At 39.9% G+C, this 252,094-nt stretch overlaps 2 protein-coding genes across 2 annotated transcripts; one reads left to right on the top strand and one right to left on the bottom strand.

Moving 5' to 3' along the window:
• Nucleotides 1-70,529: 70,529 nt before the first annotated feature.
• LTK (leukocyte receptor tyrosine kinase) lies at nt 70,530-181,874 on the top strand. Its single transcript, XM_088145484.1, has 29 exons — nt 70,530-70,640; nt 112,017-112,055; nt 115,768-115,920; nt 118,763-118,979; nt 127,260-127,399; nt 128,999-129,127; nt 129,597-129,746; nt 131,036-131,136; nt 135,282-135,454; nt 138,111-138,205; nt 145,475-145,576; nt 147,594-147,771; nt 148,987-149,137; nt 152,174-152,305; nt 153,163-153,319; nt 156,201-156,383; nt 156,954-157,052; nt 158,409-158,561; nt 160,281-160,391; nt 162,139-162,325; nt 163,391-163,481; nt 164,392-164,456; nt 172,517-172,646; nt 174,721-174,818; nt 177,506-177,598; nt 177,963-178,064; nt 178,348-178,482; nt 179,026-179,116; nt 179,673-181,874. Exons 1-29 carry the CDS (start codon nt 70,580-70,582, stop codon nt 180,429-180,431), a joined length of 4,275 nt encoding a protein of 1,424 aa, XP_088001610.1. The 5' UTR covers nt 70,530-70,579; the 3' UTR covers nt 180,432-181,874.
• A 2,919-nt stretch (nt 181,875-184,793) lies between these two features.
• On the bottom strand, nt 184,794-250,856 carry ITPKA (inositol-trisphosphate 3-kinase A). The gene is made up of 7 exons (XM_088145483.1): nt 249,966-250,856; nt 200,667-200,763; nt 198,873-199,086; nt 196,083-196,287; nt 191,593-191,694; nt 190,844-190,915; nt 184,794-189,673 (listed from the first exon to the last, which is right to left on the bottom strand). The coding sequence occupies exons 1-7, from the start codon at nt 250,416-250,418 to the stop codon at nt 189,470-189,472; spliced, it is 1,347 nt and encodes a 448-aa protein (XP_088001609.1). The 5' UTR covers nt 250,419-250,856; the 3' UTR covers nt 184,794-189,469.
• Nucleotides 250,857-252,094: the final 1,238 nt, after the last annotated feature.

The following is a 252,094-nucleotide window of genomic DNA, read 5'->3' as shown; positions in this document are numbered from 1 at the left end:
TTTTAAATAAGCATTCTACTTTATTATCAACATCAAACAGGTGCTCTACCACTCTACCTATTATTTTTGGTATCCATGAAACCAAGTTAGGCTCTTCAGTTACAACAGTACCGTTTGCCTCTCTCCCCACCATGCTTTCTTCAAAGACTCTGTTCTGACTCAGTTCAGTGGTAGTTTCTTGCTGAGTTCTGTCATAACCTGTTTTAATTCAATAACAATTTGCAGATATCCATCCTGAGTCATGCAAAATACATTCTTCCTGAGCCCTGGAATTGCCACTGAAAATCCTAATATTACAACTGGGTTCAAGTAGCATAGAATCCTTTTTGCAAGACTTCGTTCTTTTTCTGATGCCTCTCCTAAGCAGCATTATTTCCATTACTTGTTTCCATCTACCCTGGTAACTAAGTGCATAGATTTCTGTTAAATAACTTCTCAGTGAGTGACAATCCATGCTGTAATGGAGCTGTTAAGTTACAGTGGCTACATACGCAGTTGTACTCAGGACATTGATTTCCTCTGGAATCTTTTAATGATTTTGACACTATTTTTGACAAGCCTATTGGACTTGATAACCTAGACTGAAAATGGCACACTGGAGACTATTGCTGCTTGAAAACGGAGCCATGTGAGACATTACTGTGTGAAGTATCTCGTGTCTAGAAAAAAAGAACCTGAATATACTGTATACCCCATCATGTGTTTATCTCACTGAATAAAATAAAGCCAGGGTAGTGAGAAATATTAAAAGAATGAACAGACCTTTCCCTCTGGGTTAAATAAATCTAGTATTTACACCGATCAATATAAGAACTTCTAAGCCCTCCTTTTGTGTTTTTCAGTATCCCAGTTATAAACCCCTCGATTATATCTGCTCTTAAAATTTTAAGGACAATTAGCAAATTACAGTTTAACAGAACATGTATTACAGGTAGTTCCCAGGTTAAGAACACCCAGTTTATGGGTGACCCGTAGTTAAGAATGGAGCCTATTGCCGCAAAATTTGAGTTAAATACACAATTATTTCAGTTAAATACACAATACTACTTATACAGTATTATACAATAATACTGTTCCAGCTTACATAGAAATTCGACTTAAGGACAGACCTTGGGAGCGGAACTCGTTCTTAAACTGGAGATTGCCTGTACTGAGAACTCGCCACAAAGTTGCTAATACAGAGCTTGGAAAGGATGACCTGGTCAACCATTAGCGATGGCCTTCATAACCTTCAGTAACATGTCATTTTAAGCAACAGCCACAATGCAATTTTCCCCTATTGCATTCAGGATTGGACAATTTTGCCCTATCTCATTGATATACACAATATCCATACATAGTTCTTCAGCATCAATTGTTTTAGTAAATGCCCTCAGTAAATGGGCATGTGCACCAGACCAGTACCAGGCTAATATTTCAATTTCAAATCAGACAACTGTAGCTGCAAAAAAAAAAAAAAAAAGTCTGAAGACTTTGAGACTTCTGCTAGTTGTTTTTCTAGTGATTGTAACCAAAACTGCCCGGTCAGTTTCAGCCTCAATATCCCATATAGCAAAAACATGTTTTATTTTCTTTCTAGATTTGTTTTCCTCTCGGCACACTTGTGCATAGCATTTCAGCAGCTGTGAAAGCAAGCAGAGCGTATTCTATGGGTCTCAAATAATGTGAAAAAAAATTATAATAGCTGAACTTAGACAAATGGTAGGCTGTATTCCATTACTATTAAAATGACAGTAATTATTTCTACATTTGTATTTCAATATTAGTTTATTAATGCTAATTATCATTTGTGAAGTAGGAAAAAAGAAGCAAAGGGGAAACACGAGAAGTTTGCAACTGATGACAATGATATCTGGGTGCTTCTATGAATGACTCCAGGCAATTGCCCTACGCATGAATTGCTGAAGGTATCCTACAAATGACCATTATCAAACCAGATATAAGGTGGGTGTTGAAGAAAGGAAACTGCTATCAAAAGCTGTCAGATTCAGAGCTTTCTTTAATGGAAAGTTGAGGCCAGAGCCAAGCAGGGCCTCAGAAAGATTCTTTAGTGAGGCCATGGTGATGGGGTCCTGGCAGCTCTGCTTTTGAACTCCAGGCAGGAATTGCAACCACATCCCAAATCTGCAGTTTGTTTTGTTTTTTAATCCGCACTCAATTGTTACCGATTCTGAGGCGACTGCCTGGACGAGTCCCTGCAGTTTTCAAGGCAAGGTATTTCAGAAGTGGCTTGCCAGTGCCTCCTTCCTAGAGCAGAGCCCAGCTGGTGAGTGCAGGAGGCAGGGTTTCTGTTGCTTCGCGCCTTTTTCGGGCGTGCGTGGCTTCCGCACTACCGGCAACTGCTCCCGTCTCCTGTGCAAGCACCGCCAGCATTTTTCCTCCCACCAGGGTGAGAGTGCCCATTTATCTACTCACGTAGGTTTTCGAGCTGCTGGGTTGGCAGGATCTGGGGAGGAAGCAGGAGCTCACTCTGCTGCGCGGAGCTGGGCTCGAACCACTGAAGCATCGACCATTTCTGGCCGGCAACTTTCAGCGTCATTAAGCCACTGCGCCACCGCGTCCCCTCAAATCTGCAGTATCTACTTATATATTATTTCAGCTTGCATTTTATCTTCTATTATATTTCCTGTTCCTGGTTCAGTATGGCTCCCATCAAGTGCTCAGCTTTTCCTTCCTTTCTGTTGTTGCTTTTGTTTTGGTTATGCTAGCTCCATCCCAGGTTAGTAACTATATTTCTGCCTGTTCTCTTGCTCTCCTACTTGTCATGGTTCAACTGCATATCATAAATAATTCTCTCTTTGCTCTCATATTAGAAGCAGTCTGTAATGAATAATGTGCAAGTCATGCAGATGATGGGAGTTGTGGGAATAATAAGCCAGTACATTCACTTTTACTACATTTAGATGAAAGAATCAAGGCAGGGAGGTCCGGTGAACTGTGTTTTCCTCTGCTCATTAACAAAGTCTTATTCAGAAGTCTCTTCCAGTTTAAGAATCTGAGCCCCCGCAAGCCCTGCTGTGCTACCTCATTGTGGTGGGGGAATGTTACTGAGAGGGATGAGTGAAGAATGTCAGGAATGCATGCCAAGAGTATATATTCCCATTAGGGTCACCCAAGCAAGCCGGCACCTATACTGGACAGCAGCAATATAGGAAGATTTTCTTTGCCATTGTCACTTTAAGGACAATGGCAAAGGCAGCAATTCATATTGCTCAGAAGAAGGCAATGGTAAACCACTCCTGAATTTTTTACCAAGAAAACCACATGGGTAGAAAATATAAAATTATTGACGATATAGTGCCAGATGATAGGCCTCTCAGGCTGAATGGCACTCAGCATGCTACTGAGGAAGAGCTGAGGGTCTTTCAGAGTACTAATAGTGTTTATGAAGTGGCTAGATTAAAGCCTTTGGGATGTCTCGTTGCTGATGTTGCCATAAAGGGAAAGAAAATCCAAAGCTGCAAAGATAGAATTACAAGGTAAGGTGGAAGGTAAGAAGTATGAACACAGGAAAGCTCAACACTGTGAAAAATGAAATGAGATGACTACAAATTGGCATCTTAAGCATCAGCAAATTGAGATGGACTGGGATTGGACACTTTCGGTCAAAAGATCACATTGTTTATTATTCAGGACATAAAAAACAAAGAAGAAATGGCACTGTTTTTATAGTTAGGAAGGGTATAGCAAGAACAGTACTTGGTACAATGCAATCAATTATTGAAAATATAAATTAGACTTGATTGATGGACAACCCTTTAATATGACAATCATTCAAGTTTATGCTCCAACCACCAATCCAGAAGAAGAGGAGGCTGATGAGTTTTATGATCAAGTTCAATTTGAAATTGACAGAACATGCAAGCAAGATGTGCTGCTTGTAATTAGAGACTGGAATGTTGAAGTTGGAAAAATTAAAGAGAAAAATGTAGTTGGATTATATGGCTCAGGAAACCAAAATGAAGCAGGAGATCAACTTATCAATTTCTGCCACTCCAATGAATTCTTCATAGCTAATACTGTCTTCAAACAATCAAAATGATGCCTCTATGCATGAACGTCACCAGATAGAATATATAGAAATCAGATTGACTATTTTATAGCTAAAAGAAGGTGGAGGAACTCAACTGTACATCAAAGACATGGCCAGGTTCAAGTTCCAAGTTAAGCTAAAGAAGAAGATGAAAGTCTGTTTCCATGATACAATCTTGAACATATATCCACCATTTTCAAGGAGAACATCAGGCACCACTTTGAAGTCCTGAACCTCAAAGAAATCTAGAGAACCAGAGGAATTACGGAATGAACTTAAAGAAGTCATTAAGGATGAATGTAAGAGACTGCCAAGAATGAAGAAAGAAGAAAACAAACTGGATGTCAGAACAAACTTTGGAAATTGCCAAGAAGAGAAGAGAAGCCAAAGCCAAGAAAAACAACAATCTCAGAAAGGAATTTAACAAAGAGTTTCAGAAACCTGTTAGAAGAGACAAGAAGCAGTATTAGAACAACATCTGCAAAGACATTGAAGATGGAAACAGACATGGAAAAACAAGGAAGTTCTTTCAAAAGATCTCTGAACTCAGAAGGAGATCCCAACCTCAAATTGGTATGCTAAAGGACAGATAGTAACCAATTCAAAAGAGATCAAAGGAAGATGGAAGGACTTTACTGAAACACTGTACAGTAGAGATGTCAACATCCAAGATACTTTAGAAGATGTTGCCTATTTAAAAGAACCTCTAGTTCTAGAAGATGAAGTTAGATCAGCACTCTGGTTGTTACCAAGTCAGAAGGTTATAGGAACTGATGGAATACCCACTGAAATATTGCAAGCAACTGAAGAAGAATCAGTAAAAATTCTAAACAAGCTATGGCAGCAAATCTGGAGAACAACACAGTGACCAACAGATTGGAAGAGGTCAATCTACATTCCAAGACCCAAAAAAGGAGACTTAACAAAGTGTGCAAACAATTGTACAATATCCTTAATTTCACATGCCAGCAAAATAATGCTTAAGATCATCCAACACAGATTAGAGCCCTACATGGAAAAAGAGATGCCAGATGTTCAAGCTGGCTTTAGAAAAGACTGAAGAACAAGAGATGCTGATCAACATGCTGATGCATGTTGAAAAATTGAGAAAGCATGTCAAAAAGAAGTCACTATGTGTTCCATTGATTGTAGAAAGGCCTTTGATTGTGTCAATCACATCAAGGTGTGGAATGTGCTCAGAAAAATGGGAATCTCATAACATCTCATTGTCCTCATGAGACACTTATATACAGATCAGGATGTCATATTATGGATAGAACATGGTGAAACAGACTGGTTCCAGGTTGGCAAGGGAATGCGACAAGGCTGTATACTCTCCCTTTATTTCTTCAACCTATATGCTGAATATTTATTAAGGGAAGCTGGACTTCAAGAATATTAGTGTAGTTTTAAAACTGACAGAAGAAACATCAATAACCTGCATTATGCTGATGACGCTACCCTAATAGCAAAAAATGCAACGGATCTGCAAGCTCTAGTAATAAAAGTTAAGGAGCAAAGTGAAAAAATGGGACTAAAATTAAATATAAAGAACACCAAACTAATGGCAACAGGTAGAACAACCAGCTTTAGAACTGGCAATGAAGATATCAAAGTGGCAGATAGCTTCTGCCTTTTAGGATCAACCGTCAACAGTAAAGAAACAAGCAGTCAAGAAATACTCTGCAGTCTAGCACTTGGTAGAGCAGCTATGAAGGCCTTGGAAAAGATATTCAAGTTCCATGATGTGTCTATATCTACAAAGCTCAGAATCATGCAAGCCACAATATTCTCTGTGACACTCTATGGAAGTGACAGTTGGACTTTGAAGAAGCAGGATAGGAATAGTATTGATATTTTTGAACTTTTTGTTGGAGAAGTCTCATGAGAATACCATGGCCAACCAAGAAAACAAACAAATGGATCATCGAACAAATCAACCCAGAGTTCTCCCTCAAGGCACAAATGACCAGGCTCAAATTATCCTATTTTGGACACATTATGTGAAGACCCAGCTGTCTGGAAAAGGCTCTAATGCTGGGAAAGGTGGAAGGAAAGAGAAGAAGAGGATGACCAATGGCAAAGGTGGATGGACTCAGTTACGGTGGCAATGGATGCAATGTTGGAAGACCTGAAAGACCAGGTTAGGGACAGATTGTCAGGAAGAAGATCTATCTATGTGGTTGCTAGGAGTCAAAGACGTCTTGAAGGTACATTATCAATCAGTCAAGAATCTCAAATTTCCAATAACATTTACATGCAGAATATGTTTATGTTTGCTTATAAAAGCTTTCGGTTTGCTGTGCAGGTCTTCTGATTTCTCATATGCAAATAATCTAAGGCCATCCATTTCTTTCAACTTCTTAAAAATGCTTTGTTTCAAATGGGTGCAAAGAGGCTTTGGATAATATTGTTGTCCATCCTCTTAGGCCTTTCCTATCCCATATCTTATTCCCAGTTTTTTAAAAAAATCTTATAGTATAGTTCTTTTTTTCCACATCAGGAAAACATAATTGCTTATTATGTGAGCACTGCAAGTTACTTTCACATAGTTTTTGAATTATTAACATAGATATGAGGGGACTACATTCTGTAGTCCTGTTATATGCTCAGATTGTAAACTTTGGGAAACTCATAGTACAGTGTCCCATCATGGATTGAACATTCCAATCCATATTATGGGAGGGGAAGAACATGACATAGAATTTTTCATGTCACATAGAACATAAAGTTCTAGAAGCAGACAAGAATGTGTTTTGTTCTTTCTAAAAAGTTCTCTAGATTGTGTGGGGCTAATAAATAGTACACAAAGAATATAAGCATTACAAATCTGGGATGTGGAGAGAAGCAAAACTAATAGAGTCAGCTGCCTAAGCAGAGAGCTTTGAGTATTTAGCTCATAAAAGTCTGAGTTTTGAACATCTGGCTATTTAGCCATGTTTTGGGGGCTAAAATAGTGTTACCATCTCTTTTTTTCCTTTTAGATTCTTCATCTTTTCATAGCTACATGGTGGCTTACCATGCATTGTGTGTGTTTATCTATCTAGAGCTATGAAAGAACTTGTGAAGTCTCATGAAAGGAAAAGGTTAAGGTCTCCCTCAAATAAGGCTCCACTCCTGGTGATTATATGGCTACATCCACACAATTTCTTGACAATTGTATGAAAGTGGATTGTCACTTTTTCTGGGATGTTTTTCAACAGTCCAATCTACAGTCTGCATTTCTTGGCAGTCCCCCATCAAAGTACTAACTAGGCCGAACCCTACTTAGCTTGTGAGCGCAGATAAAGTTGGCCAGATGTTGAGACCATACATTTCTTCAAAGATGTGCCAAGAAAAATTAAGATGTATCCAAACTCAATGTAGAAGAAAGCAAAATTGACAGATTCACTCATCTCTCGTTCTAGCCTTCAAAGAGGTAATTTCAGCTGCAGTCAAAGGTTCAATACGTACCACCCAGCTGCAAATGCTGCCCTTCATTTAATAAGTGATGGAATGCTCTTGTCTTTTGGATTAATGGAAATCTAATTCTGATGATGAATAACAGGCCCTTACTTTAATGTAATGCCGAGAGTGAACACACAGAGAGGGTGCAGTATTCAATGGGACAATCCCTCTATGCAGTCATCTTAATATTAACATAGCCCCAAACCTCACATTCTCAATTACATTACTGTCACAGATGTTCATTCTTGAATGAATTAAAGTGTGCCACTCACTTTCGCTTTTCATGGCCTATCTTCCTCTCATTGCTCAGGGGTTATCTTAACATAAGCTTCCATCGTTACTCTATCAGCCAGTGATTCAAACTTTGATAATCCACCTATTACATTTTCAAAACATGTTTATTTTTTTTATCAGGATGCTTTATGAGAATAAACCTACTTTGTGAGATATACATAAAGTATATGTATGTTCATATATAATCAGAAAACTGGTTCATATTTACATGGGCATTCTGGCTGCCTCCTATTCTGTGAAGAGTGAAAAGCCATGTGAACATGCAGAACAACTGAGCATGCCAATAAATACCAATGAATACCAGCTTGTTACAGTCTTAGATCAGTACAAGAAGTGTGCCCATGTGTGATCTAGGAGCATTTATAAATTGATTTGAGAAATGAATAAATAAAATTTGAGACAATATTAAAATACATCTATAAAACAACCTGACTTGGACCTGTGAGTAAAGTCCAAAAGGAGCAATCTATGTCCAGATTATAAGTGAGGTCATATCTAAAATTACATAAAATGTGATGATGTCTACAATTTAATGTCAATAGCTTCCCCAACTTGCTGTTCCCCCTGCCCCCCAGTGTGTGAGAACCCCCAGAATTCCTAGCCAGTATGGTCAAGTAAGCCTCCATGCTTCTGAAGAGCATCATACTGGGAAAGTTAACTCAAAAGGGTTAACACTTCCAGCTTTGGTTGCTCTAGAATAAACCTACTTAGTTTTATTTTCTCACTATTTCATGTCTTCAGAAGATGAGGCTGGGACTTGCCAGGAGGTTTTATTGTGTATGAATGGAATGAGGTTTTGCACTTCCCTCCATGTGTTTTTGCCAAAAATCACTTGCTTTGACTAAGGCATTCTGCTGATCTAATCATTTGTTCTTTCTTGTTGCCATTTTTTCAGTTCCTGCTATTTTTAATTTATAAATCTGTTTCAAGTTAATGCATCATGAGAAGCAATTCAAATCCCTTGGAAGCCAATACCCAAATTCCCATTGATCCTAATCGCAGGATTGGAGACATCCATCATCTTCCCATAACAGCAATATAGACTGTATGATAAATTTGATTTGGCCAAACACCAGCAGACTGAGGCCAGAGTTACTAACACCAAGCAACTCATATTGTCCTCCTTAGAGTCTTCCCATGTCCATAATAATATTCATTTATGTAAATAGCCACATAACAGATTACTGGCATGAACAAACATGTGATTAATATTTGCTTCTCACCTTCCTAGGATCCCACCTATCTAAAAGGTGCATCACTCCAGCAATGTTTTTTGTTCCAACAGAAGAGAATATATGTAGCTCAGGATTGAACTGTGGTGCTCTCTGAGCTTGATTATTTGCTTGCAGACATTTCATTACCCAACTAGGTAACATCATCAGTGCTAGTGAGCGTGGGGTTTGCTCCCTGTTTATATACAGTAGTTTGCCCTGCCAGTGTTGGTGGAGGTGTGCTTTTCTCTTTGGTAGCTCCTTGATTATTGTTTTCTGCTTGATTGTTTGTCTGGCATTAATCCTTGCTTATCTGAGTATAGGCTGCTGGAGAGGATGTGTTCTGGTCTTTTTGCTTCCTTCTTGGCTTTCTTATTGTCTCTTTTGAATGGTGTGTAAGCAGCAGGGAAAATAACCAATGGGAGGATGTGGCAATCTGCAGTCCAGACTAAATACCTTGCAAGTCGTTGCTAAAGCGTCTCAGTCTGGATAGGGTTTTCTAAAACCATCTTAGGGCCAAGCTGGGATGAGCACAGGATAGAAGCAGTTTAAATGGTAAGTGTGGATATGCTCTAAGAAATAGTAAAACAGCAAGCATAAAAGTCAAATAACGTTTTTTTCTCATTTTTAATGCACTAAACCAGGCATGAAAAGACTTCTTGCTTGTGATAATCACATTAAAAAAAAGTAGAATTCCTAAAATGCATATATAGGCACCAACTGTAGAATAGTTGCTGTATGGTTGCCTTGGTCTACATTTAAAACTTGTGACCAGAACACATGTTAGAATTTGTTTAATAGCACTGACATTGGGGACTGGTGAAAAGAGTACCTGTACAAGGCACATTTTTGTGTTATTGCTACCACAGTTGGGAGTTACAAAATTTTGGGAATCTATTGCAAATCACCCAGAGAATGGATTCAGTATAACAGATCTACTTTCTCTCCACCCCTGCATTAAATGCCCACCAAAATCAAATAATAATATTTCACATATTTATACCTCTAAAAATTATCAACTGTACAGTTTTAGCATACCTTTAAAAACTTACATTATATTCAGCCTAAGTTTGGTAGCCCTTGAAAGCCATTTAACACAATTTCAATCATCTGTATAATTTTTCTCTTCCTTTGGCCTACCTGTTTCTGAATGACCATCTCCTGATAATACTATCTTCCACAGCTTTCATTATAGTTTTCAAATTTAAACCAGAAAATTGTTCAACTCAGGAAGTCATGTACAGTAGAAGAATTAAAGGAAAAACATTTGTTCCCCTATCCTCTTTAGAATCAAGAAGACTCTGATCAGCTGATTTTCATTAGTGTTTGAACAGGAGCAAACAAGGAATTGAAATTGAAATCAGGAAAATTTAATTTTAAGGATGTAGAGGAGTATTTTTTCTGTTAGGTCACCATTTTATTATTATTGACTGAAATTGGATTAGGCTGCTGTGTTCACATGGGTTGCTGGTGGCTTATAAAACCTTATGGTTGATTATTTTATCAATGGTGAATTGTAATGCAGTCTTTACATTGGAACTATAAGGTAGTCCCAGCACTGTTATAGAATCTCCATAAAGATTTTCACCAGTGCAGAACCAGTTCCAGACCTATTTGATTGTAAAATGTTGATTGATTTGGGGTTGGGTTTGATTGAGTTGAGTCAGTTTATTTCTGGCTGCACACTGGTTTATTTGAAGCTACTTTTCTCTTTGAATCCCTGTAGCTGTGCAAGCTTATGAGCAACAAGAAAAATGTTGTTGCTCCAGTTCCCTAGTAGGACCACAACTGATTCTTTTTGCATTCTCATATTGATCAGCCAAAGGCTCATTCCCTATTCTGAGTTTGGCAGAAGTGATGGTAAGTACAGCTGGGCTTCAAATGGTTTCTTAGAGACTGGGAAGTGGAAATGGTACCCTAAGAGTTGCAGCTGATCACACCTGGATACCTCAGTATAGATTGTCTTTTCTGATACAAATGGATTGCATAGTAGAAGATGAATGATTATTTCAATGTCCCTGACATTTAAACATTTCTTCAAAATTTGTAATGGGCAGATTTGGATTTTAGCTATCACCAATCAGTCATGCTCAAATGCATTAAAAATCAAATACAACTTTCCCATACATTATCTTCAGTTTCTGAATAGAAGATTAAATTCTTTGTATGCATATGCAGCATTTAATCTTAAACATTTGTCTTTATTCTCGATTAATTACAGGTAGTCCCCAGGTTAAGAACGGCCGGTTTAAGGATGACCCGTAGTTAAGAACGGAGCCTATTATAGCAAAATTCGAGTTAAATACACAATATTTTGAGTTAAATACACAATAATTTGAGTTAATTTCACACTACTACTTATACAGTATTATACAATAATACTGTTCTGGCTTACATGCAAATTTGACTTAAGGAAAGACCTTGGGAATGGGCTCTTAAACTGGGGACTATCTGTACTATAAAACCAGATGGATTACATGAAGAGTTGCTTCCCCTCTTCTTACACCTTACTTATATGCTTACATGACCATAGTAACTCTCCTGAATATCCAGTCTTTTGTTTGATTTTTTTTTTTTTTTTTTGCTATCTTCAGGTGAAATTCTAGTTAATTTCTCCCAAACATGTAATCCTCCATTTAGAGATTCTCTAGTCTTTGCTTTCAGAGCTCAAAGTGGCAGTTGCTTCATTTTATTCCCCTTTGGGCTGAGAAACAGACGGTAACCCATCCAAAGCACCCAATGGGCAAGTGAGAAACTCCTAGTTCTGATCCAGCACCTTAACAACTACACTGCACTGGCTCTATGATTGATTGATTGATTGATTGATTACCCCTGAGAGTTTTACTTTTCATGTGGCAGGAGACTGATTGGTGCTGAAAACTATTTTACAACTATATCTCACAGCACGCAACACATTCTAATGCACATCTCCATTACCATCAAACCTTACATGCCATTATAAAAAATCTCATTAATATTGAGCCAAACTGAATAAATGTTGTTTACTGCTGCCAAGATCATGAAAACATGTATTGGATTCCTTTTTATTAGAAGGGATATGTGACACAAGAGCTATGAGTTGGATTAACTCACTGAGTACAGAAAGTATGAATGTAGAAAACATGCACAATTGCATTAGTTTAGAATCTGATATCTGATAGATTAAGATATCACACTAAGCTATAATGTGATTTGTTTGATTTTTGTCTTAGCTTGATGTGGGAAACCAGTCAGTTGTGGCTTATTCAACGAAGTATTGTTAAATAAAATTTCATATGGAGTCCTTGGGGTTCTCTGAGCTTGGTTCTTTTCTTGCAAACATTTCATTACCCGGCTAGGTAACATCTTCAGTGCTAAAATGGGCTGGGGTTTGCTCTCTATTTATATACTGTGGCCTGCCTTGCCAGTGCTGGTAGGGGTGGGGATTTTGTTTTGCTTCTCTGGTAGTTCTTTGATTAGCATATGTTTACTGCTTGATTGTGTGCCTGGTGGTAACCTTTGCTTATCTGGATGATGATTGCTGGTGAGGCGATCTTCTGGTCTTTTGTCTCTTTTGAATAGTATGTAGATGCTGTTTATCTCTATGTGTCTGTTAATTGCTGCCTTGTCTGAATACCAAGCTTCCAAGAATTCCCTTGCATATTTGGATTTAGCTTGGTCTAAAACCAGCACTGGCAAGGCAGGTCACAGCACATAAATAGAGAGCAAACCCCATCCCATTGTAGCAGTGAAGATGTTTCCTAGCCCAGTAATGAAACATTTGCAAGAAAAGAACCAAGCTCAGAGAACCCCACGGACTCCACAGTTCAACCCTGAGCTACACATATTCACCTTTAAAATTTCATATGTTACAAACATGCACTGATTCCAGAAATGAAACAAAGTCCTTATAGTTTTTGGCTCATTTGTTAAAGCCAATGTGAGTCCTCTTCTCCTGAAGTTCTCATAGGGTCTTTCAGCTGGAGGAGATAAATCTGAAGGTCAAAGATTCAATCCCTATTGGAATCTCCAGTTAAAAGGGTATTAGTATCAGAGTCAAAAAAGCCTGAGAGCTTGGGTAGGTGGGTGAGGGAATAATGAGAGAAAAAAATATAAGTGGATATTTAAAGTTTTACTTGCAGCTAGTGCTATATTCTTTGTACTTCCCAGATTTATGGGGATCATAAACTGGGGAAGTCCTCAAGTTTGAGATTGTATAGGAAACAGAAACTGGGAGACAAAGGAGATAAAGATAATTTTTTATTTGCACCTTATGCTCATTTTTTCAGACTTCACAGATTTGAAAGGATCATTAGCTATAATCAAGGGAAAAATATTTCTAATAATCAGGCTTGCTACTTTTGAAAGGAAAACCCCGCCTGTTTCATTTTCTTTAGCACACTGAAAAGGAATCATTCAGAAGAGATCATTGTCTTTAAGTAAGATCTTTTTGGTTTTCTGAGAGGCATTTCAAGGGACAAGAGGCACATTGTAGTCAATATTCATCACCGGGCTATTTTAGAATTCCAAAACTGTGTGATTTTCAAGCTGGTAATTTTCCATCTTCTAATAAAGTTAGAGCAGAATCTTCAGTTTTATATAATCTAACTCAGGGTTCAACTTGATATCATGAACTTGAGGGCTGTGACTTGGGTCACGTGCATATTTATATAGTCATGCAGTCAGCCTAATAAAATTAAGAGCCATAGAGATGTGGCAATCTCTGCTAATAACGATAAGTTGGCACAAACTCCATGGAAATCAATAGCACTTGGTGGTAAGATCATAAATCTCTTTTACAACTTCATATTCATTTTAGGAGAGAGCATGCACAGGGCAAGTTCTTGTAAATCGTGCCATCTGTCTCCAAGCACTTGAAACCAATAACAGAAAGGGCTGCATTAAACATCTCTGAATATTTGCTTGCTTGCTTACTTACTGGGTTTTTAGGCTCCTCCAGTTGCTGATGACTAAACATGGGTAGAAAGGATATGCTACCAAAAAAGTATTTATTTACTTTTTAAAAAAATTATCATCAGTCATGCACTGCACCTCCAGGTTGAATACAGAATTAAAAATAGACCTAAATACAATAAAAGAATAAAAATGTGTAAGCTACCATAAAATGGAATAACAAAACAATATGTGAAAGCCTGTGGCTATTTTAAACATCACATACACTAGTGAGAAAATCTTTCCATCTTCCTTCCTTCCTTCCTTCCTTCCTTCCTTCCTTCCTTCCTTCCTTCCTTCCTTCCTTCCTTCCTTCCTTCCTTCCTTCCTTCCTTCCTTCCTTCCTTCCTTCCTTTTCATTATTTTCAAGCTACAGCCATTTACCAGCTTCTGCTCTTGAAGAACACTCAGATGGAAAAGTGCTCATGTGGGAACACAGGGTGGATGAAGGAGAAAGGAGACATGAGGGACATGTGTCCTGGCCTCTGACGTGTGGATGCTCGTTGTGGATGGAGCTTGTGCCAGCTGCTGATTTTCCTCCTCTGGACTCTTCCTGTCGGTAGCCAATCCACTTTGCTTCACTCCTGAGGCACAATGAGGAATTTGCTGCTAGCCACCTGCTGTAGAGTCCTGATTAATAGTGGACATCATTGGTTATGGTCTGATTAGTTTGTGAGCATACTGAGTCATATGAGGCTCTTGAGCTCACATCCATATATCAGTAGCTTCCACGTGTCCACTGAACATGTGGATGGGTTGACATGAGATGTGAAAGAGAGGTGCATTAGTAGTTGGGGCTACGGTTGGCCTGTGCAACTCTGCTCCCTTCTCATATGCTTTGTGGGTATATAGGGTAATATTTGAATACCCCTATCATACCTGCTCACTGCTTTCCTTTTGATGCAGTAGGTTATGCAGCAATGCTTCTGTGACAATCATAGTAAGTGGGCAACTCCTCATTCAATGCCTCTTATCCTGATTACCTGCCATCATAGAAATATTTTATTTACCAAATGAAATTAATGGAAAACTGGCTCAGAGTTAGAATCTGCTGGAGCATTTGAGTGGCATTGGCACTTAATGAAAGTGAAGTGGGAAATTAATTCAGATTGGCTGGGATCCAAGGGCCATCACATGGGTTGCAGCCTGATTGAGTTACAGATTCATAATGTCAGGGAAAGGACCTCTAACAAAGGTTAGCAACGTGAATGTTTTGCTTACTCAATACAGTTTTGTTAATAAGCAAAATAAGTAAAACAAACAGTTGTATAACTGTTTGAGATATGGAAAGGATGCTACATTTGGTATAATCAGAAAAGAGCACAAGAAACTCTTGAAAATTAAACAAAGGAATGAGAAAAAATGTGAATTAATTTTGATTTAATTTTATTTGTCAAAATAATTTCTAGCCAAGCACTCTCCAAATGCTTTGGGGCTGCCAATCACAGAATTCCTAGCCACCGTGACCAACAGAATTTCTAGCCTGGTTGGGAATCCTGGTACAGTAATTACACTCCCAACATACCTGCAGAACGCTGGGTTTGTCTAGGTTGTTCTATTGCTGCAATAAATCTGGGCTCCCGCATCACACTAAGGCATAGTTTGCTTAAGTATGATTCATTAAATTATTAATTATAGGCCAGGTTCACACAACATGCTAAGACAAATGATAATGTTTTATAAATCCAGTGGTTAGAGTGACATCTGAGAGCAAATAAACCATGTTATACATTAGCATGATATATCAAGCAGATCTATGAGACACCCACCGCAGGCCTTCCTGATTTTGGATCCCTGTAAATATACTGAAATTCAAGAAACTCAGAGGGCTTATTCATGCTGCCTAGTTGCTCAACCACCAGAATAGGCCAACAACCATTTTTGGAGGGCAGGAACAGACAACCTTGCTCTGTACCCACCCCCTTCCATTGCAAATGTGACATCTGGGTGTATTTTCCTGTTATGATCTTAAAATATTCTTCTCCCCTTATGTCACCTCAAGTGCTTAAGTTATTCTTGAGTGCTTTACTTCATTACACACTTACTCCAGCAATGAATGTTGGTTTGTAAGAATTCTTGGTTTCCTCCTGGTTGATTTGAAAATTGAAATACATACAAAAATATAGTGATACATTTTTATTAATTTAGATATGCAGGTTGAAGAGCAGTTTTTTGGTGTTTCAAGTTTGCTTCTACTACAAAACATAACCTATCAAGAAAATGATCTTCAGGACCTTTGTGGATATCATGTGAATATAGAAATACTAATATGTGAAATCTTCCATAAAGACCATCATCCCCCAACTGGAGCAGATAAAGTGTTGCAGAAGCAATAGAAAACAATGTCTCAACATTTGGAGAAAGGGAGGGAGGGAGGGAGGGAGTCTGTTGGCCCTAGTAGGTTAGATGAAAAGGAAATAATTACTACTGAAATCAATTTCTTCTAATTCTCTCATTTGTTACAGCTGGAATGAGATTTATTTATTTTTTTTGGTTTTGATAGGTAAGCATATGAAAGTACCATTGCTTTGATAAAATTATTAAACTGTAACAAAATGAATGGGATTGCCTAAGTGAGATAGCATATCCAATGGCTGCAGGTTGGATCAACCTATAAGGCCCTGCAAGGAAATACCCATCTCAAACATACCTAAGTACACATCATTCTATATCATATTGTATGATATATGCTGTTTTATTGTATCATATTTCATGTCATATCATCTATCTCATATTATGATATTAATATACTACTTCAGATGCTGAAACATCTTAAGGCAATTTAAAATAAAATCAGCAATAAATGGTGTAATGCAACTACACTTAAAGCAATATAAATAAATAAAAGATAAAAGATCAATGCAAAATAGTATTTAATAAAATATATTCATTAAAAAATGGGGGAGGAAGAAAACAACAAAACATTCTGACAATGTTTATAACAGTATGGTCTGAGTGAATAGATAAATTATCAATATGTATCTAAAGAATAGTTGAGTATGCACACCCACATTTCTGGGGGGAAAACATTCCAGAGCATGGGTGCCATCACAGAAAAGGTCCTGCCTCCACCCCAAGCAGCTATCAGAAGAGATTAAGTAGCTCTTGATGTTACTTAAGGACCTCCCCTATGATCTCAGTGATCAGCCAGCCTATAGCAACAAATATAATTGACAGGGATCCTAGTCCCTAGTTTAGTTTGTTAGGGCCTTTGGTATTGTAAGCAAAACATTGAACATGGATGGGTAGCTGATTGGTATAGCCAGGTGCACTACTCAGAAAGCTAGCTGCCACATTGTACACCGGTTGCAGCTTCTGACTAAGCACTGGGCGTCCCCACGTAAATCACATTACAAACAACCCGCATCCATATTTTAACATTTTTCTTGGAGGCTAACATGAAGAGCATTCATTCAGTTCCATTCAACACGTAGCTATCATTCCCAACAGATCTCTGAAATATTTCTTCTATCATTTTCTTCCTTCAGTTTCATCCCAAAGTATTTAATCACTTTCGTTTTTAATTCCATTCATTCTGCTAGAGGCCACTTGTTTAGCCCTTTTTAGCCATTTCCAAAACAACGTCTTATTTTCATCAGAATTGCTCTGCATTTGCTTCTTTTACTGTAATCTTAACCATTCCTTGTTTTCTTTGATTGTGTTATTTGCAGCTTTTAAAAATCTCTCTCTCCCTCTTTCTCCTATATAATGCATAGTATAATGTATAGTTTACAATTATGGCCAACATAGTCCAGGCTACCCAAATTTGTGTGGATAAGCTGTTCCAAAGGACAAGTACCACAAGACTCAGAAAGCACTCTTCCTGAGTCCTATCAGATGTCACTGCTTGATAGAAGGGATCTGGGCAGATCTAACAGAGTTGGCATACTCTGAGCCCCTTCTATCAAGCATGTGTGCCCAAAGTTTTGACCATTGCAGCAGCCCCACAGTTACATTATTGCCATTTGTGATCTTCCTAGCCTGTTTCCGGCAAGCAAAATCAATGGGGAACTGTGTGATTCACTTAATGACCATGTGATTTGCTTAATGACCACATTGCTTAGCAACCTAAATTCTGGTCTCAATTGTGGTTGTTAAGAGAGGACTTTCTGTATATTTATTTCTTGAATCTTAGTTGGATATATTAAAACATTCTAGCGGTTTAACATGCCAACTATTTTCTTCCTTTAGGAGAATCTTCTGCAGCTTGCTAGTCACATTGTATTACAACTCCCATGACTCCAGCACATTGGTGGGGATTGTAGCCCAGCACATATGGAGAGGATCAGTTTGCAGGAAGGGTTCTTTATGGTCACGTTTTTGGAGACCTCTTGAATCTTAGTTTTGGGTTTTGTTTTTTAACACAGCTTTCACCACCACCACCACCACCACCACCACCACCACCACCACCACCATTTCCTCCACTACTACTACCTCCCTCTCCCCCTCATTTTTTAATGGAATCATTTCAGTCCTACTTTGTGTACTTCGCAGATAAGACAGTCAGTTCTAATTATAGTTGAATGTGTTGTTTAAATAGTTCAACTACTCCTAACGATTGTGTATCTTGCTGAGAGCTGCTAATGAGATTAAGTACAAGCAAGAAAAGGGCTGCCCACATCTGAGCTTCACTGCAGGGAGGTTGTATGTTCACATATAGGCATGTATTTTTGTTTGACAGAAAAAAGAGAGTAACATGACTATATACCCTATAGAAATTGGCTAGGCGACTCACTGTTGTCCCAAGGAATTCCCTTGATCATCTGCAAGGTCAGGAGGCCAGTTCAAACAGAGAAGCCGCTTTCTGCCCAACAAGGTGTGAAATAGTGTTCACAGCGTGGCTTTATAAATATTGATTCAGAAGTGACTCTGACCACTGGCTTCACAAATAGTTTCTTCTTTCCAGCAAGCCGGAACTGTAAGTAAAGGCAGGCTAGGCTCATCACCATCTGAAGGGATGGATTGATTGACTCAATCCTTTAAAGAAAAGGTAAGGAAGATCCCTTACCTGTCAACCTATCCTAAGCATGCACATGCAGAGGTGAGCCCCATGGAATTCAGGGAGTCAAACTCCCATGCAAGCGAGCTGAGAAGTGCAACCAATAACCAGGGCAGACGGGAAGGGAGATAAAGCCAGCAGTCACAATAAACACATATCTAGGCATAGGCCTTGGGCTTCGCTTCTGAGTGAAATATTTAGGGTTGGTCAGGTAGTTTCTTATCACATTTTACAATTTAAAAAGGAATGAAACAAAAAATGATGTTTTGGCCACAGGACTAGACAATGGGAGCCAAAGGCTATGTCCAAGGATTGCTTGACTTTTAAGTAAATAATTCATCATTTTATTTTCTCATTTTTTAAAAGGCTAAATTAAAACAGGAGATCAGCATATGTCTTTATTTTTATTTTATTTATTTATTCAATTTATATAGCTTTATGTTTTGTTCTGGTGGCTAAATCCAAGCAATGGATTAACAGTTTGCTAAGTGAGAATTAATGAGATGCATATATAATCCAGTGTATTACAAACAGCATGACTTCAGTTGTATCTACATACTAGTATTAATATTTCATCTTCTGTGGTATTGTTGTTATTGTTATTGTTGTTGTTGTTATTTCAAATGCAAATCATTTATTTGAAATAAACACACTAAAATTGCCTAATATAATAAGCACCAGATAAAAGAAATATCTAGCAAAAGGAATGATAGGAACGTTGCTTATTTCAAATTGCTCTATTTTTCAGCCAAGTAGAGCTTTTGCAAAATTATGAATTTGGAATGCCAGAACGTGCGTCTTGGTTGCCCTCTACTCTGTTTGCCATATGCTCTGTGTAACTTACTTTGTGTAGTACAAACAGAATGGTACTTTTTTATTAGTGCACTTTGCTTTTTTTTTTTTTCTAACAGCCTTGAATTCATGTTAAGAAATACATTAATTTCATGGAGGCTGCCTAGAGGGTCTCGCTCTAGAGAAATAATATTTGTCATAATCTGATCTCCCTTCTTTGGAGTACAACCTTCACAGGTCATTGTGCAGTAATATACTCTTCTGCGTGATCTCCTCTTTCAACTAGCTGGGAAATACGTAACTTCTGAGGCAGAGATGCCGGTTTATCGTGTCCTGCTGGAATGTGGACAAATCTTTTCACACCCATAACTTAAACTGCATTTCCAATCTCCCAATTTTGTTTGAACTTTTTGTAATTGGAAATGGCTACACTCCCTATTAAGCTCTGTATTTGGGTTACGTTATCATTGTTGGCGATCTGTCTCTGCAATTATTCAATAGAATTCATTTAGGACTTGATTACATTCATCTTTTAATTAACAAATATCTCAACAACATACTGTCACACATTATGTGAAGTTACAAAAACTTGCCTCAAGGGAATCAGGATTTCCCAATGTAACTATTACAGCCTTGTTGGTACTGGCCCATGTCTTCCTTCCATTTGTAGTAGTATACAGGTTTCGGGGAGGATTATTCCCCTCACTGTGAATCTACCAGCTTGTCTGTCTGTCTGTCTGTCTGTCTGTCTGTCTGTCTGTCTGTCTGTCTATCTATCTATCTATCTATCTATCTATCTATCTATCTATCTATCTATCTATCTATCTATCTACCTACCTACCTACCTACCTACCTATCTACCTATCTACCTATCTATCCGTTCCAAAACGGTTGGACTTCAATTCCCATAATGGCTGGGAAATATTTTTTCCAAATGAGCATCTCAAAAAAACACTTTTTTGCTTTCAGATTTACTGAAAGACATGTTCATATTGCAACCTACCTTAAATCTTTATGGAGTGTAGTAGTATAGAAGCAGGTAAATACACAATATATATGAAAAATCAACACTAAACATAAGTTGTTCTATATGGGTGTCTTCCGATATGTAGGATCAGACAGTTAACATTAAGGAAGGCATTACCTTGGCCTGTCCCACCCAGTCTAGCAGGAAGGGCATGTTATGGACCCCATCGGCTAAAGAATTTCAACTGGCGGGGTCTAGGAGGAGAGCCTTTTCTGCATCACCCCCAGCCTGTGGAACATCTTGTCCCCCTAAGGTGAGATTGGCCTCCACTCCTCTGACCTTCTGGAAGAACGTTAAGACCTGGCTCTGCTGACAACTTGGGGATCCAATGGGGGTTTGCAGCACTGGGGGTGGCTGGTGGCTTGAAGATGCTCTCTCCGTCTTTTAACTTTGTATATTTTTGTAAGATTTTTACTGTTTTTATGGTTTTCTTTGTGAGCCCCCTAGAGTCACTTGTATAGTGAGATGGGTGGCATATAAATTTGATTTATTAAATGAATAAATAAATTAGAATAAACCTCTAATTAGTCCTTCCTTATTGGCTGAGTAGCTCTTGAGAAAATTAATCTTCTATTGGTCCTTTCACTCTGGCATGACGTTACAGAACATACTAGGACAACAGACAAAGAGAGAGAAAGTGAATCTTCCCAGCTGTTAACTTGCTATTAACGTCTTCTGCTACATTATTATTTCCAAATAAAGGTAAGGGAAAGGATGATGTGTGTAGTGTGTTGTTTATTTGGAGGACTGGAAGGTGAAAAAGTAGAAGTACTTCTTAGGCTTGGTGTTTAAAAGGTCTCTTCATTTAGGGTGGGCTTGCAGGATTCTCAAAGTTAATTTTCAAGACTTGCTAAGTCAGGAGAACTCTGTCAGCATTTCTCTTTAGAGAATGCTCTACCTTCCTAACAGGGAATGTTGTGAGATCTTTTAAGTAGTTTTTGTAATCAAATCTGAGTCTAATTTTGCAATACTAACTCTATTCTGATCTCTGTTATCAAGGCTAAATCAGATGGTGTCAAAGCATCTTGTTAGCCTAATTTTAAAGGCCACTTGTATACTGTTGATATAATAGCTGAGGAATATGCTTGGAAAAAGTGACAAGTTTGGAACAATGCTGTAGGAACCAAGTTACCTTTTTCAGAGGACCTAAAGAATTTCTCTCTTTGAATCATTGTTTGAGTAATTGTCCTCAAGTCCCTGAATTTAATTGTTTTAATTAATTGAAAACATTTGGAAACTTTTTCTTCACATCCTACAGAGTGCTAACAGTTTTTGTGAACATTCAGAGCATCATTGTTTCAGACACCATTTTTAACCTTCCTGAAATCTGATTGAACAGTAAGAAAAAGCTAGCAGGATTACACTAATTGCACACTACTCCAAACCTTTGGACAAGCTCCTCCAGCTGATTTATATATGATGAAATGAAATTCCAAGCACTAGTTTCTGGCTCTTTTCCACCAAGATGAACTGGAATCACTGCAATATGGCTTTTCCCAGTCCTATGCCACCAAGGCAGTTCAGTAGGATACCACAGTCAGTGACACTGAGCCTAACTGAAAAACTTGGAGAACAGAGAGGAAGACACCTCCTTCACCCATTTCCCAGCATGGATTATCTAAAGAGCAAACTGAAAGGAATCTAGTAGAGTTGTTCCTAGCTTGGAAGGAATGCTGTGAGTCAATGAAACTTCATGAATCAAAGCAGAACCTACTCAAAAGCAGGATCAAGTCCAGTGGCTTGGGAGGACTTTGTAGCCTTTCAAAACTTTTCAGATATTTGGTGGCTTATCTGCTGCTTCTGACATAGCTATAGACAGTATACCATGTTGCCCTTTACTTCCATATGTGAAGAATGCCAAAATGCTATTGAGAAGTATGATGGGCACAAGTAGCTGATCAGTAAATATAATAATTTGAGTTTTTTGCCTACTAGAATTCTTTTGGGGTAGTGAGGCTAATCTTGTTTTGGGTTTTATTCACTTTCTCAACTCTGTTTCTTTACTGACAAGCCAAAAATCTTAACTTTGATCTCTCTTGTGCTAATGCAGTATTATCTTTCTGTGTTGAACCTGTCAACACAACTTGGAGTTCAAACCAGTGTCAGCTTGAGACTGAACATTTTTGGGTTAAACTTTACTTTTTAAATGAACCTCTTTAAGTCTCTTGACAATGAGTGAATTAATATCAGGTACTGGCCTCAGTGTGAATGAAAAGTTTACTGTTCTTTAAAAAAAAATGAGGGTGGCAAAGCTGTCACTGTCACTTTTTCTGTGCCACTCTTTTTTGGAGGCTATCTTTGTGGCATTCTATTTCACTCTGCCTGCCTGCTAATTAACTAATATAGAGTATTGCTTGCAAGTGTGGCCAATGTTGATGGAATCCATCCAGGCAGTTGCCAAGCTTGCTACCAGCTAGACCAACTCTCATGGTATCCCAGAAAACCCAGTGATCAAAGGAGACAAAATACCCCTTTCTACAAGGGAAATAACTTTTCATTCTTTTGTATAGTGCAAAGTATGGCACCCCAGAAAAGCAAGTGGTCCTTCTAGTTTTGGATTTTTCAAGTGATTCCTCAGTTCTGACCTCTAGCTTTGTCCTTTGGAATTGATTTCTGGCTTGATCTCCTGGTTTGATTCCTCAGCTCTAACCTTTTGGCATCCTTCCTGCCTCTAGTTTCCAATTCCTGGCTCTACTTTGTCAGTTGATAGGGCTCTGCTCTGATTCGTCAACATTCTTTGCTGCAATGTCTCAACCTAAGATGTTTTTCAACATTCATCATCATCATCATCATCGTCATCAATTGCACAATGCTTGTGTACCAGCTTGAAAGAGCCAATGCTATATTATATCCAACATTCATTTCCTGAGTGTCCTCTATAGTTGTCTTTAACTTATCCTGTTGCAATATTGCAAATTCACTTAATTAGCAGAATCATCAGATTGCCAGAACAGTTAATTGGACAATCATCCAAGTACTACAGTAATGTATGCTATATCAATGAGTTTTCCATAGACCAATATATTTTTGCATCCTGACCATCTGTACAAAATCAAATTAGGATGTTCTCTTAGCGAACCCAAATACTTACAATAGGGTAGACATGACTCACCTCCCTTGATATCCTGATGACAGTAAACATCAAGAGGAAGAGGGGAACTGGTAGAAAACAGAGTACAGCACTTGCTTTATCATTTAAATGTGTGTGGCTATCATTCTGAATACATAGCCTTCCATTTTTAATTTGCAATTATTTTAAGGCAATTTTTTCTGAAAGTATGAATATAGTTCTAAGATAAGAGATATGGGCAGATTTTTGACTGTTTTGGACTAATTTCCAGAATTCCTACCTACCATGGTTGATATGCTGGCTAGGACTCTCAGACTTATGGTCACCCACATTTGGTGGACATCAGGCTGGGATAGGGCAGATTGAGGATGTTGTTGTTGTTATTATTATTTTTTATTTGTATGGCCACCCATCTCATCTAAGCGATTCTGGGTGGCTCATAACAGGCTGAATAAACAGAACCAAAGCTCAGGAGTCCAGTAAAAAGGCAAACTAAAAGGCAAACAGCCCTAATGAGAAGAGGCAACCAGAAAAGAAGCAGCAGCTGAGAAAACTAGCGGGAGAGAGGCGTTTATTTCCTTCCCTCAGATCTGGCATGAGGTAAAAGTTCTTTAAGCCGTTTCCCTCAGATGGAGTTTTGGAAGAAGAAAAGAGTTAAGATGCCCAACCAGGCACAAACAAGCAAAAAAGATGGAGAAAAAGTAAAGACTTTGACAGAACAAAAATAGAAAGCAGAAGCAGATAAAAGACAAACTGAATCCTGTAGGAAACAGAGTATAGCTCTATAGAGATGGACAAGAGAAATATACAGATTAAGACAACAGAAGTATAAAAGTCAGCAATAAACAGAAATATTGGAGATATAGAATAGAAAGATATGAAAATACAGTGAAATTGGACTTTAAAGAAAATAGAGTTAGTCCTCACTTAATGACCACAATTGGGACCAGAATTTAGGTTGCTAAGGGATGTGGTTATTAAGTGAATCATCACATGACTGGACCCGATTTCATGACCTTTTTTGTGGCAGTTGTTAAGCAAATCACCACAGCCGTTAAGTGAATCATGTGGTTCCCCATTGATTTTGCTTGCTAGAAGCTGGCTGGGAAGGTTGCAAATGGCGATCACCTGACCCCGGGATGCTGCAACCGTTGTAAGTGCGAGGTGGTTGCAAGCACCCAGATCATGATCACGTGACTGCAGGGGCGCTGTGACGGTCATAACTTCAGGCACCGGTTGTAACTTTTTAATGCTGTCGTAACTTCGAATGGTCAGTAAACGAACAGTCGTTAAGCAAGGACTACCTGTATTGTAGAAAAAGAGCTTATAGAAAATAAATAGATAAGATAGAAAATAATTTTATTATTCAGATTCACTTCTACACTAGTTGAAGGCATTTATAATTTACCGTTCTTTCTTTATTTGTAAACTTTCCTTTTTCCAAATAAGTCTCCTGCCAGCCGCTGAAGTGAGATACAAAAACCCACCCAATTGTCCCAGTTTCCAGTGCTTTGTGTCTATTGAGTCTGGGTCAAACTGGTTATTGGTAGTTCAAAAGCATTAATATCTTAATTTGTGCATAGAAAGATACTATGAGCCAGAGTTACTGCTTTTTTTTTTTTTTTTGGCAAACTGCATCCAAATACATGCGGTCCTGATTAGCCGTCTAGTCATTAGATGTTTGAACTGCTATCAGTTTCCAAGGCGGTTTTCAAAGCTAGACCCGTGGATTGCAGATGTCTAAATGAGACCTTACCAGAACATTAGTACTGCTGTGACACATGAAAGGATGTTCTCTGGATCCTGCTTAGTTGCTGGATACATTTTCCAAGTCAATATTTAAGTAAAGAAGCATGGGTATGTTTACACATAACCTAATTAGTGCCATTACCAGTCTCATTAACTGATTTTAATGAATGACAGATGGTTATGAAGGTTTTACTCTCTAAAGACCATGATATGCTCAAAATGAAATGCCAAAATTTGTTGTATAACATGAGTAGAGCTTATACAGGCATTAGCCTTAAATATGACTGGTATTTGCTCAATAAATAGAGATGTAAACTGGCCTAGATTCCTAATGAAGCTTCTCTGGTTGTACTACTGCATAAGGATTTTGTGACTAGGCTGACTGCTATTATGCTGGGAGCGAGAGAGAAAAATGGGGAGAAGCAGCTCCGGGATGGCCCTGAAGTACAGCTGTGCTGTCACAAGGGCAGGTGAGCTGGCCCACCTGCTAGCCAGGACTTTGGGGGTGGCTAAAGGTAGCATTCTCATTGGCCCAGCCTAGTATATAGGTGTTGGAGACTAACACCCCAGGGGAAAAACCTACCATCTCAGTTGCTGGGGGACATGCTCCTGGTTTGAGCTGTAAAAGGAGGGAGAGAGGGAGAGAGGAAAGACATCAAGGCAAAAAGTGCCTTTGAAGACACTGTGCAAGAAGTTGGTGGCTGGAGAGAGACATTTGAGTGTGCGGGTGCCGGTTCCTGGTTTCATAAGAAACACAGTGTGGAACTTCATGAGAAAAAATGAAAGAAACGGAAAATTAAGTTTGTTTCCTTTCAGTCTTCATAACTTTATCCTAATAGTATATTAGTACTTGTTTAGTCAAAAGTGCCTGCTAACTTTTGAATTGTATACAAACATAGACATATAAAAATGATAGATCAGTAATCTCTATTATAGAACCACGTGCCATGCCTTCTCTCCCATTACACTGAACTCATCAACATCTCCTTATCAGGAACTAGATAAGAGAAGCACTGGTGCTTGTAAGCCTCTGAAAAAAAACTCCTTGAGACTGCAACTGCTCTCTTGTTTTGCTGTGGCTTTGGTTCTATGACCTTGCTGAGTCATTGACAAGAGAACTGATGCCCTAGGATCCCATTCAGTGAGTGATGGAATATTGTGATAAATATACAGATATTCATCTTGTGATATTCTGTTTTTGGTTATGGATATTAAGATGACACTTCTGTTAATGAGATGTTCAACATCAATGCTATAAGGCTTAGTGGCTGGGTGATGTGCTGAGAGTATTGCTACATTTCTGTATTCATTGGATAATGCAAGAAAATGAACCAAATGGGATCATGTCATTTTGCAATTGACTGATTGTTGTCAAGTTGAAGTATTTTGATGGCTGTTCCTAGATGCTTTGGGGGCTTTGGGGGGGATTTGTTTTGGGCGTTTAAGGCAGCTTTAAAAATATGAATAGGAAACAAGGATTCAATGAATCCCAAAGAAAGATTGGACAGAGTGAGATAGATGCAGACAAACAGTTACTGTGATTAATTGAAGAATGAGAGAAAAGGAGCATGAAAGGGAGAGAAAGATTATAGAGTGTGGCAAAATCCTCAACAGAAGGTTCAAGGCAAACAATGCAGATGCAGAGAGCAGACTTTGACACCAAGCAGGAAGACAGTTTGATAGAAAACCTGGCCAGGTACCGAATGAAACTGCCAAGAGTGACTTGGACAAAGTGGTTATTTCCAGTTAAGTCTACAGAAAGAGAGATCACCAGTTTGCAGCAGGGCATCTATTGCTTAGGAAATAGATACACGTACAGTGCCTGGATTCACAGACAGACTAAGACAGGATTCTCTGATGTTTTGGATGGTAGGCACCTTTAAAACACTGAGAATTTGTGGATCCACTATGAAAGTGGCTGCTGGGGAGGAGCATGCCCATTTATTAATTGGCTGTAATGTGGAACACTAGCAATTGTAAAACAGAGATTCACTACTATGTTATATGGCACCACTTCTAGACCTCCCTCTTGCAGGATATGATTACTATCCTGGCTTATCTTTTTTTTTTCCCTAGGAGGGCATGCTTGTAAATGAAGAACTGGGTTTCGGTTGCCAATCATTTTTGTTTTCTAAAAAAACTGTGGGAACCTCTAGAGTCATTCTTGAAACTAAAAATTTATTTATTTATTTATTTATTTATTTATTCATTCATTCATTCATTCATTCATTCATTCATTCAATTTCTTTAGCCACCTATCTCACATATATGTCTCTGGGTGGCTCACAAAAATTAAAAACAACAAAAACAATAACATATAAATAAAAACAACAAAAATACAACCATATTAAAATCCCAGTTAAAAACTCAATTCAGCATAAACAATCACAGGCAGCAGGTGAATACAAGCTGTTACTGCCCTATCTACAGTATCTATTTTAAAAATTCAAGTGACACATTGCCATACTGACACCATTTGGGGACCCAGGCACTAAGCCATATCATGGTTTATTTAGCCTTGGCCTAGGATGTTAGGTGACTACTTTATAGCTATAGTCTTAGAGTGCTTTATGAACCCAACCAGCTATAGATTATTCAATACATTATTGTTAAACAAATATGGCTTAACATGATGTATGAACCCCATGATTGTGAATGCTTATGATACTTATGAGTTATAATGTTTACCTCCTACATATACATGGACTTCTATTTCCCTATCTACTACTATTATGTTTTGACCAGGATCAGGCCAGTATAAGGAGGCATGCATACTAATTTTATTTATTTAAATAATTTATATGGCTGCCCATATCACAACAATGACTCTGGACAGCATACAAAGATTAAAAACCCAAAAGTTGAAAACAATAACCCACGATGCCCAAAGTAAAGGATACATTCCAGTCATAAAATCATATCAGCCACAGAGCTTGCCTAATGTCCTGGCCCGAATGCCTGTGGTCAGACATGAGTTTGTTAGACTCCACTTATGTAGCTTGCAGTTGCTCCGCTAGGGTGGAGGATCTCATTACGATGCTGTAATTGTTTCCAGAACCCCAATGCTGGACCATATAACGAATTTCAGGATGGATGAAATAGATCACACAACAACACTGAGGTATATATGATAAGTTCTGGGTCATAAAGTTATTCGCATCTTTCAACAGAAAAAGAGATTCCAGGCTGCTATTGAAAGCTGCAGTCCCAGATACCATGTAGGATATTAAAATATGTTCAGTGCTCCTGCTGGGCTGACATTTTACCTCTCAGTCTAATAGGAGTATCAGCCGATTCCCCCCACTTCCAAAGCCATTAATTAAAATGTTAGTGACCTCTTTCCTGATAAATGAGCATGAAAGAATTTCCCTCTGGCAACATGTGCTTTGAAACATGTGGTCAGGCTTCGGCCTTAGTCTATGTGAACTCAAAAACAACCACCACCTCAAATTCCTTTCTATTTTTCTACAGATTCCTTTTTTGGTTGCTTCTCAACACAAAGCAACTTTTTCTGTTCCATGGCAGAAGGAATATATCCAAAATAAATGCATTTTATGAATTTACTTTCATTCTGTGTACCTTCAAACAATAGGAAATGACATGCATACCTCATACAGAGGGTTGCTCCAGGCTCCATTCTCTTTCTGATATCTTTTTTACTCCTGCTGCTTTGGCAGTAACTCTGGTCTATATTAAACCATAGAGGGCCTAATTTCAATTCCTAATGTGTCATCTAGCATTAAGCCAGATTTTTCTGATTGGACTAACAAGCCCAAAAGAAATATCTGAAGGACTCAACCTCATTTGTCCCTTCAAAATCCTTCTCAACTTCTGTAATATTTGTTTTTCTATAAAATGGCAAGCATTTCACCTTGTAGACCTTGGAATCAACAATTATTAGTAGTGATGTTTGCATTTTCCTCAATATATCCTTAGCCAACAGAAAATGCGTCCAGAAAGATGCCAGCCAAACATATTTGTTTTTCATTATTCTTGTTCTGGCATTCTGAGTCAGAACAATAGCTGAATATTGCCTGCTCAATAACAACTTCTTACATCATGCTGACATGTCCTGTGTTAACATATCTGAACATATAAAATGAAGGAAATGTCAGGATTTGCATCTGGGACTGCTTGCATGTAAGTAATGTATTCCGTTACTGAGGACTTCCATGTGGTGTGGTGCTGTATTTTTATATTTTATTTTCTTAATATATTTCTTAGCTTCCTTTTGAGATTGGGGTACTTCAAGGCAGCTTAAACCCTGGGATAATTGTTAAAAATACCCAAACCTCAAAACATTATGAATCTAAAAATAAGCAGTAAAAATAATAAAAATAATGCATAGGTTCTGTTTGTTTCTATTAAACCCCCTTCTTAGCCTATTTAATGCCTTCACTGTACTGAGACTGACTGCATTAGAATTTTGATACAGGCCTCACGGCCAACCTATTAACAAGTATTCACAAATCTAGCATTTATCTCTCAAGACTCTTCTTGAAGTATAGGTAAAAAACTAACAAATAATAAAGTCTCCAGGATGTTCTTTCCAAATCTGATACATAAAATTATGTAGATGAATACAGTACTGATTCAGCCAAAGCAATTTTACACTCCCCATAAAAGTTCTCTACTTGCTTGAGTAATGGGAATATTTAAAAAAAAAAATAGAAATTGGAATAATTTAAAAGACAAATGGTCCTGCTAGGCTATATAGAATATGCTCTATTTTGTTCTATTATATCATATAAATTGAGCAAGAGGAAGAGGATATCCCAATGACAGGTAGCCTGATAAGAAATTCATGTGACATTCTTATCCCAGCTAGATACTATTGTATCCTGATAAGATTGAATTAACTCTAACTCCTGTAAGCCTACATGAACATTAACTGACAAGACATTTGCTCACAATAAAATCTAATAATTGTCACACCTTGCCCTTTTATATTATTTTTGAAATCACACACATGCTTGAAGGATAATGGCATGATTAGCAAGATGCTTGCTAGGAAGTAAGGCCCACCTTAAAAGCCAAACCAAGAGAGACTAGAACCAAACATTTAATTTATAGTCACTTTTCTTGTAACTTTTCTTGAAAAACTAGAGAACATAGGAAATAGCATTAAAAAAGCTTTTTTATGCACCTAATTCTAGACAAGGGCTGCTAGATTTGGGATGCAGAATTCCACTACCACCAGTAGGTGGCAGTAAAGGATTCACTTTTTAAAAATCTATTTACTGACATCTAGCGCTCATCTGAAATTTTGCATCCCTCATCTGGTAGCCCTAACATAGATTCAAATTTACTATGTACCAATATTGACCAATTAGCCCAATAAAGAGCAAGATGACATGAGTGGAGGAGCAAAAGCTACCCAGGCTGTCCCAATGAACTTTCTGGTTGCAGGTGTTATTTTCCTGCTCTTATTTATAGGGCTGAAGACTTTCTGGGGCTGTGACTTGCTATCTTTTAGAATGCTCTCAAAGACTCTTTTCTTTCCATTTATGTAATGTCCATGCAAATCCTCATACTTCTGATTGATCCATTTGCCAGTCCACACACAGATTATGCAAATTTCTTGCTACTTCTGTAAATCAATCCAATTTGAGGAATCAGTACATGTTCCAAACCCCAGTGTTTGTTTTCTTCTAGGTGGCTGATATTGTTTAGGTTTTTAAAAAGGTTTTCCTATTATTTTTTCTCTTTGCAGCTCAATTCACTTTCATAATGTCCACTGCAATTTCCTTTCACTTGGCATCTTCAGCCTCCTTCTTTATTGCTGTCTCAACAACACGCAGTCTTCCTTGCTGAAAATGTTTGTGTAAACATTTCCTTAGTTATGTAACTTGAAATATAAAGCCAAATGGCCTTACTGGTACTATTTTTAGTAGCAGACTTCAAGTTGTGTTCAACCCTGGTAATTATATCTACATGCATAGGCACGCATAGTTTTCACGGCATCAATGTAAAAATGATTTCTTCCAGGATTTTGTCTTTTTCCCTTTCCAGTTTAACCTTCTGCCTTGGCATTTCCCGGTCATCCATTCATCCACCCAGACCAGATGCTGTACTGCTTTGTACAAGAACTGCAAAGGTCAGCTAGATGCACCTACTTCCTGTGGCAATAGAGGCAATGATTAAAATGTGATCAACAATTCCTGTGACTAAGGTATCCATCACATGCTGTATGAACGCTGCTTGGATGGTACCAAGGGTCTGCAGTTACATAAATGCTGGCTAGCCCAAGAGGGAGAAGCCGCTTCCTCCCCAAGCCAGAGCTGGTACTAACCTTGCAGAAAGGAAAGCTGCAAAATCCACTCCTATTGGGTGGCTCACTGATTATCAGATTAGCTTCCAACATAGCATCTTTTCTCAGACCTCCAGTGAACCCTAAAGAGTTGATCATGGTTCAGCTCACATATCAGCATAAACCATAGTTTTGTTTGGCTTGTTCTGGATTAGTCTATTGAGTGAATCCAGCCAGTTTGTAAATCGTAATTTTGCTTTAGTGTAATATGTGAAGCCAGCTGTTGAGACTTATTAAACAAATCAGAGCTTAGCATGGTGGGTGAAAATGGACATAGATTGTAGCCTGTTTCCCAAGTCAGGTGTTCGTGTGAATTAGTGGCTAGGAGAGAGGGGAATTAAGCAAACACTGTGCTATAAACAGAGCATGAGCACTGTTATGAAATTTTCATAGAGGAGGCAGCACATTTAGAAACAGCAAGAGAGCCGATTGGTGTGGTGGTTAAGGCTGGGACTAAGACCTGGGAGTCCCAGGTTCAAGACCATTATCAGTTGCGGAAGCTCATTCTCTCTCAACCCAGCCTGCATGGTAGAGTTGCTAGTGTAAACAAAGTGGGAGAAGGGAATGCTATAATGGTTCCTTAAGCTTCTGAGGAAAGGTAGGATATAAATCTACTATATAAATAAATCAGCATTAAGACTTGTCGTGGAACCCTATTCATATTGTTCAAGGTCTCTGAACCACTAGTTAACACTGCAGTCAACTAGTGTGATACTGAAGGGAGTGGGATTGCTTTGCATCTTTTCTTATCCACAGGGGAAAACTATATACTTTCTCAGCATTGGGCTTTCTGTCACAGAAAAGTTAAAGAAATTCAACTTGAAGGTCAGAGAATAGGAGATGTCCAGGCATTTTATGTTGAAACTAGGGCTGTGTGTGCTTTGAAAATGACTCAGAAGAATTTCTTTGGAATTCGCATGAGCACAGGGCTTCTTTGTTCTTCACCAAGGTGGCTTCAAAAAAGAGTTGGGTGAATTCATGGAAGTCATGGGGATTAGCTAGGATGGCAGTGTGACTGCTTCTGACAGCCATCTGCTGGGAGACTAGTGGGCTTCCTTGTACAGTTGTTTGGCCACTGTCAGAACAGACTGCTGGTCCAGATGGGCCAGGGGTCTGATCCAGCAGGGCACTGCTTATGTGCTTATGTTCTTAAAGCAACTTCCCTTTTTCCAGGAGTTCTGCTTGTGCATGCTCAAGGACCAAAGGATTTCTTCCAAATCACTTCCTAGTTGATACCTTTATTCCTGGGCTCCCCAAGACGGGTATGTATCTTCTGCTTACCTCCTACATGCATGCTAGGGTCTCTCCTCCTCCCGAGATTTTAAAATAATTCAATTAAGGTTTTTGGAATTCAGACTAGTCTTCTGTTTTGTACTCAAATTCTCAAATACTTATCTCAATAGTTTTCCTCCTGAAAATAAAAGGTCTTTTGTGAATAGACCTGCCTTTCCCCATGTTTGCCATTTTATGAGAATGCCCATGAGATACTCGGACCAAATATTTCTATAGGTCCAAAAATGCCGTGGACTTCTGGTCTAGTTGTGAATGGCAGAGCTATTGTAACATTCAGAATACTTACCATTTTGCTTTTATTTTCATTTTTTACTGTGCTAAACAAGTATTTTTAAAAGTTACTACATCTGTGACCAAAGCAGAACAGATGGAAAATTCAGGATTTAACCAAAAAAAAACCCTCAGTCAAAATTCTAATCTATTTATTTAGTTTATTTATACCCTGTGTTACACTGAGAACCAGATCTTTAAAAAACATTACAAAATTAAAAACTTAACAGCTAAATATAAAATTCCTAACTTTATAACAGCAATAAAATAAAAACAAATCATGAACAATAATACAGCCAAATGCTTGAACTTTGTTAATGGCAACATACTTTAAAACCAATTCAGTCTCAGAATGAGTATATAGGAGGATATATTAACTCTACAAAAAGTCCTACTCAGCTTAGGGCTAGCTGTTTCTGCCTTCTCCAAACTGAATCAGCCCATCCAGCAAGATCAGCTGAAGGTCTCATGTTCAAGGTGTAAGATTTGCCCCGTTCGACAGAGAAACTCTCGTGACACGTGTGGTTCACAAAGAAGGTTTACTCATGCGTAATGTAGTAGTCACAAGCAAAGCCAGGACTGGCTTGGTACAATTGCATCACTTGTTATATTCCCCCCTTCCCGCGCTTTTTCCCGCCTCGTGATCGCGTTGCGGCTGTGGGCTATTAGGCCCCCCAATGTCCCCCCTGATCGTTCATGATGGCAGGGTCGGTCAGAGTCCATTGTCCTTGATTGCCAGTCCCCCTCCGGCTGGGTTGGTCCCTCCCTGCTACGTGCAGACCCGCGGGTTCTGTGCTGCGTTGCGATCTTGTTTCGCTGCCCTGCGGCCCCGTTCCTTGCATGCTCGCGCCGTTATCAGTTCATAGTTAAAAGCTTCCGCTGTGGTTTTCCTGTTTAGCTGGCCGCAGGTGGCTCGTTAATTAGCGGCGCTTTCGGTTCCTCTTTTCCCCGCTAGCTACCGCCGGTGGATTCCGCGTGGTCTGGTTGCGAGCTTCCCTGCAGCCCCGTGCTTCCCTGAAGCCTCGTGCTGACCGAACCTGACATGCCGCCCCCCTGAAGACAACTCCCCCTCGGTCCTATTTCGGCTTCCCGGGGTATTTACTGTAAAAGTCCCGCACTAGGTCCGGCGCCCTTATGTGGGTTTTACTCACCCATTCGCTGTGGGACTTGGGGAAATGTTTCCATTGCACTAGGAGCTGGGTCTGCCCCTTGTGCCTCCGGGCGTCCAGTATCCGGTTGATTTCGAAATGCTGCTCCCCCCCGACCATGATGGGTGGTGGTACTCCCTCCGCCTTGTGCCAGGCGTTCCCCGGCTGGTGCAACTTTAGCAGGCTGCAATGGAACACCGGGTGGATCTTCCCGAGGCTTTTCGGGAGCGTCAGCCTGACAGTCACCGGATTGATGACCTCCGAAATGGGGAACGGCCCCACAAACCTCGGGCTGAGTTTTTTCGATGCCTGGTGCGTCTTTAGGTTTTTGGTTGATAGATACACCTGGTCCCCCACTTTCCACTTTTCCTCGGGGAGCCTCTTGCGGTCCGCGTGCTTCTTGTAGTCGGCTTTGGCTCTTTGCAATGCTGCGTGCGCCGCTCGCCGGGTCTCGTCGATTTGGGCGAACCAGGCGTCCAGGGAGTTGATCTGGGATTCCGGCTGAGGCAGCTCCGGCATGGGGACGAAATCTCTCCCGGTGGCTACTTTGAACGGAGAGAACCCGGTGCTCTTGTGGACGGCGTTGTTGTATGCCACCTCCGCGAATGGTAGTAGCTCCGCCCAATCGTCCTGTTGGTGCCCCACGTAGCAGCGCAGGTACTGTTCGAGCCCCCGTTCAGGCGTTCCGTGGCTCCGTCCGTCTGCGGGTGCGCCGCGGAGGATAGGGCTTGTTTCGTCCCCACCCGCTTCAGGAACTCCCGCCAGAACCGCGCGATGAAGTTGCCGCCCCGATCGCTGACGATACGTCGAGGTGCGCCGTGGAGTCGGTAGACATGTTGCACGAACAGTCTCGCCAGCCCCTCGGCCGTGGGGACTCGCCGGCACGCTACAAAGTGCGCTTGTTTAGAGAATAAGTCCGTGACCACCCAAATGGCGGTCTTCCCCTTACTCTCCGGGAGCTCCACTATGAAGTCCATGGCGACCTCTTGCCAAGGGCCGTCGGGTTCCGCTACCGACTGGAGTAGGCCTCTAGGTTTGCCTTTGGCTCCTTTCGCTGTTGCGCACACCGGGCAACCCCCCCGAGTACGCCTCCACGTCCTTCCGGAGCGTGGGCCACCAAAACTGCCGCCGGATTAAGTGGAGTGTCTTTACGAAGCCGTAATGCCCCGCGCTCCGGCTGTCGTGGGCTCTCTCCATGACCTCCCGTCGGCAACCCTCGGGCACGTACAGCTTTCCTTCATGCCACCACAACCCCTCTTGGCCGGTTAGCGCCTCTCGGTTCTGCTTGAGCCAAGCGTCCCGCTCCGCCGCCTCCGCGAACCCTTGCCTTACTTCAGACGCCGCGTCCCGTCGCTCCCCCTTGGTCTGGCTTCGGGTCACCGCCTTTGCAGCCAGCCTGCTGGCGGGGATGACGGAGTCCACGATCTCCTCCCGTAGGCTGGCGTGTTGGGGCATGCGAGACAGTCCATCCGCTAGGAAGTTGCGCTTCCTGCGGATGTGTTTCAGTGTGAACCTGAACCTCCCGAAGTATTGGGACCACCGTGCCTGTTTGGGGGATAGCTTACGCGGGGTCTTCAGGGCCTCGAGGTTCTTATGGTCCGTCCACACCTCGAACGGTTCAGTTGCCCCCTCCAGTAGATGCCTCCACGTGGCCAGCGCCCACTTGACCGCGTACGCCTCTTTCTCCCACACCATCCACCTCCTCTCCGTCTCGGTGAATTTGCGGGAGGCGTAGGCGCACGGGTGGATGGCCCCCTCCGGGCTGGGTTGGAGCAGGACTGCTCCCGTTGCCACGTCTGATGCATCCACTTGGATTATAAACCGCCGGTCTGGGTCGGGATGGCGCAGGATCGGCTCCGCGGTGAACCGCCGTTTTAGTTCCTCAAATGCCCCCTGGCATTCTGCAGTCCACGCGAGTGCCATGCTGGGCTTGGGGGGTTTCCCAGTGCCCTTGGTTTTTAGCAGGTCGGTTAGGGGAAGGGCGATTTGGGCGAAGTTCGGGATGAACTGACGATAGAAGTTCGCAAACCCTAGGAAGCTTTGGAGTTGCCTCCGGGTTCGCGGCGCTTCCCAGCCCAGGACATCCCTTACTTTCGCCGGGTCCATCTCAATTCCCCGGCTGGATATTCGGTAGCCGAGGTAGTCTAGTTGCTCTCGATGGAACTCGCATTTCGAGAGCTTTGCGTACAGCTGTGCCTTCAGCAGTCTCTGGAGCACCGTGCGCACCAGGCTCACGTGCTCCGCCAGGGTCTCGGTGTAGATGAGGATGTCGTCCAGGTAGACCAGGACGCCCCGGTAGAGTAGGTCGTGCAGCACCTCATTTATTAGCTGCATAAATACCCCCAGGGCCCCTTTTAATCCGAACGGCATCACGGAAAACTGGTAGCTTCCGAGCGGGGTGTTGAACGCCGTCTTCCACTCATCTTTTGCGCGGATCCTAACTCTGAAGTAGGCTTCGCGCAAGTCCAGTTTTGTGAACACCCTCCCCTTCGACAGATGCGACATCAAGTCCTTCATCAGGGGGAGGGGGTATTTGTACTCCGTGCTGATTGCGTTCAGCCCCCGGTAGTCTACGCACATACGGAGCGAGCCGTCCTTCTTCTCCCGGAATAACACCGGGGCCGCTAATGGTGACTTCGCGGGTTGGATGAATCCCCGCGCTAGGTTCTTGTCTATGAACTCGCGCAGGGCCCCCATCTCCCTCCTCGACAGGGAGTACATTTTCGGCTTAGGCAGGGTCGCTCCTGGCTCTAGCTCGATGGCGCAATCACTGGGCCGGTGTGGTGGGAGCTGGTCGGACTCCTTCTCCCCGAACGCTGCCGCCAGGTCTCGATACTGCCTCGGGATTCCGCCGCCCGTCGGGGGTTCCCCGGGTCCGGCCCCTCGCTTTGCGGTCGCCTCGCCAGTCGCCGCTGCCTCCCCTCGCCTCGGGATCGTGGCGGGTCTCCGGGGTCCCGGCGCTGCTGCTGCTGCTGTTGCCGCCCGGGTCTCAGGCCCCATCTGCTCTCGCCCCGTCTCCCGGTGTCCCGGACCCTCCGCTTGCCCGCCGGTGGTTGCGGCTGCCTCCGTCTCCACGGCTCGGTCCCCTCTGCTCTCGCCCCTCGCCGGTCTGTCGACCCCGAACCGCACTGCCTCCGCCGTCCAGTCGACTCGTGGATTCTGCCGCCGCAGCCACGCCAAGCCGAGTACCACCGCGTAGTCGGCCACTGGGACCACCACGAACCTCAGTTCTTCCCGGTGACTCCCGATCGTCATCTGGACCGGCTCGGTGTAATACTGAGCTGGCCCCCCCCCTGCCAGCGTGCCATCTAACTGGCTGAATGAAATGGGCTCCCGGAGGCGCCTCAGCTGTAGCCCGAGCCCCGAGACCACCGCTGGGTGCATCAAGCAGTGGGTGCAGCCCGAGTCCAGTAGCGCCCGTAGCTGCGCCTCCCCTCCGGATCTCACCCCCCGGACGTGTATCCTCACCCGGAACGGTGGGCAGTCCTCGTCTCCTATTGGGTCCGCGCGCCTCGACTCCCCTGCTCGCACTGGGACGCCGTTCAGTGCGAGCGCGCCTCGTTTCCCGCCGGCTCCGAGTCCTCTCCGGAGGATGCTGTCTCCAGGGTCGACCACCCCCCGCGTCCTTTCTCGGTCACCGCCGCCACTGCCCCCTTCCGCGGTCGGTCACCGGTCCTTTTCCCGTTCGCACGCGGGGTTTTGACTTCGGGCCGTGGTGGGGCGCCTTCCCGCTCCGTCGGGCACTGCGCCGCTCGGTGGCCTCTGCCTCCGCATCGGAAGCACAGATTCGGGGCTCTGGTCGCCTCTCGCCTCCCGGTGGACTGCCGTCGACCTCTCCGTCTCTCCTCGGGGGTCCTCTCCCTCGGCCGGTCCCTCGTCTGGTCCCGTCGTCTTGTGCTCTGTTGGATCTGCCGCCACGCCGATTCCGCCGTTCCGGCCAGCCAGATCCAATCCTTCACTGTGGACGGGTCGTCCCGCCCCAGTGCCCATTCCAGGATCTCTGGGTTGAGTCCCCTCTTAAAATACTTCACCTTCAGGGACTCCGGCCAGTCCGCGAGCTTCTCGGCCAACCTCCGGAACTCCAGGGCATATTCCGATACCGATTTGCCCCGCTGTCTGAACTGTAGGATGTCGTCCTCCGCCCGCTTGGCACTCAATGTGTCCTCGAATCTGTCCCGGAGCGCCTGCATGAAGTCCGGGAAACTCCGTAGTTCCGCCGCGTTGGCATCGTATAGCCCGATCACCCAGCTGGCTGCTTGGCCACCTAGCAGCTCGGCCACGTAGGATACCCTGTCCTCGTCTCTAGCGAATAGGTGACCACCCCTCTGCATGAACCCCCTGACGTGCGTCAGAAAGTGCGGCAGCTGTTCGGGGTCCCCTGAGAACTTCCCAGTGATACCTCGAAGTCTCAGGGCGTCTGCCGCCCGTTGGTCCTCCGACCGGGGCGCCGTGGGTGGTGCCGGCGGGGGTGTCGGACCGCCCCTGTCGCTCGCCTCCTCGTTCACCGCCGGTGGCCCCACTCTCTGTAGTAGGGTCTGGAGCATCGCCTCCACGGCGTCTAGGCGTCGCTCGACTCTCTCCTCTAGTCGGGCGAATTTCTCGCTCCACTCACGGTTCCGGAACCCCGAACCCCGGGTCATCGTAACGCCTGAATCGTCTGGTCCTTGGTTCACGCCCATCGACCACCGCTCGGATGGAGTGCGCCCGGCCCTGGCCGCTGCCCCGTCGCTCCCGGGCGGCTCCGACCGCCCTTCCGCGAGCCTGGATCCCTTGCGCTCCAGCTGACCCACGGATTCCTCGTCGCTGGTCATGCCTGTATTGAGAAAGAAAACGCTCCTCGGTGGTACCGGGTAGCGCTGACGGTGAGTCCTGGCTTTATGTAAGATTTGCCCCGTTCGACAGAGAAACTCTCGTGACACGTGTGGTTCACAAAGAAGGTTTACTCATGCGTAACGTAGTAGTCACAAGCAAAGCCAGGACTGGCTTGGTACAATTGCATCACTTGTTATATTCCCCCTTCCCGCGCTTTTTCCCGCCTCGTGATCGCGTTGCGGCTGTGGGCTATTAGGCCCCCCAATGTCCCCCTGATCGTTCATGATGGCAGGGTCGGTCAGAGTCCATTGTCCTTGATTGCCAGTCCCCCTCCGGCTGGGTTGGTCCCTCCCTGCTACGTGCAGACCCGCGGGTTCTGTGCTACGTTGCGATCTTGTTTCGCTGCCCTGCGGCCCCGTTCCTTGCATGCTCGCGCCGTTATCAGTTCATAGTTAAAAGCTTCCGCTGTGGTTTTCCTGTTTAGCTGGCCGCAGGTGGCTCGTTAATTAGCGGCGCTTTCGGTTCCTCTTTTCCCCGCTAGCTACCGCCGGTGGATTCCGCGTGGTCTGGTTGCGAGCTTCCCTGCAGCCCCGTGCTTTCCTGAAGCCTCGTGCTGACCGAACCTGACACAAGGGAGCTCCATCTACAAAAACACTATAGCAAGGGTTTCTCCATGGTGCCTCCCTTCATATATATGAGAACTACCTCTTCCTTAATGCACTTATTTAAAGAAGTAAAAACACAGCTCTGGGAGTGAGCATTCAGGAGATATTAGCTGTAGTAGCTACTCTTCTTGGTTAGTGCTATTATAATACACATGGTTGAAAATCATTATTTTCAATCTTGTTTTTTCTATATACACTGCTTTGAGTCACTGGGAGTAGAGTGGCATAAAAATGTTGGAAATAAAATAAAATAAAATCTGATGGGATAAAAGCGTTTTTCTTCTTGCAGCCCCAGTACAGTTTCTGATAGATGTATTATTTGCAACACAGTCTTAAAAACTGATCTATGGTGGGTAGGCCTATATTGAGGAAGTGAATTCTGATGGCATGTGGTTCAAGATTACAGAGAGGTTTATTCAATACCTCTAATTCATATTCATCTGACTTGTTCAGTACATTCATGGAAGGAAGCTTTGTCCTATCTGTTGCCTCATTCAAAGAGGACATAATTTATCCTCCCTGGGTCACATACTCTGATTTCTGAAAATAACATTTTCAGCTACATGTGGATTTCTCAGAGAACCCTCTGAGAAAAAGAATAACTGACTGGCTTTTTCTACTTAACTATATTTGCTTGACTCACTGCTCCAATCTCTTCCTTTATTGCCCCTTCAACTTAAAAAAGCATTCTTGGGGATCAGTCCTGCTGCAGAAAAACTGAGCAAAGATGGCACACAAGGGTTTTGGACTTCTGCCTTTTGATATAATTACCCAGTATACTGATGGAATAGTTCTCAAACTTTGTGGTGCCATGATCTCCTAAGATAATAAATGTATATATGTTTGTGTGTGTGTGTGTTCCCTTCCATGAATAAAACTAATGAGCTTCCTCTATAAGGATGTCCACAGGGGGAGGAGTCAAAAAAGTCAAGATGGCAGTCCTGATTGTACAACTGAAGCCTTGCCCCTTTTTTATGCAAGTTGTACAATGCATGTAAAACAAGGGAGGACTTTAATCATGGTCATGACCACCATCTTGAGTTTTTGGATCCAGATACTCCTGGCTTAGGATATTGCAGTGCAAGTACAAAAGAGTGGTATCTGCGTAGGGATGTCTCAACTCAAGTTTCATTTTGGGGTTCTTGTGGTCTGTTTGTCCAAGCAAAGGCTAACCGTCAGGGCAATCCATGCCATTTCAGGGCTCTGAAATTACCTTCTGTTTACTTGGATACAAGTAGGAAAATGAGACCTACTTTGATGGTATCTGGGATGGTGGGATTGTAGGCAACAGTCATCCAAAGCCAGAGATAAACGTAAATCTGCCTTGAAGCGACCTAACAATAGCAAAAAATATTACTTTTTGAAGGTATTGATGTGGGAAGGCTTATGTCTGCTGTATGCAGCTGGATGTTTATTTGTCTTATTAGTTCCATTTTCTGCAGTGGTAAGAACAGGTGTGGAACTTGGAAAGAAAGGTTTCTATAACATAATTGCATGTTTTTGACCACAGCATTTGTTCTGCTGTCGGCCCTGCTAACTGGTTTACTTTAAGCTGCAGGAAGATACCTCTTCCAGGGTATCTTTCCAGATCTCTTACTTGAACTCTTCCTAAACAAAACAAAACAAAACAAAACACAACAAAACACCAAAATGAAGATATTCTAGAAATCAGATTGAATGTAACAATTCCAGGAATTTAAGCAGACCTCCCAAGACTATCTGTATCCTAATAGTTTCATAGAAAGGAGAATTCCACGATGGGCAAAAATATGGGGTACTTGAGGATCCTACCCAGCATATATAGTTATAGCTACAATACATACACTCACTTCCTGGTTCCAGAGGTGCTGGAAGTAATGTAATTCTCTTAATATCCAGAGGTAGCATTGTTAGAGAAATACTTCATCTCAGTGAAGGTTAGAGTGGTGCTCTGAGCTATGGAAAAAACCAGAACAAGTGAAGTCACTTCTTTTAGCAGCTGTATCCACCATGCTGTCTAATAACTACAGGCATCTAGGTCCTGCAGCCTGTGGGTTTTATCTGCCTGGTTTGGGAAGAAGGAATAGTGTTCATTTTTACTACCAATTAACTACATTTGGTTATGCTCCAAGTGTCCCAGCAGGGGGCACTATCTGCTCTTGCTCCCTCATCGTTTAGCAACCTGGCCAATGTGAGGTTAGAATTAACATTCTCCCTTGCAGTTTTGATCCTCCTCTATTTTCCTCCAGATGCAGCATAAAAACAGCTGAAATTCCACTTGGCCTCTGCTTGGAACACAAAACATTCCTGTCCCAGCTTAAAAACTTCATGTGCCAAGTCCTCTTCCTGTTCGGCGTACACTGAGGTTGAACGGCCGTTCAGAATAAAAACAGGGCAAATGATCCCTCTTATACTGTGTGCAAAATGTCTAAGTTCCGATGATTCCAAAAGAGGTCACAAAAGTCCTGTTTCTTCCCTCTTGGGTATACTCATGCATGCACAGGCAGGCTGAGTAGCACAACAGGGGAGATGGGGGTTTTCTTTAGGCACCTCCACACCTTCCAAATTACTTATCTCTGTAGGACTGGGCAATTTTGACAGAGCTGCTTTATGGGCTTCCATGATGGCAATAGCCATCTGGCAGAGCTATCATCTTAGGTGACACAGGTCGTTTTGTTTGTAATGGAGTTGCTGACTCTGGAACTATATTTCCCTGAACCTCTGCTGTGATCTGTGTCTCTGACTTGGAGAAAGGAATGGGGAACAAGCTGGGGAAAAGAGGAAACCCAAAATCCAGAACACGTGGGAGGACTGCCCCCTGTGATTAGGTCTGTGAGCATTGGTGGAGCATCACTTGGGTTCTGAAGTAAAGGATCTTGATTTGCAGGTTGGAAACCAAAGCATCTCTAGAAGTATTGTTGCTACATAAAATGTCCCTGCTGGAAAAGTTTCACAAAAAACAGCCTGAACCCAAGCAGGCAATCACAGAAGCTTCAGAATTTATTCCATATGGCTTTAGTCAACGACGTTTAGTGGATCAATAGCTAAGAAACATATTCATTAGATGTGTGCTAAAAAAAATGAGGCAAGGCAAGAGACTCCACCGGCATATGTCTCCTAATCTGGTATACCTGAACTAGCATTCACTGGGTTAAAATGACAATCCCCCTGTTAAAGAACAATCCTGCACATTCACAGCCCTTCTGTTGATGATGTCATCTGACTAACAAGAGAGTCATTTTACCCCATGGCCAGGATTACCTATTGTCTGGAATACAAAAGTATACATTGCTGAAAGCTAATAGTACTGCAAATAAACAATGTGGTGTAGTGGTTAAGGGAGACTCAGGGCCAAATCCATCCTCAGTTAGGGGGACTTGCTGGATGACTTTAGTCCAGTGACTCTCTGTCAGCCCAACTTACTTCACAGGGTTGCTGTTGTAGGGATAAAATGAAGAGAAATCCTCGTGTATGCCACTCTGAGCTCTTGAAGGAGAGGCACAGGATAAATCTAACAAGTAATGTAATACTAAAACAGTTTATAGTTCTTAGTAAAGTCCTATTGCATACTTGGACTTTAATTTATACGGCAAGCATATATGATAAAAATTGTGAGCTAAAAAGATGCATGGCTGACTTCTTCAAGTTGAGATCTGTGAAAATTAATTGAACGATGGTTGGCAGAAATACAGAATGCTTGATTGTAAGTGGAACCAGCTGACTTATGAAGGATTCACTCTGTCTTTCTTAATATGACATTTAATACTTTAGCTTTTTTTATCTGAAAGTTGCTGTCCTATCTGATATATGTTACCCTGCTTACTCAAAGCTGCTTGTAACAAGAAACAGGGATTTACAATGTTGTATCTTTTCTACTGATCAGCAAAAGACACCTGATTCAGGAGTAGCTTTTTCTGCTGCTTGCTTTAATGAATATACTTGGAAAAATTAACTCGAGTGAGTTTTACAACAGATATGCAGCCCAAAATAATCAAATAACAATACAAGACCACAGGCATGCTTAATCAACCAATAATAGCAATAACAACCCATACACTATACCTGTGGTTTCCAAACTGTGCGCCGCAGTGCCCCAGGACACAGCAGCAAACTCAAAGGCCGCTGCAGATGCTGCAGGATTGCAAACTACTAGCTCGACTTAGTTCACAGTTTTGGCCTAGGGGTGCTGTGAAAAAATTACTGAGACGCTAAGGGCTCCATGAACCAAGCAAGTTTGGAACCTCTGCTCTATATTACTCCCTACCAAGATACTTGTGGGGAATGGCGTACCATAGTGCAGACGTTCCTAAACTTTCTATTTACAAATCTAGGCACTGTGGTGGCTTCATTGTGTTGATAGGATGATGATTGTTATGTCCGAGTGTGACAGCTTTTTTGAACTGGAGGTATATTGCTTTTGCAGGGTTGGCAACTGACACAGAAAACAAGACAGTGGAGGCTTTTCATGCTTTTTACTATATATAGTGATGTTATTTACAACACAGTCCCAGTGTTCACCTGGTGTCAGATTTCCTCCTAAGTCTCCCTCCCAGAGACTATCCCCTGCTTCGTCCTCCTTTCTCTCTGTCTCCCTGCCCCGTTTCTAGGCTTGACAAGAAAGAGAGTGAAAAGAAAGCAATGGGCAGAATTTAGGGTGCTCAGCATGGCTTCACTTTCTCCTGGAACTGCCCAGCTGAACACCTACTGCTTCTCTGTTGGGGGAAAAACCTCTCTCAGGGTCTTCTGCCCTTCCCCAGAGGCCAAGGCTTCTCCACACAGCTGTTCCCCTTCTTCCTCTCTGGGGTTTTGGGTGAAGGCACTGCCTGCAGCCAGCCAGGTCCCTCCTTCCTCTTCTTGGGCCTTGGGTGGAGCTCTCATCCCTCTGGGTCTTCACTTCCCTTCTTCTAGGGAATCCACCCCTGGACTCTTCTCTCTTCCCAACCAGGAACTGACAAATGCTCTGCACGCTCAGCTTCTCTCTCCAATCTCTCTCTCCAGCCACTCCGTTCACAGACTTTTTCTCTTCTCTCCTTCTCTTTCTCTCCAATTTTTAGGTTAGATTAGCAGCATGTCCCCCAGCAACTGAAGAGGTGGGTATCCCTGCAGGGCTGTAGTCCCCAACACCTATATACCAGGTTAGACCAATGGGACTGCTGTCTCCAAATCTCACCACACCAGCCCTGGTTAGCACAGCTGCCATTCAAGGCCAGATTTGAGCTGCTTTTTCTCTTTTTCTCATGCCAGCAGAACAGCAGCTATGCCAGGCCACTAAAACCCATATGCCACATGTTACCACAGGAGCACTCAGTGTGTCTGACAGTGCTAGTAACTATGAAGCAACCACTGGTTGTGTGTTCACTTCAGGGGTAGATGCTAATGGTGGTAACTCAGGAATTATAATTGAGCCTCCAAGCATGTCAGCCGCAGGTTCTTCTTTTTTTAGTTATGTTCCCTTCAGCAGATCAGTATGTCATCTCCAAATGTTATTAAGATTCATACACTATAAGAAAGAGGTCCTGTTCTTTCTTTGGTTGGTCTCAGTATCCACTTATACTCCTTTCTATAGTCTCTTGCTAGTATAGCTTGTCCTGTGAAGAAGGGTCGGGTTTCAGCATCAGATTGCTCAGCTTATTTCAGCTGTTTGTCCTAAAATGTCTTCTCGAATTAGGTTTGAGAAGGTCCAATTTTGAACATAAGGTATGATCTAACACCAACATTGCTGGATTTGATTTGTTGTTGTGTGTACTGCTTTGAATATGCAAATAAAATGTCCAAGCTTTTGATTCAATGTGATGTTTTCCCTAAACATTGCTCACAAGGCATTCTTGAGTCTATGAACAAATCTTTCAGCCAGTACATTTGTAGCTGGGTGATACAATGTTGATGTTACATGCCTGATTCTATTCTTTTTCAGGAAGGAACATCCGAAACTGTCCAGCTATAAATTCTGATCCATTGTCACTCACTAATCGTTCTGAAACACCTGTTCTCACAAATAGTTCTCACAATACATCTATGGTATGCATGGCTTTATTGAAGTCACTGGAAACATATCTGGCCACTTTGAACATGCATTCACCACAATTAAAAAAGATTGTGCCCATAAATAGGCCTGTAGCCTATATGAATATTTTGCCATTGCTAAACAAGCTATTTCCAAGGGTGAATGGTGCTGTTTTTGGCATCTTCTGGACAACCTAAGCAGCTCATTGCAAAATGTCTGATTTGTTGGCCTATTCCCAGAAACCAAACAAAACTCTGAGATAATCCCTTTACCTTTAATTCTCTGAGATGCCCAATATACAGCTTTTCCAACTTTTGAATTCTTAACTTGGACATTATGATGATTCTCAGTACCTACATAATACAACCATTGTCAACTTTAAGCTTATCATGGCATTGATAAAACTCCATAAACTGAGATTTGCTGTATATTGGAGAAATTCAAGGTTGCTGTGTAAACTGAGACAGTGTTGGGCCTTTCCTAGTTTCTCTTTGATTAATTTCAGCAGTGATGGGATGACTCTCAAATTTTGTGAAAGAAAATCCCCATCTGATCTGGATTTTTCAGATGTTTATCCTGCATAGGAAAATGAGACATTCTGTCTGTAATTTGCATGATTGTGTATTACTTCGTATCTATGCCCCCCTCCTGCATCAGCCCCAAGGAACAAAGGAACAAAGCCCAGTGTGACATTCAAGCAAGTATAATCAACTTTCATGGACTGAAGATTAACAGTTGTGGCTGATGATCACTGATGAGAGTAAACTCTCTTCCTTTTACAAGTGCTGCTTGAAATGTTTAACTACCAAACCAAGTTCAGTGCTTCCCTGCCTGTTATAATTTTTCTCTGCAGCTGTGAGTGAACATGATGCCAAAGCTATTGGGTACTCCTTGTCATCTCTCATGATGTATGACATAACTCCACCAATGTCATATTGTGAGGCATCACAAGCCACTTTCACTAGTAAGTGTGAGTTATAATGTGTAAGCACTATATATGCTACCTCCGTACTCTGCTTTTGTGAAAGCTTGTCCACCCTCTTTTGACAATTGCCATGCTCTCCCCATGCATAATAAAGTGTTGAAAGGATGGAGCATGATGGCCAAATTGGGCAGGCATCTTCAAAAAATTAACTGTTATATGATTTGTAGCCACGAGGCATTCATGGTTGCTCACATTTCCTCTACACATTTATTTATTTATCAGATTTATATGGCCGCCCATCTCACACAAGGTGACCCTGGGCAGCGTACAATAAAACAATTAAAACATATTATAAAGCCACTTAAAACACTAAAATAATTCAACATAAATAAAAGCATCTGTGGATCAAGAGTGTGACTATGGTATGTAATACTAGTTTTAAAGAACTCACATTCATTATATTGTTCTCAAAGGCTGTGATCTGCCAAACTGCAGCATTTCCTGGAGGTTTTGCAGAGGCACCTCATGGTTTTCTCCTGGGACAATTACGTCATCTAAATAGCATTGGGGTTTGGACAGCGTTGTGGCGTTTGGACCATCTGCCCAAGCGCTGATGCAGATGCTACTCCAAAGATAAGCTTGTTATAACGATACAGTGCTTTGTGTGTATTTATGGTGAGAAATTCTTTGGAATCCTCCTCTATTTCTATTTGTAAATAAGCTTCTGCTAGGTCTGTTTTGCTGCCATATTGTTCTCCAGAGAGGATAGCAAAAGTTTTCCAGAATTCTAGAGAAGGGGCATTGCTCAACTATTGCTCAACAACTTTAAAATCACTGCAATCCTGACAATTCCATTCTTTATATGTAGTGGAACTGAAACCTTATGAAAAAGGGCTCTTAGCTTCCATCATATTTACTTCTTTACATTTGAAAACCAAAGGGATAACACAGACACGGACATTGAGAAATCTTCACACATTTCTCTCATTCAGACATCCTGTCTCCATAAGGGTCAAGGCCATAAAGACAAAGGGGGGGGGGTTGCCCTGAACTCTGACTAGTAACCAATAGGTCATCAGGAAGATAAATTTCCCCCAATCATAAGAAGGATCCAAAACTTATGCTAATTTCAATCAATCATTTGTTAATTGCTGTATCTCTTTGTAAGAAACATGTATAAAATTGTCTTCTTTGGGCATTGGGGGGGGGGTGTCTCCTCTGCCTTAAGGGGAGATCCCAGCTGACTCAATTGGCTTACTTTCAATAAAACTTTAAAATCTCAGCTGGTACTTTCGTGTCTGATCTTCTGCCGGACTGAATCCAAATTGGGGAGAGTCAGAAACTCTCAAATTTTGCTAACAGAACCACAGTGTAGCCCTCGGGCTTCAACCAAATTTCTTCAGCTTCTCTCCCAATGCACTTCACTTTTTACCTTTTTCCATATAGCATATGGAATTGGACATGTTTTGTGAAATCTGGCTGTAGCATTTTCCTGCAACACTATTTAGCCTTGATGTGTGAGTGTGCCAGTGCCATCTTTGAAGACACACACAGCATCATCTCAGCTTTTTCAGCTTACTTTTGTGGTTTCTGTGATAGGAACAGTAGGGTGCAGGCTATCGATGGATCTCCAATCCAACAGCAGCTTTCTCAGCCAATCACAACCTGAGAGTGCTAGTCTATCTGTTTTAACAACATGCAAGTTGAACATAACTTGGTGGATATTGTATTTTACAGTTATAGGTACGACTCCAAGGGAAATGATTTTTTCTCCAGTATAAGTTGTGAACTGCATTTCTGATAGCTGTAGTTGAACATCACTGTATGTGGCTCACATCTGCACTGTGATATTGCTGATACAGAATCAGAGTTTTGTGGTTTTGCCATTCACCTCTGGTGTGAGCCATACAGCTGGTCTCATCTTACCTTATATGTTATTTACTTATTTATTATTTATTTATTAAATTTATATGCCATCCATCTCCCCCAGAGGGCGACTGTGAAATGTTATAGATTTGCAGGGTTGTTATTCCTGTTTTCCTTTCATTATCCCAATAGGAAATATTAAACAAGCAAATACTCTTGTGCATTACAGCAGGTTTTTTCAAACCGGATTCCATGGAACCCTAGGGCAGTGTTGTCCAAACTTGGCCACTTTAAGATGAGTGGACTTCAACTCCCAGAATTCCCCAGCCAGCCATGCATGGCTGGCTGGGGAATTCTGGGAGTTGAAGTCCACTCATCTTAAAGTGGCCAAGTTTGGACAACACTGCCCTAGAGAATTCCATCACTTGGACTGCAATATTTCAGAACAGAGAGACTGAATTCACACATTGCATTGATCACTTTATTCAGCCATGGTTGGTTGAATAAACTATGATTGTCTAGATTCAAAAAGCATGCTAAATCAAAACTGAACAAATTACATTTTGGTTTTGAACAATGCATAAACCCAGCTTATGGGTTTATATTTATTTTATTATTAATCAAATGTATATGCTGCTGCTATCTCAAGACTCTGGGCAGCCAACAAGAAAGGAAAATACAATAATTATTGAATACACTAAACTATAAACCATAGCTTATAAATTACAGTAGATAATCCAAAACCAAACAATTGACAACAATCCACATTGTGTCAACATATTGCAAGAAACAGAGCCTTAAATTAAGCCACAGAATGTTTTGTTTATTTGATGTGCTATGTGGTTACAATCAGGTTTATGACTTAGTGTGTTGTGTAAACATCACAAGTCTGAAGTCAACATAGAGATGTTTCCTTATTCCAATTTGCCTGATTACACAGGAAGCGTTGCTTCTGGAATCTTATTTAGAACACTGTCTTTTTAGTAATGGGCACTGACACTGAGGATCTCCAGACAACTTCATTGTAAGGATGCCCTTTATATTTTAGACAAGTCTTCTGCAGCCTGCTGCCCTCTAGATGTTTTGGGCCACAACTCCAGAATTTCCAGTCTGTAACAGCCATGTATTTCAAAAACTCTTTAATCCTTTCTCCTCTGGAAATAAACTACAGTACAAGGTAGGGTTGCTATATTAAAGCTGCAAGAAGATGGGTGACTATTAGATGTCAGCAAGGAACTCTATTTTTATGAAGCTCTGCTTCCACCCAGTACTCATCTGGATTTTTGTGGCACAAATATGGCAATCGTAACAGAAAATTGTGTGTATGTGTGTGCATGTTTCCAACACACAGCTTATTCGTGGTTAAATGACCACAGTTTACCCAACCCAATTTTCTTTATTTGTAAAAACTGAATTGTACCCAAACCCAAGCAATATGTGTGACATAGTTTGCAGTGCAAAAATACAGATATTTGTTTATTTAAAATACTTACGTGCTCTTTCAGGACAAAGGCCTTTCTCAGACAGTTTCCAAGAGAGAATTAAAATCATAAGACAGCTTTTAAAATTTAAATAATCTAATTGCAAAAACTAAAAACAGCAACAGTGTGAACAATCAAACGCATGGCACTTCTACCAGAAACCAGACTGAAACAAATAAGATCTTGTTTGAAGGGGTGAATGGATGGACTGTTCTCACGGAGCACTAAAGGTCATGATTTAGAGGGTTAAATAGGAAAGAGAAGAACCAGTCCAAAATCTAAAGCTGCATTGCTGGATGGACACTTGTTACTTGATTTTACACAGTGGGATAGATCCTGCACAATCACCTTTCTGGTCATCCTGGTTTTGCTTAGGAGGCAGTGGCTCAGACTTTGGAAGGTGGCTTATAGAAGGGCTGAGACCGCCTGGCTCTTCAGATGTTCCTAAACACAGCAAATCCAAGATTGTAAATCGTGAATAGCATTGTCTTTTCATTGTAAAAGGGTTTTCTTTTGATGTGAGTTTTTGCTATGTATAGCCAAATGAATGTACAATGTGCTTTTGTCAAGCCACTGTTCCTCTTATCATAAAATCATAGAATTGGTAGGAATCTCACAGAACATCTAGTCTAACCCCCTGCTCAGTGTGGGATCTGCTACAATACTTCAGGCAGATGGTTATCTAACCTGTCTTTGAAGACCTCCATTGAAGAGAACATATCAGTTCACGAGAAAGTCTATTCCACTGGCTGACAGTTCTTAATGTTAGGAAATTCCTTCTAAAATCTAACCTGAGTCTAACTAACTGTAGTTTCAAACCATTGTTCCTGACATCTGGAGCAACAGAGAAGAAATCCACTCCTCCTTCTCTACACAATGATCCTTTAAATATCCAAAGTCTGCTATTATATCTCACTCAGTATTCTATTTTGTAAGCTAAATATACCAGTTCCTCAAAGGATTTTTCACCCCAGGCCTCTTATCATCTTAGTGGCAGAACTATGACATTTACCTCTTGAATAGCTTGAAAGTAGCCAAACTTAGGCTTCTATATCTGAGCTGCAAAATTCTGAAAGGCCTCTAGATGACAGCAAAACTATATAAAAAGCTTCTTAATTCTTTGCTGCCACCTAGTCTAGGATATGGTAACCCTAAGCAAAAACATTATTTCAGACAGCAAGCATGTTTCAGACAGGTTCAACATGATCCAAAGCAAAAGTACACTGATTGAGCAAATAGGAATAGCAAAGGGGTGGGCTGGGGTGTTTGGCAGGGGACGAAGTTCTGGAGACTCCATTCAACTCAAAGCAGTATGAAGAACAAAGAAAGTTTCGTGGTGATCTACAAGTTATGTGCAGTGTTTGTCCTCTGGCTTGCAGAGAACACAAACTACACCTGCTGAAAGTGCAAGCTTTTTGAAGGGAAAGAATTTCCACACTGGAACACACTAGGGAAGGTACAGAATTCCTAGAGAGGACAGGCAAAATTCTAAGAAGGGAAGTGAATTCCCAGAAATACAAAGAAGACAAGCAGAAGCATGTGACCTAGAAATGCAAGAAGAAAAGGAGATATTGAGTTCCAATGAAGCTCAGCAAATAGTATCAGGAACTTGCCCTTGAAGACAATTCCTAACCTCCTCAGCAAACCACACAAACCCTAGCTTCACAGAACAAAATGGAAAACACTCAGATTCCCAAGAAACTCAAGAATCACTCTGAAGAACTTTGTGGTGGTGGGTGATTCCCTATTGAGAGGAACCAAGGCCTCAGTGCGCAAACCTGCTATGATATCATAGGAGGTATGTTGTTTTGTAGAGGTTGTATCCAGGATGTGATAAATAAGATGCCAAGATTTTATAATTCTACTGATACCTATCCTTTCCTAGTTATTCATGTGGAGATGAACTGCTCGAAGTTATCTTAGATGTATTTCTGGAGACTTTGAGTTGTGGGGCAGGAAGGTGAAGGAAATGGGAGCACCAGACTGGTATGGACGTGTTTGTCAAGTGCCTTGCCAATCTCTTCTAGAGGATGGTGTGGGTCTTCCGGGCTGTGTGGCCGTGTTCTGGAAGTTTTGTTTCCAAGTTTCCAAGTTTTGTTCTGGAAACAAAACTTCCAGAACATGGCCACACAGCCCGGAAGACCCACACCAGCCATCGTATGCCGGCCGTGAAAGCCTTCGACAATACATCTTCTAGAGCAGTGTTTCTCAACCTCAGTCACTTCCAGAGGGGTGGACTTCAACTCCCAGAATGCCCCAGCCAGCCGTGCTGGCTGGGGCATTCTGGGAGTTGAAGTCCACCCCTCTGGAAGTGGCCGAGGTTGAGAAACACTGTTCTAGAGGATGTTGAACTAGGGAAAAAGAGTGAGGGTGGCAAAAGCTCATAACTGAATCAAGGTCTAGGGCCAAAATGCCAGAGATGAAGGGAGAAACATGAGGCCAAAGGGGTGGGGGGAACCTACAGATAGGCAGAAACTACAACAGCAAAGCCATTAGCCACTAGGGGTTACCACATATCAAATGTACAGGAAACAAACAGAGAAAATGTGAAATTGTAAGACAAGAAAACAAAGATGTTGTTATAAGCATCAGTGCAACTTGGTGGGGTAATAGACATGATTGAAACATAGCCCTGGAAAGAAACTCAAAGAAACAGCTTATTTTGTTTGTCTTGTGATGTATATAGAGGGTATGTTTGTCTTGTGATATATATAGAGAGAGCATGTGCAGAGTATGACTATTGAGTACATTTGGATAAGAATAAAAGGAGAGAGATTAAAAAGTTATAATTGCTGGAGTTTTAATGGACAAGCAGAAAATATGGATGAGACTTTTTGGTGCCAGTTGACCAGACTTTTAAAGAGGCCTACAACAGTGTCAGTGGGAAAAATGTGAATTCTGCTGGAAATCTAATTCTGCCAAGAGTCAGGGTCCAACAAATTCCTGTTTTTTCTTACTGATAACTTCATGTATCACAAGGTAGAAGAAGGAACAAATGGAACTGCTATGCTTACCAGTAGAGTGGGACTAATTGAAGAAGTGAAGGTGCCTGGAACCTTGGGAGAAAATAACCATGTTATCCTTGAATTCATTACATCAAGGGAGGGAGGGAGGGAGGGAGGGAAAAGTCAGACTTGTATCTTGGATCTCAGAAGAGCAGATTTTGATGACCTCAGACAGAAAGTAGGTCAGATCCATTAGCTTGAAAACCTGAAGGAAAAGCATGTCCAGAGAAGACAGGAAGCAACTACTAATAGTGCAATTGCAAACAATTCTTGTTAGAAGGGAAAATAGAAGGTATTTAAAGAGACCAGTGTGGACATACCCAGAGTTTTCTAAAACACTGAAAATAAAAAAGGAAATGGAGAGATCTATGACAGAGAAAAATACAGAGCAATTGTCAAAAATTGTGGGGATTGTGTCAGACTAAAGTGCAGAATGAGCTGAGGTTTGTGAGATATGTTCAAAACACACAATAACGCAAAGAAAGCTGTAGGTCTGTGTGAGGAAAAATGGATGAATTGATAACAGAGGATAGTGAGAAGCAGAACGTCTCAACTTGTATTTTATGTTCATCTTCTCTCAGAACGGAAATAAAGTTACGGCCACTGGTGTGCTACTAGTGAAAGAAAGGAACTGCAGTTCAGGATAGACAAGGAGCTGTAATTTTAACTAATGCAAGTTGTTAGGGCCAATTTAATTACATCCTAGGGTACTGAGCAACTGCAGAACCACTAACTGTAGTCTTTGAGAACTCTTAGAGAACTGGCAAGGTCTCAGAAGATGGAGGATAGCAAACATTATTCCTATTTTCAAAAAAGAGAAAGAGGGCAACCAGAGAAATTACAGACCTGTCAGTTTGGCATCTATATTGCTGTGTTCTCAAGCAGATGATTAAGCATCATGTTTGTCAGCGCTTGGATAGGAATACAATAATTAACAAGAGCAAGCATGGATTTGCAATAAACAGGTCATGCCTTCTCTTTTTTTAACAACTAAGCTTATCTCCTAGAAGAGAATATGTGTAGCTCAGGGTTGAACTGTGGAGTCCTTGGGGTCCTCTGAGTTTGGTTGGTTTCTTGCAAACGCTTTGTTACCCGGCTAGGTAATTCAGTGCTAGAGTGGAATGGGATTTGCTCTCTGTTTATATACAGTGGCATGCCTTGCCAGTGTTGGTGGGGGTATAGGTTTTGTTTTGTTTTATTTTTTCCTCTGGTAGTTCCTTGATTAAGGTATTGTTTACTGCTTGTACTGTATGTCTGGTGGTAATCTTGGTGTTAATCTCTGCTTATCTGGGTGATGACTGCTGATGAGATGTTCTGGTCTTTTGTTTTCCTTTCTATTGTCTCTTTTGAATAGTGTGTAGATGTTGTTTATCTCTGTGTGCCTGTTGATGGCTGCCTTGTCTGAATACCAAGCTTCCAAGAATTCCCTTGCATTTTTGGATTTAGCTTGGTCTAAGATGCTGACAGTTTCCCAGTTGAAACTATGGTTAAGTCTGTCCATGTGTTGTGAGATTAAGGAGTTTTCATCATGTCTTCTGACTGCTAGTTGGTGTTCATGGATGCGCTCTGCAAGCCTTCTGTCTGTCTGTCCTACATAGTGGTTGTTATAGTCCTTACACTGTATGTTGTAGATGACTCCTGTTTTTTCTTCTTGGGCTATTGGGTCTTTTGGATGTTTTGGAGGGCTTTAGTTGGTTTGTGTACTACGGAGATGCCATGTGGTTGTAATAGTGTGTTGGTAATTTCTGAGACATTTTTGATGTATGGCAGTGTTATCCTTTTCATAGCTTGTGTTGGTTGTGTTGTAGTAGGTTGAGTGGTCAGGCACTTTTTGATAAAGTTGCGTGGATACCCATTTTGTTGGAAGATATTGTATAGGTGGTCTGTTTCCAAAAATGTGAGGGAATTCCTGGAAGCTTGGTATCCAGACAAGGCATCCTTCAACAGGCACATAGAGATAAACAACATCTACACACTATTCAAAAGAGACAATAGAAAGGAAAACAAAAGACCAGAACATCTCCTCACCAGCAATCATCACCCAGATAAGCAGAGATTAACACTAAGATTATCACCAGACATACAATCAAGCAGTAAACAATACCCTAATCAAGGAACAACCAGAGGAAAAAATAAAAGAAAACAAAATCCACACCCCCACCAACACTGGCAGGGCATGTCACTGTATATAAACAGAGAGCAAACCACATTCCACTCTAGCACTGAAGATGTTACCTAGCCGGGTAACGAAACGTTTGCAAGAAAACAACCAAGCTCAGAGAACCCCAAAGACTCCAAAGCTTACAGTATCTCCTTTTTTGCTAAAGTTACTAGCTTCATACATCAGGGGAGTACTGTGGACTTTGTGTACCTTGACTTCTGCAAAGTTTTTCATGATATCCCGATTAACAACATGGTAAAATAAGGGCTAGATACTATAGCTGTTTAGTAACAGATTTAAAGAAGATCAAAGAAAGGTGGAAGGAGTATACGGAAATACTGTACAGTAGAGAACCAACATCCAAGGTACCTTAGAAGATATTTGTTACTTACAAAAACTTCTAGTCTTAGAAGGTAAAATTAGATCAGTGCTCCAGTCCTTACCAAGACAGAAGGCTACAGAAACTGATGGAATACCCACACAAATATGTCAAGCAACAGAAGAAGAGTCAGTAAAGGTTCTAACTAAGCCATGCTAGCAAATCTGAAAAACAACACAGTGGCTAACAGATTGGAAGAGGTCAATCTACATTCCAATACTAAAAAAAGGAGAGTTACCAGAGTGAACAAACTATCATACAATATCCTTAATTTCACATGCTAGCAAAATCATCCTTAGGATCATCCAACACAGATTAGAGCACTACATGGAAAAAGAGATGCCAGATGTTCAAGCTGGCTTTAGAAAAGGCCAAGGAACATGAGATGTTATTGCTGATGCCCGCTGGATAATTGAGAAAGCCAAAGAATGTCAAAAAGAAGTTAGTATGTGCTTAATTGATTATAGAAAGGCCTTTGATTGTTTTGATCATGTCAAGAGGTGGAATGTACTTAGAAAAATGGGAATCCCAGAACATCTCATTGTCCTCATGATAAACCTATATACAGGTCAGGAAACCACAGTACAGACAGAATATGGTGAAACAGACTGGCTCCAGGTTGGCAAGGGAGTGAGACACGGCTGTATACTCTCCTCTTATTTATTCAGCATGTATGCTGAATATATATTAAGGGAAGCTGGACTTGAAGAAGATGAGTGTAGTTTTAAAACTGGAGGAAGAAACATCAATGACCTGTGCTTTGCTAATGATGGTACTCTGATAGCTGAAAATACAGAAGATCTGCAAACAGCAGTAATGAAAGTCAAGGAGCATAGAATGGAAAATGGGACTGTGATTAAATATAAGGAAGACAATAGGTACAGTGGCCAGCCTTAGACTTGACAATTAATATTGAAGATATTGAAGTGATGGATAGCTTCCGCCTTTTAGAATAGACTATCTATAGTAAAAGAAGCCTCAGTCAAGAAGTATGCTACAGGGTAGCAATGAAGACCTTGGAAAATATATTTAGATGCCATATCTATACTGACATGGCACCTGAATATTACATATCTCTATAAAGACCAGAATCATGTAGGTAATGTTTTCCCTCCCATATCCTATGGTAGTGAAAGTTGAACTTTGAAGTGGCAAGATAAAAAGAATATTGACACTTTTGAACTTTGGTGTTGGAAAAGACTTGTGAGAATCATGGACAGCCAAGAAAACAAACCAATGTATAATCAAATAAATCAACCCACAGTTCTCACTCAAGGCACAAATGACTAAGCTGAGATTATCCTATGTTGGACATATTATGTGAAGATCTAGCTTTCTGGAAAAGGTTCTGATGCTGGGAAAGGTGGAAGGAAAGAGAAGAAGTGGATGACGAGTAGCAAGGTGGATGGACTCAGTTACTGTGGCAATTGGCATGCTATGGCAGTTGGAATACCTGAAGGACCAGGTTAGGGACAGATCATCATGGAAAATATCTATGTGATCACTAAGACTCGACAATGACTTGGTAACACATAATTGTCAATATAACTTTTAGATGGATTCGTAACTGGCTGGATGACTGAAGCCAAGAACACTTATAAATGACTTCATGTATAAGTATTAAGTATTATAGTATGAAGCAGAGTGTCACAGGCTCTGCCAAGGCCCTGTTCTATTCAGTATTTTTTATTAATGACTTGGATATAAAGATTGAGAGGACAGTTATCAAATTTGCAAATGCCCCAAACTCAGAAAGAGAAAGAGGTTTTCTTTTTAAAAAATGCACAGGCTTTAGCAGCGGGCTGAAATGAATGGAACAGAATTTAATAGACAGAAATGTAAAGTCCTGTTCTTAGGAGAAATGGAAAGCATGGGGGAGAGAGGGTTGGCTTGGCAATAAATATGAGAAGGATCTAGGTGTCTTTGTTGACCATGAATGAAACATGAGCCAGAAGTGTTTGCTAAAAGACAAACACTATCTTGGCTGTATTAACAGGAGCACGCAGTCCAGATAATAAAAAGTAATTGTTCCACTCTATTCTGCCCAGGTCAGACCCCATTTAGAGTACTGTCTCCATTTCTAGGCACCAGTGTTCAAAAAGGACAGTGACAGATTGGAGCAAGTTCAAAGGATGGCTGCTAAGACAGTGAAAGATCTGAAAGCCACATCCTATGAGGAACAATTAAAGTGGATATGTTTAGCTCGGAAAAAATGGCTGGGGAGAGCTATAATGGCAATCTTCAAATATCTGAATAGACTTATTCTCTGTGCTTCAGAGGGCAGAACCAGAACCAGAATCAGTAGGTTAAAAGTACAAGGAAGGTTAGACAGACACCAAGAAGAACTTCCTGACTGTAGGAGGGTCAGCCAGTGGAACAAGCTAACAGATGAAACTGTGAGTTCTCCCTTATGGGAGGTCTTTGAAGAGAGACTGGATGGCGATCTGTCAGTGATGGTCTAGTGGGTCCTGCCCTGAGCAGGGATTGTGCTAGATGACCTTTGAGGTAATTTTTAACTCTGTGGTTCTATGAGAACAAACATACCCTCCTCTATTCAGCAGTCCCTTATCCACTACACATCTATTTTTGAAGCGTACCTTTGGCCAGTAAGTCTACACACATACATAAATGAACAGCTAGCAACTCTATTTGACAAGTTGGGGAAGCTGGGTATTGTGCAGGGTTTTTGTTTGTGTTTATAACTTTTTCCTTTTTAGGAAAGGAATGTATATTCCTTTTTAGAGATAACAGCTTAAAGTCAGGATTGTTTTCCCCCTAGATACTGTAGTATTTCTTTTCTAACTTGGTGAATCTGCCAAGAGTACATGACACCTATACTGCAATTCCTGCATTGGTTGCCAGTAGGTTTCTAGGTCCAATTCAAAGTGGACGTTTTACCATATAAAGCCCTTGCTGAACACGTACATGCAAGACCACCTTTACCTGCCCTAATCAGCCCATATCATATGTTTTTCCTAGGAGAACTTCTGGTTAAGCCCCACTTTTATGGTAAATGGGGAAAGGAGGCCAGGAGGTGCTCTTTCTCAGTCACTGATCCAGCCTTTTGGAGTATTTCCTTGGAACCAAGATTCACACCTTCCTTGTTGATATCCCTGAAGCTTCTTAAGATGGAACTCTTAGGTAGAGCGTTTGGTGCCGAGTTAATTGTCACAGTCTCTTTTTATTTATTTATTTATTATTGCTTTTTAATTAATAGCAAAAAGAAAAGAAATTGTCATAGTTTCTTAATTTCTATTTAACTGCTGAGTTCCATTTTTGTCTCATATGTTGTTTGTGTTGTTCCTATTAATATCTATTGTTTACATACTGTATTTTAATTGGCTGCTTATTTTATTGGATTGCTGCCAACATCCATCTTTTCAACTTGGTCATATACAAGTAGGATGAATGAATGAATGAATGAATGAATGAATGAATGAATAAAATAAATAAATAAATAAATAAATAAATAAATAAATAAAAGCTGCTTTCTATTTATTCTGAGAAGCAGATATAATCGATAACTGTCTCCTAAGATCTTCCCTATATATGCTGCCAAGTCTGGGAACATTTTCAGCCATCACCTAACACAAAAACTATTCAACTCCTATACCATCCAGCTTTAGTGAAGGTCTCACTCATTCCTGAGTAATAATGAGTTGCCATGACCAGTTCTTTCTGATCTTGATAAATTGACCAAGAAACTAACACTGCCTGCCTGCTAGACAAGGCAAGCTTTTCATCAAGTAGGAACAGGACAAAAGTAAAGCAAATTTATTAGAAAAGATCACTGAGGAGAACAACACACCTACAGTGTCACCAAAGTTAATTACCCAGTGTGTTGAAATGGGAGCTATTTCAAGTTAATAGATAAAAGCTTTCTTGTACTTGTTCAGGAAAGACTGTTTAGTGCTGGCAGACATAATAAGAAGTTGTTCATTCATACTACAAAAAAATGACCCACCCACCCTAGCTGCTGGAAAATACTTTTAAAACAAAATACTCTCAAAAACCTCTGATTAATTATGCTCATAGGCTATAGAGCTCTCAAGAGTATAAGTTTACTATTTATACCAGACTAGTCCGGCATTGTCTATTGGATTGACAATGGTTGAGCTTGTTTAATCATGATTTGTTCAGTAGACCACACTGTCTGGTTCACAATATAAACCTTAAGCCATGGTATACAAAGCATAATAGCTGGATTTATAGAGGACACAAAAACTGGTGTAAGCCCTAAGATAGGCACTTTACACTTAAAAAGCAAAGCACCGTCACCTAGTGTGTTCCACATCTGAGATACAATCCATCCATTTTGTATCTTTCGGCTTCCTAAAATGTTTTAATTGAGTTCCTTGGCAGTCAGTGACAAAGGCTGCCCACACCTATGCTGAGCTGAAATCAAACTCACGAGCTTTGCGCAGTGTGTGAACCAGGCCAAAGGTTCCCTCATCTGCTCTCCAGTTTGCCACAATGGAAATGTCCAGACTCAAATAAGCACTGGTTCCTTTTCCCCTAAGGGCAGCCTGGAACAAACAGCCTGAAAACCCCTTTTTCCAAATTTTCCAAAGATCATGTGAATATTAAAGAAGGATAGTTAAGAAACTTCTTTTTGAATGTTGAGGAAGTGTCTACAGCCATTGGGTATACCCTTTCAAATCTGTTTTGAATAGGAACAGCCAGAACAATCAGGGACCAGTTTCTGCTATGATTCTTTGGGTGACCTTCCAGAAGTGCAAGATTTTAAGCAGAAACAGACTGAGTCCTGAAAAATAATTCATAATAAATCTAAGAAATAAATGTGTGCGTTAAAGTGATTATGAAGCATAAGTGCAACTAACTTCTTTTAATGCTGGCAAGAGGCAGCTTTTGAAATCAGGAGCATAGGTGTTACAGTACTTTGATAATATTTGGTGAAAAAAGTCCTTCAGGGGTAGCCCATGAATTCCCTTGAAAGCACACAAACAGATACTATATTTTCTCTCCATTCCTCTTTTAATCAATCTCTTTAAGTTAATTCTATTCCCACAAGAGCGCCTTTTGCCATGGGAGCTGTTCGCAGAGGGCTACTCTTGTAAGAATCAGCATTTCTTAGGATGAAAGCAGACTTTATAAAACAGCTAAACATTACTAGAGCTGCATGTGCTGACTTTCCAGAAAAAAACTTTTGAGCAATGTTCAGATTTCCCTGAAAGGAATGCAAAAGTTAAACTTGATACACTGCCATGTGCTGGAGACTGTGCATAAAGAGTGTCTACTCTGGATGTTAACTGCATGCAACCTCCACATCTGTGTAGGAATGGATGTGTCTGAATTAATTGTGCAATTGTTCCAAACTTCACATTTTGTAAGTGCTTAGTGGAAGTAGACCCAGGCCCTATCTAATTTCCTTCTCACAAATTACTTTTTCATAAGGACACCTTATGAAAGTGTTGGCTTCCTAGCAAATATTATTTTAGAAATTAACGCTTTTTTGGCCCTGATTCAGCTGGGTGAAGAGATTTCTCCCCCCCCCTTTTTTTCTCCTCTCATTATGGTTACATTTTTCTGGGGTTCTCAGTGGAAATGCTGTTCTAAATTTCCTCACAGGCAGACAAGCAGGCTCTGTTCCCCTGCCCATCCACATGGTTAGGCTTTAAAGCTACTTCAACTAATAAAAGCTATAGTTCTGCAAGTCTGAAACATGTAACTTGGGACTCATCCATACATCTCCCTATCTGTGTCTCGAAGATGCCTTGCTAACTGTTCTTTAAGGACCTGTCCTCATGATGCAGCCCGCATCTCATCCCCAACTCATAACTGAAGCCACCGAAGTTCATGTGTGTGTGTATAAAAATTTTATTAACGATTGTTTTAATAAAAACAATACAAATTATGAAAAAAAGAGTAAAGAAAGTAAAGTAATAACTAAGTGAAAAAAGGTGCAAAGAAAGAAAAGAAAGAAAAAGAAAAAACAGGCAAGCTACATATATTCTCTTCTAAAGAAGAAATAGAAAAGAAAGAGAAAGAACAACATTCATATTTCTCTGGTCAGATGTTGAAGTTTGTTTTCCATCTCCTCCCAATAACAGCCTTGCTGTGTGCATGATTTCTGGTGCTTTGGCAGTGATAGTGGTGATAATGAAGTCAAGGGCTGGGATCTGCCAGTTCTTACTGGTCACTTTGGGATGTAGCATATACACCCGCATTTTTTTAGCCCTTGTGCTAAAAAAGCATCCTCCCTCCACAAAATTACCCCTTCTCTCTCTCTCTTTTGTTAAATGAAACTACCAAAAACATTGCCATTTGGAGCTTGAAGTAATGCAAAGACCAAGCAGGTAAGGAAGACAAAGCAAGAGACCAAGGGAGAACTCATAGATCACCTGTGGTGTGGGTAAGGTCTGCAGTTTCTGAACTGGGGAGTGAGTGCAGCTTCTTGGCAAAGTGTGTGTGTGGGGCGGGGGGAGGGGGGAGAGAAAGAGAGAGAGAGGTTAAGGCACCAGGCTAGAAACCAGGAGACTGTGAGCTTTAGTCCCGCCTTAGGCATGAAAGCCAGCTGGGTGACTTTGGACCAGTCACTCTCTCTCAGCCCAACTCACCTCACAAGCTTATTGTTGTGGGTAAAATAGGAGGAGGAAGTAGTATTAGACATGTTCACTGCCCTGAGTTATGCATAATAATAAAGGCAGGATAAAAAAATCTTAAAGAAAAAAAAGAGAGAGGCCTTAAAACCCTATTCCTCATGCATCTAGCCATCTGTCAAAACCTGATTTTTACCTAGTCCCAGATCCTTCCCATGTTGGGGGAAGCAACTGATGAAGTTTTTCCACTGGTCACTTTCCTTACTTTGTCCCATATTAAAGATCTCAGGATAACACTGACTTCATTGCCTAAGGGGCAATAGAGATCAGCTGTCAGGATAGGGCAAATTATGCTGACATGCATATATGCAGCCTCAGAAGAAACTAGAGGAAAGCACATTAAATTGGCATTTGGGCATGCCCTCAGTTGTCTATGAAAACCACCATCACTCAAAAGATTGTCATAAAAGATGTTCAGGCAGGGAATGAAGGCTGCAAAGAAATATTGTTAAGAGGTTAGGTTGGAGAATGCATCATATATTTTGTGAAATAGTCAAATGTCACAATGCCAGAATAAAATGTGCAAACTAGTATACTCTGTCTGTCTGTGTGTGAAATTTGCAAACAATGTGAAGAATCTACTTCAATGTGCAATGTACAGTATTTTCACACTGATTTCCCTTTCAAATAAAGCATGTTGACTGATCAAATTTTCCCCTTGGTTCCAGAATTTTAAAATTCCTTTTATATTAGATCTAAAAGTGAAGGTATAACATTCTCCTAACACACTCTATGTGCCCCAATATGCATATTGTTGCATTACTCCTGTGGATTTGTAATTTGGTCACAATAGAGAGTCAGTTAATGCTGGGAAAAGAGGGAGAAACATTAAAGAATGTCATGTATATATTTTTAAAACTGAACCAAATGCTGTATTTTATATTAATTCAAATAATGCTCTAATATATTAATGTTCTTTTTTACTTGATAAATATGAATAATCATGCTGTAAAATGAATTGTGAATGAAAAGATTTGATTTAGCTTTTCAGAATTACTTTTTACTTTCCCTCTTTTGTTGCCTTTCTTTTTCTTTTGGCTGACGAATATACACAGCTAGGATATCACTGTTTGTCTGCCCAAATGCACAGTTCTGGATTTATTGTTTGGAATCTGGTTCACAAAGAAATACTGTGTCACAGTTCAAGACAATGTGCTTCGAGGAGAGTAAGAGAAAAATGAGTAGTCATGACTGTCCTGGCTAAAGTCAGCCTAGCATGGCTGTTGACAGGAGTAAATATTCACATGATGGCAAATAACTTTCATAACCAAAGGACAGAAGCCAGGGAGGAGGAAGGGCCAGTATCAGTGGACAACAGAGGGCAGTGGGCATTTAAGAGACTACATATAAATGAGGCCTAGGCTCTCTATTACAAGAAATTCAGCATAGCTGAGCAACTATAATTTGAAATTTAGCCCCAGTAACAAGCAAACATATGGTTTCATTCTTCTGTCCAAAGAAGCTATTTCCCATTTGACTCACTATGTTGTGTAACTAATTTTATTTCTTCCATAGGTTTAGTGGTAGGTCACCTAGTCCAAACTCCTGATTCAGTACAGGGATTCTAGAATCAAAGCATTAAAACAAACCCTAAGGACTTCTATTTTCTGCTTGAAGTTTCCCATGGAGGAGCCCATCCCTCTTTAGATAATTGTTTCCATTGTTTAATTGCTCCTACGTCTAAGCAGCTTCTCCTAATGTTCAACTCAAACCACCCTGCTATATCTTAAGATCATTCGATCTGGTCCAGAGCTCTGGAGCAGCAGAGAACAAGCATTTTCACTTCTCTATATGATAGCCCTTCAGGTGTTGGAAGGGTGCTGCCATGTATCCTCTGACTTCTCCTCTCCTTCTTACTATTTCACCAGTGGAAGGAAAATACAAAGAAGCCAGACAGCCATTGGGGGCAGTGAATGGGAAGGAGGAAGCAGGGAGGCCATAAATGGGATGAAAAGAGTTGCAGAGAGCAGAAGGGTGGGTGAGAGAAGTTCATTTGTACTTGGGATTGCTCCAGTTTGGTCCTCTAGCTATTTCAGCTGCTTTATGTCCATTCTGGATCTCAGGTTGTCATATATGGTTGCTAAAAACCAGGTGACCAGCAGAATTGGAGTTTTCATTCTTTCTTTGCTGTCATCTACTGGCCCTGTGGATTTGCAGCTCAGATATAGCAACCCTTAGAGATTAGTTTTGTCAAATGTTAATACTTGGGGATTTGGAGAACACCAAATGTCTTTACGTTTATTGTTATTTTTAAAATCTGAGCCAATGCACTTTCCTTCCAAAGTAATAAGATTTGGGAGGAGGGCTAATAAATGGAGTTTGAATTAATCAGAACAGGAATATTTTATGTAAAACCTCGTTTAAATGGAAATGTTTAATTGAAAATTTCTATCAGACATCATCAGATTATATCAGCTATATTTTCACTGAAGAGTCATGAGCTCAAGTCCATACTAACATTAATAGTAAGTTAAGAACAATCTCACCTACATAGTATTAGTACTTCTTAAGCACCCTTTTTCAAGTTGGTGAAAAACACAGATTTATAAGATTCGGTTGCAAGTGCCAAAGTTTATTATTCTCACTGGCAATGTTTCGTAAGAAGGCATATGTTGATCTTCCAATAACTGTACTCTAATCTGTTTCTCTTCACCTATAACAACATAAGGATCAATGGAGAGATTACAAATGTGAAAATGCTTTAAAGCTGTGTGCATTATCAAAAATGATTGATCCAACACTGCTGGATCAGGTGAATAAAACAGCAGTACAGGAGACAATATTTTTGAGACCTAGTTTGCTGCTTCTTTGGGTTCATCCTGAACCTTTTACTTCTTGGCTCAGTGTTTGGGAATTTTTATATTCTTGTTAAAAGAATTTCTTAAAAGCCTACAGTGGCCCCTTTTTGTGTCCCAGTGTCATTCCCCTCCCTATACAGTCCCTGGGATTTAAAACACAAGAATAGAAAATAGAACTCACTTTAGTCCCTCATCTCTGCATCTTGGGAATAGAAGGGAAGGTTTGTTTTTCAAGTGGACCAATGGAAGGCCTTGGTTATAAATCTGATCCATGGCTTGAGCTCAGAAAACTATTCAAGACCTAATAAACTGGTCTAACATGCTAGACCTTGAGACTCAAGCAAAAGATTTTGATGAACCTTAACACAAACAAGTGGGAGATCTAAGGGAAAATGCCCAAGTACCTCAAAGTATTTTTATTACACTTATTTAAGAGTGATCCTTATTGAGAAATAAACTTACTCTAAACATGGATATGGAAAGCCTGAAAATTCCAGCCTGGAAGACCCACACCAGCCACTGAAAATTTTTGTTTGCCCAAATGAGATCAGCTTCTGTCTTTTTCCCCTGACTAAAAAGCTGTTATATAAATTCTAATCAGATAAGATTTTTAAATTACTGAAGAGCTCTTATTTATTTAAATTTAATGTGGAGGACAATGATATCATTATAGAGACTGCAGTGTAAATACCAGTTGGTCCTAAAAAGATATTTATCTTCCATCCTGATGAATTTCATGATGCATTTTTTTTTAATCTGCACTCAGTCGTTACCGACTCTGCAGTGACTGCTTTTGGACAAGTCCTTTGCAGTTACCAAAGTTAATTTTATTAGATAGCACCACTAAGTATTCCAGTTCTAGCCCTGCAGTTTGCAATGCAAAACACAATGCAAACTGTAACTTAAAAGAGCTGGATGAAAGAGAAACAGCCTATTGAGCCTGCAAAATTATTGGTTCCCCTAACATGCACACATATGATTTGCAAGATCAGTGGTGCAATACTGGCCTCCATACACTATATTAGAAATCTGAGCCGAGCTCCTAGAGGTGAACTGTATTCTAGAGCTCATATGCTCATTATTCTTCTATTCCCAACTCTTCTTTTGTTCTTAAAATGGCACAAGCTTTCCCTCCAAACAGAGTACTTGGCTAGGAGCTTCAGAAATGGTGAATCCTAAAAACACCTGGACAGATCCAAATGCCCTATGTTCTATGACAGTGTTGTCCAAACTTGGCCACTTTAAGATGAGTGGACTTCAACTCCCAGAATTCCCCAGCCAGCATGGCTGGCAAGTCCACTCATCTTAAAGTGGCCAAGTTTGGACAACACTGTTCTATGATATCCTGATAGCTCTCTCTCTCACACACAGAAACACAAAAGTGGAGCCATGGGCCCGCAGTTCACTGCACCAGGGTAATACCAGTGCAGCTGGCTGGGAAAGGTGCTGCAACTCATTGGCTATATTTGCACACCATAGCAATTCCCGTAACTGACATACCTCAGTGCTCCAGGAGTGCACAATCTTAGACTTGGTTATCCAGCAGTCACTTTTAGTTCTCCCAGGTGCCACAAAGGAAATTGACAGTTCTTACCATTTTTTAAACTTTATTTATGCCTTTATTTAGTCTGTCAGAGATTTAAAAAAATATGTAGTGGTATGATCATAGAGAGTGCCACTACAGATGAGTTTGAGAGGGATAACCATCCTTACCTATTTCTATCCATATGGCTGTGAGGGTGAAAGCCTATTTTCACTGACCTGCCTAGCATTTTGTCTTGATCAGATGTTGAGGAAAGTTAAACCTCAGATAGGATGATCACACAACATGGGTGTAGTTAGGCTGACTGGGAAGAAGTTAGTTTAGCCCAGACAAACTCGGGTGGGTTGGTTAGGTCAATTAGTTGAGGTCTGGAGTGTGCACAAAACATTAATCTCCTAGCCATGACTCATATTAGCATGCCACTGACTTGCTGGATTTGTAACTGAAACAAGAGTTTCACATTGCTTTATAAGAGAATAAAATATATGTGGCTCAGGATTGAACTGTGGAGTTGTTGGTGCTCTCTGAGCTTGGTTGTTTGCTTGCAGACATTTCAGTATCCAACTAGGTAACATCATCAGTGGCTTCACATTACAAAAGGCCAAGAGAAAATTGTCTCTTGAATGAGAAGCAAATCAGCTGCCTGGCTTCACCTTGTCCATTCTGCATTTGTGGTAGTGGTTAGCCCTTTCCTTCTTTGAGCTGGATCTAGTTCTACTTACAGAACAGTAACCCAGAGAGTAAGTCAAACTCAACCCCATGACTTTATAGTGTGTTTATTTAATTTTCTTGGGAATAATATGGAAGTGGTTTGTCATTCTGGGTTGTTTTTACAAATTCCCAGTCCAGCTAAAGTTCTGATATTTCCTGGTGGTTTTCCATTCAAATACTAATCAGGTCCATTCCTCCTTAGCTTTTCAAGATCAACCAAGGTGGGTTAGGTATTGCACCAGTGTGTAAAATGTGGCTGCTCCATTTACCCTGGGTCTGTTTTTTTTTCACATATCCCAAGCATGCAAATGGGGAGAAGGAAAAGAGATCTTGATTACCCACCTTGTTTGTTTGTTTTTAATGTCTAACAAAGTGTGTGAGTGTGTGTGTGTGTGAGAGAGAGAGAGAAGAACTGTTATCTGCAAAGGTGACTGGTATATCAGCCAAGACAGCTCCTGTGCATTAACCAAGATCAGTCTTGGTTTCAGGGGTCTGGATAACCACATTAATTAGGTACCCAAGAATAGCAAGATATGTCATGCAAATATGCATACAATGTGGTTTGTTAATTTAGGATTTAATTTGTTGCATGAACCCAGCCATGGATTATGACTTAATGTAGTATGGGAAGTCAGACACTGTAGTTTATTAAAAAATAGTTAAATCAAAACATTGCTAAATGCTTTGTATAAGCCCAGCCACTTATACAACCCTGGCTATGCAAAATATGGTTTTCTGTGCTGTGTGAACTCAGTCACCAAGACCGACCATTGGTTCATATAACTCAATACTGACTGCAGCAGCATTTCTCAATCTGGTATCCTTCAAGCCTACTGAACTAGAAGTCATATTATCCTCAATCATCTGCTTATAGTTTGTAGCAGCAGCTTTCTGAGTTTTAAGTTAGGGAAGTTTCCCAACCCTACCTGCAGATACTAGTTTTTAGATCTTGGACACTTTTGAATACAAAATAGATGTTTTAACAGGCAGGTCTTCCTTGATTTGCTAGAGGAAAGAGGGTTATCACTTTGAACAGGTTGGAACAAAGGAGAAGTTAGTATTTAGAGGCCACAGATGATACAAGTCATTATGGTTGTAATATATTGTGCTGTTCTGGAGTTGTGCTGTCCAGGACAATCTTAGAATATAAAAGATACAGCCTTTGAAGTATTACCCACCTGTTTCTTCCCAGAGGAACTCTTCCCTAAATATCTGCATTTCCTTTTTCCTGCGCCACAAGGGAACTTTGGTAAAACTATGGCTGCATTTCTTGGCAGGAATTTATACAGCCAATTCCAACAGGGTAAAGGGGATCTATGTAGTAAATGGTTTAGTGGTATTTCCAGTATCCAAGCCCCAGTGCAGATACACCCATAGAAGTGGAGTCCTTGGTGCTCTCTGAGGTTGGCTGTTTGAGCTGAGGTGATGCTGTGTGGTTGTAATAGTCTGTTGGTTGTGCCTGAGAAGTTTATGATGTACGGCAGTATTATTCTTTTCATAGCTTGTGTTGGTTGTGCTGACCACTCAACCCATAGCACAGAAACTAACTAAAGCCCTCCAAAACATCTTAAGTAAACCAAAATGCTGACCACCATCATAGCAGCACACAGCCAAATAGTAGCACACCGCAGCACACAGACCAAAATGCTGATCACCATCATTGTAGCACACAAATCAACTAAAGCCCTCCAAAACATCATAAGTAAACCAAAAGACCCAGTAGCCCAAGAAGAAAAAACAGGAGTCATTTACAACATACAGTGTAAGGACTGTAACAGCCACTATGTAGGACAAGCAGGCAGGAGACTAGCAGAGCGCATCCATGAATACCAACTAGCAGTCAGAAGACACAATGAAAACTCTTTAATCTCACAACACAGACTCAACCACAGTTTCAGCTGGGAAACTGTGAGCATCCTAGACCAAGCTAAATCCAAAAACACCAGGGAATTCCTGGAAGCTTGGCACTAAGACACATCAGCCATCAAGACGCATAAAGATAAACAACATCTACACATCATTCAAAAGAGACAATTAGAAAGCTAAGAAGGAAACAAAAAGATCAGAACACATCCTCTCCAGCAGCCTACACCTAGATAAGCAAGGATTAACACCAGACAAAAAATCAAGCAGAAAACAGTACTCTAATTAAGGAACTACCAAAGAAAAAAGCACACACAGACAAACACTGGCAGGCAAGCTACCGTATATAAACAGAGAGAAAACCCCACACTCACTAGCAGTGATGATGTTACCTAGTTGGCTAATGAAACATCTGCAATCAAACAACCACGGTCAGAGAGCACCAAGGACTCCACGGTTGAACCCTGAGCTACAGATATTCTCTTCTATTGGTACCTATAGAAGTGTTGATCCTTCTAAGAAAAATAAAGGCATGAAGTGTGTCTACCCTTTTTTGGAAGGAGACAGAAATTGAAACCTTCCTTGGTTTTCCAAACGTAAGAGTCAAATATATAACATATGAAATTGTCCAAACCCTGCATATGTTTCTGTGTTGCAGTAATAGCACCAAATACGACATACATACTCAGAAACATCACCTTATATGAGAGAAACATTAAGTTATAATAATGTGCATTGGCAAAAAATGTAGTAATTAAAACCTTTGTCTATATAGGTATTTCAAAAGTAGCCAATTTCCTTATGTATTTATACTATTGTGGGGAACAAAGTAAGATGAATTTACTTTATTTGAAGTTACACCTTATTAAGAACAAAACTGAGACATTTATCTAGGCAGCTACAGATGAAATTGGATGCAGTTATCAAAGTTAGGTATTCCAGGTGAATGCTAATGCTTACATATATGTGTATAGAGATGGGGGGTAATCATTTCTAACATTCTTCATCTTCAGTTGTTGAAGGAGATGAACGTGTGGGGTAATGAAACCATGAGGGCTTTAGGACCCATGAGAATCTGCCAAAGCGGGAGGTGGAATTCTATAAGCCAGCAAGAGTCCAAGTGTTAGCATCAGAGCTTTTGCAGAACCTTAAAGAGAAGGGTTGATGCACAAGCGAAGCAGAGAGCAAAGTCATGGATTTCTTCCTACATCTGGTTCTCTCTTTTCAGCTAGTGCTCTGGACCACTACGCTAGGTAAGGCATTTGGCTGCATAGGGACATGTTTATCCTTTCTGGTGCTGAGTGCCTGCCTGGTGACTTTATTTCATCTTACCTTTTGAAATTTGAAAAAGAAGAGAAAAAAGAAAAGAGAAGAATAGAAAAGGCATTCAGGCAGTAAAGATACTGACTGTAAGGTTAGCCTGTAAATATTGCAATGAAATGTAAAATGTTTCAGGAGGGAGGGAGGATAAGCTGAGTTTTGGGTTATCAAGATAGGAAGCGACTCTAACTTGTACCTGGCAATTCTGAAAGGGAAAAGATTGTCGTGCCATAGGTAAGGCTTGTGTGGGAAATGCTTTGGCTGTTTCTGATGAAAGTAACAGATTGCAGGGAAGAATTCACTGAAGGAGTCTGAACTGGTAGGGGTTCTTCTGGCATGAGGGACAGGTCTGAATAGAAGAAAACTTTGGTAAAATGTCCTGGGTGCAGGAAAGGTTGCTGTCATATCAGCAGAAGGACAGAGGCATCTGATGGGTGAGGGAGAAAAGCTTTGTTAGGTATCTGGAGGGAAAGAGGATGACAGCCACCCAGGGGAAGGCACATAAGAGGGAATATCAAACAGAAGCTCTGCTTAGCTTTGTTTACTATTTTCGGCTTTATTCTGATTCTCACAGGGAGGGATAAGATTTAAATATGATGGATTTGATAACTCTAGAGAGAGGGTAAAGGGTTGGAAGAGTGGAAAGAAAATAAAACATTCCAGTTTGAAAGATGACTGTGAGGTATAAAAAAATAAGCTAATTATTATTTTATTTATTATTCTTTTACTCTTGTTTTCAGACAAGGAGCCTCCCAGAACAGCTTATAACTTTAAGAACAATCCAATATAAACCCTAAATATGTGCGCTTTGAACAGGGCTTTAAAATATGGAATTGTTAGAATGTCGTGCCTTGTAGAATGGTCCCCAGTCATACTTACAGCAACCAAAGTTGAGGATCAAAATACTAGAGCTTCAGCAGTTTGCACTGTGAGATTGTAAATGCCTTTGGGTAGAGGTCTCTACATGCTGATCAAAATTTTTATTCTCATTTTTAGCTATTTCTTCTTGCTATTTTATTTGGTACTGAAGCTGTTTTTACAAAATGAGAACAGAGTCGTGTAAATATTTAAACGAACTGTTCATTTTTAGGCATTCTCGCCTTTTTGTTTCGGCTGAACAAATTTGTTATGTGTGTGTGACATTGTGAGATGTCTGTTGTGAGAAAAAAGATAAAAAGATTGCTCCCCCAAATGCTTTTAAGTGTACAATAAGGCTCATTAACCACTTCGGGATTTACTTCTGAACAAACATACGTTAGATTCCACTGGACATTATTTGTTAAGTTGGCATCTAGGAACCCTGTTCTCCATAATGATTAAAAGTCAGCTGAATACAATGTATCTCCTGAGTCATACAATTTTAAGCAAACTGTCATTCATTTTAGCAGGTTGTTAAATTCAAAAAAATCAGTGTCATGAAAAAGTATCCTTGAAATTTTGCACAATGCTTTTTCAAAGTTTTTTTTTCCCCCCCTTTCTCTTAAGGATGCTATTTCATTCTTTCAGTGGCCACAGATGCATGCTTGTGTAATCTGTGCCTTTCTAAGCTGCACGGGGCTGTCTAGCTGATATAAATGCATCCAACACTGCTCAGAACTGCTGAATGTTCAGTTTCCTTGCAATTTTCCCAGGCTAACTTTGTCTTTTTAAAGTATTGGTATATTAAATGTGGAAAGCAGAAAGGAGCACACAGTAAGGAAATGCATTATCTTTTTTTCTCACTAATTGTTTTAGACTTGGCCGGAATGAAAGTAAGTACACAGAAATGACAGATTGCGCTCTTGGATGCAAACATTCATTTAGACATCCAAGTATTAAAGCAAGTTTCTAGTCCATATGATAAAAAACTAGACTTGGAACTCTGAGAGGAAGTCTTCTGAAATAATAAAATCAGGAAGAAAAGGAGTAATTAGAATCTGAAAAAAATCAGAGGTATTTAGTATAAATATAAATATAAAATTTAGTACTGTCTTTCTCTCCCTATTTGCAAAATCCATCATGCAAAACTAGGAAACTTGCATATATGCACTCATTCATATTCTTCACCACTTTCATAGTTGAAAGTGGAGACATGTTTGTAACTATTATACATATTTTTTTAAATGTCGAATCTCCCTATCACATTATAAAAGTCAGAACAACCCCTACTTTTGTCACTATTTCCCTCCCTCCCTCCCTCCCTCCCTCCCAGGATTTAAGAATACCAGCAGGGTATTCATGCTAGAGGTTAAAAATATATCAGAAAAAACATTCTGTCTTAATATGCAAACTCGTAGATCATTTCGTGTGCATTAAGCCAAATCCTAGCACCCACATGATGATTTAACTTCTAGAGAAACTGCAAGGGGGTGGAGTGAAATTTTGAGGAATGAAAACAGTAGTAAGTCACGGAAACAAAAACGTAAGCAGGGATTCCCACGGAGCACTAATATGGACAGAAGAAGGACAAAGACAGGGATAAAAAAAACAGAAACTCTCTTATAAATATTTAAGGACCATAAGAAGATATGCCGTTGCATTAATTTAGCTTAATTACAGAATTCAGCTTTCCTTCATGCACAGCGTCTCTCGGCAGGTGGCAGCAGCAGTTCACTGACCTCATCTGAACATAGAAAGTTTATAAGCAGGGCTGGGTCTGGCTAGGACTTGAAGGGGACCCCCCAAGAATTCCAGGCTGTAGGCTAGACTGGGAGGTGGAAAAAACATCACAGAAAAAGGCATTGACCAGATCACTTACATTCTGTTGCCAAGAAATATCCACTGATTCCACAGGACTTGAGCTCATCTGGTAAAAGACATTATCTTTAGAGTACAATGTATTTTGCACAAAACATGCAGAAGCATTGAGCTTAAGCTCATCATGGCTTCTGTGGTTTCTCTATACTTTCATGGAAGTCTGTGGAGCAAATCTTGAGCTACTGGTTCTTCATATCCCTGCCATTTACCTCCCACCTTTCCTGATTTAATTATTTCTGTTGTACTTAGGTAAAGCAGAAATCAGCTTGAATCTAGTCGCTGCTTTGTCCTTCCTGTTGTTATACTCTTATACTACATGAATAGTAGGATTTAGAGCTTTGGTGGGGAAAAGGAAATAAAATCTGCCTATCCAAAACAAGATATCACACATAAAAAAGAAGGGAATGAAATCAAACTAAAACAGAAAAAAAAAAACTCAGGAAGACCTTCTTCATAAATAACACATGGCATGTAGTGTAAGGAAACCCTGTGATCCAGCTCCAAAGCACAAGAGAAACTACAAAATAAAACTTCCGAGAGGGTCAAGATGAATAGTGCTGCTGTTTAGAAATAGGATCCCACTGTTTTTCATTGGTATGTTCTGTCTTTGTAATATAGGCCGTTATCCCTTAACATCCACAAAATAAGCTTTTCCAAAGATGACTGTTGTATAGGCCATTGTGTCCTCTTTACTAAACTTCAAACCTTAAATGCATACCAGGGTGAACCCACCAGTATTCCCCCTACCAGAGGAACCCACCAATATTACCCAATAGTTTAGACATTTGAGAGCTGGAAGATTGATTAATATAATTCAAGCAAAGTGTCTGTAGATCATGCTTATAAAAAGAGGTATCTGATCCAGTTTCTTGCATTCATTCATTCATTCATTCATTCATTTATTTACTAAATACAGTGAAAATATAGATTTTAAAAATTAATAAAACACCCCTTTGGTCTTAACATAACTGTGAAAAGTGCAAAACTCAGATCTGTGCTTCTGCATTCATCAAATTGCTACAAGTTATACCTTCATTTTGAGAAGTAAATATATTAATGGTTAATACATTAATAAGCATTGCTTTCCTATTTATTACTGAATACAGTACAGCAGCAGCGCTATAAATTATCTAGCTATCTGTATGTGCATATAGCAAAACCAGTTTGTGTGCATGGTTGAAAAAAAGCAGGCATTATTATTACAGAGTATTTCTTTCTGAATAAGATAATCTATGAGCAAGAAAAATTCACAAAGAGTCCAGATTCTTTTTAATTTTTTGAAATCAGAGTTGAGAACTGTAGGTAGTATCTCCAGCAGTGAAAGAGGGACTTCAAAACCTTGCATAGTTCCTTGTCTTGAGCTGAAACTTGTAGAGGAAAAACAAGTATTCAAAACAAGCAAATCTCTGCATATTTTCAAGATTTATTTAGACTCCAGAATATAGGTTTCATTATGCATGAATTTGCGTTACATTGGCACAGAATTTTATTTCTGCAAATGTAAGTTTATGAATGCACTTGTTATATATACAACTGAAATCATTCACAACCACGATGTGGGGATAGCAATTTTGTATACCATACAGGTATATGCTTGGTAATTGCTGCAGATACCAAATATATATTATACAGGTGTTTTATGTATGCTATTATTCAGATGCAGATTATGCTCAATGTGTGGAAGCTCAGGAATTAGACCTCCAGCACTAATCCATGCAGGACGGTTTTTGTCTATAGGTGAGCGGAATCAGTCTTACTGAGATACACATTTCTATAAACAAAGTTACATGAACCAATCTGATGACTTGATGGCTGTGACTGTGTATGCCTAGTGTTCACATAATGTTTGTCCTCTTGAGCAACTAGAATGATTGACTGCTCTTATGTGGATAATAACCTTGCTAAGCATTAGAAAACTGAAGTGCTTGACTTGTGAGTGCACTGATTAAGCCCCACCTTGACATTGCTCAAATGACAAATGGGTCTCTTGCAAGCAGTCGCATGTTCAGGGTGAATGTCTGCAGGAATGTCTTCGTGTATGCATGAAGGTTTTGCTCCTGCAGACGTCTTGTGTGAATGAGCTCTCAAATATCTATGAAAAGGAATGAATGGAGCAGGAAGAATTCTGGCTTGATAGACTTTTAGGTAATTTTCTGTTGGCCATATTTCAAGATACTTAATGCTTTTTCTTTAGGTTCCAGTTGTGAAACAACTACAATTTCTGTATGAAATATCTGTTAACTTAAACAGGAAAGGAGCCCAGTTTATTTTTGTTTCCATGAAGTATATTTATCTTATTATGCTATATACATAACTGGAACTCCTGAGTCTTAAAACCCACCCTCCAATTGAATCTCATCTTCTCCTGTAGGGAAGATATAATTATGTTTCCCTGTGCTTAGCCCATTTCAGATGCCTCTGTAATGAGGAAGATCATCCTAAATTATAGAGCTGAGTTTGTCATTAGTTGACCTAACAGAAACTGTTTAAGAAAAGAAATGAGAATTAAATAGAAGTTCAGAGGACATGGAGACAATTGTGATGAAACAAGTTTATGGAGAGTTTTAATGAAGGATGGGTGACAAACCAGACCACAAAGTCCAATGGACTTTGAAAAGACATCAAAGAGACATACTTTGTTTAGTTTCTCTGATGTAAGAAGTTGTGAACAATGCCTGCAAATGACAACTTTCCCATGGTTAAATCCTCTGGATTGACTTATTCAAACCTGATGCCCTCCAGAAATTGCCATTGGTTACCCGGGAATTCTGAGTATTGTAGTCCAACTCATTTGGAAAGCATCAGATGTGGGAAGACTGTTCTTCCATCATGCTGAGAGAGCAAAATTAGCGGAAAAGGAATGCTAGTATCACATTGTACTAACAGCTTCATTTGTAGTCAAATTAAGTTTTGGGATTTTTAGAAGCATTTCCTTACTCTAGAAAAGCAAATTAAAACAGTATGGGGATGGGGGACTTCATGCTACCTTTTAAAGTAATTGTTTAGGAAAAGATTGACTCACTGGATAACTAAAAGCAAAGAAAGTAATATGGAGTAAAGTTTCTTGCATAGGCAACTGATTCTACAATGCACCTAATTCTTAGTATATTAAATACAGAACACTCAGATTTTTTTCAGAAAGGGAGATATAAAGAGTGTTAAAAATGGAACAGATTCAATTATGCAAAAGAAAAAAAGAAGTATTACCATGAGCTTTGACATCAAAAAGCAAGATGCTGCAAATTCAAGTTGCATTTGCTGATGGTTGATTCCACTTACATTCGTACTGTACTTTGGGGGGAGATGGGAAGAGAGAAGAGAGAGTTCTGAAACTAGACCGAAATCTGTGCCCCAAAAGTTTTGCATTTGTTTGAGTTCTTTGCTTGCAGCTGTTCTACTCTTCCAAACAACCCCCCAACCTCAAGAACCATATATTTCTCATGTGCCTGAGGCATTGGAAAGGAGAAAAATTTGATTCTACAGTTATGACTGCAGCAGCAGTGTTTTGTATTTTATAGTGAACAGTCGCTATTTTCCAGATGGTACTGTGGGAACACTGGGGGAATGACCAAACAATGATGTAGGTTTTTCCCACAAATGATGGGTCTTTGTAATTCACAGTACCTTATGGCAACTATATTTCTATGCATCCTCATAAGGTATCCGTGGATACGCGAGGCTGTATGTCTAGCTAGTGCCTGCCACTCCCATTAATGGCTCCTGAAACCTGATCACTTCTCTCCTCAGCATATACTCTGCATGTCTGAGATAGGTCAGGGTCGGCTTGCAGTGTCAATATCAGGTAAGAGAGTGAGATTTCCTAGGGATGAGACAATTATTTTAACAAGCATGGTCTATCCATCCCAGCTCCCATCTGCAACTTCAAGAGAACTCCTAGACTGCACTGAACCTGAGAAGCAAATTTTCATTAGTGCAATTTATCCTTTACCAATTTTCATTGCTGCAATTTTTCATTAACCAAAACAATAATTAAAAGGAAGATAGAAGTGGCTGGGTTAAGCCTCTGGGAAGCAAAATGCCCCCATCCCTCATTTAACCTTTTAAACTTTTTCAGTCTTCCTCCTCATCACACCTTTCCCTGTCTTTGGACATTTCCTCCATGGCTCTCCAAATTCAACATAATAATTTTAAAAAGTGTATTCTCCCCTCCCCCAAGAAGAGAACATTGTCCCATTATGGTCCTGCCAAATGCCATGTCAGATTTTCAGATGCACCTATGTACGGGTGCATCCAAATGGACATTTCACCATGATCATATGACAAAGCAGTCTTAGTGGGTTTGTGTATGAGTGAGAGAAAGAGTGGGTCCATACATTGTCCTAAGCCAAGAAATGATTTATTGAATTTTGCTTAGTAAAACTCAAGTCCTTGTGGCTATAATCCTATCACATTTGTAAGATGGAGAAAGGAATGGAAACTTCCATCTACTTCCACAATTCTGCTCACCCTCACTGCTACACAGCGCAGTTGCCATTCTTGTTCCTGAAGCCCAAAAGCATATCTGATTCTATCCTTTGCTTTCTGTGGCCTAAATGCCTGATCGAATGGTCCTCAGTCTGCCTCATGTATGGAACAGGGCATTGTAATGACAATGTCAAACTTTTTTTTCCAGATGTGGTTCTTTTGATGGACAGTCTATCTTAAAAGGAAAATATGGAGAGAACCCAGCAAATTTTAGCAGAGTTGAATGATAAGCGATTTCCATTAGACAGGGCAATTTGGGAAGAGCTCAATATCTCTTATATAAAAAAAAAAAAAAAATCTTCACTGCAACTCTAGCTACTAAACAAAATCAGGTTTTTCCCCCTCTGTGTGGAAGGGGAATCTGGGAACTCCAGTAGCCTGCAAATAAAGGTAAGGATGGATAATAGAATGATCCATTTCATATGGCTTGGTTTTTATTAAGTGCGTCATGGTTTGTAAACCATTGTTATGTTTTATTGTGTTGGGCAGACTCAGCTAGTGGTTTATTCAATAAAGCATTATTAAGCCACTTAGCATGTATATGTACCCAATCATTGATGTGTCAGATGAATAGATGAATTTTAGATCTACAGATAAATAGAATAATCTGGAATACATATGCTGATTATGTCTTGGGACCAGAGGGTCTGAAGCAGTGCATCCTCGTCTATGTTCCTACCTGTGCCTCCAGTCATCTTTAGAGGGCCTGCCCCAAATGCCCTCCTAGGCTTAGATGCAATAAGGACTAATCAGGGGCAGGGCGTTTCAGTGGCAGCGTCCTAACTTTGGAATGACCTCTCAGGTGAGGACCTACTCTCTTTTTGTTTATTATCTTTTTGATGCCAGGCAAAGGCATTCTATACTCCCAAGCTTTTTGATAGTAATGATACTGTGATTTTTTTTACTGGTGCTGTGATTTTGCAGCTTTTTCTTTGTTGTTCTTTTAATAGATGTTTTAATAGTTATAAATTGTTTTAGCTGATGATTTTCACTGTAAATAATTTGAGATGGTTTTACATAGTGGAATATAAATATTTAAAATAAACTCAATAAATAGATACATGCATTTCAAAATCTATCCTTTTCCACATTTTGCTCTGTGATTAAAAATTTGCAAAAATTTCCCACATTTGGGGAAAATATGCACATATGAATATATTAGAAAAGCATACACATGAACAAGTACTTCCTTACAACATGCTTAGAAAATTGGAAAAAAACATAAAAATGCAGACTGCATTTTGTATGCATGTGAATGCATATGAATATCTGGGTGGTTTATTTTCCTGACAAACTTATACACAGCTGGGCTCAACAGAACTTGTAGACAATAAAATAATAACCGAAGTGCCCATCCTTAAACCAATATTAAAGCACAGTAATAATAATAATAATAATAATAATAATAATAATAATAATAGTGTTGCTGCTGCTGCTGCTGCTGCATTGGAATATCTGCAAGAAATGCCATTTGCCTGCAAGCAAGAAGTGGTGGGACCACAAAACAAACAAAGTAATAGAAAATGAAGAAGCCAAAAAGCATATCTGAATGACTATGGCAAAAGAAAGCAAAGATAGACAGTTATAGGCGCCTTAGGTGCAATCCCAAAACATCTGGAACACCACTTTAAGACCATCGGCATTGACAAAATCACCATCAGTCAATTGCAAAATTGCAATTGCAGCTTTACTTGGAACAGCTTATATCCTGCGATGATACCTTTCACACCATCAAACAAAAACATCTGCCTATCCCAGGTCCTTGGGAAGGACTCGATAGGTGGATAAAAATGCCAAATCCAGTCTAAACATCTGGCTGACTGTGCGACCAACCATAATAACAACACAAGAGAGTTTATTTTCAACTGATACAGCAGGAGATATTATTAACATAGTTAACAGTTCTAGAACAGTTGCTTCTTGGTAGTTTAATAAATGCTGTTGTAAGATGTATATCTTTGGACTTCACATCAACTTTATGATAATTAAGTATTTGAGGATGTTGGGTCATCATTTCACAACAAAAACAACATGAACTGAAATGTGTTTTGCAAGTGTCTATCTATCTATCATCTACAGTATCTATCTATCCCTCCATCCAGCTATCTAAAAGTGTTTGTTTGTAATATGAGAAAGAACCCAGAGGAAAAAATCACTGGATGGACCAGCCGCTAGAGGGAGATGAGGCACAATACTTTCTACTCACACACAATTTCAGAGATTTGCAGATTCCAGAACAGTTCCAAACTAGGTTGCTTCTAAAATTCTGTCTTAGGGATAACAACAACAACAACAATAATAACAATAATGATGATGATGATGATTGGAACAGCTTATATCCTGCGATGACGCCTTTAACACCATGAAACAACAACATCTGCCTATCCCAGGTCCTTGGGAAGGACTCGATAGATGGATAAAAATGCCAAATCCAGTCTAAACATCTGGCTGACTGTGCGACCAACCATAATAATAATAATAATGGGGAGGGGAGGAGAAGAAGGAGAAGAAAAGAAGACGCAATGGAACAATGATCTCTACATACAAGATTGATGCGAGGATAGAAGTACTCACAAAGGACACTATAGATTATGTGGCTGCTATATTTATTTCATTTATATCATATTTTCTCCAAGAGCCCAGAATTAAGCCTCACCATTTTGTCATCACTGCAACTCTGCGAGGCAAAGTTTATTTGGGAATTGAACAATTTTATTAATATTTGGAACTTATGGGAGCATTCCTTATCTATTCATCAAGATTTTTAATTTATTATAACAGTTTCCATATAATATTGATATATTCCTTCTAATATGGACAAGAGGTTTGTATTTTGACCTTTGAACTCAAAAAAGGATTATGTTGAAAAAGTTATCTATTGTTGAAATTGAGCTGTTTCAGCATGCAGTTTTTTTCCTATGATATTATTTACATGTCATTACCAAGGTGTAGTACAAAGCAAACTAAAACACAGTAATTACAATCAATCCAATAACTTAGCTCAGAACTTAACAGCAACTCAGTAAACAAATATTAATACTAAAACAGCCATCACAAAAATCAATACATTTAAAACAACATCCTGGAATAGGACTGAGTGTACATACATTCATAATAATGTAAAACAGGCGTTAACCTAAACTATAAGTAAATAAGTGTAGGGTGGAAGAACCAGATCCCCATTAACCATTTATATATATATATATATATATATATATATATATATATATATATATATATATATTTATACTGCTTTTAAAGGCTGTCGAATTTCCATACTGACTAAGAGAGGATGGGAGCTAATTCTAGAATGAGAGGGCCAGGTTCCTGAACATCCAGAATCTGGAGACCATGACCTTGAAGTGAAGAATGAAAGAAGACACTGTTCAGAGGAACATAAAGAACAAACAGGATTGTAGGAAGTAATATGGGCAGGCAGATCCTGGAGAGTTTGTGATTGGAGGGCTTTAAACAAGCACCAGCAAACAAGGAGCCAGTAAAGAGCCCTATACTGTATTGAGACATGAGAATAATATAGAAAGACATCCCAACCAGCCCTGCTGGAAAATGATTACAATAATTTTGATGTAAGTCAATCAGGGCACACACAGCAATAATGCTGCAGTCTCCTTACTTACCATGTTTATAGTATTTGTGAGGACTGTGTAAGGCTGTGCTACTTGGTTTTGTGGAACTACCATTGCTCCTATCTCTAGACCCATCTGTTTTCATGCAGCACCTCAATCATTCTGAGATCAAAGAAATGTTTCATTGACAGCTCCTGGGTTGAGGTATGGGACTCTTCAAAGCCATAGGCCCAATGTTTGTAGCATGCATGGAATTTGATAATGTTTCCTCAAAATAAAGCTGTTTCTGACTTTTATCTGGAAGAAATGACATCAAACTGAAAAGTGAAAAATATAGAAGGCTGAAAAATCCTGGGGGTGGGCAGGGAAAAGTAGCTGCTGATATTTCATGGATACAAAGCTCCACCCATACAAAGGCCCCTGGTCAATGCCAGCTATCTCCCTTCTTAGACTTCCCCTGTGCTTACTTAAGATAGGATAGATCTAAGTGCTCTTAATTTTCATTTTTTGTACTTCTGCTGCATTACAGCCTTTTAACCAATTGTTCTCCTTAATCGCCACATCAAGGTGCTATCCAACATTCCTGAAGCTGGCAGAACATATTGTATGCAGGATATGTTATATTGTCCCTATTGCCAAGTATTTATTCTGCCACAATAATGAGGCCAATGAATGGTGCTATCCTTACTGCTTTCCATAAGTTAAGGAAAGTGATTGGTGGTTCCCTGGTTCTGTCCCCCCCACCAGCATCATCTGTCAGTGGAATAAACAACCCCCAATCATTGTCCTTAGCATGGGGTGGGGCTGAGTTGGTCAACTATAGGTGGATGTTTAAAATGGTGGGTTTATCAACCTTTCAAGTTGCTCAGCTAACAAGTAGAAAGTTGAAACATGAGAAAGCTCTCCATATGCTCCTTGCAAATCCTCTTCTATACCTGCAACCTAGGCTATTTTGAAATATGGGTCTAGTGCCCTGCCTTGACTCATGCACCAATTAAGCTCATTCCTGGAATAAGAGGCACAGTTATTTATTCCTTCCTGACTTCTTATTTGATCTGCTATAACTCACACCACATGGAACTGCCCCTGAAGGCTACTCAGAAGCTTTAGCTTGTAGAATATGCAGCTGTTATAAAGGGAAGGCCCACTATTGTCATATCACATCAAAATTATGGGAGCTGCAGTGGCTGCCAGTTGATTCTGCATACAATTCAATAGGATCGTAATAACTGATAAAGTTACATATGGCTCAGGGTTTGGGTATCTGTGATGCTATTTGCTCCAAGTAGAATTTGCCCACCCAAGGAATGCTGGTAGAGAAACCATGGCAAATACACTGGGAGGCAGCTTGAAGAGAACCTTTTCTGTAGAACTTCCCTGTTATGGAACCATCTACACCCAGCATCAGAGCAGCCTCCTCATAGTTCAGTGTTGTCCAAACTTGGCCACTTTAAGATGAGTGGACTTCAACTCCCAGAATTCCCCAGCCAGCATTAAGTCCACTCATCTTAAAGTGACCAAGTTTGGACAACACTGTCATAGTTAATGTTCAGAAAGCTTACTAAGACATGGCTATTTCAATGGGCATTTGAGGACTGAGGAGGCAATAAGTATGTGCTTAGGTTCCATATGGATGCTGCTTATTCAATGTTTTATTTATGGTCGAATTTGTTATGATCAGTATATGTATTTTTCATTGTTCAAAGTACTATTGTTACACTGCTTTTATATGTTGCTTAGATTCAGTTGAGTGATATGGCAGAAGAACACTTAAAAATATTAGTAAATCATGGGGATCACAATTATGTTGGTGCCATGTTTAGGAGCAAGTGAGGAACAGCCTTTACTCAGTTGTTTTGAAAGTTCTCTTAAAGGAATTGTTTTATTAATGTAATATATTTTTAGCAGAATTTTATTGCACATTGCCTGAGAGCTGCTCGTATATGGTAGCTAACAGATTTTAGAAATAAATAAATGCATTTGAGGAACACAAGCAACTCTTGGAGCTTCCAAATAATGGCATTACATTATTATTAAGGTGTTACATAACAAATACACTCAGAAAATTGGCCAAGTGCCTCTAGAGCAACTCACACCATTTGCTGGATTTGGATAATCTTGCTTTCCTGATTTTGGTATAACAATTAGAAAAAGACCAGTGCTGAACATCTACAAATCAAGAAAACCATTCCAGGTCAGAACCTCTGAGGGACAATTAAAGCAACATAAAAAGAAATGAACGATGAAAAGGGTAGATGGGCAGGGCATCACATTGCCTGAGGAACCTCTATTGACAGGCAGCAATGGATACAAGTCTGTATTTGTTCTGGGTCAACATCACGTGTATTCACCCATTCATTTCTTCTGTCAAAGTCCCATGTTATTTTCTGTAAAGAAATCTGCACTTGTCTTTTATGCACATTTTCCCCCTAACATAAACATTTTTGTGCCCTGTTTTTGAGCCGAGAAATGATCTGACACAGCATAAGATACCATCATTTTCTTCACTAGACTTGAGCCTCTCAGAACGTTTTCAGGCAGTGTCTTCTTGAGGTGCCAGAAATTCATATAAACCGTTTGTTTTCAGACAAAGCTAACCCCCTTTCACCCCCTCCCCAGAAAAACCCAATTGTGCCACAGCATTCTGATCAGCGTTTTAGAATACTTTTCTTCTTTTCTCCCATGTTTAGGAATAGGAAGAGCTGGTAGGTTGTGGGGTTTTTTTCCTTAGCTCAACCACTGATCTAAAAATATAACTCTTATAGTTTATTACAACTTGTGATCCCAGCTTGTGGAAATAAACATAAAACATGTGCAGTAGGACAGGAACAGGCACCCTCTTTTGCTTAAAGGCACAGGGAGAATTCTGAGGAAAGTGGTTGCTACAGAGATGGTAGTCCTTCACAAAATGGCCAAGAAACATGGAGGAGCAGAAGAAAAGACATTTGATTTTTCACCCATTAAAATACATTCTTTCCTGTCTGAAGGACACTGATCCACCACCACTATGACTGAAAAAAAAGCTTTTCTTCCTTTGCATGTAATCACCAAGTTTCTCTTGCTGTCATTAAAGCAATGGTCTTTTCCAGCAATTACCAGGTTTTTTTTTAAAGAGAAAAAACCCCTGGACAATTGAGTGGTGAGCAAAACAGCAACAACCTCCTCTTTTCTCCTCTACCCCCTTGGCAGGAAAAACAAAATCCAGGCCCAGTGTTGCCACATCCTCTTTCTTCAAACCCAGTTCTGGCTTCTTCTCTTCCAAGCCAGTCCCAATGCTGCTTTCTTTTCAAGAGATGGGCCCTTTCACAAGACCAACTCATGCTCGCCCCACGTGCCTAACTTGAGCACTCCAGTAGCCACTGCTCTGATTCACACAACACACTGCATCATAATAGGGTTTGTTCAGTTTGGCTGAGTGTGATGTGCAAACCTCCCAGTAGTGGCTTATTCAATAGTTTGACTGTAACTGAGTGCAGTGTGTGACTCCAGGCACTATCTCAGCAGAGTCCCCTGTTCAGCAAGCATGCTAAGAAGAACCAGAACTATCACTATTTTTTCATCCCCTAGAATTGGAACCTTCCTAAAGACACTGTTGAAGTTACAGTTGATCGTTGGGGCAGCAAAAGCCAGAATGCTCAAGAAGTGGCTGAGAGGGAATGTAGAAGGGATTTTAGGAGGATGCAAGAGACTTGCAGATGTGCTGGAATATCTCTACAGGCACACTGGAGCCTGTAGGCACTTGGTTGTCAACTCTGGAAGTATATTGTTCTTGAAGCTACTGTAGTCAATTTCAGATTGAGTTTAATATGTTTGAATGCTTTCCTCAAGTTTTAAAAACAAACTTTGTACGTAGGAAGGCCAGCCAAAATGTAATCTGTGTGTCTGAGTAATAATTCATTACATGTTTGGTCAGGACCAAGCTCTTTTGGGTCCACTAAAATCAACTGACCTCAATCGACAGCAAAGTGGAACGATTATGGTGGGTGGAATTTGTTTTGACTGGTTGAGTTAGACTTAAAATTTCATGCCCTGATTATTTTTCAGGGCAGAAAGGCATGATGAAATAAACATAGTTTCAAGCACTTACTGAGAGTTCAATTCCTTTCATGCAATATAATCCTTTTAATTATTTATGATTGGCACAGTTAAAATCTAGGTGTTGGGTAAGCACTCAAATGTCAATCATATTCAGAAGATGCAGGAAAGCTGTGGAAGTCTTGCAAGAAAAGCTAGGCTAAGGATAGTTTGAAGTTACTGTAAGGGGTATCTATTATTCATTCTTCACATAGTAACCCTTTTAAATGATTCTGCTAAATTGTTGATGATGTCACAGATTTCTCCCAAGGACCCACTCCTATTGTAGAGAAACTCTGTTGCCCTCAATATATGTAAACATTTTTTTTTCTATTTGTAAAAGTCAAACATATATCCACACAATGGTAGCATGCCATTTGTTAGCTGGAGTTTATGTAGAATGTGTTCAGGTGAGTATCATGATACGTGTACATAGGTAGGCTCATATATTGCCGTAAGCCACAAATAAGCAGAGCAGACAATAGTCTAGCTCAGCCTTTCTCAACCTGGATGCCTTCCAGATGTGTGAACTCCAACATGCAGAATTCAGCAGCATTTGTAACAAGCCACAATGACATCAAAATGAGTGCATCATGATATGCAAATGATATGAGCATGAAATGATGTCAAGACATTTGATGCAATTAAATAAGTTGCATCATTTGTGTGATGATCTCATGACACATATGTCCTCATTTCCCCACCACCATGCAGATACCTATTCCAGACACACTGGACTTTTCATCATTGTTTATCATCACAGTTTATACTAGGCAGCTATAACCACATTATACTTAGCATTTTGTGGAAACAAGACATTTGTCTGTAATTGGGATTATAAAATATCCTAAAATTAAGCAGATATTTTCTCTTTTTTTGGCAATTCCCTTTTTTTTTTTTTTTTTTGGCGGGGTGGGGAGATTAAAAACATTTACAGATGTGTTCTTCCTGACTGAATTACAGCAGCAACGCAGCTTTCAGCTTTTATTAGCCTATTTTTCTTTCTGCTGCTTTCTCTTGCATAAAAATAAACTGCCAATTAAAATCCTTTTGCATTATTTATAGTTGAGGAATTAAAATCCAGGTACTGAATAAATAGCCAACAGCACAAAAAATATAAGGAGATTGTTCAAGTGACAACTTACTGGAAATACTGGAGACAGTTTGAAAAGAAGGCAAAGAGTAGTTTCTCCACAATGAAAAATGAAGAGACCTGTAGGTTTAAGGAAAACTGTCCCCAAAGTATTTGAAGATGCTTTGAAGTACTTGTCCCTTGTCATTTTATAGCATGTTTTGATTAAATAGAATAACATTTTGGAAAAGTGTAAGATAATTTCGGATAGAAACTGATTCTTCTCCAGTTAAGTGACAAAGTCAGTAGATGCCAACATGTTTACGGCCAGTACCAACCAGGAGTAACCTAAGCATCAAAGGCAAATGGTGGCCTGAATTCATCCAAACATCCTGTTCAAAATCTCAAGGAGCATAAGAGAAAGTTGATTAAATAAGAGAAGTGAAGCAGACATGGAAGCCTTCATTCAACTCTCTTCTCTAATATGGCATCAATCTGCCAATGGATATGAATAACTATCCATGAAAAATCCCGTAAAGTATTCACAGATTCCTACCAAGGACTTACTGGCTATATCAGACCAGAACCACTCCAAAAAGCTACCTCGGTCAATTTTCTGCAGACCCTGTGGCTGAACCATGACTTAACACACAATACGATTGTGAATCCAGCCCTGTAATTCCATTCAAACTAACCATGGAATCGAATAAATTGGGCAATTCCTAAGCAGACAGATTTCATTAGAAGTTTAGAATAATTCTCAAAAGGAAAGAGGTAAACTGTAGGGTTCCCCAAAAGTTTGAATTGCAAGCTTTTAACTTAATCATAAATGATTTGCAATTAGCATTGACGAGTCTGCCAATTTTGTTAATGAGACCAAATTATTTACAGTGTTTAAACTCAAAAGGGACAACAAAGGAGTCTAAAATGAACTCTCTGATTTGCACAATAGGTATAAAACAGCAAGTGTGCTTCAGTGCAAGTAAATGAAAAATGATGCATACTGCATTAAAAAAAAAATCCAAGCGTCACATATAATAAATGATGGTGTCTGAGCTGGAAATGCTTGACCAGGAAAAAGATCTTGGGGTTCCATCAAAGTGCATGATAAAAATATTCATCCAATGGGTGGCTACAGTGAAAAACAAACTGAAAATAAAATTTCCAGAATTGTAATGTTTTTATGCAAATCTATAGTGTGATTACATTGTGATTATTGAGTATAATTCTGGTTGTGGCACCTTAAACATTTATTGTAAAGCTGGAAAAAGATGCAGAAAAGCAAGGTAAATTGTAACAGCCTGGAGCAACTTGAAAGAAAAAAGGACATTTGCAGCTTTTTACCTTAGAAAAAAGATGATTAAGGGGAGATACGATAGAGTTATCGAATTACGTATAATATAGGCGCGTAATTTCTTCTTGAGAAGATAGGGATAAGGAAAACTTTTTGTATGTTTTTCATAGTACTAGAACCTTTACACAGTACATAACTGAACTTTATAACTAAGGTACTAATAGCCAGGAATCTAGCTGGCTGTGAACAGATTGTTCAGATGTGACAAATGACTACCAGTTGTGATGACTACCTATTTATTTTCTCCGGTACTAATGACAGTGGTTGAGTTTACACATTCCATTAAATCATAATCTGGTTTGGATTTAGCACGTTGTGAGAATTCGGCCAACAGTATTTTATTCAGTAGGTCAGGTATAAAGAAATTGTGGTGTGCATGGTATTTTAAAAGTAACTATGTTTATCAATACCAGTTGGTGCCAAACCATCATGTCCTACTGAAGAGTTCCTACAGGCAACCATTGGCCGCTAGACAGGGCTATCTGGGCATCTGGCCAGAACGAATTACAAGTTGTTATGTAAGAGACAGAGGCAGCGGGTAATTAAATGTTCTGTTCTGTTTTGATTCCTTCATATGGAACATTGGAAATACTCATCAGATAATAGCAATGATTTTCATTTTTAGTATCTGAAACCAAAGCAGGTCACCATTGTTGGGAAGGGCTGTTTCCTGCAATTGACTATGTTAGGGCCATTGTGTTTAATCAATTCCGTTATGGATGGAAGGGGGGAAGGAGATTTTCCCAAGAGTCTTTGTTTCTCTTAGACACTCTTTCTGTGTTCTTACTCTTTGATGCTGGGTTGCAAATTTCATGCTGAGATCAAGGGGGTTTGATCTGATGCTCATCCTCTGCATGCAGCCAGAGTGGCCTGAAGCATTAGAAGTGTTAAAAAAAGAAATGCAACAGAGAGGCTTATGTATACATAGCTATTTTCAAATAAAACAGGTTAGCACTGGTACAATCTAGTATTTTGCTATATTTTTAAAGCAAGTTATCTGTCCAGACCATAGAATAGAGGAGGTCTAGGAAGAGCAAGGAACTTTGGGCCGGCCAACAGAAGATAATTAACACTGAGTAAGAGAAAAATGCAAAAAGAGAAAGAGGCTTTAGCTGAGTTGAATGCCAGATTTAGAATTATATTAATAAAAAAGTGCAATCTTCTTTAAACTAGCGTTTAAGGTCAGAGTTCACCATGTCAGGGAAGAGCTGAGACTCTTTTTCAAGAATCTTTTCTAAAGTTCATCTCTCTTTGTCTGGTTTTTTTTAAAACTTGCAGCATAGTAGAATAAATGACCCTTGTATCCTTCAGCAGAATTTGTAAAGAATGTGAGAAACAGAATCATCACAGGATGCTGATTAGAATCTTGTTTATGCTGCTTTTCTGCATGGTTGAAAGAAAAATCTTTTCTATTTTTTCCTCAGATGATCTTGTCCTCATTCTTTACACCAGCTGGGAAGTGTCTTTAAGTACTTTTTCCGATTCAGGCACTGGAGCTAATATATGCTGTTCTGTTACCTTCTTCCCCTACCAGGAGGAAACCAATTAATGTGTATCTTTGCTGTAAAAAAAGAAAAATGCTTTCAAATCAGTAAGAGGCTGCTCTTTTGAAGAGAATAGTTGGCACGTAAAACAACTGCACAGCCCAATTTATATCTGGGAAGTTTATATGGCTTTTTTTGGATTTCTCTCACTTAGGGTTCATCATTGTTCTCGGCCTGTTATTAAGGGCAAAACAGCATTCATCTTTTGCCTCTGTGAGGGCCAGGTCATGCCACTCAAACCTAACTGCAATGCAAACATGCTTGGGCAACCTCTCGTCTTTGTCTAGGGCCAAACCCGTGAGTGAGTGAGTGAAAGAGCTTTAAGTTGTGCTTAGCTCTACCTGTGTTAAAGGGGCATTTCCCCCTTCTCCCAATATCGTCTAAGGCAGTGTTTTTCAAACTTGGCACCTTTGAGAAGTGTGGCTGGGGAATTCTGGGAGTGGAAGTCCACAGATCTTAAAGTGGCCAAGTTTGAAAAACGTTGGTCTAAGGTGTACAAATCTATTTAAAATCTGTTAGGCCAGTGTTGTCCAAACTTGGCCACTTTAAGATGAGTGGACTTCCACTCCCAGAATTCCCCAGCCAGCATGGCTGGCTGGGGAATTCTGGGAGTTGAAGTCCACTCATCTTAAAGTGGCCAGGTTTGGACAACACTGTGTTAGGCTTTGTCACCTGATAGGGACTGGCAATAGAGAGAGTACATTTCGTGCATGGTTAGTTGTCTACCAATTCAAGGACGAATGGAGAGCCCTGCAGCTCAGCAGTAGGAAAAGGCCCTGGTGTCTAGTTGCAAAGGTCTACAGCAGAATTAGAGCTGGGGTAGGCAACATAGCGCTCACAGGCAAAAATACCTGTGGACACATCCCTGGGTACCTGTCAAGCTCCCTGCTCATCTGACTTTAAATTCTTTTAAATATTTTTTCTTTAAAAAGTATATAGGAAGATGGCACGCTGCTAAACAAAGCACTAGACTCTACTACAGTGTTGTCCAAACTTGGCCACTTTAAGATGAGTGGACTTTAACTCCCAGAATTCCCCAGCCAGCCATGTGGCCAAGTTGGACAACACTGCTCTACTATCATCTTTATTTGCAAAATGCCTTTAAGCCCCACGTGCAATCCTAGGGGAAAAATTGTGGAAAGGCTGCAATGCAAAGCTTTGTTTGGAAGTGTGCCCACTTCGTGGAAAATTATAATAATGAGGTATACTAGTAGAGTATGTCTCAGGAGTCTAATGGGCTGGCAGGGAACCACCTCACAATTTTGTTTCTTGCAGATGGATGTTTTGTAATTGGCCACACTCAGCTAGCAGTTGAATTGCAGTAGCACCATTACAGTACATGTTCTCCCCTTAATTAGAGCATTGAAAGGGATCAGGAAATATCTTGTATTCCATCTTCTTTCACTCTAAAACAGAATTTAGCACAAATCATATTTAAGTAAGTCCTATGGCTGCTTACTCTGTTAAGCTTCAGGTCAAGGATGAGCAATTTTAAAATATCTGTTTATTCATTTATTTAATTGAGTCATATAGCTGCTCAACTCACAGATTGCTTCTCTGGGCAACTAACAGGGTAAAAATGAAAACCATAAACCAACCTGGTAAAAACGCAACATAAAAGAGAGCATGACATATGCAAGGCCAACCCCAACTGTTCAGTATTCCAGTCATTACAGATGGGCTTACTGAGGGTCTGAACATTTTTTTCCAGCAGGGCAGGATGGGGGTAATGATATAACATGATTATGTAAGATCTCACACAAAAACGCTGAAGTCTCACAAAATGTGGTACTTTTGCAAAATTTCAGCCATCTTTATTTTTAGACTATTTTAATTGGGGGAGGGGTGCATGTACCCTCTTCAGGTGTGCCCTAGCTGTCATGGCGACTTTGGACAAGTCCTTTTCTGTGATGCATAGGAACTAAGCAAAGAGTTGATCCAATGATGGTAAAAGATGGCACTGTGATCTTGTTAGAACTGTCTTGATTCTCTATCCTGGATTCTGACTCCAGCACAAAGACACAGCCTTCAAAACTCTAAGATCAGGAACAACACTGTGTGGAGAAGCACCACCATAATCCTCTGCAGGAGTATCATATTGCTCAGACTAGTGCCTTGGGAATTGTGCTCTTCTTGGAAGCAATAGCCTAGCAACATTATTACTTCCAAATTACCCCAGCTTTGATCAATGCAAACTGTATTTGATTGAAGCTTCTAATATATAAGCCTCTGCTGGAGTGTAGTAAAATGCCTAAAACAAATTCTGTAACAGTTTGGTCTTATGCACTGATGCCAATTCTTGTATGAATTCTTGGAAATCCTGACCTTTTATTGGAACTTGTTAACTTAAATTCTAGAGCGGAGCTTGACTGCACTATTATCTGCTTTAAAGAGTCTCTGCTGGAGTTTGACACTGAACAGTTTAACTATCCTTCTTGCTCTACTGTATGAATCCTGACAATTGCAGTTACCATATTGCCTACCCCTGCCATGTATAGATAATTAGGTATTTTGTATTTGTATGTACATATGTGAACATGATAAATTTACTTTGATGTTGACTCTACTAGTGTTACCCCATTTGAAGCTAGCCTTTTAAAATGATGCTTGGAAAAGATCCACTAAATCCTCTTCAATGAATGATGGTTATGACAAAATAAAAAATAATGAAGTATGTCACAGTGGAAATACTGGCTGATACGCATTTGTTCTTGAAATAAAGTTGCTGCTTTTCTAAGAATGGTATTTGTCCAGGCTTTTACATTCTTAAATAAATGACTCATATGGGTATCTCATAGTTCAAAATATGCAAATGTTAAGTTCATCTATAAGGGACGAGTTAACTTTTTCCATAGGGATTTTATTTCTTTTCTGTTGGAGCTCTACTACAGTTTGGAAGAGTACATTTCCAAACAAAACATTGGGCTGCACCTAGCCACCATTTTTATTTAAGAAAATGTATATAGCCTGGTGAGACGGTGTCAAATGGGCATCAAAGAAAGTATCTATAGGAACAAAGTCCCAATTGTGAGAGTTATCTTGATCAAAGTGTAAATCCATAATAATATTGGTTATTAGTTTTTGAAAAAGAACTTAACTAGGTCTCAAAAATATTTATCATAGTATGTAATGGCAAAGATGAAGATATATAAATAGAAGGAATATTAATCCATATGGAGGTCCCAACTAGAAATCTGTAAACTGAGGAAAGTAACAATAGTCAGCTGAGACAATAAAAATGGAGTGTTCTCTCATATGGCAAGAGGATTAATTTTTAATGATTCTCACCTGGGTCAGAAATAAATACTCAACATTTAATATTGCATGAAGGACTGAACTAAATGTTATAAGAGACAAGGAACGGCAACAACTCTGTCTCTTATAACATCTGGTTCTACCCTTATCCACCATACTATACTGACCTAGTGCTATTGTTCCTTGAAACACAATCATTCTTTGTTTTCCATTAATTGGGAGTGAATGACTCAGAAGGATGTTTAGCTTTACTCCAAAAGTGTTTTTTTTACATTTTCCAAATGATTTGCTCTGCATGCCAGTGCTATCACTGAGGAAATGAGGCCCAAGTGGTGAGCCTTCATGTCAGAGCTGTTCATCAACTGAGCAGGGAGAAAATAGAAATCATCCCCTTCCTTTTCTGCTCTTCAATAACTTGATTACCAGAATGGTTTCTTTGAGGTTGATGAACTAGAATTTCTTTCTGACACTACTTATAACATTTCCCATAGATAGTAGAGCTAATGGATTAATGAGGTTAAAAGATCAGGATGTCCTCGGGTCAATTCCTAAGCTGTTGTTAGTCAGCTGCAAGGATCAAGAGAAGGGGCTCTGCTTGACTGTTCTTCTAGCCGGAAGTGCAGTGAGGATCTTGAAAAAACCCTTGGTATGAAGTAGGTCTCACTTGGTCTCAACTTGCACACTAAAGAGTTGGACACATGTGGTATTGTTCTAATGTTTAATTTCACTAACAAGCTAAAAGAAAGGAGAAAAACTTCCCCTCCATGGTAGTGATGTGTTAAGAACATGCAGTAATAATTGTTTTCAGTACTGCTAGAAAACAGGCCTCCAAATTACAAATTATTTTTCACCCTGACATTTTAAGAATAAACACTTCAATGGAACATGCTTTTGGGCTTTTAAGAAGCTGAAACTATTTCAAAAGTAAGCTTGGTACACATTCAACCCAAAGCAATCTCTAAACAATTCCATAGGAATTTCATTTCAAGCATAGCTAGTCTGCTTGCTCGTATCTAGCATGTGTTTTCCTAGATAGGGTCAAGGGAATCATTGTGACGTGCCTCTTCTTGACCCCTTCCATCTCTAGGATCCAATTGACTTTGGGCATCTCTTCTTTCTAGTTCAAGGTAAGTAATCAACATTCTCAGCATAAGACTGCTTCCAACATGCTGTCTGGTGACTGTGCAGCCTAACCCCATCCCAAACTTAACAAGCATCCATGCAGGCAGGCAAGGGGGGAAAAGAACATACTGCAATGACTCAATGCTAATTCTGCCCCTTATGTACTTTTGTGAAATGATGGAGTTTGCATCATAACAGCACAATGCACATTTCATCATTTGGGTTTCACTGTGGATAGGAACAAATGCCTATAAGCAAGATGCCAGGTTCCCAGACCAACTTTTTTTTCCCTTCAAGAATTACTTAGTTCATGGAGTAGTAAGGCCAGCATCGCCAAAATAGGTACACATTCTGGAATTCAGCCCACATCTCTGCTGAAATATTAGCTCCCAGTTTACATTTCTTTTGCCTTTGCTGTTTGCTTTTCTGAGAAATTAATGCTTTTCAGCAACCATTTTGTAAGTGAACAAACTTATTCATGACAGCCATTGGTAAGGCACAACATTCAACTTTTCAGATGTATCTTTTGGCCCAAACAAGTTGTCCATCATGGACCCATGGATCTAAGGCACTCCTACAACAGTTGATGCCTCTTAAGAGAGGAAGAGGAGATCTCAAGGGGAAACTTCGATTCTGAAATCTGGTATATGTTAGATATATTCATTTGATATATGTCAGTCTTATTATGGTATAACTTGCAGGATCCACAAAATGTTCTCTCTGGCAGAGTAGGCTTTTGTCCAGGGAATTTTATACTACTTACCAGTGAGAAAATAAAGTACCCTCTCCTTATGCATTTTAACCATCTCCTGGCCACCTATTTCAGCAGATTTAAGGCAGGCATATACACATTTGTCAGCTCAAGAACCGCATTTGTATGACATATCAAGGGCCATACTCCCAAAGTGGATGGAGCCAGGCCTATGTTAGGAGAGATTATAATGAGTAGGGGGGGAAAATCCTTAAGCAGTTGCAAAGTTTAACACATCCATTTTTCTTCTTAAACTCCCCCAGTCCCCTAAAATCCATAAAAGGACCTCAATCATGGATGGCTTTGTGACCACAAAAGGATGCTGGTAAGCTGCATATGGGTCCTAGGTCACACTTCCTCTATTCCTGATTTTAAGGAGTTGTAACTGCCTAGCAACTATAATAAGCATATGGTTTGAGAATTTCTACAAGATTCTAGAAAAAGTCGTGGTTGTGTTAAGGATGTGCTAACAGGCGCACCCCACCTGCCTGTGCGTGATCTGAATTACTGTGTCTCTGTCCCAATGAGAATACTGCAAGGTTAAATCATTCATTCTGCCAAAATAACGGAAGAGCTCTGAACAGATATAGAGGAAAAATGCACAGGAGGATAGACTTGTTGATCTCTGCTTTTTTCTTCCCTCTACATTGTAAAAGAGGCAAACTAAATACCAAAAGGGATAAGTTAGTTTAACTGATTTTATTATTGATTACATTTGTTTAGGAAAAAAAGAGAACTAAAGTAACTTTGGATAAATTTGGATACCACCTTGGGAGAAGAAAAATATCTGAGCAAAGACAGGGAAATATATTCTCAGTCAAAAGTGCTGTGGCCTCAAGGAAGGTGGAGAAAACAAGGATTTCCTCATGCTAAGGGAGGAAAACAGTCCACTGGTTTGTCAGTCATGTGATGGATGTTATCAGCAGGATTTACAGTAAGAAAGGTCTAAGTTGTTTGTATAGCAGGATTGCAGAGCAAGAGGGAGAGGCATTTTTTAAAAAATCAAAACAAACAGCACTGGTGCCTGAGGCTTTCAGGCAAGTTCAGCTTTTCCCCCTGTCTCTCTGTTGGTAGACAGACATCACAGATTTCAGTCATCCCTAGGGGACAGTAGCAGATACATATATCATCATTATCATCGTCGTCGTCATTGTCATCATCATCATCATCATCATCATCATCATCATCATCATCATCACTGATGTTAGCTGAGCAGGATTTATGATGAGTTTATGTGACATGAAAGTTCCTCTTTGATCTTAAGCCTTTTCCTCCATTATAGCAGAACCACAGCTATGTGACATTTTCTGTTTATTTTTGTTTTATACCAGTCTTTCTCCAACTTGACTGGGACTAAGCATGAAATGGAGCACTACTCCCCGCTCCCTCTGCTCCACAATCAAGAGGAAAGTTGAATGAGACAGGGACAGGAAATCATCTCTATTGCTTAGCCTAACCCACCTCTAACTTGCTCAAGATCTTGTAGTTGTCTAATTTACATAATAATCCTGCCCAAAACTCTTCTTATCTTTGATATGGGGGAGTATTATAAAGCAAGAATTCCATTTCAAATGGCAGGAAGCTAAACACCCCAAGCTAATGATTTTGCTTGTTTGCACATTTTTCCTATCTTTTTCTTATCTGTTAACAATAATAGAATTACCATGTCTGGACATCAAAGAGCCAGCATGTTGTAGTGGTTAAGGTGCTGGACAAGGAATAGGGAAATCCAGGTTCTAGGTCTCCCTTAGGCATGGTAGCCAGCTGGGTGACCTTGGGAGAGTCATTCCTTTTCAGTGTCAGGCTCTGGGACAAGCCAGTTGAAAAATAAAACTCCTTGTTGACAGCTTCACTATAAGAACTGCAGCAAGCACAGTGCAAAACAAGTGGATCCTGCAACAAAATGGGACAAACACTAGAACTGCACCAACAATATTATTTGGAGATCAATTTCTTTCTTTCATCAATAGTTTGAGAATGGTCTTCAAAAGTAAATCATACCTCTCTCTTGCAGGCTTCCAGTTAAGGTGGAAAAAAGTTGCATTCCTTCACTGAATATTAGAAAATTATTTTCAGTGCTTGAACATCCCTACTCCTTATTCAGAGCCCCAAGAAGAAATCAATATGTGAAGCTTTTCCTGTTATGGGGATACAGCACAGGAAAAACTCTGTTTCTGTTACATTGCCATGCAATTTTTCCCCTTAAGAAGGTGGGTAATTTAATTATGAAAGAGTTTTATTTTAGTTCATCTTCTGCAGTAGGGAGAAAGGAAGCATTTAAGTGTTTTTTTATTTAACATCAATACAGCTAAATGTTTTTCCCTGTAGATCATATGCAAGTAAAAATTAAATATGCTTTGCTTTCAAACTAGGTACAATAAGCAATCTACAATTAGTACCTTCTACAGTTCTTCTTTAAAAAAAGAGGTGTGTCAGCCCCACTAGGTAGACCAGAGCAGGAAATCAACTCCACAGGAAGGCTAAAACTATTTTTATTGAGATTGGCTATAATAACAGAATCTTGCAAGCCTGAATGTTTTGTACCTCTTCCTTGTACAGTAGTACCTCAGTTCACGAACGCTTCTGTTCACGAACAATTCAGTTCACGAACAGCAGCGTTTGCAAAATTTTGCTTCCATTCACGAACTCCGCATCGGGTGACGAACACGACCCACGGCCATCTTCCCAGCTCTGACACGTGGTCGTGGCTTCCTGTAGGCGAGATCGCGGTCACAGACAGACACTGGCTGTGAAGCTTTTTGGTGTGCTTTTTAGCATGGCTCCAAAGAAAGTGCAGAGCAAGAATGATAAGAATAAGGTTTTGAAGAAAATAACCATTGAACTGAAGAAGGAAATTGTAGAAAAGCATGAGCGTGGTATTCGTGTGACTTATCTGGCCTCGGAGTACAAGATGGCGAAGTCGACAATCTCCACTATTTTGAAGAATAAAGATGCCATCAAAGGAGCTGATGTGGCAAAAGGAGTAACGATGTTAACCAAGCAGAGGGCACAAGTGCTGGAAGAGGTGGAAAAACTTTTGTTAGTGTGGTTGAATGAGAAACAGCTGGCAGGTGATAGCATTAGTAAAGCTATGATCTGTGAAAAAGCCAGGAAATTGCACAGTGATTTACTGCAAAAAAAACCCCTCTACAAGCGCAACAAGTGAAGGATTTAAAGCCAGTAGAGGCTGGTTTGATCATTTCCGCAAGAGAAGTGGCATCCACAGTGTGACAAGACATGGTGAGGCTTCCAGTTCTGACAAGGCCGCTGCAGAAGCCTACAAGAAAGAATTCGTGGAATTCATGAAGACGGAAGGATACGTCGCTCAACAACTGTTCAACTGCGATGAAACAGGGCTCTTCTGGAAGAAGATGCTGAACAGAACCTATATCATGCAGGAGGAAAAGGCACTGCCGGGACACAAGCCCATGAAGGACAGATTGACCCTTTTGCTGTGTGCAAACGCAAGCAGCGAGCTGAAGATTAAGCCACTACTGATGTACCATTCCCAGACCCCTCGTGCATTCAAGGAACACAATGTGAACAAGGCCAGACTGCCTGTCATGTGGAAGGCCAATGCGAAAGCTTGGGTCACAAGGCAATTGTTCATGGAATGGCTGCATGAGGTGTTCACACCCACCATTAAAAAATATCTTTCTGACAACCAACTGCCTGAAAGGTGCCTTCTTCTGATGGACAATGCCCCGGCACACCCTTCAGCCTTGGTGGATGATATGGACACTGAGTATGACTTCATAAAGGTCAAGTTCCTCCCCCCCAACACAACACCTCTTCTGCAGCCCATGGACCAGCAAGTGATCTGCAACTTCAAGAAGCTGTACACAAAGGCGCTCTTCACCAGGTGTTTTAATGTCACTGAAGAGACATCCTTGACTCTGAAAGAATTCTGGAAGAAACATTTCAATGTCCTCCACTGCATCAACCTCATTGACAAAGCCTGGGAAGATGTCATGTACTGGACCTTAGACTCAGCCTGGAGGAAACTGTGGCCAGAATGTGTCACTGAACGTGACTTTGAAGGGTCTGATGCAGAGGTAATGGAAGAGATTGTGTCCATGTGCAAGAGTATGGGTCTGGATGTTGATGGTGCAGACATAGAGGAGCTTGTTGAGGACCATAAGGAGGAGCTGACCACGGAACAACTTGCTGAACTCCAGAGTGAGCAGCTGAAAGCGCTTGTTGAGGAGCATTCCACTGAGGAAGAGGAAGACAGGGAGGAGGTTAGCAGTGATGTGATAAAATCCATTATGGAAAAATGGAATGAGTGCCAGGATTTATTTGAGAAGCACCACCCCAACATAACTGTAATGAACAGAGTGTTGAATCTGATGAACAATAACGTGGTCTCTCATTTCCAGAGGGTTATGCAGCGCAGAAAAAAACAAGTGACATTAGACAGATTTTTCACCAAAACTGAGCCTGCAGCTAAGAGACAAAGAGAGGACACCCCTGGAGGAAATCTCCCCAATGTCCTTTTGGAGGGGGACTCTCCCTCCAGACAATAACCATCCCCCCACCCACCTTCCTGTCCTCCATGCCAGAAGTCGCCTCAAGCAAGGTTAGTGTTCTCTCTCTTCATACTGTATTGTACTGTACTGTACTGTACTGTATTGTTTCATATTTTTGTGGTTAAAAAAATATACATATGGTTCAGAACAGATTAACCTTATTTACATTGAACCTTATGGGGAAATTTGATTCGGTTCGCAACCAATTCGGTTCGCGACCAGAATCGTGGAACGAATTAAGTTCGTGAACCGAGGTACCACTGTACCTTTGTACCTTTATAAGGGTGCAGCTGAACCTTGGATGGCACTCAAAAGCTTCTGAGTCCTAGGTGCTAGAAATATTATCTTCCTGTTTACCCTAGTTGTGAGTGTTCTGTGGCTGGGAGCCAGGTTTTTCTTTTCTTTTTTCACTTTGCCTGCTACTAGATCTTTGGTCTGAACTCTCTGAATGAATCATGGACTAACTCTGCTGTAGGTGACTGACCTCCTGCAGATCAGGTTTTGTTTACTGGGTTACTTTACAGCCAAGTCTTAACCAGGTCACTTTTGTTAAAAAATGCAGTCTAAAATTGCAGGCAAGAAAGAGAGAGAGAAAGACTGCTTCCTCTTTGGCCAGGGAGACCTTGAAATATATGTGGAGACAATTGATTATGTAACTTTGGCCAGATCTGCCATTGACTTGATTTTAGAAGTACATTTTTCTTTTTGCTAGCTTTCATTCCATATCATCTGTTGCAACCAATGCTGCACTTGTGTTTCAGGAAAGTGGGGACTACAAGACAGCTGGCTTCCACTGATTCTTCCTTTCTGTTGCCTGTCTTCCTGCCCATACTATTTTGAAGAGGCCCTCTCTCTTTAGAGATAGACCTTTGAGGTATGCCAAGGGCTGTGGTGGGTTTGAGAGAACAAAGGCTAGGTTGCTTTGCCTTAAGTGAGCAGATTACTTACGAGAGTGCAAAATTCCCAGTCTCCGGGGTACAGCCTCAAGGTCCTAGAGTAATATGGTTGTCTTAGTGTCCTGAAATACGATGCCCGGAAGGGTATCAAATGTCTGTGTCAGCTCTAACGTAAGACCATGACCTGTAACAAGGCTTTATATCCATTTCTAACCCACAACATCTTGTCTGCATTAGATTTCAGTCCTGTAGATTCCCAACCAGAGTCTTTGATCTAGATTAGTTATAGTTAATAGATTATTATAGCATCTGGTAATCAGCATCAGGTAATCTTTGAATTCTTTAAAAGTTTAATTTTCTTTTTATCTTTTCTTCATAAGAGTGGATTGGTAACAATACCCATGCACTAAAAATGCTATTTTTATCCTAATGATTGTAGCTAGGCAGGTGGAAAACCTCTGGATTTAAATGACTTCATGTTTGAAATGCTGCGTCAAGTGAAAAATGGGCTTTGCTGTCATTTTGGAAATATCTCTGAGCTTGAAGAGTTTCTAAAAGTACTAGAGGTTCTTGTAAATGGGGAATATTTTCTAAGGTATATCGAATGTTGACTTCCATACTATGCAGAATTTCTTGCCTCTTCTAACATCTCTGAATATCTCTCTGCAATTCTTTGAGTTCCTTGCTGAGATCATTGTCTTTCTTGGCTTTGGCTTCTCTTCCTTCCCTAGCAAGGTCCACCACCTTTTCTGACATCCAGTTTGGTTTATTCTGGTTTTTTGCTTTTTGGCAGTCTCTTTTCACAACTTTCACAACTTCTTTAATTTCATTCCACAATTCCTCTGGTACCCTATCAATGAGATTCATGAATACTGTACATGAGCAGTTCATGATCTGTCCCACAGTCAGACCTGGCCACATCTTTGCTCTTATAATGGAGTTCTTCTACATCCTTGTACTAATAATATAGTCAGTTTGATTTCTATGTGCTCTGTCTGGAGATATCCATATATATAGGTAGTCCTTGTTGAAGGACCACTCATTCAGTGACCATCTGAAGTTATGACAGCATTGAACGAGGGGGACGTATGACCATTCCTCGTAGTTGCAGCCATCACAGCATCCCTGCAGTCATGTGCTTGCACTTTGGCACTTTGCACTTTGGCAACCAACTCGCAATTACAATGGTCACAGCATCCTGTGGTCACGTGATCATCATTTGTGACCTTCACTGCCAGCTTCTGACAAGCAAAGTCAGTGGGGAAGCTGGCAGGAGGTTGCAAATGGTGATCATGTGACCACGGGATGCTGCAACTGCATGGGATTCACCTAACAATGACAACTGGGACTGCTGCAACTGCTGTAGTAAGTTGGTGCAGTCACGTGATGTTGCACTTTATGACTGTGTTGCTTAATGACAGAGTTGGTGGTTCCAATTACCATTGTTAAGTGAGGACCAACTGTATAGGCATCATTTTGATTGTTTGAAGAACGCGTTAGCAATGAAGAAATCATTCAGTTGGCAGAAATTAACAAGTCGCTCTCCTGCTTCATTTCTATTTCCTAGGTCATATACTCCTACTATGTTTTCTTCCTTACTAATTCCAACTTTGGCATTCTAACTGCAAGCAGCATATTTGCTTGCCTGTTCTGTCAATTTCAGATTGTCCTTGACCATAAAGATTTTTTTTCTAGACCAGTGGTTGGAGCATAAACTTGGATAACCATCATATTAAAAGGTTGTCCATGAAGTCTAATTGATATTATTCAGTCACTGACTGCATTGTACCCAGGTACTGTGTTTGCTATATTCTTCCAGCCTATGAAAGCAACACCATTCCCTTTTTGTTTTTTCTTTCCTGAATACAGGTAGTTCTCGACTTATGACCACAGTTGAGACCAGAACATCCATCACTAAGTGATGAGGCTGTTAAGTGAGTCGCACCGAATTTTACAACCTTTTTTTCTGCAGTTGTTAAGCGAATCACACAGTTGTTAAGCGAATCCGGTTTTCCCCATTGACTTTGCTTGTCGGAAGCCCACTGGGAAGGTCACAGATGGCAATCACGTGACCCCAGGAAGCTGCAACTGTCGTAAATACATGCCTGAATTTTGGTCACATGACCACGGGGATGCTGCAATGGTTGTAAGTGCAAGGACCAGTCATAAGTCATTTTTTTCAGCTCTGTCGTAACTTTGAACAGTCGTTAAATGAATGGTCATAAGTCGAGGACTACCTGTAATAAACAGTATTATCTTCTGACTGAAGTTTCCCAATTCCAGCCCATTTCAGTTCCCTGATGCCTTGGATGTCAAAGTGTAGTCGATTCATTTATTTTTCAGTGTTGAGCTTTCCTATATTCATGCTTCTTATGCTTCATGTTCCTACTGTGCAGCTTCAGATTTTCTTTTACTGCATGACATCATCAGCAACTACATGTCCAGAAGGCTTTAATCTAGGCATGTCATAAACACAATTAATACTCCAAAAGATCATTAGCTCTTTGTTAGTAGCATGTTGAGTACCATCATCCGGCACTATATCATCCATCACTTTATCATGTCTATCTGTGTGGTTTTCCTGCTAAAATACAGGAATAGTTTACCATCACCTTCTCCTGCACAGTATGAAATGATGACTATGCCAGTGATACTAAAGGGATAATTCATCTCCAGCATCTTTCTTTATTGCCTATTTCCTTAGCCTACCAATTCATTCTATTGTTTACTTTTAACCTGTGTCCTAGTTTATCTCTTAGCATTACTCGATCCTTATTCATCCTTCTCTATTCTATTGTCTACGTCAAGATCCCAGACCTTTCTACCAGCTCTTTTGATATGGTCTTCTGGCATCTCTTTCTCTCTCTCTCTCTGGCTGTCACAGCTGTGGGCCTTGGTTGCCTCTCGTGTTGCTGATTTATTTGCTCTGGCAGAAGCCTCCATGCTATGCTCTCTTTCAATATCTCTGGTGTTTTTTCCACCTCTTCCAACTCCTACCCTTCTTGGTGCTGCTGTCTGGCACTCTGGCAACTGTGAATGAGTTTACAAGAATATTTATGTTAAGGAAGCCAACGTTATGGAAATGTGTATAATAAAGAAAGAACATTAAGGAAATAGGTATTTAAAAAGAAAGCTTTCTTGGGGAATTTAGAATAACAGCTACTCAAGTTACAAGAATTTGTCTAGAAGAATAACAGTGGTCTTCAGACAGTTGATAAAGAGAGAGAGAAATGAGAAAAGAAAGAAAAGAAGAGATTTGAGATACCATCATGGCAAATAACATTGAGGCAAACACCAAACAATTATTCAGATATATTCAGAATTGGAATCTGATCAGGGAGGCTATATGTCTTTGGGCTGTTGGATGATGGGGATATTTAGTCCCCATGGATCAATGAAGGGACTGGTGCTTTTCTAATTTGCATATAAATAATCTGGAGTTACAGCTGAGCAGTGAGGTGGCTGCATTTGCTGATGATACCCAAGTATTCAGGAGGGTAAAATCAAAAAGGAATTGTGACCAGATGCAAAAGGGTCCTTCTAAACTGGGTGAAAGGGTTTCAAAGTGGCAAATGCAGTTCAGAGTAAGTAAAATGCAAAGTCATGCATGCTGGCACAAAAAAATCTAATTTTCATCTATATAGGGATGGGATTTGAGCCGGTAGTAGCTAGCTAGGAAAGGAAAAGTGGACCCATGGTGAAACTAGGGAGGGTCTTTTCTGAGCCTCTTGCCCCGCCCACTATCCGGTTGCAGGCCATGCGTCTCTTATCTGACCATTCCCTTGACAGTGTCTCTTTGCCCAGTCTCCCAAAGTCTTTACCACATACCATTACATATACCTGGAGTTCAATACCTTGAAGCTTAAAAAAGATCTTTAACACTTGTTTTCTCAGGAGCTTTATGAAGCCAGAAGAATTCTGTTGCTGTCATAAATCAATATAGATTAATCTTCTGTTTGAGCTGGCATAGGAAATGTTTTATACTGATTATTATATAGCTTTATTGTTGATATTGGTTTATATTATATTTTAGTGCTTTGCCTGTACTATGCTTAGATATAAGTACACATGAAATAAAAAAATTTACTACTACGTAGGCCTCTAGGCATTTATAGAAAATAAAAATTGTGGTGGTTGCATCCCAGAGCTTTGTTTGAGAGTGTCTTTAGAAATAAACAAACAAAAACAGAGCTAGGAAAGTAGAAAACATCTTAGTCCTCTACAGGACAATCCTTTATTTGTCTCTATAGACAACTATTATATCTCCCCTCAGTCTTCTCTTCTGTAAGCTAAACATACCAGTTTCTTTAACCATTCTTCACAAGACCTGGCTTCCAGTCCTCTCATCATCTTGGTAGCACACTTCTAAACTCAGTCCAGTTTGTAGATACTCTTTTTAGACTGGAATGCTCAGAACTGGATTCAGTATTTCAACTGGGTCCTGACCAAGGCAGAGTAAAGCGGGACAGTTACTTCTATGATCTGGCTTTATGCTCCTTTTAACACATCCCCAAATACTTTTTGTCTTTCTGGCAGCTACACCACACTATTGATTCGTGTGCAGCTTGTAATGTACAACACCCAAATCTTTTTCAGATGTACTATTGCTAATCTAGGTTTCTTCCATCCTACTGTTGTATCTTTCATTTTTCACTTCTCATCTACATAAAGATGCAGGACTTTGTATAACCTTGGTCATTTCATTCTGTTCATTTGGGCCTGTCTACAGTTCAGGCCTGTCTACAACTTTTTGAATCTTTACCATTCTTCTTAGTTTTGTATCATCTGTAAATCTGATAATTGTCCCCTTATCCAGATCATTAATAAAAATGTTGAACAGGGCCCAGAATAAAGCCTTGTGGCATTCCATTCAATACTATTGATGTAAGCCATTTATAAATACTCCCTGAGTGTGGTCATTCAGCCATTTATGAATTCGTTTAATCATCGAGCCCATATTTTACCAGTTTTATTAATGAGACCATCACGACAGACTTTGTTGAATGCTTTCCCGAGGTTAACATACACTATGCCCATGGCATTTCCTTAATCAATTAAGTTAGTAACTCTATCAAAAAAGGAGATAAGATTAGTCTGGCATGACCAGTTTGTAACAAACTCATGCTGGCTCTTGTTAATTGTTGCATTTTTATCCAGTGTTCACAAATACCTGTTTAATGAGGACCTTGCCCATTATAGGTATCAAAATGATAGATCTATCATGTCCCAGATCCTCCTCTTTCTCTTTTTTCTCCTCCATTGTTCTGGTACCTCATCAGAGCAAATTCTCAAAGATTATAGTTAACAGTTCTGCATTCATCTCTACTAGTTCTTTTAAACCCTGGGATATATTTAATCTGGCTCTGAATTTAAATACTTGCATCAGGCATCATTATATTTTTATGTAATTGCTTCATTTGCTAGCTCATCATTTTGATATCATTGTTGCTTGTTACAGAAGGCACTGCATGAGCTATCTATTTTTAATAGCAACCCTGAAGAGATGTTGAATCTCATTAAGTCACAATTTTAGGCAACAGGCAGAAGCCTGTGATTCCTGAAAACCATAGGAACTCTCAATTCTTCATTAAAAGAAAATGGCCAATTGAATGCAGCAAAAGGAAAAGGACACCTAGAGAGATGCAGTCAGGTTGATAGACCCAGGACAGTATACAAATAATTCAGTAGATACAGAGTTGGTTTGACAATCATATTCAGAGTGGTTATCAACACTTATGATATTGGCAGATGACACAACATTGGGTCAGATAGGTAATACCTGGAAGACAGTGATAACATCCAAAGTTTAGAAATATGGGCTGAATACAATAGAAAGAAATTTAACAGTGAGAAATACAAAATTCATTTCTTATGCAACAGAAGTCAAATTGACAAATGTAGGATGGGGTATCTCGCTTAGCAATAGGATGTGTCAGAAACATCTTGGAACGATAAATGACTGCAGGCTAAATATTGTTGTGTGGAAGAACAAAGAGAATGAAATTGCAAGTAAGCCACCAGGATAAAGCACAGTATAGCACAGAGTGAAGGAGGAATGGGTATGGATTCTAGTCAGCCAACAGCAGAAGAGCTGAAAGGGGAAGCAGAGCCTGGTAGCCACTCCACTTTGGCAGAGATGCTGATAGCCCACAGCCAGCCAGCAGCTGGTAAAGCACCTTCTTCCCCACCACTCCCTGCCAATTCAGAGTGAACGGCTGTAAAGCTAACACTTCAGCAACAAATCAGAATGGCAGCCAGCAGCAACAGAAGCCAATTATTTTCAAGGAGGCTAAAGACTTTGTTATAGCTCAGGCAACAAAGGAGAAAATGACTGTTTCTAGGACTCTTTAGGATTGAGATACACAGGTAGGAATAGACATATAAATAGTATAAGTATAGTATAATATATAGTATAGGTTTAGTAAGAGTTAAGTGGTAAGTTAAGAAATAAGTAAATTTGTTAAGTTTTTTCTAGAATAAAAATCTCCCTGGAAACATAAGGAAGATAACAATATATTCCTTGCTGGGGGTATGTACCATTTCCCAAAAGAATCCCCTGTTTTCAGAATTTCTTGTGTTGCTGGCTGATTTAGAATTTGCAGGATGGATATGGAAGCATGACACTAAAGGGGACGCCAGGAGAGCCATAAACTGAATCATGTTTATTAAAATTATTCCCATTAATTACTTACAGCACCAGGGGTCCCTCCCCAAACTGCCATGGTGAGCCTGGAGTGGCAAGGACAGTGTTCTGTGGAATTCAACTTGCAAAGGGATTATTTTTCTTGAACAAGTTTTATAGCCCTTCGACTTCTCTCTCCCCCCACCACCCCTGGAGTTGCTTAGTTTAGCCATCAGCAGGGAAGGTGATGTATTAGTGACGATCAAGGGTCTAGCAGGTATTGGGCACCTACTAAGACAAAACAGGGAAATTATTATCAAATTGGGGTTAGAGCAGAAAGTTTGTTATCTCATAGCTCACAAGAGTAAGTAGGAAGAGCTAGCTTGTCTAAGCAGCCGCTCTTCAAGATGTTAATTTAAAAATGTGGGTCATTCACAGGAAATCCCCTCATATAATACCAATCCATTTTAGCAGAGTTTGGTCAGTATGCTACAAGTACAATTGAAGCCCAGTTTACCCCAAGCAACCTCATGCTATTCTCTGCAAACTATAACCTCTAATCTAGAGACTAGCTTGCAAGCGAACATATTGTTGCCTGCATCTCACTACCGGAGGTATATGCAGTATGGTGATACAGACTCAGGATGGCTGGGCTTCCAGTTGTAACCGTAATGTTCTGAGCTGTGATTTTGAGCTTAGACTGCCGTCTTTCCCTCTAACTGGTTTCTGACCAAACTCTTGTGGCAATCTTTTTTGTTTACCTTTCTCTCTTTGAATAACTGCTCTGCTGTGATTAATTATGGGTCCAAAGATGAGGAGACGGAGGCAAAATCTTTCACACTGTCCTTTATATCAGAAAACACACCAAACTAAAACTGCTGAAGAGGAGGAGGGGGAGGTTGAAGAAATCACTGGATAACCTGATACAGTTACAGAGACTGATTAATTTGGTTACAGAGGAGTTTGCCTTTAAAATCTCCAGTTCTAAATAGTCTCCTAGAACTATTGAATTCATACATTTCAAAACAGAGTAATTCAGAGATGACACAGAAGCTGAATTCCTTGCACCCCAAAATTGGTCAAGTTAAAAGCATTAGTGGTAGATTCACATGGAAAAAAAAAATTAAACAGCTTGAAAGTGCTGATAAATAGCACGTTATAGAAATAGATGCAAATTGAAAGGATACAAAGATCTTCAGGATGAATTGCCCTGGATACAGTTTGCTTTGTAGAAATATTTTACATTTGTTAAACATTTTATACAATGCTGAGCAAGAGTACTCTACAGCTGCATTTATAGAGAATTTCCTGTTTTGCACTGCAGTCAGAATACAAATAGGAGATGAAAACAATTTATCATGTGAGTTTCTGCTTCCATTAATTACAGAAATACAATCCTGTCGTGGTTAGCTTTTATAGATCCATAACACAGTATTGCATTTTACAATTCTTTTGTCAAGAGGAAGTTTTAGAATGGTAGGATAAGGCAAAGATTTTTGCAAACATGCTTCCATAGATAGTTCAAAAGTGGAGCACATATGCTGGCTTTTCTTTTTCCTGGTATTTTTGTTTATCTTTGAATTATGGGGTAAACAAGTTATCTGATCTGGAAGTTACTGAAAAGCATATTGGGCTGGGATCTGATGAAGCAAAACTATTACTATTACAGTGACCATACCTGGCCCCTATTGTTATTCTATCATGTGGCATAACATATTTATTTATTAATGTATGCATGTTTGTTCTTATATTGTTGGAAGTGTATAATGTATTTTTTAAAAAATTAGGAATTAGAAGAAAATCTCAAAAATATTATTTGCTCCTTGTCTGAGTAAGTGTTGCATAGTTTTCTGCGTGTGTGTGTGTAGGTAAAGGTACACAGAGCAGAAGGCATAATGAAGGGTGCCTCAAGGTACAGTATTTCAGTCAGCTCTTCTATCCTGGGATGATTCCAGCTTCAGCCATGGTCTCACCATGGCTCTAGTTTAGCAAATTTAAAATATTTTAAAGTGGTCTAGGTAGGATAGTGACTTGAAAGTCAGATAATTTGCATGTATTTGGAGTTCCAAAGGAGCAATTCCTTTTTAATTTTTGGTAAGTGGAGAATTGCAAGGGAACACATTCACCCCACCATCAGACCTGCATCCCCTGACTAGGACAGCATGAAGTGAATGCAACTTCCATTGGTATTGCTGCTGTCACCTTCTTTCTCTCCCAGCCAACTAGGGAGACAGAAGCAAGGCTAAAATAAGAGCTTTGGGTTTCTAAAGGGCTTGAGAATTTCCCATCAATTATGGAGGTCACATTTCTGACCAGTCTGTAGTATATGGAGATAACAAGGGCATTGCACAAAATTGCCCCCAAGCAGCTTTTCCTCCTTCTCAGAACCAGTGAGCTTTTTGATTTATTGAGAAGCTATAGGAGATGAAGCAAGTGAAGAGATGCCTAGAGAAATGGTGAAGAGAAATACAGTGAAGAGTGATTAAGGCCATGGTGGCTATAACTATGGATGTAGCTGAAATTCTGTTAAGGATCTAGATGGATCAAAACAAACTCATATTAAATCACTACAAGATTAAATTGTTTGATGGAAATCAGTCTATCCTAGGCATGGTTCCATCATTGCCTCTGGATGGAGTTGCACTCCACCTAAAATGGTAGATCTGTAACTTGGGGGTCTTCCTGGACTCGTAAGTCTTGCTAGAGCAGTACGTGGAGGCCATGGCCAAGAGGACTTTTGCCCAGTTTGGGCTGATATGTTAGTTACAGGCCTATTAGGACCAAGATTCCTGGCAACAGTGACTCATTTCCTTGTCACTTTATGTATCAATGATATGGGGCTGCCTATGAAGACGACTTGGAAGCGTCAAGTTCTACAGAATGCAGGGCCTGTCAGCTAATTGAAGATAGCAGATTCAGCAGCATTACACCTATTGTGTCAGCTCTTCAAGATTGGCATGGTCAAAAAGCAGACATCTCTAGTTGTCTTGGAGTGTACTTTAATGCAGTTAGGGTATTGAAACAGAATCCTGAAGGCCTATCAAAGCCCCTCTCTACTTATATCCAACAGAATCAAGGCAGAGTTTTTCTGAGTTTCTTTCTCATACTTTCTACTTTACCAGGACTCACATATCTTTTTGTAACAGCCTGGCATTCCCTTCCCCCTTCTCAGAGTCAAACCCACTTTCCATCACACTGGCTTGCCTGCCCGCCGCCCTTGTGTCCAAAGATGGACAAGCAGCTTGTCAAGATCAATGGACAAGTCTGACACAGAAGATTTAGGCAAAGCTAGAATGTGCTCCCCGCTCTCTTGTTGTCTGACAACAGCAAATGGAGAAACTTACATGGCAGGAAGCAAGAGGTTTTCCTGGTTATCATTGTCTGACAAATCGGAAGACAGTTCAGGGGGATAGGTCTTGCTTGGGTATTTCAGATGGAACTGGGGGACAAGTTGCAGTGCGTGAATGTTCTCTATCACTTGTTCTGCAGAGAGAGGGATGCATTGAAGATCTGATGCCCTATTCTAGAGTTAAAAGGCAAAATCCACAGTCTCTTTGAGAGTAGAAAGGCTTTCAAGATTGTTGTCAACCCTTCAAGGTAGGCAAGGTCAGGAAAAAGGAGTTGCTAGGAGTCTTCAAATTTACTTTAAAGCAATTAGGAATATCGAACAGAATCCTGAAAGCCTGCCAAAACCCCTCTCTATTTCAACTTATGCTTTCTACTTTCCCAGGACTCATATTTTTTCTGTAATTGCTCAGCATTCCCCTGTCCCTTCTCTGAGTCAAGCCCACATTTCATCGTAAGTCATTGCACTGGTTACTGCTTTGCTTCTAGCTCCAATTCAATATGCTGGTTGCCCCCTTTAAAGATCCCTGCACAAAGGGATCATTTTTGCCACTCAGATTCCTTTAAAAAGGAAACAAAAAGACCAGAATACCTCCTCACCAGCAATCAACACCCAGCTAAAGAGGGATTAACACCAGGATTAGCACCAGACAGACAATCAAGCAGTAAACAATACCCTAATCAAGGAACTACCAACTCAGACAAACAATCAATCAGCAAACAACAGCTTAATCTAGGAACTACCATGTAAAAAAACAACACCCCTTCCAACACTGATAGGGCAAGCTATTGTCTATAAACAGACAGCAAAGCTCACTCCCTTCTAGCACTGATAACGTTACCTAGTCGGGTAATGAAACGTCTGCAAGAAAACAACCCAGCTCAGAGAACCCCAAGGACTCTACAAGTGCTACTGTCATAGGCCTGTAGGGCTGAGGGAACAGGTGAATGAACAACTAGTGAACTGAATAAGTATTTTAAACCAGTGCTTTCAGTGCACCTACATCTGGTGGAGATACAGATTTTGTATGTAGGATTAGATAAATATCTATTAAATCTAGCCTTAGGATGATAAGAGATATAAGCTGTGTTACCGTTACGTAGTTGATGCATTCTTTCCCATTCAACCAAGCCTTCTGAAAGAATTATATTTATTTCATACATGAATAACTTAAAGTGCAGAGATGTGGAAAAAACGTGTCAGGCTTGAAATAGACCATTTCAAGCATTCTGAGCTTGAAACAAAACATGTGTGTTTCAAGACTTTGTTCAAGACTGTAATAAAACCTGGCCATTTTGAGCAGTCATAGAAAATTATCTTGAAATAGTCCATTCAAACCGTGAAACCATTCTGATCTCAGAATGGACCATTTTAAATGCTCCCAAGGTTAAAACGAAATGTCGGTGTTGAAAGGGTTTTGTTTCGAAGTGAGGACAAAACACTGAGCCATTCTAAGTGTCATTGCAATGGGACACAGCCAGCTTGGGGTTTCAAGGAACTATTTTTAGCAGACCTGTTTTGTTCCAAGCACAAAACAAAACAGCTTTTCTCTTTCATGCGCAGCCCTATGGATCGGATCAGTCTGGGGCCCACCTTGTTTGACATCCTCTTTCCAGATGGAGCAAGCCACATGCTTCTGGGAACCCACAAGCCTGACAGGAAAGCAGTGGTTTCTCACTATTTGCTCCACAGCAGTTGGGTATTTTCTCTGAATCTTAAACAGTCTTTTCCAGACATGTACGACAGCATGTTCCATAAATAAATTACAAAGTGTATAAAGAAGTACTTGTAATTAAATTTGCAAGAACTGTAGAAAAGCATAATTTGTTCTTCACCATTCTTGATCCTAAGCAGTGATATACTGGCAGTGTTAATCTTTAGATCAAGTTGTTCAATAAATATTTTGTCCCAATAAAGTCTTATTTATTTTCTGCAGCAGCTGTCACTCGGGAAAAGAGCTGGACAAGGCAAACAGGTAATTAGTAGTAGTAGTAGTAGTAGTAGTAGTAATATTACTAATCTTGCAATCATTTCTCTTTGGTGTATATATTCACGGTGCTTTCCCTCTGCTGTTCTTGTATTACTATAAAGTATCTGATGAATTCTTTATAGTAATTCTGATGAATGCAGCTTTAGAAAATCTTTTCTTACCCCATGTATTTGTGGCTCCACATTAGTTCAGCTGAATGGAACACACATCCTATGTAATAGAAAACATTTTTTTTTAAAAAAAATCAAGAATTATTAGGAGGTTTGTTTTGTTTCAAGCCAGAATCCATATGACATGCATTCTTCATATAACATGCAATACAAACGAGAAGGCCCACGGTTTATTTAGTGCCTACATGTCACTGAGGCATGAAATGCTTCAGAAGAAAGGAGGTTTGGGAGGTGGAATGTGAATGATCAATCTGCATATACAACTAATTCCTCAAGCTCCCCTCCTCTTCAGGGCATTTCTCCTTTATGTCACAACCTGGATACAATTGGGATAATACAGCTATAATTGCAAGGTGTGAGTTCTAGATATTGAAGAATATCTAGATATAAAAATAATAGGAATGATACAGATATGCCCTTTTTGCTTGGGACTAATGATGCTTAAATAAGTTCTTCTCTTCCTCTGAAGTATTTTATTTTATTTATTTATTTATTTATACATAGACTTATCCCCACCCATCCCCTCGCAATGGGGGACTCTGGGCAGTTTACATCAAATTAAAACAAATAAATACGTAATAAAATTTATAAAAAGACATCTACACAAATGGAAAGAAGAGGAAAAAAATCCAAGAGGCTGATGGAAGCCCCACTAGGCCTCTAGGGGGCTAGCCAACCCCATTTCTGACAACCTCCCTCCCCGCCTCAGGCCAGATGGCGGAGCCAGGTCTTCAAGTCGCTCCGAAAGGCCGGGAGTGAGGGAACCTGTCTCACCTCTGGGGGCAAGATGTTCCAAAGGGTGGGGGCTACAGCAGAGAAGGCCTGCCTTCTGGACCCTGCTAGTCGGAGTTCTTTTGCCGAGGGGGTTTGGAGCATGCCCTCTCTGTGAGATTGGGTGGGACGGGTTGAAATCGTGGGGGCGAGGCGGTCCCTCAGGTAGCCTGGCCCCATGCCATGTAGGGCTTTAAAGGTGATAACCAACACCTTGAATTGGACCCAGAAGGAAACTGGTACCCAATGCAGCTCATGGAGCAAAGGTGTTATATGGGTCCTTCTTCGGATCCCAAAAATAGCTCACGTGGCTGCATTCTGGACTAGCTGAAGCTTCTGGATACTCTTCAAGGGTAGCCCCATGTAGAGCGCATTGCAGTAGTCTATCTGGGAGATAACAAGGGCATGAGTGACCTTTCAAAGGGCATCCCGATCCAGGAAGGGGCGTAACTGGTGCACAACCCGAAGCTGTGCAAAAGCCCTCCTGGCCATGGCTGCCACCTGCTGTTCGAGCAGGAGCCATGAGTCCAGGAGGACCCCCAAATTATGCACTGGGTCTGTCTGGGGCAGTGCTACCCCATCCAGCACCAACGATGACAACATCCCAGATACAGAGGAGCCATTAACCCACAGCCACTCCGTCTTACCAGGGTTCAGCTGGAGCCTGTTGTTCCCCATCCAGACCCTTACAGCCTCCAGGCACCGCAAGAAGGAGGTCAGGGCATCACTTACCTCACCAGGGATGGAGATGTATAATTGAGTATCGTCAGCATACTGATAATACCTCATCCCATGATGACAGATGATCTCACCCAGCGGTTTCATGTAGATGTTGAAAAGGAGTGGAGAGAGAACCGAACCCTGTGGCACCCCACAGAGGAGGGGCCAAGGATGGGACCTCTTGCTCCCTATCACCACCGACTGGGACCGGCCCCGAAGAAAGGAGGTGAACCAGCACAAAACTGTGCCGCCCACCCCCAGATCCCTGAGCCATCCCAATAGGATACCGTGGTCAACAGTATCGAAAGCCACTGAAAGATCAAGGAGAGCAAGGATGGTTGCACTTCCACCATCCCGCTCCCGCCAGAGATCATCCATAAGTGCGACCAATGCTGTTTCTGTTCCATAACCGGGCCTGAAACCTGACTGATAAGGGTCCAGATAATCTGTTTCCTCCAGGACCCTTTGGAGCTGTGATGCCACCACTTTCTCAACCACCTTCCCCAAGAAGGGGAGGTGGGAGACTGGATGAAAATTGTCCAGTATGGTAGGATCCAGGGAGTATCCAAGTATATACTGTAGGTCTCCTCTACAAGTGACTGCAATCTAGAAAATAAAAATGTTGCAAAGACTACTTTGCAAAACTTTCAAAAACTTTTGAAAAAATATTTTTGAAAAGAAAAGATGTCCTAGTTTAAAGAAAAATATTCCGTGTCTTATAATCAAAAAGTCTAATTCGGTAATTCTTAGTCTGTGGTGCATTTAGGGGCCATCAACTTTGCTTTGTTCAATTTTTGTAGACCCACATATAATGAAAGCATTATCTAAGCATGGACAGTTATGAAAAGGTCTCCTAACTTGTAAACTCAGTGCAGCTGATGTGTGTGCTTCAGAAAAAAGGATGAATGTATGGAAGCTAGGAACTGGAAACCTTACTAAGTTCTTGGCAGGTTTGCTCTTTGAGTGACTTTGAATGTAGTGGTTTTTAATGAAAGAGATGGTGAAGAAACACACATTTTAATTGATGAATATTTCAGTAGTAGAGGAATGCTCAAACATATTCAGTGGCTGATTATTTGTATGCAGAAGCATAGAATTTCAAATTGGTGCTCATTATCATTTATGCTATAAAAGGGCTTTCCGAATTTTGCTTAGTTACTTTTTTAATTACAGAAAAAGCTACCCCCTCTGAAGGCTGTCAGGTGGAGCAAACTATTCTGGTAGTTTTACTGGAGTATGGACTGTAACCTGAAGTCTGAATAATCTAAGAGTGGACATACTGCCAAATAAAAAGAGCACTTAGATTGCTCCTGTGTGACAGGCTAAACCAACTTTATAAGTGAAGGAACAAGTAAATATGCTAGTAAATTGAATGTTGGCTTAGCCATCATTCTTCTCCCTATAGGTTTAATGCAAGTTAGGCAGAAATGTATATATAAATTAGTGTGTGTTATTTTCTTATTAAAGGAGACATTCTGAAAAACATAACTGGAGATGAGAAAGTTTTGATATGGTAGCCAATCAGCACCACAGACAGCCAGCTTCTTCAAGCTTGCAAAACTTCATATCCTGCATTCCTGAAACTGACACTAAAGGGGAAAGCTGCATCTGGAGAATGCTGAAATGAATGGAGTGCTGTTACAGCAGCTCCATGTGACATGTTGGTCTTTTTCTTTAAGTCAGTGGCCAACAACTGAAACGCATCCAGGAAAGTACAAGTTAGTATCCTCTGTAGGTATTTCAGGCATGCTGTGGTATTCATCCAATCAGCTAAGTCAGAACTTTGTCAATAATAGCAATGGAATAGTTAATTTTCCATGACTCCTTTACTATTATTGAAATATAGTGGTAAATAATCTGGGACAAAGGTTGCCATCTATTTTATGTTTGCATATTGCCAGACAATTTGTGTTGTGCCTGGTAAAAAAGAAATGTAATTCATTTATTAAAGTTGGTATCATTAATTATAATAATACGTTGATTGATTAATTGATTGATTGATTGCCCTAATGATTCTTTTGTATTTCTTATAATAGAAGTCCCATGTAATTTTGGATGGAACTGTTCTTGGATTATGTCTGCTAATAGCTTTGGAAAACCTGACTGGCTTCTATCTTCAGTTGTTGCTCTGACTTCTCAAGAAGACCAACACATTGCGGACATAATCTCATCCAACAGAGATCTGGAAGGTTATAAATTTGTGCTCCATCTTTATATTTGTGGTTCATTATCTGTCTGCCTAGAGAACTTCCTTTCCCAGTTGGATTTACTACTGTAACACTGCTGAAGAAAAAAGTATGGCTCTCCCCTCCCCACATATATATTAGTCTTTAATTGATGTAATAGTATTAACATATAAAATATTTCTCAAATGAACATTCTCTATTCATTGCACTCCATCATGTGTTAAATGCTGCTTATCTATAAGAATCATTAAAATGAATACGGACAACATATTGTATATTTTACAGGGAGCCCTAGTTACAGAAAATTGGCTCTTCTTTTCTTTACTGGAATCCAACATGTTTTCTCTCACAGAAAATAAAAACCAGAAAATGCTGAAGCTAATAGCCAAATCATATGTTAACAGCAATGGCATGCTACAGCTTATTCTCATTCTGTTGCATTAACTATACCATCAGTCAAGTCAAGTTTCCATAATATCCAGTTACTATCCTTTCTCCTGCAACAAACTATGCTATATGTCCCACCCATACTGAAATGTTTGAAATGTTAACTTAGTATATCAGCCATTATTTCTGCTTGTTCCTAACCCTCCACAGCAGTGCCACAGCTCAGTGGCAGAGCATATGTATTAAATATTATTGGGCACCAGCAAGGACTGGAAGTACAGCTGTTTGAAAGTCTAGAGAGCTGCTGTCAGTCAAACTAGACTATTCTTCCCTGACCTGACAACCTTTAGAACCGGTACGCTCCTCCCTTTTATGTCCACCAGGCCCCATCATTGCAGGCTCAATGACACCTGGTTAGGAAATGGATTATAGATTACTGTTGAACTAGATGAACTAATGATCTCAGTATAAAGCAATCTCCTTTGTTTCCCTGCATTCCAGAGGACTGGGAAGGGAAAAAAGACACTCTTATGGTGTGTGTCGTCATGCAGCCAGAAGCTATGTGAAGAGTAGCTTCTTAGAGAACAGTTACTTATCCCTCTACTGTATGGAAAAGTAAAGGAGGGAAGGAAGGTTAATGTTGCTGTGTTGCTGAAATGAGATTGGAAATGTTTTACTCCATATTCTCTGAACTTCAGTGTGACAAAACATATACCCTCCAGGCATTCGAAGAAATCTTATGAAGGATTTATACTAAACCATTAGAGGATGTCATCTGTTGATTTGGGGTTATCATCAATATGGAGATGATATCCAATTTTATATCTTGACCTCTGGCCAGCCAAGGGATGTCATCAATGTCCTGTCCCAGTGTCTGGAAGCTGTACAGGTCTGCATGGGGTAACAGACTCATGCTCAATCCAGCCAAGACAAGTGGCTTTGGATATTTGGGCCCCCTAGATCTGGGGACTTTCCGTCTTTAGTCTTAGATGAAATTGCACTTCTCCATTTAAGTCTTGTGTGCAATCTGGGGTTTGTCTTGGACTGATAGCTCCTATGCATGCCCTAGTCACTTCAGAGTTGGAGTATTGCAATGTGCTCCACATGGGGCTGCCCTTGAAGACTACTCAGAAGCTATAGCTGGTCCAGAAGGTAGCAGTGCAGGCAATGCTGGGTATGTTTTGGTGTACCCATGTGACCCCACTGCTTCATGAGCTACACTGGTTACCAGTGGTCTTCCAGGTGCAATTCAAGGTGCTGGTTATCACCAATAAAGCTTTTCATGGCATAAGACCAGGTTATTTGAGGAACCATCTATTCCCCTTGGTGCCCGTCCAGCAGAGTTTGTGCACTTTGCCTCCCTTCAATCAAACAATGCCACCTATTGTGACCCAGAAACCTTCTCTATTGTCTAATATCCCCTCAGAGATCCATGTGTCTCCCACCTTGATGTTTCACAAATCTTTAAAAATGTGGCTCTTCTTCCAGGCCTTGGGTAGAGAGGTTGTAGAACCCCTGCAGGTTGTATTTTTTGGAATATGGAATGTGATCTATCATACATAATCTTTATTTTCTTATTGCTTTCCATCTTCTTTTTTTTTAAGTGTAAGTTGCTCAGAGTAATTCTGGAGTCAGGCAGTCTCTAAATTCAGTCAATCAATTAATCAATAAAAGTCCTGTGCAGACATAGGTTTTTTGGGGGAGGGGAGTGTATGTATATATAACTTTTGCCCTTGTTTCATTTGTTACATATGATGATCATGAAGTCTCAATCTAATTTAAGTTAAATTATTTCTTTCAACTATCTTCTATAAAAGGACAGATAGTTGCTTGTGGGGACAATCATTCCTTTCTGATCCCACCATGTCAGTATTTTGTCAAAGCCAGAAAATCCTCCTTTAGACAATCAAAAATCTGTCTTTATTTTAGGAAACAGATCATCCTGCAAGAATTACTCCCATTTTATGTAACCTTCTGTTTAGTTTAAATGTGTTTGTACCAAGGATTTACATAGAAATGAGACTTAATAAATATATCTCCTGATTTTTTGCTTCATTTAAGTCATGGTAGCAGAATGCTTGAACAATTAGTTTTCCAGTTTAAGAAAATTCACATCAGTGAAACCTGCAACTCTATGTTCACAAACATGGAAATAAGTATCACTGAACTTAATGGGAGTTATTTTTGATTCAGTATGGATAAAATCAGACTGTAATTTTGAGAACATCTGCCACAGACCATGTAGATCTTTATAGAAATTTACATTTATGATTTAGTTCTACTTTTCCCATTTATTTCCAGCTTCTTCATTCTTCTCTTCAATAATTTAATTCATATTTTTATCGTAGCTATTTTCTCTACTTCTCATTATTTCTCTATAGGTTTCTCTTTTCTGTTTTATTTATTCCTTTTCTTTGCTCTTAATGTTTTTTCTCCCCAACCTTTTCTTTCCCTATAGGGGACATTCTTCTCCTGAACCCTAGTAGGATCTTGGATAGATGCACGTTCAGCCTCCACAGTCCAATCCTGCCATGGAGCTCCAGTTCATGTCTGTTGGAACTTGCAGTATATTCACAGGGCCTCAGTCTTGCAGGACTCTCTGCTGAAGTGCACTATGTGGACACAAATCAGAGTAAAGCAGTTCATCTGCAAGAAGGACATGAGGAGGATGCCTGGTGAGTTTTGCTCTTGATCACACACTTGGAATTTTCCCCAAGGGGGGTTAGCACTAACCAGGAAACTACCTGCAATCTGAGCCACAAATAATTTAGGGAAAACCGATGAATTACAGAGTAGGCTGCTTATCTTGAAAGCCTTTTGTTCTAGCAGCCAATGCTAAGAACTAGGGTATTAAGAGGATTATTTTTTTAAAAAATGGACGATCCCAACTGAACCAAAGTTAAGAAATCCTCCCAAATCTAGGACAGACACCTGAATTGGCAATTGTAAACCTAATGATGCTTGCTCTTTTACTAAGCTTCCAAATCCTTCGGAGCTTTGGAATTATTTTTCTCTGAAATGTTATTAGAATTGAAATAATATTATCTAGCTGGTAAGGCTTTTCTTTAATATATGCCATGAGTTTTGTCACACAAGCCAGAATAATTCTTGAGGAGCAGTTAAATAATTTGGTTCTCGTATAATTTACTGTTTTGCATCCTTGATGAGGTTCTAATAATGATGCTTTTAAACACATGTGTGGGAAACTATTTCATTAGAAGAAAAATTCTCTAATCCTGGGATGGACAACGTTTTTTTTCTTTTCCACTGAGGGTGTATTCCCACAGAAGTAAACTGTTAAAGTCACTTCCAGGGAAGAAATAGTGAACTGAAGATGGCTGCACTAAAAGCTGAGCCAATGACTGCAGCGAAATGAAGAGCTGGCAAGTAGACCAGCTGTTCATAATTCCCCTCTGGACAAGGAGAGGACTTGAGATCACCCACAAGTGCTCCTTACAGTTGCTCCTTGTGAGGAGACCGCAAGACAGTGATCTCCGGTGGCTTTAGAGCTCTGGGAGATGAGGGAATAGCTATCTTTTTGCTCAAACCACAGTTGCTGCCTTTAAAAGGACACTGGGTTCATATACTTCCTTTTCTAATCACTCTTGGATATTGCTTGTTAAGTGCTTTTCAGCTATTAGGAACCTTTGGATTGACAAGTTTTACAGCACTGGGTGAGTTTCCTTCAATCCTTAGCAAAACAAGTTTTAAATACAAACTTAAGAACTTAAAAAAAGAAACTTTTGGAATAAACAGCAAAAGGATTATTAGAACTTTGATTTTGGAAAGTTACGAATGGACTAAGGATCCAGATGGATTTGGAATAAGATTTTGGAATTAATCGTAAGAATCCTTCCTGTGGGAAAATGCTTTTGCTTTGAATTCTCTTAAAAAAAAAAAAAAACATGATAGGATGAGGCTTTGAAGGTTGGAACTAGAGGGAGCCAGAAGGAACTAAAGATTACAATTAAAGGAGAAGAACACTAACATTTGACTTACTAATATAGAATGGAGCAAAACATTTTAACATTGGACATACTGAAGGATATTTTTGAACAATGGATCCAGAAGTAATTTTAAGAGTATCTGCCTCTGTAGATAGACTGTTTTTAAAAGATGTGATGGAAGAGAACGAATTCTACTGGACAAGACTGATCTGAAAGTGGAGTTAAAAAGGATAGGCTACAAGAATGATATGGAAAAAGATGCTACATTGGACATACAAAAGAAACTGGCTGATGTCTTAATAATTAAAAGGGACATACAATAACAAACTAGAAGTGTGACTTGGATAACTTTCCTATATTGGATTTACAAAAGAGACCTGTTAAAGTTTTGAAGGATTTTGTGAGAAGGGACAAAAAAAAAAAAAAATGAAAAGAAATCAAGTTCTAGGACATTATTTGAAGGGACTAAATATCAAGATTGTTAAAGGTAAAAGGAAGGAACATAAAGTTGGTTTATTTGATCAAGGTTAAAATAGATATGTTATCTCTGGTAACCCTTAATGGACTTTTGCTGATCAGGACTGAACGACAGGGCTTTAAGGATTTGTTTATATATAAGAGATGGGATATGGGAAAAAGAGATCATTTGTTTTATCTTAAGAGAAGATAAGTTACTAAAATTGTTTATGCTTGTGATGAAGGAGGAAGTCATTTCTTTATATATTTCAGGTTGCAGGTTGCTACTCCTGCTATTACCTGAACCTTGATTCATGGAAATCCAGCACTACAAGGAATCACCCATCAACAAGTTGCTTTGCTTATGTATTCTGACGAAGGCAGGACTATACATGTTCTCTCAGTGAAGGATTGTGGGCACTTCTAAAGCTTATTGGGGGGAATGAATAAGCCTCCCTTAAGCCCCTGTGATGGATTGGATAAGGGTCATTCTCCCTTTGTGCTTATACTACCACAGATAACAATCAGAAGGATAGGTGCATGATATGTATTTAACATAGCATGTAGTTTAGCCCTAAGGCAAATATTTTTCCCTTAGTACTTATTCAGTTCAAATTCAGGAGTTGTCTTTGATAGAACAAGACAGATGTGGGTTTATTCAATTTTGATAAACAGTAGGAGATAAAGAAATTACTAACACTCCAGATATCATGAAGTAATCCTTAAAGAAAACCGAAATCAGCCCAGTAGAGTCTGGTTCCCAATGGGGCAGAGTTAAGCAGCCCAAACAAATGGTGCCAAATGCATGATTTTTTTTATCCACCCATCTCTCTCAAACTCCAAAGACACTGAATTCATTACAAATATATTCCATCAAAGTTAAATGAAGAAAAAGAGATGTCTGAATTTTTTTTTAAAAGCTCAATTTATCAGCTTTGATCAAAGGTTGAAATTTGGTTGGAAACACAGTTTCACACACAAAAATCCTAGGCTTTGGCTACCTTGTGTACAAACTACCTTTTTTACATGATTGCTTCTGTTATCTCATATACACACATACACACAAATAAGTAACAGACACACTGAAAATGAGTGGGTCTTATACTCTCTCACTCATTGTAGTACAAGAAAAGGTGAGATGAATATTCTCCACCATCCACACATCATTGCATTGTCGAAAGAGTCAATGTGGGTTTTTTTCCCCGCACATAGAAAGAGTACAGTATTTGAGACTCTGTGTAGACATACAGTACATTCAGGAATACTTAAAAACAAAATATTGGCTCTGGGTATATACAATGTACAAGATAAATTCTCATGGATTGCTTTGTGTAGGAACCTAATTATATCTCACTAATCATTTTGAAGTTAGAATCATGATCAAAGGAGGGGTGGAAGTCAACCTTTTTGCACCATCTTGCATTCTCATGATGCATCAGAAAACATGCTGATTTTTTTTCCTAAAAAAGAAAAAAAACACAATATGATCTAGATGCAGGTTTATCTAAACAGACCTCTCCTCCAGAGCTCAGCAATAAATCTTCTGTCTCAGACCCTTAATCTCTTCCTCAGGAAGAGGCTTTCTCAACAGAAACCTCTCAGGTACAACTCAGATGGATAAGACTCTTTAATACAGACAAGAATGAAGCAAATAGATTATTAGCCCTCTGCACTGTGAAGAAGTCAAAGCATTTGTATAGATCTGTGCTCCAGAGTTTGAACTCCTGTCTTTTTCCTCCCAACTGACTCATTAATGGATACTTGGCAGTTGACTTGGTGGCTATGGACAATTCAGACATAATGGTTACATTATGGTTCTCTCTAGCTTAGAAATCACTGGCTACCATGCCTGATCAAAACAAACCCTCCTTCCCTCCCTCCCTCCCTTCCCATAATCATTGCCCAGAGATGTGTTGACCTCCACTTGGAGCACGAAGCATTGTTAGCTAATTTAACAAGATGCATCCTTCTGACATAAAATCAACCGTAAAAGTATCGCCATGCTGAATTTATCTGAATTACTGCTGCAACAATCCATCTTCCACTGTGCATACCCAAGGCTTCACTCTGAATTCCATTAAATAAATTAAATTGGCTCAAAAAGCCCCTTTCTTGGCTCAAGCAGAAAAGGGTCCTTATTGATACCTCTGGAAAGAAACTGCTTCTTTCAGACCTTGCAGTTTGGAATCTGCCAGAATCCACTACACAAGTGAATGGCTCCAGTGCTCTTTGATAGCTCCCACAATAATCTTACTGAAATTCAAAGCAACCTTACACATTCATTCTGAAAGCCCTGGTTAATTAAAAAAAAAATGTAGAGAAAAATGCACTTGTGGCTGCTTCTAGCACTAACTAGATGTAGGCTTGTTTTTAAATTTTATTTTTTGATTGATTATTGCACTGTTGTACTTCTGATGCTATTTATATTGTGTGGTGTTTTTTATTGTTTTGCTTGTATTGCACTTAAATGTAAGTAGATATCAAATAAAACTACTATTTGTGAGTATATATCACATGTATAGTACTATTTTGAAAGCATTTATTATAGTAGAGTATTTAGGTGCTCTACTATAATGCACAACAATAGTGATCTGGAATACTCAGAGTTAGTGGCTTTTGTTTGCTGTGACACACTGCAGTGCTAGTGACATGATGATGATTCAGCTGAAGGGCTGAACAACATGCAGGAAGCAACTATAGGTACTGGTGTTTAAGTACTGAAAGAGCTAATGTAATTATGTAAGTTGTTTAAAGGGCAAAAACCGAGCAACATCAAAAATATATCATGAGTTAGTATATATTGGTATTGTACAGTAAATTCTAATTATTTGCGGTAGATATGTTCTGTGAAATCATTGCGAATACTGAATTAGTGAATACTGAAACATTGCTCCTAGGGGAAATACAGGGTTAGGTTCCTGTGAGCCTCTGGTCACATTTTTGTCAACTGATCAATACATAACCTTGTTTCATGTGTGTTTCTGTTTAAAGACACCTCTTGACCTTGGCTTGCCCCATGAAAACCAAGGGAGAGATTGGTGGAACTTAATTTTTTTTTTTAGAAGAGGAAGACCTCATTGAGAATGATGTGTCAACATCTGGCAGTTCTACTGCAGGAATTTGGCTCACAATTTGTTGATGGCGTTGGCAATTTTCCCTTCCAAGCTGGCTTGAAAAATTGTGTCAGCCTTGTCTTCCTGGCTTTTTGCCTCAAATCTTTAAGTATCTCAGCATAAGGGTCGAACATTGTGGAGGTTAGGTACTTAAATCTGAGGCTCCATTCAAGCATGCGGTCACATTCTTCCATGTCATTTAAATGTTTTTTCCAAGGCAGAATTCTATTCCAATATTTTGGCCACTGTGAGAGGGACAATTCTTGGAGTCTTAGGTTCACTTTCATTGCCATCCTCATCATTGCTGACTCCACTGCCTTGTTTTGCCATCTCGTCCAGATCTTTGTTGGTGGATTCTACTGCCTCCTCTGCCAAAATTTCCTCCACATCCTCCTCCTTCATGTTGCTGAAGCCTTCTCTACTGATTTGCTGTGCAATACACATTATGTTTTTTGACACTGTTCTTTATATTTTTTGTCACACTTTCAAAGCCTTCAAAATGTTTCACACAGCCCAGCCAAACCTTTTTCCAACAGTTATTGATAGTAGCCTGTATGATGCCATCCCAGGCTGGGCCAACATAATCAATAACATTGCATATAGTGATTGACTTCCAGTAGACTATCATGGTGGTTTCCTTGTTGGTGTCAAGAGACTTGCAAACCTTGCTGTAAAGCTCCCTTGCACTCACCTTGAAAGCTTTTATTATGCCCTGATTGAGGGGTTGGATGAGAGACACAGTGTTTGGTGGTATGAAAAGAACTTCTACATTGGGATCAACATTTTCAGGTTCCTCATGGCAATGGACTGGGGCATTATCCAAAATGAATAAAACCTTGAAAGCAAGGTTTTTGCCTTGGAGATAGCATTCAACTTCTGGGCTGAAGCAGTTGTAGAATCAATCCCAGATTATTTCAGATGTCATCCATGCTTTTTTGTTCCACCTCCAATGGACTGGCATATGATTCAGATTTTACCCTTTAAGTGCTCATGGGTTTTGGGCTCTGTACACCATTAGGGATTTGCACTTAAAGTCGCCCTTGGCATTGCTACACAATAGCAAGATTGCATGGTCTTTGAATGATTTAAAGCCAGGAGCTTTGGAGGCCATTTGCATTATATAGGTTCATTTGCCAACATCCTTATAAAACAAGCCAGTCTCATCAGCACTGAAAACCTGCTCTTCCATATAACCCTTTTCCTGTAAGCAGGAAACCAGGTATTCTTTAAATTCTTTTGCAGCCTCCTGATCTGCAGAACCTGCAACTTAAAAATTTTTCATGCTATATCACCTTTTGAAATATGGCAGCCAGCCAGCACTGGTCAAGAACAGTTGGTAACATGACCAAAAATTTCTTTGGCTTTCAGCCTCACAACAATGCTGTCCACTATGCTTTTTTTTATTGGTCATCATCTCACAAATCCACAAATTTAGCCTTTTCCATCTTTTCCACAGATTCATTGCATACTATAGATGTTATTTTGGTGCTTTCCAGAGCAACCTCACATACAGATTGGTAAATTTCCTCTTCCTTTTTCTGGATTCATTAACACTGAACTTGTGGCCAACAGCACTATAACTCATGTATTTTTTCCATAAGGCACATCACAGATTTCTTGCACTTCAGAAGACTAGGCTTGGGGGCCATTTTAACCAGTGAGATCACCAGCATGACAGAAGACACGCACAGAGCAGTGACTCAAAATTTTCACTGCCCTGCATGTGTCCATGAACAACTGCAAATGCACCACAAGTGTTGGTTTTGGGGTTCCAAATAAATTTTAGCGAGTAGGCAAATTCACAAGTACAGAACCCGCAAATAATGAGATTGCCTGTATATAGTACATACAGTTTGCTTCTTAAGCTTCTCCTGTTGAAACTTGAGCAATACAACAAAACAGAAGTAGGTGTCCTTTCCTTCATGAAAAAACTGATCCCTCTGTACCTTCAGAGAATGAAAGACTGGGGCAGCTGCAATTTTTGTGGATTTCCCCTTCTGCTAAAAGTACCTCTAAAGGATGGGGGACACTCTGGCACAGCATAGGAAGCAGTACAGTAGGTTCCCCTGGTTCACAAAGGCTTCCACCAGTGAAGGTGCAGCAGTGGATACTATCCTTTGATATTCAGCTGTGCTGCTCAGAGATGACTGAATAGTAACCTTTCCAAGAAATTGAGATATAGGCTGGTCATTCCTTCTTACAGGCTGAACTCTAATTTCAGCCTATGATTTCTAATAGCTTCTGCTATGGGATTTCACCCTCCCATCTATCTGCTGGTCTTTAAATCTCTGTGGAAATTCATGCTGTGGCTGCCAGAGAGACTGGACACCTCTCTTGTGCCATCCTTTTTTCAGGTGCTGTGTGTTCACTAGGCTTTCCAATGTTTTGGGAACACACACACGTGAAAAAATAATGGCCTTATCAAGCTGAACAGGACTTGCTTCACAGAAAGCCCTCCTTGCAACCTGCTTCATATGACTGGAGAGCTGTCTCATTTCTTTTTGTTACTTGCATGTTTTCTCACTTATCGTTTATATCTTCATTCTTGATCTTAATAAAGATTGCAGACTTTAAAAAAAATTATCCAACACTGCAGATTCCAAGGGAGAAAAAAATATTAATGTCATGTTGAACTATATTCCTGGAATGTGACATTTGTCACCTCATGAAGAGCTTTGGCTTTATTGAGCCTGGGGCATGACAAAGAACCTAATTTTAATAAATGGAAAGAAATTTATTCTCGTGATTTTAAGGAATGGATCCACGATAGGAGTATGTTATCTATCTTTGAAAAGACTATGTTCTAAAAATGAGAAGATGAAGGAATCTGTTTTAATATGCTCTATGTTTAATGATAAACTTAAGAATTATATTAATTTTGTATCACCATCAATAGCTATATGGATTCATTCTCTTCTTTTTTCTATACGTTTCTTTCCTTCTTTCCATCACATTTATTTTAATCACCATAATATATCTGGTTTTTTTCTTCAGCGCATCACTATTTTTTTCTGTTTCTATTTTTTTCCTGTTGGTCCTGTAGTTTCCTGTTTTCACTACTAAAAATAAGAAGAAACAAATTAAAAACAAATTAATTAAAATTGAATTTAAATTTAAATTTATTTGGTAGGGTCTCACAATATGTGCTAGTATAATTAGTCAAGCAAAATACTTAAAGTAGGGATTCCCATGTTCTTGATGAGACCTGACAATATAATTTGGTAGCATAGTAGTTCATAAACTGTATGAAGGGGAATCTCAGGTTCAGATCATAGCGAGACATCATTACTAATGTGTAAACTTTTTCTACATAATTAACCACAGCTGCACAGTTGTTGTAAATATAACTTGAGATAATGTATAAGAAATACTTTGGATACACTTATGTTCTTTATAAATATATGCATTTATTAACCATGACAACTGCTTTGATTTTCAGGGTGAAATGGAAAGTTCTGATAGGCTCAGTTGGACAAATTGAAAGACCTTTTAAGATCACTTTGCTGTATTCAAGTTGTGAGGAAAAGAATTCTGGGTTTTTGGCGTTGGGCTCATTGCAACTTCAAAACTGCCTTCATGGTATGTCTTAATGTAGTAATTTAACTTTGAAAAAATTGTTCTTCATGATCATTGGACAAGATAAACCTCAGGCTGACAATGTTTCTAGCATGGGACTCAGCAACAAGCTGTGAAATAAATGACTTTAAAAACTATGATTATAAATTTGAGTAAGCAAACTGTGGTCTTCAAGCCACATATGGTTCCTTAATCCCTATTTTGAGGCCTCCAGAAGCACTCCTAGGATTATGCAGCCCAAAGTGCTGAAAATTAGTTGCACAATTCTCACCAATGAAAAATTAAACAGTGTGCTAAGCCTTCATATAAGGAAGGAAGGAAGGAAGGAAGGAAGGAAGGAAGGAAGGAAGGAAGGAAGGAAGGAAGGAAGGAAGGAAGGAAGGAAGGAAGGATTTTTACCCTAAACCTGAACATTGGGTCCATATCTTTACTACTTACAACTTCAGGCGACCTTGGTTTTTATTTTATATAATAATACACACACACACCCCACACACATACAACTGGTACAGATCCAGAGGATGACAAAAACATTTTAAAACATCTTAATGTTTACTTGTCTTGAATGTTGGTGTGCCTGGTATTATTATGGCTATTATAGAACAATTTGTTAGAGATGAAATTCAGAAACCATGCACAAAATATATACGTCTTATCTGTGATTTGCTTTACCAGCTACACAGCTCTTTACTCATGAACATATTAAACGCAATTTCTTCCTGTGGATGTGTCTATCTCTCAGACTTCCCCAGATTGATACTCATCCTAGAAGGCTCGCAGCCACAGATTCCAGAACACAGCTGTGATACTTTTTAAAAGTGCATATACTAAATTAGAAAAACCCTAAATAACAAAAAAGCCAGCTACTAGAATTCAAGTATATAGCAGACCAAAGTTGCAAATCCTATATCTTTTTCTCCTGCCCTTTTGTTGTAAGCACTGAAAGCTGTTCCCTTTTCAGAGTAAGAAGTGATTGGCACATCTGTGCTTTGTTATCATAATGAACCAGTCTGGCTTCAAGCTCTTTGCTTCTGACCTTGCCAGCTCTTGTTCTTAATAGTTCTTAGTTCCCTTTGTCCTTACATATCTAGTAATGTTGCTTTCAAGATAGCAGTGCTGAGTATGTCTCATTCCCTTGCTCTCTGGAATCGTTGTCCACTGCCATGTGAACATGGAGGAAAGGAGATCATAACTGTTCTTCATGAGTGTGGTGCCAAAATGGTCATCTACATTTTAACTATTTTCATTCAATTTGATGGGGGAATTCTGATTTTTTTAAAAAGCATTTTGTAAAAAAAATGATTTTTTTCAAACTTTCATTGAAATTCCCATAAATGTGTGCTATTACAGTCCTCAGAAACCAAGCGCCACCAAAAGAGATCCTGACAAAATACTAAATCATCTTTGGAAAGCCCTTGCTCTGGAAAAGAAAACCTTGGGTATTTGGAGGATGGATTTTGGCTGAGTATTAGTTTTGATCAAGGTTAGCCTTCCCCAAACTGGAAATCTCTAGATGCTGACTGAGAATTCTAGGAATTGGACCCTCTAACTCGTATCAAGTCAGAGAAGGCTGAGATGTTTGTTTGTTTGTTTTCCCTTCAGATAAAGATCTTTTCAGCTATGATATGGGATCTCCGATCCCCTGCCCACATGAGGGATGTGTCAGCCACCTAGAGGTTTGCAATTTCAATTCTGATTGTCCAGCGAAAGAAGAACATGACCCCTTCTGTGGTAAATATGAATCTGCCTGCCTGCCCCTTTCTTTCAGGGAGCTCTTACTTGTCAACTATTGTAAGAAAGAAAATATTAAGCCCAACCTTTTGTTCTTTATCAATCCTGCAAAACCTTCAGCAAGAAAGGAACAGAAATTATCGATTATTCCCTCAGCCTGCCAGGTGTATAAATTCACAAACAGCTATTCTTTCCAATGCCAGCAATATTTCATAGGTCAGAAAATACCCTTGCTTCTTGGGTCTTGATGCTTTGATGGATACTGGTTCCTGGGCAGTTGAAATTTTTCAATTTATATGTTTAATATTAAAAATAGTAAGAAGAAAAAATATTAAATAATCCTCTTGGTAGAAATGTAAACTCTCTATACTGCTGAATTTCTGCACAAAATTAACCATAGTTCACAATGTACTATACTGATCTTGTTTGTTTCTTATTAAAATCACTCTTACTACTTTTTTCCAAACAGACAGTCTAACCGAGGGAGCACATTGTTCTTTTGAGGAAGGTGCCTGTGGCTGGACAATGGATGGAAATATAAATTCTTCCTGGTCTATTAGTGGTTTTTCAAGGATGCGTGAAAATCTGTTTGGAGGATCTGCCTTACAAGCCACTGGAGGTATATTCTTTATTCTACAGCTTCCATTTTAGCTGGAAGGATATCTCCATTTTGGATTTTTTTATTTAGTGGAACGATGAGTAACTTGTATGTTTCTGGGCTACATCTGTTGTAGATGGACATTCATAGTGCTTCCTTGAGAGGGTTTACAGCTGTGAAGGGAAACATATACAGTCTTATTATGCGTAAAATGGCCTGGGAGGAAATATGAAGTAGCTTGTGTTTTTCAGAAGAATATTATAAGACAGTCTATAAAATTTGTTTTGAAACTGAAATTATCTGAATTCTGTAAGCAATTGATATTAAAGTTGGAGTTTTAGCCATAAGCTAGTAGGTGAAGAACCATATGAAAAAATGTTACTTTGAAACACATGAAGAGCCTGCAAGGCTTCCTTAGGAATCATTGTAAAGAATGAAATGGTAGTGATAGAGAGAAAGTGGGAATGCTCTCCAACCTGATGGATTTTCCACCCTTATTTCTAAGCTCTTTGGGAAAATTCCCTCATCTTTGTTAAGAGTTACTGTAGATTTAATTCTATGTCTCTTTTGAAAGGCAGGCAAGGGAAATGGACCTCTATGCTTTCTTCCCTTGTTCTGATCAGGATTTTTCCCCCTAATGCTTTATTTGGGGAGAAGGGAATTTGTGCATTTCAAGTCCCATCAGGAGGTCCATAAGGACTTGAGTCCCATCATAAGGATCGGATTGCTTCATTCCCTTCTCCTTATCCTTTTTAACAAGACCATGTTTTTTCTACATACCTGCAAGTTTCCCTGAGTACGTAGCAGCCTTTCTCTTAGCCTGTTTGGCTGGCCTGACTGGGGAACCAGAGCAGCTCCCCAGCAAGGAAAGAGTATAGCATTTAGGCTTTTTAGCTTAAAGCAAAAGCAGGTAAGGCAAAACTGAAATATATAAAATCATGCATGATATGGAAAATGTATATCAAGAAAAGTTTTTCTCCCTCTTCCTGATGTTAAATTCTGATCTCATCCATCAGAATTAAATGTGTGAGTACATCTGTTTGGCCATGTATAATATAGAATGTTGGACTAGATGGACATAGACCTGAACCTCCAGAACACTCTTCTTATGTTCTTATGATACTGTTTGTAATAGCCAAGCAAAGAGCCATGGACAAGATTAAACTAACATTAGGGTTTCCAGAATATCATAAAATAATATCCTAGGCTAAGCATATTATGGTACATGTTTGTTCTAATGTATTGTGAATGCTACTATAGGACAATCCCAAACGCATCACTGACATCTGATTCCAACGTTTTCCCCCCAGGTCATTTTCTGTATCTGCATGTCAATAGTAGACACACAGATGGTCTTGCCCGGACATACAGTACTGGCCTCCCAGCCATTCTTTCCAATGGATCCTATAAGGTACTTTTACCTCTTCCTTAGGCAATTAAACTTCACTTTGTGGAGTTTTTAGTGATATGCAAGCTATTTTTCTTGTCTTTTTAAATATTCATTTAAAATGGTCAAGAGTACAAAAACGATTCTGCACAAAAGATCAGTAATAACAGTTTTAAGCCTAACAAGAACCATTGTACATGCCATATAAAGGCCAATCCAATTTGGGACCTGATCCAGTTCAGCAGTCCAAGTTGATTTAAAGAACAAGCATATGATTCTGTTTGACAGTTGGATTCAATTTTCTGATTTGATAAGGAAAATCGAATTGCTTACGTGATTTGATTGAAATTTCTCAAAACTTAAAGACAAAGATTGCCTTGAGGATACTGGAGAATATAGCAGGAAATGTTCACTTGGTCCCATCCCATCCCAGCCATCAGTACGCAAGGAAAGAACGATGAGATGCATTGATTCTACCTCATTTAGACCAAAGGTCTGGGTGAAGTGCAAGCTTATTTTAGCAGCCTCAATACTCCCTCCCTACATCTGCAAAAATATAAAAAGGTGACCCTTGTCTACTAAAGGGAGCCCACTATCAACATTTTATCTAACAGCCACCCATCTTTTGTGCCTAAGCGGTTCACAAAACAACAGTAAAATAATCCAAAACCCATAAAACCATAACAAAAACTCCCAGTGCCCCAAAGGCAAACATTCCTCCATACATCAACATTCAATTTTGCTGGGTTCCAGCTCCACCCTTCCTGAAGGCTAGGAGAATAGGGATCTGCCAGATTTCAGCAAGAAAGATGCTATAAGAAGGTGCACTTCCTGCGTCCCACCAGATGACAGCATTTAAGGGAAGGGTCCTATCTAACTGGGTGGAATGGGAAGATAACCTCAGGGTTAGAGCAATAGGCTGCCTTGTGCCATTCACAGCTTTAAAGGTGATAACCAGCACCTTGAATTGCACTCAGAAAGAAATTGGGAGTCAGCGCAGCTCACAATGTAGTACTGTAATATGGGCAAACTGTGGAGCATCCAGAACTGTGTGTACTGCCACATTCTGGACCAGTCGTAACCTCTGAATGGTCTTCAGGGGCAGTCCTATGTAGAGCATGTTACAGTAATCCAACCAGGGATTGAGTGATCAGGGAGTGTGTGACTGTGAGCAAGGCCTCCCAGTCCAGGAAGGGACACAGTTGGGGCACAAAATGCATCTGTGCAGAACCTCGCTAGCCACAGCTGCCACCTGTTTCTTGAGCAGCAGCTACAAGTCCAAGGAGACCCCCAAATTGTGCACCAGCTGTGTCCAAGGGAGTGCTGCCCTGGCAAGAGTCACTGGGGGCAACCTGCTAAGAGGTGGGGCTGGAATCCAGCCATCATCCTGAAGGGCTGAACATCCAAAGGGATCTTCACATCAGATCTGATGTGATGCCTTTTTGGCATTTGCCTCCTGATGGCTGCTTCACTTTCTAAATAGGCACTTTATTCTACTTAAGTGTAGCTGCCTTGCCACAAGTTGGTAGAGTGGGTTTCCTAGTGCTGCCAGCTAAGCAGCATCTCTGCATTAAGGTAGGTTTTATGTCCTTGCCTCTGCTGACTCATTTCTTGCAGTGGATGAAGACCCACGTGTGGATGTTTGTCCCCACTTCCCTTCCCTTTAACTGCTTTTAAACTTACATTAAAGCAAAACAGATAGCACATTATTCCTAAGATGGGAAAGGGATGGCCTGAGACAGCCAACCAGGTTAACCAGTTCCAGGCACAGCAGTCCTGCGCTCTCTCTCTCTCTCTTCAGAAGAGTCAGATCCAGAACGGCTCTCTCTTTGAAGCATGTTCTTAAACGCTGCTGCTTAGCCCCCAAATTCTGCTTTACGCCTCACCTTGTTCCATCTAGCCTAAGCCAATAGCAGCAGGGGCATGGCCGTGGAAAAGTTTTGGCAGAAACCAACCCAAGCCTCAAAGTAACAGCCTTATCACAGCCCCTTAGAACAGCTGGAACATCCATAATGATCCTGCTTGAAATAACAATGTTGTGTTCTGCAAATCGTGATCCAAGGTCATGGATATTTGAAACAAAACTCCTGGATTGATTGGAACAGCCTCTTTGAGGTTGAAATGTTTCAAGGTCAAAACATTTCACACATCTCTACTCCCAACTCTCTTTTCTGTGGCCATCAAGAGTATATCGTGAATTATATGAGATAAAGAAATAGTTGCAGGTATCAGAATCAAACTTCTCTTCTCTTCAAGCTTTGGGCTATCTTGGTGTACAAATCAAAGTTGAGGAGGTGTTCATGCAGCTGAAATACAGAGGTGGGATGACTGAGTACAGCAGAATCAACTGTGATATGAAAAAGACTTTTTTTTCTGAACACTTTACCCCAGAGTGAGCAAACAAAATAGGCTCCTGTTTCATTTGAATTAGGAAGCTCTGATTAAGAAGCATAGAAATAGCAGGATATTAGGTCAGCTTTACATCTGGGCATAATACCCTGATTTGTTCTAAAGCTAGTTACCATAGTTTCTCAACTTGGATGAAATGGATAACTACGATAAGAGATGTCTGGGTTTCTTTGCTCTCGCACTGAAGAAAGGAACAACCAAAGGGAGGACAAGTGCAGACAAAAGGCTTATTCATAGATCAGCTTATTAAGCCGTTGCCTCCTTCAGCCATATGAAAGCGATATGAGGGCTTGGAAGTCGGATATTTCTCTCATGACAGCAATTCAGCTGAGCTCTCCCCGTATATATCATCCCAGTCATTCAATTTTTTCGCCTTGTTTACTTCATCCTTCTCTGGCACGAAAAGAGTTACCAAAAAGTTAGACAAGCCATTTTCTTTTAAATAAGGTAAAAGCATTCATTTGTCACTACTTGATGTGGAAAATTTCGTGTCATTTTTTAACGTATTGCCCTCCTGAGTGTTTTGGCTATAGGGTGACTTACAAATGGAAAGAATAAAGAAATATAGCATAAACAGTAGACAGGCTGCAGTAGGATTGGCCATTTGGAAAATCCAAAAAGGGAAAGAAAATGGTGACAGAAATCCCATTACAAACCACTGACATAAGGATTGATGATTTTATGTGTTATAGGGTTTTTTTTATATAAGAATAAGCAGCAATTAATTAATTCATATCCTGATTAATTCAGCCAGTCCCCCCTTTCCCCTGGCCAGAGAAGGGAAAACAAATGCATGAAGATTTAAAGGCTGACATTTTTTTCTCTCTTGTGCCCATGTATATTTATAATGATCACTGCATTGATCAGCTGAGGATAATTTCATGCATCTGATCTGATGAAGCAGATTTTAGTCCATGGAAGTTAAAACCATAATAAAATGTGTTAGCCGTCTTTCAACTTTTGTGGTACAAATTAACCGAGCAAATTCTGTACATTACTGATTCAGGTGAGGTGCAGGATGCTATATGGTAAGTTTTAATGTGATTAATAGTGATACAGGCATCTCTGGCCTGCAGAAATGCCAGTGAATGAAAATTTTATGTGTAGAAAGCTAGCCCACTGACCTTAAGAAGTTCTAGCCTATCTCCAGTATGAAGTTTGATATGGTTTAGCCTTGTCTTCAGCTTTAACTGGCTACCATGTTACACTTTTTCATTAAGTTCTTCTGTTTGATCCGTGATGGTGACGGAGTTGCCTTCACTCTGAACCAAAAATTGCATTTACTGCCCTGGCAAATAAATACCATTTTTCCAAAGACTTTTCATTTTTGCCTACATTAGAGGAAGCACAGCATAAACTGAGATCACATAGCTTCCTGCTACACATATCAGCTCATTCATTGCTTCCTCCACATGGCTGTAGCAATCGATGTCCTTTCTGGATAGTTTTAGCTTTTGTAAGGCTTCATTCTAAAATCAGAACATTTGGTTCAAGTTTGTATATGATAAAAATCATAAAGGCAAAGAAGCATCTGGCTGATGAATGCACAAATGCTCAAGTCAAGATTTCTTTTTATATTTCTCATCTTCATGTGATTCATTCCCAGGATGCTGTGTGATGTTATTTTTATTAAGCTCATAATAGGACCTCTCTGAATATGGAACTTTAATATGAGCCAAGGTTATAGTCCTAAAATATGATACTTAGAGAGGACCTCGTACACAGCTTTTCTCTATCTCACCACTTTACCTTCACTTTAGGTCCAATTCTCAGCATATGTTTTTGGCAATTACAATGGCACCATTTCATTCATTGTGCAAGAGGATGACGGGACAACCGGTGGCAGTGCGACACCACTGGTATGGGAAAAATCAGGGAGCTGGAGTGATCACTGGTTTCTTGTAACTTTGGAAATGCCAAGCCTTCAGAACAGGTAAGTACAGCACCAGGAATATTCATTATTACTACTATCACCTGTGCATTTCTCATTGTGTGGGTTGTGACCTTCAGAGGGGATTGTGAGACAATGGATGGAAGGTTGGACAGTGCCTTCCTCACAAGTCCTCCAAGCAAGCTTACTAGTTTGATGCAAAAGTGTGCTGATGCATAGCCCTATGTGAAGCCCAAGTGTTCTTTGTTTTGTTCTTGTTTGTTTTTAAGGTACCATATTTGCTTTTCAAAGGAGAAATAATCATAAGTGTCTTGCAAAGTTCTGCCCCTCACCCTGCAGAAGGGAGGAGAAGGGAGGAAGAGCTAGGAAGAAGCACAGAGGAGGAAATTGAGGTGGGGGTGGGGTGAGATTTCCCATTCCCAGGCTGGAAGGGAAAGAGAAAATGGGTTGTGACCTTAGAGCACTTATGCTAACAGAGAGAGCACCAGAAGCAACTTACAGCCTGCCAGCATTTTGCAGAATTTTAAGAACAGTTTAAAAGAGTCTAATTAAGGCAAGGAAACACTCTTTTGTTTTCTTCCTCTCTATCTCCCAACCCCTCTTGTTTTGGTGAAAGAGAGTGGTTGCCTTCAAAATGAAATCCAGATTTCAAGAATTATCCCTCTGGGGGAGATGGGGGGCATATACATTTAATGAATAAATCAATCAATCAATTATACAAAAGTGAGCAAGGGCTTCTTCCCTTAAAAATACATTTTCAAATTGTGTTGTTTTATGCTCATTTCCAATGAAAAGGTTTTATTTTATCAAGGTGTAAACTCCCATTGTAGTTTTATTTGATATATAGATTAAACTTAAATTATTAAAATTAAGTAGTATGTTTATTCCTTGCCCATCCTTACAGCTAATATAATCTTTAATTTTATTCATGGGAAAGGGACATAAATTCATGTCATCATTTTAGAGGGTCAAGTTATTGCAAACCTTGAAAGCCCCTACCCTGTGTTGTGCCATCGGTGATACATGGTAAAATTTACATGGTAAAGTTCTTAAGGCAAGGTGTATTTCTTTGGGAAAGTATCTTGCATGTGGAGGTGCTCTGGTAACAACTGACGGGCCGGCAGTAAACCCCTCGGGACAAGGAGAAGGCGAGAGATGCCCCCTTGTGCAGGATAGCAGTCATCCCATGGGTCTGAGCACTGCGAGATGAGGGAAGCCATCGAGCTTTCAACTGTGGTGGATTTAAATCCATTTAGAATGTAATGTAATTAATATGTTTACTTTCTAGTCATCCATATGATACATTTCTGCTTCTATTAAACGTTACAGTTTGGAAGCAATGATCTCACTGAAGGTTTATGGGAGCTGAATGCAGTTATTGAAGCTTATTGTAGCAGCAGGGCTGAGCCCATAAAATAGAAGAGTGGAGATCTCAAAAAAACTCACCGAAGCCACCTGGGTGTTCACAACTTGGCCTTGCCCCCTGTCCCCAGGAATTGTGATGCAATATTGGAAAAGATAGAGTTGTTCCAAACTGGGGATTCTGCAACTGCAAAAGAATGGAATAAAAAAACAAAAAAGGATTGAACAGATTATATAAAAGTAAATATAAAAATTTTCACAGATCACATGAGAGTTAATTTGCTACCAATGGCTTTGTAAAACAGGTGACGCCCCAATTTAGGTTCCAAGGTTCCAAGAATGTTCAAAGCAAATTATTGTATTCATGCACAGATGAAAGGAGCTAACATTAAACATTCTTTCCAATTTGGTCCAAAGACAACGTTAGTTAGCAGCGCCCAGGCAAAGCAAATTAAAGGATTTTAACACAGTTCTAAATTAAAAACTTCTCCCCTATTCCTATAGAGAATAAACTCTGGAAATAGATGCTTTTTCTATTCTAATAGTCTCCCAGAAATTCCTTCTTTCTGGAAATCCCACTATAAATAGGGGCTGGAGGAGAATAGTCTCACCTCTGTCTTTCTGCCCTAGCGTGCACCCTCTTGTTTCTCTCTGATCCGCAAGATACATGCTGCAATCATCCTGTCTATGAGGAGAGGAGTTGGGGGATTTGACCTGTACATGACAAAGTCCAGATCACCTCTGGGTCCATTTTAATTAAAACTCATATGTCATGTAACTGTCATTTAAGTTGGTCAGCTGGGACACCAGGCTTGGGGCCTGCCTTTCATAGCACAAATCAACTAAAAGGGAGACTGCTTTTTATAGGGAAAACTTGGTTTTATAGCCATAGCAGCTAAACAAGTCCCCTGATTGGGCATAATTCTGTTTAATGTTTAAGGGAATACACTAGCTGGAAGTTCTAAAATATGCAACCCAACACAGATTACCATCAGCTGCCATAATAATTGCTTTAGTCTTTAAAATGCCACACAACTCTTAATTGGTTGTGCTGTATCAGGCAACGTTGGCAGCCCGCTTTGATAAAGTAAGTTTATTTCAAAAACTGGGTATTTGTTTTCATGGAACCTATGAAATTCAGTCAAGTAAGGAGCACCCTTAATATTTTTCCAAGTGATATTGCTGATCTGTAGCTTCCATTTCAGAATTATCATCCTTATGCATTTTTATGAAATTACTAATTTTCATATTAATTCATACACTTCTATTCTGTAGGTTAAGTTTTAATGTTTTTGTTTTATTTTATTTCCCTCTCCCAATATGTTTTGTTAAAAAGCTTTCATCTGGAGCTCCTTGCTAACTGGGGTTGGAATTCACAAGCTGATATTGCTGTGGACAACATTACATTTGGTCGGGATTGCTTCTCTAATGGTGAGTTATTTCTAATTAAGGAAGTGTTATGTTCTGAGGGTACAAGAGCAAGCAATTTAACTGCTTGTGTGTAGCACTTTTTCCCAGTAACCCTTTTCTAAATCTAACATATGTGAAATGTCTTTTGAGATAATTGCCACAATAAAGCAAATTAAACAGCAACCTATTTTTTTTCCCCCTTGAAATCAGAAGGTCTCTTCTATGGGTAATATTTTAATTATAAAAATAATATGTATTTATAGTCCGCAGCCAGTATGCCACTGAAATTTGGCAGCAAGCTACTGAGTGATAATTTGGTGGGAGATGGCTGTATTACTGTCAGATAGGTGTAAAAGTGGGAGAAGGGAGAGGAAATCCCCCATACCATGAAAAATGGGCTCCAAATCCCTGCCCTCACTAGAAACATCACTAGATCACTGCCTTTCTGCTATAGCTCTTGATCCTTCCGCATGCAAGACCTGCCCGATTCTCCACCCTGTTGCGTTTGCACAACATGAGAAGCTGAACTTTGGGCCAGGGAAATACTGCAAAGATAGTTTTGCAGTTTCCTCTGGAATTGTGTGGTGGGCGGAATCTCCAACTCTTTCCAGCCCCTGGGATTTCTCCCCTCTCCCTGTAGGTGAAGCAACTAATTACCAGCTGCTTCTCCTTTGCAATTGCTCCAAAGAGTGGCTTTGACGACCCCTCCCCATGTTTGACTGGGTTCCTTCCCCCCCCCCTTTCTTTTTTCACAGTGAAAGAAAAAAATGAGGAGTGGGATATAAGAAGGCTGCTGTCTTTGACATTCTCCCATTGGCTGGCTCTGTGGAATGGGGATGCTAACATGGGCTCTTTCTCACAGCCACATTAATATGCATTCCTCCAGTTGTTGAGTCAGCAGAAAACAATGCAGAGATAATTTGCACTGCCCAGATGCCCAAGCTTTAATCTGCCTCATTGATGAGGCTTGCTACTTGGTCTTATAGCTGAATTGCAGAACAATTAGGAGTACTGATTGATGGATTCCCTTACGTTTGTTTGTCTCTCAGCCAGCATCACTAGTTAGCAGGAAAAATTACCACCAGTCACTGTCCTTAAACTGTGGTGAAGTAGCTTGAGGAAGTGTGAGTTCATGATTGGATGGAAGCTTTAGCTACCTTTCAAGGTGCCCAAGCTGGTAACAAACCAGTGTGGAGATGTTCCATGTCAGTAACCTGTCAGGCCATTTCCGAATACAGATCTACTTGTATTCTTGTCACTTAGACTGGAAGGGGAAACTAGCAGAACTTTATAAATATTACCCCAACTTCCAAATTGCTGGAAGGAAACAGGTCCAGTGAATGGTTGCAGTTGATGGTATCTGGAAGTACCTCACAGAGTGCACAAAATTATATTGAAATAGAAAATGAAGCCACATGAAAGGCAGAAGCAGCAGAAAACTCACAATGAACTCATTTGGGACAGAATTAGTGGCATATCTTTCTCAAAGTCAACTGGCAGCTGTTTTTGTATAGATAAATCTTTTGAAAGACTGCTGAACACATGTTTAGCTCTTCCAGACCACTAGTATACCATGTACAGAGAAAGAGCCTAAGTCATCCCTGAATGATACTTTGTGAAATGCCGGTCAAATGTTACATGGATAGATGCCTGAACAGAAATTAGGTGTCCAGTCTCTCTGTAGTTTCAGAGTAGTTCAAAGGAATTGAATTTTTAGAAGGAGGGTAGCAAAGGATTACTTCACGTGAACCTTCACACAGCAATAAAACCAGCATGGCATCTATTGGTTCCCCACATCATCTGAATTATCTCAACTAATAAGCTGAAGTTCTCAGGATTGTCATTACCAAAATAGTGCTGTGGAGTAGAAACAACCAGGTAGCAATTCCTCCACCTATATATTGCCTCAGTGTAATTGGAGCCTCTCCCCACTTGTATCTATTTTCTGCCATGTTTTCTTCCCAATCTATGTAAGGCAGTCTTAAATCATCCTTAGTTCTTGATGGCATTCTGCCCTTAAACTGAAAGCAACTCTTGTCAATTTCAAAATCTGTTTTAACGCAACCGATATGGGTTGCTTTCAGCAGTGAAGACAGGTGGACCACTTCAGCCTGATACTGGGCACTTCCCTCCTCCAGGACCATTCTGTTTTGGGAAGTCAGAAAGTCTGGCTGTTTCACACCAACTTCTTTAGCTGTATCTGCCACCTCCCAGAATCTGGTGGGATTTAGCAAGGAGTGCTAGGTTGGGAAGAGTCCTCAGATCAGCTGTCCAGCAGACTATGGGAGACAAGGCACTAAACTTTCATTCAAAACAAGCACAGGACATCTGGTTTGTTTATTTATTTATCAAATTTATATAGTCACCCATCTCACACGAAGTTACTCTGGGCAGTGTCTATGGGGTGGGGTGGGGTGGGGTGGGGTGGGGTGGGGTGGGGAGGGCTTTATATTAAAATAGGAAAGGCAGGTGGGTCCAGCACCAAGCCCACTATCAAATAAGCTAGACATCTGATCTGCAGTTGAGGGGGCTGTTTAATAAAGCACTTTACTAGGCTGTTCCAACAATCAGCTAAACCCACACTCATGACAAGTCCACCAAACAGCTGATCTTTGCACTTCCTTCCCCCCCCCCGCCCCCCTGTAAAGGGGGAAAGAGCCTTCTGCTTCACCCGTCAGCCCTCTCACCCCATGGATTAGCAGTTCTCAGGCTTGGGGAAGTACCAGGTTTTGACAGATTGCTAAGCCTGTGGATTTAGCCATCTGTCAAAGCTATCTCCCAAACAAAGTGTTTGGGATTCACAGTTGATTTCCCACTGGCTGGTAATGTTCAGAAAGGAGAGGGCAACAAACCCAGGGGGTTTACCTATATCTACACTTAATATACCCTGCTTACCGAAAATCAGAATAACCACCATCTGGTAGCAAGACAGAACAGAGGTAGTAGAAGAAGGCTAGAGATTGGCAGTGGGGACAATAAATATTATACTTCCATCCTTTTCTGCCAAACCCAAGTCCTGTATCCTTTATAGTACAAAAAAGAGTTTAGTGGCAAAGCCTACGCAAGGCAAACAAATAGTCTGAACTACTTCAAGGCTATGTTCTGTGAATCTGTATTCACTTTCACTGGCAATTTATAATTTGGATAGCAAATTATGTATGCAAATTAACAAAAGTTTTAAGAAATCATAAACAGTGTCTCCTCTAAAGTTAAAGGAGAAACAAGAACTTTTCAGGACAGATATCATAAAATAGAGAATATCCTTGGTGATTGCTAAGGTCGGTTTAGGTTTCTGGCATATTGTTCAGCCCTTTTCCCTAATTTGGTTCTCTCCAAAAATGTTGGGACTGCAACATCTAGAATTCTTAGCCATTACAGCCAACGGACGACATCAGATTAGAAAAGGTTGTTGTACAACTAAGGCAGCATGTTTATTTTAAAAATACTAGAACACATCAATAAGATGGTATTTTTAAAAATGCTCAGGTTCATTGCTGCTATTTGAATTCCTGTAAGCTGCTGTTGTTTTCCTACTGGGTACAAGCCATTTCATTCATCCTCTTCTAATTCAATTACATTTTGGAGAAACCCAGCAGCTTTCAGTAATAAAATTACATCCTTCTTTGCCAAGAGAGACTTTGGATATCATTGACAGTTCCAATTAATTGATAGGCAAAGAGATTTAAGTCTGAAGATTTGCAGAAGGGAGGTGGGAGGAAGAGGAAGAAAGGAAGCAGAGCAGGAAGAAAGCTTAATTTTCTTCTTGCTAAGATGGAAATACTCATTTCCTCATACGTCATATATTTAATTCATCTCCTTTCATTACAGAATGCAGTGTGGAAGTGGTTTGTGGTCTGTATGAATCAGAAGGAGTGGCTGAATAGCTGAATGATATTTCACTGCTACAGCTTGTGAAAATACAGTTTTGATTAGCTGGCCCTCTTCTTCATTGATAATGAATGTTCTTTCTACTGTTTACTGCAGTTTCCATTCTCTGATTAACATTCTGGGCCCAGGAGCTGTTGACTAGAAAATGCACTGGTTGTTCTTGCCACTTCAACCTATAATACTTCTATATTCCTAACTCTTTATTTTATAAGCTTGGGCTTGATAGCCTGCTGCTGAAAATCTCCTCTGTAGGAGTTGTGCATAAGAGGCAAGCAGCTGTTACAATTAGGCTTAATTTCTTCTGTTAACAGATGCTATACACCAAGACAGCCATGATGTGCCATAGATAACCACTGCAGAGGTTACCACCAATGCTTTATTTTCTGAGAGTAGCTACCCATATGATCAGAAACTAGGATATAGTTTGGAGAGAGGCATCCTTATCTCTTTCCAGCAACATCTGTATTTTGACACAGATAGTCTTTAGCTTGGTTGTGGGATTTTATCCTGCTTGAATATATCAACTGATAGCTTGTATAAAAGTGAAGCAGTGATTTGGCCTACCACCAGCAACTTCAAAACTTAATCAGGTGAGGTCAAGAGCAGAGGTTGGTGTCCATCCTTTGAACCAACCAATAAGATGTGGAACACAGCAAAACTTACAGTGTGCATTTACATTTAGAGTGGTGAACTTTCATTCATTTGAGTTAAATATAATTGTTGAACAGTAACAGTAAATTCAAAGTAAAAATGATGGAGAGTAAGTGGGAACTTGGGCATATGGAGGTTAGGGAGATTAAAATGCATAAGGAAATGTGGATAAAGCTCTATCAAATTCTCTGTTACTGTTCATATAAAATAAAAGAGACGATGCCTTGCTTTGTGTATGAAAGAATTAGTTGGTAGAAGCAACTCAAATTCAAATTGGCCCTCAAATTCAAAAGGCAGACTCTACTAAAATATTGCAGACCAGAGCTCTTATCCTGTGATACAGATTAGGTATAATGGGATGCATTAATATCATACATTGATATATTGACTGCAGAATCCCAGAAGTACAAGAATTTGCATGATTAAACCATTACCAGTGAGACTAGGAATATGGTTGTCTGTTTTATGACTAAGATAGAGATAGTGTCCTTAAAATTTGAATTTTTTTCAGAAAAGGAGGAAAAGTTGTTTGAACATGGAGAACTGCCTGAGGACAGTTGGTTGAGATGCTGCTCCATTAAAGACTGAATCAGACATACAAACGAAGGCATTGTCCCAAAGAGTGATCTACATCCTGCAATAGTGACTAAGTTGATTGTCTTTCTCTGGATGTCAGCAACTGAGCTGGGAATAGTTCATGATTTTTAGCTTCCTAAAAAGTTTAACTGAAGGCCAAGGAGTCTAATAACCCCTTTGTGCTCAGTTGCAAGTGCCGCTATTTGGTTTTTCTTTAATCTAAATAGTTTATTTTACATTAATTTCAGTTTTGTCACAGCTGTGGTATGATAGCTATAATGCCTGATACAGTATGGAAATTGTCCAGCACAAATCAGTTCTACCGTCACCCCCTGTGCGTTCACAAACTGAGCAACACTGCATGAGATATCCTGCCTCTGCAGTCCACTGCCCCCAAATATGTATCTGTACTGGACCTTTCTGGGCATGCAAAAAGGAGCAATTGTGGAGGCATCTCCCACAATTCATCCTACTCATTTTTTGTTTTGCTTTTAATCTAGAAGAGAGCATGGGAAAAAGTTATTTGCTGAAAGCTGTTTCTAGCATTCTTCTTCCAGGATGATACCTGAGAAATCTTCTGGGCCTCACTGAAGAAATTGTTCATAGCTTTCTCTGGCAAGGAGAAGGGAGGGGAAAAGTAATTATTTCTGAGTGTGTTCAGCATCTGTTGAGAACAGAAATGCTTTATATAGTACGAAATTTCAAATAACAGTATGAGATTATGTAGCAGTGGCTAAAATGTTGTACTATGGTTTCTCTCCTTACAATGCTGCAGTAGACTGAACCCAGTAAATTGGAAGAAACAGAAATGGGAAATTCTATATTGTCAGTATGTCATATCAAAGATTTTCATCCTGAGTTACCACCATAAATGGAATGTAGTTAACAGTATGATACTCCAGCTATCTCTGTAGCTAATTCTCTCCCCGCCCCAAAACACACACACAAAGGACTAAAAAAACCTAATTTGTTAACCAATAATCAATGTTCAAAAGTGGAACATTATTAACATTGGCAAACTGCACTTAACAATCTCTTTGTGCAATTTGTTTTCGTTATTGTTGTCATGTATTCAGTTGGTACTTGTCCAAAACATGCATGCATGTCAAGGCTTTCACCTCTGAAGTTAGGGCTACTGCATCATCTTCTTTTAGTACTGTGTCCTACCTCAGGTTGGCCACCATCTATGCTATCTGTTCTTTTAAGGATTCTGTAATAGTTTTAATTGGAAGGATTGATAATGAAACTCAAGCTCAGATACTTTGGTCACCTAATGCGAAGAGAGGACTCTTTGGAAAAGACCCTGACGCTGGGAAAGATTGAAGGCAAAAGGAGAAGAGGACGGCAGAGGATGAGATGGTTAGATAGCATCACTGAAGCAATGAGCATGAAAGTGAGCAAACTCAGGGAGGCAGTGAAGGACACGAAGGCCTGGTGCAATATGGTTCATGGGGTCACGAAGAGTCAGACACGACTTAACGACTGAACAACAACAACAAATAGTTTTCAGCCATTAATGATTGTCCTGGGAAAACATAATGTGGTAGTTTTCCAATGCTTTCTGCTATATTGCGGTATGAATTCATTTTATCCCTATCACTGTAGATGCCACTGCAACTATTCCAGACTTCACTCTGTTACTGTTGTTGCTACTATAAGAATACCTGCCTTCTATGAGGGGAATGATTATTTACTGGCCAAAATAGTCACCAAGTCACAACACTGTCCTTGGATATAGGTAGCATTTTTTCAACTCAGTAACAATTCCTGCTACAACATACAAGCCAGCTCAACATTTTAGAGAATGTAAAATCAGTCAATAATTTGATAAGCCAAATGCAGAAAACTACTGTGGCCTTGCAGAAAGTTTAGGAAGAGAGGCAAAACCAGCCTCTCTACATTACAATCTAAATTAGGCCTATACACCCAGGAGAAAATGCAAAATGGTTTATGCTCCACCCTAACCAATTTAGTCTCAGAATTTAGAGAACTGGAGAGATGAATAGAAAGAGATGGCAAATAACTTTTCTATGCCATTTTTGCAGGTTTCTGAGTTCCACTTGTACTGAAGTCTTGCAGATAGGATTTCTTGATTTTAGGCAAAAAAAAAATTTTTTAAATCCAAACTCTTTCTTCTTCTGTCTTTTCATTTCACCCATTCTCAAATTCTGGCAGGAAGAAAACAAAATCAGACTGATGGAAAACAGCACTACTCATTGGAAACTGATAGATTGGATGAACGTCTTTTTAATCCTTTGGAAGAGCCACTTCTTTTAGGTGACTATCCACTGTGTATCCATTCGTAGCATTCATTTACAACTAATTTGTTGCTAAGATTTCTTCCCATAGCAAACTTATTATTCTCATAATGCTAAATCTGACATAATTATTGACATAATGCTAAATCTAGGCATCTGAAATAAAGCAGCTTTTGAACAACAACACAGTTATAGAAAATTACATGAACTATTTCTTTTTTTTTTTAATTAAAACTTTTGTTAAGATGTATAAAAAGCAGAGTTCAAATACATATCGGAAAGTATAGAAAAGAAGGAAAATAGAACTAAAAGAAAAAGACAAAAACTGAAATAGTGAGAACAGATAGAAAGATGAAACAGAAAGTGACTTCTGACTATCTCCAATAGAGATATGAGTACAAATTAAAAAAAGGTTAATCTCTTACCACTAATTAATCCAAAGAAAGTTACAGGAGCTATTTCAATCCTTTTGGACGGAAAGAATGGGCTAATTCTTAAATTAATAATTTTTAATTTTCAGCCATATTTCCTGTATTTCCTGATTTCCTTAGCATAAACAGTTTGGTAGGTATGTGGGTATGTGGGTAAAAATGGAAAGAATATGCCTACTGTAATTATGATTCACACCTAGAATCTCTGACTTTTTGCACTGGAGCAGTAATGTGAGATGGGCAGTGACAAATTTGAAATATAAATAAATAAATATTTTAAAAATGTTTGTTTATTTATTTATTTATTTATTTATTTATTTATGCAAATGTGAATAGCAGACAATTTTCAGGAGTCTGACTGTGGTCCCTGAACTGGGATCATAACACAGGGCAAAAAAGTTAAGTGCTCTTTGCCTCCTGCTTGAGTTTCACCCTGGATCAGAGTTCCCACGCCCATCTGTTGTTTTCTTTTCCAAAATCATTCACTTGTATGCTACTTGCATGAACTGAACTATGTCAGGCTTGAATCTATGCATACATTTTTATATAGATGGGTTTATTTTGTTAAAAAGAAGTGGAGTGAACCTAAATCCAGTTCATAGATGTGTTCTGCCTGGGAGGTGGCTAGTGAAATACATATACTTCTTGAAGCAGCTCCAGTTCAAGGGTTCCTGTTATTCTGGTTAAAAAAACAGTGTATGCAATATTTAATTTATTTATTGTGGTGGTATTAACAAAGTAGAAATTGATGGAATTCCATTAGGATTCCACCACCACACACACAATTTGTTACTTGATTTGCTAAACAGCTGCCACCACAAAATCGCATTTGCTGGATATTTTTGCATCTGGTTCAAGTTGGAATCAAACTGTGAAGACCTGAAGATCCAGAACATATATTTGCCCTGAAAAATTTGTTTTTTAACCAGTTTGCACATCTGTAAATTCAGAAACTTACATGGTATTCAGCCTTGCCCAAATCTGATGCCCTCTCAAAGTGGCCATTCTGACTAAAATTTCATTGGAAAAGGAGGCAAAGGTAAAAGAGAACTTTAAATGGAGCAAGAAATGAAGCAATTCTGATACAAAGTCTATCACAATATTCAGTGCTGCTGCATTGCCATAAGTGTCAGAGCCATTAAATAAATTGAAATACTATATCTTGTGATCTGGAAGCTGCTGAGAATTTTGGGGCAGGAAAAGAGGAAAAATGGGAGTTGTACAGTCATGTATGTACTGTATTTCACTGGAAAGGCATTCTTATGTTGAAGATTTTCCTGATAGCCTTCAAAACAGAAGGTTGTATAATCTTTCTATGTCTGCTACAGAAAGGCTACAGTAATGCATAAAAATTTACACAACATGTGTCACTGAGATAGTTGAGAGATGCAAAGCTATTAGTAACATATTCCCCATGGAAGAAATGAATTTGTAGGCAAATATGGCTGTTGCTATATCTAGAAAAGCTAGTGAGAAATCAGAAGTAGGAGCTGGCCAGACAATGATGCTTTTCCTTTTTATTATGGACAGGTTGTGTGAATATGGTCTGGGAAAAAAGTGAAGTTGACATGTTAGTCACAGCTCTGAATCTTTTTCTAATATTAGGGGAAACACCTGTTAATCTCTGGTGGTTTACATCCTGTGGGGCCGGTGGGCCTCGAGGGCCAACTCAAGCACAATGTGATAGTGCTTATCACAATACCAATGTATCAGTGACTGTGGTGAAAGAGGGAAAGCTACGAGGGGTACAAGTCTGGAAAGTGCCAGCATCAAACCGATATACGTGAGTATCAGCGTGATGAGGTGAGGAAATAAGACTACTTACAATACGAGCTTCATTGGGTGCCAGTTTGCTTCTGGGTCCAATTCAATGTGTTGGTTATTACCTTTAAAGCCCTACATGGCATGGTTCCAGGTTACCTGAGGGACTGTCTCACCCCCATCACATCAACCCATCCCATCCAGTCAGGCAGAGAGGGCATGTTGTGGACCCCGTCAGCACAAGAATGTCTGCTGGCAGGGCCCAGGAAGAGAGCCTTCTCTGCCGTTGCCCCCACCCTTTGGAATATTCTCCCCCCCAGAGGTGTGGCAGGCCCCTATCCTCCCAGCCTTCCAAAAAGGACTAAAGACCTGGCTCTGCCAGCTTGCGTGGGGTGATAACAATCTTACCCAATCATGGAGGTGGCTGGTGCCTTGATGACGCTCCCTGAATGACTGTCAGTTATTCTTGGATCTATTTATTCTCTATTAATAGTATATTGTAATTTTGTAATTTTGATTGATTTTAACTGTTTTGTAAACTGCCCAGAGTCGTTTCAATGAGATGGGTGGTGACAAATTTGATAAATAAATAAATAAATAAATAAATAAACAAACAAACAAACAAACAAACTTTTAAGCCAAGAAATCTAATGGTACCTCCCATCAGTCCCAATTGATATGGCCAGTGGTCCAAGATGTTGTGAGAGGTATAGTCCAGCAACATCTGGAATTTCCCTCCCCCCCCCGCTTTATTTCAGTACATTAGCCATGTAATCTTTACATCAAAATAGGCTAGTATTCTTATTCCTACATTAAAGATTTTATATTTTCTACCCATGTGATTTTAAAATATATATTTAATGTAGGAATAAAATATTTTAAAGATTTTATATAATAAAAAATGGTGGAAGGAAAGGAAAGAAGAGGACAACCAGTAGCTAGGTGAATAGACTCAGTTACAGTGGTGATGAGTGCACTGTTGGAAGACCTGAAAGACCAGGTTAGGAACCGATCGTCATGGAGAAAATCTATCTATGCAGTTGCTAAGAGTTGACAACAATTTAATGGCACATAATCAATCAATCACATTAAAGATGGGCTTGATATTGAGCTGAACTTCTCCTGAATTCTCACAACCTGAACAGGGTTGTGGCTGTGAAGAGATCATGGTTGCAGTCACTTTGGAGCCTCGCTTTGAGCTGTAGAGTTTCTTCCTAACTGCTTTACTTTTCTCCAGGATTTCAGCCTATGGAGCAGCTGGAGGGAAAGGAGCCAAGAACCACAACAAGCGGTCCCATGGTATTTTTATCTCAGCTGACTTCCAACTGGAAAAAGATGAGCTCCTCTATATGTTGGTGGGGCAACAAGGGGAAGATGCCTGCCTAAGGGTGAGGCGTGCACACTTTCTACATCAAGCACTTGATGCAGGTTGATTAGGATATTTCAGGAGGCCGTCTTCTCAATAATGATAGCTCCAAAATACTGTAGGAAATAGGATTGCAAAGGAGAGGTTTTTTACTAGCTTGATGTTCTGGCATTCTTTTTCCTGAGTTTCCAATCAGTGTCTTCTTTGCTGGACCTTTTGGATGAACAATAAATAGCGTATGGTATAGAATGTTTGTCTTTTGGGTCTGTAAGTGTCAAGCTTTTATCTGTTTCATCTTGCTCTCCCATGAGGTCATGATCTGCAGTACAAATCCTTGTTTTTTTATCACTCTGTTATAAATTCCTACAAAGAATCGTGGGAATTTCAATTGGATGAATTTCTGTTAATTTTCTTTAGATATATAAGCACAACAGGTTTTAATCTTTAGTGCGCAGACAGGAAGAGAGAAAATTTCCGGTTCATTTTCAGGAACCATGGGGAAATAGAAGCTGTACCAAATTATCTGGAAAAGGCAGTAAGACAAGCTTTTAAAAAAGGGGTGGGGAGGAAGAAAAGAAAAGAAAAGAAATATTACATAGGCAAGGAATGACAAGGGCAGAAATAATTGGTAACACCTTTTCTGCACTGTTAGCACTTTCAAGCTGTAGGTGAGAGACTGTGTGTTTAATAGCAATTCAGAAGGAAGGCGCAGCCAAGCTGTCTGAGTGTCATGAGGTTTATCTGTAGTCAGGGAGACGGTTTATTTGGGCAGAAAGAAAACTTGCTGGAAATGGTATTTCCAGTACTGTACAATCTTTATTCCTTAACTTTGCTGTATGTATAAACTGTCAATAAGCTTGTACAAAAAAATGCAAAAAAAAAAGTTGATTTAGTTTCTTCTATTATTCGCTTCACTGAAGCTACCACATGCTGTCCTTCATATGTAAACCATATTGCTCTCCAGGGTGGACTTTACTGCACCTTCTGTCAAAGAAATTACTATTTTTAATATTACTTACATGGAAATGTTGAAAAGTTACCATCAAGATCGTATCTCATTGTGTTGTAAAGTTTTCTCCATTCTCATTTATCTTAATGAAACAATTACAACCAGTGATGAATTGTGACTTAAATACTAGTCTTTGGGCAAAACACATTTCTTCCCAGATAGTTGTTTGTTTGTTTGGTTTGCATATTTTTTATGCTGAAGGTTGCAGGTAGCATCTACAATGAAAATGATTCAGATAGCAGGTAATATAGAAGACATCTGTGTTACAGCTTAGATTGCTGCTACCCACCAGAACTGACAGTAGACAAATTGTGAGAACAGTTGGTCGAGGACAAATAGTCTGTTGTGGCATAAGAAAGCTTCGTATGAACAGCAGTAGATAAGAACAAATCTTCCAGGTGATGTGTAGTTGTCTGATGTGAACAACTTTGCTTTGCTAATGGAAATTGTTTAAAAAATTATTTTCTATCCAACTTGGAGATAAATTGCTATTTATGATTCCGTTTCTAAGGCCTTCCTTCTAAACCTGAGAATTCCAAGTTAGAGCACTGACAATGTTCCATGGTAAATTGAAATCTAACATTGATCAGCTTTGAATTTATTTTAAACTACTGTTACTGATATATTTGGGGGTGGGGGAATCCTAGTATTTAGACAAAAGAGAGAAAATGGTAAAAGTGGCATTTTCTGCTAATGGGAAGAATGAGCAATCCCAATCTTTATTTGAGAGCCAGTTTGGTGTAGTGGTTAAGGCATCAGGCTAGAAACCGGGAGGCCATGAGTTCTAGTCCTGGCTCTAGGAAGGAAGCAATGGTAAACCACTTCTGAAAAACCTTGCCAAGAAAACTGCAGGGACTTATTCAGGCAGTCTCCAAGAATCAGATACGACTGAACAGACTTTTTAAAAAAAATCTTTGTTCAGGATTTTCAAAAAGGCGAAAGTTCTGTGCAGTAGTAAATACATGCAATCTATGATTTGTTGATCATGAATAATAAAACAGATGTGTATAATCTAAGAAGAATAGTTTGCTATAGTTAGCTTGTTGGATTAGTTCAGGTGAAACCTAGGTTCAGGTCCATATACAGTCACTGAAGCTCGTTGGTTGGTCAGGTGGTACGATCAGTCTTCTAGCTATCCATGACATTTGCAAGTAACTCCTAGGCATTTTAAACCCAATCTGGGATTTCCCCCACTTTATCCTCACCATCTGCAGATGTCTACCATAGGTTTCAAATCTGAAGGGAGCATCTTCTGTTAATCATTGCTCAGCACAAACTAGCCAATAGCCAACTAGCTGTGAGGACACCAGCCAATCAGCCCTCACATCCCGTCCTTCAGATTTGCTGGTCACTAGGTTGATACCCCACCCAGAACTCCCAGCAGTTTCTGAATTAACCAATGCCTACTTCTTCCTTCACAAAAAGAGAAGCAAAAAGGCTTTGGCTCACCATGGAGATATTCTAGCAAGCCCTGTGAAGTATGTTATCCCAGTAAAACCTAAGCAGGTAGCAAGCCAGCCAAACTGCATTTGAGATCTTTTCCCTAAGATGGGCTGATGAAGTAGAATTAGGAGACTGGGGATGTGACAGGCAGTCTGCCCAGCAAGAATGCCAACTTGCAAAAACACAGGAGGAGCCTGCTGAAACATAAGCTTTCTCACTAGCTGATGTGAGGGAGAAGAAAAAAAGATCTTTGGTTATCAAAGGATGCTAAGATATCCAGGTGTTTTGGGACTTTCAGTGCAGTAATGCTGTCTTGCTGTCAGTGTGGTGTATGGAACCAGGCATGGTCAGCAGCAGAGTTGGAGAAACCATCTATGGTGGGTCTGATTATCTATCTCTCTACTTAATCTACCTCACAGGATTGATACTGTAATACAATTAAAAAAGGGACTTTAGAAACCACTGCACTGAGCTCCTGGAGTAAGGGCAGAATATATCAACCAAATAAATCTAAGATTCAAGGGAAAATATTCGCAGTTGTCTATCTATTTAAATAAAAAAATCTTCTCCAGATTTTAATTCTTTTTCTCCCCTCTGCTCTTTCAGATTAACCATCACACTAAGCAGATTTGCCTGGGAGAATCGTCAGAAATTGAAGAAGAGTACAAGAAAGAAAAGGGACTGACTGAATGGGCTGGAGGAGGGGGCGGGGGTGGAGGAGCCACCTATGTGTTTCGAGTAAGTTTTCATGTTCTTTTGCAAGTGGTTACTAAGGAGTATCCAGTTAGCAGTATTTAAGGGCCAGTTGCAGCAGTTCCCTATCTGGAGAATATTTAAACGTAGAGATAAAAATATAACTCATGATGGAGCTATAAGACAATGGAGAGAGTCACTGCAACAGGGAGATATCAGGGCGCTCATTGCTCATATGCTCAGCAGCTGATAAATGATACAGCCCCAGGTTGAAACCTCCACCAAGCAATCCTAAAATAACCCAAGACAATTTGAATTATGAATTACCCCTAAGTTAACATTACGTGCATTCCTGCCTTTTTCTTTTTGTCCTTCTCCACACTGATGGGTTTGAATTGTTACCATTGTTCTTTGAAAGAATAGAGGCCATTGATAGCAGACCAATTTCATTGGCAAGGTTTCCTTCAAAGGTACCTGGGAACTTTGGTTTGCTGCAAATGCTGAGAATTGTTCGGTACAGAACTGTAGTGTCTTTAATGCAGTTAGAATTCTTCGGCAGAGAGAATATTTTAAGCCTTTTCGATCAGATCAGACAATTTTTGGTCTTGCAACAGCTGAAAGGCCATAACTTTTCCCTACCCTCCCTATACTTTGCTCTATAAAGCTGGAAATCGTGTGACTCCGGCACTAGCGGTTTTAGAGTCAGGCGTAAAATTGTTCAAGAGTTACTGCGCTCAACTGCTTGCCTCTCAGGCCAAAGAATGTCAGCCATTCCAGTTGGAGATTTCATGTCTGTTGGGGTTTTTTTTTTGTTTGGTGCTTGACTTTGAACCTACTATGTTTCCTTAATGATTCCTTGTGTTTGTGTGTGTGTGTATGTGTGTGTGTGATTTCTTGAGCAGCAGAAGGATGGCGCTTTTGAACCTTTGCTTGTTGCGGCAGGGGGTGGAGGAAAGGCTTATCTGAAGGCGCAGGAGAACTCCCTGGACGACGCGTTCTTGGAACAGTATGTGAACAGTTCGGCAACACCTGGGGTCAGTGGGAGAACTGGAGCAGCAGGTGAGCATCTGCTCTTGATCACGGGCCAGCAGCTGAGCAAACAACATCTGCTGAAATTATATAAATTTAAGATACTTCACAGGAAATGGGTTAGTGTGACGCTTATATATGCTAATTTTACATTTGTAGATGCAAACTGACACCAGCCAGAGCTTATTTTCACCTTGGGGCCTTTCTTGAAATGCTGTTCTTGAAAGAACACAGAGATACCATACTGAATGTTAAGCATTTGAAGTATGCTGTAGAAAGGCTAAGATTTATTGTGGGTTACAGAATGTGCAACTACACATGCGGTGTCGATATTTTTAATAACCTAAAAGCTTTTGCAGGAATAGGTATGCTCATTAGTCTTTAAGATGTCACTAGATTCATGAGTTCGTGGTCCTTTCTATATCACTCTGAAATTCCCTCTTGGCATGATTTCCAGCTCCCTTTTTCCAAATCGGTTGCCAACTTTGTGTTTGTGGGTGCCCAAGAAGGCTTTCCATAGCTTCCAGTTTGCCATTCTTTGTTTGTGAAAATCCTGTTTTTAGCTGAAAATGTGTCCTGCCTTTTCTATAGGAACCCAAGATGGCATCCAAGGGAGTCTCCCCTAATTTTTGTCCCACAGCAAGACCCGTGAAGTAGTTTGGGTCAAGAGAGAATGACAATTATCCCATGAGTGCCATGGATAAGAGAGGATTTTCCAGATAAAGTCCAATGCATGAATTGTTCTCTGGGTGTAAAATCCTTTTTCAGAGTATTAATATACTCACCCAAGTTTTCTTTTCTTTGCCATTCTCCTGAAAATTGTTCTCGTCACTGGGCAATTAAACTTAGAAAAAAAGCTTCCATCAGCACCAAAGAAAGCATTTCTTTAGCCTTTGTGTGAGAAAGAAAATATTCAGGGGCCATAACAGCACACAGGGAGTAAGAGATGAGCTCTTCTCTCTCTCTCTGAAAATTCCTCACACCACATTGCAAGGAAACTTAGAAAAATAACTTGTTAAAGTTATGTTTATTTCCCTATGCTTTATTACCCTTGGTAATATGCAATTTAGCTTGCTGCGTTAGGATTTTCTGAGGCTTGTAGCACTGGGGAAAGATGGTTGACCCTGACCTATATAACAGCAGTTGTCCAAAAGGAGAATTAAACTAAAAATAAATGTTCTTGGACTCTTGGAAGTAGATTCAAGGAATAAGTCCTTTGGACTCATAGTTAGCAACCTTCATGATTGTTGGTGTTTGGTACTGGGAATTGGAGGAACAACTAGGCCCACTATATCTGCACCGCAAAAATCCAGATGATTGTGAAATGATAGCAGACAGTTATAGAGACAGATACAGATATATAGATATAAAAATTTAAAACTCTTTGTTTCACCTTAATGGTCCTTCAGATATTTGCACTGCAGATATGGTAGCCCTAAAGAACAATCGCTTTTGAAAATAGCCCCAAATTTTAAAGGTAATCCATGGAAGTTTAAGCACAGAAAGGAAAAGGTTGGGTAAGATTTGGAAAACTATAAAAATAAACTATAAAAATAAACCATAATTAGATTTAACTTTTGAAGAGGAAGATCTCAACAGGAAAATGTCTAACTGATGGAATATAATCCATTCTTCAAAATGTGCTCAAACAAGGTTAGCAATCAGATAACAAATTCTCAGATGCTGCTATGCTCTTCAGCATGACTATCAGCCTGAACAGGACTGAAGTACTTTACTATCCCATGCCAAATACCATCCCTGTAGAACCAAAAATCACTGTTGATGACACCTAGCTGACAAATGTAAACAGCTTCAAATACCTGGGAAGCATCTTCTTGAGTGATGGGTCTTTGGACAAAGAAATTGACTCCAGGATCGGCAAGGTCAGTTAGGCACTGGGGTGGCTGCTTACTAGAGTGCTCAATCAACACAACATCTGTATCTCCACAAAGCTGAAAGTCTACAGAGCTGTGGTTATCTCCACCTGTTGCTTCACCACTCCCCCATTGCTACAGGGCTCAACAAATTAGACTTGGACTGAAATGATTTGCAGATGAGTTGTAGATGGATAAATTGCACAACAGAAGCCCCTGAGTGATGGAGTTTTAAATGGAACAGCCATTGCACAGGGGCAGTCCCACTCTCTTGGCATAAGAGACCTTAATCCAGTGGCAAGGAAAATCATTCTGGCTGGAGACATCTCCTGCTGCAGTGGATGACCAGGGCATCTAAATTTCTTGTTGTGCTCTTAGTGTTCCACAATGCCTGCTGGGCCTGCCTTCTTGACTGTTGGTCCATTGGTCAATCTCCTCAACTCAGTCTGCCAGGGCCAGACTTCACACACTGAGATAGACAAATCCCCTATCTCACCAAGAGTCGAAGACCTGTTGGCTACCCTCACGTGGTTTATCGGTGTGTGGCCACTGCACATGTTACAACTACTTGGAGCCACAGATGAGAGCTAAGCACCAGGTGGGGACCAAAGGTGAATGAGCAGCCCTAGAAAGGGCATGGTAGGACCCTCCACCAGAGGTGCTACCCCTCCAAGGACACCCCATACACCCCGGCAGTATTATAGAAATATACAAATTATTTATATAAACTATTATATAGACAAATTATAGAAATATAAACTATTTTTTTTTCATTCCTGTAATGGGTCTCCATAATTTGTGTCACTGGCACAGAAATGTATAGTGTTGCCAATATACTGTATAATAGCAAAATATTGGAAATGGGTTGTATATATTTAATTTAATGCTTATTAATTTGTTTTTTAAAGTGTGTGTACATGTATCTATTTTTGCCCTCTAACTGATGTGCAATTTCACCCTATTATATTCATCAAAAATGAAATAAAATACCAGCATCTATCTGTGAATGTCATTATCTTTCTCTTCATAATGTACAGGTGGAGGTGGTGGTTGGCAAAGTATCACCCAGTTTCCCTGGGCTGGGAAATCACTCCTGGAGGGTGGAGAAGGTGGTGATGCCTGCCACCAAGCATTAGAGAAACTCCAGTGGGCCACTTCTGGTGGTTTTGGTGGTGGAGGAGGAGCTTGTACATCTGGTGGAGGAGGAGGAGGCTACAAAGGTATAAAGCTTAGTTTATATCAGATTGAATCTTCATTTTGTTCCAAAATTATTGTGCTGCCCCATGTCCAGGACATCCCTAGTAAAAAGAAATGGAGACCACTGTATCTAGAAAACATGGTTTCATGTTATCTTATCAACCTGCATAACATTATCAGTCTCTACAAGTTTAGTTCTCATCATTGCTACTGTCCAAGTAAACAGTGCATACTTGCATTCATAGCAGTATATTTTCCATTTCTGATAAACAAGCAAGGAGGGTATTCCTAGTAGTGTTTCATCATTTGAAAAAAATCAAACCCATAGAAATTTGTGGGTGTAGCAAAGAATTTAAATATATGTTGCCACATTTGGCCAGGTAGAATGAAGATGTAACATTGTACTAAAGGCTATTCTGAACCATAGAATTAAATCCCTTTCCAGCAAATTTCAGGAAAAAAACCCAGTAGTGTGACCTTAGTACAAAAGTTCTCTGTTAGTTCCAGATTCTTTAAGTTTGGATCAATTGGCAACTAGATAACCTATGGATCCTTGTAGTCCTGTTAAATATGTCCCTTTGTTCTAATTGTAGGTGGACATGCTTCTGAAACAGATGACATTACAGCTGACGGGCAGCATGGTGTTTCCTTTGTGAATCCAATTGGGGAGATCTTCTTGAGGCCTCTGGCAGGTCAAATATAGCCCTACAGTGGGATGTACCTTATCATTTATCTTGTCCCTCAAGTATATTGATCTACTCACATGTGCCTTTTGTACCCCACTCTTAGGACATAGGGAGGATTAGGTGTCAAGCATGGGGATTCAACACCACATAAGAATATGCCATTTGTATGTAAACTCTGCTACATAATATAATGGAATCATTTTTGAGGGCATCGTCCAAACAGATTAAAAAATGCTTTCAGTACGTCTGACACATTAACTTGCTGCAGCATGTTTGAAGTTCAAATCTGGCCTCCCCAGAAGCTGCTTATGTGAGCTGCCCTAGGTAACTGCTTGCAGCTCTGATGGCAGCAGGTTCTGGCATGCATGAATTGGAATGGCTTTCCATAATAAATACATCCATAATGAACACATTTTCACTGGGCTGGCACACAAAATACCCTTTCTGATTCAGCAAAATAAGGTCAAATTCTATTGTACCAATGACTAACAGCTTTGCTTAGGGCAGTGTTGTCCAAACTTGGCCACTTTAAGATGAGTGGACTTCAACTCCCAGAATTCCCCAGCCAGCCATCTTAAAGTGGCCAAGTTTGGACAACACTGGCTTAGGGTATAAACTTTTGTGGATTAGAATTCAGTTTAGAATGTATCTTCAGTTAATGAAACTTTTTGCTGTAATTAATATATTTATATTTAAGGGGCCACAAGCTTTTTTTGTTTTTTCCCTGTTGGAATCATGAAAAGGGATCATAGAGGCACCCCCCTTAGTGCAGGATCTACTAAAGTAGATGTGTGGACTTCAGTTTTAAGATGTGTGGACTTGCTAGCCGGGGAATTCTGGGAGTTGAAATCCACACATCTTGAGGATTGAGAAACTCGGGTTGAGAAACACTGTACTACAGCATCTATGACAGATGACCATCCACTCCCTGTTTGAAGACCTTTAACAAAGAGAACTCACCCCATCATGTGGCAGCCTGTTCTACTGATTGATAGCTTGTATAGTCAGTAATCAAAGCAAATGTATTTGCCTACCACATTAAGTTCTGCCTTGAAAAGGTATTCTTCGGTAGCCTCCAAGATATGTTCCCAGTGATTATATGTATCAGATTTTGGGCAAAACACTGCTGAAGCCAATTCAGACACTTAGGATTAGAAAAAGTATATGGATAAAAGACCTACTGAGGAAATAGCAGTTCTTCCCTAACAGTTTACAACTGTACACCTTGTTAGAGATGTACTTTTCAGAAACATTTGAACTATAATTTCCCCTCCTTCCTTCCTTCCTTCCTTCCTTCCTTCCTTCCTTCCTTCCTTCCTTCCTTCCTTCCTTCCTTCCTTCCTTCCTTCCTTCCTCCTCTAGTTATGGAGAGTCACGGTGAAGTGGTCATTGAAGTCTATGTGAATTGCAGCCATTGCCAATCAGGTATCTGCAAACAACAGCCCGGCAGTCACCTACCGATCTGTATTTGTGCAGCTGGGGCCATCTTGGCTAGTGACAATGTTTCGTGCACAGGTAATATATGAAAAAATGCTTTGCAAATAAAATGAAGTTCTATTTCTTGCTTTCTCCAAGCATCACCAGGATCAGATCAAAGAAGCAATAAGCTGGTTTAACAATTATCCCTTTTCCCCAAGGAACACTTCTAAAATTATGCACTAAATCTGTTCATTTTGTTTTACTTATGTTTTTTATTGTACTTATTTATTATTTATTAATTCCGTTTGTATAGCCACTCATCTCGACAAGTATCTCTATATTGCTGCAGTTCTAATGTTTGTAAACTACTTATGGCTTTGGAGGGGTAGCATCTAAGTTTTTAAAGTAGCAAGTATTAATAGCAAATAGACACCATTTCCTTAAAAATGGTGTGGTAAAACTTTGTAGTTTAAAGATCCCTTGGCAACCTCATTAATCTGCACTTCCCAGGATTTTGGGGTGAAAAGTGAGGTTAACCATGGGCTCTTTGTAATGTCAGCATTAATGTGCTTTTCTTCAGTCCATGAAGCGGCATGAAAGTATACTGCTATACTTTTCATGGCTCTATTGCTAAGCCTTGTTTTGTCCCAGCAGCAAGGACAGCTATTGGTGCTGTCCTCACAGCTTTAATCTGGAACAGCTTAAGGGAATCAATTGGTGGACTCCTGTGTTGTCACCTGCCAGCAGGGAAAAAGGCAACCAATCACTGCCTTTAAGGGAGGAGATAAGGCCTGAAACATGGCTAGACTAACAGCCCCTGGAAGCTCACCTGCTTTACTGGGCAACACTCACCAGGAGATGCCCCTCTGTAATGCTACCTGCCCTCTTTCCCCCACCCCCTACTCTTGCCAGCCCTCCTCCCTGATCACTTTCCACAGCTCAGAGAGATGTCAGGAGAAGCAAAGGAAACAAGAGAAGCAGGTGGAAAAGGAGTATAGTATTAGAGAACCCTAATTCTCTTCCACCCTACTACTCTTTCCCTCCCTCACTGCTGCCAAGGTTCAGAGGGATAGAAAGAGGCATGGGGGCAGAAGCAGTTGTTGAGTTCTCCAATGCCACAGATCACCTCATGGTTAGCAGGACATGAAGATCAGCCTTGTGATGACAGGTTGTTAGGTACAAATGATGTTTCTAAAGGGGTTTTCTAATGATCTACAGCAATTGTATAGAAGAGTTGTGAAGACCTGGCTCTTCACCCAGGCCTTTGGTGAGGGAGAGTGAGACCCCTCATTTCATTGCACTTGCCATCTTTTATCTTTATTTTTTTATGTTTTATTGATTGTATTGTAATTTCTTTTATTGTTGTGAGCCACCCAGAGTCATTGAGACATACAGAGACATTAATTACAGTAACAACTATCATTTGAAAGCAAGACCAATATTTTATAGTGCTGTTCGTTCATCTCCAGCTCCTCCTTTTCCTCTGTATTTTATCTTGTAATTTGGGGACACATTTTTGCCCCCAATGCTTCTTCTTTCAGTTTTCTATGAACAAGGAGTTGGCCACATTCTGTTTATGAACTTCTTAGAGTCTGGGGTGGAAACAAAATGCTGGAATAGAAGGAGTCTTGCTCTAATCCAGTGCTTGGGCTTTTTAAGAAACCCTGCTTAGGGTCCTAAGCTGAAATATAAACGCTTATATACTGTATTATGGCTGGTGTGGGTCTTCCGGGCTGTGTGGCCATGTTCTGGAAGTTTTGTTTCCTAACATTTCACCAGCATCTGTGATGGGCTTATATATTATGTCTTGTCTAGTCATCCGGGAACCCGTTCCAGAAGAGCACTTGCCTCTCCCATTCCTCTTGACAGTGATTGCTGTGATTGTGGTTCTTGTTATGATTCTCACTTGTGGCAGCCTATCTATTGGTAAGTCTTGGGAAGGAATGTTGGAAAACTACAGACAGTCTGTAAAACAGTGGTTCAGATCCAGATTTGGGCTTATTGATGTTTTGTTTATGTTAGAGGATGAGAGCAGGGGGGCAATTTTGCAGATTACTCCTTCCTCTGCAGACTGCTGTGCTCCCTGAAAAGCTTCTCCAGAGGGCCAGAGCACCATCAAAAGCAGAATGAGAGAGGGTGTGGGGGACTGCAGAGAAAGAAACAGAATGTACAAATCTGCCCCCTTACGCCAACAGGGAGTTTCCACTGGATCCCAGTTCTTTTCATATTTGACAGCAAGTCTGGATCCACCCAATATGATTGTGAGAGAATAAGGTGAACACCTCAAAAGAGCAAGATCACCTCGCTTTCACACAGAGCTGCAGTTTCATTGAACTACTTGATTAAAAAAGTAATCATGAACAAAGGATTCCTAAAAATACTAAACTGATTAAACAAAGATATACACAGGCTCATATTTTAAACATTTTATTTAAAACAAGGGAATGGGATAATTGAAAGCATGTGAAGTTTGCTGATTCATGGACAGTTTGTTAATGTGATCAGGACAGGTGTAATATTAGTCAAGTGAGTTGGCTACCTTAGGCAGCTATGTTAAGTATCATGGAAGAGCAGAAAATGGCTAGTTATTTGCTTTGCAATTTCCACATTTTTATTGCAAGAGATGATTCTGCAAGAGATTATTCTAGTGGGGTTTCCTGTCTTATATGCCAAAATTGTTTGGCTTTGGATACTGTGCACTTTGATTTGGATAAAAGAGGTGTTGTTCATTGCTTCATGCAGTGGGTGGTAAAGAATTGCCTCATTTTTTTAGAATTACAAAATGTCCAGTGAATCAAGGGGATACATCATTGCTCCCTTTGGGATGAATGTCATTCAGAAACATGTGGGGGAAGAGTCAAAGCATGGCTTGATTTGCCAGCTGGTCCAAAGTAAAGAGACTCAACATTTCAGTGGTCATAGATGTCAGTAAGACAACAGCTATGGCATTTAATATCTGTGTCTGTGTGTGTGTGTGTCTCTCCGTTTCATACTGTTGAGTTTTTCATCTTACGATTTTTTTTGATGAATAAAGGAAATAATTCAGTCCATCTGTAGTTAAAATCTCATCTTGGGCTTCCAGGCCTAGGCTTTCTGATTAAATAAGCATACTTTTCTTCTAAAAGAAGCTACCTCATGCCTAAATCCATTTGTAGTCATGTATATATTTCCGTGTGGTATATTTAATCCACCATCTGCATTATAGTCCCCTTTCAAGTCACCACTGAGAATTGTATTTTGATTTTCCTGAATTCTTTTGTTCATTTTGAGAGGGAAAGACTTGTACTTTTAAGCTTGCCATTGTACCATATTACACCTACATAATTTTTTAAACAATCATAAATCCATAACTTGCTGAAGGTTTTGCATTAGAGCCTCATTAAAAAGTATTGTATTTCAAGAGTTGTAGTTATTCCTCTCACTGATATGACTGTATCTGCTCCTGTCTAGGGCACATTCTCAGAGCGTTTGTATGGGTGCCTGATGAGTTAAAAAGGCTGACTTGCAGCACTGTAACTCTGCAAAAATATCATAACAAAACTTAAAAATACTAAGATGAGTAAGTCCAAAAATGTTGAGATAGAGATTCTGGAATGTTACTACATCCATTGTTCACATGGCTTAATTGCTTCTCTGTTCTTCTCAGATTCTCATTTATGCTCTTTCTTTTCAGTGTATCATCGAAAGAAGAAGCAGCTAGAAGGAACCAGAGCCCATCTTCAGAGTCCAGAGTATAACCTAAGCAAAATCCGTACTTCTACCATCATGACAGATTATAACCCCAACTACAGCTTTGCAGGAAAGGTGGCCACGCTCAGTGAACTTAAAGAGATTCCACGAAAGAATATTTCTCTACTTCAGTAAGAGAGTGTGTTCTTGCTAATTTAGAAGAAGGAATTATATCCTGAGTCAACAGGGTTGGGAAATTGCACTGATTCTGATTCTACCAGTTTTAAATCTCAGTATCTTAATGTGAAGGCATACAATTCTGCAAAAATTAGTTATTTATTATTGATACGAAACAGTTTATAATTGGCCTTTGATATGCCTAAATTAGATCTCTGTATATTCAATTGCCCAGAGTTGCTAAGTGTTGGGCAGGATATAAATTAAATTATTATTATTATTATTATTATTATTATTATTATTATTTGTATATGTCTATATTCTAGTTCTGTTGACTACATGGTCAAGTCCATGCAGTTTTCTTGGCAGCATTTTTAGAAGTGGTTTGTCCTTGCTTTCTTCCCAGGGCTGAAAGAGGGGGATCTTGCCCAAAGTCATTCATGCCTATGGCAAAACTAGAACTCATGGTCTTCTGATTACTACTCCAATGCCTTTAACCAGTACAACTATGACTACCTCTTAGCACTACTACTCATGTTAGTATTCTGCTATAATGTCATAGACATTGGCTAGAATATCTTGGCTATTTTTGCCTCCTCTTTGTTTCTGAACCTACTGTAACAGGAATGCTGCTGAGTTCTGTCAAATAAAGAGATGGTTGCATTTATAAAATACTTCTTCATGGGTGCTAATATTTCTAAACTTGGCTAAGGGTAAGAATGGCCACTTTGTACGAATTTCTGAGCGACCCCCCCCCCCTTTCAGGTAGAATGCATGCTTAACATAACATTTGGACACCCACTCATAATTGTAGCGCAGGAGAGAAAGCCTGAATTTAGTTAGAGAGCTCTAAGTGCATGCAATTTGCTTTTGGGGAAATGTTAACAAAAATATACTGCTATCTTTATGCTTGTTTCCTCACCAGTGCTTAATCTGTATATAAGCAGCCTCAGATAATGGACACTTCCAACAGTCCCTGCATTGTCCAATGTTTTGGAGTACAGAAGGATTTGCTTGGTGTAGATACAGGAAGTGCACAAAGTAATGAATGTGTGTTTTTGTTTTCTCCCCCCCTTTAGGGCACTTGGACATGGGGCATTTGGTGAAGTTTACAAAGGAACAGTGGTAGGAATCACAGGGGATCCCAGTCCTCTGCAGGTGGCTATCAAGGTTAGTGTCTTCAGCTAATATTATCTATGTTTGACTCTTGATGACTTCATGGACACATCCATGTTTTTGGGTACTCATTGCCTTCTTCTGGGATTTTTCAAAACTTTCCAGGCTAGTCTACAGTCCTGGGATTTCATGGAGGGTCTCTCATCTAAGAACTAACCATATCTGATCCTGCTTAGCTTTTTCAAGATCAACCAAGATTGGCTTAATACTACCTATGTAGTCATAGTCACAACTATGACCAAACTTAATTGTGTCTTTTACATTCTTTTTGGTTTTTTTCTTTCTGAAATTTTATCTGGTGTTTTCATTAAAACAGACATCTGAGGAGCTTACAAATAAATAACCATAGCTATAAATAAGAATGCACCAAAAAGCAAGAAGCGCCTTCCGAAACTGTAAAAAGAACAGAAGCAATTGAAATTGATGAGTATTTTTTATAAGAAAGGGTATGGATAAGCAGGGCATGCTCAGCCTGACATCAAAAAGATAGTGAAAAATAAAGCCAATGGACTGTTTAAAGAAGACATTTGCAAATCAGGATTGCACCACCAAAAAGGTTCTCTCTATTCCCACTCTACTCTGCTTTTCCCCTGTGTGTCTATACTACTGTACTCTGAATTGGAAGGTAGATGGTGGCAGATAATAAGCATCTCTGTGTGTCATATCTTCCATATCAGGGGCATTTGGATGACATCAGTGCTATAATCATGTTGTTTTCAGGATTTGCTTTAGAATGATTTGCTATTTTTGCTGGGTTTCAATTTTGTTCACTTTTCAGGCTGAGAAGCAGTATAAAAATGAAATACAACCAAAGGGTTGTTCTAATAAACAAGAATTCTGCCTTCCCATTTTCTCCTGCCAGTAACCTGCAATGGGTTCCACTTTTTCTGTTTCCTTTCAACAGACATTGCCAGAAATCTGTTCAGAGCAGGATGAGATGGATTTCCTGATGGAAGCGCTGATAATCAGGTGCATTTTAAAACTTTCTTCTTAGACAGGATTATAGGTTAACAAGGCCAATGAGACATAACTAGAAATCTGTCTCAAGAGACTTTATTCAAACTTGGATTGATTTCAGCAGCACCAACTTAAAAAGAAAGTAATAGGGTATACATTATATAAGCCACACATCCCCAGTTCTCTTTCCTTTCATTCCCTAGAAACTGCCAATTGGTAGTAAAGCTTTTAAGAGTGCTGCTACAGAAATTCTAATTTCACAGTGTCCAGAAGAAGGTAGTGAGCAAAAACTTGCAGGCTGCTGAAATCTAGTCTCATATATTGCAAGTGCTGTTCAGACATTCACTCATTCAAAATATGTACATGCTGAGGACCTCCGGTGAGGATATGGTGAACTAGACATCTTCGAAGGAACGGAGACAGCATTGCGGTGAGATCGGCAACCAGATGGGGTTTTTCTGGCTGGCCAAGCCTCTCCACAAAGGAGAGATTGTGAGATTGCCCACGTGCACTCTGGACAGCTGCTCCTTGTGAGCGAACTGCAGGAAGTGAGGTTTCTGCAGTCGGCTCACAAGTAGAGTGGCTGGGAGTCAAGGGATTTCCACCAAGCTCACAGCTGCAATGTAGCCTTATAAGCATAAAGTTCTGCTGATCCTCATTTCTTAATCACTTCTACAAATTGCTTCTTAACTGCTTTTCAACTATTAAGAACCTACTGACTGACAAGTCTGATAACACGCACTAAGTGAGTCTACCTTAATCCTTAGCAAAAGAAGTTTTAAAGATAAGTTTAAGAACATTTTAAAAATAATTCCTTTTATTTATTTATTTTTTTTGGAGCAAACAGCAAAAGGGTGATTAGAAAGTTGATTTTGGAAAGTTATAAACAGACTAAGGTCCAGATGGATTTGAAATGAGATTTTGAAACTAAGCATAAGAATCCTTCCCATAGGAAAAGGCTGCTGTTTTGACTTCTTAATAGAAAACATGATAGGATAGCAGTTTGAACATTGGACATTAGAGGGAACCAGAAGGAAATAAAGATTACAATTAAAGGGGAAGAACACTTAATTTGGAGGATATTTTTGAACAATGGACCCAGAAGTTAATTTAAGAATGTCTGCCTCTATAGATAGACTGTGTTTAAAAGATGTTATGGAAGAGGAACAAGTTTTACTGGACAAGATTGAGACCGATCTGAAAGTGGATTCAAAAATCACAAGTTATAAGAATGATATGGAAAAATATGCTATACTGAATTTACAAATGAAACTGGCTGATATCTTAATAATTACAAGGGAAACACAGATGGCAAAAGAGTGACTTGGATGACCCTCCTTTATTGGATTTACAAAAGAGACTTGTTAAAGTTCTGAAGGATTTTGTGAGAAGGAAAAATGAAAAAGAAAAAATGAAAACAAAAGAAGAGAATATATGTAGCTCAGGGTTGAACTGTGGAGTCCTTGGGGTTCTCTGAGCTTGGTTGCTTTCTTGCAGGCAAATTCTAGGACATGATTTGACGGGATTAACAATTAAGATTGTTAAAAATAAAAGAAAGGAATATAAAGTGGATTTATCTGCTCAAGGTTAAAATAGATAGGTTGTTATTTCTGGTAACCCTTAATGGACTTTTGCTGATCAGGACTGAAAGATGAGGTTTTAAGGAACTGTTTATAGATAAGATATGAGGTATGGGATGAAGAGATCATTAATGTATTTTAAGAGAAGGTGATAAATTGTTAAAGGGGGAAGTCACTTCTTTATATATTTCTTTTCTTTTTCTTTGTTAAACTTTTACTATTTTTTCTTTTGTATTTTTCTTTTCTATTCTTTTTTCCTTTCTCGGCACTTTTTATTTTTTCTTTTTATTCTTTCATTTTTTGTAGTTTGTATTAGTTTTTATTTGTATTACTGTAATGTTTAATAAAATTATTATAAAAAATAAAAAATATGTACATACCATCTTTTATCTCCAAGCAGTATATAACATACATGTACATGCATATGTGCCAATACTCATACACATGAATAGCAGAACCACATATCATTTGAGATATCAAATGTCAAGGTGAATAAAAATGTATTCTTTCTCTCTACCATCCATATTTAGCAGTATCATCATCTTCAACTATAAAAGTAAGCTGGGTACTTGGAGTCATGCCAGCTATTGCTTTCAAGTGAGGACACCAATGAACAATTAGTATCATTACTGGGAACACTGTACACAGAAAGCACCTACAGAATGCTCCACTGAGGAGCACATTTAGCCAAGCTCCAGCTATCCTTTCTTCTACCTGAAGTCATAGGTGTCCTCATTTGAAATAACATGACAGCCAGCCTGTTGTGAGAGAACAGTTTGGCTGTGTTCAAAACTGAAGAACAATAGTGCTCTTGAGCATGGAGAAAATCTATCTATATGGTCACTAGGAGTAGAAAACAACTTGATGGCAGGTAATCAATCAAAGTGAACCACTTTGCAAAGAACATTAAGCACTGTAACTCCCCCTTCCTCAAGGCCAGATGACTCTTGATTCTTTTTCTTCATGAATATGACCAATATGACCATTACCAATATATTTCTTCAGAAGAGTCTAATGAAGATCCAATGAGAACTTCAGCCAACCTCAGCAGAGGTCCAGCTAAGAAGTTCTAACCATCTAAGTATCTAGTTGGCCACCTTCTTCCTGTCCTTTTGAACTCAATTTAATATAAAAGTCCATTACTTTAATGCACCAGGAAGGATCGCATAGTTGATTTTCTCATTCCTGAGGTTCAGGACTTCATTGAGCCTATTTATTTATTTATTTATTTATTTATTTATTTATTTATTTATATTTCAAATGTAGTCACCGCCCATCTCACTCAATGAGTGACTCTGAGCAGTTTACAGTAGATACAGTAGATAAATACTGGTTAAAATACTTACTAAAATACAATAAGCCAATGTTCATTAATAAATAGCATCTTCCAAGGTAATTGATGTTAAGTAATGGTTGTTAACCTGTGGGAGCGTCTTCAAGATGCCAGCCACCTCCAGGGTTGGTTATCCCTCCTCTCGCCCCATGTGAGTTGGCAGAACCAGGTCTTCACCCCCTTCCAGAAGGCCAGGAGGGTGGGGGCCCACCTCACCTCTGGGGGAAGAGTGTTCCATAGGGCAGGGCCAATGGCAGAGAAGGGTCTCCTCCTGGGTCCTGCCAGTCAACATTCTTTCATAGATGGGGTCCATAGCATACCTTCTCTGCCTGACTAGGTGGGATGGGTCAATGTTTTAGCAGCCTGTAAAGAGCTGTCTACATGAGAGTTGCAAGATAAACATTTATGCTCATACAGTACAGTGTCAGAACATGAGTTACTCTCACATAGGTGCCACATAGCAGAGAACCATGCTGAATATGCCCATGTAAAAAAGATTGGACTGGGTCAGTACTGAACATCTTCCTCATCTCTATGTGTTATTAGTTACATATATTAATAGGATGTTAGTTGCTATTTAATCTCTTTGTAAGTCTAGTCTCTCCTTTTAATTAGGCTCAGTGTTTGGTAAGTGTTCATATAGTTTTCTTGGCAATATGAAGTGTTTTGCCACTGCTTTCTTCTAAAATATTTTTTTTAACTTCCCAATCTAGCCTACAGCCCTGGTTGTCTCATATCCAAATACTATCCATATGTGACTTTGCTTAGTTTTTCAAGATAAGTCCTAGTCAGATACATGCTTCTCTACCTAGTAAGCATTATTTCTGTGGTGCTTATGTTGTGAAGAAAGAGCCAGAAAATGGGATATAAATGCTACAGTTATCCAGATCTCCTGACTGCCACATTGACTGGGAATTGTTGGAACTGTAGACCAACACATCTTCAGGATCTGGCAATGGTATTCCCAATTAAAATTGAGTAATAGCTAAAAAAGAGATACTTCAGAGTCCTAGGAGAGCCTGAAGGCTGAGGTGACTTTTCTTGACAGGTAGTTTCAACAGTGTGTCTTTTCTTCTCCACCTCCCCACCCTTTTTTTTTTTTTTTTAAACAAAAGTGAGACACACCTTAGGAAAAATTCCAGCAGGTTTCTGAATATCAGAAAAGTACCTTGTAAATAGGTGTGATTGCATGATTAATGGCTAGGCTAATAAACTTTCATTGCTATCTGCCTTTCCCTAAATGCTTGGCATGAAAAACATTCCTAGAGGCATTAGTAGGAGTTTACTTCCCCCTTCAGCTCCAACAAGTGGCTGAGGCCCAACCAGTGGTGACTGCATCCCACCCAGACTGAAGGACTTCTGAGTGACAACTCTGGGCAATGGGGCACTTGTGCATGTTTGTATTTTTTTAAATATCTGCCCAATGGGTACTTTCAAATATGTTCTTGTGGTTAGCTATTTCCATCTATCAAGAAAATGAGAGCTTACCCAATCAAGCAGTAATGGAATATTTGTCTAATTATTACATACCAATATGTTATTTAAAAATAATATTTTTTAAAGTTCTTGAGCTTGAAGTACAAATTCCTAAGCCTGAAATATACAGGATTCATTTATTGCAGATAGGCCATGCCAGCTGTAAGGAGGAAGGGATGCATCACAAATCACAGCCAAAGCAGGATTAGAAGATGAATTCCCTCCTTATGATTTTCCCTCCCGTTTTTCTCAGGACTCTTCTCCCAACATGTTTCTCACTGTGTCTTTGTCAGCCTATGTTTTCTTTTCCCCTCTTCACCATCTCTCCAAATAATGTCTGAGGACATCTAGACAGCTGGTTTCATGTGCTGTCCTCCAGTCCCAGGGCAGCGCGAAGTATCCAATCATAAATTTGATCTGTCCCCATAGCCCATCTCAACTCTACTATGAGAGTGTGAATGCTGCTGTCTTAATCATACTGTGTCCTCTCAGATCCCCGTGCAATAAGCTAACACACTACACTGGGGATGGCACTGGCTGAAGCAGTTGGATACTTTCCCATCCACAAGCATTGCTCCTCTGTGCAGCCTGCCAACACATGGCACAGAGGATATGGGAGGGAAGAGTATATATGACTCAAAGGATCATACAACCAGGCACGCTGCCTCTCAGCCACTACCCACTGTGGATGACTGCAGGAGATGGGGTATGCCCACAGCAGCTGAAAACAGCTAATAGGAGCTGGGCAGATCCCACTTGGTGTTGCATCGTCTGTTCAGTTGCAGCTGAAGCACCACACATCATGCAGATAACAAGGCTTCATTTTCAGGAAAATACATTAGCTAAGGGCTAGGGGTGAGAAAAGGTTGCATCATGTAAAGGTGTCCTCCAAGAATCCCAGGCAACTTCAACCTGACATTATGGAGTGGGTGTACAAGCCCTAAGAAGAAATTTAGCCAACCCTAAGGCCTCTCCAGCCATTAGCTAAACCATACTTTCCAGAGGTCCTTCAGCTAAAGACACAATTATAGTTCACAGGTGAGCTGACCTCCTGTAATCTTGAAAAGCTCTAACGGTTGGATGCAGCTGGTATAGTTGAGAGGGCTCCTTCCATTAGGAGGCAACTTCTATCACTGGGATGCATTTCCACTGCCTGAACTGGGGAGGAGACAGTAACATTTGCCATTCCTATCTCCTGGAATGCTTCTGTCAGCAACATTCCAAAAATACCTTTGCCAGAGATGCTCCTAAGGATAGAATGAAAAATCTGGACTCAACCCCAATGTGGGTTGCATATTGGGTGGTATGTAACTCTTCAAGTCAGAAAATTCAACCAATAAAACAGTTCAATTGAGTCAGAGTTCCAATTATTGATAAATAGACGAGATTTTTATATATTCAAGGACATCCTTTTAATTGGGTAACTATTGCCTCTTGTAGAAGAGAACTTCAGGAAAAGAATTTAATCCTTTTGGAAAAAGCCAGTGAGAATGCAGGCAGCAGGGAGAATTAACTGTTTTGTTTAATTATTAATTATATTTTAATTTTTAAAATAATTTCATTATAAGTATTTATATTTCAAGCCTCACTTGAGGGAGACTTTACTTTTACTTTTTACAACACAGGAAAAGTAATCAAAGCTCTCCTCACCCAGAATTCAGAAGAATCCTGGTCTGAAGGCCAAAACAAACAGAACATTAAATACACTGATTGTCCTAACAGCAATAATGAGTTGGTTGCCCAGGACTTTCTGTTTATGTGTATCGTTTAATGACATGAAATGACTGTTTTGCCATGGATAAGTTAAATATACTATAGCAGATCTGATGCAGTTCCATCTGCAAATTTATTTATACAAAAGAAAGGGCTATCTCTAAAAACCTATTTCAAAGTTTGGTTAAATTTCAAAGAGTTCTAAGTCCTGTTCTTTCCCCAGTGATATAATTTCTATATAATGGATTTAGTAACAATTTAACACTGACTTTGGGGACTGTTATGAGAGACCAAATAACACCAACAATTTATGCTTTGCGTACTCACAACAGCTTTACTTCACAGGGGGACCTAATTATACATAAGTATAGATGGCATCCATCTTGGGATCATTATTTTTAGGAATGTGATGGTATAAACTTTTTCCATCTAAGTATGGATAGCATGTCTGCTTTTTCTGTTATCAACAGCAACCCTGGGGACATGGGAAGCTGAGGGTGGGCTTCCAAGGTATCAGCATCATGGCAACTGGGAGAAGGTTAAATCTAGTAGATTTGGCAGAAATAATTCCATTTCAATTTCAGTAGTATTATTTTTTTGTTCCCATTTAGTTACTGTATTCAAAGTAACCTTTTCTTTGAGAGGTCAAAGTGATTTACATGGTAATCATCTCTGATTTTATCCCCATAGTAACCTTGGGAGGGAAGGTAAGCTAAGAGAATATGATTGGCCCAAAGTCAACCAGTGAGTTCCATGGTTGAGGTGGGGGATTTAACTTGAGTCTCCCTAATCCAAGTCCAACAACATGATCGCTATGCCACTCTGCAGTGAGGAAGGAAGTAGAGATTGGTTTTCAGCCAAGTTATACCCTCAGGCACATAGATAAGATCAGTTACCTATTTTTTTCACCTAATAATTGCTATATGTTCTCCCATTTGCCATCCTAGAAGTAGAGAGGAAGCTACAGAGAGAGAGGTTTCCATAATAGCTAAGAACAGGATCAGGCAATATTTTTACACTTAATGGACGGCTGTTTTTTCCTGGTCACTGAACAGCACAGAGGATGTGTCAAGGACGCAGAATGGGCAGGCTGCAACTTTAGTCTGCTTTTTTGAAGGCTAGGATTTTGTTTTAGTAAAATAGGTGTGCTAAGTTTATCACAGCTTTAATACACCTATCTGACTGATTATGTTTTTGAAAAAAGTCAAAATCTGTACTGCCATAATTAGTTTGTTGCCAGATTTTAAGAATGGAGTGTTGGTGGGCTCCATGGATCACAAGAAAAGAGCTGGGATACTTTTCTTTATAAATCTTGTATTGCTTTTTAATTAATAACAACCAAAAAAACTCCACAAAAATAATAATACACAAGAAGTAAGAAAACATTAAAAGGTGCTATTACAAAAAAGTGACAAAAATACAACAACAAAAAATAAAAACTTAGTATAGTATACCATTATAACAGTAAATAGTTGCAAATCTATATATATATATAATGCAAATATTTTTCAAATGCATATATATTTCCAATACATTTATATGACTATCATTTTTTAACCTACTGTATTTTGTATAAACGAGTCCCATATTTCATTATACTTGTCCAAACAAATTCTATGTTTGTAGGCAATCCACTCATAAGTGGCAAGTGCAATCAGGTCTTCAATCCACTGAGTGAATGGGGCCATCCATTTATCTTTGAAAAGAGCTGGGATACTTAACATATGCAAGAATCAATGTGAGAAGTGGTAACAAGGAGCTACCCTACTCACAATTAACCCTCCAATAAAATTAATCATTGTCTATAGGCCTTCAGGTGGTCTGATAGTGGACATCTCAGTTCTACAATCACTCATTGCATAGAATTGCAATTAACCAGAATTTAGCAAGATATTAAATTGGTTGCTATCTAACACCAATATCATTTTTTTCCCTCCTCTGCTTTGTGCTGTGTGGTGGCTAACCTGAAGTAAGTTCAATCACCAGAATATAGTACAGTGCATTGGGGTTAGCCTCCAAACTTTGCCTCGTTTCATCCTTTTGGAGCTTATGACTGGAGGAGACATGAAGAGCTTCCTACGGCAGAATCGGCCTCGGGAGGTGAGTCAGGTCTTACTTTTTCCAACCTTCTCTTGCTCTGGCATAACAAGTTATTGAAACAGGATTGATTTTCACACTATTACACAGCTTGAATAAAGTAGCTACCATATATACAGGTAGTCCTCATTTAGTGACTGCCTTGTTTAGTGGGCATTTGCAGTTATGATGGTGATGAAAAAGTAACTTTACAACAAATCTTCACATTTTCTACCTTCGCAGGTCTGTAAAGCAAAGGAAAACTTATGTAAGATTGTAATCACAGTCACAGTTTCACTTAGCGACCACTTCATTTAACAACTGAGTTGCAGTCCCAGATGTGGTCACTGAACAAGGACTACCTGTACTCATAGATAAGCCTACAATTTTAGGTGTCAGAATACACCCAAAAAATTGGGTTTGGCTTATCCATGAATGGGCTTACAGTATCTGCAAGTATATACGGTATTTACTCTATATTATTCTACTAAGGACTAGATCACTCTGTTCCAGTCTCAGTACTGGCTGGACATTCTGGGAGTTGCAGCCTCAGCACATCTGGAGAGTGCTGGTTGGGGAAAGTTGAACTAACTTAACCAAGCTTTAAATCTCATTTCTGTCTTAATTATTCCAGCCTTGGCAGCCAGAAGTTGTCATAATTTAAGCAAATTATTTGCCTCACCTTTGCAACACACAATCCCTATGATGAATTAGGCAATTGTAATGCATTGCTATTATATAAAATTCCAGAAATATTTATCAGACATGTTAAGCATAACTAAACCATCTCCAAAAAGTGAAAGGGAATTCCCATATCCTGTTAACAGACTGCAGTAACAAAAACCAAATATTGCAGAGCAACATTGTGTTGTCCTACATCCAGCTTCATCACCTTGTCCTAATCCTTATGAAATCTTGCTGGGTCACAGGGCTTTTTGGATCACACTCCAAATAAGTGCACAATTTGTCAGCAGGCAAAAGTACAGGATGAAACAGTTACGTTGAGGTTATATCACTCTATGTTGCCCGGTGAACATACAGTTCAGACAATTGTCTAAATGAAAGAAAACATCTGGAAACTTGCATGAAGAGGGAGATGAAGACATGGAGAAATGGAAAAGGCTGTGGGGTAGTTAAAGGATCATTTTCTCGAACCTCTCCAATAAAAAGGTGCTTCAGTTCTACGCTTGTCTTTTTCTTTAGTATTTGCATCATTCACCCCATCTCTTATCTCTGAAGATCAACATGTTGTTCTCAGATCATCTCATGCCATGACCTGGCATGCTGCGTGAACCCAGCTGGGGTTTCTACATGCATAACAACGTTCGTGGCATTGGCATGAGGCACTCGGAGCCAAAAAAGGAAAGGATAACATTTCCCCAGTGACTTTTGAAACACACACCCCAGGATATGGTGCAGTGAGCACTGAATATAATTAGTGCTTCAGAAAAATAACAGAAGTGATGTTTATTTTTGCTGGAAAGCACCATCTTTCTTGGCTTGAGCTGGCAGGGCAGAAGGCGTGGGGAGGGAGAGAGAGAGTTTTTCACTTTTAATTTGGCTGCTTTCCCTCTATTTTTACTTGTTCCTTCAACAGGGAGAGAAACAAACTATGCTTCCATCTGGAGGGAGCATCAATTCAGATTTGAAATAGATCAATGTACTTGACATTTGCAAGGAAGGTCAATATTTCCCTGTCTCCTTTCAATTTCTGTTAATAGCTTTAGTTCTGAAGCAGGAGAGGGCAGCCACTTCAAACAGGTCCTGGGCACAATTAAACAATGTAAATAGTTTTCTCTCACTCCCACACTGACTGGCTATATAGGTAGTCCTCATTTAGCAACCACAATTGGGACTGGCAACTCAGCCATTAAACAGAGTGGAAGCTAAGTACAACTGCGACTGTGCTTATGATCTTACCTCAATTTTCCTTTGCTTTACAGACCTGTGAAGGTTGTAAATGCAAGCACTGGTTGTAAAGTTACTTTTTCATCACTGTTGTAACTACAGATGGTCGTTAAATGAGTCAGTCGCTAAACAAGGGCTACCTGTATTTAATTTTCTTTGTTTTCTTCTCTCTCAATGGCATGCCATACAGAATCAGCCATCTGCTTTGATGATGCTGGACTTGCTAAATATTGCCAGGGACATCGCTTGTGGTTGCAAATATCTGGAGGAGAATCACTTCATTCATAGGTAAGAGAAGCTCTTCCATATAATGATTGATACGTTCTTTTTTTCGTGTTGGGTTCCTATGGATATTTTTTTTTATCAGTGGTCCTACATAAGGCTACATTTCCCAAGTTGCATCACCTGAAAAAAAACCCTCCTGCTTCCAATTTCTTATGACAGAACTATGGCAACCAGTGATTTAGAGCCCTCACTGATCATGCTCGTATCGTGCTGTTGCACTGAGGGGTTCCTTCATTTGTAATCCTCCAGCGTCTTCCTACTCTTTGTCTGTCTTTTTTTTAACGCAAAAATCCAGGAAGGATGATAGGATGGAATAACTGTATAATGTCTAATAACATTAGGATGAGTACTTCTGAAGCATCCATAGTGTTCTCTGACAGATCTGTTTCAAAATAGATGAAAACTCATTCCATGTACATTGGGAAGAATCATGACTTTCTTTCTAAAAATCTCAGACAGAATTCTCACTGAGTGTAACAGCAACTAGTCTTACTTGGTACGATTTCAAGTGACTTATATAATCACAGTGTAATCTATATTTATTTATGTACTGTCCAAGAGCGATATTTAAAAGGATACAATATTACACCATATAAAATATAAAACAATAAAGTAAGGTCAATTTTTAAAAATAATAATAAAAGAAAACTTGTACCAAAAAGCCCAATGCAGTTAGTAATGGGCTGTAAATAAATAAATATAGATCACAGTGTGTTTTTTAAGTGGGGTTCTAGTCCTGTGTATTCCACATCAGCACCTGAGGCTCATTTCCCTGCAGAATCAAAGGAATGTGATATTGCATGTTGTCTGAATGAACAATTCCACATTTCCAAAGAGGAATATATGACATGGGGGAGGTATTGCTGCATTGCACAGCTGAAAATACTCCTCCTCTTTTGTACTTTCAATTTTTCTTTTTTTCAAAGAGGAGCTGTGCATCATCCTCTCCAATAAAAGATTTAGACTTCTGACTTTGGTTAGAGACCTCAGGCAAGTACCTGCCAGTGCCGGAATATACAGGGAAGTAATTGTCTCCTTCACTGTAAGGCATCATTATACTGTATGTTATATACATGTAAATATCCGATTAGATGCTGCCTTCAATATTCCAGTGTCCACTAGATGGCAGTCTTGCATCAGACTAAGATGGCGTCTCTCCCTCCCACCTTGCCTGTCCCTTTGCAAACATCTCAGCAATGCAGCTAGTTGTCTCTAAGTGGGATAAAGATGCTATCACTGAATAGACAGCACTCCCGTATTTGGAGATGCCAGCTATCTGCAATCTTGTGCCTTATAGAAGATTTACAACTAGCAAGGCATGTTTAGAAATACCATTGACTACAGTTCATATCCTTCTTCAGCATCATGCATGCTGGATGGGGCTGATAGGAGTTGGAATTCCATAGTATATAGAGGAGGACATGTTACCCATCCCTGCTCTAAATTATAGAATCTGTATTGGCCACGTATTGGCTGTTTATCACAGGTCTGCAAAGGAGTACCAGACCCTTTTCTCCACTACCTGAGGCATCTGTCATAAGCAGGGGCCAGACTTGTGGTGAAGTGAAGCAATTTCATATAACTGCTGTTTTCCTTCCTTCCAACTTACATTTCAATATAGCATTAGAAAATTAGCATTTATCAAGCATTTTTGATTAAAAAAAAAATGCTTGAGGTGAAACTTGTACAGTGGTACCTCGGGATACAAACGCCTCTACTAACGAACATTTCGGGTTACGACCAACTCAGGATACATCCAGAGTCACAGAACGGATTAAGTTCGTATCCCAAGGTACCACTGTATTTGTTATTAATACAGACTGTTTTGAGACTATAATTGATGGGATCGGGTGAGTAGATAATCCATGGGGGAAGGAAGATTCTGAATGATTCATCACTTTTTTTCTAAACTGATTCAAACCTGGGTTGGTGTATTACACTGTCTGACTAGCAGTTCCAATTTGTAATATCCAATTTTTTTCATGTATAACAAATTAAATGCTAACTAAATTGAGTAGTTAAATTAAATTACGGAAGAAAATCCAGAGATGCCATTAAGGAATGTTCTAGGCTCCATTCTCTGACCTTCTTCTAGCCTTCTCAAGGTGATATGGGAACATTGCAAATGATAGGGGACCAGAATATTTCCATGTATTTAAAACAGTGACTAACAATTAACATACTAAAAGTGTGCATAGGCAACTGGATCAGTTGTTTAAAGAGAGGGATGTGCCTCTTGAAAGCTAAAAATGAGTCTTCAAACCTGTGGGTGCCAAGACCCTCTAAAAACCTTCAGAAACATTTTGCACATTTTTGATATCTAGTAATTTCCCTCAAATGTCAAATTAAAACACTTCCCTTGGATCAAGCTCAACAGCATGGACTTTTCTCAGCAGCAATATGGAAGTGGTCTGCCTTGTACTAAGTCCAATCCTGCTTAGCGTTTTTGGTGTCAGGCAAGGTTGGATAGGTGCTGAGGCTTGTCACATTGCAAGCTATATTTCTGCAAGCTGGATTTTACACCCTGTGAAACAGGGGCTATTCAGGGGAGACAGTATTTGAGTGAGAAAATGTAATAAGGTGTTAGGAGTACAACAGAGCTGTCCTTGCAGAAGTGAGCAAGTTATCTAATCCTTAAGTGTTTTAAAATTACTAGCTTCCACTTTGTGCATTTGTGATTTCTTTTTAAGGGATATAGCTGCAAGGAATTGCCTTTTGACCTGTACTGGGCCTGGGCGAGTAGCTAAAATCGGTGACTTTGGAATGGCCCGAGATATCTACAGGTAAGGAGAAGGGAAGAGAGATTGCTGAAAGTTTATTGCAATGTGTAGGAAACGGATGCATGTCTAAACATATTAAATCAGGAGGAGTGGAGGTTTTCTTTTTTACTCACCTCCTTTCCTGCAATGTATCTTGATTAATCTGCAATAGAGACAACAGCACTTTCTAGGAGCAATCCAGGGAATAAGAAGGAAGGTGCAATGATGGGCGCTCTATGAATTGATGCTATGAATGTTTAATTTTAGGAACAGACGTTCAGACTTATTTGTGTGAAATGCAGCCTTGCAGTAAAAATGCAGAGAAGGGGGAAAGGATGGGTTCTTTTGCTGCCTTACAAAGCATCTTCTTCTCTTTTTACCTGGCCAGGGCAAGTTATTATCGCAAAGGTGGGCGAGCCATGCTTCCAGTCAAGTGGATGCCTCCAGAAGCTTTCCTGGAAGGCATCTTCACTTCCAAGACAGACACCTGGTAAATACTTGCCTTTAACCTTGTCCTGTGAAAGTGACTTCATAACTGCTCAGAAGTCCATTCAGGGCATTCAGGAGATTTATTCCCAGCTAACTGCAGATAGGATTACAGCCTAAATCACTTTTTCAAGATGAACAGAAGTGACAGGAAACAGCATTTTGCCAGCTCTCTGTCCATAAATAATGGGAGGGTGGTTGGAAAGCAATGGAAGAGACCACAGACTAGGATAAAAAGCTTTGATGGTGCTACCCAAAGGATAATAGGCTGAATTCATTCATATTAGGTCCTTTGGAGTGCTGCTTTGGGAGATCTTCTCCTTGGGCTATATGCCTTATCCATGCAAAACCAACCAGGAAGTATTAGAGTTTGTTACCAGTGGAGGAAGAATGGACCCTCCCAAGAACTGCCCTGGACCTGTGTGAGTATGACTGCTTTCTTAAATAAAAAGGAAAGAATCCAGGAAACAATTTCAGAGATTTTTTTTTAACATGGCTGACCATACTTTAAAGTTTAGGATTACCACAACTGTACCAGTTTTGATAAATGTTGTACTTACTATCTGCCCACATTGGAGAATATGCAGAACACAGACATAAATCAGCTTTATCTTTTCCTTAAAAGTATTAGGATCTTTTAAATAATCAAGGAGAGAGTGAAAGAAGGAAGACTGTCCCTGGTCTCCTATTGTAGCTGTTTCAAAAGCTTTCTGCACTTCTTTTTGCTTTAAAATTATGAACAAGGCCCCTTTTTTACCAACTGAACATTTATTTATTGTATGAGTGCATGTGAATAACCTCAGAGAGAGATCTCTTGAGAATCTGTGTGTGATCAGAGTTACTTCACAGGACCCTTATTTAAAGTCTCTGCTGATGCTGAAACCTCATCCTCTCTAATAAAGGGGAAACCTTCCTCCCTTCACTTGTCTGAGGTGGATTATTCTTTTTTCAATTTCTTCTCCAAGTTATCGGATCATGACACAGTGCTGGCAGCACAGTCCTGAATACCGACCAAATTTCTCCACTATCCTGGAAAGAATCAAGTACTGCACACAGGTAGGTGGTCTTCTTATGAAAAACAGCTGACTTATTCCTGCTGTACTCTTTATGCAGTGCTTCACCCTTCAGGACCCTCACTCTCTCGTGAACGCATGGCCCTGATTATTGGCCAATCGAGTTCATTATTGTCTTCTGAACTCTACTGCTCCTCTTCCTCACTCCCACCTACCCATCCTCAACCCCACAGTTCCTTACATCCTGAAGAGTTTTTCTGAAGAATCAGAGAATTTTTCATATTGAGAGGCACAAGTGATATAATCAGAAACCAATAAGATACTTTCTCCATTTTTGGGAAATGTTACGAAGGGAAAGAGTCAGGCACACATACACATGATGCCTCACCATCTCCAATCACCATCTGTCTTCCAGAGCATCTTTTCTAAGTTAAGAAAGGCCATGCCTGTATGGATTTTGTTTAGTTTGGTCTTGTACAACTCTGTGAGAGAGTGTCAGCTAAATTAAATTAAATTATAGTAGAAAAATCTAGTAGATAGTAGAATAATAGAAAACAAAGAGTAGCACAAGAAATCCAACATGTTGGTTTGTCTTTTAGGACCCTGATGTGATTAATACAGAGTTGCCCATTGAATGCAGCCCCACACCAGAGGATGAAGGAAGCAGTGTGCTACATCCAAATAGCAACACAGGGATGGTTCCTTTGCTTGGGAACCAGTCGCTTACATCTCAGATAAGCCACCAAACAATTGAAGACCATGATTCAAGGAACAAATATGGACAATGTCCCCAAGAGCTACTAGTGGAAAACCTTAGTAATTGGAGAGCAAGAGGACCAAGCATGCCATGTTTCAATTATTCCAGCAGTGGGGCTTGGGCTCAGCCAGTCTTAAACCAGAAACTGGATTCACACAAGTTGAAGAATAAAACCAAAAACCTTTGGAACCCAACATATGGATCCTGGGTCATGGAGAATAATTGCCAATCCAGTCCCAGCTCCAAACTCAACACAATGCAAGAGCGAGAAGATTCAGGATTTGATGGGAATTACAGTCCCTCCCCTAGTTCTCGGGCATCACCTTCATCTCCAAGTCAGAACCATTCTCCTCACATTGATATTGGTGGAATTGAACTGGTGAAGCTGCAGAATTTCCCTTGTGGCAATGTGAATTATGCTTATGATGACCTCTGCTATGAAATAGGTCGCCATTCACCTTTGGCTATAGAGCCAGCCACAGTCTTGAGGAGTGGAAGTCTGCATAGGGATGGCAAACTTATCTTTAAGCCAGAGAAAACCTCAAGGGAGAGAGACTCTGGTCTCTCCTTGTCTGATGATCTGAATGTTACTCCTGTATAACATGGGATGATGAAGAATCAGACCTTCAACTATGGGTATGGCTGCAAGAGCAATGAAAATGCCCTCCATCCCTATTCTTAAATTAGGTGGATTAATATCTTGCTCTGGCCTCCTTTCCTATGAATGCCCAATAAAGCATTTCAAAATGTAATACTGGTTCCAATCTATTAAGTTCATACCTCTGGTTACAGGAAGAAATGATGTCCTTGTTACAATGGTTCAGGTTTTAGTTGGAGGTGGTCATACCCAATCACCTCTAATAAAAATTATCTCTATCATAGAATATGTAAGAAATGGCAAAACCAATCATTACTGGTTTAGACCAGTGGTCTGTAAAATATTGTACTTTCCAACTGATTCATCATAATACTGTGTAGGAAGTTAAATATGCCAAGTTCACTTAAGACGCTATGGCCAAAAATGAATGATAACAACAAAGCCAACATTAAGGAGGGAAAAAATTATCTGTGTTATGCAGAAAAAGCACAGAAAATAAAATGAGTGTAAAGGAGCAAACAGAACGGATACCTTCCTTTTTATGACTGAAAATGGTTTTGCATCACAGAGTCCAACTTAGGTCTCCAGACCCATTCCTCATTATCTATAGTGCAGTGGACATTTACTTTTAATGGACCTCACAAGGAACCCCTATTGTGCAAGCATTCTGTGTTTAACAGTAGTAACTCATGCATCAGTAGAGATCTTTTGTAGGAATACACATATAGTAATGTAAACTCTTTGAAGATGAAATATATAAGTCAGTTGCTAAAAACAAGATCAACAGAAAAGCATTTTAATTTTCAGGACAATCTTGCCTTAATAGGCAAAGCTGGCATTTGGTCTCACATTTTATCCTCTAACAGCTGTTGCTGCTATTAAGGAATAAAATTCCAGATGAAGTGCCAGCATTGTCCTTGAAAATTAAGAGGCTCTGATCTATGTTTACTATTAGCAAGTTGAGTACAGGGTTGGGGGACAGATACTTAGAAACAGCATGGATTTATTAGGCAATGTATCTCTTTAAGTCATAAATCTTTATAGAAAACCCCATCTTAGCCCAAGTCATTTCGTGGATACATTTCTATTTTACACAATGTGGCTTATATCATGATTGTCTTTCACTGCTGGGAATTACTACAGAGTTTAGAGCTGACAATGGATTTAGAGGACTGTGTACAGTATTTTCATATATCTCATGTATGAACTCTCTTTTGTTTGGATAGATGTTCAAGAGACATATACAAGGCTACATACTTGACTCTTTTTTAGAATTAGCTTTGCTGTATCTATTTTATCTTACAGTTCTCCTGGTCAAAGGTGGCGTCTTCAGAGAATGTTCAGTATTGTTATTAGTTCTTGAGCTTAGCTAAGCTCTACTCTTAGAGGGCAGTGTTGGACTTCAGCGTTTAGTGACCGTGGTCCAGACAACAGATTTCCTGATGTTTCGCCAGCAACTGTGGCTGGCATCTTCAGAGAATACACAGGCCACCTTGCATCTGAAGATGCCAGCCACAGTTGCTGGCAAAACATCAGGAAATTTGTTGTCTGGCCCACGGTCACTAAACGCTGAAGCCCAACACTGCTCAACAGATACTGGCCGTAAAAGCCTACACCAGTATATTCTTCTCTTAGAGTTTGGTGTGATGTGCAAATAATAGGAATACATTACAGTATGTTTGTATGCGATTTTAATCACAATAGAATCATCTACTTTATTAGCAGTAATGGGCTTCTTTCCATTACTCTCAGAGCTGTTTAACCCCCTAATACATCGGAATAATCAAGTAACATCTGAGTAATTTATTGGTTTGGCACAGCAAGAGCAAAAGGCTTTCTTGAAGACCACTGTCAGAACTTTCCTTTATTTAGCCACGTTCAATTATTACGAAACATTCCCCAATGCTCTTTAATACCACTGTTTTAGAAAAATAAAGCCCTTATTGTTAGCTTACTATCCTTTTATTTTGTATTTCTGTAATCTATATGGTTATACAGTTTCTCACTGGATCCCAAGATCCTGGCTGCACCTCTCACCCCCTCACTCCTTGTTATCGCTTGCACTATTGTCTTAATAGTTTACTTTAATCCAGGCATGATTTGATCCACCATCCTGTTCTGTCTTTCCTTTTCTGCAGTGGCCTAGAGAAGAATTGCTTACTATTTCATCCTCTTCACTTTTGTACTTAAGATCTGGGGTTACCTTTAAGAATGGCAGCAGTGTTTGCCATCTTGCTCTTTATGGTCACTCTTCTATGCAATTTTGAATCAGATTGGTGTATACGTCTGCATTTACAACAGAGATATGACAGCCTAATACAGGTCTTCAGTCTTTACTGTTCACAACTATTTTTTCCATGGATGCTAATGGATAAAATACTCCCCCAAAATAGTAATTGCTCAGCAGAGGTAGGGCCAATTCCGGATTCAGATCTATTGAGGCATCTGTGCAATTATTCTGCCTCCCTCCAGCCTCTGAACAGTTCTTCGGAAGAAAAATGATGGTAAAAGTATGTGAAAGGATCGGAAGATTATAAATGGTGGAAGAGAGATTGACTCCTCATAAAATTCCATGCTAAGGCAAGACTATTGTGCAATAAAAGCCTCATCTGGAATAACCTCTAGTCATATTTAGAACAGAACAACTGCATTAACTATGGCATTAAGCTTACATTAATTTAAATGAGATTCCTCTGGAATAAACCTAATCATACAGTATTTTGGAAATAGCAATACCAATCCCCCTACAATGCCTGGAAAAGTACTGTATGCTTCCTTTGCTTTTTACTGGTACAATAAAAGTAACCGTAAAAAGAGAATTCCTTTCAGTTGCAACCCTAGAATATGAACTTTCAGACTATATCTCAGCATTATGTTACAGCTGAAGAAATGAAATATCTCTAGCATGAATGGGAATACTCAATCACAAATGTTTACTACTTCATCATTTAAGAAAAATAATGTTCTTCCATTATGAAGGGTTTATGCAACAATAATAGATGTTCCCATCACTTCAAAAAGAAAAAAATATTATTGAAATGGTCTTATTAGCCATGCCTACTTTTCAATCAAGACATGTTAATGAGAACTCAGTTCACCAATATTTGATAGATATGTCACCCTTGCAACATAGTTTGCATTTTAGAAAAGATGGGTGATGCTGTCAGCTCCACTAGGTAGACCAGACCAGAAAGTCAACTCCACAGGCAGGCTAAAACTACTTTTATTGAGATTGGCTGTAATAACAGAATCTTGCAAGAAAATTGCTCTGTACCTCCTCCTCCTTATAGTTCAGCAAATTAGGAAGGCATCCACCTGGGCAGTTTCTGAACTTCACCTCATTGTGGACTTGAAAAATGCTTCAGCCCCTTTTGCCTAGACCAGTCTTGCTTAAACTTTTTTCTCTCAGGATCCCTTCCCACTTTTAAAAATTATGGAGGACCCTAAAAAGGCACTTGTTTGTATGGGTTATATTTATTGATTTACCATATTAAAAATTAGAGCTGACGCATTTACTGCCGCTACTGCTTCTCACGATTGTTAGAGGGGATTTGAATACTGCTTTATTTTTCAATATAGGCTGGCAAAAAGTTTTGATTGTGTGGATCCCTGAGGTCTAGGGGAACCTCCATGGGTCCTAGGACTTCACTTTAAGAAGCACTGGCCTAGGCAATGGATCCTGCATATCTCCATCAGGGACATCTTCTCTACTCCCTATCAATGCTTAGTGTTTCAGGGTACCATTTTTAACAATGCCAGAAGGGGAGAAAATTCTTTCAGTTCTAGGCTCTGTTGAGGAGATACACTGATACATTGGATCTGCTCCTGCCCTCCCACCTCATTCCAAGAGAGGGAAATCCCAACCTCAGCCCAAAAGTAGAGCGTGTGGAGTTTTGGCCCTAAAGGCTCCAACACCCTTCTCAACTCCCCCAACCTCTACATTCTCCTTAGTTGGGACAGGAGATTAGACCAACTAATAGGCTGTTCTCAATATGTTTTTCCCCTATAAGCATAGGAAGGAGTGTTGTTTTCATGGAAAAAAGGTAAACAAAACAGAAAAATTCTCTTTCACTTCTGGTAAGAGTTTTAGAACTTTTGGAGCATTGTGTCACTTCCTGTTAGAGTTCCTCTTCCCACCACTTAAGCCAATGGCAATGTATTCTTCTCTCTTAAAAAAATCTTGTAAAATAGAACCCTCTGATAATTAATAAGATCATTCCTTCCCTACTCTGGGTTCGAGGAAAATATTATGACTCCCATAGATTCTTTGTTTTCTAAATAATACAATTGTGTGTGCATTTATCTAATCTTACATTCATCTGTCACCAGTAAAGAAAGAGACTTAATACCAAAGACAGGAAGGCATATAATATAAAAATTTAATGAACATCTGTTTTCAGTTATATTTATTTGTTATAGCACATCATGAACTACTCAGGTTCTTAAACCCATACAATTAGTATACCCAAACTGGAATATTGTTCACACTGTAGTGTTTGGCGCAACATTCTCTACAAATGAAAAACTTTTTTGTATGCTTGTAGTAATAAAAATAGAGTTGTAGTTAAAGTCAACTTGGCTATTTGAAAGCATAATTTCTCATCATTAATGATTCATAGAATTTAACAGAGAGAATCAGGCTTGAATATACAAGTTGCACCTTTTCTATTTAGAATCTATATTCTCCAGGGGATTGTAAAACCCTCTTTAGTTACAAAATTATTTGCAATTCTCTATATTGCACTTTTCTTTTCAACTCTAAGTAAATGCATTAAAGCAACCTATGGAGCCTCACAACAACCCTGTGAGGTAAGTATGTATATTTTAAAGTGGGAAAAGAAATATTTTCTGGAGGGTGTAGGGAGAGAAAAATGCTTGTGGCACTGACTCTGAAGTAATTTTCAGTGTGCCTTTTTCCTCACTGAAACTTATGGAAGCTGTTTCTTTTAAAGGGGATGGGAAACCAAAAAATATTTAATAAATTCTTGTTTGGGATCTTTTTAGGAATCATCTGTTCCTCCTAGATAGTCCCAAAGAACATATTTGAATGAAACATTGGTATCAACAAAAAAGGCACCAGAGAACAATTATGATCAAATATGGTAGGCCAATCCTACCACAGAGAATTTGGAAAGATCAAGATACAAAGAAGAGAAATTAGACAAGACAAAAATTGCCCTTTGTGTATTATTATAGTCTGTAGTCTGACCAATAACAGCTTGTCAAATACTACAGATTAGCTATCAGATCTAAGATGGAGAGGCAGACTAGCATGAAGAAAAAAGTAGCAGAAGGCAACAGTGAAACTCTATGATCCATTGAACAGACAACAGGTAAGAGATCGCCAGATGCAAATTTTGTCTGTGTAATAACTTAGGGAGAGAAATAGAGTCTCTATACATACTCCCAAACTGTTCTAAATTCTCAAAAACCAAAACTGGGGATTAACAAAAGCATTTCCTGGGGAAAAGGTGGACCTATGGAGACTTCTTCAGCTTGCTTTTATAGTGTTATCTACCATGACACTCAAGATAAAAACGGACAAGATTGTATTTTGAACACCTCCCTTTCAACCTCTGCTTGGAATAGGTAGCTTAGTGACTGCAGTTTTTTTCAACCAAAACTCTTACAACTTCCAGGCCCTGGAATTAACCAGAAATGATGAAATGTGTAGTCTAAAACACCTGAAGGGCACCAATGTGCCTTCTGCATATCCCTAGCAACCCATCGTTTGGAAAACCCTAATCTAAAGAAAGCCAAAACAAAATTATTCCCAAACCACTTTTGCTATCTAGATCCATGAAGCCCTCTCTCACCATAGTGTTACAGCATCTCTGCATCTGGACATGCCTTTGGCATCCAATCTGGCTGGGATGCATTTCAAACCACAACAAAATTCCAAATCCTGGCAAGCCCTGCCTGCCATCATCTCAGAGGCAGCCAAAATGCAGTCTTTATGTGTTTTTGTCATTCTTCACTTTTCAGTTGGAGAGCAGCTGCCTGCCATGCTCCCACCTCATCCCCAAGATAAGAGTTGAGCATCAGCTCATGATGGAAGAAACTGGGAGAAGGTGCTTTGGGGAAAGGATGCGCTTGGAATGCTTTGAAAGTGGAATGGATGGTCCCTGGCAAAGTTTATTATAAAACTTTCTAGTGCTCTAGCCTCTTTCCCAACATGTATAAGCAGCAGCAGTGTGTAAATGAGCAGTTTTCATCTAAAAAGCCAAAGTACTTTTAGAATGAAATACACTTTTAAACAGTTCTGTTCCAAATCATAATTTCCAATCCTGTGTCTAATCATTATACAAAATTCTACATCCAGCTAATCCTGTATCAACTTTGCTAAATCTATTTAAAACACACACACATATATAATTATATTTAATGGTCATTTTTTAAAATTCTGGTCAATTACAAGTTTAATCCAAAATTAGTTATTTTAGAACATTCTCACATAACACTCAGGAGTTGCTATGAAAGTTTGAAAATTGCAAACACCAATTTTAAATTCTTCAACAAAATGGTGGTGGTGTTGCCTGGATGACTTAACTTATTGATCAAGAATTTATCTACAACTTAAGTGAGAATTTCTCATAGCTTTTTAGTGCACATGAGAGCCTCCTAGGTTTTTGCACCATGAAACAGCAAAATGTTCACATCACCCCACCCACTCTGCAATCAGAAGAAAAGAGACTGTGGGGATGAAAGAACTAAAGGGCTGCTGAAACTAATTTGTGACATCTGCTGAAACTGACAAGGAAGGTCATCTACAGCAAGTGTGGAGAAAACATACTGCTCTAGCACTTAATTTGTAGTCCCCAGAACCCCCCAAAGTGTGTGAGGCTGAATTTTTAGCCCATTTTTAATTTAATTTTATCCCTCAATATCCTCTCCTGGACCAACCAAAAAATCAGGAAAAAAAATACTTTTTCCTGCTCTTGGGACTTTAAGGGGCATAGTAAATGCCATTTCACTTCAAAACCTGAAAAGCGGCCACATTTTCAGCCTTGCCTACTTCAGTGAAGTCAAAGTGCCACCTTAAGGATGAGACAGGTTCTCCACTACTGGTCTGTGGAGAGAAGATAAGTAAGTCATACAAAATTGGACTCGGGGTAAATATTTGAAAAGCTCAAAAGTATTTTGGCAGCTCTGGTCATCAAGTTTAATGTAAGATGACACTAACATGCTGTGGAAATGCAGAGTAGGAACACGCTATAGACCAAAAAAATGGAGCCACAAAGCTATGATGGTCATCCAACTGGCACATAATGACTACTCTTTTCCTCTCTTATTGAACAGAGGATATATTCAGTTTTGCTATATGGCCTAAGAGAACTCCAAGCAAGCACACACACAAAACCTTGAATCATAATAGTATACGGCAAATGTTAGTGTCACATAAACAGTGAATTTATACGGCTGGGCTGTTGAACACAGGAGAATATACTCTGTAAAATCAACCCATCTTAATTTTTGATCAGTGTGACTTCAAGCCTATCTCAAATCACAAGAACCAGGGGTTACTAATACAAGATTTATTTTTTGTTACACTCACTTCCTAAGCCTTTACCTAAACAATCAATAAAAAATACCACATTCAACTGATCTACAGAGTGGATCTTTAATACAAAGCCTAAGCATCAAAGACTTGAACCCCTCTCCCACATCTCTTTAGATCAAGATAATATTTTCCCTTATACCTTGCAAAAACCTGCTAGTAGACTCAAGCAGAAGTGCAAAGTGTAGAAGCCACATGTGATCATACTATTTTATCACTATGTAACAAGGCTGAAGATTTGATCCCTGGATGTAAAACAAGTCTGTGCCAACTATATAAATTAATAATTGTTTCATTTCATAAACTCAGTCATTAAGGTATGATTCCACAAACATTCAAATACATTGTGATTGATTACGTGTCACTTCTGGATTATCACCAAACTCGCTGAACCTATCCTGAAGCTACCTCAAAACACAAATACAGTACATTGGTGTTTTCTTCCTGGACTCTACAATCTCTTGGATTACAAGAATTTTAAATTTAGGATCCTTAAGATCAGTCGCAGGCTACCTTTAGAACATATGAGCAATCATAGAGACATCAGCGCAACATTAGATAGGAACCAAAATCTTTACTTTTTAGCCCTTACGACTGTGAGGTATCTCTATCAGGGAGGGTCAATCAGATACTCACTCAAGCCAAATTCTGAAACAAACTAAACATGGCAATTCATGTCCTTTGTACAAATTCATTTGATTTCAATCATACCCAGAGTTCTGTATATGTGACCATTTAAAAATCTATCTATACGTAGTTGTTAGCAAGGTAACAGGTTAATTTGGTATGCAATATTTAGAGGGGGTGTTTGTATTGACAAAGTACATAATATTTTTGCAGGGACTGGAATGAAAAAACCAATACAACGGAAACATGGACTGTCAAAGGAAGAGAAAGTTAGACAGAGTTCCAGAATGAACTCTTGCATTGTCTACTAGACGCCATTTGGTTTCTGAAGCTTCAGCAGCATTCTGTGCATATTTTCATTTTTTTCTGTACAAGAATAGAAACTAGAGTATTTGTTTTAAAAAAGAAAAACTATGAATCTATATATTCTGCACCAAGTTCCAAGCTGCGCTGCACATATGTGAACACAGGGAATATTTATAGTGTAAACGCCAGAGAAAGGAAGGAAGCCTGCTTGTTGGTTCTGAAGATGTCTTCTTTGAAAGAGAGCTCTGATATAAATATATTTTTACTCTAAGCCCAAGGTCAATACTGAATTAGTTGGTTCATGTGTGAGCAACTGTCCTGGTCATCATCCAAATGTTCACAATCACCCTATTTCTTCCATAAATCTTATTTTTGCTTGGTGCATTCAAGAATAGCCTCTGAACTGCTTAGGTTTCATGGGCTGGTTAGAAATTTCCATCTTTTTTTGCTGGAATCTTCCCTATTCTGGACTTCCCAGAGTCTTGGAAGAATTTTAAAAGGCTTTTAGTAAGCAATTCTAGAAAAGTTAGCAACTTCGAGTCAGTATTTCTCATCTCTCCAATATACTTTCTAAGATATCAGTTAAATTGTCCAGTCCAAATAAATAGCCATCTTCCCGGTTCCCTTCTTGCCAAGCAACCCTGTGGTCCAAGATTTGCCCATCTGGAAGAAAGGTAGTCTTTCCAAAATCAATGAGCCACACATTGGCATGTTCACTTTCATCGTGCACAAATAACAATGAACTTCCAATTACCTGCAGAGAATAGAAAGAGACAGAGATGAAGACCAAAACCTATTTTATAAAACTCCCTGAAACCTGCTATCACATGTAAATATTGGCTGAGGGTGATTCCATTCTCCATATACTTAGAACCAACGCATCAGCAGATTATAAAGAAACATGTGCATTTAATCTCCTCTGATTAATAAAACCCACAAATGTTCTGCATGTTTCTGTCCAAAAAAGACTTATTTCAACAGATCACTGGACTTTGGGGAATGTATTCATTTATCCAATTTTGAGGCCACCTAACTCGTTAGCAACTCTGGGCAGCTCACAAATAAAGAAAAAAACCCTGTACATATAAAAAGACATCATAGCTGACCGGAAGAAAAATACAATCAAATATAGAGCCAAACTTAACTAATGGGGACTCCACAACCACCCTATCCCACGGACTGGAAGAACAATCAAGTTTTAGTGTTTCCTGAACATCACTGAGCTGGGAGCCATATCTGTCTCTGGAGGGATGTCACTGTAATAGAGAAGACACACTTCCTGGGTCATTTTCGATGATACTGTTTATCTTATAGTAGATAATGGTAGGTAATTACTTAATTCATACATGAAACAGCCATAAGCCATCTTTACCAGGGTTATTTTATATTCACTAGTTTAGTTTCAGTTTCAAGATGAAAAAAAGGAACATACAGTATAAATGGTATCTTAATGTCTTTCACCTGAAAACTATACACAGAGCTAAATAGCTAATAAGATTGAAGGCAATGGGTTCGAGGCAATGGAGATCTTTTAATCTTTTGTTTGTGATATTAGATACAAGGTAACTTATTCAGGCATATAATTCAGTTTTTGAAGTCACAGCCATCAAGAGATTCTTGAATTGGGTTCCTTGCATATCTATAAGACAAGCAGCAGGACTTAGCTATACACTGTTTAGCTAAGCATGCCATTCCAGCTTTCTTTTGGGGTGCACCATAATTTGGTTTTAGGCCAATCCACAGAAAGTTTAGGAAAGAGAGACCTTGTACTGGAGAAAGGCACTGGAACTAGATGATCTCCATGTTACATTTTGGCACATTATATATTTACAATTTCTTGAGACTATTGAAGAGAAGGCAGATAATGTTGAGGATGTTCAATTCAATATACCATTAGGTACCAGAGCAATCATTCACAACTCACTTCATGTCGCTTAAAGAAGTCGGAAGACTCAAGGATGCCTCGAATTTCATACAGACGCTTTAAATATTTTTTCTGTCCAAAAGAGAAGGGAAACAGTGAATCATTTTAAAATATTACTGTCACATAGGCAAAAGGACGATTAACACAATGGTTAACACCCCCTTCCTCCATCACTGAGAGCCAGTTTGGTGTAGTGGTTAAGGCACCAGGCGAGAAACCGGGAGACTGGGAGTTCTAGTCCCACATTAGGCACAAAGCCAGCTGGGTGACCTTGGGCCAGTCAGTCTCTCTCAGCCCTAGGAAGGAGGCAGTGGCAAGCCAGTTCTGAAAAATGCTGCCAAGAAAGCTGGAAGTGAGAGTCATCAAGAGTTAAAACTGATTTGAAGACACACGTTTTCCTCTGCCACTGCTGCACCACACTACTGACCACCAAACAACTGAGTGGCATCCTGGCAGCAGTGACTACACTCTCCTCCTGCTGCCAGCCTTCTTCTCATCTTTGGCAGCACCCTCTTATTGCCTCCACCTGCACCACCACCCTGCCCCTGTATGGCACTGATTTGAAGGAAAAATTCAAAGAGAGTTTTAAAAAAAAATCTTAAGATCTCTTTTGATGGTAGTAATGACATCCTGGCTTCCTATAAGAAATCATCCACAAAATCCCCCACCTGTTTGGGCAATTCCTCTCTGTCAGGAAGCCCTAATCAAGAATTAGAACTGTCATCCCAAACTTTCTAAGCTTAACTTACCAATATAGCTGTATTTCCCTTAATGAATTCCACAAAAACCTGGAAAACTTGTTCTCGTGTCTTTGTTGTCTTGAAGTTGGTATTACAAGTCCCATCAGCCTTCTGCAAATATGAAAAAGGTAGAGGAGGAGGGGAAGTCATTCTGCAGGCAGTGGAAAGAAGAAACGAGGAAAGAGACTAAAGAAAGGAGAAAGTCTCAAGCAATGTACTCAAACAGTGTACCCAGCACATACCCAGGTGGAGAACTCTTCTTCTGATGCAACTAAGTAGCTCCACTGATATGGTAAAACCAATTTTGTATATTATCCACAAAAATTTACATCTTACAGCATAACTGATTAGTAGTCCTCCCTACTAAAAAGAGAGTCAGTTTGGTGTAATGGTTAACACACCAGGTTAGCAACCTGGAGATTCTGAGTTCTAGTTCTGCCTTTGACATGAAGCCATCTGGGGGACCTTGGGCCAGTCACTCTCTCTCAGCTCTAGGAAGGAGGCAATGGCAAACCACTACTGAAATCTTGCCAAGAAAACTGCAGGGACTTCTCCAGGCAGTCACCAGGAGTCAACACTGACTTGAAAGCATGCATACATGCATGTGCGCGTGCACACACACGCACGCACACAGAATCCTCCCTAGCTTGGCATCCTGCCAATGCATATGCTGACAGCTCTGGTTGCAATTCAGTTCCAGTCTGAACTGGGAAGTTAAGGGGAGTCAGAGTGAGTTTAATCCAGAGGAGATGGGATTAAACTGTTGCACTAGAGACCCCAAGTTCAAATTCACACTACCATGAAACTTCCTGGAAGCCTTTGGGCCACTCACATTCAGTCTAATCTCTCATGGCTGTTGCAAAAGTGGGAATAGGGAAGGGTGGGGTTAAGACCCTGAGAGGAAAAACAGAAGAGAAATGCAGAAAGATAAATAAGCAAAAACGATCTTTCTGTGATACAAGATACATTTCAGAACATAATTTATACTGAGTCATGGTTAAAAGTAGATTCACCAAAATAAGTGGGAATTCTTTTAGCCTTTTTAAAGTCCCATTTATTTTAATCAGTTTGCCCTTAAGTGTAACTCTGCATTCAGTTCATTAGAAACCTGGAGGGGAGGGGGGATGATGACTGTTAGCATGGGTAGAAAGAATACTGCATTTTAAAACCATATTTCTGTTTATGAAATATGCAAAGTAAAAAAAAATCATGCATCTGGATATATTTTAGCTTTTTCTGTAGATGAATGCCCAGTGAAATCTGACTTTCTGTATATTCATACTGATACAATTACTTCTAAGCAAAATTTATGATACATGGCAGGCTTGCATCTAATACCCTCCCCTTTGATAGCTTCTCCTCCTTCAGAATAAACAACTTCTGCTCCAAGATGCTGAGTCTGGCGTAGACCCAAATGCATGTGCCTGACAAGACATAAGAACATTATGCAATTGCTGAGCACGTCGTGGGCAGAGAAATCTAGCAGAACTCCAATGAACTCAGTGAGTGCAGTGGAAGAATCCTTTCTGGCTATTGCCAGATGGCACACTAGCTATTAAATACCTGCATAAAATTCACAGTAGAAAAAATCTGACAGTATCCTCCAAATGTTTTCGCTAGCATCAAAGCCTTATATGCTGGGAAAATACATACAGAGACAATCTTTCAGGATTCTAAAACCATTCATCAGCATGAGAACCAATGGTGCAATAACAGTCAAGGTGCTGGATTGGCCCCAGAGAGACCCAAGTTCAGGTTCTTTCTCCCCACCACTAGCACCGGAGTATCTACATATAGTGGGATATGGAAATCTATTAGCATCAAAGTTCACATTTAAACTCTACTTTCTAACACAGATGACTATTTCCCAGGCCAGAAACAATCACATCCATTTCCCTTTTGCTTCCCTTTTGTTGATGATGTTTGTTTTGTTTTGTTGTTGTTTTTCTTGGTAAACCTAATTCAGCTAGTTAATCTGATGCTCTATAAACTGTACGGAATACAACTTTCATCAGCCTCAGTTAATTTAGCCAATGGCAAGTACAGAAGGTCCCCTACATACAAACTTTCAAGTTGCAAACTTCGGCCAATATGAACAAGATGGACCCGGAAGCTGGAGCCGGAAGTTGGACCGGAAGTTGGGCCGGAGAAAGCGCACCGAAAAGTAACCCTCTCCCGCCATCTCCTGACTTCCGGTGCTGACTTCTGGCCCTGACTTCTCGCATGGTCGGTTGTGTTTGGTGTGTGGCAACTGCAAATTGCTTAACTGCAAATGTCTGCAATTAAGCATAAGAGTCCTGAAGGGGAGGTGGGTAGTGTGAAGAAGTGGCAATCCATTACGTTGCTCACAAAGATGGAGATATTGAAGAAAACAGAGGGTGGGGGAGAAGATGGTGAACGTGGCACATTCCTACGGCATGAATCATTCGGAATGATCATTAAGAACAAAGACAAGATCAAGGAACATGTGAAAAGTTCAGTGCCTATGCAATCCACAATAATATGCAAGATGAGAAGAAAAGTAATGGAAGAGATGGGGGCGTTGCTCGGCACGTAGACTGAAAAACAGCATCAGTGATGTGTGCCACTTAGCCTAATGATGATCCAGGAGAAGGCTACTTATTCCATGACCTACAACAGAAGGCAAGTGAAGGTGCTGCTGAAGAGGCGTTTGCTGCAAGCCATGGGTGGTTCCACCACTTTAAAGCTCATATGAATCTTCATAACGTGACAGTCAGTGGTGAGGCAGCAAGTGCTGATGAGGCTGCAGCCAAGGAGTTCCCGGAAGCCCTCAAGGAGATCACTGAGGAAGATGGTTATTTGCCCCAGCAAATATTCAATGTGGATGAAACGGGGCTTTATTGGAAGAAAATGCCGGACAGAACATACATCAGCAAGGAGGAGAAGACCATGCCAGGCTTCAAAGCTGCAAGGCATAGGCTAACTGTGCTGCTAGGTGGCAATGCTTCTGGTGACCTGAGCCTAAAACCACTGCTAGTCTACCACTCTGAGAGCTCTCAAGAACATCTCAAAAAGCTCACTTCCTGTCGTGTGGAAGGCTAACCAAGAAAGCTTGGGTCACCCTCATCATCTTTGAGGACTGGTTTTTCCACCATTTCATCCTGGAAGTGGAGAGGTACTGCCACACAAAAAACATCGAGTTCAAGATTCTGCTGATATTGGATAATGCCCTGGGTCATCCTCCTTACTTGAACAATTTCCATCCGAACGTGAAGGTTGTGTATCTGCCTCCCAACACCACTTCCCTCCCGGACCAGGGAGTGATAGCAACCTTCAAAAAATACTATATTCAGTGAACATTTAGGCAGGCAGTCCAGGCAACCGAAGTGGACTCAGAGATGACCTTGCGCCAGTTTTGGAAGTCCTACAACATCTACAAGGCCATCAAGAACATTGATGCAGCCTGGCATGAGGTTACCCCTGCAAACATGAATGGGGTGTGGAAACATCTGTGCCCTCAGTTCATTTAAGACTCTCGCAGGCTCTTGCAGCCTGTTATCAGCAACTTGGTTGCCCTCAGCTCGACCTGAAGGAGGGGGACTTTCATGAGCTGCTAGCTGCACAGACAGAGGACCTCTCCAATGAAGACCTCATGGAGTTGGAGGAGCAGCAAAAACAAGAGGAAGAGGAAGAGATCGAACTACTGAAGTAGTTCCAGACCAAGCTGATGGAGGAGGGGTTCAGCTTGATTGAGAAAGCGCTATCACTGTTTGAGATGCAGTACCCTAATATGGAGCGCTTCGCCAAGGTGTCTACAGTTGTCCATGATGCAATCAAGTGCTACAGCATCATTTAGGAGAAGAAGAGGAAGACCACCACCCAAAGTTCACTGGGCCACTTCTTCAGGAAAGTGGAAAAAAAGTACAGAGGACAAGCCTATGTCATCTCCACAAGGGCCTATGCCATTGCCGCAAGAGCCTAGGTCAATGGTGATGCTTATGTAAGGGGCAAACTGCGCTTTTTTCTCTTTTTTTTTTTGCTTGTTGGACTTACGAACAGCCTCTTGGAATGTAACCCATTTGTAAGTAGGAGACTGTCTGTAACTGTAAAAACTGAAGCCCAAATCAGCTAAAGACACTAGTTTGCTAAACTGCCGTTATGTTGTGTGTGTCTGATGGGGTTTTATGTCTCAAGCAACTTGCCTTGAGGGCATCGATATCTGTTACAGATGCCTTCAAGTCAAGTACAATCCTGGTGACTACATGGACCCAATAGTGCAGCTGTCTTGGTAGCATTATAGAAGTAGCTTGCCATTGCTGCCGCTTTTATTTATTTTTTTACTTTCCAGTCTAATCTACATGCTTCTATTTCCTGCTGGCTTCCCATACAATTACCAACCAGGCTCAATCCTGCTTAGCTTCTGAGACCAGACAATGTCACCCGGGTGTGGCCATGAATGACACATTAACTAAAGAAGCTTCTGAAAAGCACACCAGAATGAATGCTTCAATTAGGAAAGGCCAGGAAAGATATCTTACCTTTATCCCTTCAATCCTGAAGCCTAGGTTTGCACTGGAGCTGATGGTCTCCCTCCACTGCATGTACCGAGGTTTGGTCACTGCATGCTGGGTGTTCTCTTCGGCAGTGGGTGCCAAAGGGTCCACATCTACCATTTTCTTATACATGTCTTTACGGAGCTTTGGTTTTTCTCGTGCTTTAGTCAATTCCTCCTCCAAATATGTCCTACAAAAACAATCTGACATTGAACACCTCTCTCAACTAGCAACTACAACAAAAACAAGTTTTTATTTCCCATATAACGCACCATTCCTGTTACAGGCAAAGAGAATCAACAACTGAAGTATATTAACCTTTCAATCTACTTATTTAGATTAAGGTCAGGACAGCTGCAGTATAGGAAAGAGAAAAAAGGTGTAGCCAACAAGATTTTAGTTTTTCTTCAAATCCAGTATAAGGCTGCATGAATAAAATACCTTTAAATCAAAAGCACCAGAATGGTTTAAGATTTTATGTCCCAGATTGGATAATGGTTTTTATTTTGCTTTGTTTTTTTCTCCCTTTCTTTTTACTGTATAAGAGTTCTAAAATGCCAACAGAGGCGAATATGTGTAGCTCAGGGTTGAACTGTGGAGTCCTTGGGGTCCTCTGAGCTTGGTTCTTTTCTTGCAAACATTTCATTACCCGACTAGGTAACATCTTCAGTGCTAAAATGGGTTGGGGTTTGCTCTCTATTTATATACTGTGGCATGCTTTCCTAGTGCTGGTGGGGGTGGGGGTTTTGTTTTGCTCCTCTGGTAGTTCTTTGATTGGCACATGTTTGCGCTCTGCCAGTCTTCTGCCTGTCTGTCCTACATAGTGTTTGTTACAGTCCTTACACTGTATGTTGTAGATGACTCCTGTTTTTTCTTCTTGTGCTAGAGAGACAATTAAATTAATAAACTTAAGAGGAACAAGCAAGCAGCATATATGGACCTTAAATTATAGATGCTGATTTTCAAATAGTTAATTTTCAAAAATGTCTATAACTCAGACAAGATAGTAGAAAGGAATCTGCCATGAAATTCTGTTGTTGACCTTCCAAGAGAGTCCTAGGGACATCTAGCTTTCAAATCATCTAAATATCACAGATAGAAACCATCAGTGGATCCCACTTTCATCCCAGTGGATCCCACTTTCGTCCAGTCTCCCACCTTCCCTTTTTAGGGAAGGTGATTGAAAAGGTGGTGGTGTTGCAGCTTCAGAGGATCCTGGATGAAACGGATTATCTGGACCCTTTCCAGTTGGGTTTCAGGCCCAGATTTAGGACTGGAACAGCATTGGTCGCACTCTTGGATGATCACTGGCGGGAGAGGGATAGGGGTAGTGCATCCATCCTTGCTCCTCTTGACCTCTCAGCAGCTTTCGATACCATTGACCATGGTATCCTTTGGGTTGGCTTGGGGAGTTGGGGGTGGGTGGCACAGTTTTGTGCTGGTTCACCTCCTTCCTCCAAGGCCGGTCCCAATCTGTGTTGATAGGGAGCGAGAGGCCCAGCCCGCGGCCCCTCCTTTGTGGGGTGCCACAGGGTTCAGTACTTTCCCCGCTCCTTTTTAACATCTACATGAAACCGCTGGGTAAGATCATCCGCCACCATGGGATGAGGTATCATCAATATGCAGATGATACCCAGTTATATATCTCCATCCCAGGTGATTTGAGTGATGCTGTGGCTACCCTTTTGTGGTGCCTGGAGGCTGTGTGGGTCTGGATGGGGAACAACAGGCTTCAGCTGAACCCCGGTAAGATGGAGTGTCTGTGGGTTGGGGGCTTCTCTGTATCCAGAAGTTTACCATCTTTGGTTCTGGATGGGGTCGCACTACCCTAGACAGACCCGGTGCGTAACCTGGGGGTCCTCTTGGACTCACGACTCCTGCTCAAAGAGCAGGTGGCAGTCGTGGCCAGGACAGCCTTTGCTCAACTACGTGTTGTGCACCAGTTACACCCTTTTCTGGATCGGAAGTCCCTTCAGTCAGTCACTCAGGTCCTAGTCATCTCCCGTATAGACTATTGCAATGCGCTCTACATGGGGCTACCCTTGAAAAGTATACAGAAGCTTCAGCTGGTTCAAAATGCAGCCATGCAAGCAATTTTAGGTGTCCCAAGGATGGCACATGTTACACTGTTGCTACGTGAGCTTCACTGGGTTCCAGTTTGCTTCCAGGTCCAATTCAAGGTGTTGGTTATCACCTTTAAAGCCCTACATTGCATGGGACCGGGTTACTGAGGGACCGTCTCACCCCCATTATATCTACCCATCCCACCCAGTCAGGCAGGGAGGGTATGCTGCAGATCCCGTTGATGAAAGAATGTCGACTGGCGGGGTCCAGAAAGAGAGCCTTCTCTGCCGTGGCCCCCGCCCTATGGAATACTCTCCCCCCAGAGGTGAGGCAGGCCCCAACTCTCTTGTCCTTCCGAAAAGCAGTCAAGACCTGGATCTGCCAACTGGCATGGGGCACCAAAAAGGGCAACCAACCCTGGGGGTGGCTAGCACCCTGAAGATGCTCTCATATGTTAACATCTTACTGACCATCAACATCTTGGAAGATATTATTTGTGTATGTGTTTGGTTTTTATTCTATTTTTACTGTATTTTATATTGTTTTATTGTATTCTAATATTTATTGCTGTTTTATTGTAAACCGCCCAGAGTCACTTTTTGTGAGATGGGTGGTATCTAAGTTTGAAATATAAATAAACAAACAAATAAATAAATAAATAAAGTAAATTATCCACAATGAGATGGGAAGCTGTTGTTTAAGATCTCCCACCTGATTCCCATTTTACAATCCATCACGCAAGGCCCTTCAAAATTAGCTAGAAGATCATCCAACTGTAAATAGGACTCGCCATCTCTCTCCACCACACCATGGAAGACAGGGACACAGGAACGCAGTGGATCTTGCATCAGCAGTTCAAAGCACTTTTCCTCATTCTCACAGTGGCGTTTCAGAATCGTCCCACCATCAGCTGCCTTGAAACTTCCTGCAGAAACAGAACAATGATGTTGTGGGAGTTTTCAAAGGCCTCTCCTCACAATTCAGTTGCAATACCCCCACTGTCTAGTTCTGCTCCAGTTTAGTGGAAATATAAATTAGTGTCCTGTAAAAAGAATAACCCAAAGCCTGGCAATAAACACCCCTTTCAAAAAAAAATCCTATGAAAAATCTCTACCTGAAACATTTAAATCAATTTAAGCCTAGATACTGCACAAAATATTCACAGAACCAACCGTGTAATGACTAGGAGCTAGATTTAATGATTAAAAATACACAGTCCTACTGCTATGATCAGACCTGTGTTCATGCTGTGCCTGATCTCAGCTTTCAAGAAGCAAGCGAACAGTCACTGATCGTTAAGCACAAACCTAGTCTAGAGGCCTAGCCATGTATTTTTGAGTACACACCCCTGCCCTTCTCTGGGTACAAAAATATACCTGGAACCCTGCAAATCCCACAATTTAACTCCTCGGATGTTCAGAAGGCATAACCACACAAGAAGCAAAATAGAGATTCAAGTCGAGTACAGGCCTAGAGAAAGGTACTTTTTATTATTTATTATTATTATTATTTGTTTATCCCACTTTTATTATTTTTATAAATAACTCAAGGTGGCGAACATACACTGTAGAGAATATTATAATATTAGAGAGGGATCACTTTTCATATCCTGCATCTATTGAGAAAACAAGGCTAAACCTGAATCTTGCATTAAACTTGGCCATCTCAGCTACAGTCCCCAAATTCTATGCAGGCAGAATCAGGAAACAGAAATTTCCTAACTGAAACAGTGGGCAACTGTATTGTTGGATATGAATCCAAGATAAAGATATAGGAACAAGATTATGTTAATAGGGCATATCCTGAAAACTGATCTTTGGAATACAGTGTATATTTCTAATCAATTCAAAACTATTTGCTGAGAAAAGGAAGCCATTGTGTTAGCATATGTGCCAAATCCCCAACTCCTACCCCAGAAGCTGGCAAAAACAACTCTGTAATCTCTACAAGCTTGAGTCATCTTTGGATAATCAAAAGATGGTCTAGAATAAAATACATTATGTTTTTCAATCACATGCCAATTAAACCAGTTAAATCATAGTGAATTTGGAGAGCGTTTTTACTGTTGCTTTTGCATTAATAAAGGCAAGAAAACATGGTGTGAGGAAATCTGATGTTTCAAGGTTCTTGTGGGATTTCAGAGTCACACTGGAACACCTCCATAATCCCAACAGCCCATAATCCAACTGCAGGATTTACTGACCTATCTAATCACTTAATAAGGTCCCATCTTTCCTTACGTTATTATTTAAATGTGCATGGTTGTTAATTCTCAAAATCCAGTACAGATTTTTAAAAATCAGGAATAATGTAAAACACTCTCTTTTCTTGCTCACTCTCCTAAAATAATCTATTTAGAGATAAATGATTGGCTCAGATCATGAGTATTTTTTTTTTTTTTTTTTGAGCACGGGGTTCTGTAGGCAGATTCAAAGCTTTCAACTTTACTCATAATTTTTAATTACATTCTACTACAGTAGGCCAATTAAGAAAGAAGGTTCTCACCGGTGTGACCAGCCAGCTGCACCCAAGAATATCGCTTTTTGAAGGGGCTGATGACTGGCAAGTTGACAATCGTTTTTATTGTCTGCCATGCCTTTTTCTGAAACACAAAAAATAAAAGTTAAAAGGGTAATTTCATATCAAACAGCTGGACATTTGTACGAAGAGGTGTAGCATTTATGTACTGTTACAAATCTCTATCAACTTCCAAAACAGACTCACCATTAGATCAATCAGATCCCCATACTGATAATCCCAATAAATTTAGAAGGCATGCTAGTTAAAGGCTATCAAAGGCTTAGGGCTTACTCATGTAATCTAAGATTCACTGTTATAAAGCTTGTTAACAAAATGCTGTTGTAGTGAAGCTCAGACATGCTGCTCTACATTCATATGTAGTTCTGCCTTGTATTTTTCTGGATTACGTTATTCTGATGCCTTGGCTCAATAATCTTTTTTCTTCTTCTTAAAAAGAAATAAGCAACAAGTCCAGGCCCTGCAGGAACCACATGAAATGAAAAGAATGCCTTGCAGGATTGCAGAGGGATCAAGCCTAGTTCCGAGTATGTTCCCTTTCCTGATCAAATTCAAAGGCTTATGCGCTTCTTTCACTGAGTAAATGAAAGCTAGTTATTCATTCATCATCTAGACTTAAGTCTCCAAGATTTTTATTTTCCATGGTGAATAAATAAATACAGGCATGCACAGACATACACACCCACACATCAGATCTTTCAGCTACATCAAAGATCAAGGTAACTGGCTAGGTGAGAGAATGACTTTCTAAGCAGAGACTGTCACCTCTATTCAGGTTTAAGTGTATTTTGTTGCTCAAATCAGGCTGCTGCCCTAAGTTCCTGCAATGGAAAATGCACAGAGCTTCTGCATGGATTGTCCAGGTAAATGCTTTTCCCTCTCTCCATCCTACTCTTGGCAAAAAATCTGCTGAACTTCCAACATGGTGGACTCATGTGCTGAAACCTATTCCCATGCCGAGACTGCTTTTCATGCCTATGTGCATTCTCACAGCAAAATCCCCATGTACCATTCAACTCCTTTACCCTGTCTAGAAAATTATGCTAATATATTCTGGAGTATCACTGAATGGAAAACGGCACATTTTTCTGTGACTAACTGGATTCACTAATTGCATACTTTATTTAAAATATTTTTTAGTTAGAACATGTAAGAAAAATGGCACGAGGCTGATGGAGAAAAAATACTGAGGTTTTTTAAAAACAATTAATTACTATTAGGAATGGGGGAGGAATCCTCTTGCTTAGCCATCCTACACTGCTTAATTTTCATGACCCCTGGAATCTTTCTTCTTTTTCTCTAATAAAATCCAACTTGTTCTTCTTTTTAAACAACATCAATTCTGCATTTTTTTCTACCTTCCTGAAAGGTAGAAAAAAATGTACTGTACTGAATACTGTTTCACACTCAACAGTAAAAGCCTACACAAGCCCACAAAATGCTTTTATGTTAGTGAGAAACAAAAGGGGTTAGATTAATTACCAATCATCCTTTTCTTTTTTTCACATTTGTACATTCTTAGGGAGAAGCTGATAATTTAAGGTTCACTGTGTTACAGCTAAATATGTGCAGAATATTTAATGTTGTCATATATTGGAGATCAAGTCCTATTTTAGCAGGTACAGTATTTCAACAAACAGCCCTCCAGATCCCTCTGTGAAGTCAAAAGGAAGGTGTGATTGTGGCTGTCAGCCAGAATACTAACCTTCTCCAAACTGGTGACATTCTGATGTAAAGAACTAAAACTTCCACCATACCCTCCAAGCCAGCACGCTGCCTAGGGATAATGCAAATTGTAGAAGCATACTAGAAGGTACCAAATTGGGAAAACTGCAGTACAGGTAGTCCTCGACTTACAATCATTCATTCAGTGACCATTTAAAGTTACAAAGGCGCTGAATTGACTTACGACCCGTGCCCAAAGTTATGGCTGTTGCAGCACCCCCACGGTCATGTGTTCAAAATTTGGGCATTTGGCAGCCCGTCCACACTTACGACTGCAGGGGCACTTCAACTGCCCCCTACCTGCCTATCTCCTCCCCTTTTGGCCCCCTGCCACCCTGCACCCCACCGCCCCAGCTGACCTTCACTGTCTTTTTTCTCCTACTGCTGATGAGGCGTGACTGGCCTGGCTGCTGGGCCGGGCTGGGACTGGGCTTTGCACTGTGGGGGGGGGGGGAAAGGCCAAAAGTAGTCCCTTTGCAAAGAGCTCCTGGGCGGGACAGGCCTTCACATTCCAAAAAAGAAAAAAAAAACCAAAAGCAGCAAAGGCAAAGGTGCTTTTTGGCACGCCACAGCTCAGGGGCTGCTTTTGGCTTTTTCGGGGGGCGGGGAATGTGAAGACCAGCCCTGGCCAGGAGCTTTTTGCAAAGTGGCTTTTTGGTGCGGAGTGGCTCAGGGACTGCTTTTGCGGGGGGGGGGGTTCGCAGTGTGAAGCCCAGCCCCAGCCTGGCCCAGCAGCCAGGTGGGCATGCCTCATCAGCAGCAGGAGCAAGAAGACAGTGAAGGTCAGCTGGGGCAGCAAAGCACAGGGCAGCAAAGGTCTAGGAGTGCAGGGTGGTAGGGGGACTGGGGCTGGACTGGGGTGGCTGCAGCTTCCCAGGGTATGGCAGGCAACCCTAGAGCCGTGCAATTCTGGGGCTGCTTGCCACCCCACAAGGCAGGGTGCAGGGCAGCCAAAAGGGCGGAGATTGTGGGGGAGATATGTGGGTGGGGAAGTTGGAGGCAGTCTCTTACCTTTCTGAAGCTCAGGGCTGGGAGGGACCAAGGCCGAAATGGCTTGGATTGGGGTGGGTACCTGCTTAACTACCTGCGATTCTTGGTTAATGATGGCAATGGGGAGTGCCAGGATTGCTATCGCTAAGCAATGCAGTCATGTGATGTCTCGCTTTACAACCACATCGTTTATTGATGGAAATTCTGGTCCCAATTGTGGTTGTAAGTCGAGGACTAACTATACTATTCATTGGACATAGAGAATCCAGATACGTGAGATTATCTGCTTAAAATGCCTCTGCAGCTCAGCCTTTAGAAGGTGGAGAGAAAATGACAAGAACTGTTTTTGTGCAATCTCAGGATTGATCAGACAAGATACAACATGCAAACTTGTTTCCTGTGAACCATTCCAATTTGTTTTCTTTATTCTGAGCATATCAAGAGTAGGAAGACATTAGTTTCTCTGACATGTTGACTTTTCAATATCTAAGCAAGAAGAATTCAGTTAATGTATAAAAATAGAGCTACAGTTCCCCCAACCTTGTGTCGGCCTTCGGAGGAAGTTGGAACATAGTAAATTATTTTATGACTTAACTGGTCTATAATCATTTCAGAGATTAATTATCTTTCTGCCAGCAACAGTACTGTTTCTGTTTAAGAGGCAGTGTGCCTATCCTAGAATGTAGCTGCTGCTAAATTCCCCAAAGAATTAATTACGAACTCCAGTGAAAACTTAGCTGGCAACCTTTTACACCTAGCAACACCTGGATTGTCTTTCTTATGTCTTTTCTTTCTACATATTTCACAGGGTAGACAAATCCCATGCTGTGAGGTCTTTGTTGCATAGTGACATCTATGTCAATTCCTCTTTGGTGGTCTTGAATCTGTCTGGAACCTGGGCCTCTTCAGCAGCCTGAGACTGCCTAATTTAATATGTGATTGGTAGCCGTCTCCTCCTCCTCCTCCTCCTCCTCCTCCTCCTCTCCTTCTCTCCAATTTCAACTCTCCTCCAACTTCTTGTCAGCTTCTTAGTCCACTTCAACTCCCCCCTCCCCGTTTCACATGACTCTCTCTCTTTGTGAAACCCTCTCATCAAGGAGGTAAAGTTGTGTTAGCATAAAAAAGAATAGCATTAAGAGGGTCAGATCACTACCTACACAACTAGGTAATGAGATAACCTGATGACTGAATTAACTTATCTTTTGGGTTTGCATAATATAGTGAACCATAAACTAATCAAATAGGATAGATGCACATATTGTGAAAACTACCAAAAAAAAACACAAAATCCTAAGCAAGCTTAATTCTAATCAAGCTTAAGCATTATGAAAATACAGCTGCTAGGAGTTCAACTGATTTTGTTAAGCACATTGTTTGTACACAATCAATATCTTACAAAAATATATGAGTGTGATTAGATTTGAGAACTGGTTTTCCATGCTGTATCTATATACAATTTGTTATCATGTTCTTACACTGTATTCACAACTTCCTTTTGCAGATTTATTCAAATGCCATACTTTTTGAAAGAATCAGAGAAGGACTTCAAAGTGCCATTCATTTTGAATATATTACTATGTACGGTGTATAATCACATTAGAAACAATACCACTGAAATAGTAAGGTTCAGCTCGATTTAATTCAGTTTTATTGATGCTTCTCCTAACAATACTACCCCTTTTAAGGATCCCAGACTTAAAGATCCCAGACTTTTAAGGATCCCAGACTTGCTAAACACAGGTAGAGAAATTTCCAGTGGCTTACTTGTAAGTAGGAAAACACATGCTCAATTTTCCATGTGTCTATGTACTTGTTTACTTACAGGGATTGTACTGTGTGATTACAACAGGCAATGAGAGCCTAAGATAAACGATGGGGACAGTGGGCTGTGCCTTTGTTGCACAAAGCAGGGTGTTGGCACAAAGGAGGTGGCATGTTAAATGTTGACAGCTAAGTTAAAACAGAGCATTTTCATTACAAGAAAAAAGCCTTTCTTTCATTCATTGAAATATTTGTTGGAGGAAAAAGTATCTCATAACTTAAGAACAAAAACACTACATTATACATGCTATATTCAGGTGTTCCACAAGATGGAAGACTTATTATGAGAGCACTTCGCATAAGGTACCTCCTTGCCAGCATCCTTCAGATCAGGACACCCCCTTGCACGCTCATTTCCATAGCATGAAGACTTGAGGGATACCATTGTTCATGCACTTCACACAAGCAAGGACGGTGCAGGGTTCTTCTCTGAATGGAAACCATATTAAGTACAATGTCCCATACAACTGTATGCAGTGATGTCAAGAGGAAAATAGTGCAATTTAAGCAACATGGGTGGGGGTAGCTTATTAGTTTGTAAAGAGCCTTCCTCCTTTCTGAATAACTGTACTGGACTATAACTCTACTGCAGATCCCTCTGAAGAAAAGCCCACTTCCAGTTTCACATATGACAATTAGGTAATGAACACCTTAATTAGCTGCCTTATGTATTAGTATCTCATTTTTGTTCTAACAAACTCCACAATATACTGATATATAGAGAGATATAAATATAGATATTCAGAGGTCTGCTTTTTAACCAAATTTATTAGTAGCAAGTTTTTTTGTTAACCAGATATAACCCATATAAAATCACTTTTTTTTTTTCTGAAGCTCCATTAAGTTCCATACTGTATAATAATTAAGTTCTAATGTGACATAGGTTCGGGACCTTCAAGGATTCTTTCCATCTTAATTTTTTAACATAAAACAGCAGTGTGTGTATCCTGAGGTCATGCAACGCGTCAACTGAGAAATAACTATACCTGGATGTGTTTTCAGTGGGAGCCAGAATGGCCTAGAAAAGGCACAGATGACAGATAGAAGTTGATGCACCATTTTCTTTTATTAGAAAGCAAGGGGCCTTCCATATAAAAGCACTTATGAACTCCCCATAGATCATATGACTGGGGCTTGCTTGCAATTATGAGCAATTTCAGTATCTCTGTGCCTGTAGCACTATCCCGGCACAATTGAGTAGAGAAGTCCAAATGCCAGCAGGTCAATAATAGGAGTTTTAAAAGCAGTGGAGGCTTGCACCATGGTAAGCCAAGAAATGTATTCTACCTTTGTGAAGAGAGGGCAGGGTGTGTATTTAAGCCCAGATGGGGGACAGATCACTCAGACATTGGCTAGCATGCAAAACCTGGTTGGCTGACCCTGCTGTGCATGTAGCAACTGGCCAGAAAGGGCAAGTGCTAATTGGCTGAACGTCTATGCAAGTTTTAGACTCACAAATATACAAGCAAGCCTGTGCTCATAGTATCCTGTTGTCTAGATACTTCTGAAAACAATAAAAACAACTAAAATAATAAATAGCATTTACATTGAATACAGAAGGGTTGGGAGATGGAAAGTCTGGCCATCTGGAAGTATCCTAAAGCAGTAAGAACAATTAAGCTTAAACCGGGGGGAAAACAACATGAGCCTTGACAAACTCCCTGCTGCCACAACTTTTTTTTTTAATTTAAAAAAAGCCTGCTGTACAGTAGCATGCAAGCCTCTAATTTCATATTTCCAGAGGCATCATTAGAAAATAAATAAACAAACAAACAAATGCTTGAATTGTGAAACATTTTACATGAACATGAAATTGAAGGTTGGCTGCTGAATATGGTAAAAGCAGTATATGATGGACATATGATAATAAATGAAATATTTAGCTAATGGTTCAACACTGTGTAGGGAGTAAGACAAGGATATGTGATATTCCCTTGATTGTTTAATGCATTTATGGATAAATATATAAAGAATATTTGCAATAAGGTTAATAGTGTGTTAGTTGGGACCAAGAGTGTACATCTAGTTTTGAATACAGGCAATGCTTTTTTGTTGACTGTGAACCCAAAACCCAAAACTAGTGTTCGACAGGGAAAATGGAGTGAACAGTTGCAAGATATATATAAATGGTGAAGAATTAGAGCAAGAAGACCTTAGGATTCTTTCAAAGCTCTTAAGCAATCATGTCTTCAATATCTGGCTGAGATGTCTGAATTCTAAGTTCAGATGGCTGGTGTGGGTCTTCCGGGCTGTGTGGCCGTGTTTTGGAAGTTTTGTTTCCTAACGTTTTGCCAGCACCTGTGACCAGTATCTTCAGAGTGCAGGAGCACAGACAGGAGCAGTTCTCTCTGTGCCCAGGGTGATGTGACCCTTTTGTGGGTATTTATAGAGATCTTAGGGGGGGTTGTTGGGAGGTTGGGTTACTGAGTGGCTGCTTGTTTTGGTGTCAGAATCTGTGTGTATCTTCCTGGGGGTTAGGCAGGGTTTTTTCTTCTATTGAATTGTTAACGAGGGGCTGCTGGGGGTGATTAGCAAGCTCATTGTGTGAACTGTTCACACGTCCAGGTGGTTGAGCTGAGTTCGTTGACCTTTTGCAGGCTGTATTTTTCAGGATTGGTAGCCAGGTTTTGTTGATTTTTAGACTCTCCTCTTTTTTATTGAAACTGTGCTGGTGTTTGTGAATCTCAATGGCTTCCCGGTATAGCCTGGTATAGTGGCTGTTGGTGTTGTCCAGTATCTCTGTGTTTTCAAAGAGGATTTTGTGTCCAGTGTGCTTGAGAGCATGTTCAGCTACTGTAGATTTTTCTGGTTGCTGTAGTCTGCAGTGTCTTTCATGTTCTTTTATCCTGGTATGGATGCTGCGTTTTGTGGTCCCGATGTATACTTGCCCGCAACTGCAGGGTATGCGGTATACTCCTGCGGCGGTGAGGGGATCCCTTTTGTCTTTTGCTGATTTTAGCACTTCTTGTACTTTTCTGGTGGGTCTGAAGATTGTTTGGAAATTGTGTTTTTCCATCAGTTTTCCATGCGGTCTGTGACCCCTTTGATGTAGAGCAGAAATACTTTGTTGGTGGGTGGCTGTTTTTCTTCTTCAGTCGCATGTTGTTTTCTTGGTTTGATGGCTCTTTTTATTTCATTCTTGGAGTAGCCATTCACTTGTAGGACCCAATTAAGGTGGTTAAGTTCAGAGTTTAGGAATTGGGTTTCGCAGATCCGATTGGCACGATCCATGAGGGTTTTGATAATGCCTCTTTTCTGACGTGGGTGGTGGCTGGAGTTTTTGTGTAGGTACCGGTCTGTGTGGGTGGGTTTTCTGTAGACTTTGTATCCTAATTTGAGGTCTGGTTTGCGTATGACCAATATGTCTAGAAATGGAAGTTGGCCGTCCACTTCTTTTTCCATGGTGAATTGTATATTGGGGTGGACACTGTTTAGGTGGTTCAGGAACTTCTCTAGGTCTTCTTCATCCTGACTCCAAATTGCGAAGGTGTCATCCACAAATAAGAACCAGACTGTTGGGGTAACGGGTGTGGTTTCTAAAGCCCGTTTTTCAAAATGTTCCATGTAGAAATTTGCTACGACTGGGCTCAGGGGGCTTCCCATGGCGACACCGTCTAAGTTCAGATGTTTCCAATAAAGTTGCTAAATTTTTAACAATAGCCAGGTCTTGTAGAAATCACCCAGTGCCTCCCTTATACTATTAATAGCTTTGGGCTTTTTTAAGTTTTATTTTTTATTTTATTTGGTGGGTTTATATTTGATATGTTGTAATACTGTCTTCTTTTAAATTTGGTCATGGACTGTAAATAAATAAATAATGTGTCCCAATTTGAAAGTTGAGTGTTTAGGAATGGGACATCTCTACCCTTTCTAACAAAATGAAAGTCCAGTTCAAAAAGAGGGAGAAGTTTAAATTATGTTCAAATTAGGAATACATAAACAGCATTCTTTTGACAAAACTCCTGATGCAAAGTCTACTTTTCTTAAAACCTTTGCTTCACCTTTGAGACAGATCACAATTCAAATCCTAATGAAATTAAGATCGTATCATACAGAGTTATTTCCACACAGATATCCAGCATCTTGGGGTACATAGCATATACTTTCAAAACCCTTGAGTATAAACTTCACACCCCCTCCAAAGGTTGTCTCTGAATTGTAATTTTTAATGTGATCAAAAGGAAAAATTATTAAAGAAACATGATGTAATTATTTGGACTATACTGAATTAGTTTAATTGTAATTCAATATATAACATTTAGATTTTATCATGGTCCTGCTCAGTTCTTTGTCCTGGTGTCACATAATTTTTGGAGTGCAGTCTCAAGCATACTACTTAAAAGCCAACTGCTCCCAAAAGTTGCATTAGCTCTGTAGACCAGAGTTTTCAAACTTGGCAACTTTAAGATGCATGGACTTCAACTCTCAAAATTCCCCAGTCCACACATCTTGAAGTCACCGAGTGTGAAAAACACTGCGATAGACTAATTTCTAGCTGAAAATCAGGAAGACTATGTTGATGGCCATAAAAAGACATGTGCATGTCTACGTAAATGTATGTACTATCACATATCAAGCTGACATGACAGAAAATCAGGCTGTTGAAAAGAAAGGCTACTTCAGCATATACATAAGGACGAATAAGTATATAGAAAGAGATGCCAATAACATGTTTAACTCAGAGCTTCCTACATGTCTTCATTAGGTGCTGCCTCTTTTCTTAAAATATGCAAGAACAGGGTTCCTGAAGTCTTAAATCACCACACAAACCAGGCACTCTATTTGGCCCAAGACAAAAATAAACCAAAAAAGCAGATTCAAAAAGCTGATGGGGCAATTTACAGTGGGGAAGGTACCCTGATGAAAAACATTTCTTAAGTCCTTCCAATGTTATCTTACCCAGGAAGTATTTCCTCCAAAGTAAATAGTCTCTCCTACCCAATTTAAATGTGACTCACCTCCTGTCAACAAAATTTTTCTGGGTAGGATGAGATAAGAGCAGGAACAGCCCCAGAACAAGCAAGCCCTAACATGATAGAACAACCACACATATCTTGAGGTGAAGTGCGTGGGAAGAGGTTCTGGATCTAAGAGCACCATTCTTCATTAGATCACCTGGCCCTGCCCTTTTCTCTTCTGCATGCTTTAGGAACAACACTATCTAATGATGGTTACAAACTCCCTTCTTGCTAGTAAAGACAGCATGTATACAGATCCACTACAAATATCATGAAAAAGTTGAAAAAAGTGGGTCACTTTGTACTTGATTAATCATCAAGTAAATGGAAAAAATTAAAAATAAGGTCTCTCTTGATTTGAACGTAACTGCTGCTGAGGACATAGACACATCCAAGTTGTTTTCTTGGTAACAATACATAAGTGGTTTATCATTATCTTCTTTTTTACTTTTTCTAATATAGTTTATAGCTCAGGGATTTCCTGGTAGCCTCTCATCCAAGTACTAACCAGGGCCAACATGACTTAGCTTTTTCATGATCAGTTCAGGCTGGTAAGGTGCTGTAACCTGAACAGAAAAAAAGAGACATAAACTGAAAAAGTTCCAAGAATGGAGGAGCATATTTGTTCTACAGAACTGCAATCACCAAGTTCTATGTCTGCTTGAATTGATTCAATCCAGACAAGACAAAATGGTAGTAATGTTACTGGATGGTTTGTTTTTCCAACTGAATAACGTTAAACCTTTTCTGGAGAAGTCTAAAGTATCAAATATGCACTCTGTGAGTCCATCTGAATCTAGAATCATCACAAGTGACATTAGTAGCTTTTGTAGCAGGGAGCACATTTTATTAATTTCACTTAGGGGTTCTAAAAGTGTGGGGCATGACCCTGGGGGGTTGGGAGCAAATTTGAGAGGAGTCAAAAATATTTGAGTGCTTGCATACTCATAGCAGGGATGCTGCCAGAATTTGCTCCAACTCTGCCTTGACTAGCACTTGTCTGGGCAGAGTAGGAGCACATCCTGGCAGGTCTCCAGCCCCAGGCATACATGGTATGCATGCCCAGGGATGAATTATTGTACACACAGAGTAAGGAAGGTCCAGATCACAGTGATGTGGCTGTGGAAATTTAAATATAATTATTTGGTTTCTTTGATTTCTTGGTCTTTAGCAGTCTCTTTTCACATTCATCATTAACAATTTGTTTGATTGCATTCCACTGTTCATCTAGTTCTTTATCAATGAGATTCATAACTTCAAAGTGATTCCTGAGGTTCTCTTTGAAAATGATGGGTATATGGGCAAGATCATATTGCGGAAACTGGTTGGTTTTGTTCTTCCACTTGGAAGACTTGGAACTTGCACATAAGCAGTTCAAGATCTGTTCCACAGTCAGCTCCTAGCTAGCTAACTTTTTTCTGTTGTAACTGAGCTCTTCTACCTCCTTGTATCAATAATATAGTTAATCTGATTTCTGTGTATTCCATCTGGTGATATCCATGTACACAGATGTCATTTTGGTGGTTTGAATACTGCACCAGCAATGATAAAATAATTGGTTTGGCAGAAATTGATCAGTCATTCTCCTGCTTCCCAGACTATATAGTCCAGCTAAGTTTTCCTTCTACTATTTCCAACTTTGGCTTTCCAGTCTCCAAACACAAACAACACATCGTGCTTGCATGTTCTACTGATTTCAAATTGAACTTGACCATAAAACTCATCAACCTCTTCTTCTTCTGTATCAATGGTTGAAGCATAAACTTGAATAACCATTATATTAAAGGGCTGTCCGTGAAATCTAATTAATATCATTCAGTCACGGACTGCATTGTATCCAAGCATTATATTTGCTATATCCTTCCTAAGAAAACAATTACTTTCCTTCTTTGTCACTATATCCTAAGTAGTAAACAGTGTGGTCTTCTGACTAAAAGTGTCCAATTCCTGTCTATTTCAATTTGCTGATCCCTAAGATGTCAATTTGTAGTGGTTTCATTTCATCATTCACTGTGCTGAGCTTTTCCATGTTCATGCTTCTTATGTTCCATGTTCCCACTGTAATTCTCTCCTTGCAGCTTTGGATTTTCCTTTCCTATGTGGTAACATCCTTTCCTATGTGGCAACTAGAAGTCCCAAAAGCTTTAATCTAGCCATGTCACAGACACCATTATTATTTCAAAAGATCCTCAATTCTTCCTTAGTGGCATGTTAAGTACCATCCAATCTGAAGGGCCCATCATCCGGCATTATATTGTCAATCACTTTATCTTGTCTATCTATGTGGTTTTCTTGGAGCGGTTTACCATTGCCACACAGTGTGAAATGAGTATTTTGCTGTTGTCGCTAAGGTGATCATCCACCTCTAACAACTTCCTATATCACTGCTGTCCACTACAGATGCCTGCCTGCTTTAACTGGCCAACTGGGATGACCTTCACACCTCAGGTGATCTTGCTGGGAGTATATTCTCTCCTGGTGTACACTCCTGGTATTCTTTGCTCATCCCTCCCTGGAACACTACCACCCAGTCACCATGAGGCAGCACAACAGCACATGATGGGGTGCCCAGCCTTAGCCTCTATGAAATCATTGGCTTTGCTCATGGGGTAGACAGACACATGGGTTCATTTGTCAGTAAGGGGAAGATTTCAGCACTATAAAATAAGGGAAACCCTAGTTTCTACCAATTCATATATATTAACTGAACAAAATGTCCAAAGATAATTTTATTATAGTTACCCATTGTCCTGTTACTAACCTGCATTTTTAATTAATAATTAATTATTTCCCTCTGTTGTCTTAGCAGGCACACAATATCTGCTAGATGCTTAATCCTGATTAATATGTAACCCTCCTTTGATGGTTCCTAAACTAAGCAAGGTGGGGAGAGAGGTTGTAAGGCTATTATACTTGCCTAACAAAAGCAACCCCTTTTTGAATCAATTCCATGGAATGTCTTCCCTGTCACTTTGGCTCACTAAGTGAGTTGCAGGAAGAATCCCTCCAATGTTGTAAGTATCGAGTTTTCATTAATAAAGTCTTATTATTAGTTGTAATTATCCTGGTGTCTTCTCCTGTGTACACCTTCTTTGATATCTGATCTGCAAATTCTAAATTAGTCAGCAGCATGCATGTTCTGTTAAATCTTTGGTTAAACTAATGCAAATAATTATATGTATAGTTGATTTCAAAGTTCAGAAACTTTAGTAACTTTAAAACAAGACAGTAGAGATAGGGACTGGAAATTATGAACACACACTGTGTATAGTCAGTTATACCATATAGTAAGCCATCCTGACCATTTCTGTTTGTGGACTGCACAAAAAGGCAAACCGCTTCCAATAATCATAGTTTTGTTCTGTTTATTCTGTGTTTATAATTAAGCACAGAATTAAATAACAATTGATACAATAATAAGGATAATAATATTAATTATTAATAAAGAATAAGAATAATGTTCAGAAATAGGTGATAAGATTTAAGGATCAAAATCTATATACATCTTTTGGATTGAATATCCTTAATGTTTTTAATATTATTACTTGTTTTCACCTGGAGAATGCTGCACCAAATTAAGGATTCTACATAGAACTACATGTTTCTTTCAAAACAATAACTGGAAAACAAAAAAGCTAGATTGGTTTCAGGTTTGAGACAATCCTTGCCAAGCATTCTGGTGAGATTTCTTCTCTCTTGAGAAGTCAAAACTGTATCAGGCTGTTGGATCTTACAAGTCATTTTAATTTCCCATGGTATCTCAACGTAGCATCATCCAGGGGTATTTTACCATACTAAAAAAGCAGGTACCTGCCACTGTTCTGGGGTGAAATATTTATTAATGAGAGGCTACAGAAAGCATCAGCACTGAGCACTACCATACCATAAAGATGGGGTGTTTGGCAGCTGTCCACGGTTGCCATGTGTTGACACCAGGCTTGAACCAGAGGCCAATACAGTAGATAGACATCTCAAAGGATGCCACTGTCTCATATCTTTCCACACCTCAGCTCCCACAGAAAACAGTAATGTAATGTCTTTCTGCAATAGACCAAAAATTGAATGTATTTATGGAACTGGTATACTATCTTCTTTTGATAATACACAGAAATAATTAGGTAGCAAACTAAATTCACAAATGCACACTGTCCATTCAGTCCTGAAATGAAGCAGTGATACATTATGGATTTGGAACTAGCAATTTAAATCATATAATACTATGCCACCACAAATTCAGTGGCATATGGTTCATTTTCAAGGCTATAATTGCCATTTCAATTGTAAGGTTTACGGCATTACTGTGCTCAGATTTGGGATTTAATCTGCTGCAAGCTTAACTGAATCCTCAAAGCATGCAAAGTATTATACTTCTCAGGTTCAGTGCTGGATGAGCAGCTACCAACTCTAAACCTGGGCATACAAATTTAAGGAAACACTGCAATACATTTCCTTAAACAAGTCAAATTGGTTGCGCAGATTACAATGTGTTATGGACAAAAGCAAGCCAAGGATGAACAGTTACAATATCTGAAAGCAGCCCAAAGTTACCAAGACAGATCACATAAATTCATAGCTAAGATGACCCCTATGAATTTGCAAAAGAAAAAAACCCTGCAAAATCTTCTGCAAATAATATGTATAAATAGATCCAAAAGAGGAGTTGAGGAGAGCTGGTAGCAACTACAAAAAAGGGTTACTCTTAGGCCAAGACAATATTTAGGCATTCCATTATTTCATTCTGAGTTTATCAAAATCATGCAATGACGGTTTTCCCTGATCTCACTGAGATATGCTTATGAAGACAGGTGGAAATATACCTAAACATATCAGCTACTAAACCTACAATTATTCTAAAAATGTAAGAGAGCTTTAGCATAACTGGACCATTTCTGTTCAGCCATTACAGGCTGATAAGCCACAAACTGAGACTTTATCACAGTGGTTTTAAATCTTTTTCATCTCATGGCACACTGACAAGGTGCTAACTTGCATGGTCAACTATCTCATAGGCGAGACTTTGGTTCGCAAAGCCCGAAGTCCCGTGACATCACAGGTTGCTGGGACTAGTGAGGAGAAATGGAGGCAGTCCGCCGCTGATGATGTCATGGAGGCGGGGTTCTGGCAGTGCAGCTGCACAGCATTTACCATCATTTACTTGTGGCTTACTGGTGCGGCACACCTGCTTTACCATCTACAAGGCTAAGAAGAAAAGAAGCTGTATGCCTCATTAGATTACCCTGACAATGCCCAGGTCTTTTTCTTTTTAACAGTATTCCTTATGATCAGCTGAAAAAAGATAACCATTGGACAACCTAGTAGCATGGAAGGCACCAGTACCAGCCTATCTTCATAAGCCAAGTATGAAGAGAAAAATATGCCTAATACACATATGGCAAAGATCAATTATACATTGCCAGAATAATGGCAAAAAAGTATCTCACCGATTCATTTAGGAAATACAAACAGCTCTGGAAATTTGTGAATGTCCTTTGTCTATAAGATGGGTGTCAGAACTGCACTAGTTCTCAACTGCTGCCTCACCGGTTCACAGGACCTTCTTCCAGTTACAGCTAACCATGGTACCATCATGCCCTGGCAACATCCTCTTCCCTGCCACGCCCTACAATACTGCCTTCATCTCATCCCCAGACCATGAGTAAGATAGGCTTAAATTGTCCCTAGCTGTACTGGGGTTAATAGAGCACTTTCTCTCTTATATTGGCAGTATTTAATGACAAGCACAAGGCATGTAAAATTTGTTACTCTTCGCATCCTGTGATACCGAAGTGACCAGCCCAAATACCTGTCCAAATGAGGTTTATTGGCTGTTTCATGCTGATGTGGGCATGCATCTTCCTCTTTGATCCTGACCAACCTTGTCTGTCCTCATTCTGCTGTTGTCTCCCTAAACAACTGGACACAACAGCATCATACCAGTGGCCTTTCTAGATTGTCCAGCCAGCTCTTCTGTAAGAGCTTTAACTCTATGGGAATTACCAGTTTAGCACAAGGCTGAAACAGTTAAACAGTGAAATATAAAATAATATAATGTGCTAAAATAGCATAACAGGCTGAAGTTATGAGATCAATCCCCTGCCCCACAACACAGCACAGTGGAATCTGGAAGTCAGCAATTGTTCCCTATACCAAGAAAGGAAAGGAGCAAAATACCCTAAGTTAAACTTGCTACTTGGTAACTCTGATGTGCTTTTGTGTGTGTGTAGTCTAATGTTATTTCTTCTGGGTTATGACAGAATGAGGTACAGGAGAAGGGGCACAGGAAGTAGCCTAGAAATGATGGGTAGCGTCCTACAGTCAGACCTGCCCCATTCCGGCAGCAGTGCTGTGACTGGTGGGAGAGATCACAGCACTCTCCTATGAGCTAGTGACATGCTGAAAAGGGAGAGCAACAAAACTGGAGGATTCAACCAATCACTTTGCTTAATAAGCTCTGTACACACACAATGAAGACAGCAACATTTGGCAATGACAAAGAAGAAACGCAATAGAGGAAGTGCTTATAGTGACTATGTATATTTTACAGAGCTAGTTATTCTCATGCCACCATGCTCTGAAAGGCATTGCGAGGCATTTCACAAAGGGGAAATCTGGGAATGATGAGTTTTACATCTTGCCACCTTCCCTTTTTATGAACAAGTATTTCTCAGCTCTCTGGCAGCTTAACTCAGTCTGTCCTCTGACATAAACAGGAAATGAGAACCCCCACAGAGGATACACCTGCTGAGCTTTTAGAAAACAGCAGTGGTAACCTTTAGTCATGCCTTGAATGTAGAAACCAGAATCACCCCAAGGTGGTTATACTTGAAGCATAGGACATATTCATCACAATGGGTAAATGCTGCGATTTTATTACTTTATAAATGTCAACAGACTAAGGATACTACTCAGAGCATACAAAGCTGAATCTATGTTGACCTCTCCATCCTGAATCTCTTTGTAAATAGCAGATTTGTTTGAGGACAGAGGTGCTCCTGGGATTGCCTGCTAGAAGAGCAATGACAGGGGATCACAGCATGTAACAAAGTAAAACTGGTTAAGGAAGCATAACAATAGAGGACATGCCAGGCTTCTTCCACATGCAGCACCATTCAATGCTGAATTTTGTTTACCATCAACATCTTTGTTAAGAAGAAAATCATATATGAGGTGTAGGATCTACAACATTTATCAACAGGAGAAGGAGGAAGAGGCAGCTGCAGGGAAGGGCAGTTATTGAAACACCAAGATAATAATAGTAATAGTTAACCATCCATCCATATTCTGAATATAATCTCTCTCAGCTGCTTTTAGCCTTATGCTACTATACCAAATCCAGTCCAGCTATTTCCTTTCTTTCTTTGTTTAATTTGGAAAATCTAATTGCAGATGTCCTGCATTACGTCTGATATAGTGGAAGAAGAGAAGGGCTTCAAGGATAAACATCAAAAACAAGGCAAGACAAATTAATCACTAGAGAGAAATTATTTTAACATGCATCTGAACTTCCATAGAACAAGAATTCTAGGAAACTGCTGGATTACCTATCAAGTTTCATTTGGTCCAAACCATGTTGGGATAAAGCATGCCCATTATGATTCATATACCTAAAACAAAAGACACAACATCACTAGAATACTACCAGCATTATGATTTCTGAACTTTGCACAGGAAGCTTCTAGGATAGGAATAAACTGAAGGCTTTCACAGAGAGGCATTTAAAATTCAGAGATACACTAATGGCACACTAGCCAATACACTAATTGGCTATACTAATTGGCTATAACCGTTTATCAAAGGATGTTGGCAAACTACACACCTCATCACAGAATACAAAGATATGCCCAACCCCCTGCAAAACTACTCTCGTAAGGCGGCAGCAAATTAGTACTGAAGGGAGAAGGGAGAAATATTATGTGGAACTTTCTGCACTGAATACAGTCCTAAGCTAATTAAATCTATTTATCTATTCCCTAATTTCCACAAAGCTACTCCAATCTATTAGCTTCCATATGCGTTGAGGGTATAACCGCTATCATTTCTAGCCTGCGTGCACTAGATTGGCGTAGTTGGCTGTAGTTTCCTATTACATCTGAATTGTCTCCTAATAGACTAACAAGTGTCATCAATACAAGTGTCATCTAGAGACAACCTTCTTAGCAAAGGACTTGTTTTACATATCTTCAGAACTAACCAACCCAGAAAATCAACTCTGATTACACATATTGCCTTACTGGTCAAGTACACAATTGAGCAGATAGACCAGATCAAATGCCAAGTCATCTGTAGATAAGTGGTACAGCTTAGTTACAGCTACAACAAATCTAAATATACACTTAAACATATAACCAAACACCTACATATATCCATAATAAAGTTTGCCTACAAAATGAGTCTTTTTATTGCTTTAATATACAGAAAAAGAACACTGAAATATAACAGAAAAACAAAAGAGAAGGATAACAAACATTAAAAAGAAAAAATGATATAATGGAATGAAGATCTAAGAAAAAGCACTGTTTTTCCACTTTGCAGAAATTAGGGAATAGATAAATAGATTTAATTAGCTTAGGACTGTATTCAGTGCAGAAAGTTCCACATAATATTTCTCCCTTCTCCCTTCAGTACTAATTTGCTGCCGCCTTAAGAGAGTAGTTTTGCAGGGGTTTGGGCAATGAATTAAAGTTGACCACATATTGGTCAAACTTTCCTCTATATCCATACAGATCAATCAAGGTAGAGAGTGAACACAGCTTGTCAATCCACAATTTTAAATAAAGTATGGTTGAGTTTTTCTATCAAAATAAACCCATCCTTTTAGCAACTGTCCAAGCATGGTAAGTTCAGATTTTTCATGAACTGATACATTCCAAATCTTTAGTATATGGTTCAGCATCACTTTTACATCTGTAAACCTTTAACCTTCCAAGTTGACATAAACATTAAACCAAAATAGAACAAGTGTATTTTAGGCACCGAGTGAAAAGTGACATTATAATTGACAGGAATAGAAAATGGGGAAAAAATATGTGAAAGCCTTTAACAGTACTAGCAATGTAGGAAAATAGTTATGAGCTAATTATTGGTAAAGGTTTCTTAAAATACCAACCCAGAGATCAAATACATGTGTAGAAATACAAACAAGGTAGAAGGAAGAAGTAGTAATTTTTTCTGTGTGAAAACACGTCAGTGATCTTCAGCAAATCAAATAGGTTACTTCAGCTCAGTCCTATCCACAGCTTTCATAACTTTAAACAACAGATAATGCTGTCATAGGGAGGATTACATGTTCTGATTCATTAATTCTCAGAAAAGGCTTAGAGTGTTTGAGAGGCAGAATTAAGTCTTGAAATATCAAAACAAGGACAAGAATGAACAGGCAGCAACAGGTAGCTTATTCTATCTGCCTTTCTAATTTTTGGAAAGCCAAACTCCATATCTCTCCCTTCACCTTAAATCTCCTTCATTTCAGTAATTCACACCCCCTGAAAGATTATGAATATAGCATTATACTTTCAATATAGTAAGTAATTCAACAGGTGTTTTTACAAATAGGAGCCCAGCTCTGTAAGAATGTAAGTCAGCAGTATGTGTTATCTAATAGGGAGTGGTGTTTACCTACAGGAGAAACCACATCCTTCAGCAATTACTTTGCTTAATACCTCAGCACTTTCACATAGTCATCATACAGTTCTCCCTAAGCACTGTATCAAAGGGGGGAATTAGTCACACCAAACTCATCGGTTTCAATGCAGATAAGAGCTGAAGCTTCTAGTGATTCCTAGCAGCAGACGACGTTTGAAGAGGCAGAATGTCACAGGGGCAACGCTTACAAAACTGGAACTATGTGCTTTGTTTTCTTTAAGCAGACAAGCAACTCATGCCTATTTCTGAATGGTTCACATAAATATTCAGCCAATTTTTTATAGATCCTTGCCCCGGAACATTCTGGAAAGGTGAAGCTACACAGGAGTTATTTATCCTCCAAAGAGCTGATATATGTTTGTTAATACGTCCTTAGTACATAAAGTGTATAAAGGCAGATTTTTTTTTTTAACCTATGAAATGTGTGTTCCTTCTAATCAGATATGGGAATAGTAAGTGGTGTGGGGATGAGTTGTACAGAATCAGCATACTTGATATTCTACAGAATATACACGCAAAAGGCAGAGCTATGGCCAGGGTCCACAAGCTAATTTTTCTCAATTCATCAGGAGGGTCATTTCCCCCATTTCAGATTATTTTAGGTGATTATCACAGCTGTATTCGTGCTGTGTTTTAGTGATATGGTTCTATTACTATATTGTATCTTTACTTTTACCTGTAAGCACCCATTCCTCTATATTGCATCTCTACTGCTACTCTTTAGATTTAAATCCTGCTTTATTTTATTTTATTTTATTTTATTTTATTTTATTTTATTTTTTGCTAGTTGCTCAAGGGAATCCCCTTTCTTTTAATCCCCACAGCAATAATCCTTTGAGGTAGATTGAGATATACTATTGCCCAAATTCACCCAATGAGTTTCTGAGTCTCCCCAGATCTAGTCTGGTACAAGTCAGAGGCATACCAATTTAATAAATAAACTACCATACCACGCCACACCAGCTGAATTTTAGCATCCTGATCCAGTGAGCTCTTGATCTTTAAGGAGGTTCTAAGAATGTTAAATTATAAACAATGTCTTTGTTGTTGTTGTTTAGTCGTTAAGTCGTGTCCGACTCTTCGTGACCCCATGAACCATATTGCGCCAGGCCTTCCTGTCCTTCACTGCCTCCCTGAGTTTGCTCAGTTTCATGCTCATTGCTTCAGTGATGCTATCTAACCATCTCATCCTCTGCCGTCCTCTTCTCCTTTTGCCTTCAATCTTTCCCAGCATCAGGGTCTTCTCCAAAGAGATCTCTCTTCGCATTAGGTGGCCAAAATATCTGAGCTTGAGCTTCATTATCGATCCTTCCAATGAGCAATCAGGGTTGATTTCCTTTAAGATTGACTGGTTTGACCTCCTAGCAGTCCAGGGGACTCTCAAGAGTCTTCTCCAGCACCACAGTTCAAAGGCATCAATTCTTCGGCGCTCGGCCTTTTTATGGTCCAGCTCTCACAGCCATACATTACTACTGGAAAAACCATAGCTTTGACTATGCGGATCTTTGTCGGCAAGGTGACGTCTCTGCTTTTTAATATGCTATCTAGGCTTGCCATAGCTTTCCTCCCAAGGAGCAAGCGTCTTTTAATTTCATGGCTGCAGTCTCCATCTGCGGTGATCTTGGAGCCCAAATAAATGAAGTCTGTTACTGCTTCCATTTCTACCCCTTCTATTTGCCAGGAATTGATGGGTCCAGATGCCATGATCTTAGTTTTTTTAATGTTGAGTTTTAAGCCAGCTTTTGCACTCTCCTCTTTCACCCTCATCAAGAGGCTCTTTAGTTCTTCTTCACTTTCTGCCATTAGGGTGGTATCGTCCGCATATCTGAGGTTGTTAATGATTCTCCCTGCAATCTTAATTCCGGCTTGTGATTCTTCCAGCCTGGCATTTCTCATGATGTACTCTGCATATAGGTTAAATAAGCAGGGTGACAGTATACAGCCTTGTCGTACACCTTTCCCTATTTTGAACCAATCGGTTGTTCCATGACCGGTTCTAACTGTTGCTTCTTGGCCCGCATACAGATTTCTCAGGAGACAGGTAAGGTGGTCTGGTATTCCCATCTCTTTAAGAATTTGCCACAGTTTGTTGTGATCCACACAATCAAAGGCTTTTGCATAGTCAATGAAGCAGAAGTAGATATTTTTCTGGAACTCTCGTGCTTTCTCCATGATCCAGCGAATGTTGGCGATTTGATCTCTAGTTCCTCTGCCTCTTCGAAACCCAGCTTGTACATCCGGTAGTTCTCGGTTCATGTATTGCTGAAGCCTAGCTTGTAGGATTTTGAGCATAACCTTGCTAGCATGTGAAATGAGTGCAATTGTGCGATAGTTTGAGCATTCTTTGGCGTTGCCCTTCTTTGGAATTGGAACGTAAACTGACCTTTTCTAATCCCATGGCCACTGTTGCGTTTTCCAAACTTGCTGGCATATTGAGTGCAGCACTTTAACACCATCATCTTTTACTATTTTAAATAACTCAGCTGGAATACTGTCATCTCCACTAGCTTTGTTGTTAGCAATGCTTCCTAAGGCCCACTTGACTTCACTCTCTAGGATGTCTGGCTCAAGGTCAGTGATCACACCAGCGTGGACATCAGGGACATTAAGATCTTTCTTGTATAGTTCTTCTGTGTATTCTTGCCACCTCTTCTTAATCTCTTCTGCTTCTGTTAGGTCCCTGCCTTTTTTGTCCTTTATCATGCCCATCTTTGCACTAAACGTTCCTTTCATATCTCCAATTTTCTTGTAGAGATCTCTAGTCTTCCCCATTCTATTGTTTTCCTCAATTTCTTTGCATTGTTCATTTAAGAAGGCCTTCTTATCTCTCCTGGCTATTCTCTGGAAATCTGCATTCAGTTGCTTATATCTTTCCCTTTCACCCTTGCTTTTCGCATTCCTTCTTTCCACAGCTATTTGTAAAGCCTCATCAGACAGCCATTTTGCTTTCTTGCATTTCTTTTTCTTTGGGATGGTTTTAGTTGCTGCCTCCTGTACAATGTTACGGACCTCCGTCCATAGTTCTTCAGGCACTCTGTCTACCAAATCTAATCCTCTAAATCTATTCATCACCTTCACTGTGTACTCACAAGGAATATGATCTAAGTCATACCTGAGTGGTCTAGTGGTTTTCCCTACATTCTTCAATTTAAGCCTAAATTTTGCAGTAAGAAGCTCATGATCTGAGCCACAGTCAGCTCCTGGTCTTGTTTTTGCTGTCTGTATAGAGCTTCTCCATCTTTGGCTGCAAAGTATATAATCAATCTGGTTTCGGTATTGACCTTCTGGTGATGTCCATGTGTAGAGTCGTCTCTTGTGTTGTTGGAAAAGAGTGTTTGCTATGACTAGCTTGTTCTCTTGACAGAACTCTATTAGCCTTTGCCCTGCTTCATTTTGTACTCCAAGGCCAAATTTGCCTGTTATTCCGATTACTCCTTGACTTCCTACTTTAGCATTCCAATCCCCTATGATGAAAAGGACATCTTTTGGTGCTAGTTCTAGAAGGTGTTGTAGGTCTTCATAGAAGTGGTCAACTTCAGCTTCTTCAGCATCAGTGGATGGGGCATAGACTTGGATGACTGTGATATTGAATGGTTTGCCTTGGATACGCACTGAGATCATTCTGTCGTTTTTGAGGTTGTACCCCATTACTGCCTTTCCCACTCTCTTATTCACTATGAGTGCAACTCCATTTCTTCTAAGGGTTTCTTGCCCACAGTAGTAGATATAATGGTCACCCAAATTAAATTCACCCATTCCCGTCCATTTCAGTTCACTGATTCCCAAGATGTCGACGTTCAATCTTGTCATCTCATGTTTGACCACATCCAGCTTGCCTTGGTTCATAGATCTTACATTCCAGGTACCTATACAATATTGTTCTTTACAGCATCGGACCTTCTTTTCGCTTCCAGATACATCCACAGCTGAACGTCCTTTCGGCTTTGGCCCAGCCGCTTCACTCTTTCTGGAGCTACTTGGAAATGCCCTCCGCTCTTCCCCAGTAGCATATTGGACACCTTCCGACCTGAGGGGCTCATCCTCCGGCGTCATATCTTTTAGCCTTTTAACATTGTCCATGGGGTTTTCTTAGCAAGGATACTGGAGTGGGTTGCCATTTCCTTCTCCAGTGGACCACATTTTGTCAGAACTCTCTGTCATGACCTGTCCGTCTTGGGTGGCCCTGCACGGTATAGCTCATGGCTTCACTGAGTTACGCAAGCCCCTTCGCCACGACAAGGCAGTGATCCATGAAGGGGAAACAATGTCTATAATACGTTAAATTATAAAGAGTGTCTATAATACTACTAAGGAAATACATGCAGAATACTATACACTAATACATGTATAATGAGTTAACATTACAACCAAATCTTATCAATAGAAATTAAGCACTTGCCAACATGCAGATGCGGGGCACCTCTATTATGACTCCCTGATAACACCTAAAGCCACACTTTGTGAACAGATGTAAGGCAGCCTTTAGAAACCACCCGTAACCTCTGAGTGATCCTTCACAAAGTCACCAAAGACACTGCTAATAAAGGCAACCTGACTGAAGCAATATATCAGTAGAATATCACAGTTCATTTTATAAATGCAACTTTTTTGTTTCTTAAAATTGTGGTCCACACATCTTTCAAGCACTGAGCATAGATTCAGGCTCACAACAGCAATATAAAGTACATTGGACTGAGATAGGTTAGATTCATACATCACAACCATGGTTTATTGAATACAGTTGGGTTTATATAACACAGTAAACCAAAATCAAACAAACCATATTGGGCCAAAATATTGGGATAAAACCATTACAGTGGATGCCCAAAAAAAAAAAAAAGAAAGAGTTCCCAAACAAACGAAATACTATTCAAAGACAAAGACTAAATGAAAAAAATATTTCACTCTAACCCCAGGACCAACCATACAGATTCATCCTTCTCCTCATTATAGTATCCTTTCTTCATAGCTTTGCCCAGCTATAATTTCTTCTCAGCACACATGTATAAAAAGAAAATAGCACTATTTTTTGCACTAATAGTATTACATTATTTTCTATGATTACTCTATATTCACCATAAATGATAATGGAAAAACGTTTGCATATAACATTTACAGGAAAGAATCTTGTTCTTCCTCTGATTCAGCTGATGGATTGTAAGATTAAGACCATGTGTAGTGTACTTCGTGCCAAAGAGTGTTTAGGGAATTCACAGAATGCTAAGCTTTTGCAGGACGGGAAGCACTGATTTGTATGTCAGTTACAATGGAGCAAGTCAGAACTTGCATATGTCTATAGCATGAAGCTGCTAATCACTCAATATGGTTTCTTAGATCCATGGAATTTATAATAATATGCTCCTGATGCACTTCTAGTTTTGTAGCTATAACAGCACAACAGAAATCCTATAACCTCCCTTTCAAGAAAGAGAACCACATTTAGCGGTGAGATATTTGAGCCATGCTAAACATTTAGCCCAGATTAAACAGTTATTAAAATCTAAAGCCATCTCAAGAATCAACAAAGTACTGTTTAATCTTCCATTTTCAGTACACTAATGGAAAGAAGCAAGGAGCTAGCATGAGTAACAACATGAATATCACGTATAATTAAGATGGGGAAAGAAACATGTTAGTCTATGCAGTAAAGTAGACCTTCAAACTAACCAACTTTATTAGAGCATAAGGTTTCATGAGCTAAGCTTTATTAGAGCATAAGCCAAATTTGGTTAGCTTTGAAGGTAACCAAGCAGGGTCAAGCAGTGCTTTTTCTCTTTTTCTTTTTTCCTTACTGCTGAGAATTTGATATCAGGAGAAACTATAAATGTTCTCACATACGACTACACTTCTTCAGTGCCAAAACACATCACTGAAAAGTTTTGACTACAACAAGCAAAATAATGAAGACTACACACAAACAGCACAACAAGCCAAACTTGATGGCCAAAGCCACTTCCAGTGCAGCAAGCTGGAAAACTCACACTGCTGTGTTGGGGAGGGGATTGAGCTAGAAGATTTCCAAGCTCCCTCCCAATCTATGATTTTATTATTCTGTTAGATAAAGGGCAGAAATTACAAGGGCTTGTAGGGAAAAGAGGAGCAGTTGTGACCCCAAAGGAGTTAATTACCCACCTTGGAAGGAGGGATCCCAGTAACACCACCAAGGTACAGCCCAGTTACAGCTCAGTTATCTGTCACTTGGAATTACATTAAGGGAAAAAACAGGGAATTGGACCCTGTGATTCATATGGTCTGATATAAGCAGGCCTTCCATAACTCTTTTTTAAAAAAGAGGAAATAGTATAAATGCATGTAATCATCCTCTGCATAGCAGAGAACAATTCAGTTTTATAATGAAGACATACTTGGCAAGAAAGCTGAGAACCTCCTTCATTAAACAAGCTGTTCCCTAGATAATGGATTTACAACTTTCCATATATGACCCTTTCCTGTGTATATTTCTGTTGCCTTTTTCAAGGATTGTCATTGTAAAGCAAACCATGCAGTACTTATCCAGTCATAGTTTACAAATCAACCATGCCTTTTCTTCCTAAGTATATATACATGTTGGAAATCAAGCTAAAGAAAAAAAGAAAAATAAATTTTGTTGAGCTTGGAAGCAATTGCCACAGGCAATTATCCATCGCCAGCTCTTACAACTGAATCTCATTTGTTTTGCTGGAGTATTTAAGTCCCTCTTCATGCCAAAATAGCCAAGCTGTTCCAGGCTAGCAGAAAATGCATATTCAGAGACCTTCTCACATGTGCCTAACCATGGCACAAACATGCCCCAGCCACCTCTTTTTTTCTACCACATCTTCATAATGTTGGCTTCATCTCATCCCCAACTCAAATTTGAGTCCTCCTTAGCTTTTCCAATGTTAGCATTCTCTCTTTAAGCAGGCAATAAACCAAACCACTTTTGTCATGAGTGCAATATGACATGCTTCACCAGTGTTGCATACAGACATCCTCTGGGGTGGGACAGCCTTGCACCTGCTGGTTAATTTAGCCTGTGGCAGGCATGTCCCCTCCCCTCCAATCCTTGGGCACTGCTTTCCATGGCCATTCTGCTTTGGGGAGCAGGATAACCTGGTTCTTTCTGCTATGGGCTACAGGCAGCAGGCGAACCTTGTTCTTTCAAACTGGGTTCTCCCCCTGTACTTGCCAGGTCTCCCATCCAACTCCCAGCTTAGAAATTTGGACAAATGGGAGCAGGTAGAAGGGATCCATGGGAAACCAGAGGAGACCAGCTTTCTTTATGCCATTACTTTACAGGACAAAACCCCACCCATGCTTGCCAGTTGCTATTCATTTTTTGAACAGGGATTTTGAACAGGTTTATTTCTACTTCAGAAGACCACTAAACCCATGTTTAAAAATAGCCTAAAAAACAGCTGATAGCCCCTGGGAGGGTGTGTGACAAAGCAGGATCTCTCCTGCTTCAGAATGCAATGCCACCAGGGCCTATCCCCTTTTTCAGGCTAGCTAACAAGTGCAGCTCCTTCCTTTTCCTCTCAGCCCTTGTAGCCTGGGAATCAGCTGCCAGGGCTGGGAGGATGGCAGGAAAAACAAGGAGAAATGGTTGCCTGGCTAGCAGCTCAGTGGAACTGGAGACTTGATGGGTAAAGACTTGGCTCCTCCCTGGCTGCTGAGATTAATAATGGGAGGGAGGGTTACCTAGTGAAGCAGGGCAGCCTCTCCTGTTTTGCAACTCTTTAGAACAGCAGAGAGCCCAGCATTGCTATGCCAGATTGGGGAGGGCTACTCAAAACGCCAGGAGAGCCTCTCTTGCTCTGCAAGGCATTCCCCCACCCACCCAGAAGATCAGCTGTCTTGGTCCCAGCTGAATGTCTAAATCCATAAGTCCAGTCACTTGTAGAAACTCACCTCCTCCCCATCCTTATGTAACGCAATTGATTGGTGGGTATTTTCCCAATGGCTAGTGACATCTGTGGGAGGAGAAGGAGACAAAGCCAGGAGATGCCACTTCACTTGCCACTATATATAACAACAGCATTGGGCAACAGTGTTAGTGTGGCAGAATAGTTGCATTTTCTTGAACTGACAATGGAGACATATTGCAAATAGACAGCTCTGAATTGCTATCTACAAAAAAAAAAAATCTTCCTTTTAACAGCAACCGGTTCCCTGACTAATTATGCAGAAAACTCCTCCTCGTCTTTACAGAAACTGGTGGAGATTAATAAGGGCATCTACTGTATTTACCAGAAAGAAAGTTCCCCTTAAATTGAAGATGATCGTTCCCAAAAGGAAGGGGTGACATTATAAATACAGTTAATGCCCACCTTCTCAGCCTAGGATTGCCAACTCCAGATGAAACCCCTCTCAGCAATCGCTCACTCCTAATTTATTATGATGTGCATGTAACATACCAGTTGTGATGGAATGGAATTATGAAGGCCAGGCTCAGGGAGATAAGCGTGTTCTTAGTTCAGGAGGAGCGTGGGAAGATCAAGAGGATGAGGCTGGCACCTCCCTGAGGAATTCAGGGTGTTGTGGCTGGCTAGCTTGGGAGCTAGGTTTCAGTCTGGGGAGATTTTCTGTATAGAGGTTATAGCTAATAAACACAGTTGAACTGGATTTGTATTGTCTCTTGGAGTTATTTGGGCTAAACCCAACACTAGTATATGTATGTGCATACACATACTGTATGTGTGCATACACAGAAGTATAAATACAAAAGCACAAGACATATACTCCACAAAAGGCAAGACTGGGACAAAGTAAAGAATTTATATTAGTTAACTGTTCATTAAAATTAATTGCTAAACAAATTGTACCTCATTCTAATTCCTTTGTCTTTTATTGCATACATTCATTCAGTGCTTTAGAAAATGGAGAAATGCAGCAAGGGGGCTACACATTAAGTGTATATTTGACTTCTGGTACGCTATTAGTATAGGGAAGCTAGCCTGAGATTCCTCCAAACAATTCACAGTACTGTATTGGCCATATTAATTACAGATGCAGCATAATTCACCCATAACAGTTGCTTTGTATAAAGCAGAAAACTGGGTGGTTTCCTGGCTTCTCCCATTAGGACCAGCATTCCCTGAATAGAATCAGAGCACTGTAATAGCAAGAAGTGTTGCCTTCCAAAATTAGTAAGCGACTTCGAAAGACAGTCAAGATTGTGCCAGATCATGAAGCAATGGCTCGTTGTGAATAGAAAATGAAGCAAAGCTATTCACCCCACTCAATACCCAGGGAGGGGATGGCAAACCAAGGACTCCTGTAAGCAAAACAGCTAATTTAAATGCTGAGAAGTTGTTTCCTCATACAAATACTGTCCTTTTCAAGCAACCATTAGAAGTGCACCAATAAAAGGGGAAAGTTTCAGATCAGGTTTTATCAGTAGCCCAATGTTATAGATCCACTATTTACATTGCTCATTTAACATGCACAAAACTGTTGCGGCTTTCTTCCCCGAAAAATGGAATCTGTTTTCTTTCACGGGTGTGGAGAATGGAAAGAGACTGGTTTTAGCAGTTATGAATGTTCAGGAGCAGAACTGTATAAGGTTTTCTGCAATGCAAGGAAGATATCTCTACTTCAGACCAGGGGAAGATAATGTGGTGCTCAAAAGGACCCCTGCCTCCACTGATACCTCTTGAAACTTGTGATTGAATAAAATAGTTCATCTTAACAAATTCGAATAGCTATCTGGATTCAAAAGCATTCTTGGAAAGTAAAAATGGTGAACAGGGATAGGTCTGAGCTATCCGGGGCGGGGGGAGGAAAGAGGAATGAATCTTCATTGGTTTCCTGTTTCATCCAAATATGGCAAATGAGGTTGCCCTTGCATAAACCATGATTGTTAACAAATCAATATTTCAGATCAAGTTCCTAATTTGATAAGGATAGTTTGTACAAACCATAGTTTCCAATATTCACATGAAAAAGGAAATAGTTACTGAACAAGCCAGAAACAGAGGTTTTAATTTCTTCTCATCATGCATGGAGACGGAAGTAGCAGGGAGGCATACTCAGTCCCAAAACTCAGTGGGGCATGTTCTGGGATGATACATCATGGTTTGTTAGATCTGATTGCCACCAGGTGTTAAATCCTGGGTTCATTCTGAAAAATAATTTTACAATTTTCTTTTCAAAAATATTTGCTCTTTTGCAGTAATTCAAAGATGTCACTTTACATATTTAAACTTTCTTCAGCACTCATTCACCAACTGGTGAGCGATTCTGAATTCTGAATCTGAATCGCTCAGATTCGTTCCAAGTTAGACTCCGAGCGTGGCGCAGGGTCTGGGGAGATACCAGGGGATCATTCTTACCCAGCTATCTGGGATCAGTTTGATCCTGTTGTTCCTGAGGAAGTGGACAGGATCCTCCAGACTGTGAAGGCCACCACTTGTCATCTGGACCCATGCCCCTCCTGGCTGGTGAAAGCAGCTCAGGAGGTGACATGCAGTTGGATCCAGGCAATAGTTAATACATCCTTGCGGGAGGGAGTTTCCAGCTGCCTTTAAAGAGGCATCGGTGCACCCTCTCTTCAAGAAACCGTCCCTGGATCCTTCTGTACTGGATAATTTCTGTCCAGTCTCCCACCTTCCCTTTTTGGGGAAGGTGGTTGAGAAAGTGGTGGCATCACAGCTCCAAAGGGTTCTGGAGGAAACGGATTATCTGGACCCTTTTCAGTCAGGTTTCAGGCCCGGTTATGGAACAGAAATGGCATTGGTCACGCTTATGGATAATCTCTGGCGGGAGCGGGATGGTGGAAGTGCAGCCATCCTTGCTCTCCTTGATCTCTCAGCGGCTTTTGATACCGTCAACCACAGGATCCTGTTGGGACAACTCAGGGAATTGGGGATGGGCAGCACAGTCTTGTGCTGGTTCATCTCCTTTCTTCAGGGCTGATCCCAATCGGTGGTGATAGGGAGCGAGAGGTCCCATCCTCGGCCCCTCCTTTGTGGGGTGCCATGGGTTCAGTTCTCTCTCTGCTCCTTTTCAACATCTACATGAAACCGCTGGGTGAGATCATCCGCCATCATGGGATGAGGTATCATCAGTATGCTGATGATACCCAATTATACATCTCCATCCCTGGTGAGGTAAGTGATGCCGTGACCACCCTCTTGCAGTGCCTGGAGCCTGTGAGGGTCTGGATGGGGAACAACAGGCTCCAGCTGAACCCTAGTAAGCCGGAGTGGCTGTGGGTTAATGGCTCCTCTGTATCTGGGATGTTGTCATCGTTGGTGCTGGATGGGGTAGCACTGCCCCAGACAGACCCAGTGCGTAATTTGGGGGTCCTCCTGGACTCATGGCTCCTGCTCGAAGAGCAGGTGGCAGCCACGGCCAGGAGGGCTTTTGCACAGCTTCGGGTTGTGCACCAGTTACGCCCCTTCCTGGATCAGGATGCCCTTCAAATGCACACATACACACACCTAGGTTTATGTTTATATGTATAAACCTAAGATGGAATGAATTAGGAAAAGATCACTGAACCTTAAACCCAAGAGCTTCACAAAGTTTCTCTTAAGCTTTGCTCATTCTGTGCCTTTTCCAGGAGCATTGCCAAATGCCATAGAAAGATTCCAGACTGTTTCAACTATGCATAGTATTAACACATTATTCAGAAAGCTGCTTATTTTACACCATTTCTGCTTGGCTCCATAAGGCATTTGTTTTAACTACTGTTTTGTTTCTTGCCTGGTTTCAGCTCATTTTTTCCTGTATTTTGCAAGACCGTATTTTTATCACACTGGCTTTGTATTTGTTTTTGTCAGGATTATTTTACTAATGGACTTTTTAATTTGCATTATGCTGTTTGTGTAGTGCATATCTAGATTTTTTTTATAGACCACTTATAAATACAAATAATAAAAACTTTGGTGTGGGGAGTGTTCTGTGCTTTATTTCTGTTAGGGTTTGTTTCCTTAAAGTATGCAACAACCCATGCATTTCACTCTGAATTCAAGATTCCCAGTGAACACAATGACCCCATCAACCTAGAGCTCTGCCTAGGACCAAAATCAAATACGGAACAGAAGAAAAGCAAATTATATTATACATTATAAATGCCGGTAAACTACAGTGATGTTTCTGAACGTTTCAGTTTCAGGCAAAGAAGGGACAAGCTCACGTGAAAAAAATATCAGTCTGCAAGGCTTTAGAGAACTCCTTAGACAAGGGTAATAATAGGAATGTTGTAGAAGAACAGAACTCATGTTCTTTCTATCCTCTTTAACCTGGAAAATTCCTCACTGAAAGCCTGAGCTTGACTACCATTAATTACCATTCATTCAATTTCATTGGCAAATAATGTCTAACACACTTCAAATCCAAACTGCAATTGCCCCACTTCACCCTCACTATCTACAATTCCAAAACGCATTTAATGTGAACTGGAGTTCACAGAGTTCCCCTTCGGCCGATCATTGGACAGACTACTGAGTCTGCTCCTGAGAAGCTACACTCTGAGAACTTCAGCCAGTTGGCAGCTCCTCTCTACTTTAAACTTAGAGATGACTGATCCCATCCCTTCCCTGAGAAATAACTAGGTCAGTGTTTCTCAACCTTGGCAACTTTAAGATGTGTGGACTTCAACTCTCGGAATTCCCCAGCCAGCAGGGCTTGCTGGGGAATTCTGGGAGTTGAAGTCCACACATCTTAAAGTTGCCAAGGTTGAGAAACACTGGACTAGGTAAACTGTTGGTAACCAGTTTCCAGGATACATATTCAGCATTTCCTGGAAACAGTATCCAAATTGCTAAATGTCACAGAGCATTCAGATGATAACCGGTCAGAACTTGGCAGTTTCACTGTGGCAAAGGTCTCTGGCCTAAGGACTGTGATACTCAGCCTACTAAGAGACCCACTATAAATTGCTGGCTAAGGAGCTGTGCAATGGTGATAAATAGCTAGATCAGCCACACCACAAATAAAAAACCCTAATCTATCCAAAAATTCTTCTCCCAAGGCAGCTGCAAGGATGAGTAAAACAGGAACTCTAGAATCAAATCAGAACGTACGCTAACAGATCTTGGATCTGAATTCCCGCATTATTATTATTATTATTATTATTATTATTATTATTATTATTATTATTATTAGCAATGGGCTGTGAAGTTCATGTTCTGATCAGTAGACAAATCTGACCTAAAACCTGGAATCCAGGCATATATTGTTGAAAAAAAAATTGTGAATGCTGGACTGTGCACCCTAGCTCACAGCCGTCTTGAGCCTTCTCCTCTACAGGAAGAGACTTCCAGCAAAACATCACAACACTCCTTAATTAAACCCAGCCACATCATTCCAAACACAGTTATAAACATTGTTATTATATGCTTTATTTATTTGCACAGCTTGCCTGTAAAGGAGTATTAAATAAGCCAGTGTAACAATTATAATCATCTTTTTAATTATTTAGTTGGGGAGGAAGTTCTTTAATAGAAGAGTGGTTCGCCTTTCTTCCTATTTTGTACACATTACTACTGATCAAAATAATAGTCCAATATTTTCTAAAGTATCTAGGTTACATATTTTAAAAAGTTAAATCAAACAGTAGGTATTCATAAGAAGTTTCCAAATTACTTCAGCATATTTAGGCTGAGGTGATAGTAGGAATAAGTATTTTTCCTTTCCTTTCTTTCTTTTTTTAAAGACAACTATTTGTGGCTGTCTTTACTCCTTTTCAACTCACCACATTGTGGAAGATTCTAGGATAGTCATTTATGTTAGCTCTAGATACACTGCAATATATTTAGGGCACTATGATATTCTTTATACAATTACAATTATTACAATTACAATTATTACAATTAATAATAAAATGCAACATTAAAAACCCATAAAACTTTAATGGTTAAAGCCATTCAACAGCACAGCACACAGATCAATAGCACTGTTAACATATATTTTACCTTTTTCTGGTAAAACACTCGTCAGTCAGATCCCAATATCCTAGACCAGTGTTTCTCAACCTTGGCAACTTTAAGATGGGTGGACTTCAACTCCCAGAGTTCCCCAGCCAGCCTTGCTGGCTGGAGAACTCTGGGAGTTGAAGTCCACCCATCTTAAAGTTGCCAAGGTTGAGAAACACTGTCCTAGACTTTACTCATTATTATTAAGTTATTTTTATCCCATACTTTCATGTTAAGCTCTTACAAAAATGGCTTACAAAACAGAGTAAAATATAATACAATAACTATTAAAACCACCCATAAGTCTACATCAAATTAAAATGTAATAAGCCAGTAACAGAAATCAATGAAATATTTGACAAAAAGGAGAATCATAAGACAGGAACAAGGATCACGGGGGGGTGTCCCAAAAGTTTGGGTGCATTCATGGGTTCATTACTAATATATATTTGGAATTTAAATATATTTAACTATATATATTATAGTTAACAATATTTAACTATAGAGTAACTAATACAGGCTTTATTTGCCTGTACAATTTAATTCACAGAAAATATACTTTAAACTAAAATCCAGTTTACAATTATCTAGAAGTAAATTCCATTGAACTCAATGGAGTTTACTTATGACTAAACACACCTAGGTTTGTGTTATTATGAATAAAAGTGCTCTTAGAGCTGTTTTCATTCAACAAAATAACAAATTCCAAATTTTGAGCTCTTCTTCCCAGAGGGCTGATCTCCCAGATTTGCAACACAGTAGGAACCCATCAAAGTTTCCTGGCCTGGCCCCTGATGTACAGTGCCAAATGCCAGGGTCAAAGAAAACCTAGCAATGGGGAAGAATATTTTCCAAAACAGAAAAGTATGGCTATCATGTCTTCCTCTAAAGCTATAGTTTAAGCTACACATGTAGAACTGAGCCCCAAATTGATATCTGTAGTATTTCAGAAAAAGATCAAAAGTTATGAAAACAGTTAAGAACCTCATGGCACCTCAAACATTTTGTGGATTACAGTCCTCTGCATCAGATGCTTGGAGTATAACCCTGTTGCTGGAAGTGGAGCTTTCTAAAAATTTATAAAATTAGGGTTGCAATAAATACATTCATTATCATGTAACTGGAAATTGCATTTTTATAATTTGAATGGATTCTCTTTTAAGAAATTCCTATACTTTACTCAGGGCCAGGTGAGTAAATATTTCCAGCATGCATAAGGGGCATACAGATAATGAATAAGAACATCCTAGCTTACCACAATATAGCTCCTTTTTCCATCTGCGGACATCTGAGCTGAGAGAAAAGCTCTTGAAAAAAGTGAGGCTGCAGGAATGTTAATCATTCTACATAAAGGATTCACTCAGCATTTTGGCTTTTAAAATAGGAGTGGGATGTGATAGGACAGCTTTGTTATAGCAGATGGCAGACCTGGCAACCTTGGCTGATTCCAAAAAAAGCTAAGCAGGATTAGATCTGGTTAAGAATTGGAAGGAAGACTACCAGAAACACCCAAGGCTGCAGGCTAGACAGAGTTGTTGAAAAACATGCTGAGAAGGCTATGTGGACCAGGAACTAACCTCATCTTGGGGAATCCTTTACTTTTTTCATGGAAGCCCTCAAGGACATAGGCGTAACATCACTATCCTGCTCACATTCAGAGGCATCCTGATTTAAATACAGGTACAGAAATACAGCCTTCAGGTTTAGCAGCCACTGACACAAATGTGGCTTGCCTTTTTATATTATGCTACTCTGTTACCAGGATCTGGACTTTTTATTGGGTATATTTGTATCGATCTAAGACAGTGGAACTCTGACACCTAAGTGTTACCACAACACAAATAAGTAAAATAATAATGTCCTGAAAGCAAACACAGATTATCTTTAAATATCCTATTAGTTACTAGCATGAAATCAGACAAATGGCTTCTTAGAAACATTGGGCCTCTGAATAATCAGTATTCTCAGTTAAATCTACAAACTGAACAGGACTATAATTCTTGTATCAGTTCATGAAAATCATGGATTCAACTCACAGCAGTCTTTCTACGTTTTCTTGGAGCATTCTGGAAGAAAGCTCATTTTCTTTTTTCCAAGAGTTCTCTGAGAAAGTTCAGAAAAAACAAACCTTAAAGGCACACCCTAAAGGTTACTTCTGCCAACTTATCTACTACCATTCCACCCCTGCTCCAACTTAATTTATGGGAAGAAGGGAGCAGAAATATAACAAATGGCTCAGTAACAACCTCCAAGCAAAAGATGCTTGCTAAAGCATGTTCAGATGTTTCCATTAATAGTGGGAATAGAATTGTCAAATTCTCTGGCTCCAATTTTTGAGTTGTAATGAACTGAAAACCATAGCCCCTATATTTCCTTGTGCAAAAGTTTTTATAAAATAAAAATAATATTTCTTTGCTTCATATTGCAAGAAAAGGTTTAGGTGACACATAGTCAAATTCAGAATGATTTTCCATCTGGGGAAGGGAAACATTTGAATTCAGCACTACAGATATCTGAATTACATACCTAAACACCATCTTTGATTGTTTTTCTACTCAGTCCTGATTTCAGTTCTCTCTTCTTCATTACAGTATAGAAAGAGTATGTTTCTCTTCAAACCTGGTTGGGTTTCTGTGGGATTGAGAAGAGGTGATTCATTCTTTCAGATTTAAAACAGGTACCACTTCACTTTAGGGAAATTAAGTAGTTCACTGTTTTAAAAACCCTTAATAGTTGTTTCCTCAATTAGACTATGAAGTCAAGGCATTTCCGTATCTAATTGTCATCATAAAATAAACAAGAACAGTGCTTTGCATTTATATAGATCTCTTGATCAAGCAAGCTTTGAGGAATTTACAAACATTAACTAATCTGGAGCAGTTTCCCAAAAATAATTTCAAAGGGGAAATAGTTAAGAACAGTTTCAGATGTTATATTAAATAAGGCTCTCTTTTTCAGAATGTACAGCATGGAGCCTCATACATGCTGGGGCTGAATCTATGCAAGTGAAGTCTGTTGGCATTACAAGACGTAGCCCTGTTCTCCTCCTCCTATTTTCCCAATCTCACTCTTAGCATCTTACAATCTTGAAGAGCAAACGAACATGAGATAAACAAGACTGCAATGTCATTTCTTTTACCAAGGCAGGTAGAAAAAATGCATATCATGGATATTGTAATTATCAGGCCATGTGGCTATTGTTAACTGGCCCAAAGCATCTACCGAAGATAGTATGTGCCTGCATTTTCTATGAACATAGTGATCACTAGCTATTTGTATTTTCTGTGTTATGTTTGCTAGACACACATGTATATGTGGTGTGTGGTTACACAGGGGAAATGTAACTGAACTATTCTCCAATATCCATCTGTATAGATGGATGAGGCTTGACCTTTATTCTCCTTGGCTTTCTGTCCTGAAGTAATACCTCTTGTTGATCAACATTTGTAGCTTCTTCCTGTCATTGTTACTTGCCATAATAAATACTGTGCAGAATTGCACAATCACACAGAGTACAACTTTTGAAGAGGAAAGGCTTCAAAAATGGGAAATGGGAAGAAACAAACAAGATTACAAAGGTACTAATCTTCTCCTAAAGGCAATTGTCACAGCGACTCATTCAAAATGTTTCTGTCAATGAAAATTAAATGAAAAGATTTTATTCAGTGGCACTATATCTCCTAATAGCTGACACTTAGGACAAATGAACAGAAGAACCACCATAATCTCAAAAAAGCCCAATTTAACAGACCTTAATCTGAATACAATGGTTATGTTTTCACAGGATATATAGTCCACATCCATATATCACATTGTGGCATTGTTTATTTCACTATGGTTTGCGTAAACACAAGTCATAAGTTGTAGTTTAAAAAACACAATGGTTGGATTCACAAAACATGCTAAGGCAAATAATATTGCAATGTGGGAACTTATCCATATTGAAATAACAAACAAAATGTGGAACTACTAAGTGAGAAAAGTAGTCATTCCTTAATGTAGTCATTCAAACATATAACAGAGCCTTCATACAGACAAATATGCAAATACTGGACAGAAACAGCACATCTCAGAAACTAAGCATAATATCCTTTCTCAAACATGAAGATGCCATAATGCAAATGAATCAAGTTTATTTTAAAAAAAAATAGACCAACCAGCTCCAATTTGACACACACACACTCAACGTGTTCAGCTAAAATTCCCAGGATTTCTGGCAACTGTAGCTAATTCTGGGAGTTTTAGTCATTGGGAGGGCAGACATTTGGGAAGGTTGCAGTAGATACTCCATACCTTACAAACAGGTTTCACTGCATTATGTTCACTAAAAGACATAGAATGTACCTAATTCAACTTTTCCACAAAACTACTGAGCAAAACTATACTGGTTCCTCCCAGTCAAACCTGTCTGGCTGCTGCCTCTAAGAAGAATCCTTGTTCTTTGAAGTATTTCCATCAAGAAAGTTTCCTTTCACACTTACTTTGAAGGCAGCATAATAAGCTTAATAAGACTGACAAATAAAACATAGACTGGGTTCATTCGAGTTAGTTAGAAATTACAGGAGTGAAATCCAACACATTTCAAGGCCACAAGGCTGAGGAATGCTGATACAGTATACAGACTTACATTTTGGCAGTATGTCCATCAATCTGGTTTGCTTTTGATTACACTAAAAACAAATCACAAGTAGAAGGTCACCAGTGATTTGCAGAGTTTGTTATGTTTCCTGTCTACCAAAAGATTCCCCCTTCCCCATTCTTATTTTAAAAAATTACTGCTTTTAAATGAAGCAACCTTGGACTTTCTCTACCAACTTCCACCATTTATCTCTGTCTTTTTTTTTTTTCCTGATGAGCAGTTGAGCATTCTTCCAAGCAAAACACCGATGCACCCATCTTCCAGTATTTATGGGATTCAAAGGCATTTTTGTAAATGAAGTTTATGCTACAGAGGAACACTCTGCATCAGTTTTAAATGGAAAGAATGTAAAATAATAATAAAATGGCAGATGACACATTAATTATTCTGGTTTCTAATCCTTTTTGTTTTGTATGAAATGAGCCTTTTTTGTGAGAAAAAGGCAATATGAAAGAACCACAAATAAGGTACTAGAATCTATGTTAACAGAATCCCAATGGAGAAAATATAGAGCACAAATTAGCTCTCAGGTAGCAAGTGGTAACTAGAAAGAACGACATGGATCAAAAGGGTACTGAGTCTAGAGCAACCCCCACAAATATATTCTGAATGCAAAAATGGGAAATGTGCATTATACATTATACAAGAGAGAACAATAGAGTTCAGAGATATTTCTGTCGATCCAGCATGAAAAGTCAGTTCCTTACCCACCACTTAAAAATCCATTAGAAACCTTTCCCTGAAATTTCAAGTTAAAATATACATGTTGTATATGGTTAGTTTATGTAACCTGCTTCTGTTTCTGAACTGAAATGACTGGTACTTTTAGTTCACAGTTATGAAATGTGGGTGCTGTAGTTTTAAGCAAATAAGAAAGATGGAAACAGATAAAAGAAAAATGTGAAAAGTGCTACAAAATTCTTTTTTATACGAATAGGCTTATAACAGTAGCCAGGTTCATCATACATACTTTTAGTCGGGGTTCTCTGGGCTTAGGGACATCAATGCCGAAGTACAGATCACATTTTTTGCCGTGGTCTTGCTTTCTGTGACTTCTGCTTCAGGACTGATCTCCCTCAGCTCAGAGAACCCCAACTAAAAGTATGTAAGAATCATCCTGCAGACTAATGAAGATCACGTTAAGTAAAGCCTCCCTCTCTTCCCATTCTTCAAAAGGCAAGCTGTATCACCACAAATTTTATTGGTTATTTAGTAGATTTTTAAAGTTGTATGGTTAGAGACAATTGTTTTCTAACATAGCATGCCATCCATTTTGAATCTAATAATTTATATTCAGCAGTCAACCCAACATGTGCCTGCTGCATATTGGAAAACAGTCTGGCCCCTTATAAGATTCCCTTATTGCCAAGACTGATGCTGGCCAGTATCTCAGTAAAGGCCCATTTAGCCCATCTAGTGCTAACCAGCACTGTAAGTAGATAGTTCCCTGATGAATCTGCAGAGCCAAACAACAGAAGGGAAAGAGCTAAGCAGTGCTTCACTGTACTGACTGGACGGTTGATTGCCTCAACAAGTAAGAGAATGAATGAATGAATGAATGAATGAATGAATGAATGAATGAATGAATGAATGAATGAATGCATGCATGCATGCATGCATGCATGCATGCATCCATCCATCCATCCATCCATCCATCCATCCATCCATCCATCCATCCATCCATCCATCCATCCATCCATCCATCCAATTACCTACCTTTCTTGGTGGGGATTACGGGAACTGAATACAGTACAGTATAGTGGTTAGAATTTAGGACTAGAAATGAAGAGAACCAAGTTAAATACTTAGCTGACTCAATAAAGAACCTTACTTGCTGACTCTGAGCCAGTCATTGCCTTTCAACTCAACCTATCTCCCTGGGATGCCATGATGGTAAAAACGTGTGGGGAAGAAAGATGTATGTACTCTATTTTTGGGATACAAATTAATAAATAAATTTATGTAGTGTCAAGTTAGGGATGGCTGACCAATTTTATACAGTTGGCAAAATTCAGCTGTTTGCGAGCCACAATAATGTAGTTTGAAAAGCTAATTTTCCAAATATAAACAGCCCAAAAGATCTCAGGAACATGAAACTCCAGCTTGATTTGGACACAAGAGGATGGTTTAACATGAGGTGCATAAGCTCAACCTTATTTGTGGACTCTCCCTTCTTTTCCCCAGGTGTGACTGCAAGAAGGCGGCAGCTTTCACTCTTTTCTTCAGCACACTGAGTTTGGCAGTATGTCTAAAACAAAACTGGCAGTCCAGACTGTCTTAAATTGGAGTTTTTCAAACTGTGTTCTGTGGAACCGTAGGGTTCTACGTGAACTTGATAAGGGCATAAAAAAAGGTTTCCTCAGACCCAGCCAGAGGCACCCATAGCAATTTTTCCAAAGAACAGCGGAAAGGATGGGACTTGTCAGATGACATTCAGGAGCTCCAAATCCCAGGGGCCATTTGTGCTCATGACAACTCATCCCTATGTTTTTTTATTAGGAGTTCTGGGAATTTTTTTTCTGATCGACAGGGTTTCACAGGCTGAAAAAGTTTGAAAACCCACCTTAAACAAGTCAACCTTCATATACCTCATAAACCAATAATAGTTTGTCCAGTTTCAGACCCAATGCTAAACTTTCCCTGCAGTGAAATTTGCTAAATGTTAAATCAGAACTAGCTTTCAACTAATCTGGGCAGTAGGCTAGGTATTTTTTTAAGGTTATACAAAACAAGTTGCAACTAGATCAAATGGTCTGGCTTCCTTTGTCAATTAAGAGCTGCCTCTGATTTTCTCTTATCTATCACTCAGGGATTCTCAAATTGAGGATTACAGCCTCAGAGGGAGGGCATGAGAAATTTAGAGGGACTGTCACTTAATCCACACTTATGCAAGGAAAGTAGCTTGGTTTTTGTTTGCAGACGTTTCATTACCCAACTAGGTAACATCATCAGTGCTAGTGAGTGTGGGGTATGCTCCATTTTATATACAGTAGCTTGCCCTGCCAGTGTTGGTGGGAGTGTGGCTTTCTCCTTGGTAGTTCCTTGATTAAGGTATTGTTTTCTGCTTGTTTGTCTGGAATTAATCCCTGCTTATCTGGGTGTTGGCTGCTGGAGGGGATCTTTTTGTTGTCTCTTTTGAATGGTGCGTAAATATGGTTTATTTCTATGTGTCTATTGATGGCTGATTTGTCTGAATGCCAAGCTTCCAGGAATTCCCTAGCGTTTTTAGATTTAGGCTTGGTCAAGGATGCTCACAGTCTCCCAGCTGAGCATCTGGGAGCATCCTAGACCAATCCTAGACAATCAAGCAGAAAACAATACCCTAATCAAGGAACTACCAAGGACAAAATCACACCCCCACCAACACTGGTAGGGCAAGCTACTGTATATAAACAGGGAGCAAACCCCATACACACTAGCACTGATGATGTTACCTAGTCGGATAATGAAACACCTGCAAGTATACACCAAGCTCAGAAAGCACCAAGGACTCCACTATCAAAACTCAATTCTTGCTTTGCCTGGACCCATCTGCCAATCACAGCAGTTTTATTATTGATTTCTATGCTATTCAGTTTAATTCATGAGTAAATTCATTCATCATTTTAGGGGATTGTGGTGTGGCAACGTTTAATTAATTATTTAATTAGTTAATCCACAAAAGCAGCACATATTCAGTATAGATTGAGGATTATATTTTCTCACCAATGCAGAGGTGGAAAGGAACACAGGAAAACTGAATGTTGATTTACTCTGGAATTAGTAAATTATTTCAAATGGGATTTATTTCAAGAGTAAATCTCACTTGAATGAATTATTGTTTTTAAGAATGAAAGCCACTTACACTGGGCTGAACTAAGTTGATTAATGAACATTATCTCCTACAGTTATTAAAGATTTAGATTAGGGTCCAAAGTCCTAGGGTGGTTTAACTCTTTCTCCCTTTGCCACAGCTGCAATGAAAGTGGCTCTTCCTTTTCCGAAAGATGTTATTTGCCTAAGGGGTATGGACTTGGAAGTCTCAAATGCATTACAATATGAATTGGGCTTTCCTATTGCAACCCCTAACACCTTAAAAGAAGTTTTAAGAAAAGAAAAGAAAAGAAAAGAAAAGAAAAGAAAAGAAAAGAAAAGAAAAGAAAAGAAAAGAAAAGAAAAGAAAAGAAAAGAAAAGAAAAGAAGAAATCCTATGGGCACATCTCTTCTGGATCTCAGATTCACCAGATGACTAGACTGGTGGTTTGTATGAAAGCTCACTTTTGCCTTCTGTTGGGAAAAAATATTTTTTTGAAAGCATTCAATTCAAATTAGATTCACTGGGGGGGAAATTAATTCTAATTTTGCCAGTGGCATAGCAAGACACTTGAGATATAATCTCTATTTGTATGTGGTCACAGATAGATAAACAACATGCAAAGTAATTTTTATGATACATTTGCTTCCTTACATCTATTCCAGTAGCCTTTGGAGCCATATATAAACTGACACTATTTCAGCTGTTTCTTGTAGTTTTGTATTAGATTACTTTTTTTCCTGTTCCATTATGAATGTAGCTATTTTACTGTTAGTCGTGTTTTATAATGAGGAACATAAAGCACAAAAATTAAGACTATATAAAAAGAGGTAATTTCAGTCCATTTAAAATATATAGTGCTAAGAGAATATGATTTTATGGCCTAAAACCAGACCGAAGTTCATAAAATGCCTAATCACTTGACTTCTCTTCCCATGCAAACCCCTTATTTTGCACATATTGGCCTCAATGTGCCAAACTTGAACACAACTTCCTTTACTGTAAGCAAGGAATGCTGCATATGCGGAAGTATGACTGTGGCTCATAACCTAATCTATATCTTCTCCAAATACACGCATGGAAATGAAGGCAGAAAATGCATATAATAGTAGTATAAGCCCAGAATAGCTAATCAGATTTAAAACAAAGGGGAAAAATGTAACTTCTCCCAAAACAAAGAAAAACTGAAAGTCCCACCTAAATTGCTCCATCCCACCCCTCCAAAAATGTTAACTGTAGGTCCCAGCCATTAAAAGGTGACCCACTCTTATTCTAACTCAACCCTGAGAGTATTACAGCAGCTTGTGGCCTTCTATTAGCCTATCTCAGTTCATCTCTCCCTAGCAGAACTGCAGCAATATCCCTAAAAAAAATTCTGTGCCAAATTTCTCAAATGACTGACTTGTCCACACCAGCCACTCTGTAAGCTCTCAATATGGCAGATAAGAGAATTTGTTAAAGAAAACAGATTTTAATCTGATCTCCCTTGGAAAATTATTATAATATACACATATTATTCCATAAAATCTATGAATAACCACTTGCTCTTCTTTTAAAAATTGACTTTATGTATAAGAGCACCTGTTTAACTGCAGAACAGATTTGCTAAGAATGTATTATTGCCAATATGGGCTAATCTTTCCAGCACCTTCCAAACAAGTTTCACTCACAGCATGAAGCATTTTTAAAACTGATACATTAAGACACAAACTTTGAATACTAGAATACCAGCTGATCAATCAACTGTTAAAAATATTTAATCTAATAGTAATAGTATAATATATCAGATTCCAAATGCAACTCAATAAACTATGAAGATTCAAGTGATGTCACTATTACAAAGAAATGGCTGGCAGCTGTTGTTATTATAAAAGATTTATAAACTCCTAACTATTTTTATATCTAGGAACATAACTCAGCTTTTATCCCCTAGATATACAAGGTGAATTTTCAGAGGAAGCAGCCTATTACATAACAATCAGTGCTGAACCTGATGCACTGGATATGCACCCTAAGACATCTACTACCTTCAAACTGGAAATTACACAATACTAGAATACATGAAAAATGTTTTATTAATGTATTGTGTATTACCAGAAGTTTCAGATGATACTCTCTTTCAGACTTTATAATAGGTTGGATGTACTGCTTTCACTTCTTACCGTTGTTCAAGTCATGCCTGAGAGTAGACTTCTAGTCTAGATGGAAGGTGGGTTCTGTACGGAAACATACGCAATTACCTGGGGCAAGGATGCTCCATGTTGACTCTACTGACCAGTGTTTTGATATACTGAAAGTAGGTCTACCCACCTATTTTCCAACAGTTGATAAATCAATGCCTTTTCTCAGCTTCTGAGGAATAAGCACAATATAAAAATCTGTGTCTTTCTTTTCTTTTTTCTGGTTTTTATAATAATTTTTATTAAAGTTTGCAGGCACAAAGGTAAAAAACTAATACAAACTAAGAAAAATGTGAGAGTAAAAAGAAAAAAGTGCACAGAAAAAACTAAAAAAGAAGACACACACGTATGAAAAAAAAGATAAAGAAATATCTTCCCCTTCATCACAAGTACAATTTCAATAACTTATCACCTTCTCTAATACTACAACAAAAGGTCTCTTCTTCCCATATCTCATCTTTTACCTATAAACAAATTCTTAAAGCTTAGTTATTCAATTCTAATCAGCAAAAGTCCATTAAGAGATAACAACATATATAATTTAACCTTAATCAAATAAACCAACTTTATATTCCTTTCCCTTACTTTTAACACAATAACTTATCACTTTCTCTAAAAATACAACAAAAGATCTCTTTTTCCCATATCTCATCTTTTATCTATAAACAAATCTTTAAAGCCTCATCATTTGGTCCTGGTTGGTAAAAATCCATTAAGAGCTACCACAAATAACAACATATGTATATATTAACCTTATATTCCTTCCCTTTGTTTTTAACAATCTTAATCTTTAATCTCTTTAACTAGTGTCCCAGAACTTGATTTCTTTTCATTTTCTCTTTGTCTATTCTCAGATAGTTCTTCAAAACTTTAACATGTCCCTTTTGTAAATCCAAAATAAAAAACTTATCCAAGTCACTCTTCTGGTATATTATTTGTATATCCCTTTTAATTATTATGACCTCAGCTAGTTTCATTTGTATATCCAATGTAACATCTTTTTCCATACTATTCTTGTAACCTGTCATTTCAGATTCAAATCAGCCTCAGTCTCAGTCTTGTCCAGTAAAGCATGTTCCTCTTCTATAGCCTCTTTTGAATCCAGAATTCATTCCAAATTACAATATGTTGCTCTATTCTTTATTAGTGGGTCTCTTCTCCTTTAATTGTAATCTTTAGTTCTTTCTGGCTCCCGCTAGTGTCCAAAGTCCCATCTTATCATTTTTTTTTTTTTAAACAACAGCATTTTCACAGATTTGTGAAATCTCACAGGAAGATTTCTTAAACTTAATTTCAAAATCTGCATTTTTTTTTTTATAAAATTCTAAATGAAAACATTTTCCCACAGGAAGAATTCTTACAGTTAATTTCAAAATCTTATTTCAAGTCCATCTGGACTCTTAGTCCATTTATAACTTTCCAAAACCAACATTCTAATCATCCTTTTGTTGTTTACTCCAAAATAGTTTTTAAGTCATTAAACTTGCATAAAACTTCTTTTGCTAAGGATGAAGGAGACTCACCCGGTGTAATGAAACTTGCCATTCTGAAGGTTCCTAATATCCAAAAAGTAGTTAACAAGCAATTTCCAGAAGTGATTAAGAAAGGAAATATGCGAACCCAGTGTCCTTTTGAAGGCACCAAACTGTGGCTCAGGCAAAGATGGCAATTTGTCAGCTCCCAGAGCTCTAAGCCCACTGGAGACCACTGTTTTACGGTCTCCTCGCAGGGAGCTACCGTCTGGTGCACTTGCAGGTGATCCTACATCCTCTCCTTGTCCAAGGAGGAATTCCAAGAAGCCGATTCATTCACCAGCTCCTTGTTCTGCTGCGGTCATCAGCTCCACTCTCAGCAGAGCCATCTTCAGTTCACCACTGCTTCCCCAGAAGTACGTTTTCCCCCTTTCCTGTTGATATTTGTCATAAACATTTCCATGGAGGAATGGAGCTATGTCAAATTGCCTTACTCCCATCTATAGATCTGACTTGTGTAAGCTTCATCAGAAGTGTTCCCTTCTTCCCTTATAACACCTCTTTCCTGATTCACAGCAGACCCCCATTTATTGTTATGTTCTTGCCTTTCAAATCCAGTTAGGAAACTTGGTTTAATCAACCAAAAGAACAGCTTTTTAAATTAACCAATTCTATCAATTCCTACTACACCTTTAGTAAGAATACAACCCTACCTTAAAGAAATTTTATGAGGATTTAAGAATCAGAATCTGATTCTGGATTTGGGCTAAACAGGAAACTAAAGTTAATTAGCTCAGGAAGTATTCAGTTGTGGTATGCCAAAAAGGTCAGGGAAAGGGTCTGTATGAAAAGAAACACAATGTGAACTGGACAACCATGGCTAAGTGTTGGCAGCAGTCCCTGAGACTGTGACATTTGAGAAAAGCATGCGCTGAAAGTGCTGCCAAACTAAGCCAGGATTATCCCATTCACATGCTGTCTCTCTCAAACATGGCGCATGAGGATCAGAACTGATTATATGGAAGATATAACATAAACTAAAATGCCCTTACATATCACTAGCCCATGGATTTAGATTCAATTCCAAAAGAGAGCTTTGGAGTACACATGGGCACGACTGTAGCTTAAAGAAGTTGGGCTTTTTTCCCCCAAACCATGCAGCTGCCTGCCGCTTGATCCTAAGAAAAAGGATGGTGGCTTTAAGAAATTGCAGACAGATGTTGCATTAAGGAACACTCTAAAGTTCCTTTTTAGAAATTGAACCTGAAGCTCTGCACAGCCTTAATTCCTACAGTCTCAAATCTTCCTTCCTTCCTTCCTTCCTTCCTTCCTTCCTTCCTGCCTGCCTGCCTGCCTGCCTGCCTGCCTGCAAAATATCCTATAATCAGTTCCTAAAGTTGTTATACAAATAATGACAACTGTTCAAGAGTCACTTTGTTAAGTATGTTTCCATTATTAAAATAACTTTTTGCTTTTTGTTGATTACCTTACAGAAGGTAACTTACAAATACCCAGCTGATAAAAAGTCTGGACTGAACCCTGTGAGTTGGCATTAATCCAGCCTCTCTGGCTTTGAGGTTCTGAAGCTATTGCCTCTGAACCACTGATGCATTTGAGTAGTTCATGAAAGGCTGGTAAAGACAAGCATTATCTCCTGCAACTGCCTAATGATCAGGGCTGCAGTATTAAACAGGCAAACAAATTCCTGCCTAAAACCTGTGATTGTAAAGTGTTGTATAACTGACAATTTTTCCTTGCAGTTCTTCCAGTTACAAAGAGCACTTCTTAGAGTCCATGATTTTTAGAATAAAATTTTCATGCTGAAGAAAATATATTTTCTTCATGTTAATTTTAAAGCAACATTTCTGTCTAATTTACAATACAAGTAGGCCTTGTTTAGTGGCCACAACTGGGACTGGCAACTCAGTTGTTAAGCAAAGGTAAGAGAAACTGTGACTGGGCTTATGATCTTACTTCAGCTTTCCTTTGCTTTACAGATCTCCAAAGGTCATAAATACAAGGATTGGTCGTAAAGTTACTTTTCCATCACTGTTGCAACTGCAAATGGTTGCTAAACATGGCAGTCACTAAACAAGGACTACCTGTATTATGTACGTGTGTGTGTGTATATATGTGTATTAAGTATGCATCAAAACCTCTAAAGTTTTCAAATGATCTAGAGCAGGGTTTCCCAAACTGTGAGGTGTACCTCCCTTGGGGAGGTGCAGACAAAGTCCAGGGAAGAAGGTGGGAAGAACCTGTTAGTTGTACATTGTAATAATAAATCCACCTTTCCAAAAATACTAGTTTTAACTGAGTAACATGGTGGTGGAGGAGGCACAAACTTTGAGATTTTATTTTTTATGTCTTTATTAAAAATAAAGTTTCACTGTATTGTTTTCATTGTTCATTTGTGTTCCTTTTGGTGTTTGGATTTTTAGGGAGGCTTGTACATTAAGATTACACTAAAGGGAGGTGTGATGACAAAAAGTTTAGGAACCTCTGATCCAGAGAATAAAAAAAGTTTTGAGACCTCCTATCTTAATAGAGTCAAGTAGCAGAGAAGTTACAGGTGAAACTACTGCATTGTCCATGGTTATCTCTATGATTTTTTATTTATATATTTAGTTTCTTGAATGCAATTCTAGTTACTGGTATTTCAAGATCACAACTTTTAGAAGATATGACAATAGGTGAGACATAATACAGTTACCCTTATATATATATATAATATATATATATCATTTTTTAAAATTCCTAACATTTACTAGTTGTCCAGCTTATTTTCTAACTACTACTGAAGACAGAAACTAGAATGAATAATTAGCTCATTCAGATGGCATGTGTTTTTTAGGGGAGTGCATAAAATGGGAGAAATGTTGTGTTTCCAACTCAGAAATTCTGGAGGTTGTGGCAGATTGTTTCAGATCAGCCACAGTTTGGCAGAACAAAAATCTGGACCACTTTCCTTGCTCTGCATTTTGGACTAAGCAAAATCTGGATGGGCAAGTAGAGCAAGGGTGGTGTCCACTGCCGCCTCTCTTCCCTCAGGAGCTTCCAGGGCTGCACAGCCAGCACCCACCTTCCCGGCACCTTCCCTCCCTCAAACCATTGCCACCAATGTTCCAGCACGATATATCACATCTGCCTGTCTGCCCCCCCCCTTTCTCCCAGTAGCTTCCCTGTCTCTCTTCAACTGCTAATGTTCTTGGTTTTTTCTTGCTCCCCCTCCAAACCCCTTCTCCCTGAATCAAAACAGCCGCATTTTGTTCCAGGCACAGACCAAAAACCACCTAAAATATCATTTTTTGGTTTCTGCATAGACCCCCTGAACTCAAGTATTTCAGGCATGAGACAGTTCAAAACTGAAATCCCTACTCTTTTTTTAGCATTCTCACTTCTGAGAAATACCAGCAATTTATATTAGCAAGGTAAAACTCTGTGTTCCATCAAGTGCTTCAGGCTGAAATGAGGGGCAGAGGACATCTGCTAAATTTTAGGTTATACGCACAAATGAAAACAAGCAACATGGATGGACCAGGTGAACTGTTTCTCCTGATGAAAAATCTTACTACAATACATAGTAAATCAAAGTGATTTTACAGCCACCCAAGTACTGTGTCCACCAGGGTCTTCTGTGAAACCATCTGCTTTGCATACTTAACATTTAGGGAAACTGGTTTCCCCTACGCAGTTGACATAAAAAGTGAGACATCTGACAACTACAGGTGTGGTATTTCCCCTTGAGTCAACACACATTCCAAACGAAGAGGAAACCTTGCATTCAAATTTATCAAACTTCTAGGTAATCTTTCTCCTACTTAGAATCTACGTGGCAAAACGCCTATTCTTGATTTCACCTGCAGTCACAGGCACAGCTTCTCCGAAAGGGAGCCCCCTGAAAATGCCCAGGAGAGGCCTTCCCTTGGAGTAAGGGAGTCGCGCTCCCAGTTCGCAAAGCCAAGGAAGGAGAAATGCCCAGCCAGCCCTTGATTAACCAGGTTATTATTTCAGCTCGACTAACTCTTCGAAGGGTTTCCAAGGAGCCGCTGCTGGCAGCGAGGCAGAGCTCGTACGTGTCCCCTCTTACGGCAGAAGCCCCGCTCCGGCAGCGGCCTCCCGGCTCTTCCCCGGCCGTCGGGTACCTGGTGCGTCTCCTCGCCGTGCTCCAAGTGAACGATCCCCTGGCTCCTGCCTTCCGTGTCGCTCAGCAGGTCATCCTCGGAGTCCTCAAGGAGCGACGACGAGCCCGTGGAGGACAGCGACGACGTCGAGAGGCGCCTGGAGGACTGCAGCAGGTGCAGCGAACTGTCCGCCGTCAGCCAGGCACCGTCCGGCTCCGTCGGGGGCAGTCCGGCAGGGCTGCGCTGCGCCTCCCCGCCATCCTCCTCGGAAGTTACCGTCAGCTGAGGGATGACTGACTGCAGCACCCCATTGCGGGGCCGACAGGTCTTCCTGGCCGGCTCAGGCAGCTGCCCGCTAGCCACCGCGCAGCGAGCCTCGAAGAGCGAGCGCAGCTCCCCCACGCTCAGCTGCCTCCCCCGGCCCAGCTCCGGGCTGCTCCCGCCGCTACTGTCCTGGGCTTCTCTGGGCTCCATGGGGAAGGCGAAGGCGCTAGCGCTGCTGCTGCCGTGGGCGCCCCGCGAGGGTCACGGGGCGCCGCGAAGGTTGCAGGCGGCCGGGGCGCCCAGGCGGAGAGTCCGGGGCGGCGGGGCGCGGCGGCGACTGCTCCTGCTGGCACCTCTGCACCGGTGAGCACGCGACAGAGGACGGTTCGGGCTGACGCCGCATGGCCGGCCTGCGCCCCGTCAGGCCGACCCCGCCGTCCTCTGACTCATCCCCGGGAAGCTGCTCGAGTTGCCTAACCGCCCCTCAGCCTGACCCATATGGGTAAGATCGCGCGGCTGCCCCACGTTGCTGTCAGGCGGCATACGCAACCGGGGGAGAGGAGGAGTCTGGAATGTGCGTAAAGGGTCCGCCCGCCCCGCTCGCTCCCACACGCAGCGTTTGGTCTGTTTACTTTGAATTAGCGCCGCCCCTCCCACTTTGCCTCCCTTCCTCCTCCTCCTCCTCCTCCTCCTCCTCGCCTCCTCTTGGGTTTCTCTTTCAATGAAACCTGGAAATTCTTCGCCAAATTCAGCCGATAAAAAAGGAGAAGCGCCACCCCAGCGAGCCACAGACCTGCGAAGGAAGCACGTTTCTGTCGGATGTGCAACTTCTTGGCCCCGCCTTCCTATGATCTCCTGGAACAGTGCAAAGTACGGCTGGTTCCCCCCGCGTGTTGCGCGCATCCGCTCCTATCTCGCAAACGTCCACCCGCAAGGTGTGTTTTACAAATACCAGGGGATGGAAAGGAACCGTAAGGTGCAGTTACTTTGAGCGAGCGAATCATAAGCGCCGTCCTTACCCGGTTCAAGTAGCCTCCCCTATCGCGACACTTAAAACTAGAGCTCTGTCTGTCCTTCCCGGTGCCTTGCAGACAGTGCCGGATTTAACTCCCAAAATGCCCTAGAAAAGCAGCCTTCAGAGTGGACGCGCGTAAAATAATACCATTATTTCTTCAGGGCAGGTAATTAAAACTAGGGCGTTTTATTGATAAATGCAACATCAAATGTAGCATGAAGTAATAATAAAAGAAAGAATGAAGCACATAAGTATGTTTATCCTTGCTCCTTTGGAGGGCATTTTTTTTCCACTTGGGAACACTACAGTTTTTACTACTGTATATGCAATTGTACCAGGAGGTCTCACATTTCAAGGAAGCCAGTGCTTCTCCACCCCCCACCTCCATTCCGGATGTCTGAGTATGCCTGTCCCCCCCAGTGAAAGAGTTCCACTTGGGGCAGGCAGTTAAACTGCCACCATCTGTTCTTGAGTAGGGAGATGTCTCTTCCCCCATTTCTCTGGAATTTGGATGAGGCAAAACAGGAGAATCTCTTGTCCCGAAGACTAGATTTTTAAGCAGATGGTTCCAGTTTTTCCCTTTAAGCTGAACACAGGTTTTGGAATGCATCCATGATGCTAGCACAAACCTAAGGTTGGATTAGGGCTACCAGATCTGGGGTGCAAGTTCCCACAGGACCTCTAGATGACAAAAAGAAATACAGAACATTAGTTGCCATTTAGTGGTCTGAGAAAATCAAACGATGTGGTCTCTAGGTGCTGACACCAACTTGATGGCGCACACAGTCATCAATTTTCAGTGGGCTTGAGTTTTGAGTCCAGACCTGGTAGCCCTAAAACTGGAGTAGCAATGAATAAAGGAATTGCCTGA

Source organism: Python bivittatus, unplaced genomic scaffold, assembly GCF_059951505.1.
Source record: "Python bivittatus isolate LINGU-HERP-01145 unplaced genomic scaffold, Pbiv_v1 ctg000480_np1212, whole genome shotgun sequence".
NCBI classification, from domain to species: domain Eukaryota; kingdom Metazoa; phylum Chordata; class Lepidosauria; order Squamata; family Pythonidae; genus Python; species Python bivittatus.
This window is presented reverse-complemented; position numbering and strand designations above follow the sequence as displayed.

Bases quoted from the DNA above. Each gene is read 5' to 3' on its own strand.
- LTK (XM_088145484.1), top strand. From the start codon at position 70,580: ATGGATTTCTTCCTACATCTGGTTCTCTCTTTTCAGCTAGTGCTCTGG. The intron at 156,384-156,953 runs GTATAAAGCTTA...TTCTAATTGTAG, and splicing joins AGGAGGAGGAGGCTACAAAG to GTGGACATGCTTCTGAAACA. The intron at 178,483-179,025 runs GTGAGTATGACT...TTCTTCTCCAAG, and splicing joins AAGAACTGCCCTGGACCTGT to TTATCGGATCATGACACAGT.
- ITPKA (XM_088145483.1), bottom strand. From the start codon at position 250,418: ATGGAGCCCAGAGAAGCCCAGGACAGTAGCGGCGGGAGCAGCCCGGAG. The intron at 200,764-249,965 runs GTACCCGACGGC...TTTGTGTTTCAG, and splicing joins ACGGCGAGGAGACGCACCAG to AAAAAGGCATGGCAGACAAT. The intron at 196,288-198,872 runs GTGGGAGATCTT...TTGTTTTTGTAG, and splicing joins GATTGTAAAATGGGAATCAG to GACATATTTGGAGGAGGAAT.